The 243,262-nt window shown below is 38.2% G+C and overlaps 11 protein-coding genes across 18 annotated transcripts; 5 read left to right on the top strand and 6 right to left on the bottom strand.

Annotated features, from left to right (window-relative positions):
- The first annotated feature begins 7,745 nt into the window (after window positions 1-7,745).
- On the top strand, window positions 7,746-38,113 carry sh3gl2a (SH3 domain containing GRB2 like 2a, endophilin A1). 2 transcript variants are annotated; one of them, XM_051705066.1, is made up of 9 exons: window positions 7,746-7,933; window positions 23,927-23,995; window positions 26,879-26,951; window positions 27,555-27,698; window positions 31,203-31,336; window positions 33,551-33,709; window positions 34,001-34,107; window positions 35,477-35,595; window positions 35,673-38,113. In XM_051705066.1, exons 1-9 carry the CDS (start codon window positions 7,889-7,891, stop codon window positions 35,867-35,869), a joined length of 1,047 nt encoding a protein of 348 aa, XP_051561026.1. In that variant the 5' UTR covers window positions 7,746-7,888; the 3' UTR covers window positions 35,870-38,113. The 2 variants fall into 2 exon arrangements, with proteins under 2 accessions (XP_051561026.1, XP_051561027.1); XM_051705067.1 differs by having other exon boundaries at window positions 34,004-34,107.
- A 25,146-nt stretch (window positions 38,114-63,259) lies between these two features.
- Window positions 63,260-65,111, top strand: foxe1 (forkhead box E1). Its single transcript, XM_051705065.1, has 2 exons — window positions 63,260-63,303; window positions 63,584-65,111. The coding sequence occupies exon 2, from the start codon at window positions 63,619-63,621 to the stop codon at window positions 64,681-64,683; it is 1,065 nt and encodes a 354-aa protein (XP_051561025.1). The 5' UTR covers window positions 63,260-63,303; window positions 63,584-63,618; the 3' UTR covers window positions 64,684-65,111.
- A 1,714-nt stretch (window positions 65,112-66,825) lies between these two features.
- spag5 (sperm associated antigen 5) lies at window positions 66,826-95,947 on the bottom strand. Its single transcript, XM_051704979.1, has 26 exons — window positions 95,385-95,947; window positions 92,594-92,624; window positions 92,343-92,459; window positions 89,161-91,475; window positions 87,941-88,130; window positions 86,863-86,979; window positions 86,674-86,766; window positions 86,479-86,592; window positions 84,320-84,439; window positions 83,343-83,435; window positions 83,080-83,214; window positions 81,438-81,531; window positions 81,212-81,359; window positions 78,552-78,602; window positions 78,295-78,469; window positions 76,430-76,563; window positions 76,161-76,329; window positions 75,426-75,549; window positions 75,070-75,156; window positions 72,499-72,625; window positions 69,601-69,733; window positions 69,425-69,505; window positions 69,127-69,276; window positions 68,821-68,895; window positions 67,266-67,346; window positions 66,826-67,188 (listed from the first exon to the last, which is right to left on the bottom strand). Exons 2-26 carry the CDS (start codon window positions 92,618-92,620, stop codon window positions 67,117-67,119), a joined length of 5,022 nt encoding a protein of 1,673 aa, XP_051560939.1. The 5' UTR covers window positions 92,621-92,624; window positions 95,385-95,947; the 3' UTR covers window positions 66,826-67,116.
- A 203-nt stretch (window positions 95,948-96,150) lies between these two features.
- On the top strand, window positions 96,151-101,767 carry trmo (tRNA methyltransferase O). The gene is made up of 6 exons (XM_051705049.1): window positions 96,151-96,437; window positions 96,526-96,677; window positions 96,806-96,980; window positions 97,906-98,063; window positions 99,081-99,635; window positions 99,829-101,767. Exons 1-6 carry the CDS (start codon window positions 96,355-96,357, stop codon window positions 100,059-100,061), a joined length of 1,356 nt encoding a protein of 451 aa, XP_051561009.1. The 5' UTR covers window positions 96,151-96,354; the 3' UTR covers window positions 100,062-101,767.
- Window positions 101,768-102,779: 1,012 nt separating this feature from the next.
- Window positions 102,780-105,332, bottom strand: hemgn (hemogen). Of its 3 annotated transcripts, none has more exons than XM_051705086.1 (4): window positions 105,068-105,332; window positions 103,844-103,934; window positions 103,346-103,701; window positions 102,780-103,203 (listed from the first exon to the last, which is right to left on the bottom strand). In XM_051705086.1, exons 1-4 carry the CDS (start codon window positions 105,123-105,125, stop codon window positions 103,133-103,135), a joined length of 576 nt encoding a protein of 191 aa, XP_051561046.1. In that variant the 5' UTR covers window positions 105,126-105,332; the 3' UTR covers window positions 102,780-103,132. The 3 variants fall into 3 exon arrangements, with proteins under 3 accessions (XP_051561046.1, XP_051561044.1, XP_051561045.1); XM_051705084.1 differs by having other exon boundaries at window positions 102,780-103,251; window positions 105,068-105,326; XM_051705085.1 differs by having other exon boundaries at window positions 102,780-103,251; window positions 103,856-103,934; window positions 105,068-105,321.
- A 5,365-nt stretch (window positions 105,333-110,697) lies between these two features.
- Window positions 110,698-118,557, top strand: anp32b (acidic (leucine-rich) nuclear phosphoprotein 32 family, member B). 3 transcript variants are annotated; one of them, XM_051705079.1, is made up of 7 exons: window positions 110,698-110,866; window positions 114,575-114,724; window positions 115,546-115,668; window positions 115,822-116,002; window positions 116,097-116,203; window positions 117,772-117,838; window positions 117,954-118,557. In XM_051705079.1, the coding sequence occupies exons 1-7, from the start codon at window positions 110,813-110,815 to the stop codon at window positions 118,031-118,033; spliced, it is 762 nt and encodes a 253-aa protein (XP_051561039.1). In that variant the 5' UTR covers window positions 110,698-110,812; the 3' UTR covers window positions 118,034-118,557. The 3 variants fall into 3 exon arrangements, with proteins under 3 accessions (XP_051561039.1, XP_051561037.1, XP_051561038.1); XM_051705077.1 differs by having other exon boundaries at window positions 110,699-110,866; window positions 117,951-118,557; XM_051705078.1 differs by having other exon boundaries at window positions 110,699-110,866; window positions 116,100-116,203; window positions 117,951-118,557.
- A 2,141-nt stretch (window positions 118,558-120,698) lies between these two features.
- coro2aa (coronin 2Aa) lies at window positions 120,699-158,007 on the bottom strand. 2 transcript variants are annotated; one of them, XM_051705042.1, is made up of 13 exons: window positions 156,315-158,007; window positions 145,053-145,078; window positions 137,162-137,362; window positions 132,889-133,005; window positions 132,370-132,519; window positions 131,048-131,227; window positions 130,374-130,490; window positions 127,342-127,446; window positions 127,150-127,246; window positions 126,625-126,737; window positions 124,825-124,915; window positions 122,513-122,775; window positions 120,699-122,335 (listed from the first exon to the last, which is right to left on the bottom strand). In XM_051705042.1, the coding sequence occupies exons 3-13, from the start codon at window positions 137,360-137,362 to the stop codon at window positions 122,204-122,206; spliced, it is 1,566 nt and encodes a 521-aa protein (XP_051561002.1). In that variant the 5' UTR covers window positions 145,053-145,078; window positions 156,315-158,007; the 3' UTR covers window positions 120,699-122,203. The 2 variants fall into 2 exon arrangements, with proteins under 2 accessions (XP_051561002.1, XP_051561001.1); XM_051705041.1 differs by lacking the exon at window positions 145,053-145,078.
- A 3,631-nt stretch (window positions 158,008-161,638) lies between these two features.
- Window positions 161,639-191,355, bottom strand: uso1 (USO1 vesicle transport factor). Of its 2 annotated transcripts, XM_051705018.1 has the most exons (25): window positions 191,133-191,355; window positions 187,254-187,340; window positions 185,801-185,865; window positions 185,591-185,667; window positions 182,280-182,380; window positions 182,077-182,179; window positions 177,897-177,952; window positions 177,685-177,805; window positions 177,389-177,567; window positions 176,219-176,359; window positions 174,152-174,240; window positions 173,900-174,054; window positions 173,529-173,734; window positions 171,944-171,964; window positions 169,009-169,119; window positions 168,444-168,562; window positions 165,809-165,990; window positions 165,124-165,245; window positions 164,565-164,703; window positions 163,566-163,729; window positions 163,404-163,463; window positions 163,163-163,261; window positions 162,840-162,941; window positions 162,530-162,745; window positions 161,639-162,379 (listed from the first exon to the last, which is right to left on the bottom strand). In XM_051705018.1, the coding sequence occupies exons 1-25, from the start codon at window positions 191,196-191,198 to the stop codon at window positions 162,275-162,277; spliced, it is 2,886 nt and encodes a 961-aa protein (XP_051560978.1). In that variant the 5' UTR covers window positions 191,199-191,355; the 3' UTR covers window positions 161,639-162,274. The 2 variants fall into 2 exon arrangements, with proteins under 2 accessions (XP_051560978.1, XP_051560979.1); XM_051705019.1 differs by lacking the exon at window positions 171,944-171,964.
- A 2,919-nt stretch (window positions 191,356-194,274) lies between these two features.
- g3bp2a (G3BP stress granule assembly factor 2a) lies at window positions 194,275-206,923 on the bottom strand. The gene is given in 14 exon segments (XM_051705695.1): window positions 194,275-194,550; window positions 194,691-194,806; window positions 196,009-196,136; window positions 196,253-196,312; window positions 196,457-196,554; window positions 199,565-199,625; window positions 199,627-199,664; window positions 200,730-200,893; window positions 204,400-204,490; window positions 205,812-205,861; window positions 205,864-205,975; window positions 206,676-206,724; window positions 206,726-206,755; window positions 206,832-206,923. Coding segments are annotated over 14 exon segments (1,365 nt in total).
- Window positions 206,924-212,421: 5,498 nt separating this feature from the next.
- Window positions 212,422-216,055, top strand: ints12 (integrator complex subunit 12). The gene is made up of 6 exons (XM_051705047.1): window positions 212,422-212,776; window positions 212,851-213,018; window positions 213,123-213,307; window positions 214,277-214,436; window positions 215,125-215,283; window positions 215,397-216,055. Exons 1-6 carry the CDS (start codon window positions 212,642-212,644, stop codon window positions 216,003-216,005), a joined length of 1,416 nt encoding a protein of 471 aa, XP_051561007.1. The 5' UTR covers window positions 212,422-212,641; the 3' UTR covers window positions 216,006-216,055.
- A 457-nt stretch (window positions 216,056-216,512) lies between these two features.
- On the bottom strand, window positions 216,513-236,236 carry arhgef38 (Rho guanine nucleotide exchange factor (GEF) 38). The gene is made up of 15 exons (XM_051705027.1): window positions 236,194-236,236; window positions 235,800-236,059; window positions 231,321-231,505; window positions 230,566-230,683; window positions 229,348-229,495; window positions 229,236-229,253; window positions 228,771-228,970; window positions 228,334-228,467; window positions 228,130-228,234; window positions 227,824-227,946; window positions 225,228-225,539; window positions 224,638-224,769; window positions 224,334-224,535; window positions 221,610-221,821; window positions 216,513-216,700 (listed from the first exon to the last, which is right to left on the bottom strand). Exons 2-15 carry the CDS (start codon window positions 236,023-236,025, stop codon window positions 216,518-216,520), a joined length of 2,298 nt encoding a protein of 765 aa, XP_051560987.1. The 5' UTR covers window positions 236,026-236,059; window positions 236,194-236,236; the 3' UTR covers window positions 216,513-216,517.
- Window positions 236,237-243,262: the final 7,026 nt, after the last annotated feature.

Below are 243,262 nucleotides of genomic sequence, written 5' to 3' on the forward strand. Positions count from 1 at the left end.
CAACCTGGAGTTAAGTGCCTTGCTCAAGGACACAATGGTGATGGCTGATGCCAGTTATGTGCTTTAGCCCACTACGCCACCACCACTCACATATGTCTTAAGTGTTTAAGGTTGGAAAGATGTCTAAGTTGTTTTCTAATAGAATTACATTCATCATCAAACCAGTTTTGTTTATTGTGTCTAGGTTTTTGTTTTTTGTTTTTTTGATAAGGTTTGTTTTGGTAGCGGATCTGTAGAAAATGTCATTGATTCGTTTTACTGCCTTGTTTACATGGGTTAAGGTGGGCTGGAATTGGATTTCAAGGAATCTTTTGATGAGGTTAGTTATTTCTGCAGAGTTGATTGTTTTGATGTATTTGGTTTCACTATCAATAGTCCATTTATAGCTTTCCTTCAGTTCTATTAGTTCACAAAGATTATGATCAGTTATACTTTTATTGTGGCTTCTTTTCAGGAAAACGTTAATTTGGCAATGATCTGTCAAGTATGTCTGTGGTCTGACTGTGAAAGCACTTACAGGTGCATCTCAATAAATTAGAATGTCGTGGAAAAGTTCATTTATTTCAGTAATTCAACTCAAATTGTGAAACTCGTGTATTAAATAAATTCAATGCACACAGACAATGCATTTTTTTGGTCTCTTGTTTCTCATTTTCCTCTTGACAATACCCCATAGATTCTCTATGGGGTTCAGGTCTGGTGAGTTTGCTGGCCAGTCAAGCACACCAACACCATGGTCATTTAACCAACTTTTGGTGCTTTTGGCAGTGTGGGCAGGTGCCAAATCCTGCTGGAAAATGAAATCAGCATCTTTAAAAAGCTGGTCAGCAGAAGGAAGCATGAAGTGCTTCAAAATGTCTTGGTAAACGGGTGCAGTGACTTTGGTTTTCAGAAAACACAATGGACCAACTCCAGCAGATGACATTGCACCCCAAATCATCACAGACTGTGGAAACTTAACACTGGACTTCAAGCAACTTGGGCTATGAGCTTCTCCACCCTTCCTCCAGACTCTAGGACCTTGGTTTCCAAATGAAATACAAAACTTGCTCTCATCTGAAAAGAGGACTTTGGACCACTGGGCAACAGTCCAGTTCTTCTTCTCCTTAGCACAGGTAAGACGCCTCTGACGTTGTCTGTGGTTCAGGAGTGGCTTAACAAGAGGAATACGACAACTGTAGCCAAATTCCTTGACACGTCTGTGTGTGGTGGCTCTTGATGCCTTGACCCCAGCCTCAGTCCATTCCTTGTGAAGTTCAGCCAAATTCTTGAATCGATTTTGCTTGACAATCATACGGCTGCGGTTCTCTCGGTTGGTTGTGCATCTTTTTCTTCCACACTTTTTCCTTCCACTCAACTTTCTGTTAACATGCTTGGATACAGCACTCTGTGAACAGCCAGCTTCTTTGGCAATGAATGTTTGTGGCTTACCCTCCTTGTGAAGGGTGTCAATGATTGTCTTCTGGACAACTGTCAGATCAGCAGTCTTCCCCATGATTGTGTAGCCTAGTGAACCAAACTGAGAGACCATTTTGAAGGCTCAGGAAACCTTTGCAGGTGTTTTGAGTTGATTAGCTGATTGGCATGTCACCATATTCTAATTTTTTGAGATAGTGAATTGGTGGGTTTTTGTTAAATGTGAGCCAAAATCATCACAATTAAAATAACCAAAGACTTAAACTACTTCAGTCTGTGTGCACTGAATTTATTTAATACACGAGTTTCACAATTTGAGTTGAATTACTGAAATAAATGATCTTTTCCATGACATTCTAATTTATTGAGATGCACCTGTATATAGCAGGTGTTCATGTCTGTGATAGCATAAACAACAACACTCGTGCCAAGTGCTGAGCTGTATGTGAAGTGGCCCAATGAGTCTCCTCAGATTCAGCCGTTTAGCAGGTACAGGCCGAGGTCTCGACAGAGCTGTAATAACTCCTTTCTGTTTCTGTTAACTATGTAGTCAAGGTTACTGTGAACAGAAGCTGTGGAGGTCAGTTGCAGGGAATTCTTGAAAATGTGGTTATGTGTCTATGATGTGTCTATGATGTCACATTCGTGTCCTGTCCTGGCATTGAAATCCCCACACAGCAGTATGTTTCCCTGTGCCTGAAAGTCACTGATCTCTGTGTGGAGGATGGAGAAAAATTCTTCATTATGGTATGGTGATTCTGTAGGTGGGGTGTAGGCTGCACATATATAGAGATCTTTGTCATTCTCTATGATGCCTTTTCGAAGTTTTAGCCAAATATGTGTGAGTGCCGTCTTTGTGACTGATAAATGTGATGAGAGGATTTCTATATACCACAAAATAACCCCACCAGAGTCTCTGCCACAACTCACATTTTTGTGTTTGTAGGAGGGCAGGATTATTTCTTTATAACCTGAAGGACAGAAGGTGTTTACATATTGCCGACGCCATGTTTCTGACAAGATTACAATATCTTGATCAGAAATGTAATTTGTGTGTAAGTGTGCAAGTGTAATTTTGTGAGTTAAAAGTTAGACACAAAGATAAGACAATACAGCATAGCAGTTTAAAGTAACAGTATAGCAATATAGAATAACAAAGTTTTTTTTCCTCCACATTTGTAAAAAAAAAGAGAGCATATTGTATTGCATTCTAGATTACTGTTTAGCCTAATATCTTGCAAATAAGCAGGAGTAGTTGGCAAACTTCTATGTCTGAAAGATCTAGATGCTTTTTACCTTGAAGCACCTCTGAGTAAGTGTAGAGTTGTGGAGGGGATGCCTGCTGGAGGGGGTTATGAGGTGAGTGACACGGGCCACTGTAGGGATTCTCATGCCCATGAGCTGTTTGGATGATGCTGGGCGGGGCTCTTTTGTGTGGGGGTTCTCTGTGAAGGGCTCTGTAGAGCGGGGCTCTATCAAGTAGTCGTTTGGTACCTTCCAGCAGTTGATGGCTCAGACTGTGGGAGCTGTAGAGCTGTCTTGGTTGATGGTGTGGTGAGCCTTTATTTGGCCTGTGGATTGATGGATCTCTTCCAAGCATTGCATCTTTCAGATTTTTTGTGAAGATTCTCATCCCTTCTTGGTTCAGGTGTATGTGGTCGTACAGGTGCTGCTATGTCAGAGTGGGGTGATGAGTGATGGTTATACTGGGAAGTTCAGAGCAGGCTTTGATGATTTTTTGGTTGTTTATTTTTTTTAATGAAGTCCTTGGGAAAGTCTGTTCTTGGCAGCAGAGTGGAGATTGTTATTTTGGCCCCAGGGAACCACTTCTGAGCGTTTTCTGCCATATTTTTGGAGCGTAGATCATTTGTGCCTGTGTGAATTACAATGTTTTGGGGATTTCTGAGAGTAGACTGGCAGAGGAGCTTAAGAACTGAGTCTGTGGTTGGGCACCAGAACTTTGTGACTTTGTGAGTTGGGAGTAATTTTTTTGGTTGAGATACTTGCCGTTTGAATAAATTAGGATGACAGTGTTGGGACATTGAGGTGGCATGATTAGGTGTGTTTGGTCCAGGCTGCAGTGAGGTTTCATTGGGTGTGTTTGGTCCAGGCTGCAGTGAAGGTTCAGTGGGTGTGTTTGGTCCAGGCTGCAGTGAAAGTTCAGTGGGTGTGTTTGGTCCAGGCAGCAGTGAAGGTTCAGTGGGTGTGTTTGGTCCAGGCTGCAGTGAAGGTTCAGTGGGTGTGTTTGGTCCAGGCTGCAGTGAGGTTTCATTGGGTGTGTTTGGTCCAGGCTGCAGTGAGGTTTAATTGGGTGTGTTTGGTCCGGGCTGCAGTGAAGGTTCAGTGGGTGTGCTTGGTCCAGGCTGCAGTGAGGTTTCATTGGGTGTGTTTGGTCCAGGCAGCAGTGAAGGTTCAGTGGGTGTGTTTGGTCCAGGCTGCAGTGAAGGTTCAGTGGGTGTGTTTGGTCCAGGCTGCAGTGAGGTTTCATTGGGTGTGTTTGGTCCAGGCTGCAGTGAGGTTTCATTGGGTGTGTTTGGTCCAGGCAGCAGTGAAGGTTCAGTGGGTGTGTTTGGTCCAGGCTGCAGTGAAGGTTCAGTGGGTGTGTTTGGTCCAGGCTGCAGTGAGGTTTAATTGGGTGTGTTTGGTCCAGGCTGCAGTGAAGGTTCAGTGGGTGTGCTTGGTCCAGGCTGCAGTGAGGTTTCATTGGGTGTGTTTGGTCCAGGCAGCAGTGAAGGTTCAGTGGGTGTGTTTGGTCCAGGCTGCAGTGAAGTTTCAGTGGGTGTGTTTGGTCCAGGCTGCAGTGAGGTTTCATTGGGTGTGTTTGGTCCAGGCTGCAGTGAAGGTTCAGTGGGTGTGTTTGGTCCAGGCTGCAGTGAAGGTTCAGTGGGTGTGTTTGGTCCAGGCTGCAGTGAGGTTTCATTGGGTGTGTTTGGTCCAGGCTGCAGTGAGGTTTAATTGGGTGTGTTTGGTCCGGGCTGCAGTGAAGGTTCAGTGGGTGTGCTTGGTCCAGGCTGCAGTGAGGTTTCATTGGGTGTGTTTGGTCCAGGCAGCAGTGAAGGTTCAGTGGGTGTGTTTGGTCCAGGCTGCAGTGAAGGTTCAGTGGGTGTGTTTGGTCCAGGCTGCAGTGAGGTTTCATTGGGTGTGTTTGGTCCAGGCTGCAGTGAGGTTTCATTGGGTGTGTTTGGTCCAGGCAGCAGTGAAGGTTCAGTGGGTGTGTTTGGTCCAGGCTGCAGTGAAGGTTCAGTGGGTGTGTTTGGTCCAGGCTGCAGTGAGGTTTAATTGGGTGTGTTTGGTCCAGGCTGCAGTGAAGGTTCAGTGGGTGTGCTTGGTCCAGGCTGCAGTGAGGTTTCATTGGGTGTGTTTGGTCCAGGCAGCAGTGAAGGTTCAGTGGGTGTGTTTGGTCCAGGCTGCAGTGAAGTTTCAGTGGGTGTGTTTGGTCCAGGCTGCAGTGAGGTTTCATTGGGTGTGTTTGGTCCAGGCTGCAGTGAAGGTTCAGTGGGTGTGTTTGGTCCAGGCTGCAGTGAAAGTTCAGTGGGTGTGTTTGGTCCAGGCAGCAGTGACGTTTCAGTGGGTGTGTTTGGTCCAGGCTGCAGTGAAGGTTCAGTGGGTGTGTTTGGTCCAGGCTGCAGTGAGGTTTCATTGGGTGTGTTTGGTCCAGGCTGCAGTGAGGTTTCATTGGGTGTGTTTGGTCCAGGCTGCAGTGAAGGTTCAGTGGGTGTGTTTGGTCCAGGCTGCAGTGAAGGTTCAGTGGGTGTGTTTGGTCCAGGCAGCAGTGAAGGTTTAGTGGGTGTGTTTGGTCCAGGCTGCAGTGAGGTTTCAGTGGGTGTGTTTGGTCCAGGCTGCAGTGAGGTTTCATTGGGTGTGTTTGGTCCAGGCTGCAGTGAAGGTTCAGTGGGTGTGTTTGGTCCAGGCTGCAGTGAAGGTTCAGTGGGTGTGTTTGGTCCAGGCAGCAGTGAAGATTTAGTGGGTGTGTTTGGTCCAGGCTGCAGTGAGGTTTCATTGGGTGTGTTTGGTCCAGACTGCAGTGAGGTTTCAGTGGGTGTGTTTGGTCCAGGCTGCAGTGAGGTTTCATTGGGTGTGTTTGGTCCAGGCAGCAGTGAAGGTTTAGTGGGTGTGTTTGGTCCAGGCTGCAGTGAGGTTTCAGTGGGTGTGTTTGGTCCAGGCTGCAGTGAGGTTTCAGTGGGTGTGTTTGGTCCAGGCTGCAGTGAGGTTTCAGTGGGTGTGTTTGGTCCAGGCTGCAGTGAAAGTTCAGTGGGTGTGTTTGGTCCAGGCAGCAGTGAAGGTTCAGTGGGTGTTGGTCTGGATGCAGAGCTGTTGTCTGTTAGTGAAGATGAGACTGGTGTCTCAGGGCTGTTGGTAGTTAGTGATGGGTTTCTCTCTGTCTGTGAGGCTGTAGATGTGATCTGTGTATAAGGCTGTTCTGGGGTCAAGTAGGTCAGTTGCTGTGTGAGACTGTGATTCACAGCTTCTTTTTCTTTTAATGATTGTTTCATAATGGTCAGTTCCTCATTTAGAGTCCAGTTTAGTTTGTTTAGTTTAGTTATCGGATTCTAGTTGTCTAAGTTCCTCTTTCAGCTGCTGTATGGTGTAAGTCTCATGGAGTTTATTCTCTCTGAACTCAGTGATCTCCATTTCGAGCAGTGAGAAGCACTCCTGTATGCGCTGTAAAGAAACTGTAGTCCGGGGCGTGCATGTGGGGAGGGTGTGGCAGAGGCACGGGCCTGAGGGGGAGGGACTGTGGCCTGTGAGTGCAGCTGTCATTCTGGTGATGTTGTGGAGAGAGCAGCTTTCTCTCTGTTTGCTAATGTTTTGAGTTCAGCAAAATCTGATTCAAATTTTTCAAGACTTGTCTCAGATCCCTGAATCATTACAGTGCCAGTTTTATACAAATTTATGTTGAATTTAGGAGTAGCGTCAATGTGGAGTCGTCTTGTAGATTTATTTCCCACCATTTTTAGCTCTGCATTAGCTAAACACAGGGATTTGTGCCAAGCATTTGTACAGTCAGTGTAGAAAAGCATATCAGTAATGACCTGTTTGCCATTAACAATTATAAAGTCTGCTCTTAAGAGTTTCTGGTAATTCCCTCAGAATCTTGGATTTGAATTTCTTCCTGGCTTTTTCATTTGTGATATCATCAGGGTAACAGTGAGCAAGGTTGCTTAGCCCTGTGTTGTTGTTTGCCATTTTAAAATGAGCATTAGCTCAAAAAAATCGTCAAAAATCTCAGTTCTCCTGCCGTAATCTGTCAGATTATAATCAGAGGGAAACTGTGCTTACTGTCTGTTTTGATCCTTATTTTGTGATTCCAGATAAAGCTGCAGTCCTTTAAGAGTAATACAAAAAACTTTAGCTGAAACAAAGTTTTGAAATTCACTTGTTGTCACTCTCTTTGGAGCTTGAAGTCCGTGGTCAAAATGAACCATTCTTGTATATATAAAAAAAGAGCTGTGTGAAGATTCATGAAGAAAAGACTGGGTTGAGTCCACCGAGAAAAAAATAAATAAAAGAATATATACACTAAGAGTGAACAACTTTAATAAAGTTTAATAACTTTCAGAAGTGATATGATAGGTGTGGGTGAGAAACAAATCAATATTTAAGTCCTTTTTAACTATCAATCTCCACCTTTGACTAGCCCCGACCAGTAGGTGGCTGAATGTAAAAGTGAAAGTGGAGATTTACAGTTAAAAAAGGACTTACATTTGGTTATGTTTCTCACCCACACCTATCATATAACTTCTGAAGACATGGATTAATCCACTGGAGTCTTATGAATTACTTTTATGCTGCCTTTATATGCTTTTTGGAGCTTCAAAGTTCTGGTCACCATTCACTTGCATAGTAAGGATCTACAGAGGTGAAATATTATTCTAAAAATCTTTATTTGTGTTCAGCAGATGATAGAAAGTCAAACACATCTGGGATGGCGTGAGGGTGAGTAAATGATGGGAGAATTTTCATTTCTGGGTGAACTGTCCCTTTAAGAATCCAACATAGTGTATTTTTTACTGGTTAATTTTTTTTTAAATTTCAAAAAAATAAAACACAAATATGTAAACACACGGTATTAAAGTTTTAAAGCATTTCTTTTCGTTCAAACTAACTTAGACAAAATTAAGATTACTGATTAGGTGCAAGGATGTTCTATAGCGTCAGCCTTGTGCGCAGTAGATGTTGCTGAAGTGTGTTCCCAATGATATTTTTGAGCCCTACAACACTCCGAAGCTCTCATTGTGAAGGGTTAAACCCTGCGAAGGGATTGGGCCATAGGGATGAGCACACCCCTGATCCTCAGAGAGGCGGTACCTGAAGCGTGACGTCATCAATGTCAGCATCAGCTGCTGTAATCAGCCTACGCGTGTGGTGATTCCCAGTGTTAGGGCTTATCTCCCTTCCTCGGAACATATTTACATCTTAACACATCACATCCAGACGTTGGGACAGAAACGGCAATAGTCCAGCCGGAAACATGTCTGTTGCGGGACTGAAGAAGCAATTCCACAAGGCGACTCAGGTAAGACGCACCGGATTCTGTATTTGCTGCAGTGGAATCTGATCGTGCAGAGCAGCAGATAGAACAGCTTGTGCTCCCCAGTCAATCGTAATGCGGACAGATCAACCCGTAATATGTCATTTAAACTAAAGGATGTACCACTCAAAATTATCACAAACATGCCAACCACAGCAGGTGCTTCATTTCATCTGAAATAATAGAATTTAGAGGTTAGGATGAATGCATGTTCAGTTGTCATTCCTGCTGGTTTTATTATCTGTCATTAATAAATATCTGTCAAAAAATGTTGATGCTGCATAGAATTGTTACATAATTGCACATGTAATGCATAATAGCTCATATACCCTTAAATTGACCTCGATGCCCTTTCATATTCATGGTGCTTTATTGCCACACAAGGAGCCAGTACAATAGTGCATTTGACTATTAAACAAATATAATTGTCTATATCAGTTAATGACCCCTTATATAGTCATATATTTGCTTTAGATGTTTTTCCACTGTCATAATTTGAGTCAAAATATTCTTAAATCGAGGAACATGGTGTGGTCAGACTCAGTCGAGACCCCCGGGTTTGTCTGTTCTGTCCATGTACTGTCCTTGCCTGAAGCTTAACATTGCATTTAAACATGAACAGTTTGTACAGCAAAGATCTGGGATGAAGGATGAGTCCTGTGATGGAACCACTGCTCTTGCATGCTAAATGCATGATGCCCACATCCCCTAACCGCTACAGCTGGCTCTCCGTATCACTGAATATTATTGAAGGCCATCAGTTTAAAGGGAATGTGAGAATCTGTTACTTGCTTCTCATCGCCTGACATTAAACAACATAATCCATCTCTTTCTGGCCAATCATCAGTGCATGCTGCACAGTGGAGAGGGTGGCATGACTCAGAGCGGTCCTGTAGAACAGATGGCTCTCTCAGTTTGCCGTGTACTTTATACATGACCTTCATGCAGTCTTAAGTCATGACAAAATATAGTGGCTGCCGTGTTTTCTTTTTTGCCTGTTATTCACCTAGTTCCAGTCATATAGATGGATGCAGGCCTATCCTGTTTGACGAGCATTAGTAGTTCCTGGAAATCAACTCATATAGTGAGTTCTTATAAAACGAGCTGTAAATATCATGCATATTTGTATTTAAAGCAAATGTCTTTATGTCCCACATGTCTGTATGATTTTTTAAAACAGTGAATACATCATTCAAACTCATTTTAAAATATCAGAACTAGTGTTTGGGCTAGACTGAGCAGTTCTCGTAATGTCAGTTTTACATCTCTGTGCCTCGACAGTTAATGAGGATAGTTACGTAAGAGAAGAGATTTCGTGGAAATTGTTATCTCGTTGTGATCATGTAGTCATTCCATCATCACACAAATATAAGGCCATTTTTTATGTGCTGTACAAGCGATTTCTTGTCAAATGTGTTTGTTTACGTTATGTTGGCTTGTAATACAGGTTTTCATTAACTGAGGGTTCTTTATGCTGGTAGTGCATGTGCATGCTTATGCATCAACTTCTGTCCCTAACGTAGCTGATGCTTTATTCTGCTAGCTCCATTATACATTCTGAGCATGACTTACTGCATAGGATTGCTTTTTCAAGAGTGTTGTTGTCAGCTACAGCGTACTTGGCTAGCAAGGCTTTTTATCTTGGCCAACACGTTTAGATCTCAATTTAAACGACATGTGTAAACCATCCAGTGGTTGAGAAATATATCCTTTTTGCCTATATACTTAAAGAATGATGTCTCAGTAAACTGTATTTGTAGTAGTAGTAGTAGTAGTAGTAATACATTTTATTTGTATAGAACATTTCAAGAATGTAAACAAAAACAAAGGAATTAGAACGGTCCAGACGTATTTTCGGATCCTTTCAACAAAGTCTCTTTTTCAAGGTAAGTCAGTCCACTCGGTGGCCATTTTTAGAACGCTCTTGGGCAGTTTGGGCAGCTATTTTTCTATGTAAACAAGCTTCATGAAAGTGCAGCTCCTATCTACTTTAATAGGGAAAGACCGAAATCTCCAAAACGGTTGGTCAAGATTACGATCAAAGAACATATTTCAAATAAGCAGTAAAATCTGACAACACTGTGCAGCTTCCCTGCGCCTCGGCACTTGAGGGGATTAGTGGCCCGGCATCCTGGCCCCTCCACAATGACGCATGCTCCAACTGGCGCCGGAGTTCTGGGGTGTGGGTCCGGCGACGCATTTAACTCTGGACCCTCCCCACTCCATTACTGGACCTGTAAAGACGCCAGCAGATAGAGACTGGTCTCCCGAGGAGAGGCGCGCACGGTGTTTAAAGGCAGCGGTGATGAGGCTCTTCATTGAGATCATGAGGCGGGGCGATGATGATCCATGGGATTGGCGTGTCGTTCCGCCACAACTGGTATAATAAATTGTGCTTATTTACCTCAGATTGCGCTAAAAAACGCAATTATACTCTCTTTTGGAGCTAATGCGCATGCACCTTCTCGAGTTGATTGACAGATGATTTCTGTATCTAAAAGGTGATTGGCTCTTTTACATGTAAGGCGGGACTTCCTTTCTACATCCGTTGACCGTTGACTGCCGTTGGGCGTTCCAATTTCTCCCATTCGTTTGAATAGAAGTGGCCCGTCTCTGCTAAATAGTCTCTGTTTTGACAATCAGGAAATGTTCATGGCACAATGACATCACCAACAAACAGTCCTTGAAATGGTCCATAGAATTCAACATTTCAGAGAAAGTAAAACAAATAAGATAATCATGAAATAATAAGAGTTCCTCCTATACCTTTCACTATTGACCTTATTCAGCCCCGCCCCTTTTCAGCGCTCTGCGCTTCCGTGTTTTGTCTCTTACCTTCTGGTTTGAATTGAAGCTAATGAGAAGAGTCGATCAAAATGGATTATGTGAGGGAGCGCAGAAGAGTTGATGGCGTGAGTCTGCACAACCCCTTTACTACTTGAAAATGCTCGTGAGGTGTTTTTGCTGTCACTGTAAATGTTCGTTTTTTCCCACACACACGGAGATACTTTGGACCTGCAGATCACATTCAGACAGCTATAACACACTGCACTTTTTCATGATGCAAGCATTTCATTGTTATCTGCTTAATGTTTTAGGTTTCAACTTGTTAATAATTTGTGTTAAAATGACTAAGTCTGTCCCTCACAGCCTCATTGTCATTCTCATTAAAAATCAAAGATGGTGCCAGCGTGAATAAGGTCTGAGTATGAAAGTGGAGTGCAGGATCTCGTCTTTGATGGATACATTTTACATGGAAGATATGGTCAGTTTTAATCTCGAGCACTTTTCAACAAAACAAAACGCAATTTTCCAGGTATTCCAGCCTATAAAAGCTGAATTCAAGCACTTTAAGCCCTTCAAGGACCTTGTGTGAACTCTGTAAACAGTGTAAAATCAAGCGATAGAGAGATTATGATGTTTGACGGGTTGTTTCATTTATGATCACATGGACAGAAAACAATATTGAAGTTGAGTTTTGCCTCTAACGTTTGTCATTTTTTTTTGGTTCGTGATGTATCGAAATTCAATATGTCGTCCCATCCCCAGTATTCTTACGTAAAGTGTGTTTCTAGCAAACGTACATTTGCTTCTTTGCATAAACATATAATATTTACTCACTGACCACCTAAAATGTAATAATTTTCTGAATCCAGGGAAATTGAATAATGGAATTAATCGGTATTTTATTTTTTATTTTTTCAGTAATCAAGAGATATACATTCTGTGCCATCACATTTATTTAAAGCATTTACTTAATTTGACGTTTTAACGGTTTCATTCTTTTCTGTGTGATTTCTGGTGCCGTATATGAGTCTAAACTTTAAATTGTGAAAATTAATAAATTCTGTAAATGTTTTATCATTCAGGAACTGTATGAATTATTATTATTTATTTTTAGGACTTTTAGGACTAATGATTAAAACTAATGTTTGCTGAAATTTTTTTGTTTGCAGACTTTATAGAAAATGTTGCAGCTCAAAAAAAATAAAAACATAAAATCTACCTGAAAAGCAGAATCAAAGAATCATAAAAGTAATCAGTTTTATTTTGCGCTATAAAACTAAGTCTTCAGATAGTTGTGACTGATTGTGACGTGCCATGTTCCGTGGCGGATTTGTTAGAATAAGATATTTATTTTCTCCCCAATTTGGAATGCCCAATTCCCAATGCGCTCTAAGTCCTCGTGGTGGCGTAGTCACTCGCCTCAATCCGGGTGGCGGAGGACGAATCTCAGTTGCCTCCACGTCTGAGACCGTCAAACTGCGCATCTTATCACGTGGCTTGTTGAGCGCGTTACCACGGAGACGTAGCGCGTGTGGAGGCTTCACGCTATTCTCCGCGGCATCCACACACAACTCACCACACGCCCCACCGAGAGCGAGAACCACATTATAGCGACCACGATGAGGTTACCCCATGTGACTCGAGCCTCCCTAGCAACAGGGCCAATTGGTTGCTTAGGAGACCTGTCTGGAGTCACTCAGCACGCCCTGGATTCGAACTTGCGAACTCCAGGTGTGATAGTCAGCGTCTTTACTCACTGAGCTATCCAGGCCCCCCTCTTAGATTTCTTTTTTTAATAAATATGTTTAAGAAATGTTTAGAGTTAGGTTTAGAGGTTGGGGCAGGATTAGCAGCTCTAATATATATAGTGTTTCCCCATATGCATTTTGCAGCAGCGCTGCACCACTGCTGAATTATGAGTGCAGAAATGCCTTCAGAAATTCCAAGACATGACTGTAGTTTAATCAGTAGGAGCCTGATGAAAAGAATCTGTAAAGAAGACCCAATTTATTCACACTGTCAGAATATTTCACTTTAGCCATGTAAAAATTAGGTATTCATTTTTTCCCACAGATGATACTGTTGTTAATATAATTTTCATCTGCATCCCAACCCTAAAATCAATGCTGTACTGTCAAATGTGCATTTCAATGCACATAACGTAATATTATTTGCACCAAAGCAGGTGCTGGTGCCACATATTCAACGGGCCCTTTGAGGGCACAAATAAACCCTGATGTGGCCCAGGCTGAAATTGAGTTTGAAACCCCTGTTTTAATCTATCCTTTGACCAACACGTGTTAATACGGGTCCAGCATTGCGGGCTTGTGGACTCGCGCACAACAGCACCGAAAAAGGCTGAAAAATAATCCTAGGGGAAACACTGTTATATACAGTGTGTGTGTATGTATGTATATATATATGTATATATGTGTGTGTGTGTGTGTGTGTGTGTGTGTGTGTGTGTATATATATATATATATAATATATATATATATATATAATGTATGTATGTATGTATATATATATATATATATATATATATATATATATATATATATATATATATATATATATATATATATATATATATAATATATATCGATCGATATATTAGTATGGTAAAAAATAAAAAATAGTATATTGTAACTAAAATTGTCACTATACAATAATCTGCCTGTTACTATTTTATGTAGTTGACAAGTGATTGTTTAGGGGTAGGGATAAGGGATCTAAAATGTCAATATAATAGTAAAAATTACAAATATATATATTTATTTTTAAGTTGCTTTCCTGAGCAATTAAATAGAACTGACTGGCCTATATGTTTCCACTCTAGAATTTGAACAATGTATTTATTTTTGTGCAGATTTTGGGTTTTTTTTATTTTATGTTCTGTATTGTGTTCTGTAGTTGTCCAGTATTTGAAATCTATATGTTATGTTGTGCATTTAGGTCCTTTATGTCTCTAACTGTCATATACTATAGCTCGCTTATGTTACAGTCTGTTCTGTTCTGTTCTGTTCATTCCTCTAGTCATTACTTGGTTGTAGAACCATGATGCCGCATGCCAAGACAGGGGCTCATCCTGCTGTTACATAAGTGCTGTGCAGGGCTTAAAAATTACATCACCATTACAATAACATTACAGTTTCCCCACAGCTTAAAATGACACTGAAGGGGCACATGTCCTTTGTGTTTTATAAAAGCTATTTTTTTTATTAAAACTATCTCTTTTTCCTGTCAAATGTACAGTTATAAGCTCTTATGTTGCTAAGACTAAGAAAGACTGAATTGAGTCTCTTTCTAGAGCTTTGCTCTTTTAACAGTGATGACTCTAGTGTTTCATTAGCTTTTATTAGTTCTTCAGTGTGTGATATAGGGGCTGTCCATGGTGCATCCATCAGCAAGATGTTGGCCTGGGTAGAAGAATGCTTTTTTAAACATTGCTAGGTTAGAACAGCTGCTAGAGTTCTTACATGCACCTCAGATTGCTATCCATTCCAGTGAAATCACAAAAGAAAAAGCAAACAAATGTGTCCTTGCTCATGATATACTGTACATTGATATACAATCCACCAACGTGCAGATGAAATCTTGGTTGACTGAATTAAAGTTATATTCGGGCATATTAGAACCTGGAACCCATGGAAGTTAACCCTAGAATGTAACCACTAAACCAAACAAGCATCCATGCATTTATCAATGACAAAATACCAGGACCAACAGTGGCAGATTAGGGGTTGGAAATGTGACCAATATTCTATATCACGGACTGAGTAATTTCACAGTAACAGGTTGCAAATTTTCAGAGATGTTCTAAACAATCGTTAATGAATGAAAACCAGTCATCATTAAAAATAACAGTAATAAAATGTACGTGGTGAACAAATTGAAACTCAAAAAATGCAAGATGCATATTTTTCTTCAATCAAAGCTTTATTTACACAAAGTTAGATTTCTGACAGACCAATCGTTCTAATGCAAACTTTAAAAAACGTCAACATCTGAGAAAAATTCCTTACTTAAGAAGGAATCGTGAAAACATGAAACAGCAACCAAATTATGTGCATGTAGCCTCAGTTCTCAGTTCAGTGCATTTTTAATACATTTAGGCTGCATTTAGTATAGGGCTACAACTAACGATTATTTTGATAATCGATTAATCTAACAATTATTCAACTATTTGGCGATTACACTGATTAATCATTAGCTCTTAAACGATTATTCAGCTTGTGCCCCGGCTTAAAAGGTTATATTAAACGTGTTTACTAACAATAAAGAGGACAAAATCATCTTTTAAAAATAACTCTAAATGACATTCACTGAATTAAAGGAAAAAATACTTTTTATTAATTTTAATTCAATAAAGAAATTCACTGCAAAAAATCCTTATCAAGTGTTTTTGTCTTGTTTTCCATTTAAAATTGTCTAAAAATCCTTAAAACAAGAAACATTTATATGAGAAGCAACATAAGATAAGATATTTAGACGTGCTTTAAGAGAATGTATCTTAAATATAAGTGTATTTCGCATATAAGTGTATTTTTTCACTTATACTTCTGCGAGTGCAGTAAAGACAAAATATACTTATATTCAAGATCTATTCCCTAAAAGCAAGTCTAAATATCTGATATGCTGCTTCTCATGTGAATGCATCTTTTTTTAAAGGATTTTTAGATATTTTAAAATATTTGTATTTTTAATATAATATTAAAACATTCTCAGATAATATTTCTTTCTTCTGCAGTATAGCTGCTAAAGTAAATGTACGTTGTTTTAAAGGAGTTTTAGATATTTATATTGGAAAACAAGCCAAAACAAAAACAAATCAAAAATGTATTTTGTTGTCGTGTATAATTGGGCGAAGACTCTCTCACTCTCTCTGTTTATAGTTATTTACATGATCTTCTTCTGTATTATTTGAACTTTAATAAAGCTATAACGCATTAAATATAACTGCATTAAAGCTGTAACGCATTAAATATAACTGCATTAAAGCTGTAACGCATTAAATATAACCGCATTAAAGCTGTAACGCATTAAATATAACCGCATTAAAGCTGTAACGCATTAAATAGAACCGCATTAAAGATGTAACGCATTAAAGATGTAACGCATTAAATATGACCGCAATAAAGATGTAACGCATTAAATATGACCGCATTAAATATGACCGCATTAAAGATGTACCGCATTAAATATGACCGCATTAAATATGACCGCATTAAATATGACCGCATTAAAGCTGTAACGCATTAAATATGACCGCATTAAAGCTGTAACGCATTAAATATAACCGCATTAAAGATGTAACGCATTAAATATAACCGCATTAAAGATGTAACGCATTAAATAACCGCATTAAAGATGTTACACATTAAATATGACCGCATTAAAGATGTAACTCATTAAATATAACCGCATTAAAGATGTAATGCATTAAATATAACCGCATTAAAGATGTAATGCATTAAATATGACCGCATTAAATAGAACCGCATTAAAGATGTTACACATTAAATATAACCGCATTAAAGATGTAACTCATTAAATATAACCGCATTAAAGATGTAATGCATTAAATATAACCGCATTAAAGATGTAATGCATTAAATATAACCGCATTAAAGATGTAATGCATTAAATAGAACCACATTAAAGATGTAACGCATTAAATATGACCGCATTAAAGATGTAGCGCATTAAATATAACCGCATTAAAGATGTACCGCATTAAATAGAACCGCATTAAAGATGTTACACATTAAATATAACCGCATTAAAGATGTAACTCATTAAATATAACCGCATTAAAGATGTAATGCATTAAATAGAACCGCATTAAAGATGTAACGCATTAAACAGAACCGCATTAAAGATGTTACGCATTAAATAGAACCGCATTAAAGATGTAACGCATTAAAGATGTAACGCATTAAACATAACTGCATTAAAGATGTAACGCATTAAATATAACTGCATTAAATATAACCGCATTAAAGATGTAACGCATTAAAGATGTAACGCATTAAACATAACTGCATTAAAGATGTAACGCTGGTGTGTTTCCTTTAAAGAGCTCCGGCTCCAATTATTCCACAATGAGAGTGCTTCTGTATTTACTTATTTTGTATTTTTGCATTATAATTTCCTCATACTTTGAGATCTACATCAGCTGAAGCTGTTTGGAAAGTTTAGAGTGCATCTGTGATCTGTGTAATTCTTCATCTCATCAGTCAGACGTGAACTGCAGTGCTGCTCTCACGTGTCATCATTAGAGTTTAATGTTATCTCATGTTATGTTAAATGACATGAAACAACTGTTCGGCAATGAACATTTTTGTTGACAATTTTTTTTATTGTCGATAACGTAGACTAATCTTTTTAGCTCTAGTTTTGTATGAATTTGTGAACTTGTATAGAAGATACTTATTCAAGTTCATAAAAACTTCACATTGTCGATCGATCATCAATTATTCATTAACATCCCACAATATATATACAGTACATTTATATAGAATTTGTAATTTTTTAAATGCTAAAATGTGACAAATTATGAAAACAGCATATTGATAAAATGTGAAAAATTAAAATTTTGTAATGTACCATGTATAATTAACAGCATTACGCCTAGCTAAGAGAGATTTATATATATATATATATATATGAAAGCAAATTTAAACAAAATCTGAATCAAATTAAGAGCTTGTGAATCGAAGTTGAATTAGACAATCTTTATCAGTACCTAACCAAAATAGGGATGTCGATAGATCAAACCAATACTGATGGTGCTGTGATTGTGCTTAACCTCCTGAGAGCCCTGCATGACTGCTGTGTGCATTTTCCATTTCTCTTTTTGATTTGTAACTAGTAGCACCTAATAAACAAGCTTAAACAAATAAAATAAAAAATCTATAGCAAATAGTTTTAAAATAAAATAAAGTACTGATTATCATTGTCACATGTCTGTCAAACATGTTGAGTGATCCAAACATCATCTGCAGCCTGAAACTGAACTTTTGATCAGATTTTAGGAGTGAATGCACTTAACTGCATAGAGAGCTATAGGATGCTCCCTTGCTCCCTATTTAGTGAATGACTTAACCTCCAGTGTGCTGTCTGTCTGCACTGGTCTCAGAACAGTTTGAAATGCACCTTATTTTCATCCTAACTCCATATAAAGCCTCTGAAAGCAACATTTTTCAGCTTTTGCATGAATACATTTATTCTCAATGTGAAAATGCAGTAAATATACAGTGCATTCGTAAAGTATTCACATTGACAGTATTCAGACAGTTAAATCAGTACTTTGTTGAAGCACCTTTGGCAGCGATTACAGCCTCGAGTGTTTTTGGGTATGATGCGACCAGCTTTGCACACCTGGATTTGGGGATTTTCTGCCATTCTTCTCTGCAGATCCTCTCAAGCTCTGTCAGGTTGGATGGGGACCGTCGGTGGACATTTTCAGGTCTCTCCAGAGATGTTCGATTGGGTTCAAGTCCGGACTCTGGCTGGGCCACTCAAGGACATTCACAGAGTTGTCCCTAAGCCACTCTTGTGTTGTCTTGGCTGTGTACTTAGGGTCATTGTCCTGTTGGAAGGTGAACCTTCGGCCCAGTCTGAGGTGCTGAGCGCTCTGGACCAGGTGTTCATTGAGGATAGCTCTGTATTTTGCTGCATTCAGCTTTCCTTCAACCCTGACCAGTCCCCCAGTCCCTGCTGCTGAAAAACACCTCCACAGCATGATGCTACCACCACCATGATGCTACCACCACCATGCTTCACCGTTGGGATGGTATTGTGTTGGGATGGTATTGTGCAGCGGTGCCTGGTTTTCCCAGACATGACATTGAGGCCAAACAGTTCAATCTTCATTTCATCAGACCAGAGAATCTTGTTTCTCACAGTCTGAGAGTCCTTTAGGTGCTTTTTTGTGTGTCTTGCACTGAGGAGAGGCTTCCGTCTGGCCACTCTGTCATAAAGCCCAGATCGGTGGAGTGTTGCAGTGATGGTTGTCCTTCTGCAAGTTTCTCCCATCTCCACACATGATCTCTGGAGCTCAACCAGAGTGACCATCGGGTTCTTGGTCACCTCTCTTACCAAGGCCCTTCTACCCCGATTGCTCAGTTTGGCTGGGCGGCCAGCTCTAGGAAGAGTCACTGTGCTCTTGGGATCCTTCAGTGCAGCTGAAATGTTTTTGTAGTGTTCCCCAGATCTGTGCCTCGACACAATCTTGTCTCTGTCTCTGCAGACAGTTCCTTTGACCTCATGGCTTGGTTTTTGCTCTGATATGCATTTTCAGCTGTGTGATCTTATATAGACAGGTGTGTGCCTTTCCAAATCATGTCCAATCAATTAAATTTGCCACAGGTGGACTCCAATCAAAGTGTAGAAACATCTCAAAGATGATCCAGAGAAATGGGATGCACCTGAGCTAAATTTAAAGTGTCATAGCAAAGGGTCTGAATACTTATGTCAATGTGATATCAGTTTTTTCTTTTTAATAAATTTGCAAAGTTATCAAAAATCTGGTTTTTGCTTTGTCATTGTGTGGTATGGAGTGTAGATTGATGTGGAAAAAAAATATAATTTTAAAGCATTTTAGCATAAGACTGCAACATAAAATGTGAAAAAAAATGAAGGGGTCTGAATACTTAATGAATGCTCTGTGTGTATATATAGGAATGCATTTACTAATATTAATAAATAGAAATGAATACAGGAAATACAAGTTTGTGTTTTATTCTAATCAATCAAATAAATAATTGAAGATTAATCGATTATCAAAATTATTGTTGATTTGTCTCCTAGTTGCAGCCATATAAGAGACACTTGCCCCCTCTAGCCATCTTGATGCATGAGCTTGCTCTGTTGCCCTTTACACACAATAACAGGAGCAAGCACTGTTTGTCCATCCCACAGGATCTGCATTTTTATCTGTCATGAGGACAATCACAAATCAAGATGGGATATCCTCCCATAACCTTCTTTATTTGTCCATCTATCTGTTCTATTTCTTACCCGTTAATCTTTGGTAGTTGTAATCCAGGAGGCACAGACTCAGGGGAATATATTAAGACCTGCTGTGTGAAGGGTGGGGGTGGAAGTCTCTCTGCTCCATGTGCAGCTGTCACATTGGGCTTCACGTGACTACTGATTGGGCAGTTGGGACAGCACTTTCCTTTCAGGTAACAAGGCTGATGCTAAATCTTTAGCAAGCCCTGATTTAAGACATGAAAAAGCGACAGGTTAAGGTTAATAATTTCATTTGTTTAATGAAACTAATGTTTTGATGTTTCCTGTTAAGAGGAGGAATGGAAAGTGACAGCAACTTGTGCATTCTGTGACTCGGGTAAAAGAAATTAGGAAATACCAGCATAAACACTTATGGATAAAATACAGCTATAAACAACTTCTCAGTTAACAGTTAAACTGGCGGCAGCAACTGCCACTGTCCTGAACTGCAACTGACTGAACAGCCGTCGCTTCCCCCAGCCAACACGCATGTGACACAGTACCCGGCACTTCTTTTCTGTTCTCACGGACACACGCAAGGACGAATGACATAAGCCTGCGATTTTGCACCAAATCTGACCTGACAGTTTGAAATAAAGATCATATTAGGCTTACTCGAGTAAGCAAAGGGCAGGGTTTTGAGCATGGATTTCTAATGTTAAAAAAAACTTGGAATCTGGACTTATCAATATGACCAACCTGAACTGTTGCTGTTTAATGTTTGGTGGATGTAACGTGAACCAGAAGTGTTTCTTATATTACTGATTTGAATGAGAAACTGGGCCACATCTAGGGGGTGTTAGAGAGGCCTATCATACTAAATTGTTTCAAAATCTAACTTGAAGGCAATTGGAGTAAACACAAAATACAGTTTTTAAATGATAATGTTATTTATTGAAGCAAAAACGCTATCCAATACCAACTGGGCTTGTGTGAAAAAGTATTTGCCCTCTTAGTTACTAAATCCCCAAATCTAGGCACACCCAGACCTGATTACTGTCAGCCCTTTTCAATCAAATCAGCACATAAATATAACTTTTTCAGCAGCATGAAGTTGGCTAAAAGGTCTCACCCAGTAGCACACTATGCCAAGGTCCAAAGAAAGTCCAGAAATGATGAGGAAAAAGGGATTGTAATACATCAGTCTGGGAAGGGTTTGGACTCCAAAGAACCACAGTGAGAGCCATTATCTCCAAATGGAGAAAACTTGACACAGTAGTGAACCTTCCCAGAAGTGGTCGACCTTCCAAAATTCTCCAAGAGCACAGAGACAACTCATCCAGGAAGTCACAAAAAAGCCAAGGACAACATCCAAGGAACTGCAGGCCTCTCTCGCATCAATAAAGGTTGAGGTCACTGTTCATGACTCCACTATCAGAAAGACACTGGCCAAAAATGCCATCCATGGAAGAGTGGCGAGGTGAACACCACTGCTACCTAGAAGAACATTAAGGCTCGTCTGAATTTTGCCAAAACACACCTTGATGATCCTCAAACCTTTTGGGAGAATGTTCTGTGGACTGATGAGTCGAAAGTGGAACTGTTTGGAAGACAGGGGTCCCGTTACATCTGGCGTTGAGCATGGTGGTGGTAGTGTGATGGGGTGGGGGGTATTAAACTTGCAATAATTGAGGGAAACATGAATTCTGCTCTCTACCAGAAAATCCTAAAGGAGGACGTCCGGTCATCAGTCCGTGAGTTGAAGCTCAAGCACAACTGGATTATGCAGCAAGACAATGATCCAAAGCATAGGAGTAAGTCCACCTCTGAATGGCTCAAAAGAAGCTAAATTAAAGTTTTGGAGTGGCCTAGTCAAAGTCCTGACTTTAATCCAATTGAGATGCTGTGGCAGGACCTTAAACGGGCAGTTCATGCTCGAAAACCCCCCAAAGTGGCTGAACTAAAGCAGTTCAGCAAAGAAGAGTGGGACAAAATTCCCCCACAGTGTTGTGAAAGACTGATCTCCAGTTATCGGAAGCGTTTGGCTGCAGCTGTTGCTGCTAAAGGTGACACAACCAGATATTGAGTTTAAGGGGGCAGTTAGTTTTTCACATGGGTGATATAGGTGTTGGATAACTTTTTTTACTTCAATATGTATATATATATATATTTGAAAACTGTATTTGGTGTTTACTCAGGTTGCTTTTTTGTTGTTGTTGTTGTTGTTGTTTGAAGATCTAAAACAATTTAGTATGAAAAATACACAAAAATAGAAGAAATCAGGATGGGGCAAATACTTTTTTTTACAGCACTGTAATATGTGAATATGCTAATAATTCAGCTACCAAAATATTTATCAAAGTACCATGACATTACCATCCAGTCTACACAATGTAGCCTACTACTCTGAGATTTGTTTTTTAGTTGGTACCTTGGGTACATTTCAGAGGAGCTTTCAGGCCCCATTTTCTTTGATTTGCAAAATGTAAAACATGTCTGGTTGGTGTACACTGAAATGATGGGCTAAGACAGCCAGTAATAAAATAAGTAAATTTGACAGGACAGTTTTAATTTGCATTCAAATTGTCATTATTCTATGTGGTTTAATATTGAAACTTTTAAAAAGTTGTGTAGTCACTGCGCCCTATTCTTAACAGTCTAGAGCCAGAGCTGATGAGAAATAAATGAGATCATGCTAGCATACATTGTAAATATTATTGGTCTATATTTGTATTGTTTAAGTTTTCATTGTATATTTTGTACTGTGTAAAATGTAAAGGTAATTTATGCAGGTGCACAGCTACAAATTAATGTTCATAGAAATTTTTTAACTTTGTATTAGTATTTTTATTCAGGAATGTTCATAAAAATGTTGTAGAATGCTTATTGATTGAAATATTTATACATTTGTTTTTCCTTTTTAAATGCATTTTCACATCCGGTGATGGTATACCCCACCCACTTGTAGTCCTCCTTAAGATTATGTATTTTAGGAGGGAAAGGATGATTGTTTTGCTTGTTTGACCTGACGAAGACCCATTCAGTGTCCAAACACTGTCAATAAATTGGAAGTTTTAGCAGTGTGCTGGCGCTTTTCTCATTTTTCGATAATTTATGTATCGTGCCCATTTATGAGTGTTAGTGATAATCCTGATGAATCTCTAATTAAACTTTAAACGGGTGTAATAATGAATTAAACCCAAACGAGACAATAAATTAAAAGCTTGTAGCTAATATTAAACCGTAAAAAACAATACAAACACGATGCTAACACAAATCTCTGTACACATGGTGTAATATACTGGCAAACAGACTTTGTGCAGCAGTGGTTTTTAAGTGTGTTATGTGTATTGGCACTAGGGTTGCGCGGTGTACTGGTACTAACGAAATATCACGATACCAAAAAATTTAAAAGGTACAATATAATCTTGTTAATTTCAAAAGTATGCTACCATTAACCTAATGTAATGTGAGAGATGAAATCAAAGACCATTTGAAAATAATAATAAAAAAGCCTCTATCTGGCCGAGTGTGATCATTAAACAGCAGAAGGATGTCATTTAATGAAATATACAGTCACATGCACGCCACAGTATGAATAAGAGGCGCCTCTATGCCCTGTCATCTCCTCCACACACACACACACACACACACAGCCACCAAAGCTTTCAGTTCATTCACACTAGAACATTAAAGATCTGACATTTTCTTCATAGGTGCTCTCGCCAGATCAGCAAAATATAATACAACACTGTAGAGCCCCAACCCATTTTCTAGTCCTGTATTTTTATTATGGCCCATCGGCTATGGTGTGTTTTCAGATTTACAATAGGGTGCGGGTATGCCTGCTTTTCTACACTCTACATGTAGGACACTTTTGTGCAGGAGCAGAAAAAGAGACGGGTCTCGACACGAGGCGAACGTTCGGCATTTAACAGCAGCGTTTCTCTCTCATGCCCACTTCACTCAGCAGCCTGATGCAAGAGGAGGCATTCGCTCCGAGACACATGCCACTTTCGTGTTTCATATTATGTGTACTTTTTTCGTAATTTCTGCTGCAATATCGCTCCATTAATTGATATAAGTATTAGCATCCATACTAAATTGACTGAGGAGGAGTTATTCTTAAACATGCAATCAACATGGCAGCCAGTTTATTTCTGTCCCATGATTCAGTATTGTCTTTGCATAAGTTCAAATCTTCCTAACACGTGTTCTTACCTTATTTTGCAGAAAGTGAGTGAAAAGGTTGGAGGAGCAGAGGGAACTAAATTAGATGAAGACTTTATGGAAATGGAAAAGGTGAGTATTCTAGAGAGAGTCATAATTCTCAAGAGAAGCAAGGAAGCACAGCAGCTGCAAAGCACGCAAAGCATTTGACTGTTAATAATAAGCGTTAGATAGTGTGCACCAACAGAGCACTGCATAAGAACTACAGTGTAAGTATTAGTTTAAAGTGATTGCTGTTATGTGTTTTCCTTGCTGGAGCATTTAAGCTCAAAGTATACTACGGTCAGATGTACAGGAAGTGTGACACAAATTTCGTCAACAGGGTGCGAGCACTGAACACGTGCAGCCTGATTTTTCTAACCACTCATCTCTAAACATGCAGAATGCGCACACACATGAAGTTATTTGCACTAATTAGTGTGTCCACAAGGTGGCAACACTCACAATTAAGCCGTTGTTGTTGTCACAAAGAAGTGCTAGAAGATGTAATAGCCAGTAAATGACAGGAGACAAAACTGGAAATAATAACAGTGGATGTGCACGTTAAGAACACGTGTGTGTGTGTGAGAGAGAGAGAGAGAGAGAGAGAGAGAGGGAGGCATTTGTATACAGTTGTGCTCAAAAGTTTGCATACCCTTGGAGAATTGGTAATATATGTACCATTTTTAAAGAAAACAGGCAAAACACATTTCTTTTATTTCTTCTGGGATTCATATTCAACTGTAGGTTATAACAGAATGGCACAATCATAAAACAAAACAAACATGGCAACAAAGAAAAAAATGAAATGACCCCTGTTCAAAAGTCTGCATACCCTTAGTTCTTAATATTGTGTATTGCCCCCTTTAGCATCAATGACAGCGTGCAGTCTTTTGTAATAGTTGTCTATGAGGCCCCAAATTCTTGCAGGTGGTATAGCTGCCCATTTGTCTTGGCAAAATGCCTCCAGGTCATGCAAAGTCTTTGGTCGTCTTGCATGAACCGCACGTTTGAGATCTCCCCAGAGTGGCTCGATGATATTAAGGTCAGGAGACTGTGATGGCCACTCCAGAACCTTCACCTTTTTCTGCTGTAACCACTGGAGGGTCAACTTGGCCTTGTGTTTAGGGTCATTGTCGTGCTGGAAAGTCCAAGAGCGTCCCATGCGCAGCTTTCGTGCAGAAGAATGCAAATTGTCTGCCAGTATTTTCTGATAACATGCTGCATTCATCTTGCCATCAATTTTCACAAGATTCCCCGTGCCTTTAGAGCTCACACCCCTCCAAAACATCAGTGAGCCACCACCATGCTTCACAGTGGGGATGGTATTCTTTTCACTATAGGCCTTGTTGACCCCTCTCCAAACATAGCGCTTATGGTTGTGACCATAAAGCTTTATTTTGGTCTAGTCACTCAAAATTACAGTGTGCCAGAAGCTGTGAGGCGTGTCAAGGTGTTGTCGGGCATGTTGTAACTGTGCTTTTTTGTGGCATTGCCGCAGTAAAGGCTTCTTTCTGGCAACTCGACCATGCAGCTCATTTTTGTTCAAGTATCGTCGTATTGTGCTCCTTGAAACATCCACACCGTCTTTTTCCAGAGCAGCCTGTATTTCTCCTGAGGTTACCTGTGGGTTTTTCTTTGTATCCTGAACAATTCTTCTGGCAGTTGTGGCTGAAATCTTTCTTGGTCTATCTGACCTTGGCTTGGTATCAAGAGATCCCCTAATTTTCCACTTCTTAATAAGTGAATGAACAGTACTGACTGGCATTTTCATGGCTTTGGATATCTTTTTATATCCTTTTCCATCTTTATAAAGTTCCATTACCTTGTTACGCAGGTCTTTTGACAGTTCTTTTCTGCTCCCCATGGCTCAGTATCTAGCCTGCTCAGTGCATCCACGTGAGAGCTAACAAACTCATTGACTATTTATACACAGACACTAATTGCAATTTAAAAAGACACAGGTGTGGGAAATTAACCTTTAATTGCCATTTAAACGTGTGTGTGTGTGTGTGTGTGTGTCACCTTTTGTGTCTGTAACAAGGCCAAATATTCAAGGGTATGTAAACTTTTGATCAGGGTGATTTGGGTGATTTCTGTTTTCATTATGATTTCAAAAGGAGCCAAACAACTATGTGATAATAAATGGCTTCATATGATCACTATCCTTATTGCATGATCAGTCATATTTTCAAAATCAATGCCAAAATGTCACAATTTCTGTCAGGGTATGCAAACTTTTGAGCACAACTGTAACTCAAGTCTGAAGGACTATAAAGACATCTTTGTGGGTCTAAACTCCTCATAGCAGTTGTAGCGTGCATGCACCAACTGTCTGTGTATTCGCGCACAGTCAATTGAAGTATTATTTGAAAGGGAATGTATTTGACTGTACGCAGACGCTAAGTGTTCGCGTTAAAACCGATGTATACTTTGGGCTTTGAAGGTGCACTCGGTATGTTTTGGTTCATGTTTTCATGGACTTACAGTGACACCTAGTGGTGTGGATGCAGCATGATTCAATCAATAGTTTTCAGTTACAGATGCCATTGTAGAAATTCACCATTCACAATCAGCCATGATTAATCCAAGAGTGAAAGTGTCCAATAACAAGCCGGTTACTGAGATTAAGCGAGTAGTATTCAGCTGGTCATGTGATTCTAACATGGCTGCCCCCATTAGGGGACCCTCTCCATGTAGAATAAAACAGCTTTTATAAGGTTACTGATATGACTAGAGTCCTCATCTCATGTGAGTGCTCATGATTAAATACACGTTTCAAAATTACAATTCATTTCTTTAGGAGTAAAACTTTTTTTAATGAGAACGTAGAAACGTACGTAAGCAGAGTGGTGGCAAGAATAACTTGACAAAGGGTTTTGTGCCCGTAGTCTAGCTGATGTGTAATGTCAAACACTGCTACTGCTTCTGTCCTCACTTTCCTGTTCTTGTACCTTTTCATTCTTTGTACTGTAGAAAGTCGACACCACCACAAGGGCAGTGTTGGACATTATGACCAAGACAACAGAGTACCTGCAGCCCAATCCAGGTAAATGTGGATATATATATATATATATATATATATATATATATATATATATATATATATATATATATATATATATATAAGAATAGCTTTTTCTCAGGGCCTGGGTAGCTCAGTGAGTAAACACGCTGACTATCACACCTGGAGTCGCGAGTTTGAATCCAGGGTGTGCTGAGTGACTCCAGTCAGGTCTCCTAAGCAACCAAATTGGCCCGGCTGCTAGGGAGAGTAGAGTCACATGGGGTAACCTCCTCGTGGTCGCTATAATGTGGTTCTCGCTCTCGATGGGGCGTGTGGTGAGTTGTGCGTGGATGCCGTGGAGAATAGCGTGAAGCCTCCACATGCGCTATGTCTCCGTGGTAACGCGCTCAACAAGCTGCGTGATAAGATGCGCGGATTGACGGTCTCAGACGTGGAGGAAACTGAGACTCGTCCTCCGCCACCCGGATTGAGGTGAGTCACTACGCCACCACGAGGACTTAGAGTGCATTGGGAATTGGGCATTCCAAATTGGGGGGAAAAGGGGAGGGGGAAAAAAGAATAGCTTTTTCTATTACAGTTTTGAAAATTAATGTACCTCTATTTTGTGTTTGTGTGTTTATATAGCAACTCGTGCTAAGATGAGTATGATGAGCTCCATGTCTAAAATCCGTGGAGGGGATAAAGGTCCTGGCTACACACAGACTGAAGCTATCCTGGGAGAGTCAATGCAAAAGTTTGGCAGGGAGCTTGGCGAGGAATCCAACTTTGGTAATGAGTCACAACATTATCAAATGTAATCTGCCTTCTAAAATCATGAGATTTATCTGCAATATACTGTGTGAACAAGCTCTTTTGAATGCATATAGAAACCTACATGTACAGAGTGTATTGATCCTGTAAGAGGAGTTGGGGTGCATTTGCAGCCAGACAATCAGCGCTGTGCAGTATGCAGATACAACCACATATTTTACCATAAAAACAGGACATTTGAAAGATATAAATATTTAATAAGGTGCTATTGCACACCAGAACTGGGTCATTTGTGAAAGCCAGATGCAGATATAATGAACAGCCAACAACAGCAGAGTCATCCGAAAACTTCTACAAGTGGCAAGACTTTAAGTTGTGTTTGAAGTTGGATGAATGGAGAGTGAAATGAAATGGAAATTAAACTGTCTTTCAGTATCTGTGTTGCTCACCACCTGCTCAGATGTACAGTTCTTCAGTCTAACAAACTGTGGTCTGCCTGAAGTAATCGGTGGCCCAGTAGTTGCTTTCGCAGTAATGCTGGCTGGATGGAATTGAAGGCAATGGTTAAGTCAAAGAACATTGCTGCCAGCCCTGTCCAGGTGAATAGGCCCTTTGCAGCATGTACTGTAGATGATCACCTGCCAGGGATCTCGATGTACAGAAGTCCTGGAACTGGATCCTGGACTTCCTGTCAAGCAGATGCCAGGTGGTTAGAATAGGCAGCAACATCTCATCACTGACCCTCATCACTGGAGCCCCGCAGGGCTGTGTTCTCAGCCCACTACTGTATTCCCTGTACACACATGACTGTGTGGCAACACATAGCTCCAGTGCCATCATTAAGTTTGCTGATGACACGACGGTGGTAGGTCTGATCACTGACAATGATGAAACAGCCTACATAGAGGAGGTACACACTCTGACACACTGGTGTCGGGAGCACAACCTCTCCCTCAACGTCAGTAAGACAAAGGAGCTTGTGGTGGACTTCAGAAGAAAAGACAGAGAACACAGTCCCATCACCATCAATGGAGCACCAGTGGAGAGAGTCAGCAGCTTCAAGTTCCTGGGTGTCCACATCACTGAGGAACTCACATGGTCCGTCATTGTGAAGAAGGCTCATCAGCGCCTCTTCTTCCTGAGACGGCTGAGGAAGTTTGGAATGAACCGCCACATCCTCACACGGTTCTACACCTGCACTGTAGAGAGCATCCTGACTGGCTGCATCTCCGCCTGGTACGGCAATAGCACCGCCCACAACCGCAAAGCACTGCAAAGGGTGGTGCGAACTGCCAGACACATCATCGGAGGTGAGCTTCCCTCCCTCCAGGAAATATATACAAGGCGGTGTGTGAAAAAAGCTCGGAGGATCATCAGAGACTCCAGCCACCCGAGCCATGGGCTGTTCTCACCGCTACCATCAGGCAGGCGGTATCGCAGCATCAGGACCCGCACCAGCCGACTCCATGACAGCTTCTTCCCCCAAGCAATCAGACTTCTGAACTCTTGATCTCCCACGATCAAAATACATCAGCACTGCACTTTATTACCCTTACTCTTATATCTCACACCGGACTGTCATAAATTATATTCTCTCTTAACAACGCATTGGCAACTTACTATCAACCGACAGCCTGAATGTCAATACAGTTCAATACAACATACTCTATATTTTATATATATATATATATATATACTATTTTTATTGTATAATGTGTATTCTATATTGTGTGTATTGTATACTGTACAGTGTATGTTATTATGTGTATATTAGATTTTAAATTGTGTTGTAAATCTGATGTTATTGTAAATTGGTATATGTCTCATCACTGTCACGACTGCTATGTTGATCGGAACTGCACCCAAGAATTACACACACCATTGCACTTGTGTATATGGCCGTGTGACAATAAAAGTGATTTGATTTGATTTGTCCTGTGTTTAGTGCTTGGACCAGACATGATGTTTTTCAGAGAACTGAGACCCTGTTAACAGCTGGTATTAAGATTAATTTTAGGTGATCCAATCACTATTGGACCACACTAGATACAGGTGTAAATGGGGTCTAAAACATTTTGTGATCTGATCACAAAAATCACATACGGATGTAGTCAAAAGCACATGTGAACACGTTGCATTTGAGGTATAAAGCTAATCCATCCTGATGTGTGCCGGACAGCAGCAAATCACCACCCACTCAGGGCCGGATTAAAGGAATATTCCGGGTTCAATACAAGTTAAGCTCAATCGACAGCATTTGTTGCATAATGTTGATTACCACAAAGTTAATTTTGACTCGTTCCTCCTTTAAAAAAAAAAGCAAAAGTTGAGTTCACAGTGAGACACTTACAATGGAAGTGAATATGGTCCATTTTTGGAGGATTTAAAAGCCGAAATGTGAAGCTTTTTGTGAAGAAAAATGCAAATGATATTTTATAGAAGCACTTACAATAATTCTGTGAAAACTTGTGCATTATTTGAGCTGTAAAGTTGTTTAAATCCTTGTTTTTATGGTTGATTTAGGGTTTACACCATTACGTCGTCATGGCAACGAATTTGTAAAATTGGCTATAACTTTTCACAGAAAAGGTTAAGTGATTTTATCACACTAAAATCATGTTTACACACATATAGTTTACGTCTTGTGTCTATACTTTTGAAACGGTGAGTATTTTAACATTGATTGACCCCATTGATTTCCATTGTAAGTGTCTCACTGGAACACAGATTTGTGCTTTTATTTTATTTTTTAAAGAAAATGGTTTGAATTAAATTTTTGTGGTAATCAAATCTATGCTACAAATATTGTTGGTTGATCTTAACTTGTGTTGAACCCGGAATAGACTCCGTAGTGTCCCTGGGCATGAACACACATAGTGCCTACCCCATCACCATACACATTCAGCCAAAAATGTCATTTTTGTTCTTTGTTTAAATGTCGGGTGTGTTTGAAATGGTGTTAGTGAGTTATGTATGCAGCCATAAAAATCAGACCACGCGAGACGTAACGGCATTGTAGTACTCAAGTCCAACTCCGGCTCGGCTCGTGGAAGTTACAAAACAGCTCAAATTAATAATAGCACCTTTAAAGCTCATTCAGCCTATACAGTGAGGTTTGCTAGGTAGCTAGACACCTTTTACGGTACATCAGCATGCCATGTAACAGACTCAGCTCTTAGGCTTGTACGTAGTTAATGGGGACTCGACTCGGACACAGTATTGGACTTGAGATCTAGTGATCTGACAACAACACTGCATCATAATACAGGGCCTGGGATTCTCTCCAGGCCGAGATCTAACCTTATTCCTCAGTAACAGTCAGTAAATCGGTCCACTACATTATCATGTTCTCTACTGTATGCCAGTGCTGTTCTGTTCTCTTTTTGATGAGATGTGTTCAGTCAGTGCCATCTGAAGGATAGAGTGATTGTTGAAATGACTTATGGTGTGGCAAGTTTAAAGTGGCTACCTCAGGTTTGCCCAAAATAGATCTAGAATGCATTGTACTATTTTGTTTTTCAGGTCTGGCTTTGATTGAAGTTGGAGAAGCCATGCGAGAACTAGGTGAAGTTAAAGACGCTCTAGACATGGAGGTCAAGCAGAACTTTATTGATCCCTTGCAGAATATGCATGAAAAAGACTTAAAGGAGGTCCAGGTGAGACCCGAGAAATTAATACATTTTATTACGATTCATAATATTTAGCCAGATGCTAACTGCACCCCTGTGTAAATAGTGGCACATACGATGTGCCCCCTAACCCAAATAAAGAGCCTTTGAGATTAAGCTCCCAGCCATCTAGTTATCCTGTATGGCACACGGTTCACCTCTGCCACTTGGTAAAGTGTTTGCTATGCTTTGTCTTGTTATATGCAATCCTGTTGTTCTCTAACTCTGATTTAATGACTTGTTTGAAGACTTTACAAATAGTTTTCTAGGAATAATCTAAGGTAAAGCACAATGGTGATGTCTGTATCGCCCCTTGAGGGGTTTGAATTTAAACCACTAAGACACACCACTCATTTTCTTATTTATTTATTTATTTTTGTTATCCCTGTAAGTGTATTTATTGTAGTAACAAAGGCCTTATTTTATATTGACTCCTTTTGATGCACCTGTATTTATTGCCAAAGGAAGGAGGAAATAACAGCAAAAGCTCTCTGCCAAAGCATGTTAAATGCCTGTTTACAAAACATGTAGGAAATATTGCAGTGCAAAAAAAGTGATATAAATCAGGTCTTAGTATCTGAGAGTGGATCATTAATCTGATGTACAGGATATGAATTTTAAACCAACGATTCTCTTATGTAAGCCATGTTTTCTTGCTGACTACAGACACTGCTTGGAAATATATTGTAACGGAGCAATATTTTGTTACAAGCCCAATTCCAAAATAAAGTTGGGACAGTATGGAAAATGCTAAAAAAAAAAAAAAAGTGTGATTTGTAAATACTATTCAACCTGTGCTATGTTGAAAGCACTGCAACAACATATTATTTGATTTACATTTTTAATATATAATTTTTTTAATTTACACTCAGATTATTGCGACACGCTCAAGATTTGGGACAGGTGAGAGTTCACATCTGTGTAACATCACCATTGGTCAGGACTGCAGGCAGCACCAGCCCTCTCTGCTTACTCAGTCATGTTCTTGTAATCTGGGCAGTATGAGGTTTGGCGTTGTCCTGCTGGAAAACCACTTCTGTATGCACGTGATCTCTGATCTTTCAGACGTCACGGTCTTAAAAACTCTTCTCATTCTTTGTCATTCTTTAGTGGATGTCATCACATGGGATCTGGAATACTTCGGTAAACCTTTGTTAGTCAACAGCATTCGCCACTGCATCCACAGATGCAAGTTAAGACTTTACTATGTAAAGGAGAAGCCATACATCATCACTGTCCAGAAGCTCAGCCGACTTCTTCTCTGGGCTCGGTCTCATCTGAGATGGAAAGTAGAACAGTGGAACTATGTTTTTTGGTCTGATGAGTCCACATTTCAAATAAAAAAAATAATTAAAAAAACAGCCATTGAGTTCTCTGGGCAGAAGAGGAAAAGGACAGTCTGTTATCAGCGTCAGGTCCAAAAGCAAGTGTCTGTCATGGTATGGGGATGTGTAACTCGCACATCTGTGAGGGCACCATTAATGCAGGAAGATATGTAACATTTTTAGAGCAACATATACTGCCATACAGATGCCATCTTTTCCAGGGACGTCTTTTCAGCAGGACAACTTCAAACCACATACTGTCTGAATAAGCAGAGAGTTCAGATGCTAGACTGGCCTGCCTGCAGTCCTGAACATCTCCAATTGAGAATGTGTGGCGCATTATGAAGAGCACAATACGGCAATGAAGACCCCGTACACCTGTGCAGCTGAAGACCTGCATAATGGATGAATGGGGGAAAATTCCACTTTCTAAACTTAACAAACGTGTGTCTTCAGTGCCCAACTGCTTAAGTGTTATTAGAAGAAATGGTGATGTTTCACAGCGGTAAACACTCGACTGTCCCAACTTTTTTGGAGCGTGTTGCAATCATCTGATTTGAAATGTGTGTATTTAAAAAAAAAAAAAAACTACTAAATTCACTAGGTAAAACATCATATAAGATGTTATTGGCATGCTTTCGATATAGCAAAGGGTGAACATAATTTACAAATCATCCCTTTTTGTTTTTATTCACATTTTCCATACTTTTTCAGAATTGGGGTTGCAATAGCTTTCAAGAGAGTAATACTAAATGTAATTATGATTGACTACATTGTCACAGCCAGTGAAAGAGGAAATGCTTTGGAATCCACCAATATGATTGAATATCTGTCGTTACTGAACAACTGTTCTTAACTTGATTCCTCTCTTTCTCAGCACCATCTGAAGAAGCTGGAGGGGCGACGGTTGGACTTTGACTATAAGAAGAAAAGGCAAGGCAAAGTGACAGATGATGAGATCAAACAGGCACTGGAGAAGTTTGATGACACAAAGGAGATTGCCGAACAAAGCATGTTTAACATTCTGGAGAGTGATGTAAGAACTTTCTTCAGTCTGTGATCTGTCTTGTGATTCTTTACCATCCATTGCATGCCTCTTTTAGTCCCTATTGTGCCTTATGCTGTGTGTAATAATTATGTCTGTCTTTCCCACTATGGTTTTCCTTTATCTCAGGCAATAATCCATAGAAAATCACTGGGAAACTATTTTCCCCCATTCACTTGTTTTCCTTGAGCAGTTCATCTGATTCATAGTTTGCTGGTCTTTTATCCACATAAGGTATTTTGTACTTCCGTGTGTAATTGTTATTCATGCTCTGCGTTTCAGCAGATCGAACAGGTCAGTCAGCTTTCTGCCCTGGTCCAGGCACAGGTGAACTATCATAGACAGGCTGCAGAGATCCTTCAGCAGCTGTCCAGCAAGATGGAGGACAGGTTTGTTCTGGAACTAAAACACAAAGTGGGTTTAAGACATAATAATCAGCAACCTTTTGAACCAGAATGCAAGGATGTCAGGTTTTACTCTAAATTAATAGTATTTTTAAATGTATTATTAAAGGAATAGTCCAGCCAAAAAGGAATTTATGGTGAATCTGACATTGTTAATGTAATATCGCCCAATCCATAGCTTTTTTCTTCCATGAATGAGAGGATGGAAAAAAGAAAGAAATAGAAAGGAGGAAAAGAAAGAATGAATGAAATGGTAAGAATGGTGAAAAATAAAGATAATGAAAGAAAAAGACAGACAAAGGAAAAAGGAATGAAAGGAAAGAGAAAGGGAAAGAATGAATGGGTGAATGGATGGATGGATTAATTAATGAATGGATGAATGAAGAATGGATGGATGAATGAATGAAGAATGGATGGATGAATGAATGAAGAATGAGTGAATGGGTGAACGAATGAACGTGTGGATGGGTGGCTGAATTAATGAATGTGTGAGTGATTGAATGAATGAATAATGAATGAATGGATGGATGAAGAATGGATGGATGAATGAAGAATGAATGAATGGGTGAATGAATGAATGGGTGGATGGGTGGCTGAATTAATGAATATGTGAGTGATTGAATGAATAATGAATGAATGATGGATGAAGAATGGATGAATGAAGAATGGGTGAATGGATGGATGAATGAATGAATGAATGAATGGGCAAATTAATGGGTGAATGAATGGATGAATGAAGAATGGATGGATGGATGAATGAAGAATGAGTGAATGGATGAATGAACGAATGGGCAAATGAATGGGTGAGTGAATGAATGAATGAATGAATGAATGGGTTTGGGTTGACATTGAGTTCATAATTGTGAATTGTGAGTTTCATTTTTGGGTGAATTATTCCTCTCAGGTAATCTGGGTCTGCCGATGTTTGTTGATGTCATGTTAAATTGTATTTTCTATCCAATATACAATTTTGGATAGATTAAATTGGATTGATTAAAACAAACAAACAAATGATGCTGGATGCTTTTCTCAGAAATGACTTTTTGGAGCCATTTTTTTGCAATGACTTTTAACCAACAGCTGATTTTAGTGGATGTATGAAATCATTTCCAAGTTCACACAGGTGCTCTAGCAGAGAAATCACAGGTGTCATTCATCACATTAACTATGGACTTCAAAGTTTAACAATCAGAAAGTGTACAAAAATACAAATAAACCTAACAAACTTTTTTTTTTGTGAAATGTTCTACTATAGTATATTTCCTTAAAATAAATGTTACTTGGTTTGATATTCTCTTATATAAAGCAAAGATATGCACACATTTTTAGATGTGATTTTGTTCTCAAACTGCAGAATAAGGGAAGCTTCCTGTAAGCCGAGAAGAGAGTATGTTCCCAAACCTCGAACCTCCATGGATTTGAGTGAGAACCATAATGGGAATAGTGGTCTCTGTGGACGCTCCAGGTCACCAGGTGAGGCAATAATATAAATAAATCTATGAAACAGGATTACCTCTTCTTCACTCTAAAACAAATCATCTTTTCTTTAGCTCCAATGGACCAGCCTTGCTGTCGGGCACTATATGATTTTGACCCTGAAAATGAAGGTGAGCTAGGCTTCAAGGAAGGTGATATCATCACCTTAACCAGCAAGATTGACGACAATTGGTATGAAGGAATGGTCAATGGGCAATCTGGTTTCTTCCCTGTTAACTATGTAGATATCCTGGTAGCTTTGCCGCACTAAGTCCTATGCATGTACCCTATTTATGACCTGACCAATCAAACCACTTCTTCGACAAGAGAACACAAACAGCACAAAAAGCTATATTGGGGCATTTGTGCATATAAAATAAACCATGAAGATTTGGGGTGCCCTTATATTATAAAAATATTATTCCTGAGTTGGAATGCTGCCACTTTTGTTGTAGATTTGTATTTATTTTTTTTGAGGTTGATCAGACCTCTGCATTGTCTGCTGCTATACCTCCTGTATGTTCTGACATTTTCTAATCTTATTTTTGCCTGTTTCCATTGGCAACAACAAACCATGGGTTACTCACCCATTTATAAAAAATGTCAGCAATAAAATAAAATCACTCTTTCAGTATTAAGCTGCATAACGTTTATTAAAGGGATAGTTCACCCAAAAATGAAAATTCTGTCATTTTCGCACCCTCATTCGTGAGTTTCAAATTTCAAACCTGTGGCTTGCTTTCTTCTGCAGAACACAAATGAAGATTTTTAGAAGAATATTTCAGCTCTGTAGCTCCATACAATGCAAGTGAATGGTGACCAGAAATTTGAAGCTCAAAAAAGCACATAAATGCAGCATAAAAGTAATCAATAAGACTCCAGTGGTTTAATCCATGTCTTCAGAAGTGATATGATAGGTGTGGGTGAGAAACAGATCAATATTTAAGTCATTTTTTTACTGTAAATCTCCACTTTCACTTTCACATTCTACTTTACGTTCTTCGTGCATATTGCTATCTACTGGGTAGGGAGGAGAATTTATAGTAATTCACTTGCATTGTATGGACCTACAGAGCTGAAATATTCGTCTAAAAATCTTCATTTGTGTTCTGCAGAAGAAAGAAAGTCATACACATCTGGGATGGCATGAGGGTGAGTAAATGATGAGAGAATTGTCATTTTTGGGTGCACTGTCCCTTTAAGGACACTGCACTTGAAGAATACTAGTGTCGTAGCGAAAAAGGGACATCAGTATTAAACAGAAGCAAAAATTCAATATTTTTGTTAATTGCAATAATTGCATGGACTCCAATAATCAAACGCTTTCACCTCTTTCCTGTTCCAAAATGCAGGCCGAAGTTGGAAAAAAATATTTAAAAAAATTAACAAATACAATTTAGCCATTAAGTGGTGTTAGATCTGACTAGATGAGTAACATTTAGCAACCCAAAGAAAAAAAAAAGTTGTGTGCATAATTTGTGTGTTGTCGCAGTGAATCTCATTCATCTGTTATGTAACATTCTGTATGGTCCATGAAACCGGTAGAACTTTTCAAACGTTCCATAGAATGACTGACCACTGAAAGTCAATCCTAAAAATTAGTTTCACAAAGAAAAGTGTGTGTGCGTGAACATATATATGATTGTAAATATGTAGCAAATAGGTTGCTACAGTCTAAACCCATAAAACTGTAAATCAACTTCTGTTTCATATATCTTTACCTTTGTGAAAAGAAGTGAAGTGTGTTATTTCTGGTACCAAGTGGAACTGCATAATTACTGTTTCAAACAAGTTTCCCAAACACTCCTACATACCCTTCTGTCCTGCCCCGTCTTCTGTCGTTCATTAAACTCATGCCATTGATTGAGCCAGTGTTGCTATGTTCACTCAAACAGTCCAACATGCCACAGAGCAGCAGAAAATATACACTAATGGCTCGCTTCTAGTTGTATCTGCACATTAAACCGTGCCAGAAGAGAGTATTTTACACATCCCCTTTAATGATGTTTGATTCAAGAATAAGACAAATTTTGTGATTGTAAATGATGTGTAGTTTGACCTCAAATGGACACCAACAACAGGTTAAAAGAGGTTTAGTTAATGCATTATTTATTATTATTACATTTAAGATCCCTTTTTTTATTTAAACCCAGAATAATAACTTTTATTGACAGAACATTTCATTATAAAAAATAAAAGTCACTTGTTTTGTTACCCTCAGTGAGGTCTGTACAGCCTTTGTGTTTTATTTCCACCTTGTGTAAAATCATGTAACTTGTAGTACCATGTGTTACATTTGCATCATTGTTAAAGCATATAAAAAAAATAGATTTAAAATAGACGTGTGATATTTATTATTGACTACTGGATATTAAGTGCTGTGGGAGCTTTTAGGCGTGAAGGCCGACATATCAACTCCCTAGCGTGAATTTTGAATGACTCAATGCATCTGAATAATAGGCTTGTACTGAGGAAGGAAACAATGAACTACAGTAAATAAAAGAGATTAATGGTGTGTGTGGTGTATGTGTATTTTGTTTGAGAACCAGCAGGTGATGCTGCCACAACACAGACTGAAAACTACTGAATGTCTTCCTCAAACTATTTGTGTGAAAATGTTCCTAAATCCATTAGAACGAGTTTTGCTTGCTAATACTTCGGGAGCATGAAACTTTCTTTAATATTTTATTAAGATTGAGATTATTTACAATAAGTGTTTTCTGTGCATGACAACTAGAGGTCAGAAATGGTAGGGCTTTTGGTAGAACAAATTAAGATTACATTTGTTAACATGAGTAAATGCATTGGGTATCATTGACTTGCAATGAACAATATATTTGTTACAGTATTTATTAATTTTACTAAATGTGAATTTTTTTTAAATATAATTATTCATTGTTAGTTCATGATGCATTAACAGATGTTAGCACATAACTTAAAATTTAAAAAAATGTATTGGTATACGTATGTTGAATTTAACATTAAGATGAATAAATCCTTTCAAAGTATGATTAATTTATGGTAACTAATGCCATTAACTAATGGTAACAAATTAAACCTTATTTTAAAGTGTTGCCAGGCTTTTTGCTTGCTTAATAACTTATGTTTTTATTTGTTGAGAATTAATTTTATTTTAGGCGGTGATTTTTCATTCGTTCATTCATTTTTTATTTTTATTTTTATTTTTTTGTGCCTGTTTCCTTGTTTGATGGGTTCTCGGTTTCTGTAATCAAAAAATATATTTCTGAATAAATAGGATTATCAACTTTTAAAGGGGACGATAGTGCTTCCCATGTTTCTGTTATTGACGTCACTCACCGTCCGTCAGATCAAACTCTACAATATTTTGCCACAAAGTCAATTAGTAAAAGCCAGCCAAATAAGGGCAATTTCAACATGGACAGGTTAATGACATGATCAACACTATAAGGTAGAAGAGAATATGACCCAGACTACATGGAATACGGTTTGCTTGTGTCAGAGCAAAACATGCTGTGTGCCAACCATAGTTAGTTTTGTGAAGTGAATTATTGCTGCCAAGAGCATGAAACCATGAAATTCAAGAGATGTTTGGAAACCAAAATTACATTTTTCCCATTCAGAGAAAAAGCCAGATCGGACCCACTTTATATTAGGTGGCCTTAACTACTATGTACTTAACCATCTGATACAATGGACATATTATGTACATACATGTTGTTGCATTGTAATTACATTTGTAGTTACACTTTTAACGTTACCCCAAAACCTAACTCTAACCCCTAATCCTAACCCTTACTCCTAAACCTGCCCGTACCTCAACCTCAGTAGCAGCACATATGGGCATTTTACAGAACAACATGTAGTTACACAGTAAATACATAGTCTTGTATGTATTTAACGTTTGTACATAGTACTTAAGGACACGTAATATAAAGTGTGACCAATAAATTTTGAGCAAAGATAAAAAGTCAAGACAGCATGATGCAGTTTTCTCTACAACTGTCTTAATAATTGTGCTCAGTAACATTGCTTTGTTTTGTCAACTTGAATTTGTTTGTTCACTAAATGCAGAAAGGCTTGTTGAGAGAACTACTAATTTCTCGCTCAGCCAACTATCAATCCGAAATACAAGAACTTTTATTTTGTCACCTTTTCCGTTCTATATGTTTTATTTTAATTTTTTTATTATTATTACGTTTTCATGAAGTTAACTGCAATCTTTGCCTCTAAAGAAAGGTATGTCTTGCCAAACAGTACATAAAATTGTTTGTCATAGACACACAACAGACCTGAATAATGGTGACAATCAAAAAACCTCATTAAGCTCGCAACATCACCACACAACTATTCACTAACAACAAAGCACAACAATAACAGCATAAATAAAACACACCGCATAATTTATTCATGTTGCAATGCATGCTGGGAACTCAATATTGGGAATAAGCAATATCGTTCGATATGAAATTGTTTGTTCAGACAACTCTGTTTGGGGAATATTATTGGTCTAACGTGTTTTAATGCAAACTAATTCACATTTTGTAGTATCTGTGACTCAGAAAACCCCATAAGCTTGATAAAATGCAATGTCATATTAATTTATTAACAGTGTATGATAAATAATGCTGGTACTGACATGAAACATGGAATTCGTAATCGTACACAACCGTTAATGCTAAATATACTTAACATGAATAAATTACCCTGTTTAAAATAATATTTCGTCTTCTTTAGAGAGATTTGCTGAACACAATTTTTAAACATTGAATCTCTATCAGATTGTCTGTATTTAGAACAGTGAAAGTATGCTGGACCTCTTCTGTACAATATATCTTATAGGAAATTATTTGCAAGAGCAATATAGTAGAACCTGCAATGCATAGCATTATATTATGTTTTGGGAATGTGAAATAATGTTTCCACTGGCAGATTTACTTCTCTGTAATGAGTAAATCGATGGACGGTTGTGACAATATTACATTAATTTCAATACCAATAAATTAGAGCCTAGATTAGAGTTAAAACTGCCAGTGTGTTTTGTTGAACTGTAGTGTTAAATTAATTTCCATTCATTCATTATCTTTGGCATCATGCCACCCTTGTTACCCACTGACTGGTATATTAATTAATAGGGGTAATAGTTTGGGTAGAGGTACCAAAGCTTTCAGCTGTCTCTCACCCACAAATACTCTCCACCTCCATGGCCCGCCCAAACACTGGCACGCCAGGGATGTGTCACTTTATCTTCCAACTGTACTTACAGTCAGCGAGGCATATCACATCCACCCATCCCATGCCCCACCCCACCCCTCCATGAACACAAGCCAAGCAGCAAACCTCACTCTCACTCGGCCACTCAGAGTAAACATTTGCCCTGTTTCCAGACTCACTGCGTGTCGGCAAACACACCGCAGACTAACAGTGTGCATTGCGTGTACTGTGACGGAGAGTACATATTTATAATATTATTTGAATTTTAGGTCTGCTGATTTTAATCAATATATATGAGGTATATGGTATACTTGTTTTCTACTGTACATATTGACATATACAGTACATATCATGCTGCTATCACTTTAATCAGCAAAAATTACCATGAGATTTTGCCTTTAATATGGAGCTTTATTCACTGTCACTGAGTCTGACTGCAGTATGTTGCTCTGAGCAGCCCAAAGATAAATGAGTCCGTCATCAGGGAAATCCCTGGCCTCTCTTAGCTATCAACAATTAAACATATATTGTCTTGTTCCAGTAATAACAACCATGCATTTTCCTGCACTCCTGGATATCTCCGCAGACATCCAAACATGTTATCTAAATATATAGTTCATCACATTACATCAAATATTTTTGACATATAAGTAAACGGCATGTAATAACCTCTATTTGGAGGATGTAGGGGACTGGCAGAGTGTGTCTGCCTGTGTTCTTACATGTTCCCTTGCTGGTGTTCTCACATACTTTCTCTTTTGAGCGGCAGGCTGAGCTCTCATCACCACACAGAGCTTGATAATTCCTTGTCTTTCAGCTCCCCTCAAAAGAGCTCGTGATTGGAGATGACAAATGAGGCGGTAAGACAGGTCAGACTGCAACGAGCTCAGGTGTGCTAACATGTTAGTGTGTCAGTGCATGAATGCATAGAGAGAACCGGTGCAACAATAGTTTAGACTAAAGCTTGTTATAAACTATCTTCTCAAATTAATCTTGTCATATCAATGGCGGGATATTTCTTGTTAGTGAAATCACTTTTTTATGAGATGTACACTACCGGTCAAAAGTTTTGAAACACTTACTCTTTATTATAATTTTTTTTCACATTTTAGAATAATAGTAAAGTCATTAAAACTATGGAATAACATCAATGGAACTATGGGAATTATGTTGTGACTGAAGATGCTAAAATATAACACAGTTTTGATTTATTTTGGATTTTGTTTAAAGTAGTCCCCCTTTGTCTAGAATTTGCAGACATGTACTCTTGACATTTTCTCAACCAACTTCTTGAAGTATCACCCTGGGATGCTTTTTAAACAGTATTGAAGGAGTTCCCATCTATGTTGGGCACTTATTGGCTGCTTTTCTTTATTATTTGGTCCAAGTCATGCATTTCAAAAACTTTTTTTTATTTTTATTACATTTTAGTTTTATAATGAAATAAATTAATATGGTGGCACAATTATATTTTTGTCTACAAAACTAATTTCAAACATTTAATCATACGCCTTCAGATCAAAAGATTTTTAAGATCATGAGAAACATTTCAGTCAAGTGTTTCAAGACTTTTGACCAGTCGTGTATATTTGTTGTTTGCCTGATAATATTTGTAACTCTCTTGCCATAGCATACAGACATACAGCGAGAGAAACATATAGGGTACGTGAAAATCACACACATATTTCTGTTGTTGTAAAATAGACCTCTAATACAAAAGAGATGTGTGTGAACATACTGTAGTTATATGTAGAATAAATAATCTCAAATAATTATCTGAAAACCTTATCCTTCATGTAATAAGCGATTTATAGAGAACATACAAGCAGGGCAAGGTACAGTAAGAGTTAAAGTGAAAAAACAAGATAAGGGTGAAGGGCAGAAGTGGCAGTAGGAATGTGTGTGGGTGTAAGATAGAGGAACCTTGCTGAATATTGTGTCTAACAAAGTATGCCTGTGTGCACCAATGATCTAAATGTGGGCCCGGGGCCTATTTTATGGCCTAACATCCAGACCTGTGTCATGTCTCCAGTCAATCAGGATTTGTGCAGGAATTTAGATGAGGGGCCAGACAGCAAAACAGCGAATAGTGGACAGAATCTGTCCTCAACATTTCACCACAACTGATGCACAGAATATATTTTTAAAAGTAGAATGGTAAAAATGGTGATTCATCTACATAAATAAATGTACAATGGATGTTTGTGTAATGCAATTACAATCTTTTAAATAAACTAATAAAGATTAGCGCTGAAGTAATAGCCAACATTATGTGTGGTCAGTTCCCCTTCAAGTTCACACAGGTGCTCTTGCAGAATAACTATAGGTGTCTCCAAATACTTGATGAAATAGGTACAAGTCAGGTTCTATAAGCACAAAGTTTTGGCTACAAAAAAGCGATTGGACATTTCGCTATGGCCTAGGAAAAAATATGCCATTTATTGAACACATGTTGACCTATTGGGGCATGTTGTCACAATAGACCATGAAATTAATCAGCCTATTATAGCAATCTCAGCCGAATATAAACAGAAAAATCCCTTATTTATGCCAACAAATATTGCAAGTATACATTTATACCATATAAAACCCATGTAAAAATTTGCACCAATAAAAATGTAACAGCTTGGGGTCTGGGTATCTCAGATAGTATTGACGCTGACTATCACCCCTGGAGTCGCGAGTTCGAATCCAGGGCGTGCTGAGTGATTCCAGCCAGGTTTCCTAAGCAACCAAATTGGCCCGGTTGCTAGGGAGGGTAGAGTCACATGGGGTAACGTCCTCGTGGTCGTGATTAGTGGTTCTCGCTCTCAATGGGGCGTGTGGTAAGTTGTGTGTGGATCGTGGAGAGTAGCATGAGCCTCCACATGCTGCGAGTCTCCGCGGTGTCATGCACAACGAGTCACGTGATAAGATGCGCGGATTGACGGTCTCAGAAGCGGAGATTTCAGAATCTTTCATCTCAGAATGTAGATTTTTAATTTAGCAACAGACATTTTTGGTCACTTCTCCCCAATGGTAGTTTATTTATATGAAATATACAGTAATTCATATAATTTGATACATATCAAATGAAGAATTAAGAATTAAATACATATACTTACAACATTACTGCTCTAGTGGGCACTGAACTATTGGGTTTACATTTAATCCTGATAAAGTCAGAAGCCTGTCCATAAGATTGACAGAAATACAGTGGGGAGATGAGTGACAGGTGGACACATATTTGGGTGCAGGTTCAGAAAAAAACAAAGCAGCCGTTCACCCTCAGTGTCAGCTAAAGAAGCAGGCACACACCATGCAAAACTGCTCAGTGAGGGCACCATTTGTTGTGCAAATATACTAGTATATGCAAATAAAGCCACACACACACATACACAGATACTTTGAAATGGCATGGTGCAGCCACAAAAAGCATGACAAGCACAAATAAAGAAAAAACTGATTGACTGATTTACTGACGTGTTTACAGGTAATAAAATGGACAAGGGTATTTTTCATTATCAGACAGAAGCACATGTAAATTGGCAAGTGAGATGTGAACAGTGAAAAAAGCTTTTTTTAGGTGAGTGGTTGATGAAACATTTGACATTTTTATGAGTTGAAAATACTCAATATTTTTGGTTACATCATCTCAGTTATATTGAGTAAAATAAGTAAATTCAACGAGGTCAAATCATGTTCATGCTACCTAATTGGCGAAAAATAAAAATAAAACAAACGGCCCGCACATTATAATAATGAAACAAAACAAGAACACTCAATGTGAGATAAAACCACAGCTTTACTAGAAAACGGCAAACGTTTCAGTCACGAGTGACCTTCCTCAATGCCTAATACAGGAGCCCTCTTTAAACAAGAGGTCACATGATCACAAGACAAACCACTCCAAAATACAAAGTGAATAATGAGTATATAAATAGTATATAATCAGTATATTAATACCTGAATAAACCAAATTCCCCATATAAAAGCTAAATACAGAATATCAAATACAAATAAAGAATTAAATCAGAATAGTGTCCCATGGTCATATGCAACATTTGGAAAATACTAAATAACAAAGTTACAAATGACCACATAAATATACACAAGAGTCACACCATGCTCAGTGAACAAAATCAATACAACATCTGAAAAAATACAAATACATAATACAAAACATCTGTCAACAGAACCTCCGATGTAGAAAATGTCTACCCTGATATAGAAATTACATTCATGTGATGTAATTTCCATTCATTCGTTATCTTTGGCATCATGCCACCCTTGTTACCCATTGACTGGTATACATTACATTGCTCTGACCAAAATAGTAAAGTCACATCTCCAGAGAAAGCATGACAGTGAGTTTTTGGTCATTTTCTCAACATGCTACCTAATTAAAATGTGTACATGACGCTTCTTATAATTTTTTATTGTTTGCTCCTTATTCTTCAACTTCAATCCAGAGTACAATTGAAGGTGAACATCAAGGGTACTTAAGTTGTTTTAAAAGTATTATTTCAGATACTACCAAAGATATCGTGTCTGCTCTTGTATTCTGAACTCAGACTCAGTGAATATTACAAATAATATTGTTTAGAATTAGGTTTGCCTTTGCTAGAAGGAACATTAATCTGCATTATTGTTACTACAAATAAAACACCAAACAGCATGGGTAACACTAAACACAACTGTAAACACAACTACCCTTATTAATTACCAACAACGATAATTTATGCTCCACATAAGCCCCCATACCTTCATCATTGGTGCAAAAACCTGTTTCCGCCAAAGCAACTATTATTATTTTTTCTAACTGACTTTAAATAAATGAATAAATAGAGCAAAATTCTATAATGTACAATTTACAAATGGGCAAATTATTATTTTTCAGTACAGCTATTATCTCTGCATAACTAAGAGAAGGATTGGGAATGTTTATGCATCACGTATATGCATGTATAGGTAAATATTCATGAAATTATGAGTTAATTTGACATAAAACATCATCATCAAAAAAGTGGCAATATTTTAAGTTCTAGATAAGGAACACAGAATAAAGAGTAGTCTTCCTATGAAACAGTTGAAACAAATAAAGACACATGACTCGTAAGTAAGGCATCTGTATTGTTCCAAGAGGGATCCATACACAGATCATGCATGAGAGTCTAAACCCAGAATGCACCTGCTGTAGTGTAACCCAAGGCGATGGGAGTTGTTTATTGATAGAGATTAGATTGATTGTCTACATGTTTCCCTGTCCAGGGTGAGCCTGTCTCTTCAGAATAATAACTCACCTTTTCACCCCACCTTTGAACCAAGCGTTGATAAACCAATCTAGTGTGGATCGTAATTGGGCCTGAACCACAAAGAAAACATGTTTTTTTTTTTTTTTTTCATACATTTGTTTGTTGTTATAACTAATTTCTTGCATTAGCTTCTGTGGAGCAAGGTGAAAAAAATAATATTATGAATTTGAGAGAGGGGTTAACTAGTGTTTAAAGAGCAGGAAATTAGTGCATCATGAAATCATAATCAGACTACTGCCAGTAATAATAGGCTAAATCCATCTCAAAAAGTAAAGAAAATAAAGTGTGTGAGAGCTTGAAAGCTTGAGCACATGATGTGGCTTGTGTTGGCTCTTTGCCTTAAGAACAGGTAATCCAGTATTGTCAGTGATTGAAGAGATACAAATCCTGCAGTAACAGACATGCAGGTGGCACTGGAAAAGAACTGCATACCATGCAATTTTTTCTCTTTATCTTTGTTAGACATCCCCAAATGTCAACTATTCAATAGGCCACCCCATCCCTCGATAGATAGATAGATAATTATGGATAGATAGATAGATAGATAGATAATTATGGATAGATAGATAGATAGATAGATAGATAGATAGATAGATAATTATGGATGATAGATAGATAGATAGATAGATAGATAGATAGATAATTATGGATAGATAGATAGATAGATAGATAATTATGGATGATTGATAGATAGATAGATAGATAGATAGATAGATAATTATGGATAGATAGATAGATAGATAGATAGATAGATAGATAGATAATTATAGATAGATAGATAGATAGATAATTATGGATAGATAGATAGATAGATAGATAGATAGATAGATAGATAGATAGATAATTATGGATAGATAGATAGATAGATAGATAGATAATTATGGATAGATAGATAGATAGATAGATAGATAGATAATTATGGATAGATAGATAGATAGATAGATAGATAATTATGGATGATTGATAGATAGATAGATAGATAGATAGATAGATAATTATGGATAGATAGATAGATAGATAGATAGATAGATAGATAGATAATTATAGATAGATAGATAGATAGATAATTATGGATAGATAGATAGATAGATAGATAGATAGATAGATAGATAGATAATTATGGATAGATAGATAGATAGATAGATAGATAATTATAGATAGATAGATAGATAGATAATTATGGATAGATAGATAGATAGATAGATAGATAATTATAGATAGATAGATAGATAGATAGATAATTATGGATGATAGATAGATAGATAGATAGATAATTATGGATGATTGATAGATAGATAGATAGATAGATAGATAATTATGGATAGATAGATAGATAGATAGATAGATAGATAGATAATTATAGATAGATAGATAGATAGATAATTATAGATAGATAGATAGATAGATAATTATGGATGGATGGATGGATAGATAGATAATTATGGATGATAGATAGATAGATAATTATGGATGATAGATAGATAGATAATTATGGATAGATAGATAGATAGATAGATAGATAGATAATTATGGATAGATAGATAGATAGATAGATAGATAGATAGATAATTATGGATGGATAGATAGATAGATAGATAGATAGATAATTATGGATAGATAGATAGATAGATAGATAGATAATTATGGATGATAGATAGATAGATAGATAGATAGATAGATAGATAGATAATTATGGATGGATAGATAGATAGATAGATAGATAGATAGATAGATAATTATGGATGATAGATAGATAGATAGATAGATAGATAGATAATTATGGATGGATAGATAGATAGATAATTATGGATAGATAGATAGATAGATAGATAGATAATTATGGATAGATAGATAGATAGATAGATAGATAATTATGGATGATAGATAGATAGATAGATAGATAGATAGATAGATAGATAGATAGATAGATAATTATAGATAGATAGATAGATAATTATGGATGGATGGATGGATAGATAGATAATTATGGATGACAGATAGATAGATAATTATGGATAGATAGATAGATAGATAGATAATGATAGATAGATAGATAGATAGATAGATAATTATGGATGGATAGATAGATAGATAATTATGGATGGATGGATGGATAGATAGATAATTATGGATGATAGATAGATAGATAATTATGGATGATAGATAGATAGATAGATAGATAGATAGATAATTATGGATGGATGGATGGATGGATAGATAGATAATTATGGATGATAGATAGATAGATAATTATGGATGATAGATAGATAGATAGATCGATAGATAGATAGATAGATAATTATGGATGGATAGATAGATAGATAGATAGATAGATAATTATGGATAGATAGATAGATAGATAATTATGGATGATAGATAGATAGATAGATAATTATGGATGGATGGATGGATAGATAGATAGATAGATAGATAGATAGATAATTATGGATAGATAGATAGATAGATAGATAGATAGATAGATAGATAATTATGGATGATAGATAGATAGATAGATAGATAGATAGATAGATAGATAATTATGTATAGATAGATAGATAATTATGGATGATAGATAGATACATAGATAGATAATTATGGATAGATAGATAGATAGATAGATAGATAATTATGGATAGATAGATAGATAGATAGATAGATAATTATGGATGATAGATAGATAGATAGATAGATAGATAATTATGGATGGATAGATAGATAGATAGATAGATAGATAGATAGACAGACAGATAGATAGATAATTATAGATAGATAGATAGATAATTATGGATGGATGGATAGATAGATAGATAATTATGGATGATAGATAGATAGATAGATAGATAGATAGATAGATAATTATGGATGGATGGATTGATGGATGATAGGTGTAAGATTGGCACTTTTGATAGTTTACCACTATATAATCCATACAGTTTGCTGTGTCATTGACTTATTAAATCTACAATGATCTACAATCTAGAATACTTCAGTGACATTAGACATCTTCTCTTCCTCAGAATGTCTTGGTTAAGCTTAAGAAGTGTTATTAAGTTTTCAAAACCATGTTTGTCAAATGTTCAACATGTTAACGCAACTAAAATCCTGACAACACTTGACTAAATCTGCACAAGCTGAAAGATGAGATGTTGAATGACATTCATGAGAGATGTAGAGCTTTGAGTGTTCAAAACACTGTACATCGGGAGCATATGAACGTGTTTAGCAATGGATGTATGCACATGCACAAATGCAGATAACATCCAGAGAGAAGTGAAACTGTTTTCAAAGGTTAAATGAGTTAGTCCAATTACCTCTCATTTTAACAAATAAAAGCATGAAAAATATCTCATCAAATTTAAAAGTTGAAAAGTTGACTGTAGAACTTCATTTCAGTGCCAAGTCCCAACGAGGTGTGGTCACATCTGTCCTCTTTAGACAACCAGTTTCGCTAATGAGAGAGAAACATTCCATGGAGAACACTGAACCTTCACACTCACAATACAACTGGATTGAGCAACCCATTCAGAAGCAGGCAGGGGGAAAGAGAATGAGCTTTCGAGCCAATAGAAATCAAGATGTGTCTGCAGGAACATTGGAAAGACACTTTGGTGGCCAATATTTCACTGCATACTCTCAGACATTGAAAGCTGACTCAAAGCGTTATGACACTGTAGGCATTTTGGAACGGTATGTTACCAGCAGACATTTGCAAAGACAGAGAGGAGACTGAAGTGTATGTGATGCCTTTTAAATTTTACCCTACTCAAATTTTGTGCAAACATATCTGATTTTCAGGCTAAAGAACAGACTAACGAACTAAATTAACTTCAGTGGAGCCCCTGGCCTGTTAAGAATATTTCATGATATTACTTAGGGGCCTACAGGCCCTAAACCAGAATATATGTACTGTATGGAGTAACATAAATACACTGAGAGGTGTTTCCAAATAACATTCCAAATAACATTAGCTTGGTAGGATGCTTCCTTCTGTGGGGTGACTTTACATTTTTAAACAAATATGGAGCACATTATTTAATTTGTATTTTACTGAGTAATTCTGATGCTGAAAATGCACATAGACCAGACCTCTAACAAAGGCAAATTTACACTTCATTGCTGATTGGCCGTGTCAGTCCAGACAGGTGGCTGCCTTGTGGAGGGTCATAGAGAGTGAACGTTAGCCGAGAGAGGCAGCATTCTGCTTCAGTTATGTAAACTGGCCAGGCCTGAGAACCAGTCAACCGGCACTGGGAGTTTGCATTGCCAATGGCAGGGCTCGAGTCCAATGCAAACAGCCAATACACACATAAACAAACAAACATACAACCATCAATATACCAATGCACAATACAAATGTGAAAATAACACCAAATGATTAAATAAAGAACAGAAATATAGTTAAATGAGTAACAACCTGAGAAATAAGGAAGTGCTATGCAATACACAAATGGTAAGGGAAAAACACTTCATTCAGATAATCAGACAATCCATTTAATCAGAATCAGAATCAGAATGAGCTTTAATGCCAAGTGTTCTCATGTACACAAGGATTTTTTTTTTTTTTTTTTTTTTTGGTGATAGGAGAAACAAGTGCACACAGAACATTACAGTGAGACAGAATATATAACAAGGTAAGAGTATAAATAGACACAAATAATAGGACATATAACAGAATGGCATATGTACATGTGCAAGTGGTAATATATGTGCAAGTTAGGGGTATGTACAGTTATTGAATTAAATATGTGAATTTACATATGTACATGAGATATATATTTACATTTTTGCACTATGGGGGAGTCCTGATGCAGTTTAATTGTTCATGGGGAAAATGGCCTGAGGGTTAAAAACTGTTCTTGTGCATGGATGTCCTGGCACTCAGTGCTCTGTAGCGCCGGCCAGAGGGCAACAGTTCAAAGAGGGAGTGGGCAGGGTGTGTGGGGTCCAGAGTGATTCTACCTGCACGTTTCCTCACTCTGGAGACATACAGGTCTTGGAGGGTGGGCAGGGGGGCACAAATTGTCCTCTCAGCAGTCCTTACTGTCCGTTGTAGTTTCCTCCTGACTGATTTGACGGCTATAACTACAGTTATAGATGTACACAGGATATACTCAATGACGGCCAAGTAGAACTGTGTCAGCAGCTCCTGTGGCAGGTTGAAGTTCCTCAGCTGGTGAAGGAAGTACAACCTCTGCTGAGCCTTCTTCACAATAGAGTCTATGTGGGTGTCCCACTTCAGGTCCTGAGAGATGGTAGTGCCCAGGAACCTGAATGACTCCACTGGTGGGGGGGGGGGGTTCTCCTGAAGTTCACAGTCATCTCCACTGTTTTGAGTGTGTTCAGCTCAAGGTTGTTGTGACCGCCCAGACAGCCAGCTGAAAACCTCCCATCTGTATGCAGACTCGTCACCATCGCGGATGAGGCAGATGACCGTGGTGTTATCTGCAAACTTCAGGAGCTTGACAGTGGGGTCTTTTGCAGTGCAGTCATTTGTGTACAGGGAGAAGAGCAGCCCTGAGGAGTACCAGTGCTAATAGTGAGGGTCCTGGATGTGAGTTTCCCCAGTCTCACTAGCTGCTGCCTATCTGTCAGAAAGCTGGTGATTAGACAGATTGGGGTGGGCACGGAGAGCTGGGTCAGTTTGGTTGAGAGAAGATCAGTCACGATGTATTGAAGGCTGAACTGAAGTCCACAAATAGGATCCTTGCATAAGTACCAGGTCTGTTGAGGTGTTGCAGGATATAATGCAGTCCCATATTGACAGCATCATCCATAGACCTGTTTGCTTGGTAAGCAAACTGAAGGGGGTCCAGTGATGTCCTTCAGGTAGGCCAAAACCAGTCTCTCAAATTACTTCATGACCACAGATGTGAAAGGGACAGGTCTGTAGTCATTAAGTCCTGTGATTTTGGTTTTTCTGGGGACCGGAATGATGGTGGAGCATTTGAAGCAGCAGGGAACTTCACACTGCTCCAGTAATCTATTGAAGATCTGTGTGAAGATGGTTGCCAGTTGGTTAGCACAGACTTTCAGACAGGCAGGTGAAAAGCTGTCTGGCCTGTAGCTTGCCTAGTCTGAAAGACCTGGCACACATCCTCCTCACAGATCATAAGTGTAGACTGAGTAGCAGGAGGGGGGAGGAGGGGGTTCCAGGAGGTGTTGGTGTGTTTGAAGTGAAGTTCAGAGCAGGGGAGGGGTGTGAGACTGGGCATTTCAAACCTGCAGTAAAACACATTCAGTTCATCAGTCATTAATTGACTCTCTTTAGAGCGAGGGGGAGGTGTCTTGTACTTGGTGATGCTTTTTAGGCCTTTACACACAGATGCAGGATCATAGGCTGAAAACTGTTTTTTCAGCTTTTCAGAGTAGCTTCTTTTAGCCACTCTGATTTCCTTAGTCAGTGTGTTCCTGGCCTGGTTGTACAATCTTTTATCCCCACTTCTGTAAGCATCCTCTTTGGCATGACAAAGCTGTCTGAGTTTTCCTATAAACCATGGTTTATCGTTATTGAATGATAAAAATGTCCTAGTGGGGATGCACATATTCTCACAGAAACTGATATATGATGTCACAGTATCTGTGAGCTCTGTGTCTGCAACCTCAAAAACACTCCAATCAGTGCAGTCAAAGCAGGCTTGTAGTTCCAGCTCTGCTTCATTGGTCTATCTCTTTACGGTCTTTACTACAGGTTTAGCTGATTTTAGTTTCTGCTTGTAGGTCGGGAGAAGATGAACCAGACAGTGATCAGAGAGTCCTAAAGCTGCACATGGGACAGAGCGATATGCATCCTTTTCAGTGGTGTAGCAGTGATCCAATATATGTCTGTCTCTGTTTGGGCATGTGATGTGTTTTTTGTATTTTGGCAGTTCATGTGTGAGGTTTGCTTTATTAAAATCCCCCAGAATAATGATAAGAGAGTCCAGGTGTTGTTGCTCTATGTCTGTGATGTGATCTGCCAGCTGTTGCAATGCTACTTTCACGCATGCTTGTGGCGGGATATAAACACTCACCAGAATAAATGAGGAAAACACTGTGGCAAGTAGAAAGGCTTACAGTTGATGAAGTGAGCTTCCAAATTAGGACAGCACATCTTCTTCAATGCTGTTACATCTGTACACCAACTTTTGTTGATTTAAAAGCACGTTTCACCGCTTCTTGTTTTCCCCGATGATTCCGCAACGTGTTCCACTCTGAACAGCTGGAAGCCCAGGAGATGTAGCGCGCTGTCCGGGATGGCTTCATTCAGCCAGGTTTCTGTGAAACACAGAGCAGCAGAGTTAGAAAAGTCCTTATTTGTTTGAGTGAGCAGAAGCAGTTCATTCGTTTTGTTGGCAAGGGTGCGGACATTCGCCAGTTGACGAAGTTTCACAAGCGCACCGGTGCTAATTGGTCCTTAATGCACTTAAGATTACACTTTCATCAAAACATGCAATAAGAAACACTTTAAGGCTCTTTGAGTTAATAAAGGTGTATTTTAAGGAATATGTTCCTCTTTGCTCTTTTTATCAAAACTGTACAAGATTATTTTGTGACACTTTACAATAAGATTCCATTTGTTTACATTACTTAACAACATTAGTTAACATGAACTAACAATGAACAATACCATTACAACATTTATCAATCTTAGTTCAAGTTCATTTCAACAAATAGTAATACGTTTTTTAAATCAAAAGTTGTATTTGTTAACATTAATGCATTATGAACTAATGTGAACTAACAATGAACAATTGTATTTTTATTAACATATTAACAAAGATTAATAAAAGCTGTTAAAATATATTGTTAATTGTTTGTTTATGATACCTAATGTATTAACTGATGTTAACAAATGAAACTTCATTGTAATGTGTTGCCGATTATTCTCATGTGTGACATGAAGAATACGTTATAAATAATGAATCTTTTTTTTTTTTAACAAAACAAACAAAATAAAAAATACATTATTATTTTTGCATATATTTGTTTAAGAGAAATAACCATTTTAAACCAGTGGTGTAGCCATGGATGTACCAGGGTATGCATATGCCACCCAAAACGTCAGCTTGCACACCAAATGAAATACCAATTTGATGATTAATAATAGTATTTAGTGGTGTAAAAATCCATTGATATAGTGCTCAATCTTCGATGCATCAATCACAGAATTTAATAATCGATTGAAACGACTATAATAATACCCAATGTGTAACAGATGCCTTCTCAGATTACACACGTGCTCTCGCAACATATGCGGAGCGTGAGACTGAGGAAAAAAGCATGCACTATAAATGAAGAAAGTTTATGCTACTGAGTCCGAATTTCTGCATCATTATTCATTATTGCATGCCCCAATATGTTAATTAAAATAAGTTAATTGTTGTTCTTTGCTTCCCCAGTTATGATATATTTTATGGAATATTTGGAGAACAGACATGAAAAGGTAAAGTAACGCACCTTTACTCGTGATGTTTGTTCATAACACGTGTTATAGGCTTACGCCATTAAGTTGTTAATTCTGTGACCCTGCTTGATGTAAAAATGATTTTTTCTTTATATTTCAATTATTGGTTGAAATACAGTTCCTCTGAGGTTATATTAAATGCATATTCAACGGTCTACTTTCTGTCTGTTTGTTAGTTTGCATCAAGTCAGACATGATGTAATCACTCTTTTCATAATGGCTCAATAATTAATGTAACATTAGTATAATGTTTTGGTTATTTACATTTCCAGTCACATGTGTACCATACCTCCCTGCACTCCCTAAAATTATTTTGGAAAACAATTCTGAACCGTTCCAAAATAATAAAATAGAATTTTATGATTAAATATAAATTCTAATATTTAGATGCATTAACAGGTTTATCTACTCCGTTGATAAAATTACCATTCATTTGTTTAGTCAAGTCATTGTAACGTAACACAGGGCTAAAAAGAATTTAGAGCTGAAAAGAAATTAATATGCACACTAAGTTTTCCCTTGGCAAACCCAAAGCCTACATCACTTTTTTAAACAAATTGTTCCTTCCATTTTCATAACGGGTCAATTTTGACCCAAACGTGAAGAACCAGTTGTGACCTTTCATCTTCAGACTTTCTGGATGTTATACACCTTTAAATAGTTTTTTGTACATCTATGAATTAAATTTGACCAAAACAAATATTATTATTATTATTATTTTATTTATTTTTTTATTTTTTATTTTTTCAAATTTAGCTCCTTGCCCCATACTGTTCTCTAGCTCCCCCACCTGCTCCACAGGGTACTGCATTTTCCCCACAAATTACAGACAAATTACAGACTTCACTAGCAGAATAAACCATAAATGGTTGTAATATAGTTAAGATGTTATAAAATGCCCAAAGTGATTGAAATAAATGTAAATTGAGACATCCCTTGCCAATGATTGCAAAGATTTTAAACTGTTTTTTATCATTTAAAAAATTTCTTTAAAAATCATGTTACTGAATTAATATTCAAAATATATAATTGTTTTTGCTATCATTATACACTATCGTTAAAGGGGGTCTTTAGTGCCATTGTACACTAATCAAGAATTTATGTATTTTGAATGGCTTTAAATATGGGTAAAAAATGACCTGAAGGACAAAAGGAGGGTGCAGTTTCTTAAGACAATAGGAGGGTTAAATGTTACTATGTAAAGTACAGTAGTGGGAGCACTTGGACAATTTGGTGATTTTATTTTCTTCTGAGAAAAAGACCCCAGTAATCTCACATGTGTCTCCTCTAGAGTTTCTGAACAGATCTCAACAATGTCTCAAACTGTGCTCAGATTGGCCAAGATAAGTCAAATAAAGAGATTTCATTATGAACTCAAACCTCAAGATTCCACCAAATTTACCAGCTTGTAAAGTGCTGAACACGCACTGAGATACACATGGACCATGACAGGAGTGACCGAGTGGCCCTGGTGTAGACTGAATGCCTGAACAATTTGTCATGTCTATTATTCTAAGTCAGAGAGCATGAGGAACAGACTACAGTAAAAGCAACCCAATACAAAACACTGACATCAGCAGTTGAGTGTTATTTAGAGAGCCATTAGTTATGTACAAATGCCAAACACTGAATAACAAGATTTCTCTGCGCTCCGCTCTCCCATAAATGCATTTTTCCTCAATCAAATTACAGCTCAGATACTTGACAAAATAATGTTATTGATGAACTTAAAAAGAAACAGTGGAATTTATCAAATAATGGTTCAGGACCAGTGGTTTGCTAACAGGTTTAGCAGGTTCTGTAGGTTTATAATTTAAAGCAAAACTGTGAAGTCTTTTTACACATAACACAAACTCTCTAAAATGACATGTCTTTCTAGATAAATGTTTACATTTTCTTTTGCATGTTACAATTGTTCACCTGAAGGGTGGGGGGTTCAGAGACCTTTGCATGGCTTATAATGACAAAACTCTAATTTACATCAGTGGATGGCCTCTTGGACAATTACAATACCTGCAATATTTGAAGAACACAGTGCTGGCCTTGACAAACACACTAAAATATACTGTATCAAGACATATCAATAATCAAGGGGTGGTGCACATTTCAGTACATAAAATCAGTCAACAAACACTGGACAAAACTTGAAGTAAAGTATCTGTTGAAACCTGAAGAAAATATCAGCACTTGCAGCCAAAAGAATAGTGTTTATGTTTAAGGTAAGTTTAGGTTTTGATTCAGTGTAAATTAAATGCTGCATTCAGGTCAAGGTTTGGCTGATATGCTGCAGTTCCTAATAAAGTTACAGTAGCGGCTTACTGGCGAGTAACTCCTTTTGCTTCCTGTAAGGCTGGTATTGTTTCTCCCTCACCACAGACACACAGGCAGAATATTTGCAATATGCCTCTGCACCAGGAATCCTATTCCAAATCATAGGAATATTTTATTTGTACAAATGGCAGAGCTGTGGTCTATTATTTGTAGTATGATTAATCATTTCCATTTATCTTTACAATACATTTTTATTGTGTTTATTTATGTTTTGTTTTTAATTTGTGAATTTATTATTATTATTCTCCAAACTCGAAAGGAAGCTCTGCAGATTTCTACAGAATCAAAATGTCATTCAGAAAAAGTGGGCAAATTCAGTGGCCTCGATGAATTTAGTAAATGTTGCCGTAGTTTCTACAATAAAAGCATTTTGCTTCAGTGTTGTTTTTTGATCTCTTTAATAATTATTAAAGATGTTAAAATCGAAGAAAAAAAAAACAGTCCTAGGAATCAAAAGAAAAAATAACATAAAACAGAACATATTCGAAAACGTTTTTTTTTTTTAGAAATTTCGTTCGGACAATGTTTTCATGAAACCAAAGACCAAAGGGTTAAAGGTGCAGTATGTAACAATTTTCATGTAATATTTGCCTTATATTTATTTTTATTATTCTTTTAATTAATTTTTTTTGCCAATGTGTGAATGGCTTGTAACACAACTTAAAAAATGAGCCTTTCCCGGACTTCCTAGGTTGCCTATTAAAGCCTGTAGACTGATTTTCATGTGAAGGGAGCGGGTCGCTTTTGCCGGGAAAATCCAAAGGATGTGACGTTTCTGCACGCTCCCGAGAGCCTCAGTGCTTCTCTTCTGCTATTCAACAGCGAGAACAAACTGCAACACTAGATAACGTTATCTTAGAGATGGAATCCAGCAAACGTCCGGCTCCCAGCTCAACACCGACCCCTACACAAACACAGTAAGCCAAAAAAAAAAATAAAAAAAAAACATTTATCTACTGAATCCCATCTGGCTAAGTGGGAACGTGACCGTGGTCGAGTGAAAACTAGAGTGAACATCGGCAGGGCATTTGATTCCTGGAGGGTCCTTCGTTCGGTTTTGGGGATCAGAACCGACCCTGAATTGGCGTTCTTCTTATTGGACAGGTAAGCTTACATAACTGCAAAGCATGTGAAATATAGTGTCATAAGGATTGATCTGTGTCATTTTAGATAACTTGATCTTGCCTGCTAACACTGACGAATTGCAAGCTACCTTGCTTCATAACTTTCAAATAATTTCAACGATCTTCTCTTTATACTAATAGTCAGGTATACAGGATAAATTTAAGCAAATATGCTGGTTTCTTGATCGTAGTACAACATATGACATACAAAACATACAATAGTGCAACATAACAGTGCAACAGTAAACAGTCTGGTATAGTTCGGTAGTATGTAGCTGTATGTGTGTATCAGTATGCTATGTTAGCTGATAAGTAGTCGTAGTTTAGTCTCAAAGTTTGTAGTAAAACAATCATAACTGTTTAATTTTAATTATGTTACCTCATCTGTCAGCATGATGCCAGTGGATCACTTTGTAAGTTACGTCATTGTTTTGGCTGATGCTCGCTTGCTCGCGTCCATATGGAGTGTGTACATGAGCACGAGCAACAGATAGCTGCTGCAGTTCACTTAACGGCCACAGGTGTCACTAATAACAAGGGTTTCTGAATCTTACATACTGCACCTTTAATCACAGTAAATTTTCCAAATTACATCGCTTCCTGTTGCCCCCAAAAATGAGGCTTCTCTGTTTTTAGTAGAACACAAGCATCGCTGCATCACACTTTTGTTTTCCGCCAAATTGCACATTGTGGATGTAGCTTTACGTGTCATACTGAAGACCTTTTTAACAACTACATATACTGCACATGCACAGTTAATCCAGACACAAGGCAAAATATTAGTGGTAAAAAATACATTTCTCAGTTGTTTCCAAGTCTTCACTGAATTGCATTCATTCACATTTGTTGCTGCAGGGGTTTGACTGAGATGCAGATCTGTAATTAAGATTCAGTTATCCATACAGTTCATTTTTTGTATTTAGGCCTTACTTTGTGATAATGTCCAGTGTCGTATGGCTTATTACAGCTAAAGAGCAATGAATGTGTGCTCTCCTCTGCTTTACCCAAATGTTGGTCATTAAATCAGTGTGAAGTTGATTCAGGACCTTATAAGTTCCAGAAGAACATGAGTTCTCTGGTTTAAGAAATGAAAATAATTCAGTTTAAGTTGACGTTTAAACCAAACATGGCCACACAATGTGTGCATGCATGCAGGCGAGATTATTAATTAATTATTAATTAATTATTAATTAATTATTAATTAATTTTCAATGTCCAGATGTAAATTTGAAATATTTTTGGATGCATTTTCTTTTTTCATTTCAGCTTAATTTTCCAGATCAGGTCCCTTTTTTTCTCGGGCAACACTGCAGCTGGTGTTTAACTCACCCTTAGCACAGAGTAATGTCATTTAAAAAGAACGTTATTAAACGTTCTAATGATCACATGGTACAAAACATTCTTTTCGTGTATTGGCCTTCTGGTGCATGGCACATGTTCGGAATGGAGCACTAGCACACAGTAAACAATGTTTACTGCCTACTATTTTCTGTATATTTTAGGAGTGTCAATTTAACTTATTTGGTGTGTTTAATTATATGAAGAAAAATTACATAATTAATCATGCCTCCGACCTGTAGGTTCATTCCCTAATAATGAAGGTTCCTACCATTGGAGCAGTTCAAGCTTCATGTTCAACCTTGATGCAGTAAGGGGCAGTCAGCACTCCTGCTGTTAGGCCAGTAATACAGTTATATTCAATGATATATAAATAAAGCAAATCATATTTTCGACTTTTAAAGCCACTTTTTTGTATTGCCTAAATGCTTTACTTGTCTGATGCCACAATATTTAATGTATTTGAATTACCTGAATTATAATATTTATTATATATCTATAAATATTTTAGTTATTGTATATGAAATTATCATTATTTGGGAGCCTTTCACAGTAAATATAGATACGTGCTTAATTACGATTAATTAATCAGCACATCATTTATTATTTCGAATAAAACATTTTATCGATTGACAGCCCTAATTTATACATTCAGTATATTATGCAAAATGCATTATGCAACAATAAACATTTCATGCATGTTAAATTGTTGTCAAATGACATGATTATGTGCATGTTCAATTCAGACTGGCATCCAGTTATCATCTTGGAATTAAAAACACTTATTTTGAAGTCTAATCATTCCTTAATAATGCATCAAGAAAGAGATGTTAAAAATCGGAAGGTCAAGTCAAGAGCTTTGCATTGTGGCATACAGCATTCTGTGTAGTACTGTTGTTGGCCGCTAGTATTTTGATAAATATAGTATGTCATTTGGGTAATCCATGCATACAGAAAATGCACATGTTGTGCACAGTATACATATTGCAGAAATAGTACAGAACTGTTGAAAACTCGTGTAATTTGCACCGTTTGTTTGTATTTTATATTTGATAAACTCTATTGACATAAAGATAGCATGAACACAACATTGTGATTCTCTTAAATGTAAGATCCTTTAGGTGACGGAGCAACTCTTTATGACTCATCTCTAGAGCGTTTTCTGCCAACAGCACAAGGGTGGGCAGCCCTTAGGAAATTTCCTTTATAAATCCACCAAGCACAAGGGATTACCCTCAGATGACAGGTGAGGAATCTCTCTGTAATCCCAAGCAATGTTTAACCTTTGAGTAGAGGCTCATTGTGTTGGCGTCTGTCCGAGGAACAGCCCAGCCATTGGAGATCAGCTCGCTGTTTGTCTACAACATCTCAGCACATCCTCTCAACCTCTCCCAGCATGAGACTTCCCAGTTAGCCTAATGTGCTCATACACAAGAGGTTTAGCCTGAGTGTTGGGTAAATACTACAGTAGCTCCCACCAGCGTGAAGCATACAACTGAATGCTAAATCAGATCAGTCAGAGAGGAAAATCAGAGAGGTTGTTTAATGACAAGTCAAGAGGACTCCTCAGTGTGAACCGGTATTAAAATAGGATTTCCTATCAGCTAAGGGGCACAAAAGTCCTGTTAGTAATACCATTTGGAAGCATTGCACTTTTTAATGGCATTAAACGTATGTCTTCCCAACATGGAAACGGGATACAGTATTTGGCGTAGGTATCAGCCTGTCTATACCCACACACCAAAATGTGACCCAGATTTGCATGCTGTTAAAACAGAGGGAGGAACACTGTGTGGCTCACGCTCACATATTTACATCTTCTCACGCAGATGAAACCGCCTGACACGGCACTAAAGAAAAAAAACGATCTACAGAGGACAGATCATGGAGCTTATCTGACCACTAAAAAGGGCTATTAGATGTCCCACTTTAGCCAAAATGAATCCCAATGTTTGGCTTGCTCCAAAAATACACAAACAGGTTGTCCATTAGTTCCTGGTATGTAGGCAGCTAGAAAATGTCATGAAAGTTAATGAAAACAAATGAGCTGCTACAGTACATGTAGAGTAAAGTAAGATGACTTATCAACCGACATAACAAAACAAACATAAACAAAAACAGGCTTAGTAAAAATAAAAATCACAGAGCAAATAATAAAAACGTGTTATTTTAAATGCTTCAGAGATAACCCAGAGAGGTGTAGCTACTTGAGGGTCTTTTATTTAGTACTGGACAGGGTCATAAATGAAGGGGGTTTGGGGTAAAATTGCCCCCGAAATCCAAAACGTGGGAGCAAAAAATGCCCTCATAACGTAACATTCTATTATAGTCATAGTTATACATATTATGGCATAAAGTTTGAATTAATATTGATTTAATTAATCATTCCAAAATCTTGAGTTTGTTTTAAAGTTGTTAAACATTTGAAGTACCTACATTTAATTCAAATCTGTAGTTACACTGTTAATTTTATCCCTAAACCTAACCCAACATAACCCCAATCCTATTCCTAAACCTACCTGTACCTCAACCTCAGTAGCAAATGTGAATCTTGTGAGAATTTTGCAGAACACCATATAGTTACACAATAAATACACTGTATTGCATGTATTTTAATGTTAGTACATAGTAGTTAAATAGACCTAATATAAAGTGGGACTGATTATTTCTTTGCACAAAAGTGTTAAAACCTATGGAATGGCGTTGTCTGAGTATATTTTATTTCTGGGAAAGGAAGAACAAATAAGTCAAGTGGTTTGATTCTTTAGTCTAATTTATGAAACATAAGCAGAATGAATGTCTGTGTTAATTGTTCATAAATCTGCATTGAATTGAATGTGATATATACAAAAAAATAAATAAAAAAATACAAAAAAAAGATCAGTTGGCTATGTCATTTGTTTATATTCCAGCAGTGTAACAAATTTACATTAAGGGGCAATATTTTCTCCTGGATTTGATTTTCGGGGAAATTTTTTACTTTAATGAGGGCATATTTCTTTCTGATAGTTCAAAACATAAGCTGAGTGTCATCCATTTATGTCAGATACTGTACATAAGTACATTGTATCAAACACTTAAAGGGACAGTTCACCCAAAAATGAAAATTCTCTCATTTGCTCTCCCTCATTCCATCCCAGATGTGTGTGACTTTCTTTCTTCTGCAGAACACAAATGAAGATTTTTAGAAGAATATTTCAGCTCTGTAGGTCCTTACAATGCAAGTGAATGGTGACCAGAACTTTGTAGCTCCAAAAAGCACATAAAGGCAGCATAAAAGTAAACCATAAGACTCCAGTGGATTAATCCATGTCTTCAGAAGTGTCATTTTTTATCATCAATTCTCCTCCCTGCCCAATAGGGGGTGATATGCACAAATAATGTGAATCACTAAAAACACAAGTGAAAGAAAAATGACTGATCTGTTTCTCACCCACACCTATCATATCACTTCTGAAGACATGGATTAAACCACTGGAGTCATCTGTAATATATTTGTCGATTTTGGAGCTTAAAAATGTTGGCACCCATTCGCTTGCATTGTAAGAACCTACAGAGCTGAAATTTTCTTCTAAAAATCTTCATTTGTGTTCTGCAGAAGAAAGAAAGTCATACACATCTGGGATGACATGAGGGTGAGTAAATGATGAGAGAATTTTCATTTTTGGATGAACTATCCCTTTGAGTACATAGTTAAAGACACCTATGATATAAAATGGATCCAAAATAGTGTTTAAATGGACATCAGATTTTCTTTTAATAAAGTGGTTTCCACAAAACTGGAAGTAAATAAATGTTAACGATTTTGAGAGAGATTGAAGACGTACAAATCTGCAGGGGCATGTGCTTTCAGCCACGTGATAAACAACCTGCTTGAGGAGGTGTGGCTAATAACTCTTCAGGTAACAGAGGTAACACAGTCATTTATTGACTGCTCACTTCTCTCTCCAGACAGACTACACCTTCAAATAAGGCTGTTCATGTGAGTGCTCACATTTTTTTTAACCTTGGTCATTTTTTTAGAACAGAAGTAAGGGCAGCATAGAATATAATAACACAAGGACACATCTGAAGTGATTTCTCTTCACTGAAGGAACTGACATTTCTAGTTGGGGATTTTAAGCTCTGCATTATGACTGGTATTTTTTCACTAGTATATTTCCACCAAGCAAAGAACATTAGTTACTCCTGACAAAGGTTTGGCTCATCTCAACTAAGCTAAGTTTACCTGACGGAGTGAAACTGTGTTCTGATTTCCAAAGCTGTACTACGGTTGGGAGTCATTGTAACCAGAGTCATGCCTGTGGTTAAAGTGGAGAGTGAATCTCCATCTGAGACCAGTCTTTCAGTGAATGACAACCAGAGAGCAGAGCCACAAAGAGGCCGCCGGAGGAAGAGGCCCCTTCAGCGAGGCAAACCACCATACAGTTATATCGCTCTGATCTCCATGGCAATTGCTAACTCGCCCGACCGTAAACTCACTCTGGGAGGGATCTACAAGTTCATCACTGAGAGGTTCCCTTTCTACCGAGACAACTCTAAGAAATGGCAGAACTCTATCCGGCATAATTTGACACTCAATGACTGCTTTATCAAGATCCAACGTGAACCCGGCAGACCGGGAAAAGGAAACTACTGGGCACTAGACCCCAACGCAGAAGACATGTTTGAAAGTGGCAGCTTTCTACGGCGTCGAAAGCGTTTCAAGCGCAGCGACTTCACTACATACTCATCGTACGTGCACGAGTCTCCCGTCTTCTCATCGGTACAGATTGCACGCTCAGCCTACGCCAACTCTGTCTACTCAAACATGGCTGTGAGCCCACAATATGCACAACAGCTGTCTTCTGCCTACTACCAATCTGCCTCTCCAAGCTTTGGCTCAAGTCAGTCGAGGGTCTTCAGAATCAACTCTCTCATTGGGTCACCTAGAGGGATGGGTGAAAGTGCAGAGATGATGCCTCAGCAGTCTTGCCGCAGTTTCAGCCCTGAGAGTGGCTCCTGCAGTTTGGGAGGACCAGGCTTCCAGCATCAGTCCTGCAGCGGGGAGACGGTGCTGTCATGCTGCTCTAGCTCCTCCAATAACATGGCCTTTGCTTATTCCAGCCCAGGACATGGACAAACTCAGGTATCATATCCACAAGGCAGCGCTCAGACCTACGGGCCAACAGGAAGGATGGCCATCTCCAGCTTATCTCCCATTGCTGGTGATGCTGTCGGGGACCCGTATGGTAGAACCTCCCCGGCACAGCTGGGCTCTTTCGTCCAGTACAATAACTCTGGCCCAGTAGGTAGCTCTGGAGCCTACATCAGGCATCCAGTTTACTCAGGTAATATGGACAGGTTCGTGTCTGCCACCTAATCCAAGACCGAAGATGATTTTCCCATTATGATAACTGCTGCCACACAGGAACATTTGGAGAGTCATTAAAAAAAATATCCAAATGGTAAAAATAAAAAACAATCAACATTGTGATAGCCCTGTGTCATACCACTCTTAGCATAGCAGAAAATGGTATGTTTACATTTAATATGGAAAATGTCATGTTTAAACACTTTCTTTTTTTACCTGTGATTTCCTCAAATGAGTAAGTTAAAATGATCTGTGCTAACCTTTCCCATCACAAACATTATAAAAAAAGGCACAAAGATTAAAACTGAAATGTTTACACAGATCAAGACTTTGGCAGGGGCTTTGTTTGTAATTAGATGAGTGAAATGTGTCATACGTTTTGTATATGCTCTTGTTATAATTGCCATCTATGATAAAACTAAAAGTGTAAAACACTTCCGCTGATACTTTTACTTCATTCATTCATATAAAATGTTTCTACAAGAGGTTGTGTATTCCTGTCTTTAGGACGAAAACAATTTCACGAGTATTTCTAAGGAATCATATTTAACATTTACAATTAATGTTGTAAAGGCACACAGTTAGGCTCTACAGCAACATTATATATATATATATATATATATCTCAACTCAACTTTATTTATATAGCACATTTAAAAACAACAGAGTTGACCAAAGTGCTTCACAATTTAGACATTTTAAAATAGTAAATTAACAAACACCATCAACACACATTACACAATACATTTTAAAGCACTATAAACTCTAATAAAAAGCTGCATATACAAGATGAGATCAATGTCAGAGCAGATATCTCCAATACTCAAGACGTGTTTTCAGCCAACACTTAAGAAAAATCTCTATAGACGGGGACGAACGAATATAAAGGGGAAGATTATTCCATAATTTAGGAGCAGCTACAGAGAATGCGCGATCACCCTTTGACTTTTGCTTGGACCGAGGGAGAGGCAGCAACATTTGGTTTGTAGATTTCAGTGGCCTAGAAGTATAAAGGCTCAGGAGATCTGCAATGTAATGGAGACAAATTGTGTAGCGCTTTAAAATCAAATAAAATCTTAAACTCAATCCTGTACTGAACTGGCAGCCAGTGAAGAGATGATAACACAGGGGTAATAAGCTCTCTGTATTTAATGCCAGTCAGTAGCCTGGCAGCAGCATTCTGTACCAGCTGCAGGTGGGACAGTGGCCGCTGACAGAGTCCCGCATAATGAGAGATACAATAGCCCATCCTGGAAGTTATAAAAGCATGAACTACCATCTCTAAATCTTTGAAACTAAATATGAGGTTTAGCCTAGAAATCATTCCAAGCTAATTAAAGCTGCCTTTTACAACAGAATGTATCTGTTTATCAAAGCCAAGGGTTGAACCATATTGAGATATATATATATATATATATATATATATGTATATATACACACACACATACACACACTGAAAATAAATCCTTTAGAACTCAAGATTTCTACATTTTCCAGAAATCCATGTTGTAACCAAATTAATTTACAAAATAGGTCATAGCAAATTAGACTTCTTCCCTCCTGGTTTTATCCTTCTGAAAATATTGCGGCATGCTATTATTATAAATTTAAAATAAATCCATTTGTCACGAAAGAAGAACAATGCATTCAACCCGTTTAGCAATGTGCAGATAACTCTATTGTCCGCTCAATGTAAAGACCCTCTGATGTCTCTTCAGGAAGACTCCACACACTTAAGGGGACATTACTGAAAGCTTTTAAAAATAATACGAATAATCATTCTTCAATCACTAAACAATCTAGTATATGTCATGAAAAGGACTGGGTTGTCATGTTGGAATCTTTGACAAACTTATGAACCAGAAATAACTTCTAAAAGAACTGGATATACATTATGAATCAGTAATGGTGAGAAGGAACACGTTAGCAGTCGAGTTTGCGTAGGTTTTAAATGGCATGCCAAAGAAGAGACGGAGGTATTGAGTATCAGTGAAGCAGAAGAGTACATCAGTGTGAACACTGAACTAGAATGAGAGGATTAAAGCATCAGTGCTCATCAGGTTTTCACAAGCACTGGCATGATCAGAATCACTAAAGATTAATTACTGGACTTCATCAGCTCATCAATCAGCCTTTACTGTATACAGGATTCAGACCAAACAAGCATTTATTCACAGAGTTTGTTAAACAATCAATCTTTAATACAAGCATTTCAAATCTTCCTGGAAACAATTCTAATAGTTCATTACCCATGGACAGACAAAGAACACATGTACAAATATTTCTGCTACATTTTATTTGTATCGTACACCAGTTTGTGGCATATTATAAAACAAAACTTGCTTGATTTTTTACATTTCAATTAAATTAAAACAGAGTAGAGAAAGAGAAACCAATTTATTCAACAATTACGTGTTTAAAAAAAAGAAACATTTTTAAGGACTCATCCGAGGAATTCTACGAGTTTCTGTAGTTCAGGACAGCTCTTGACAAGATCAGGAACAGAAGACAACGTCTGTGAATGATCAATTGTATAGTTGTTAATTTATTTCAGACAGACAGATTGAATGGATAATTTAAGGGTCTGCTCACCTGTCTCACGGTCTCGATCATATCATCAAGCAGATGTAGTTCTCGTTCCAGTTTACTCTGGTTCATGGCATGGACCCTTTGCTACAGAGCCAGAGTTCAGTGATTAAAACATTCAACTCACATCCTTAGAACACACAAACTAATTATGGGTGACAATTAAAATTGGAGACAGCATTCTGCTACTTCATTTATAGTTATTATGCATGCAATTTTATGAGCTCATATTAACTGGAGAGACTACATGGAAGATTTGAACTAATTAAAATGAACTAGAGAAGGCAAAAATGTTATTTAAAAATGGTGAAAACCAGTTTCATCGATATAATATGAATAATTAATTAAATTGCATTTAAAAATGTACTTTAAGCAGATAGGACACTTAAAGCCTATCTAATAATACTGTATGTCAGCAAGTGATTTGTGCTCATATGGTGCAATTTAATTATCATGGAAGCTCAAGAGTGTAATATTACTTAAACACCATAAAATCCATAAAATAACATATGAAAGATAAGAAGAGCATTTTGATACAGTTTGAGAAATACAGAAACTGTGTGTTCTGCACGAGCATTTCCAGAACATAAATCAATCTCGATATCACACACAGATTTTACCACATGTAATCCAAACAAATCGCTGAACCCCACTATTGAGCCTTTAATTTTATTGCCTTAAAAGAACTGAATGCATTTACAAGAAAAGATGACTCGCAATTAAATGTTTCAAACAAAAACACGTCTATACACGCTGGAAATGAAGTGCACAAATGCGAATGTTGAGTTAGATTGATGTAAAAAAATCACATTAAATCTGACCTGGCGGTTCAAACTGAAGGCACATTGGAAAAAAACTGAAAAGTATCCAGTTAATTTCCACATATGAAAGTGTCCCAGATCGGACTGTCACATGGTCATTCAATTAACAGATCAGTGTCACGTGTGTGGAAAAATATCAGATATGGGCCACATTCAACATGGGTGTGTACACAGTCTGCGTGTAATTTATGTTGTACACCAAAATGTCCAAGTGTCTTAAAGTTGTTTACTACAGATCTTATTGTACCCTATGGACCCTTCTCTCATTTCCGGGTTTGCAGAGCGGAAGTAGAATCACAGTTGGGTAAACTTGAATGACGGTGGATGAGAGAACAGATGTCATTTTTGCACACCCGTTTGCTCCAACCGCAATAGAAAATCTCAACGATTGTGCTTTCACTGCTTTTCAAAGGAAGATAAAAATATACAGCGCTGGATAACAGCAGTAAGAAGAGAGAGAGAGAGGCTCATTTTCTGTCACTCCCTCAGCAGCTGATTTGTAAAACTTACTCCAGGGTGCGTTCAACGTTATACATTTACACCAAATGTGTTTAAAATTGGAAATATAAAAAAGTTTGGTACATATACGTTGTTAAATAAAGCAGACACATCATAACACGTCTGTGAAAAGGGTCCATTCTAAAAATGCCATAATAAAAACCATAGGAAAATGACCTGAACAGCTCGTAACAATATTCAATACATGTAATATTCAGATTCAAGGACAGGTCACCACTTACGTGTCTTTTCGCCCTCTCCAGCACCTTAGCACGATTTTCCTCAGTTTCCATTAAATTTGCCTTGAGTTTCTCAACCTAAGAATAGAGTGTCTATGTAAAGATGTGTGACCTCCAGGGGGTGTGTTGATATAAACAACCAATAAAAATAAAACACTACTTTTACACACATCATCAGACAAAAGAAGAGTCCTAAAAGGTTTACTTTTTCTATTCAGTAGTGTGTATTCAACTATACTGCGGTACTTCCATTTAATTGCATAAAAATGTTTAATGCAATGCAGAGGAAGAACTGATGAACTAGCATACCTCTCGGAGGAGTTTGATTCGTTCATCCAATGCACTTGTACTGGCTGCTGATTGGACACCTGTTTGCTTAAGTTCCTCCCTCAGGACCTGAGCCTCCACTCGCGCCTGCTGCTCCATTCGACGCAAATCAGCGACCTCTCGGCGCAACTCCTGTTTCCCCACAATCACAGACAGGACTAGTTACTATACAACGAATCAAACTAAAACACTGCAATGACCACACCATTTTATCCATCAATGATGGTGGTAAAGAGAAAATGTTATCATCGTTATGTTTGTACCGTCAGTGGATACATACACTATTCTCTGCTCTGTATTTGTGAGTGGCTTCTGTGTTTTCCTCTAACTCACTACAGAGTTTCCTCAGGCGCTTTTCTTCCTTAAAGAGCACAATGCAAATTGAAGTCAGCAAAACCTCAAGCCAGGAAAACATCCAATGCAAAATCACTCTTAAACAGACAGCTGAAGGTATACCTGAGATTTCTGCTGCAGGACCACAGCATCCTTCTCCACCCGAGCCTGCAGTCTGTCCACATTCTGCCTTAGCTCCAAGACCTCCAGTAAGTGTGCCTGAGACTCTGTCTGCAGCGCCTCCTGCAGGTCACATCTGAAATAGCAGGTTATGACAATCATTGAATGTTACAGACTTAAAAACAAGGCTGCATTGGATTCTACAAATTAGTAGAACAACCTTCCTTTGTTCCACTATTTTCTCGTTTCCATCTCTAAATTGGACCATGAATAATCAGCGATTGAAATATGTCCGTAATCTTACCATCCACTGCACTCAATATCATTGAGCATAAATCTGATGCCGTGTGCAGCCAGTATATAAGTATAGATCTAAGTTAGACAGTACATGATTAGAACAGGAATCAATCAGCAGAACAGCCAGAGCAAACAATCCGGGTGTAAAATCCTCAGAAGTTGTCAATGTGCAGTTATACAAGTGTACTGAACACTAAAACCTTTCGTTGTTAATTTGCATTTATTAATTCAGTAGAATGCTGAACATTTAGAGGTGGTTGGGTATCCTGGGTACATGGTCAGCTATAATCTGACAAATACGACTGAAACCGATTGGTAACAAACAGAAACAACAAATGAAAGATTTAGTGCTTTAACTCTTGTGTGAAATGCTGAATCTGTTTGTATCTCATTTGTGGTTTATGTTGTGTGATCATTGACATTAACCCTATGATGCGTGCGTTACATACAGTAATACAGAAATATAGTATCATTCTGCAATATAGAGTACATAAGGGTGTCATTTTACAAGTTTATCAAAAATCTTTTGCAGCCCTCTACATTGTGAGTAAATCACTCGCATATGCAACCAAATAAAATGTCTGTTATTAGCCACTGGTGAGTAAACATTAACATTTCACTCGCCAGTGATAGAGTTGTGTAGTGTTGAAGCACCGAGGCCCGTTTACTGAATAAAAAGCAGTTGATTAAGAAGCTGCATTCAGCCTCGCCTTTCCCTGCATGCTGTCTCATGAGCATGCAGGAAAAAGCACTTGTGTTTCATTCAGCTGAACTCCGAGCATCTCAGGGAACCGCACCGCCGACGTCACAAGAGCAGCTCTCATGAGAGCATGAAGATGAACCACTTCAAGCGCTCTGATGTGCACGCCGTCTACAGAGGCTTGAGCCAAACTCCCGCGAAAACATAAACAAGGTATAAACGAATTCATTTTGTGCCAGTTTCACTTAACAGCCATGTAATGGCAAATGTCCATGGTCATTGTGGGTTTATTCACGCAGTGTTAATAACACGCAGTGAGACATAGGAGATGACCTGCTCTATTTCTGTGGAGATAAAATGCAAAGTCTTCCTCCACGAGAAATAAGGGCTTGTGAGTTAATCAGAGAGCCTTAAAATAATGTGTGAATGTGAAGAATTTAAGGCAGAAATATTTTACTATTGCATAATATATTATAATATAAATATATAATATATTATAATATAAATATATAATATCATATATAATATAAATATATAAAATATTATTATTATATATCATATTATATTATATTATATATTTAAATTATTATATTCTATATTATTATATATTTATTATATTATTATATTATATATTTATATTATATTATATATTTATATTATTATATTATATATTTATATTATATTATATTATATTATATTATATATTTATATTATATTATATATTTATATTATTATATTATATATTATTATTATTATATTATATATTATATATTTATATTATATTATATATTTATATTATATTATATATTATATTATTATTATATATTATATATTTATATTATAATATATAATATAATATCTATACAGGTTGGCTGGGTTACAAAAGAAGCAAAAGAAAACGAAACATTGAAAAAGTCCAATGGATCAAAAGTAAATCGGACAAATAAGATATATTTTAGTTATTTAGACATTTTGATCATTAAAATATTATTTTAATTATTTTAAATGTTATACTTTTATATTTGACTGTCATTCATATGTTTTTGAAGTCTGGAAATAATCATCTCATTATTTTATTATATGATCCAAGCTAAATTTGTATAAATGACTTTGTTGTGTGCATAGTGAGTTTGTATGGTAATTAATCATCATATTCGTGAAACACCTAAAACAGGCAATTAATCGTCATAAATCGCAATTATCTGTTTGACAATTAACTCAGCCAAATTTCACAATCATGACCCCTAATTTTCATTATTAGGTTCCTACCTTGTGAATTGTTTTGTTAAAAATGTGTATGAAATTTCAAACAGTGACAACAGCTTGTATCATTATTAAAAATGTGATTTCATGACATCATATCAATTGATAAAATGTGAAAAAGCTAAATTTTTAAAAAGCTAAAATGTGATTAAAATCAAAGTAAAATCTAAAAAAAAAAAATTACAATCTACTATATTGCATGAATATATATGAAGAGGCCCCCTCTCTCTGTTTGCTTAATATATTTTTTTAGTTACATTATGCTTACATGTCATCAAAAATCTGGCGAGTAAAAACAAACATTTACTAGCAATTCTCTCTCCAACATGATAGTAGAGGGTTGTTTTGTAAAACACATTTTATCCTAGTCCATTGAACTTATTTGTACGTGTGTGTGTGTGTGTGTGTGTGTGTGTGTGTGTGTGTGTGTGTGTGAGTTGAGGCATTTCATATTTTACCACCAAACATGGAAATTGTCCACATTATGATATAATGAAGCCTTGGATGAAACCAGTTTCATTAAGAGATTCCTTCAGCATAACTGCTGTCTGTAAAATCATTGACAGACTCGGCAGTAAGGTACCTGCTTCTGTAACGAGCACAGCCTACAGCAGCATCAGTAAATCAAGAGTGTAACTCACATGGTCTGCTGCAGAGTCTGATGTTCTGAGTCTTTCAGGATTCTCAGCTGGTTAATGGTATTCTGAAGATCTGAGATCGTCTCACCAAGATCAGACAACAGTTTCAACACACAGCTCTCTTTCTCCTCTGAAGACACAAAAAGTGGCATTGTGTGATAATTATAGATTTGAACATTTTAAATTGTCTGGATATTACATTATTAAACAGTTTTTTCTGTGACTTCAGTAATGTTGGAGCGATCATGTGAGTCTAAAGGTGCTTTAAAGGGATAGTTCACCCAAAAATGACAATTCTGTCATCATTTGCTCACCCTCATTTCGTTCCAAACCTGTGGCTTTCTTTCTTCTGCAGAACACAAATGAAGATTTTTAGAAGAATATTTCAGCTCTGTAGCTCCATACAATGCAAGTGAATGGTGACCAGAACTTTGAAGCTCCAAAAAGCACATAAAGGCAGCATAAAAGTAACCCATAAGAATCTGTATCTTCAGACACGATATGATAGGTGTGAGTGAGAAACAGGTCAATATTTAATTATATATATATATATATATATATAAAAATCTCAACCTTTGACCAGCCTCGACCAGTAGGTGGCAATATGCACGAATAATGCGAATTGCCAAAAACCAAAAGAATGTGGAAGGGGAAGTGAAAGTGAAAGTGGAGATTTATAGTAAAAAGGACTTACTTATTGATCTGTGTCTCACCCACACCTATCATATCACTTCTGAAGACATGGATTAAACCACTGGAGTCTTATGGGTTACTTTTATGCTGCCTTTGTGCACTTTTAGGAGCTTCAAAGTTTGGTCACCATTCACTTGCATTGTATGGACCTACAGAGCTGAAATATTCTTCTAAAAATGTTAATTTGTGTTCTGCAGTAGAAAGTAAGTCATACACACCTGTGATGGCATGAGGGTGAGGAAATGAGAGAATCTTCATTTTTGGGTGAACTGTCCCTTTAACAATTTCTTGATATTTTGCGTAATTTACAAATAGTATGATACCTTTGTTTATAAAATCATACAAAACATGCATTTACATTAAAGGTGCTGTAAGCGACTTTAGCGTTCTGGAATTTTCACGAGACTGAGCCGTTGACTTAGCCACGCCCCCTCTTTCCAACACCCCACTCTTTCAGGGAGAAGGGAAAGTTTTTGCATACCTTTCCATAAATAAAAATAAAAAGAGCTTACAGCACCTTTAATGAAATGAAGATTGATTAGGATTAATGTCACATACAGGTTTTCAAAACACTACTCAAGACTGTGAAACATGTCATACAGTATACTTGAGACAGTGTAAATCCTACACTTCTCAGGCACCTTTAAACCTCAGCCCGTTTACTTGCACCCCACTTTGGAAAATAAACATATGACAGCCAAAATAAAATGGTTGCAGTTCATGAATCCTGTGGACACAGGTATAACTGTGGTCTCTTTCGATTACCTTACGTTAAAGATCTGCAGGATTGCCTGAACGCTCAATCTGAAACTGCTCAGCTTATTGCTGAGAACATTTGCACATGCAGGCACAAACAGACATTGCCAGTATTGTAATCAGCTTTCTGACTGAGGCATGTTTGGATAGCCCTCTCTAAAGAGCCAGTGGTCATGACTTCAATGCATGGTGACCACCAAACAAGCATTTTATCAAAAACACAACAGTGGCTCCTGGCCTGGGTTAGCTAGAAAACAAAATTACTCTCCATGAGGGCTCCTCAACCTTATCGTGAGTAAGAGCTACTTGGAATAAAATAATCTGGGAGGGCAATGAAATACCATTTATTACCACTGAACTCTGAAAATGTATTGCAGATCTGAATGAAATTCCTTTTGAGCAAGGCGTCCCGCCCAAAACAACACTGACCCAACCAATGGCATGAGTTTGGGGTGGGACTATCCGTTTATTCGATCAACAGCACATGGGGACACATGGTCGCACTTTCCAAAACAGGCATGTGATCGGCTGAGCACAAAAAAAGCAGGAAAATGTACCAAGCAAAGTGGGGGACAGCGAACAGCCTTTTTGGAGTTTTGGATGGGTTTTCCTCTCAACATGTGCTTACGTGCAAGTGCTGGTTTTACATTAATGTGATATTGAATCGGATCAAATTTGGAACCTAACTGAATAACATTAAATTGGGAAATCAATGCTAATACCCAGTTCTACAAATAATAGTTGATTTAATTTCATTGGTAACAGCCTACATTATCTCATTATTCAAATTTAATTAATTAAACGGAGGTATTTGACATACAAGGATGATTTTATGTTTAGAGGAAAAATGTCCTTACAAAAGGGAAAACAAAAAAATGCCCCAGGGGGCAAATATTTCCCCCGAATGTTAAAGTTCATTTCTGACCCCTGCTCCACACCATGTTGGAGACCGCTGCTCTGCAGCAATCTAATGGGCACATCTATAACCATACTAAAAAGATCTTCCGTGATCGTAAGAAATCTCAGTTCTGCTGCAAGTTGTTCTTGTACATGTTCCATGTGTACAAGCACCAAAGATTAGATGTCAGTACTTGCGAACAAACGCTTTGATTAAACAGTGTGTACCTTTCACTTCTGTGTGTGTAGTTGGGGGTATCCGGGTAAAAGCACTACTTTCACTGCCGATGCTGTCATGCTGCATCTCTTTCTCCTCTGCAAAACATTACACAACAAGACAAGACTGATTGAAAGTGTCAAATTTATGTTCGATGATAACCACAATTCTATTAATAATCTCATTGCTGCTCCTTAATTACTTTCATGAGTTACAGATGTATACAACAACAGTGCCTAAAGGATCCACTTCACATTGCTCCTCCTAACAGCTTCAAAAACTAAACTTATTGAGATATGAAGAAAATTTCACATAGTAATCAAACAAGCCAAAACAAGACGAAGCTCTAAAGCACCAAACAACACACCTGAACCCATCGGAGGCTCCATTTCAGGATCCTGTTTCTTCATCATGGCCACCATAATGGAATCCACAAAAGAGCTGGAGGGATGTCGGAGAGACTGCAGTGTCGTATCGGAGCTCTCTGACTTCTGAGCAGTAGAGAACAATAAAACATTAAGACAAGCAAATTAAATCATATACAACACGTTGCAGGAGTGTTTATTTTTGTATCAAGAAAAGGGATTTAAAGGGGTCATGACATTCTCTTTTCTTTTTTTTTTCATCATTTTATTATTTTCCCTGAGATCCACTTATAATGTTAGTAAAGTTGTTTTTGCACCAAAATGGTCATAATTTAGTAATATATGATTTTCCACCCCATCTCTGGCCCTCTGTCTGTAACACTTGTTTTTAAGCTCTCTGGCCCTTTAAGACATCAATGTAAACACCCACTTTTCATCTGGGATGCCATGAGGGTGAGTAAATGATGAGAGAATTTTCATTTTTGAGTGAATGATCCCTAAACCATATATTATATTGCAGCCACTTGTAAATTATAAAGTCCCTGGCACTTTAATAATGTTTGTATGTCTTTGATATTAATAGATCACAAACACATGAGCAAACATTCTGATTTATGTGGATCAGATTACACAGATTAAACAATTCTGTCTGTGGTAATCATCACCTTGTGTGGAGCTTACGTTACATGCAAGTCACTGCATAATATTCTGACAAGCATAGTTCGAAACATAAGAACCTTGGTAGTGAGGGATTCCTTTAAGATGCTAGTGAGACAGCACACTCTATGGTGTAGCAGCATGACATTATTAGATGCCTGAGCCAGCTGCTCCCCTTGTTCCAGCAGCATGCTGCGGGCTTTCTCTTGTGTGCTTTCCAGCTCTTCCTGAAGAGAGTCCTTCTCAAGCCTTGAAGATGAAAAGGAAAAGAGAGATTAAAAAATGCTCCCTTTTTCTGATAAGATGGATTTGTTGTGAAAGTAACATTGGGTCGACATGAGTGGTATACCGCTGTTGTTCCAGAGCAAGTTTGAGGTCCTCACACTCCAGGTTTCTTTCTCGGAGGCCCTGTAGGTGGCACCGCAGCAATCTCTCACTTTCCTCCATCTGTTCCCGTGCCATTTCATGCTCTGCCTGCAGGAACTGATAGAACGAGACAAACACCTGATATTGTGGGAGAAACTGGCACGGCGAAAGTACTGTTAAAGGGATAGTTTTTGGGATAGATGGGGATTTACTCACTCATGCCATCCCAGATGTGTATGACTTTCTTCTGCAGAACACAAATGAAGATTTTTAGAAGAATATTTCAGCTCTGTAGCTCCATACAATGAAAGTGAATGGTGACCAGAACTTTGAAGCTCCAAAAAGCACATAAAGGCAGCATAAAAGTAATCAATAAGACTCCAGTGGTTTAATCCATGTCTTCAGAAGTGATATGATAGGTGTGGATGAGAAACAGATCAATATTCAAGTCCTTTTTTACTATAAATTCTCCTCCCTGCACAACAGGGGGCGATATGCATGAAGAATGTGAAAGTGAAACTGTAGATTGGTGGTAAAAAGGACTGGTTCTCACCCACACTTCGCTTCTGAAGACATGGATAAAACCACTGGAGTGGCATGGATCACATTTATGCTGCCTTAATGTGCTTTTTGGACCTCAAATTTTGGTAGAACTGAAATCTTCTAAAAATCTTAATTTGTGCTCTGCAGAAGAAAGTCATACACATCTGGGATGGCATGAGGGTGAGTAAATGATGAAAGAATTTACATTTTTGGGTGAACTATCCCTTTAATAACTATGGCTTTCAATTTAACATATTAACTCAGTTGATTTAAAGCTCTTGTGTGTATTTTTTATGTTAAAATAATTTCTCTTATCCCAGCTTAATATACAGAGACATCGAAGTGAACGATTTGTAGGTTGATTTCCCCAGAAAGTGTAAACATTGTGCATCTGTGCCGCTTCTACGTGATCTGCTTGTTTGAGAGGGCAGGCAAGCCTGACACAGCAACACTGACTCAACTAATGGTGTGAATTTAGGATAGGACTATCTTCACGTTCGACTGATGACAGACGGAGGGTGAATTGGGAAATAATAATAAAAAAAACATAGTAGCACATTTAATTATCCCCCAAATCATGCTACTGCAGGCATTACTGAGTGTGACAGGAGGAGTAGTACAGAATCATTAAGGAGCACATTACACAATGTTCTTGCATACAAAAACAGCTGAATGGACTGAAAATTAATGGAACAGAATGCAAGTGGAGCTCCTTTTTTTTTTTAAACTTGACACAATGTCTCAAACACAAAGCTCATGGCGTGAGATGCTGAAAAAGTCCATCTATGGTGCTTTGAATGAACCAGTGATTGCTCAATACTTTACTCATCTGCCAAAATGTAATGTCTTTGAGTCATCTTAATTCTGAGCTTACTACATATTTGCCATTGAGATTAATGCACTTAAATCAGCATAGCATGTGTCAATAAAAAACACAATTGGGAAACATTTGACAATAAGATTCCATTTGTTAACATTAACAATACTTTTACAACATTTACTAATCTTTAATGCTAATTTCAACATACTTATACATTTTTAAAATCAAAAGTTGTATTTGTTAACATTAGTTAATGCACTATGAACTAACATGAACTAACAATGAACAATTGTATTTTTATTAACAGTAACAAAGATTAATTAATGCTGTATAAAAGATATTGTTCATGATACCTAATGCATTAACTAATGATAACGAATGGAACCTTATTATGAAGTGTTACAAAAAATGTGTCAATTGATGGCCATATTAAAAATATCTAATAATATTTTTTCTATGGTGCAAAGATTATCATCTCCCATCACCTCACTCATTTCTCTGGCACTGGACAGCTCAGTCTGCAGTTGAGCCAGTTGACCAAGCTGACGGCGATGAATCTCAGCTTCCGAGTGGAGTTCTTTAATCAGGGTTTCTCTCTGTGACAGTGCTTCCTCATATTCCTCTATCTGTTTCCTGGACATCTCCAATGCTGCCTCAAGACTATGGAAGCATTTAAATATTTATGTCCAGTGCCATTATATATTATATTATATATATACAGGAATGTGATATGGAGATTTACCAGTTTGCTCTCTCAGTGGCTTGCTGAGTGTCATGCATTGACTGCTGCAGCCTAAGGTCGAAAAACAATTGATATATTAAGATTTATATCAATTTCATGAAGTCTCAAATAAAAACAAAAACACAGTATAAATGTGCCATCATTAGTTATTGGATATAACATTCAAATCATTGTTATTAGAGGTTGACCGATAGTGGATTTTACCAATACTGAAAACTATAGTGGAAAAGGCAGATAATGATTAAACAGCTTTAAATTAAACAATCTGTAGAATATTAAAAAAATAATTCAAAGTGTTTCCTTACTATGACAAGCACACAAAAAGAGGCTGCAAGAGTTCAAAATTAAAAAAAACTCCTAGATGCAGTTTATTGCTCAATCAAAATCTCAACAATAACCAGACACAAAAATAAGATCTGGTTTATAACACGGGACTTACAACTTTGATCAAGCCTGAACACACCAGGGACTCTTATTTTGAAATGACAGAGACTTGGCTCCGTTACAATGCTTTAAAGTATTTAACAAATGAAGCTTTTAAAAGCCTACATATTCACCAGATGAAGGGTTTTTGTATTTATATTTATTACACCAGATGAGGTTTATTGAAGAATAAGGTTTATTATTATTCACAAAACATGAAGTTGGGAGAAAATGTGTGTTGACGGAGCAAATTTTAATATAGTATTTTTATTTATTTTTTGCATGCCTACGCTTCAATTAAGAACACTTGATTATCTATTCACAATAGAAAAACGAATTGAAATGAGGGTAAAAATATGGATGAATATCAAAGTTGAAAGATTTAGAAAAAAACTAATACCAACATGATTCACCTCTAGAGGCCGCTGTCATGCTGTAGAATCCATGCAGACACACACACACAGTATATAGAGTATGTATAAATAAATTACATACATTTACACATCTATATACTGTATTTATATATATACACACACACACACACACACACACACACACACACACACACACACACACACACACAGTGCATTCATAAAGTATTCAGACCCCTTCATTTTTTCACATTATGTTTAAGCCTTAAGCTAAAATACTTTCTTTTTTTTCCCATATCAATTTACACTCCATACCCCATAATGACAAAGCAAAAAACTGATTTTTGATAACTTTTTAAAAATGTATTAAAAAGAAAAAACTGAAATATCACATTGACAGTATTCATACTCTTAACTCAGTACTTTGTTGAAGCACCTTAGGCAGCGATTACAGCCTCGAGTGTTTTTGGGTATGATGTGACAAGCTTTGCACACCTGGATTTGGGGATTTTCTGCCATTCTTCTCTGCAGATCCTCTCAAGCTCTGTCAGGTTGGATGGGGACCATCGGTGGACATTTTCAGGTCTCTCCAGAGATGTTCGATTGGGTTCAAGTCTGGACTCTGGCTGGGACACTCAAGGACATTCACAGAGTTGTCCCTAAGCCACTCTTGCATTGTCTAGGCTGTGTGCTTAGGGTCATTGTCCTGTTGGAAGATGAACCTACGGCCCAGTCTGAGGTGCTGAGCGCTCTGGATCAGGTGTTCATTAAGGATATCTCCATTCAGCTTTCCTTCAACCCTGACCAGTCCCCCAGTCCCTACCGCTGAAAAACACCCCCACAGTATGATGCTACCACCACCATGCTTCACCGTTGGGACGGTATTGTGCAAGTGATGAGCGGCGCCTGATTTCCTCCAGACGTAACGCTTGGAATTGAGGCCAAACAGTTCAATCTTCATTTCATCAGACCAGAGAATCTTGTTTCTCACAGTCTGAGAGTCCTTTAGGTGCATTTTATGCATTTTGCACTGAGGAGAGGCTTCTGTCCATTTAAGAATTTTGGAGGTCACTGTGCTCTTGGGATCCTTCAATGCAGCTGAAATGTTTTTGTAGCCTTCCCCAGATCTGTGCCTTGACACAATCCTGTCTCTGAGCTCTGCAGACAGTTCCTTTGTCCTCATGGCTTGGTTTTTGCTCTGATATGCATTTTCAGCTGTGTGATCTTATATAGACAGGTGTGTGCCTTTCCAAATCATGTCCAATCAATTGATTTTGCCACAGGTGGACTCCAATCAAAGTGTAGAAACATCTCAAAGATGATCCAGAGAAATGGGATGCACCTGAGCAAAATTTAAAGTGTCATAGCAAAGGGTCTGAATACTTATGTCAATGTGATATCAGTTTTTTCTTTTTAATAAAGTTATCAAAAATCTGGTTTTTGCTTTGTCATTATGGGGTATGGAGTGTAGATTGATGTGGGAAAAAAAAAAGAAAAAAAAAAGATTTAAAGCATTTTAGCATAAGACTGCAACATAAAAATGTCTGAATAATTTTTGAATGCACTGTATGTATATTATATAAATGTAAATATTATTTCACCATTATATATTGAATTATTGTTATCTGAGGAGCTTTCTCAGCAAATATTTATATAAGCAATTAACTGCGATTAATTAATCAGCACACCATGTAATTAATTCAGTAAACATTTTAATCGATTGACAGTCCTTATATATAAATATATAAAATTGTTATTGAATCAAAATTCTCTGTGCATCGCTAAATAGATGTAATTCCGTCATTCAGGTATAAAATGTTAATATTGGAAGGCAAATTACAGGAGTATATATTTTTGCTGACATACTTGCTGTTCTCAGAGGCGAGGGTCTGTTCTAAGAAGGCGTAAGAGGCCAGAGTGGATGTGACAGTGGCTGAGAGCTCAGTACTTCTTCTCTGCAGATGAGAGCGCTCCTCTTCTGCCTCATTCAGCTGCTCCCTCAGCACTGACATCTCTGAATACATACACAGCAGCATCAAGCAAAAGCTTATCTTTATAATAGCACAATTACATAAAGTAAACCACTTTGCACCTGAAGTCAAGATAGTCTGCTGCATGTTCAAGTCTGTAATCTGCTGACTGGCATCTTGCAAGCTTGACCTCGTTTGCTCTAGTTCACTTTCCATCTGAGGATTTATGGAAAGAATTGAAAAATTACACAAAGTGAGAAACATACATGTCTGTGATTGGTTACAATGCTTAACACAACGGGAGTAGACCTGCACAGCTGCATTCACCACGAGAAACGAGCACTCTATATAGAGCATGCGCACATACTGTACACACGCGAGTGTTTAAAAAGCTTCCGGCTGCAGACAAACAGCACGCGGGTACAGAATTGAGTCAGAACTTGGTACTGCCGGTACTTTAAACTGGTGGATATTTAAACATTAAACGGAGCACAAATTTCGCGGCACCCATGTCCGGACTCTCTGTGCTCATTAAAAGTCCCAGGGCACTACTCGTAAAGAGTTAGGGTGTAACCCCGGTGTCCAGGCCAACTTTCCCATTGGCCCTTATCAATCATGGCCTCCTAATAATCCCCATCCCTGAACTGGCTACATAACTATACTTTCCTCTCCACCAATAGCTGATGTGCGGTGAGTGTTCTGGCACACTATGGCTGCATCTTACAGGTGAAAGCTGCACACTGGTGGTGCTTGAGGAGAGTACACCGCAACTATGTAAAGTGCTTTGAGTACCTAGAAAAGCACTATATAAAAGTTATTATTATTATTATTATTATTATTTTTAAAGTAATCCATAGCATTCCAGTAGCTTAATCCTTGTCATCTGAAGCAATCCAAACAGTTTTGGGTGGGAACAGACCAAAATATAACTCCTTTTTTCACTATAAATCTTGACATCATCAGTCTCTTTGGCGACTATGAATTCAAGCTCAATTACACTTCCTAGAGTCATCTTGCTCTCTGCACATGCGTCAATCACTAGGAAGTGTAATCGAGCTTGAATTAATAATCGTTCCTATAGACTGTAATGGCAAGATGAACAGTGAAAAAGGAGTTATATTTTGGTCTCTTCTCACCCAAAACCGATTAGATCACTTCAAAAGACATTATCAAACTACTGCAGTCTTATGGATTACTTTTATGCTGCATTTACATGCTTTTTGGAGCTTCAAAGTGCTGGTCACCATTCACTTGCATTGTATGGACCTACAGAGCTGAAATATTCTTCTAAAAATCTTCATTTGTGTTCTGCAGAAGAAAGAAAGTCATACACATCTGGGACGGCATGAGGGTGAGTAAATGATGAGAGAATTTTCATTTTTGGGTGAACTATCCTGTGCCGAGGAGAGGGATAAGTGCAGCGGGATGCACCACCTCCTCTTCCATTTTAACCTCATTACATTGGTGCTGAAACCCAGGAAGGATGTGGGAACCAGCTGAACAGTCAAAGTAATATTTTAATTTAAACTTAAACAAAAAGACACAAAACATAAATGCACACACGGCAGCTGCGTGTGGCTCTCTCTCTCGCTGATTAGCCCAATTGGGGGCCGGATGTGTGCGTAGTCACAGCCCGGCCCCGCCCTCCTCCTCATCACAATACCCCTTTAAAAGTACAACAGCGCAACTAACATCTACAAAGGATTTAAGAAAACAGTGCTGATGTATTCTACACATTTATATAATTTTAAATAAAGGTTTGACCTGGTCTCTCTCCTGCACGGCTCTGTCTCTCATGGTCAGATGCTGATTGCTCTGCTCCATGGCGGCTGTAGCCTTCTGATGGAGCTGGTGAAGCACTGGGTTTATCCTCTGAACCAGCACTTGAGACTTTCTCAGCTGCCCGAGGAGGAAACGGGGCAAATCTGTTACATTTGTTCCTTACAGAGACTGAGTTAAACTCATTGCATGTCATTTTCATTTAATCTCCAAACAGTGCACACTGATGGTTTCATGTGAAGTCTTACCTCCTCTGTCAAGCTCACATGATCTTCATGCTTCCTTCTCAATAGTACATTTGCTGCACTGAAAGACTCCATGTATGACTTGCTCAGTTCAACCTATGAGAGTTCAAACAATTCACCCTTTTAAGTACACGCCAAAGCAAGCCTTATAAGGGACAGTTCATGCATAAATTTAAATTGTCTCATCATTTACTCACCCTCATGCCATCCCAGATGTGTATGACTTTCTTTCTTCTGCAGAACACAAATGAAGATTTTTAGAAGAATATTTCAGCTCTGTAGGTTCATACAATGCAAGTGAATAGTGACCAGAACTTTGAAGCTCATAAAAGCACATAAATGCAGCATAAAAGTAATCCATATGACTCCAGTGGTTTAATCCATGTCTTCAGAAGCAATCTAATCAGTTTTATGTGAGAACAGATCAAAACATAACTCCTTTTCAAGCTCGATTACACTTCCTAGTGCTTGACTCATGTGCAGAGAGCAAGATGACTCTAGGAAGTGTAATCGAGCTTGAATTCATGAACGGCGAGGAGACTGCTGATGTCAAGATATATAGTGGAAAAGGAGTTATATTTTGGTCTGTTCCACCCAAAACTGTTTGGATCACTTCAGAAGACATGGATTAAACCACTGGAGTCGTATGGAATACTTTATGCTGCCTTTATGTGCTTTTTTGAGCTTCAAAGTTCTGGACACCATTCACTTGCATTGTATGGACCTACAGAGCTGAGATATTCTTCTAAAAATCTTCATTTGTGTTCTGCAGATGAAAGAAAGTCATACACATCTGGGATGGCATGAGGGTGAGTAAATGATGAGAATAATTTTGGGTGAATCATCCCTTTAACAGTAATCAAAACATTCATGCCAAGGACTTAAAGATGATCTGTAGTCCATAATTTAATTCTGTTAAGACAGTGAGAACTTGTTCACATATAAAAGAAGGCAAGTTATGTGAGACAAAATGAACAGACCAGTGATGGGTAGGCCAGCGTGAGGGCTGACATCAGTTCCTTGTGAGACCCGACACTGTGTTCTAGTTCTGCCACCTGAGCTGCATGATACTCCCTCAACTGCTGCGTTACACTGAAGGCCTGCACACAAATGTACAGGATGAGAGGAGGGCACCAGATAAACAGGCAATTACCACTTTTACCTTCAAATAAATGCAATACAAAAGCAGACTAATTTCCTTAAAACAATTACTGCTGATCTCCAGATGGCCAGACACATGGTTCTCAAACCTAAATGAACTTCCATGTTTTTCCATGACTTTTCCAGTCGCTTGAATACTGGATAACATGATTATGACACCAAAATTGCAGTAGTTGATACCAGGGATTAGAAACGGTTCAACGAACAAAAGCAAAACAAATGTTTGCAGAAATGGGAACAAAATGTTTTTCAATTGTTCCAGAATGAAAACGTTATCTATACGTTTTGATAACGGTTTATTTAAAAACGTTATGGTAACATTATAATTTCATTCAGATACATTTTCATGCAACCAAATAATTTTTCACAGCAAACCTTCAGAATTACGGCACCTTGTCCTGTTGGCTGAATCCTTTTATTGCCCACGTGCTTTATAAGGCAGGGCACTACAGTGCGAGCATTTGCGGGTGAAAACAACAACGTGTGAGTGTGGAAAATTAAAAACAATAAAAAAACATTAGTATATATACGGGGGGGCCTGGGTAGCTCAGCGAGTACTGATGCTGACTTCGAATCCAGGGCGTGCTGAGTGACTCCAGCCAGGTCTCCTAAGCAACCAAATTGGCCCGGTTGCTAGGGAGGGTAGAGTCACATGGGGTAACCTCTTCGTGGTCGTGATTAGTGGTTCTCGCTCTCAATGGGGCGTGTGGTAAGTTGTGTGTGGATCGTGGAGAGTAGCATGAGTCTCCACATGCTGTGAGTCTCCGCGGTGTCATGCACAACGAGTCACGTGATAAGATGCACGGATTGACGGTCTCAGAAGTGGAGGCAACTGAGACTTGTCCTCTGCCACCCGGATTGAGGTGAGTAACCGCGCCACCACGAGGACCTACTAAGCAGTGGAAATTGGGCATTCCAAATTAGGAGAAATGGGGATAATTTTTTTATTTTATTTTTAAATCAGCAATACAGATACAGGAAAGCATCTTCAATAAAGTATGATGTATTTCTGCGCGTCACTGAAAATATATTATTAAAAATGTTTTTACTTTCATGAAGAACATTAACATTCAGCATTATTGCATTATACAATGCTTAACAGAGATCAAATAGCTATGACTGACAGATATATGTCATATAACATCATATAGCACGATGATGAATAACACATTACAGCTTTATTTTCTGTTATAGCATAATTTCCTGTACAGCTGCTTTGAAATGACGCCTAATCTGAAATGCGCTTTACAAATAAATTTGACTTGAAAGTTTAATTTTATATATTTGATGGTTAATGAACTACTAATCTGTAAAGAATTATCAATAATTGTAAGTATAAAGTGTCATCAATAGTTTCAGTAGATTATTAGATGCTCACAAAGATGATGATCAGACAGGACTGATGTTGATTGGTGTTGCATGTAAGGTTACATTTTAAAATAACTTGAAAAAGGTTTATCAGAGGTTTCCTTCGTCATGCATCAAGCATCTTATGTTTCTGAATTCTGTAGTAATTCTTAAACAGTTACACGTAACAGTCTTTTATATAAAAAAAATAAATAAAAAAAGTGTCCTCTGAACGTCCCCCTAAATTTTAGACTGTGCCCATCATTTTGCACTTAGGGGCATGAGCGTCCTAAATAAAAATGTTAAGTGTAGAGCCCTGTAAGGAAAAGATTTCATCTGTCCAGTGCTGACTGCAGTGACTGTGCCAGATTCTATACCGAAATGGTTACACATTTACCACTGCATGGCCAATCAAATCAGTCATTCTTATTCTTGCAATATTGCCTCTTTAGATATGTTAAGAGCTGAGTGCTTAAGCATTCTTTTATTTAGCTCTAACTGGTTAACGTTTGGAAAGGAGGCAGAAAAATACAGGAGCAGGAATGTCTTAATTAGGTAAACACTTTCAGGTGCTCCAGCAGTTAGAAACAATGTAAACAGCTACTAAAACTGGTAAAATATGTCCTCTCACCGCTTCCTTCTCCTGTAGAGACTTGTCCATTTGCTGTCTCATGCCTTTCATCTTCTGCTCCATCCGTTGGAGTGTTTCCCGGTACCTTCCATACAGAGACTTCATCTGACAGACCTGGATCACACACAACACATGCTCGTCCATTTAGCTGTGTTTATACACAACTGTTAAGCACTTAAGATGAAAGGTACTTACCTGAGTACATAAAGTTTCCTGATCCACATTTACAATGTCTCCAATCTGTTTGATCGTGAAGATGGCATCCTCTGTGCATGTCTTAACTGAATTCTGTTAAAGAAATACACGTTTTTCAATGCAATACTTCCGTTGTCAAATCTTTCAGTCTTAAAGAATGTCTTTATAAATTTGTAGGGCCTCTCTCACCATTCCAACCCTCATCGCTTGAATGCTGTCATGTAAACTCCGAAGAGTCTCCTGATCATGCTCAAGACTCTGAATTCTCTCCTGAGCGGTCACATACAAATCTCTGTATGTCCCATTCTGACAAACAGAAAACAAAATATTCAGAGTTCTTCTACCAGATATTTTCAACTCTTACACAGTGTCCAAACCAGGAACAAAAAATAATTCAGCCACCCTTATGTGGTTCCAAACCTGTATGACTTTCTTTTGTGGAACAAAGAAGCTTAGCAGAATCAGATGCAAATGTCTAGTGTGACATCACAATGTGGAGGAAGTAGAGAACGAGTCGTTTTGGATGAGGAGGAAGTTTTGAGTTCTGAAACTTCCAGTTTAGTGAAAGATCAAGGAAAACTTGATTCCTCATGTCATGACCCCTTTAAAATCATTATTAACTGATAATCTTGCTTGACAGCAGTGATCACCGTTCCCTTTCATTGTATGTACAGTATGCTTGGACATTTTGCCATCAATAACTCGTGTTCTACAGAACCAAGAAAGTCGTGCAGGTTTCGAAAGACCTGAGAGTGAGTATATAAGGTTAAACAGAAGGGCTGCACAATTAAATTGCGATATGAGCTTGTGCAATTTCTAAATCGCACCAAGCTGCTATTATTTTATTTTTTAAACTCAAGAGTTCTGTGATGTTTAATTGGCCATTCTGATTGGTCCACATCTCTTGCACACTGATGAGATCTCGTCAATCAGAATATAGTGCACGAAAATTACAGAATACAGTGCCAGTGAGAGAACAGTCTGTGATCAGTCCTGTAGTGTTCACACCAGCACGACGAAGAAACAAGACAGTGCGAGTCGCAGGACACCGACTGAACCTCGTGTAGAAAGTCAAAGTGAGTAGCGCCTCCCACAGTGTAACCTGACTGAGCCAAAATCCTGCTTCACATAGCTGCACATGTTCTGACAGGCTTTGCATTTGACACTTTGTGCAGCATTTCATTTTTTTCAGAGAGGTGAGAAATTATTTGATTCTGGTAACTTGTCACATTAAACCTGTACATGGCGTTAGGCTACATGCCCTCACCTGGTTGAGCTCTGTGTGGTCTGTCTGGATTGGTTTATCTCTGAGATCAGATGGAGAAGTGTCTTTGCTCTGATGATGAGCCCGAGCAGAGGTGAGCTGCTGAGAAAGAACCTCCACCATGATGAGCGTGGAAGTCAGTCTCTGCTCCAACTCTGATCTAGAAAGATGCTCCAGATTTCCAGGGGTCAGGCTTCAAAGGAGGAATCACAAAGAGAGTGTAGATCTCATCAACTCATTCATTAAATAATTATAATTAATTTTTATAATTATATTTATTTATCACACATTATACATTTGCACATATACAGTGAAATTATTTTTTTCACATATCCCAGCTAAGCTGGGGTCAGAGTGCAGGGTCAGCCATGATACGGCACCCCTGGAGCAGATAGGGTCAAGGGCCTTGCTCAAGGGCCTTGCTCAAGGGCCCAACAGTGGCATCTTGGCGGTGCTGGGGCTTGAACCCCCGACCTTCTGATCAGTAACCCAGAGCCTTAACCGCTGAGCCACCACTGCCCACTGCACATGGCCATTAAACCTTGTAGACAACTCTTTAAAGAAATAGTTCACTCAAAATGAAAATTCTCTCATCATTTACTCACCCTCATGCCTTTCTTTCTCCTGCAGAACACAAATGAAGATTTTTAGAAGAATATTTCAGCTCTGTAGATTCATACAATGCAAGTGAATGGTGACCAGAATTTTGAAGCTCCAAAAAGCACATAAAGGCAGCATAAAGGTAATCCATAAGACTCCAGTGGTTTAATCCATGTCTTCTGAAGTGATATGATAGGTGTGGGTGAGAAACAGATCAGTATTTAAGTCGTTTTTTTTACAAGAAATCTCCACTTTACTTTTTCTATCATTTTTGGTTATTTGCGTTCTTAGTGCATATCGCCCCCTCCTGGGCAGGGAGGAGAATTTATAGTAAAAAAGGACTTAAATATTGATCTGTTCCTCACCCACACCTATCATATCACTTCTGAAGACATGGATTGAACCACTGAAGTCTTATGGATTACTTTCATGCTGCCTTTATATCCTTATTACTGCTTCAAAGTTCTGGTCACCATTCACTTGCATTGTATGGACCTACAGAGCTGAAATATTCTTCTAAAAATCTTCATTTGTGTTCTGCAGAAGTAATCTGGGATGGCATGAGGGTGAGTAAATGATGAGAATTTTCATTTTGGGTGAATCATCCCTTTAGCTTGACTTACTTCCAAAGCAAAGAGTCCGTTGAAGTGCTGGCATCAGAAACATCAACAACCTTTAAAATCTCCATCGCTGCTGAAGTGTTAATGCTCCTATCCGTCCACTGAACTGGGGTGGTCCACACACAAGCGCTATGCTTCTCTACTGGAGAGGTGCCCACTAAAGCATTGTGGTGTTTCACAGGTGCTGGAGTGGGCACAAGCATCTTTCCTGAAGCAAGCATGAGTAGTTCAGCCATTTGTCTGAGCTGTTCCTGAAGAGGCCCGTTGCCCACCACAGGAGGGTCGTTCAACACCACTTTAGGTTCCTTGTCTTTCTTCTGGGGTGGATCTGCAGGAACTGGTGTGTAGCTAAAAGCATTTACCAGTGATGTCGAGTTAAACAGCGGAGGCGGCATGGGACTCTCCGGGAGCTCAGGCCACAGATGACTCAAAGGATTCTCTGTACTTACGTCATGCAAAACACCCCTGCTTAGGGTGGACGTCTTAGGAGTGCAGGGACCAGTTAAAGCAATAACATCAGGAAGACCTTGATGAGCTGAGCGAGTTTCACCAGAACGGTCACACAGGCGCATGACTTCAATCTCTGGATGGATGATCTCTCCCTTTAAGCCCAGTGCGTTATCTTTGTGAACGCTGGTCTCTTGACCAACGTTTTTAGAAAAGGCACCATGAGGACCAGATAATATATGATTGTGCTCAGCATGCGAAAATGCCTCTTTGCTTTCGGGCATGGACAGGTGGTGATCAACATGGTCCCCCATGATCTTCTCAGTCATGACAAATGAATCATTGTTGGGCACTGTGTGTTTAGCGTCACTATGGGGTTTATCAATAGGGAGAATGCTGGTATCTGGGACAACATTTTCAGCAAAAGCACCCCGAGAACAAGATAATACAGGATTTTCCTCAGCACGTGGCAATGCCTCTTTGTTTTCTGGCAGAGGCTGATGATGAGCAACATGTTCCTTGATGTCTTTCTCAGTCATGACAAAGAAATCATCATCAAGCACCTTGGGTTTCTCATCACTGTCGGGTTGATCAATACGGTCACTTAATTGTACAATGTCTGAACTTTTCAATGTATTTTCACCATGGTTTGATGCTAACAAGCATTGGCTTGGCTGTTGGCTGCCAATCATCTTTGATGCTTCCATTTCCATTTGACTGCACATGACAGATTCAGACATTTTCTTGCTAATGTTTCCATCGTAAGACTCCATGTTCCATTTAAGACTTGCTGAGAGAAGCTGCGAGTTGGTACAGAGCTCATGTTCAGTTCCAGGCATATTTAGGACCTGTGACTTCATCAATAGATCTACATTTTCTTTTACATGACAGTAAAGATGGTCAACATGTTCGCTTCCAGAAGTCAAAGCAGCAATGCTTGGACCATCTTCACTGATGTCATTTAAACAGGGTCGACTTTGTTCCTCAGCGAGATTCTCCATAAACACAGATGTTTCTGACACCTTGGATAGATCACCAATATCTATTTCAATCCCAGAGCAACACAGGGATTTAAATGTGATCTCTTCTTGTCTACTTTTTTCAGAGGGATCAGCATGCCCGTAATTGTTTAGGTTTGCTGTATTTTTAAGCTCACTGTGAGTACTGACAATGTGTTCATTAGCGGTCTCTGAGGTGTCCAACATAGCATCAGCTGTACTGATGGTGGTGTCATCTCCAGATAAAGACAAACGGCTCTTCCAATTACAGTAAGAATGGTCCATCGGTTGATGGTCTACTGATAAAGCATCTGTGTATGTTTTAGAAACAGGAGTATTGCTAACGAGACATTGTGAATGATTTCCTGATCCTTGATCATTTGTGAGAGTGGATCCATCAGCAATGGCTGAGCTATCTGAAATCTCAATCTCCACACCTGAGCACATGAGAGATTTGAATGTGACACTTCCCAGCTCACAGGTGGACACCTCTTCCCTTTGATACAGCGTGGAGGAGAAATCTGAGCCAGTAGATCTGCTCCCACAAGAGTATGGATGATCAACATGCTGTTCGCTGGTCTGATTATCCTCTATGTCTTCTGCTTCATCGGTTTCATTTGCGTCCCTTTGAGGTGGGTGATTATTCTCCATGGTCAGATGCTTGATGAGAACAGACTCATTTGACTTTACAGGCTCATCCTCAACTATGACTTCTCCTTCAAGACACACAAAGGATTTTAATATGACATCTTGATGTTCATCAGTGGCATTCCCAGTTTGAGCGTCACTACAGACATCTGTTGTGCTGCTGAGGGTTTGCACATCACAACACTTCATGAAGTAAGAAGGGGTTTCCCCAGAGACATCTTCACGCTGTTTGAAAATGGAATGATTTAGGTCAAAATAAAACTAATATGAATATATATTAGCAACAAGGCGTCACAGAATGTTGAAAGATAATGCTAGTGATCTGAAACCCTGGTTACACCTGCGTTTGATGCGTTTGGGGTGATCCGATCACAAGTGGTCAGTGTTAAATACTGGTGTAAACAGGATGCAAAATGTTTAGTGATTGAAAAAAATAAATAAAACACATAGGAGGTAGTCAAAAACGCATGTGACTATCACATTTGTGGTGTGAAACACAGCCTGTCCTGAATGCGTCCCAGACAGCAGTGAAGCACCACCCCTTTCCTGTCAATCAACTGCTGCGCTAAAATAGGAGTTTAAACTTTGCCGTTTACGAGCGGCATACCAAGGAAATACCTGTCCGATCGGAACGTTTGAAAAAGCGGATACATACACAAGCGCAAAAACTTCTTCAGTGTGTCTGATATCAACATGCAGTATGCACATATGAGAAGTACACATCTGAAGCTCAATTAATACAGATACTCCAATAAAAAAAACAGAGAATACTGCTCGAAATATTGAGTTTGTGCTTACTACGAATTTAAACTGCATCTGGGAGAAAAAGCGCACCGGTTTTATTTGAGCCTTCTTTGCCTTTTGACTTTTTTTGCAGTATATTATTTATCATGCAATAGCACACTGGTATATTGATTGATGTATGTCACCATGTAATCAGAGACCCTCCCTTCGAAATCCGAACACAAGTGGTCAGAGGAGATGCATTTAAGCATCCAGTTTTAAACAGCGACGTGTCTCGCCTGACCACGTGATCGGATTACCCGAAACACATCTTAATACTAGGTGTAAACAGGGTCGATGACTACATACCTTCATTTTGGGGACCCTCTCAAGCTTTGATGCATGTTTAAGCATCAAAGTTGGATTGTCCTGCAAATTCAGCAGTTCATTCTGTACATCTCTGAATGGGGATCTATCTGCTCTGTGCTGAAATATGCAAAAATAAAACTGTGTTATATGGACTCAGACAGTCATCTTGAATTAAATGGACACAATTTTCACAACCACACGACAGATAAGATTCATTTTATGCAATAATAAAAGTTGCATGGAGCACTCACGTTTGACAAGCCACGGGTAGATGACATGTTTCTGCAAACACACATAAGAGAAAACACACATTGGGGGGGGGGTATTACTCTTTGATTGCAAGCATACGTAGATTTATGTTGGATTTAATAATTGATATTCTAAAATTGCTAATTCAATTACTAAACGTAATTTTTAGTTTCAATTAAATAAAAAATGTTACAACTATAAATCATCTTAGTAACCACTAGTGCTTAGTAAATACAGGCATCTGTTCTTGAAATGACATTTTGATGAATCCTTCGTAATACTTAAGTATAAATTGACTCATCCCTCCTTTTCATAAAAAAAAAAACAGATTCCAGTGAGACACTTACAATGGAAGTCAATGGGGCCAATTTTTTTGAGGGTTTAAAAGGCAGAAATTTGAAGCTCAGAATTTTAGAAAAGCACTTACATTAATTATTTTTGTTAAAACCCAAAAATGATTCGGGCAGTAAAGCTTAAATCATCGCTTTTACATCGTCTTAGGGTTTTGGGGTTTACACTGTTGCATTGCCATGGCAACAAAGTTATAAAATTGTTAATAAAAGAATGTGATTTTATCACAGTAAAATCATGTTAACACACACACTGTTTTTTCTTTTTTCTCCACACATATTGTTTATGTATTATGTCTATACTTTTGAAACAGTGAGTATTTATTTTTAGGATTTTTCCCCCCAATTTGGAATGCCCAATTCCCAGTGCGCTTTTAAGTCCTCGTGGTGGTGTAGTGATTCGCCTCAATCTGGGTGGTGGAGGATGAATCCCAGTTGCCTCCGTGTCTGAGACCATCAACCCGCGCATCTTATCACGTGGCTTGTTGAGCGCGTTGCCACGGAGACATAGCGTGTGTGGAGGCTTCACGCCATCCACCGCAGCATCCGCGCCCCACCGAGAACGAACCACATTATAGCGACCACGAGGAGGTTACCCCATGTGACTCTACCCTCCCTAGCAACCGGGCCAATTTGGTTGCTTAGGAGGCCTGTCTGGAGTCACTCAGCACACCCTGGATTCAAACTCCAGGGGTGATAGCCAGCGTCTTTATCACTGAGCTACCCAGGCCCCCCTGAAACAGTGAGTATTTTAATGTTTACAGATTGACCCCATTGACTTCCATTGTAAGTGTCTCACTGGAACACACATTTGTGCTTTTTTAAAGAAAAGGAGGAACGAGTCGAAATTAATTTGTGGTAATCAACATTATGCCACAAATGCTGACGACTGAGCTTAACTTGTACTGAACCTGGAATATTCCTTTAAGGATGTTTATGGATTCATCTTCACACATACAGCTCTGGAAAAAAAATTAAGAGACCACTGCAAAATGATCAGTTTCTCTGGATTTACTATTTATAGGTATGTGTTTGAGTAAAATGAACATTTTTTTTATGCTCTCTACCAGTCTTTCACATTGCTGTTGGGTGACTTTATGCCACTCCTGGAGCAAAAATTCAAGCATCTCTGCTTTGTTTGACGGCTTGTGGCCATTCATCTTCCTCTTGATCACATTCCAGAGGTTTTCAGTAGGGTTCAGGTCTGGAGATTGGGCTGGCCATGACAGGGTCTTGATCCGGTGCTCCTCCATCCACATCTTGATTGACCTGACTGTGTGGCATGGAGCATTGTCCTGCTGGAAAAATCAATCTTTAGAGTTGGGGAACATTGTTAGACAGAATGAAGCAAATTTTCTTCCAGGATAACCTTGTACATGACTTGAGTCATGCGTCCTTCACAAAGACGAATCTGCCCGATTCCAGCCTTGCTGAAGCACCCCCAGATCATCACCAACACCCCCATTATCACCCCCAGATTATCACCAACATCTGACACGGTGTCTCACACGCACTGTGAAATTTGGTGCAGGATCGGGGATCCGTACAACTCCAGTAGGACAATGCTCCATGCCACACAGTCAGGTCAATCAAGATGTGGATGGAGGACCATCGGATCAAGACCCTGTCATGGCCAGCCCAATCTCCAGACCTGAACCCCATTGAAAACCTCTGGAATGTGATCAAGAGGAAGATGAATGGCCACAAGCCGTCAAACAAAGCAGAGATGCTTGAATTTTTGCACCAGGAGTGGCATAAAGTCACCCAACAGCAATGTGAAAGACTGGCAGAGAGCATGCCAAGACTCATGAAAGCTCTGATTGAGATTCAGAGTTATTCCACCAAATATTGATTTCTGAACTCTAAGTTAAAACATTAGTATTGTGTTGTTTAATAATGAATATGAACTTGTTTTCTTTGCATTATTCGAGGTCTGAAAACACAGCATCTTTTTTATGTTGACCAGTTGTCATTTTCTGCTAATAAATGCTCTAAATGACAATATTTTTATTTGGAATTTGGGAGAAATGTTGTCAGTACTTTATAGAATAAAACACAAATGTTCATTTTACTCAAACACATCCCTATAAATAGTAAATCCAGAGAAACTGATCATTTGCAGTGTTTTTTTTTCCAGAACTGTATATATGCACATCAATGTTTGTGTCTTCTCAACAATCATCAACTTTGGCCGTGTCTCCAGTCTAGTGTGCTGCCTATCTAGACAGCATTTTGTTGCATATTGGCTAATTGCACATGTTGAAATACTGTCATCTATCAGCTCGCTGGGTTTGAATCACAGTCGATATTTATTACGACCAATAAAACCTCTAACATTAGCACACAATTATGTCTAAACTAAATCTAAAAAAACGGCATCGATAAACTCACAATACTGTTCTTAAACAAATTCAAGTATGTGTTTGTGTATGTTAATTCTTACCTTTAAGTCTCATAGGCGCATTTACAAGCGTCACTGGTTATTTTGATCCTGTCTCGAACTGTTTGTTTTAACCGCCACTCTCGCATTCAAACTATAACACAGTCAGTTCCAGCCTTCTCATTGGATGGCCAGTCACTAACATACGGAACCCCGGTAGGTCGCGCAGCGTTATTTACGAAACGCACACTGCCTTCTAGCGTGCTGGAAACCTTATCACAAACGCTGTGGGAGATTTACACGTGTACGCCAGGCACTAATATCTGGGGTAAAAGATTGCAACGTTTATACCTTTTAATGTGCAAATATCGCAAATAAAACAAAACGTCCTAAAGGAGTATTCGGCTTTCTGAGCCCCCGTGCGCCCCCTGAAGGATGACAAACCTTTAAGCGAGAAATTTAGCAGAGACGGGGCCACTTCTATTAAAATAAATGGGAGAAAAATTGGAACGCCCAACGGTCACGGATGTAGAAAGGAAGTCCCGCCTTACAGTTAAATGAGCCAATCGCCTTTTAGATACAGACATCGCCTGTCAATCAACTCAATAATGCGCATGCGCGTTAGCTATACAAGCCGGGAAAATTGCGTTTTTAACGTAATATAAGGTAAATAATCACAATTTATTAATCTAGTATTGTCAGATGTTACTGCTAATTTAAAATATGTTCTTTGACCGCAATCTTAACTAACCTAATTTTGAGATTTTGGTATTTCTCCATTCAAGTAGATGGGAGCTGCACTATCATGACCGAGAGCGTTCCAGAGATGGCCGACAGTGAACTGACTTTTGGTTTAGTTCACATTACAACCATTTCTGCGTAAGTTAGTGGTTGTCCAACCATTTTCTTCTAGCAAAAAAACACGTGTTCATCGACTGCATTGCTGATGGAATAAACAATCCAGTGTGGACAGTCACAGAATTAAAGAAAAAACATTTCTAAAGTGTAACTGTACCATCTTACTACAACTAAAATGTCAAGATGCAGATGTGCAGAACATGTCAGAAAACTGACACAGCAGGTATCAGTTATGAGGAGAGAGATTAAAAACCTCAGGTAGGTTCTTAAATCAGCACGATTATTGCATATGATTATATTCTGGAAAGAAACACATCCTTCATTGATTATTGATTTGTTTAAACAGACAGCAGTTAGATGGATCCATCCGAGCCCATAAGAAGCAGATGTCATCTCTTCAATCCATGCTGACAGATTGCATGAAACATGACAGATTACAGTCAGTTAGCAAAAGTCCATCTCAGAGCCCAAGTGGGATGAATCAGTTATTAGAGCAAGGTAAAATGAATGCAATTAATAAAGCTACACATTATAGGACACATTATAGTTGTTGATACATCAGTGGTGTGGAATATCAGTTCAGGTCTTGCAGCATTTGTAATATATGTGTTCTTCTTCACTGTCAGGACGTATTCATACTCTACCCATCGGATACATCAGTTCATGTTTTGCTGTCAAAAATGGCACGCCACGACAACCCACCATATGCAGTTCCTCTCGGGCCAGCTTGAAGATTGAACCATCAGTCTTCAATAACCCAGAGCACTCTTTAATTGGGCTGGAACAATACTCCCATATCTGGTGTGTAGTAAAGGCATGACTGCTCATCACTTTAAACGAACAGTTCACCCTAAAATAGAAATTCTCTCATCATTTCCTCACCCTCATGCCATCCCAGATGTGTATGACTTTCTTTCTTCTGCAGAACACAAATGAAGATTTATAGAAGAATATTTCAGCTCTGTAGGTCCATACAATGCAAGTGAATGGTGACCAGAACTTTGAAGCTCCAAAAAGCACACAAAGGCAGCATAAAACGACTCTACTGTTTTAATCCATGTCATCTGAAGTGATCCTAACTGTTTTAGGTGAGAAGAGACCAGAGTGTAACTCATTTTTCACTATATATCTTGCCATTACGGTCTATAGACACAATCATGATTTCAAGCTCGATTACACTTCCTAGTGCTTGACGCATGTGCAGAGTGCTAGATGGCGCTATAGGAAGTGTAATCAAGCTTGAAGTCATGATTGCCAAAGAGACTGTTGATGTCAAGATATATAGTGAAAAATGGAGTTATATTTTGGTCTGTTCCACCTAAAACTGTTTGGATCACTTCTAAAGATATAGATTTAATCACTGGAGTCTTATGGATTACTTTTATGTCGACTTCATGTGCTTTTTGGAGCTTCAAATTTCTGGTCACCATTCACTTGCATTGTATGGAGCTACAGAGCTAAAATATTCTTCTAAAAATCTTCATTTCTGTTCTGCAGAAGAAAGAAAGTCATACACATCTGGGATGACATGAGGGTAAGTAAATGATGAGAGAATTTTCATTTTTGGTGCACTGTCCCTTTAATAACACAGTCAAAAGAGAATTGACTTCTGTATTTCAAGAAGAACATTGTATGCCGACCAGGTACTGATTCTAATAAATGACAATTGAAGTTAAGCACACATTTGTGAAGTGAATTCTTTTGTTTTAATCTTTCACCTTCTCAGGATCATTTTCCTCTTCCATAAGAATGGGCAAATGAGTTATAAAGCCAAAGTGAAGCCGCCTCGTCTAAATGGTCAGAAGGTGGGGGTGTACTCCACCCGTAGCCCCCACAGGCCTAATGCATTGGGACTGACTTTGGCTAAGCTGGAAAGAATCACAGGTATGATCAGGTTGTGGCCAAACTATGATTATGCATTTTCTGTGGTTGTATTACTATTAAATGAACATGGATAGCCTACATCATTCTTTTAGTCTTGAGGAATGTGTGGTACTGTGGTTGTTCCACAGAATTTGTGGTAAAAGTCTTAAGAGATGTTCATAGCCCCAGTAGCTCTCATGTGCAGTGTTTTTTATTTTTTAAGATGCCTTTCATAACAGGACAGAGCTGCACTTAAAGGGATAGTTCACCCAAAAATGAAAATTCTGTCATCATTTACTCGCCCTCATGCCATCCCAGATGTGTATGACTTTCCTTCTTCTGCAGAACACACATAAAGAGAATTTAAAAGATTTATGATGTGTTTTTGTTCATGCAATATAAGTAAATGGTGTCCAAAGTGTTCAAGCTCCAAAAAGCACATAAAGGCAGCATAAATGTAATACATACGACTTGAGTGGTTTAATCCATGTCTTTTGAAGGGTGAGAAACAGAGCAAAATTGAAGTCTATAGTCACTATAAAATTTTGACATCCGCAGTCTCCTTGGTGCATTCATGAGAGAAGCTCATTCGCACACTTCAACGTGCTTGACGCATGCGCAGAGCGCTGAGCACAAACAAGGCACAGTGTTGACAAGTTCATGCCCAGTTGGGCTATTTTGGAAATTTGGTTAAAATGACAGAGTTGGGGCTTGAACATGTACCACGGTAGGCAAAAGGCTGATGATAAACACTAGAAAACAAAAATGCAACATCTTATTGATACATAATGATACTGGGGAATACCTGGCAACCGTGTGCAGCGTCAAATAATCGCCTTGAAGGCTGCACTGTGTTCCAATCGGACAACTACTGCAAAACATCACAGTCACTATGATCGCATTCAAACATATGATTTATTTTTATTGTTTTCATAAGATTAGCAAAAGGGTGTTTTGTACATCAGATTAATGTGAAAGATCCTTTGAGTATAATTGCATATGTCACTGATAGTAATCGCTGCTCATTTGATTTTCAAGGAGATACACTCCACCTGTCAGGGGTTGATATTATCGCTGGAACACCTGTGCTGGATATCAAACCATATATTCCAGACTACGACTCTCCTAAAGCAATGACAGACAATGCCGATAGTGAACACAGACTAACATCGTGCACAGACCCTGTGATTGCCCAGGAGATGGAGCTAGATGAAGAACCTGAACTCTTACAGACATCACCTGAGCCTTCCTCAGAGCTTTGCCCCAAAACAAGTCCAGCCACTGCCTCAGATTTGTCTTGGTCACAGAGGTCTGGATCCAAAGATGTGACTGATGTGCTAGCAGAGGTGAAACACTACCTCAAACAAGGGCAGCTTTTCTCTGAAAATCCAGCTGAGGACAAAAACATGGGTGCTTCTGAGTGCAGTTCAGCTGACACAACTCCTGTCAGTTCATCCAGGCTCAGTTATGGACCGGAGTCCTACAGTACTATTGCTGCCTGGGTCAGGGCACCCCCTATCAGTCACCTAGATGTGCGATTTACTGTGAATGCTGAGAAGGAGCTCCTAGAGTTTGCTCCATGCGACAGTACAGGTACACAAGCATACTTCACACATGGAAGTGAGTGCAGCCAAAAACATATGAGCAAAATGCATGACTGCTCTTTTCACACATTAAATGAACTTGTGTTCAAGTGTTATTGTTCATGCAGAATCAACATATACGTGAAAGTTTTTCTCCGATGAAGGCAGTTGTCATTTTTTTTAACTGAATTTTGATTTAATAGACAGCAAAAGGCCAAGGTTCCAGTTCTTGAAAGGACCTGATGAGGCAGTGTCGGCCATCTGCAGCATTCTCTCTGCTGACCCCAGATCAGTATATCGTCGCACGAGTTGTCAAGACCGTCTGTTCTTCTTCACCCTGGATACAGCTGACATCACCTGCTGGTTTGGAGATGGCTTTGCTGAGGTCGTGAGAGTCAAACCCGTGGAGAGTTCAGAACTCACTGATGTTGTGTGAGGTTCATGTAAAAAAAAACTGAATTTGTCTTTCTTATGGAGGTCTCTCTCTCTCTCTCTCTCTCTGTCTGAAAACACTTCAATATTGTCAGTGTTTTCAATAAGAAGAAACTATGACATATTTCTTCTTATTGGTTAAATACAGGCCAAATCAGGTCTGTGTGTCGTTTCTGGTGTATACCAATAGCAACAGGAAATGGCCCTCAGACCAGAATGGCCGTCAAGTTAGATATAATGGAATAGTTCACCCAAAAATAATTACTCACCCTCACGCTGTTCCAAATCTATACGACCTATATTATTTTCACATAATGCAAGTCAATGGGGATCAAAACTTTCAAGCTCCAAAATGGACATACAGGTAGCATAAAAAGAATCCATACGACTCAAGTCGTCTGAAGCGATACTGTAGGTTTGAGTGATAGGCCAAAATTCGTCCTTATTCACTAAAAATCTTGACATCCGCTCTAGCTCTCCTTGGCACGTTTATGAGAGAAACTTATTCACATTTCTTCGCTCCACACGTGAACCATCCTGTTGGTTGAGGCATCCAGGAAAAGCACATATACTCACCATTTTGAACAATAAGTAAATAGATGTAAAGCAAATGTTATTTAGAGTGTAACCACTTAAGTTCTTGCGTGAACATGGTTCAAGCGCTGGAACGCGTAAATGAGCTTCTCTCCTGATTCGTAGTGCTAATGTCAAGATTTTTTGTGAGAAAGGACTCAAATTGTGGTCTGTGTTTCACCCAAACCTATCATACAACTTTAGAAGATGTAATATAATCGTATAGATGGATTACTTTTATGCTACTTTTATTTCCTTGTTGGAGCTTGAACATTTGGATCCCCATTAACTTGCATTATATGGGGAAAAAACAGCTCAGACATTCTTCAAAATATCTTTGTGTTCCACAGAAGAAAGCCATACAGGTTTGGAACAGCATAAGCATGAGTAAATAATGAGAGAATTGTCATTTTAGGGTGAACTATTCTTTTAAATGGTGATAATTTGATTGGGAATAACATTTTGATAGTGATATTTAGACGCAGTGATACACAGCAGGAAGATATTTGTATGGATCAACTTGCAGGGATTTTAGAGCCAGCTGTCTCGATTGCAAACACACGTGACGGAGACGGAATGATCCTGCTCTTGCTGTGCTGTCCTCATGATGGCGGGTCGTAGGCTGTGGGTTTAGCCAGATTAGTACTGGTGCATGGGGTTCAGGTACACAACTTTGGCCAAGCTGTGGACTTAGTTAAATGACCTATTCTCGACTAGAGTGGTTGCATGGCTGGAGAGCCCTGTTACTCTAAACCATCTGGGGAGACAGTGCTGAGATGGGCACGTCGAGAACAGTATCATCCAGTCAAGCCTCTAAGCATCCCAATCTGCAGGAGTCAGTGCTGCACACAGATACCTTAAACTGAAAAACTACAAACTTGCAGCAAACCTGTTTAAGAATAGAAGTTAACACCTCAGATCTGAAGGACTGGAGGCTAAAGATAATTTTGATGGAGGAACTCTAAGCACAGAACAGCGTCAGTGCTATCAAAGGGACTAGAATTGTTTATTAGTACCCTTGATGACTGATAGAAGAGAACTGTTCCATTGTCAACTGAGCATTAAAGGGATAGTTCACCCAAAAATGTAAATTCTCTCATCATTTACTCATCCTCATGCCATCCCAGATGTGTTTGACTTTCTTTCCTCTGCAGAACACAAATGAAGATTTTTAGAAGAATATCTCAGCTCTGTAGGTCCATACAATGCAAGTGAATGGTGACCAGAACTTTGAACACGTAAAGGCAGCATAAAAGTAATCCATAAGACTCCAGTGGTTTAATCCATGTCTTCAGAAGTGATATGATAGGTGTGGGAAAGAAACAGATCAATAATTAAGTCCTTTTTTTACTATTAAATCTCGATATCCATGACTCTCCAAAAACAAAAGAAGAACTCTTAAGAAGAGCACTTAGGAGGGCTGTTTGAAAGTTGAGATTTATAGTTAAAAAAGGACTTAATGATTGATCTATTTCTCACCCACACCTATCATATCACTTCTGAAGACATGGATTAAACCACTGGAGTCTTATGGATTACTTTTATGCTGCCTTTATGTGCTTTTTTGAGCTTCAAAGTTCTGGTCACCATTCACTTGCATTGTATGGACCTACAGAGCTGAAATATTCTTCTAAAAATCTTCATTTGTGTTCTGCAGAAGAAAGAAAGTCATACACATCTGGGATGGCATGAGGGTGAGTAAATGAGGAGATAATTTACATTTTGGGTGAACTGTCCCTTTAAGTCAGTCATTTAGCTGTCAAGAGGTGATTCAGCAGGCCCATCATTTAGAGCTGTAAAAACTTCTAAAAAAATAAAAAACCCTGAAGATAGAACTAATCATTTTTATAGTTTACAGTATAGATCAGTTACTTACTGCATGTTTGGAGACTGCAAGTTCCTCACATTTTGCTAAGGCCAGGATTACTACAGTTTCTTTGTTTATTATTATTATTATTGTTATTTTTATTATTATTATTAGTGTTTATGCTACTTTCTGAATAGTTACTTTTGTTATTTGTTGAATGATTTTGTTCTGGAATTGTTTTTTTTTTTTTTACTAAATGTCACAGATAAAATGTTAATCCAGATATTTGAAGTGAGGATGATGGTTTTACAAGTGAGTGTGAAGGAATCGGTGACAAAGACAAAATATAAAACCCATTTAATTTTAAATAGTTGTACAAACAAACTGAGATTCTTTGTTATAGAAGCCTAAATGCAATTTAAAAAAACATCACTTTTGCAATGTGCAAGTCACTTTATGATCACTAGGAGGCACAAAAGCACTATATTTTATACATTCATTATTTTCTGTTTTTGTTTTTAATTAAGCAAAATGTCTGGTTTGTTTTCCTTTGACAAGAGTATATTGACGAGTGGCATATAAACACAAAACAATGAAATTGTTTGAATACATTTACATTTGCTCTTGAAATAAAAATCATTTGGCTATTGAGTTAGTCTCCATGCTTTCAGCACAGTGACTCTGAAATAAGAGACTCAGAGTAAATTCTCTGGTAGGCTGTCTGGATAAGGAGCAGAAGCTGGAGGAAACGTTGGGATTGCCGGAGCTGGAGGAAACATGGGGATAGAGACTTGACTCTGTTCAGGCACATCACCTGAAAACCAACATACACTGGTTTGCTTTGACAAAATATTTTAAGTACACACAAATGGTCCATGTGAAACATGCAAGGGTATTTCTGTAATTACCTGTATCAATGTCTAGCCTATTTTGAGGTATTGGTCTGTCTTCCTCATCAGGCCCCAGATCCTCGATCAGAAACCCCTCAAGAGGTTTATCACTTATTGTGTCCACAGGCACCAACTCTGGTTGTGGCTCAGCTGGTGGCAGGGTCACTGTCTCAGGTTCATTGGGCAATACTGGTTGCGTGTTGGGAAGTGTGGCAGGGGAAGGGTCAGTTTCCTGAACCTCACAGAGATCTTCTGGTATGGCCTGCTCCTCTATTTTGGGCTGCTCTTCTACTATAGGTTGCTCTTTTCTTGGTCGACCTTTCTTTCCTGGGGTACCGCTGGTACTCTTTCTTGCTCTTTTAATGCTTTGTGCCCTGCAGTCAAAGTTAGGGGAATATTATGCAAAATACTTAATCTTTCGATTGCTTCATTTTTGCATTCATCAGCACCACAATGTGATTGAATTGGTAAATAATTAGTCCTCATTAGCCTTTCCCATCTCAATACTATCTTTACCCATAAACCCACTGGTTTGTTGCCTTTTCCTCTGCCTCAGCCTTCCGTTTCTTTAGCAGGTCTCTGTCTCTCAGCCGTAGCCGAATTCCACCTACCAAACAAACAAACCACTCAGTTCTTTTCTGTTTGTCTGCTATTGTAAAGTAATAGTTCAACCAATAATGAAAATTCTCTCATGCCATCCCAGATGTGTTTGACTTTCTTTCTCCTGCAGAACACAAATTAAGATTTTTAGAAGAATATTTCAGCTCTGTAGGTCCATACAATGCAAGTGAATGGTGACCAGAACTTTGAAGCTCCAAAAAGCACATAAATGCAGCATAAAAGTAACCCATATGACTCCGGTGGTTTAATCCATGTCTTCAGAAGTGATATGATAGGTGTGGGTGAGAAACAGATCAATATTTAAGTCATTTATTTACTATAAATCTCCACTTTTACTTTCGCATTATTATTTTGTTTCTTCGTGCACATCTCCCCCTATAGGGCAGGGAGGAAAATTTATAGGAAAAAACTATGGATCATATCTCTTCTGAAAACATGGATTTAACCACTGGAGTTGTATTAATTACTTTCATGCTGCCTTTATGTGCTTTTTGGAGCTTCAAATTTCTGGTCACCATTCACTTGCATTGTATGGACCTACAGAGCTGAAATACTCTTCTAAAAATCTTCATTTGTGTTCTGCAGAAGAAAGAAAGTCATGCACATCTGGGATGGCATGAGAGTGAATAAATGAGACAGTTTTCAATTTTGGGTGAACTGTCCCTTTAATACATCAGGTATTGCAGTAAAGCATTTAAGGTAGCACCACGTAAAAGTATTCAGCATTGTCTTTGTATCTAAAAGTTGCTCATTGCAAGTTTTAAATGGCTGTGATTAATAAGAGGATAGGTAGATATACTGACATATGAACAGAATCACACCCTGTTTACTGCAACAATGTACTGAAGTCTTAAATATCTTACTCAGCTATATAAACAAGCAGGAATAGATACTATAATAAAGAGTCCTATAGAAGGAAGAACTACACATGAAAAGGAGCAGGATACAAATTTTGCACTTAAGAACACAGTTTTTTACTCTTTATCTGACATAAGATGTTTACCGTTTCATCCTTTGAAAACACAAGCTAATAGAACAAATTCGGGCTATCAAGCTGTTCCTCATAGTGATTTCTTACTTAAATAAAACTAAAACGTTTGATTGATTCAAAAGTCATACCTGCATCAGATACTTTAAATTCAGATGGTGTGTTCACATTCTCCAATGTCTCTTCCATTTTCTTGCCCCTATCACATGAATTTGAAGTACTGAAATGACAGGACGGAACGAAATTGTGCCCATTTACTTTTCTTGCCCCTAAGAGAAGAATTATCTAGTTAAACATTAGCGCAGTGCTGGGAGAGTTCTTGCAGTTGTGCTCTTATCTTATTTGCGAAGGTGGAGGACTTGGCACAATATTCACAGAAGAAAGTAAAAAAAGAGGTCATGCTGCTGGCTGTCAGCCCTAATGGCACTGGTGATTTGATATATTTGTGTGGGTTTATGTGACTGTTGGTTTGCCATCATGAGAGGTGACCAATAGACCAACATGTAGTCAAAAGATCTGTAAAAATGTAAAATGCATAACCATTAAAGGTTAACATTAGGTTTAAAAAGAATAGTTCAGGTCAGTTGGTCCTCACAATGCAAGTGAATGGGTACCAATATTATGAAGCTCCAAAAAGCACATAAAGGCAGCATAAAAGTAATCCATAAGACTCCAGTGGTTTAATCCATGTCTTCAGAAGTGATATGATAGGTGTGTGTGAGAAACAGATCAATATTTAAGTTATTGTTAACTATAAATCTCCACTTTCACTTTTGCATTTCTTCTTTTTTTTTTTTTGTCGATTCACATTTATTTGTGCATATCAACTGGGTAAGGAGTGGAATTTATAGTAAAAAAGTGATTTAAAAAAAAAAACCTACACAGAAGCTGACACTAAGGGCATTTTTGTATGATGTATTTCCATGCCATTTGAATACCCAAAAGCACAACAAGATGCTGCCCTCTCAGGCCAGTCGAACAGCCATTTTATCTGTGCTGCTTAATTTCTGGGTGTGTTCACAATCTTCTCGAAACACATTGAGATCTGCTGTCCAACCGTGTAGATAATGTCACCTCCCCTTGAACAGCTCTGGAGTTAGTGAATATAATATAAGTGTAGGCATGCATTATTCATCTCAGACTGTAATGAGAGAAAGTGAAAATTGTTTGACATATATTCATTCCCCTTTTCCCCCATTCCCCAACCTTTCTATTGAATTACATTTAAAGTAAATGTTCAGTTCCCATTGCTAAAATGATGTTACCGCCACCATCATAATACAATAACAAGAAATGAATAAGTAGGGCCACACCTGCCTTTGGAACAGCTGAAGCTGTTTTTACAGTGCTGTTGCATTAGTCCTGAATTGTATAGTGCTGTATTGCACGATTCTTCATAGAGAAAAGCTTTCAATTATTTGTGGGATGAAAAAATCTTCACAAAAAGATGTTTGCAGCAGTCATAGAGACCATGGAGGGATTGTCTGAACCCTTTTGTTTCACAGTTTATGTTGGGTTGTTATCAGCCTAGAACATGATGCGAGAACAGTGTTTGCACCATGTCATGCTCCTCGTTGTGTAAAACAGCCTCATATTCCTTGACTATTATGCAACCATGCAAAACATTCATTGATCTTAATAACGCAACAAGATAGTTACTCATACAATTACAAATCGCTGCGTTTTTGTTGAAACTGGTTCTGAGGTTCTCACAGGTTCTAATTTAATTCTGTGGTGTTAGGCACTTTCCTGTGAAATGTCTATTGCTTTAGGTGACCTTTGACCACTGTTCTTCTTCGGTTTGGCATGGGGTTAGGTCGTACCATTATTTTTCAAAATCGTTTCCTCTGAAACATTAAAAACATGTATAGTTGCTCTATAGGGGACCATTGCAATACAACTCAAGCACTGACCCCTTTTCAAATGCTTTTGTCATTTTTTTTTTAGCTAACCCCATAGAATTCCTCTGTAATTTCACTTTTGTCCAACTCTGGTATTTCATTCAGCTTGTAAGAGAAATGACAGAGACAGGTTTAAAGAATGCACAAAATGATGCCCTCTCCTGGCAAGTGTTCTCAGTCATGTGCTAACTGAACAGCACACAAGGTTTATAACATTGTAGGGATAGTTCACCCAAAAATCTAAATTCTGTCATCATTTACTCACCCTCATGCCGCTCTAAACTGGAGACTTTGTCGCTCCAGAACAATGACTTTCTTTCTTCTGCCGGACACAAAAGAATACATTTTGAACAATGTTTCGACTGTTTTTGTCCGTTCAATGAAAGTCGGTGTGTTGCAAATTCCATTCCTAGTTTTTTTAAAGAGAAAAAACAACAACAGTAAAATTTATTTAAATACTGACCAGTATATTACTTTTTTTTAAGAATATATAATTTACTAATTCTGTGCCCCATGGTCAATGTGGTGGGCTAAACCTAATGTTGAACCAATTCAGTGTAAATAGTGGAAAATAAAATGTAGATGATACTGACACATTTTAATGCAGATTTGCCATAAAATAATGTTCAGCCCATCCCTGGTGGAAAAACCTGCTTAAGCTGGTAGATGTATTTTGGAACATGGTAGCAGGTTTAAACTGGTCATAAACTGGTCGAAGCTAGTCATGAGCTGGTCCAAACTGGAGATTAGCTGGTCAAACTGTGTTTTGGAACATGGTAGCTGGTTTAAGCTGGTCATAAACTGGTCGAAGCTGGTCATGAGCTGGTCATTAGCTGGTCAAGCTGGTTTTTGGAACATGGTAGCAGGTTTAAGCTGGTCATAAATTGGTCGAAGCTGGTCATGAGCTGGTCCAAACTGGAGATTAGCTGGTCAAGCTGTTTTTTGGAACATGGTAGCTGGTTTAAGCTGGTCATAAACTGGTCGAAGTTGGTCATGAGCTGGTCCAAGCTGTACATGAGCTGGTCCAAGCTGGTCATTAGCTGGTCAAGCTGGTTTTTGGAACATGATAGCTGGTTTAAGATGGTCACAAACTGGTCAAAGCTAGTCATGAGTTGGTCCAAGCTGGTCATGAGCTGGTCATTAACTGGTCAAGCTGGTTTTTGGAAGATGGTAGCTGGTCGACCAGCTTATGACCAGCTTGGACCAGCTAATAACCAGCTTGGACCTTAAGCTGTTTTTTCCACTAGGGATTGTGATTGTAAAACAGACGGAAAGCAGGGTTCTGTACAGGCCTAATTCAAGACCCCAAAATGAAAATTAATTTGCATGACTTTTTATTTAATTTCCATAATAAACATTTTTCATTGATCAGGCAATACATTGCCTAAAATAAAATAAATTCACTTTTACATGTCCAACATATTACACTACGTAAATTCAGACAAAATACTAGTGCAAACCTCTCATGTCACTAACAGTAATGCAGCAGTTTAATGGTGTTTGTCATGTGTTTGCGAGACTGCAGTGCATTTCATTGGTCCCAGATGGCGCTGTTGAGTATATATCTGCAGTGCGCATCATTAGCCACAGATGGCGCTGTTGAGTATATATCTGTCATGTTTGTGAGACTGCAGTGCGCATCATTAGCCACAGATGGCGCTGTTGAGTATATATCTGTCATGTTTGTGAGACTGCAGTGCGCATCATTAGCCACAGATGGCGCTGTTGAGCATATATCTGTCATGTGTTTGTGAGACTGCAGTGCGCATCATTAGCCACAGATGGTGCTGTTGAGTTTATATCTGTCATGTTTGTGAGACTGCAGTGCGCATCATTAGCCACAGATGGCGCTGTTGAATATATATCTGTCATGTGTTTGTGAGACTGCAGTGCGCATCATTAGCCACAGATGGCGCTGTTGAGTATATATCTGTCATGTGTTTGTGAGATTGCAGTGCGAATCATTAGCCACAGATGGCGCTGTTGAGTATATATCTGTCATGTTTGTGAGACTGCAGTGCACATCATTAGCCACAGATGGCACTGTTGGGTATATATCCGCCATGTATTTGTGAGACTGCAGCGTGTCATTGGCCATAGATGGCGCTGTTGAGTATGTATCTGCCATATATTTGTGAGACTGCAGCATGTCATTGTCCACAGTTGGCACTGTTGAGTATATATCTGTCATGTGTTTGTGAGACTGCAGTGTGCGTCATTGGCCACAGATGGCGCTGTTGAGTATATATCTGTCATGTGTTTGTAAGACTGCAGTGCGCATCATTTGCCACAGATGGCGCTGTTGAGTATAAATCCGCCATGTATTTGTGAGACTGCAGTGCGTCATTGGCCACAGATGGCGCTGTTGAGTATATATCGTCATGTGTTTGTGAGACTACAGTGTATGTCATTGGCCACAGATGGCGCTGTTGAGTATATATCGTCATGTGTTTGTGAGACTGCAGTGCGCGTCATTGGCCACAGATGGCGCTGTTGAGTATATATCTCTTGAGTATATTTCCTGCAAGACAGGAATGTCAGTGTTCTGCCATTGCCAGTGAAGAGCCCGGATCTCAATCCCATTGAGCACATCTGGGATCTGTTGGATCGGAGGGTGAGGGCTAGGGCCATTCCCCCCCAGAAATGTCCGGGATCTTGCAAGTGCCTTGGTGGAAGAGCGGGGTAACATCTCACAGCAAGAACTGGCAAATCTGGTGCAGTCCATGAGGAGGAGATGCACTGCAGTGCTTAATGCAGCTGGTGGCCACACCAGATACTGACTTACTTTTGTTCTAATTTAATATATATATATATATTTGCCATGTGTTTGTGAGACTGCAGTGCACGTCATTGGCCACAGATGGCGCTGTTGAGTATATATATATATATATATATATATATATATATATATATATATATATATATCTGCCATGTGTTTGTGAGACTGCAGTGCACGCCATTGGCCACAGATGGCGCTGTGGAGTATATATAGATCTGCCATGTGTTTGTAAGACTGCAGTACACGTCATTGGCCACAGATGGCGCTGTGGAATATATATAGATCTGCCATGTGTTTGCGAGACAGCAGTGCGCGTCATTGGCCACAGATGGCGCTGTGGAGTATATATAGATCTGCCATGTGTTTGTAAGACTGCAGTACACGTCATTGGCCACAGATGGCGCTGTGGAATATATATAGATCTGCCATGTGTTTGTGAGACTGCAGTGCGCGTCATTGGCCACAGATGGCGCTGTGGAGTATATATATATATATATATATATATATATATATATATATATATATATATATATATATATATATATATATATATATATTTATTTATTTATTTATATATCTGCCATGTGTTTGTGAGACTGCAGTGCGCGTCATTGGCCACAGATGGCGCTGTGGAGTATATATATATCTGCCATGTGTTTGTGAGACTGCAGTGTGCGTCATTGGCCACAGATGGCGCTGTGGAGTATATATATATATATATATATATATATATATATATATATATATATCTGCCATGTGTTTGTGAGACTGCAGTGCACGTCATTGGCCACAGATGGTGCTGTTTAGTTTGTATATAAATACATATATATATATATATATATATATATATATATATATATATATATATGTATATATATATCTGCCATGTGTTTGTTAAACTGCAGTGTGCGTCATTGGCCACAGATGGCGCTGTGGAGTATTTATATATATATATATATATATATATATATATATATATATATATATATATATATATGTATATATATATCTGCCATGTGTTTGTTAAACTGCAGTGCGCGTCATTGGCCACAGATGGCGCTGTGGAGTATATATGTGCTTCAGAGCCGTTTTCACACTAACTCAGATCATTGGACAGTCCCATATTCTCCCTCCATTAAGGCATCTTTCTACCTTTTGGGCTGAACAGAAATTCCTCCAGAACCCAGTGGGGCGACATGGACATGAAAAAGAGGATTCATTTGGAGCTGAGGAACAGGACACCATCTGATGTAAGTGATTTTGAGCCAAACCTTTAGTTTTGTGCCCAGCCATGCTTGCTGTGCTACTTTTTTTTGACTTCCACTGACCTGTGTGTAGTTTAAAGCACATGGGAAATGTTCCTGCCACAGAGTTGGAAGAGAAAAAAGTAATACGTTTAAATTCGCATCAGTAATGTTCATCCGTCTTTCGATATGAAATTATTCAGATTTAATGAGCTCGAGTAGTTGCATCGGAGTTATCGCAGCATTGCTGGATGTATTTAAGATTGGGATGGTGTTATGTTGAATATTTGCTCATTTTAGCATCGGTGTGGTTGGATATGGATGGTTTATTTCATACCGTCACATTTCTGAACCGTCGCCTTTCAGCGGATTTTCTTTTTCTACGACCTTCGTAAAGAGAAATAAGAGAACTGGTTTAAAATAATGAAGTAAAGCATGTCTTTGATGCACATATTGTATACGTGCAACGACGGTTTGTGCTGTTTAAACCAAGAATAGGCTGAATTAAAAATAAATAAGGGTTCATGCACAAATTCCCGTTAAACACACGTATGTTTTGTATATAAGAATATTAAGTTTAATTCGTTATATTGTAACTCGCTGTTTCCCGCCATTAATTACCACGACACGTGTGATTAAACTAACACTTTATACTCGATGTGTTCGCTCTGGGGATCTTACAAATATACTAAAATACAATTTAAAACAATTCCAGCACAAACAGTGAAAAGTCTGTAAGAATAAGCGAGTAAAAAGAAACTGCATGTGCGAGTGTGGCTGGAATATCCGGCGGAAATGTTATAAACACTGCGATTCAAATGAAGCTGTAAGCAGAATAACAGTGTATTGTGGAGTTTTCGAGCGCAGTGTCTGTGTTTAATGTGTAGAGAAGTGTGAATATAGTGTATCTGAGGAGGCGCCATGTTGTCATGACAGACAGACAGAAACTCCATTTTTGTCTCACTAATTTCAGCTGTCTTCGTCAGGAATACGCCTTTATACAGAAGCCTTTTAAGTCCCTCTCCAGTCACTGGTTTAACCCCTAAAAACTCATCTTTGTTCATCAAAATTACATATTTAAAAAAAAAAATGTTCCCAATGAAAATAATCCGTTCATGCTTTAAAATGGCTTAGATATAACTTTGCCTCATTTAGTATGTGCGGATCTATGAATATGCAAATTAGTCCCCGCCTCCATCTCTACTCACTCGTGCACGGGCCTGCTGTGTCCCCAGGATTGCAGCGTTGGGCTGCAGTATAAGTTTAGTGTCAATCTGTTTTTGGGTAAAATTTTCAAAGCAGTTCTCTGGAAAATGACTACTGCAAACCCGAGTTTTCTCTGGAAGTTTACCAAATAAACTGCACCCATTTATCTCGGATTTTCAGATCTTTGGTAATAAGTCTCACCATTTGTCCTTTTGCAACTTTGTATCCAAAAACATGTCTTGAAAAATACAATACTTAGCTACACCTGCTCTCCTTATACTCCTTGCTTCGCCATAGCATATGCTAATGATATGGAAAGCCCAGCCCCACAAGGTGACGGGATTGGTTCCTTTGGTTTGTGATGCATGAAATAGGGCTGAAACGATTAGTTGACATTATCGACAATTGTTGACAAAAATGTTCGTTGTCGAATAGTTGTTTGATATCATTTACCGTAACATGAGATCACAAACTCTAATGATGATGCGTGAGAGCGGTTAATGCGGTTATTTAATGCGTTACAGCTTTAATACAGTTATATTTAATGCGTTACAGCTTTAACGCGGATATATTTAATGCGTAACAGCTTTAACGTGGTTATATTTAATGCGTAACAGCTTTAACGTGGTTATATTTAATGCGTTACATCTTTAATGCAGATATATTTAATGCGTTACAGCTTTAATGCGGTTATATTTAATGCGTTACAGCTTTAATGCGGTTATATTTAATGCGTTACAGCTTTAATACGGTTATATTTAATGCGTTACAGCTTTAATACAGTTATCTTTAATGCGTAACATCTTTAATGCGTAACATCTTTAATGCGGTTATATCTTTAATGCGTTACAGCTTTAATACGGTTATATTTAATGCGTAACATCTTTAATGCGTAACATCTTTAATGCGTAACATCTTTAATGCGTTACAGCTTTAATACGGTTATATTTAATGCGTAACATCTTTAATGCGGTTATATTTAATGCGTTACATCTTTAATGCGGTTATATTTAATGCGTTACAGCTTTAATACGGTTATATTTAATGTGTAACATCTTTAAAGCGGTTATATTTAATGCGTTACAGCTTTAATGCGTTACATCTTTAATGCGGTTATATTTAATGCGTTACAGCTTTAATGCGTTACATCTTTAATGCGGTTATATTTAATGCGTTACATCTTTAATGCGGTTATATTTAATGCGTTACATCTTTAAAGCGGTTATATTTAATGCATTATAGCTCTATTAAAGTTCAAATAATACAGAAGAAGATCATGTAAATAACTATAAACAGAGAGAGTGAGAGAGTCTTCGTCCAATTATACACGACAACAAAATAAATTTTTGATTTGTTTTTGTTTTGGCTTGTTTTCCAATATAAATATCTAAAACTCCTTTAAAACAACGTACATTTACTTTAGCAGCTATACTGCAGAAGAAAGAAATATTATCTGAGAATGTTTTAATATAATATTAAAAATACAAATATTTTAAAATATCTAAAAATCCTTTAAAAAAAGATGCATTCACATGAGAAGCAGCATATCAGATATTTAGACTTGCTTTTAGAGGATAGATCTTGAATATAAGTATTTTGTCTTTACTGCACTCGCAGAAGTATAAGTGAAAAAATACACTTATATGCGAAATACACTTCTATTTAAGATACATTCTCTTAAAGCACGTCTAAATATCTTATCTTATGTTGCTTCTTATATAAATGTTTCTTGTTTTAAGGATTTTTAGACAATTTTAAATGGAAAACAAGACAAACTTTTTTTGTTTGATTTTTTGCAGTGAATTTCTTTATTGAATTAAACTTAATAAAAAGTATGTTTTTCCTTTAATTCAGTGAATGTCATTTAGAGGTATTTTTAAAAGATGATTTTGTCCTCTTTATTGTTAGTAAACACATTTAATATAACCTTTTAAGTCAGGGCACAATCTGAATAATCGTTTAAGAGCTAATGATTAATCGTTGCAATAATCGTTCTAATAATTGTTAGATTAATCGATTTAAAAAAATATCTTTAAATACCTCCTTTTGCAGTTTGTCATACAAAAATGCTACTGAAGATGGCGTTATCAACGGATTATGTCCATGTTGTCTGGCTGTCGGCTTGTAATCTGCGACAGTCTGAGCCATAGTGTCTTACAACAGCAGCAGCAGCAGCAAACACTATTCAGTTCATTTATAACAATAGTTTTGAGCCAAAGATATAAACGGACAAACTATGGCACATCAAAACGTCCAAAAATATCCGCCACACCTTAAAAACGACCGTTTTTAAAATGAACGACCAGAATTCATGTTTATTTCCAAGTTGAGAAACTTTAACCATCAGTTATTTTTGTCATGTCTTTGTTGGCCAACGTGTCCAACAACGCTGACTGTAAACACAATACACATGTTTTGATGTCACACAGTTGCGTCTTATAGTTGATTACTGTTGTATTAAAAAGAGGGTTAAAGTATTTGTTTTCCTCTCTTTTTGGTTCTTTTTAGGTACGAGAACTTGTCCTTGACAACTGCAGATCAAATGAAGGGAAAATTGAAGGCCTCACATCAGAATTTGTTAATCTCGAATTTCTAAGTTTGATAAATGTTGGTCTACTTTCAGTTTCCAACCTTCCTAAACTTGGAAAACTTAAAAAGGTATTCACATGTGCTTTTCCTTGTCTTTGTTAAAGGGATAGTTCACCCAAAAATGAAAATTCTCTCATCATTTACTCACCCTCATGCCATCCCAGATGTGTATGACTTACTTTCTTCTGCAGAACACAAATGAAGATTTTTAGAAGAATATTTCAGCTCTGTAGCTCCATACAATGCAAGTGAATGGTGACCAGAACTCTGAAGCTCAATAAAGCACTTAAAGGCAGCATAAAAGTAATCCATAAGACTCCAGTGGTATTATCAGGTTTGGGTGGAACAGACCAAAATATAACTCCCTTTTCACTATAAATCTTGACATCAGCAGTCTCCTTGGCGATCATGATTTCAAGCTCGATTACACTTCCTAGCACTCTGTGCATTTATCAAGCACTAGGAAGTGTAATCGAGCTTGAAATCATGACCTTGCCAAGAGATTGCAATGCCAAGATGTACAGTGAAAAAGGAGTTAAATATTGATCTGTTTTTCACCCACACCTATCATATCACTTCTGAAGACATGGATTAAACCACTGGAGTCTTATGGATTACTTTTATGCTGCCTTTATGTGCTTTTTGGAGCTTCAGAGTTCTGGTCACCATTCACTTGCATTGTATGGAGCTACAGAGCTGAAATATTCTTCTAAAAATCTTCATTTGTGTTCTGCTGAAGAAAGAAAGTCAAACACATCTGGGATGGCATGAGGGTGAGTAAATGATGAGAATTTTCATTTTTGGGTGAACTGTCCCTTTAAAGCATGTGTAGTTTCCAACAACACATATGAATTTTTGTTCTGATGGAATGTAATTTTCTATTTATTTAGTTGGAACTCAGTGACAACAGAATTTCTGGTGGCCTTGATGTTTTAGCTGAAAAACTCCCCAATCTCACACATCTAAATCTAAGTGGAAACAAACTGAAGGACATCAGCACACTGGAACCCTTGGTTTGTACATACTTCCTCACTCGGATCCCTACACATGTCATGGTTTTACACATTATCTTTACAACAGCTTAATTGTACAACATATGTTCATAAGCTCCACTTGTCAACAACAGAAATGATTAATACTTGTGACCAATCTGTTCACTTTGGCAGAAAAAACTTGACCATTTGAAGAGTCTTGACCTTTTCAATTGTGAGGTCACAAACTTGAATGACTACCGGGAAAGTGTCTTCAAGCTTCTTCCACAGCTCGCATATCTGGATGGCTACGACATGGATGACCAAGAGGCCTCAGACTCTGACGGGGAAGCTGATGGAGTCGATGATGATGAGGGTGAGAGTTCCCAGCTTGCCGTTTCAGTGTTCAGACATAGCTATTGAGTATCTTGGGGGAATAGTATTGTTCATTAATATCACTTTTAATGCAGAAGATGAGGATGGAGAGGAGGAATTTGATGAAGAGGAAGATGATGATGATGATGAAGATGAGGTTGAAGGAGAGGAGGATGATGAGGATGTCAGTGGAGAGGATGAGGTAAGGGTTCATCTCTCTAATCTGCCACCAGTGCTGGGTAGTAACGGATAGGGATGCACCGATACCACTTTTTCTCTTCCGATTCCAATATCTGAAATCTCAGTATCGGACGATACCAATCCGATACCATTGTTGTTTTTTTGCATAATCAGATTAGATATCTTTACCTCATTGTGTGAAACTAATTGGGGGTAATCTTTTATATGTAAAGACACACACCTCTAACTACACATTATTTCAATATAAGTGTATAACTTACTAAGAAAAACTTTAACTCGTCTACTGGATAATGCAGCAGCAAACTTCCTGTGTATATTTACTTATTAAACTCAGCCTTTTGCAATTTCACAGAGCTGTCGCATGTCTTCAAGTGGCTTTGAATAATTGCACGAGTCATATGATCTACTTTAATGGTGCTTTTATGTCAGATTTGGAGACAGTACAAACATGAATAACATACAGTATCGAATTTTGATCGGGCTCATCAGACCGATACCCGATCTGTCTAAAAACGTCAGTATTGGAGCCGATACCGATCCAGATATCGGATCAGTGCATCCCGAGTAACGGATTACATGTAATGTAGATTTCAGAAATTGAGTGCTTGGAATATATTACAATATATAATGTGCTTAATATTAATGTGCATAACAGTTTATGAATTATATGATTTGCATTGAAGACAGTGTGGTTCCATTCCTCCTAAAACCATGCACAGAAATGACTTGACTTTCAAAGAGAGAGAGGGGAAAATAACTGTGCCTTACAAAAGTTATATCCATTGAAAAAGACTCCACAGCCAATCTTAAGGATCACTTGGAGGTTCTTTACTAATGTTTAAAGGGATAGTTCACCCTCATGCCATCACAGATGTGTGTGACTTTCTTCTGCAGAACACAAATTCTGTGTATACTTTGAAGCTCTAAAAAGCACATAAAAGCAGCATAAAAGTAATCCATAAGACTCCAGTGGTTTAATCCATGTCTTCAGAAGTGATATGATAGGTGTGGATGCGACACAGATCAATAATTAAGTCCTTTTTTTACTATAAATCTCCACTTTCACTTTCACATTATTATTTTGTTTTTGGTGATTCGCATTCTTTATTCATATCGCCCCCTACTGGGCAGGCAGGAGAATGTATAGTAAAAAAAGGATTTAAATATTGATCTGTTTCTCACCCACCCCTATCATATCACTTCTGAAGACATGGATTAAACCACTGGAGTTTTATGGATTACATTTATGCTGCCTTTATGTGCTTTTTGGAGCTTCAAAGTTCTGGTCACCATTCACTTGCATTGTATGGACCTACAGAGCTGAAATATTTTTAATGAAAGGAGTGTTAATTGGCACTTAATATTTAAAATTAATGATTAGATCAAAATATGCAATGAGTAATCCAAAAGTAATCAAATTAGATTACCTGAAAAGTGTAAGTTAATGATAACAATTTAAGTCATGTCATTAGTAATCAGTACTATTTCAGAAGTCATTTACCCAGCACTGTCTACCGCTTATGGAGAACACAGAAAACAGATTCATAAGCATGGGCTTGTTGTTTTCAGGAGGAAGACTTTGGCCAGGAGGGAGAGGTAGATGATGAGGATGATGACGACGACGAGGATGATGAAGGTAATTTTAAGCAAACTGAAAGAAGGCCTCAATGTGTTGTTTTTCCCCTGATTTTATGACTTTGGCTCCTTTGGGGTCCAAGTGATTGAAAGTCTAAAACTGTTTTTCTCAGAAGAAGAGCAAGGAGGAAAGGGTGAGAAGAGAAAAAGAGAAGCGGACGATGAAGATGATGATGATGATGAGGAGGATGATTAAGTGCCGATGACCAACTCTGTTACTCCTTCCCTCCCTTTCCTTTTCAAAAACTTGGCTATCCCATCAACCTTTCTACCCCTCCACAACTCTCCCCTTTTCCACACGCCAAGCTCCCTATGGGGGCAAGACTGTTTCGGACGAGTGGAGCATGTGGATCTGTTCAAATTAAGCCTGCGAGCTTTATGAGAGCCTTCTGAATCAGTGGCTTACTCAGCAATCCACTCTCAAGCCGCTGCCCATTTGCGTTTCAAAACCTGTGAGGACTTTGGGGACTGGTATTTAGTTTTGGGTCTGTGCTTTTAATATTTTGTTGAAAATGTTCTTTTTTTCCTCCCCTTTTTTGACGTTTTCTCTCCCTTTAGTTTTTGTTCCAATATTCCCAATAAGATTGCTATAGCAACTGTGTAACAAGCGAGCCATCATTTTAGTGTGGCAGCCTGTGGCACAATTCAAGGTTGTCGCTACATTTTTACTTTATGTAAGATGAAAACAAACTTTGTAAATAAAATAACATTTTGTGCTTTGCTTGTTCTCCTTAGTCTCTGTCCTTTATCTTAACAATGAGTTGAAGACAAAATGAGAATGGCTTCATGGCCAGTTAAGAACATATGTATTTCCATAAAGTGCACACTTTTAGGCCAAAATCGTGATGCGGGAGTGTAGATTGTGTTGTTTCTTAGAAGCATACAATAGTAATAATATATACAGTATGTACACCACAGTTCAAACGTTTTGAATCTCTGAATTTGTTTTTGAAGGAAAACTGTAGCTCACCACAGGTGCTTTAAATTGATCAAGAATTGCAGTAAAGACATTAATAAAATTCTATTTAAATGCCATTTTGTTCTGAACTTTCAGTGCATCCAATAATCCTCTGCTTGCTACGATGACACCTCTTTCAAGGCAGTAGTGCATGGAATAGCCTTCATCTCTCAAAAGATTTTAGCCCATTCTAAAACCAAAATTTGACTTGGGCTGAGTTCGAAATGGCGTACTTCCCATACTACTCTTACTCCTACTGCCATAGCGCTATATGGCAGAAATAGAGTAGTATGATACTGTAGTATGCCATTCTTAAAGCTGATGTAACTTAATCTGTTCAAATATTTTCTCCTATCCCATCTTAATATGCAGAGATGACTATAATTTAGCCATTCATTGGTTAATTTTCTCTGAAACTGTAAATACTGTCTTTCTTTGGTGCTTTGAAAATTGCTCTGTTTGTTTTGAGAGACCCGTTTAGACCCGCCCCAACAACATTACTCAGTCCCGCCCCCAGCTCACGCCATTGGCTATCTCTTTGTTTGACCAACGGCAGACAGGGGCGTATTCAGAAAACTGTTTTGAAAAGTTTATTTTTGCGACGCAAGGTGGGTTTCCATCCAACTATTTTTATGCGCATTTTTAATTTGCACATAAGAAGTCCTGAATGGAAACGCTTGATATGCGAATAAACGTTCTAAATGCGCTTAAACTTTATTGCACTAGGAGGAGGTGGATTTTCTAGAGTTTCGCATTAGTTAAAATGCACATTAAGGTGATGGAAACGGTTTATTCGCAAAATGATGACGAGTTTTGACCAGTCGTGCGTGTGTTGAGTGTGCGATGGCTTGTTGTGACTAACCCACCGAAAGGTCAGACTTTGGCACACAATGCTTTGAACATAGCGCTTGTCATTCGGAAGTGTTTAATCCACAGCTGGTTGATATGGATGGAAATGCGCAATAGTTCGTATTGTCTTAGGTCAAACTTTTAGAAATGCACATTTTGGATGGAAACCCAGCAACAGTATTTAGTAGACTTCAGTAATGGCTGTTGAAGAGGGGGCTTTGACATCATGGGTTAATATTGAATTAAAAAATAAATACAAATATAAACGTTTTTTTCAAACCATAAGAATAATTTTCAATCAATTTCATGCATCCCTGGTGAACAGAAGCATCAATTTCTTTCAAAAATAAAAACGTCTTCGTGATTTCAAACTTTTGAACAGTAGAGTGTGCATATATACATATATATATATATATATATATATATAGTGTGTATATATAATTAGGTCGAATTTGAACATGGGACACCCTTGCACACTTGAATAGCACGTGCTAATAGACTAACATGTTTTTATAGTAAAAAGGACTTAAATATTGATCTGTTTTTCACCCACACCTATCATATCACTTCTGAAGACATGGATTAAACCACTGGAGTTGTATGGGTTACTTTTATGCTGCATTTATGTGCTTTCTGGAGCTTCAAAGTTCTGGTCACCATTCACTTGCACTTGCAAAATAGCCTTTTTCATGAAAAATTAAGGTTGCTTCACAAGTTTCTCCATTTTTCTTTTAGAGACCATCAAGATATCATTCATAATATGTTACTTTCAGATAGTCATTAGTTTCTGAAAAAAAATGCATTTCAACTTTATTTTTGAAAATGGATCAGCATGTCAGGATCTTATGTTTTTCCTATATCCATCCTCTGTTCAAGGAATTACTCCACTTTAGAAAACTCAGACGATCAAATCAATTTGCTACATGTCAAGTTAATTTACAGTGACTGGCATATTGAACATATTGAATCCAGCCTATTTCACCAGATGTTTCACTTGACTTTAGCCTGTATAAAGCTGACTTTTTAGGAATCAAAAAGATGCAACAATCAAGGCTGTTTGAAAAACATTTAGTAAATTATTTGAAGATACAGCAACAGCAAAATTTAAAATAAAAAATCTTCAGTTTTGTACACTATTATATTATTATTTGTGTTCTGCAGAAGAAAGAAAGTCATACACATCTGGGACGGCATGAGGGTGAGTAAATGATGAGAGAATTTACATTTTTGGGTGAACTATCCCTTTAAATGCATATTCCAGGTTAAGCTCAATACAAGTTCAGCTCAATCGACAGCATTTGTGGCATAATGTTGATTACCATAAAAATTAATTTCGACTCGTCCCTCCTTTTCTTTAAAATCACAAAACTATGTTCCAGTGAGACACTTACAATGGAAGTCAATGGGGCCAATTTTTGGAGGGTTTAAAAGCTTATAATTTTATAAAAGCACTTACATTAATTCTTCTGTTAAAGCTCATGTGTTATTTGAGCTGTAAAGTTGTTTAAATTGACATTTTTAGAATTTCAGGGGTTGCTGACATTATATCGTCATAGCAACGAAGTTGTAAAATTGTCTATAACTTTCCACAGATGTGGTTAGTAAGTGATTTTATGACAGTAAAATAATTGTTAACACACATATTGTTTATGTCTTGTGTCTATACTTTTGAAACAGTGAGTATTTTAATGTTTACAGACTGACCCCCATTGACTTCCATTGTAAGTGTCTCACTGGAACACACATTTGTGCTTTTTTAAGAAAAGGACGGATGAGTCAAAATACATTTTTGTGGTAATCAATATTATGCCACAAATGCTGTCGATTGAGCTTAACCCGGAATATTCCTTTAATGACTATTGTGTTGCTATTTAAAGAATATAATTTTGTCGGTAGGTGTTTAAAATGCTTGAAGGGATTACTTAAACTAATCTTGACCTTTCTTAGATATTGTCTGAATCCCAGCTCATTTCCATAATGGTGCCTCACTAGTGAATGATGGCATTTGGTATTTATTTCTCTCTTTCAACAGCATTTGATCACAAAGCAAACTCGATCTAAAACATAAGATGATCCAAATTAATGTCCCGTCCCCTTGTTATAAAACGTTGGATTTGCATTTGTAATATCAGACATTCTTATGCATCACATCACTCATCCATTTGCAAAATAGTAATTTAAATAGCAAATTACTCAGCAAAATATTCAATCATTCGCATAACGTTTCCAAATTATAAAACAATACACACAATTGCCCACTTAAGAAACATTTTTAAAACAATAATAATAATAATAAAAAAACCTTTCAACAAGTATAATCACACACACACAAAAAAAATGTAAGCATAGTGCTGAATTGTACAAAAAAACTTCCAGGAATGTTGTATTTATGTGCTCAAATCCATGAAAGGAATGACTGCATAAAGAGAGCTTATACATGGGAATGTAGCTCGTGTGTGTTTCTTACAGCATATTGATATGAGGCCGTAAGATGGGTTCATATGTGAATGAGAGTGAGGCAGACAAGGCTTTTGGTGGTGTGATGTAGGCCAGTCTCTCTCAAAGAGTGCTTTGTGAGTTTCTCACATTTTTGATCTCCAGTTCCAGCTGTTTTATCCGCACATCCTTCTGGTTAAGCAGCTCCCTCAACTTGCGGATCTCTTCCTGCTGCTTATAAAATACTTGCCGTAGCTATATGCACAAAACACACAAGTAAACATGAGGCCATAATATTCAAGGAAAGAAATTCAACACTTGAAGCTGTACCTAATGTTAAGCAATAGAGCCTTGGAAGGAAGCTCTCAAAGAACATTTAGGCTAAATTCTAAAAACCTCCGGTCACTGCTAAACTGCTTATATGTCACATACCTCGTTCTCTGTTTTGGGCGGCGAGCTCTGCCCATTGCTGACACGGGTTGTAGAGCTGCTGTTTTCATCTGTGGATGGGAGAAGCAAGGTGGTGTAGGATTCTTTGCGCTTGTTCCCTTCTTTGGCATCCAGCCGTTCCTGAATTAGCAACCCTGGCCGACTCCGAGAATGGTGTGTGTCCGAGTCAGTTGAGCCTTTTCCCAAGCCCAACTCCACATATGAGTCCAGTTCACTTCCAGGCCTTAGAGACATCATCACTGGACCTTCAGAGCAAAAGAAAATCTCAGCCTTACTCTAAACACCACATGATCACCCATGGACCGTCTGGTGCGTATTGCAAAAATGGCGAGAATTGTCTGAAATGGACAGATTTCCAGTGTACCAAGCTTCTATGTGATGTCCAGGTGTGAGGGTGCACAAGACATAAACAATATGTGTGTTAACATGATTTTACTGTGATAAAATCACTTACTAACCACATCTGTGGAAAGATATAGACAATTTTACAACTTCGTTGCTATGACGATTTAATGTCAGCAAACCCCTGAAATTCTAAAAATGACAATTTAAACAACTTTACAGCTCAAATAACACATGAGCTTTAACAGAAGAATTATTGTAAGTGCTTTTATAAAATTATAAGCTTTTAAACCCTCCAAAAATTGACCCCATTGACTTCCATTGTAAGTGTCTCACTGGAACATAGTTTTGTGCTTTTTTGTTTAAAGAAACATATTATTATTATTATTATTTTTTTTTTTGTGGTAATCAACATTATGCCACAAATTCTGTCAACTGAACTTAACTCGTATTAAACCCAGAATATTCCTTTAAGACAAACATTAAAGGCACCATGCATGGCACCTGGGCACTGCCAGAAGGGGAAACAGAAAGTCAAAGTAACATCATTCTAAACACAATGAATAGTTTTTGGTCTATTCTTCATTTCTAATTTTTTAGTGAATGGACCTTATTCAGAGTAGCACCACCTTTAATTTTCTCCTCAACGGCTTATGTTGTTTTTCTCATGCACAAAGAACTGAAAAAATAAATAAAACATATTTCCAAAAAAGGTCAGTAGATAAAATGTTTTATACAGTGAGCTTTATACAGTGCATGCCACTGAAGAGATAGTAAGTCTATCCCTCACAGCCTCATTTTCATTCCCATCAAAATAAGACGCTACTGTGTGCATCAGGTCTATAATGACTTAAATGAGTCTTTTCATTACACTGAGCTTATAATATTGCTTCAGAAGACTTGAAATCTTATGACACCACGGAGACTCACAGCATGTGGAGGCTCATGCTACTCTCCACGATCCACGCACAACTTACCACACGCCCCATTGAGAGCGAGAACCACTAATCACGACCACGAGGAGGTTACCCCATGTGACTCTTACCCTCCCTAGCAACCGGGCCAATTTGGTTGCTTAGGAGACTTGACTGGAGTCACTCAGCACGCTCTGGATTCGAACTCGCGACTCCAGGGGTGATAGTCAGCGTCAATACTCGCTGAGCTACACAGACCCCCACAAGGAGGGCCCCTATAACAATCTAATTGAGCTATAACAGCTGCCTGAGTCTTACTCACAGCTTTTAGTATATTTAAAAATAAAAATAAGGTGGCTTGGGGGCCCTAAGCGGCTGCTACCGCTCATAGCTAGAAACGGCCCAGAAACACGCATGGAAACCTGCATTCTGTTTCTTTCCTTGCGCTGCGTCTAGCTTGTTTTTATCGTATGTGTCACAAAGACGTTCTGAAAGAGATCTGTCTGCAAAGAGGACTTCATGTGACTGTAACATTGTTACACATGATTCCAGAACGTTCTGCACCAAGCAAAGTTCCGACACTTGATAAACGGTAAGCAATGATGTTTTCCCTTCTGCTCTGCTCTGTGTACGTTTAGTGTTACAATTCTGTTTCGAATGTTGCCCATGATGCTTACATCAAATACAGGCTTTTGCAACAATACTTGCTTGGAGAAAAAAATTAAAAAGAGAGTGAGCGATTTTGGTTTGGTCTTAAAATCTGTGTACCATTCCGGTCAAGTCACATGGTCTTGGGTAAGGGTTGGGTTTCATTTTATGATATGATATTGTTATGGCGCTTTATTTCCTATTTGGAGCTTCTCAGTAAAAATCAATGTCCACTTTTATTTAAAATGAAATCAACAACTTGGACATTCTACAAAATAGCTCATTTTGTGTTCTGCAGAAGAAAGAAAGTCATACAGCTTTAGAACAACATGAAGGCGAGTAAATGATGACAGAATTTATGGGTGAACTTTTCCTTTAAGAGGCTCAAACCTTTGTCTAGACCCCTGATCCACTCATCCGCTGTCATGGCAGGCTGGTTTCCGGCTGTCATGGGGTAAATGTCCTCTTGATAGGACTCTGACTGCAGAACAAGAAAACATGCCAAATTGTTTGGGATCCAACCTAGTCTCATAGAATGAACGTTACTATAACTACATGAGTTTTACACTGAATGCCGCTTTCTATGTTTCGCTGCAGTTTCCTGGTGAAATGAACACTAGAGGCGCTACAACAACGTGCGTATTACTCACTTTCACACAAATCACGAGTACAATGGCGGATTATGACTTTATAAACACTTATTTTTCACTCTATTACTCACACACTGCTGTTATGATATCAACATTTTTTCTCAAACGCATCATTTGAAAAAACGACACATTTTCACGCTTGTATTACAGACTAACCTACATTTACACACTTATACCAATGTTATTAGCATCCGTAGTAGCTCACCTGATAGTGTTGGACTTCGAACTCGGAAGACTGCGGTGCAAGCCCAGCCAAGCTCACAAGCTGACACATGAGACGAAAGTGTCATAGAAGCCAAACAAAATGATGTGGTTACTTCAGAAAATGTGCTTTTCATGTCGCATTTGCTTTTAAAACACTATCGGTTAGGTTTAAGTGTATGGGTAAGGATGTCTGTTTTGTTCACCTCTCATTTGCTTTTAGGACACTATTGGTTAGGTATAGGCAAAGTCTTTCTAGCAAGTCTTTTGTTCACTGTCGGTCATCTCTGGAACACTCTCGGGAGGTTATTTCCAGTCATGCAAGTGCAGCTCCTATTTACTTGAATGGGGGAGACACCGAAATCTCAATAACGGTTGGTCAAGATTACGACCAAAGAACATATTTCAAATCAGCAATAAAATTTGATAATATTGGAATCATAAATTGTGCTTCTTTACCTTATTTTACGCTAAAACGCGCAATTTTCTGGAGTTGATTGACAGGTGATGTCTGTATCTAAATGGTGATTGGCTCTTTTAACAGTAAGGCGGGACTTCCTTTCTACCTCCGTGACCGTTGGGTACTAGAGCTTCTTGATAGGGTGTTCCAATTTCTCACATTCATTTAAAGAGAAGTGGCCCATCTCTGCTAAACAGTCTCTATTTTAGGCTAAAGTTTTAGATTAGGGAGGCATGTTTTACTCATTAAAATGAATGCATCTAAAATCCACATTAAAACCTCATCTAATTAAGACAACATTTAATTCGCTTTTGGCGCCCCTTGGTGGACATTTCACTGGGAAACTGAAGTGAAACGTGTAATGAAGCACTTAAATTTGTTTAGCAAAAAAGATGCCACGGTCACATAATGTTCATGAGACCAGGCTGCTGGGTTACTATCACGAGGGGCAGCAAGGGTTGCCACCCTCTCTAGAGTTGTTGACAGGGCGGGGGGTGCGGGGTGATGGCTAACGTTTTCAGACGGTCCCTTACCACACCCTCCACAGTTTTGCACAATGTCTGCACTTTTCAGACGGTCCCTTACCCACCGTAGGCTAAATGTACAAAGAGTATCAAGATTAATTCAATGATCTTGAACGATTTTGCAACGACCAGCCCATATGGAACAAATCATGTCTCGTATTGATTAGATACGGGATGCATCATTACATCTTTAAATACGGGAACGATCCCGTATTTTACGGGACGGGTGGCAACTCTAGGGACAGCACAACTGAAATCTATGAAATTCTAGTTCTACTTTCTTTCTCTTTAAACAATGGCAAATCCATGTTAATAAAAATTCTGTATTTGAATGTATGTTTGAATGGGATTATACCCTTCGTGGAACAATCATGGATAGAGGTTCTATGAGACTTTTGATTGTCACAAGCTTGTAGAATCTGAACACTTCACAGGAACACACATCAAGCCCTCGCTTTGGCATGACACCTAAAAGAGAACGTAAAAACAGACACTCAGATCACAAAATCACAGCCAACCTACAAGTAAAACCGGTGAAGGTGCATATTGCTTTTGGAGGGATTCGTAACCACCATTAGTGTGACAATTACAGCTAAAATATAGTACAGCTTCCCCTGAAACCTAAAGCATTTGAAGTATTTACTCACCCAACCTGAATCGTTAAAATTAACAAAATGACAACAAAACAAAAAAAACACAGTAAGGATGAACCAGCTTTACAACAATATTTGCTATTCAAATGATGTTGTAGAAGTCAGTTTGTACTGCTGGTTTGGCTTCTTGTGCAGCATGGAAAGACATTTATGATGAATTGTTGTTATGAGTAAGTTGGTGTGTTTATATGTGTATGTGTGCACATGCATGCATGGATCATACTCACCCATTCCCTTTTGTGGAAGAAGAGACCGGTATTCTGTCAGATAGTGCACATATGGCTTCTCTGGGCTGATTTCATAATATCTGATATTACCATCACCCTAAAGATTAAGGGAGAGTTGCATCATCCGTTAATAACTATCAATGCAGTACTAAAAACACTTGTAATCTGGTAATCAGGGTTATATGTGCTCACTTTTCCAGCTATGTAAAGCATGTGCGTGTCAGGGTCATAGAAAGGGAAGAGAACACCAGAGGAGCCATCCAAGTCCTCTGAATAGGACGGCTGAGAGAGGTCCTCCTGCAGCACACACAAACACACATGAATACACCATATAAACTCAAAACATCTATCAAACCTGTTTCATTGAACCAAAGCTCTGAATCACATATATTCCATAATTCAACCCCATAATAGGCTCATCGCTATGGAAGAGAGAGAGACCAATATGCAGAGTAATAATCATTACAAATAACTGCATACTATTTAAAACCGTATCATGATTAGCTCATTTCTTGTTCGGTCTCTCAAAGCTGTCAGATTGAGGACGGGCCTGAACGTGAATTAGTGCTGGGTATTGATGAAGATTTCTCGATTCTGATCCACAAGCTCTCGGTTTGATTTGATTTGACATCGATTTATAAGGCTGTATTTCAATGTCCATTTTGCTTACATATGAAAGAAGTTCTCTCTCAGCTAATGCTCTTAATTATAAAGGGAACTTCTATCCTTCTAGGTACAATTCGAAAATGTACATTTTGCAAACTATATATTTACATTCGTTTTTCATTCATTTAGGTGTTGAAAAATGTTCAAATTCAGTGTATTCCATCAATAAATGTCTTGGAATTGCATATGCTGTATTATACTGGATATATAAGTTTTGTTACATGTTATCGTTTACATGCATAATTTGTACTATTTACAAGTATTTACATTGTTATGTAGAACACGTACTAAATCTGTACTGTCTTTTCAAGACTACCGGCATCAGTCAATGAGCTCATATTAACAAGAGAGGACGTGCACTTAATTTTGCACAACCATGCTGTGTGATTAGATTGAAATGTTTTTTGTTTGTTTGTTTTTTTGTTGTTGTTTGTCAACAACTGACTGTAAAGAACAGAAAGGATATTAACCTGCATACCTCGAGTCTTTAGTGACCTGGGAGCTCATTCCACCCCTGTACCTCATCCATTTTTTGGAGGACTCTTTAGTATTCCTCAAAAATGCCAAAATTGCAAAATATATATATAAATATATTTTATAATGGCTAAAGTACCAAACGTGTTTAGGGTCATTGGAGACCCTAAGTATGTAATAGTGTCTTTTTTTTTTTTTTTCTTAAATTATATTTTTATGATTATTTCATATCTATATAAGTTTACTATCACAGGATATTTATTTAGTTGTTTATTACAAGAAAAATGAGTTCTATATTCACACTAATGACTATTATATCACGTTGATTTTCTGAGTGACAGGTGGTGAATTATGAGTTTTCCATATGCGTGTACACTTACATATTATACATGCTATTTCTTACTCAAGTTACCGCTGATGTTTCAATGATTGATTTACATTTGACATTGTTATTTGATGAAGAAGCAACATTGAAGTAAACTATAGCAAGTGTAACACATGAACAGTAGGATATGACTATTGTCATACTGAAATGATGTTAATCGTGCATCTATTTAGATTCAATAAGTGCCTGATAATATACACACAGTATGTGTAGCTTATGTGTATTATGTGTGTTATGTGGAGCTCAATATGTGTTTGACCGTCAGTTGCGTCTCATTAAATTTCACTGTGAAATTAATGAATCCTGTTCTAGATTTTTTTGCATCATCTCCTTGATATATGAAAAATAAAATCATCGAAATATGTCAGAATAAATTCTATTCTATTATTTTCTAATTGTCTTGAAAATGTTTTGAAAATGTGACACTATCTGGGCATTGTGTAGATCCATTAGTGACAGATATACATGCCGGGTCACTAAAGACCAGAGTATATAATAATGTTTGATGAAATTCCCATGCATTTAAGAGAGACATTATTCCATGACAAATGGATTGTGTAGATCTCGTCTTTGGACACATATTTTATATACCAGTAGCCAAGCATAACTCAGGACAAAAATGTTCCCAAGAGTGACAAAAATGCCCCAGATATTAAAAATGAGGGGGCATAGAGAACACCTTTGTTTTTATCTATTATTTGACATTAATGTATTTCATTCTATTCTATTCTAGGCTTATCTAATCTAATTATGGCTCTACAGACACAAAAGTATAATAGTATAATCTGTATCTGTCAGATATCTGTTTTCGGTTTTCAGATGTGAGTGTTGGGTATGTGCAGATAAGATGAAGTGTTTTTTTGATGAAAGCACTAAAATCAGCTTTGAAGACACTCAATGTGAATAAACTCCAAAACTTGAAACTGTGATTACATCAACATTTACAGTAGAAATCTGTACAATCTTACATAGAGACCTGACAAATATTTCAAACGTATTCTAGCAGAGCATTTTGGGGTTATTGTCTGCATTATTTTTAGTTATTTTTGTATTTGATGTTGATTTGATTTTATAGGAAACAACCTTAATTGTTCAAATTGAAAATGTATTTCAGTTAAAAGATTCATTCGAAAAATTTGACATCAATTCCTGTTTTTAGATGTTTGGAAAAATATGCACCCATACAGGTATAAAATGCCCCTGAAAATAAATCACTTCAATGGGGATTATATCACTATTTATTTTTTTTCTCCCCAATTTGGAATGCCCAATTCCCAATGCGCTCTAAGTCCTCGTGGTGGCGTAGTGACTTGCCTCAATCCGGGAGGCGGAGGACGAATCTCAGTTGCCTCCACGTCTGAGACCGTCAATCCGCACATCTTATCACGTGGCTTGTTGAGCGCGTTACCACGGAGACGTAGCACGTGTGGAGGCTTCACGCTATTCTCTGCGGCATCCACGAACAACACACCACACGCCCCACCAAGAGCGAGAACCATATTATAGCGACCACGAGGAGGTTACCCCATGTGACTCTACCCTCCCTAGCAACCGGGCCAATTTGGTTGCTTAGGAGACCTGGCTGGAGTCACTCAGCACTCCCTGGATTCAAACTCACAACTCCAGGTGTGATAGTCAGCGTCAATACTCGCTGAGATACCTAGACCCCCAAAAAGTTCATTTCTTAAAGAGCCCTTACCTGATCCCAAAGTGCAATCTGACGATGGTTCCAGCGTGAATTTCCTGTGGAGAGGAGCATTTTCAGGTTTCCCAGAAATAGCACTTTAATGCCTTTGTGTGTTCTGCTGTTAGTCTCCTGAAACGACACAGCACACTTGAATGAGACTTACAAATATATTCACATTTTGTCTTTCTCTCACTCACTCATAAAACAAATAAAACCTGAAGACCAACTGAACACCTTCCCAAAACTGTGTTTTTAGCACAATTTAATCATCTAAGCACTCAAATCAATCAAAAACATCTCTAAAGGAATGTAATAACTATTGAATTGTGGCCTCAAGTTAGTGATGGGGTAGTTAGAACAACGAGTGTCTCTGAACTGGTCACATGACAGTGTGAATGTAAGACTCTTACTGCTGCTGACCTCTGCGTAACACACATCAGGTGTTTCAGTGCTAGTTTTAGATGTGTGCTGTCAGAGGAGCAGACAAGGGGAATTGCATTTCTGTGCAAGCACACAAACTTCACACGCAAATGGTGTCCGTATCCCAACTCATAATTAAAATTAAACAAAGAAAGAATAAGTTGTTCTGTGGAAATGATTGGTTCCACCTTTTATTGTACGAGATTCAAAAACAGCATGCCAAACTGTTCATCCACAGATGAGAACAGAGAGGTGGAAACACACACCTGTAAAAGGATTCCAGTACGTGGGTCAATTACTCTGATTTTCTTGTCTTTGCAACTGGTGGCGAGTCTGCTGCCATCTGTGTTAAAGGACATGGACAGAACTACGTCTGAGTGCACACTGATGGACCGCACAGGGTTCTTAATCACCTGCTCAGGAACATCCAGGTTCCACACCATAACCTATACAAGAACATACACATGAACACACTCAAGGTACTGCATCCAGTTGCAACAAACCCCTCAAAGCAATGAAAATTCTCTCATCATTTACTCACCCTCATGCCATCCCAGGTGTGTATGACTTTCTTTCTTCTGCAGAACACAAATGAAGATTTTTAGAAGAATATTTCAGCTCTGTAGGTCCATACAATGCAAGTGAATGGTGACCAGAACTTTGAAGCTCCAAAAAGCACATAAAGGCAGCATAAAAGTAACCCATAAGACTCCAGTGGTTTAATCCATGTCTTCTGAAGTTGACTTTGGTTTTGGGTGAGAACAGATTGAAATATAACTTCTTTTTATCGTAAAAATCCTTGAAATCAGTAGTCTCCTTGGCGATTGGGATTTGAAGATTGATTACACTTTCTAGCGCCATCTAGGAAGTGTAATCGAGCTTGAAATCATAATTGTATCTATAGACTGCAATGGCAAGATATATAGTGAAAAATGAGTTACATTTTTATTCTCTTCTCACCTAAAACCGACTGAATCACTTCTGAAGACATGGATTAAACCACTGGAGTCTTATAGGTTAATTTTATGTGCTTTTTGGAGCTTCAAAGTTCTGGTCACCATTCACTTGCATTGTATGGACCTACATAGCTGAAATATTCTTCTAAAAATCTTCATTTGTGTTCTGCAGAAGAAAGCAAGTCACAAGTTTGGAACGAAATGAGGGTGAGGAAATGATGACAGAATTTTCATTTTTGGGTGAACTATCCCTTTAAGAAACCCCTTCATAGTAATTCTAAAGGTATTACTGCTTAACTTCAGGGGATTTAAGTCATCTCCAATTCATGAAGCATCACCACCACAAATGTCACATTTCAATTTCATTCCTATTAAGCATGAAACTACCCAAAATGTTCAGAAAAGTTAAAGAAAACTACTGTTTGTTAGTCAGTGGGAAACCAGTGTTTATTCACACTACTTTTGGGGAAGAGGGATTTTCTCCTGTTAATAGTCCTGCAGTTACTTGTAAGGAACATTGAAAGGAATTTACACCTCTGCCCATGTTTACTGCCCCAGGGACAATGAAAAAGCAACGTGTGACACGTCAACACTTAAAAATCTCTTTGACACAGTGTGTATAGTTGAAGTACCTGGTAGTCATATCCGGTACTGAAAATGATGCTGCTGGCAGTGGGATGCCACTCGATGAGACCGACACGTCGTGAATGACCCTGCAGTTCCTTCCAAGGCACTGTGATATTCTTCATAACACCATGTTCAGGAATGTTCCAGATCTTTACCTGAACAATAAATGTGCACAAACAATAGTCTGTATACAATAAAGTTTTCTGAATTCAGCAAAAAATCTAGAGTTGCTGCAAAATTCCCACTTATTTTCACATGCAAATGAGCGTCCGATTCGCCGAAATTGTTTGCCAGAATTTTCACCGGTAGTGATGAACCTGCAACAAACCTTTAGCAACAATGAAGAGTTTGACACAAAGCTCATATGCATATGAAAACTAATGAGTGGTGAATATGTGGTTTGTGGCAACTCTAGATTTTTTTGTAAGGTGCAGATCAGATCAGATCAGTTTTAGTGAGTAAAACATAAATGGACAGCAGTCTAAATTTGAAGTGTATACAACATACTGTATGTTCACACTTACTGTGGCGTCCTCTGAACAGGATGCAATGCAGAAGTCATTAAAGGGATTCCATTTGATGTCAAGCACATTGCCTCTGTGACCCGAAACCTTTGGATGATGAGGATCGACCTTGCCAGTCTGAAACACAAAGAAAAATGCATATCTACAGCTGCACATCAAAACACAGCAACACCACTCTGAAAATATCAGAACAACTTTCTGCCTAAGTGCCGTTCTAATTAAGTGCTCGAGTTAAAGGGATAGTTCACCCAAAAATGAAAATTCTCTCATCATTTACTCACCCTCATGCCATCCCAGATGTGTATGACTTTCTTTCTTCTGCAGAACACAAATGAAGATTTTTAGAAGAATATTTCAGCTCTGTAGCTCCATACAATGCAAAAGTAAATGGTGACCAGAACTTTGAAGCTCCAAAACATAAAAGTACTCCATACAACTCCAGTGGTTTAATCCATGTCTTCAGAAGTGATATGATAGGTGTGAATGAGAAACAGATAAATATTTAAGTCATTTTTTATTATAAATCTCCCCCTTAGACCAGCCCTGACCAGTAGGTGGCGATATGCATGAAGAATGCAAATTGCCAAAAAACAAAAGAAAAAGAATGTGAAAGTGAAAGTGGAGATTTACAGTAGAAAAGAAGGGAATAGCGATCTGTTTCTCAGCCACACCTATCATATCACTTCTGAAGACATGGATTAAACCACTGGAGTCTTATGGATTACTTTTATGTTTCCTTTATGTGCATTTTGGACCTTTAAAGTCCTGGTCACCATTCACTTGCATTGTATGAACCTACAGAGCTGAAATATTCTTCTATAAATCTTCATTTGTGTTCTGCAGAAGAAAGAAAGTCTTACACATCTGGGATGGCATGAGGGTGAGTAAATGATGAGAGAATTTACATTTTTGGGTGCACTGTCCCTTTATAGGAGAAATCAATTTTATGTCAAAACCAAGAAAGTCATCATTTAAATGCAGGTAAAGAAAGAAAGTCCTTACAATCTGTTCCACATAAAGAACATTTCTGGCCTAAAACATTTAAATTGAAAAGGGTAATACTTATATTTGTTTTCAGAGAATGTATCTTAAGTATAAGTGTTTTCTTCCATTTGATTTTTTTTTTTCCACTGTAAATTTAGCTTGAAACAAGTAAAAACAAAGACAAAATACACTTACAAGAAGCATTCTCTGAAAACAAGTCCAAATAATATTATATGCAGTTTTGCTTCTCAAGCAAATTGATCTTGTTTTAAAGATCTTTGGATATTTTGCAAAACTAGTCATACAGTAGATACTGATTAAAAAGTAGGATTGCAGTATTTTTGCAGTGGGGAACAAACAAAAACTAGGTCTTATCCAAGTAATCTTTACAAGTTTAGGCAAAAATCGTAGCATACCAAATGTGTCTGCACAAGACAGCAGAAGCAAGTCCAAGCAAGAAGAACATCCTTCAGTAGGCAAAAATACAATTACGTAACATGAATTACTCAGTTAACAAGTGACGAGACTTTATCATTCCTAATATCTAGACTGGCAACTGTGAGCATTACTTCTTGGGCAAAGGACTGCTCTAAAATGTTGAAATGATGTGTCTTGAGATTGAAGTTAACTCATACTTGAAATGTGATGCATAGTCAGGCCACTATGTTCTGTTTGTTACCAAACCACATTTTTCACTGAAGTCAACATCAAGCGGTTTCTAAATTTTTAAGTCAACCTCTAATGGTTGGGGGAAGTGGGGAGGTTGACAGATGAAACAGACAGAAGCCGCAAGCCTTTCATGTAACCTGTGTCATTCCTGAGACATGAGGTAATACCCGGGCCCTCATGGAAACACCGAACACACAGATTTAGATATATAAACATTTCAGCTTCAGCTACCAATAAAAGTTTAGTACTTAGGGATGTTAATAATTAATCGATGATTAAGTAATTGCCGTTATTAATTTGATCGATTAAGCTTATAGATTGTCACTTAATACATTTCAGCACAAATGCGTCCTGTAATCATGCCAGCAGACGTTGAAAAGACTGTACAGTCATCCGCTGCTTACGTGCTCTGTTGTACACAACTCAGTTTAGTCCTTCTTCACGCTAGTGCCATCTAACGTGAATGAAAACGAGGCTGTGAGGGATTGACTTACAGTCTCTTCGATGGGCTGTGCTGCAGTTTAAAGTGATAAAACATTGATAAAATATCTGTTCAAGAACATTCAGTAGACAAAGAACTCCAGACAACATGAGCTGTGGAACATCAGATGTGATCTTGGAGCTTTAAACAGCTTTATACCGTTCGTGCAACTGAAGAGACTGTAAGTCAAAGATGGCACTAGCGTGAAGAAGGACTATAAGAAACAGATGCGCATCCTTCACTTCCTTTCTTGTAAAGATGAAGCAGCCTCGATGTAATCAATCATGGAGCGTTTCTCTATAGCTGAACATCATGTTTTCTGCATACACTGTGATAGTGTTTAAAGTACAACATGAAAACAAGCTTGATCCGCCGGTCTCCTTTTTCCATCCCAACCTACAATTATGTCAGTGATCGCCGTGAAAGCATGAAGACACATTCACCGGACATCTCAGCAGAGAAGCGGTATGTTATGTACTGTTTACGCATCATGTCATGATTTGACTTAATATCAATAATAAAAAATTATAATAAGTCTGAAATATCGCATGATCCCCAACGTGAAGATTTAATAAATTCAAATATGTATCTTCTATACAAGTTATTATTAACTGTAATTAACCAATTCACAAATTCAAACTAAACATAAGAAATACGAATATTTTAAGAAGCAAATGCCAATACTTGCATTTCTTAAGTGTATTAATTTAAATCAGACCTGTATGTAAACAGTAGCCTATATGCATATATTATTTGGAGTCCTATATTTTGAAGTATTAAAGTTAACGATTAAACTATTAATCGATTGTTTTTTATTTATTTATTTATTTTTATCCCAATTTGGAATGCCCAATTCCCACTACTTAGTAGGTCCTCGTGGTGGTGCGGTTACTCACCTCAATCCGGGTGGTGGAGGACAAGTCTCAGTTGCCTCCGCTTCTGAGACCGTCAATCCACGCATCTTATCACGTGACTCGTTGTGCATGACACCGCGGAGACTCACAGCATGTGGAGGCTCATGCTACTCTCCACGATCCACGCACAACTTACCACACGCCCCATTGAGAGCGAGAACCACTAATCATGACCACGAGGAGGTTACCCCATGTGACTCTAGCCTCCCTAGCAACCGGGCCAATTTGGTTGCTTAGGAGACCTGACTGGAGTCACTCGGCACACCCTGGATTCAAACTCACGACTCCAGGGGTGATAGTCAGCATCAATACTCGCTGAGCTACACAGGCCCCCCATGATTAATTGATTGTTAATTTCCATGACAACCAGTTATGAAAATGCCTGAAAATTGACATCTTAGCTCTGTTTAACACATTAGACTATGGGTAACACTTTACAATAAGGTTCCATTCGTTAACATTAGTTAATGCATTAGGGATCACGAACAGACAATGAACAATATACTGTATTTTTTAAAGCATTTAGTTAACATTGTTAGTTCATAGTGCATTAATTAATGCTAACAAATACAACTTTTGATTTTAAAAATGTGTTGGTATATGTTGAAATTAACATTAAGATTAATAAATGATGTGAAAGTATTGTTGACTGTTAGTTCATGTTAACTAATGATGTTAACTAATGTAAACAAATGCAACCTTATTGTAAAGTGTTAGCAGACTATATTACCATAAATCCCACAGATTGCAAATTCAGAAGAGTCTTCAGATTCAGTCTGGACCTTGTAATACCCCACTGAACACGAAAGAGTCAAAAGACCAATAAAATAACACAAGGGTTTACGTGTGTGTCACTTGTGTGAGCGTGTGTGAAAGACAGAGACAGTGTGTGAAATATTTGGTTGCCATGAAGAAAGAAAGAGAGAATACACTAAATAAAGTAGACTGAAAGACTCCCATAGGGGAACTAATAAAATATACTGAAATAGAGATAAACTAATGCATCATAGCAAGAATACACACAGAAACAACACGAAGCACTAAACAAACCATAAAGTAGATTTTAAAGGTCAACTGAAGCAGTATTTCAAAGCCCACTCAAACATAGACAGAGATAGACAATGCTGCTGTTGTTTTTAAAATCCCATTCCACTACACAGCCCACTTATCAAAGAGCGTCATCAGTGCTAGCTAGTCACATAAGAAGGAGGGGCGTGTCACTTACATGATGGATGGACAGCACCAGGAAGGCTCCGCCCCCTGCACATTCTGTGATAACGGCGATAAAGCGAGGGTTGACTGCGCAGAGTTGGTTGTCGTGAACGCTCCGGGTGATTGGTACACCATCATAGCAGTTCTCCTTTGTGGCCGGCTTCCCAAACACGTGGCGGTACTTGGAACTACGGTACTGAGGACGCCATGTCATCTAGAGTGAAACAGAAACATCAACTAAATGACCTGGACACTCTAGATCAGTGTTTCTGAACTTTTGTCTTATATATCCTCACAGCCACATCAGCTGGGCGCAAGTACCCATTCACTGGCACCAAACCAGAAATGTGTTCCTTTTAATGATTATTCTTTTATTATACTGGATATCATTTAGCCTTATTATTTATATTATTAAAGTAGCCATTATTACAATAAAACAGTCAATCCAGTGGGAGTAGGGCAGACACACCATGTAGCTTCTTTTCCCTTTCATGGGACACCTGAGCTTTTTTCTGTCTTTGTGACGTTGTCTTGAAGTGAAGACGAGAGAAGTGCGAATAATTAAAGACAACAAGATCACACTGGAAGTCGCCACGTTGCTTCCGAATGTTCCAGTACCCTGACATCGGCCTAGTTATGCCGGGAGACTGACAAGTGGCATCTCCTATTAGACATTTTTTTGCATCTGTTCAATCATGTTTGCTTTCTCATGTGGCATGACTGGAAGCATGTTGCGTCAGGAGCATGGTAGACATGGGTTCTTGTCCCGTGTTGAAATCATGAAGTAATCGTGTTCGCATAATCAGTGTTGACTGCAATTCAGAGGTTTTGTTTTCCCTCTATGCTTACATTTTTATTCCACGGATGTTAGGTTTAGGGTTGGGGAGCAGAGTTAATAAAATATGCATTCCTCTTCACTGTACTGCATCCTTTACTGTTTACAGCTAAAAACAACTCGCTTAACAACTCGGCCGGAAACCGGAGTTCACACTCGCTGATTTGTTCTGAACACTTCTCGCTTCGACCACCGGGGGCAGTGCTTTGAAATCACATACTATCAGAGTACTATATTTGATGAAGAACGCACTTCTCGCCCCGTAAAACAGTACGTTCTTTAGGTATAAAGGTGAGTGGTATGAATACGTTCCGGACATACTTCCTCTGGGAATGTGGGCATGTCCCGTGACAAAATTATATGACGTAGTAACAACTACCATGAAAATAATTTACTCTGGTTTTGTTAAACAAGCACCATTTACACACTTTCTTGGTATAAATAGCACGTACAGTCGAAAAGAGCCCCCTGACTCACGGTTCTCCACAGATTTTTTTTTCAATCCAGCATTTTGAACACAACGTCTCCTCAGGTCCCGTGGGGTTATGGGATAGTCAAGTGTCCAGTGTCGGAATAGTAGGCATTTCTCGCTTACTGTTATATCATAATTAGGCTTGGGATAATCAGAACATTTTCTTGATGATTACTGATATATATTGACATTTTCTCAGGTGTAAATAGAGCTTATCATTGCACAATAGTTTTTGTCTCTTATATTTCTCAACACAACTCTGGTAATATGTGCGTAGCAAGGTAACTTAAGGGGGGGTCACACAAGGGACGTGTCTGACAGATGACATGGCGTGTTCAAAATTTGAAACGATTACTTTCTATGAAGGTATTTACACCGCCGCTGCCTCTCAGCATCTTTTAGTGGCGCCCAGCTTTGATTACGAAGGCTGTTCGAAATTCTGCAGCACAACGGAGCGCAACTTGCATAGTTTTCCATTAAATTCGACCCAAATCGTTATCAAAAGATTATTTCCTCTAGCCATCACTGGATGATATATTGTGTATACGTATCTTTCATATAGCCTACACAATCAATTTTCAGTTACAAGTCTTTTTGAGGTTTGACAGCTTGAATGAAACCCATTCAATGCTACAGATAGAGAAATTCCATAATTAACGTCGCCATTTCTAATCGTTCAGTTTGCGCAGTTACACCAGTTTCATACATTAACCTGTAAACTCATCAATGTCACTTTGTTCAATCTTGAAGAAGTACAGAAACCTTCATAACACTTCTGTGTCTGGTGACTAGATTCACAACTTTGGACTGCCAGCTACACCGCATCAACGTATCAAAGATCAATGTATCGATATTTTATGACATTCTGAATACTGAGGATTCAGACATACTACTCCACTGGCATACTATGTAGTAGGGAAGTATGGATATTCGGACGCAGCGTGTGTTCAGCTGAAGAAACGTTCTGTTTCTGAATTCTCTGTGAGATCAGTCTGGTTGAAGAGCACTGCTGCAGAAATCTACCTAATCCAAACAAATGACTGAACCCAACTCCTACCGCAGAAATGTTATTTTCTTAAAGTCAAATCAAGTGTATTTGTCATTTGCACAGCTTACACAGGGTACAATGGACATTCAAATGCTTCTAAATGCTTAAAAAAAAAAGAAAAACGAAAGCATTAATGTGTTAACTAGAATAAAGAGATTACATAATTTCAATTATACCCTTGTATACATAATTACTGTTTTACAGGTTTAACGGTGACACTTTACAATAAGGTTGCATTTGTTAGCATTACTTAATGAATTACCTAACATGAACTAACAATGAACAACACCTTTTTTTCAGCATTTATCAATCTTGGTTTATATTAATTAATAGATGTATAGTTAATGTAAACTAACAAGGAACAACAACTCTTTACAGTGTTTAATAATGTTAATTTTTACAAAAGCATATAATAATAAATTTCTTAACATTAAAAAGGTGTTTAAGTTAACATTACTCAATGCAACTAACACGTAAAAAACACATGTATTTATGTGTATTGTTTAATGTTAATAATACATGACAAGAAAAGGTGAGCAGAGTTCTCCCGTGCAAAACTTATTTGACAATTTTCTCATTCGTGTGTGTTGCTGAAGATTTTAATTTTTTTATTACTTTTCTTCTGCACAGTGCAGAAAAGTGTTCTCAGAACTATATATGTGGTTTTGATAGTTTAATTCATGTGCTACCTTTGCAATGTAATGCTGATAAATGTCCTGAAAAATATTTGTAACGTGAGAATTGCTTTTCACTTTACAATAAAGTCTGTCAATACCCATAATTAATGCTTTATTTGTTGTTAAATAATGTTTGTAAAGAGCCTACAAACATTAGTAACACATTAGGTAATGTTGAAATATGTTACACTTTAAAATAAGGTTCATAAATTTGTACAGTAAATTCTTTATTATCATTACTGATCATTAATTAAGTCAACAAACATTAGTAACGCACCTTATAATACGGTTTACAAAACTCCATGATATACTGTATATAGATGTTTTTACTATTAATTAATTAAGTAAAATATCACAGGTGACAATTCTTTCGATATCATTCCAACTTTTCTCCTCCACGATGAATGCTATCATTTACACCTTTCAATGCTGAAAAATATGTTAGTAGTTTATACGCTATATATTATTATTATCCTTCATATAAATTAACATTATTAAACACTGTAAAGAGTTGTTGTTCCTTGTTAGTTCACATTAACTATACATCTATAAATTAACATTAACCAAGATTAATAAGTGCTGTAAATAATTGTTGTTCATTGTTAGTTCATGTTAACTAATGTAACCTTATTGTAAAGTGTCACCGGTTTAACTACGCAAAATCAAAATATTTCTAAGTTCCCCCGTAACCTGCTTAAAGGGATCATTAACCGAAAATTCTGCCATCATTTACTAATTTTCATGTTGTTCCAAACCTGTATGATTTTCTTTCTTTTGTGGAACACAAAATTAGATCTTTGGCAAAATGACTTATTAATTAATTAATAAATAATTAATGATTAATTAATGGTGAACAAGACTGAACTTTCTGCATAACATCTCCTTTTGTGTTCCACGTATGAACGTAAGTCATGTGGATTTTGAACAACATGAGGGTGAGTGAATACAGTAAATTAAAATGATTTTCATGTTTGGGAATCACTGCTCTAGATAAGGTCTCCATGATATTTTAGCATGGTCATTATGTGGTTGCAACTACAAATATTCTCTGCATTAATAAATATCGTTGACAATACATAAATGTATATAATAAATTTAAAGATAGATCTAGAAGCAGCTCCCATGAGGGCTGAAGGTTCCAGGTAGAAAGATGTGAACAAACAGACCTGTTTTACAAAAACAGCTGGAGTAGTCCAACCACTAGCCATTACAAAGCAGTTTAGAAATCCAGTATTTTCCACAGATTACTGTGTAGGCCTAGTTATCATCCACTTCTGCAGAAAACAATGAAGAAAAGCCCTACTGGCCAAGTTTTCTGACTCAAAGAGTTACTGAGAATTTCACAATCAAAATGCCTGTCAGAGGTGTATGCCTGTAACAGCCCTGATGACTATGGAGATGTGAATTGCGAAAACGATATGGCAGCTCTTGATAATGACGGATGAAGTTCTACCATACTAGAAAGAAAAGCAAAATCAAACTGCACTCTTGTCAAAAGAAAATCTGGTGTTGCAACTACTGTATTTACATATCTGAGTCTTGTGTTGCTTAATTCTGAGCGTGGTGGTCTAATCCTGCATGGGGGATAAAACTGAATTTTTGACAATTTTGTCATGTTTTTCAAAGAACTGCCTCACTAGAACTGCTCTAGATCGATTAGGACAGCACACAGAATGAGGCAGGGCTGTTCAACAGAGGCATGGAGTAGTTTAGTCTCAAATAATATGATAAAGAGGAAAAGGTCTAACCATTAACCACAGGTAAAATTACAAAATCTATTCCAATATGAAAAATCAGGCCACCACAAAGCCTTATCTCTAAGAGAGAGAAAAAAAAAAAGAGAAAGACCAGTGAAGCACTAACCGCGTTTCCACTGTCGGGCCAAATGAAGGCGGGCTAGTGCGTGCCAAGGCCAGCTGCGTTCCCACTGTCACTTCTGGGGCTTAATCGTGCCACCTCAGGGCTTATTCGGGGCCAACGGCCAATGGCCCGCCAATAAAACTTATTCGGGGCCAACAGCCAATTGAGGCACGGTCAATGTCAAAGGTGGAGTTTAGCAAGACACTCCTGCTGCGTTTCATTCAAGTCGGATGTACGATATTCCTACTTGAATTCTCAGAACTCCAACCATAAAGGAATTCCATTGCCAGATGCTTGGAAAATGACATTTAAACAAACAAAACTGCAACACTCCCATTATTATAACAGGGGTTCGATAAACAATGCTGCTTCGCTGGATCATCAAAAGAAAATTTAATTTACCGTGTTTTGTATGCCTGTCTCTCAGGGCCGGTCAACCCATTAGGTGACACAGGTGAGCGCCTAGGGCGGCATCGCTTTTACAAAGCCCATTTTAGCATGTGTCCAATCTGTGTCGAACAAAATGCACCCTGTGCGTTCCGATAACACCTTGACTAGGGTGCCAAATGGGGTAGGACCGGCACTGCTGTCTCTGCAAACATTTGTTAAACAAGCTTTCATATCTTGTAATGTAGGAACTTTGACTCATTGATCGATATCATTTAATAAAAGTGAATGTTTATCACTAACTTTGTACTTCTCTGAGTGCCGAGATATTTGTGTGATGTCACGCACCTGCATCTCAGCTAAAAAAATTGTGGACACTTTACAAATCCATTAAGAAGAACAATGGACAAAGCGTTGCCCAAAGGAAGAACTTTCCATAGCTCGAGATCATGGACGGTGGAGAGACCACTCGGGACACCATGGCAGTTAAAGTCGGTGGGTTATCAACGTTAAATGATCTTGCTAGCTAGCTAACGTTTCCATACAATATAAACTTGATATTTTAGATAACGTGTTTGTTTTGGCTTGTGAAATGGATGGGGTGTGTGGCGTTTGCACCAGGGCGGCATATTAAAGGCGGGTTTTAGGGCAACGCTGCGGGGTTTTTGGCCCGATTTTGATCTTGCGACTTGTGGTCCGAGGCTATTGACCCTGACTGACCAGTTTATGGCCCTGGCTCGCACTGGCCCGATTGTGGAAAAGTGGCTACTGTGTGCCACTGGCCCTGTTTCCACTTGGTATTATGATGCATTTTCGGTGATTTGATCACGTCTCCTGTGACCACTTCTATTCGGATTTCAAGGGGAGGGTCTCTGATTGCATGACGACATCCATCAATCACTACGTCAGTGAGTTACTGCATGATAGTAAAGTGCAAAAAAGTCTTAAAAAATAAAGCACGGAAAAACTTTCTCCCAGATGCAGCTGAGATTTGATCTAGGCACAAACGCAATTCTCCATTATTTTATTGGAGTATCTGTATTAAATGAGCTTCAGATATGTGTACTTCTCATATGTTGATACTGCATGTTGATATCAGACACACTGAAGGAGATCCGGGAAGTTTTTGCGCTTGTGTTTGTATCCGCTTTTTCAAACTTTCAGATCGGACAGGTATACCCTTTAAAAGCCGCTCGTAACCAGCAAAGATTAAACTCTGGTTTTGATTGAAAGGTGAGTGGTGAAGCTTCGCTGCTATCCAGATGCATTCAGGATGGATTGTGTTTCACACCACAAATGCGATTTGGTCACGTGTTTTTTGACTACCTCTGTATGTGGTTCCAGAGATCTGATCACAAAACGTTTTGGACCCCGTTTCCACCAAACCAAAAACGCATCTTAATACCATGTGAAAATGGGGCCACTTTTGTCATATTCACTTGTCACAAGTCTAGATCTGATCTACAAGTCTAGAGATGAACAATCAACTGACACATATTATAAAAGGACTTAATTATTGATCTGTTTCTCATCCACACCTATCATATCACTTCGGAAGACATAGATTAAACCACTGGAGTCTTATGGAGTACTTTTATGCTGCATTTATGTGCTTTTTGGAGCTTCAAAGGTCTGATCACTATTCACTTGCATTGTATGGACCTACAGAGCTGAAATATTCTTCTAAAAATCTTCATTTGTGTTCTGCAGAAGAAAGAAAGTCATACACATCTGGGATGACATGAGGGTGAGGAAATGATGAGAGAAGTTTCATTTTGGGGTGAACTATTCCTTTAAGCTTTAGTGTCTCCTGGAGCAAGAAACTGTTTTAACTGGGTAATAGAGGGCAAGGGAGTAAGAACTTTTGTCCATTTAGTGTAATTTAATATATCAGACAGTCTTGAACATGAATATATTCCATTGCAAATATATAAACCCGGTTGTCCTGAAATGGAAATCTCCTTCATAGGAAATCAAGTTAAAATCATGTAACTTGCAATACTGTTATACATAATATAAAATCCGTCTTTGACAGGATTTGTGTACGTTTGAGTTGTTCAGCTTTCAAAGGCTGATGTAATGATTAACAGAGTGATGGATTAGCCAGTGTGGGTGTGGTAGTAGGTAACAATAGATATGAAAATCATGGTAATAATACCAGACAACATATTAACTGTTAAAGCACAATAACTAATATAACTAATACATTTAGGGAAGAACTCATCCAGACAGAATGCTGATCACAGCATTTAAATTCATCTTTTTCTGAAGAAAATATTTTTGTCACATTCTACAAGTTAGCAAGAAATAGTGAGTAAGTTACGTCTAATAAATGTACGATAAATGATGTCTAATTTAAATTTCAAAAGGATTTTCAGGGGTCAGTTACTTGACTGAAATACCCCCCAAAAATATAAGCCTAGAAATTCAAATAATAACAGTACTAATTGTAGGGTGTGAATCAATGCAATGGCATAATATCGCTTTTTTCATCTCTGCGAACCCTCTCTGGTCTGACATGAACTCGACATGAAGAGTCTGAGTAAGTCAATGAAAAGCAGGCAATATCTTACACAAACCCAGCATCACATTATAACGGTTATACACATGATAGGAACTACTCACCCTGTCTGTGCTGACCACACGAAGACCTGAGAGAAAGAGAGACACAAAAATGAGTGGAGAAAATACGGGAGGTCACTGTTTGCCACTTGCACAGGCAGAGTTATAAATCCATTTCCAATATCATCTCTCGTGTAATACATGGAAGAGAAAGAAAAGAGGATAAGGAAGGAAGAGACTGAATATAAAGAGTCAAAAATCTGGCCTGCAGACAGAATGCCAGCGGCAGGTTCAGTGTCTGTGAGCAAAACAGGTAAGAGATCATGTGTTCACACTCCCTAAATGGGTGGTGCCTTACAGCTGAAAGCACTGTGGAGTGGGTAGGGCTGAGGAAAAGACACTTTTTCCTTTACACTTATCATCACTAGATCTTTGTAATATTTATTAAGATGTGTCTGCTGCATGACAGACATTTGTACTGAGCAGAGGCGAAATCGCACAAGCTTGATTGCGTGACAAGGAAAGCTCAGCTACTGCATGATCTAAATGCAACCAAGTATCACTGAAAAAAATGATGTGTTGGATTTACTTAAAATACTATATACGTAGCATTTTTGCATCATGCATTTTAGGTAAATTCTGCAGAACTAGAAAACGTTTGTTAGATATACACAAATGAATCAGTTCATTCAACTTTATTTACTTAGACATGTATGTCACACATATAAGATTTAGCAACTAATAGCAAGTTGTGTTTCTTTTAACTTAATTTACTTGTCTCTAAAGAAAATAATAACTGAGGCCATTAAACCTGATGCACGTACTGCTCCACTTCAGCTATGCATATTCACAGATGCATGTTTCTGAGTAGAAGCTATTTATTTTTATATGTTTTAGTTGTCGAGCCAACAAATATATATATATATATATATATATATATATATATATATATATATATATATTTTTATTTTTTTTTTTTTAAGAAAAATTCACCTGCCTTGATTCAACATCAAACCCAGTTTTTGCACCAAACACACCAGCAGAAACATCAGTACACTCAAGTAAGCTCGCAATCAATACTAAATAAATCAGAACAAGCATATTCAGACTGATGCATTTGAAGAACTCTACATGTCAGCATTATCACATGTTATTTGACTTGTAAATGAAGGGGTAACACAAATACACTGGAAATGACAAATGGAGTCGTAAAAGTGGTGGGGCAGCATGAGTTATGGACTGTAAACACACTCTGGTCCGGAGATCAGAGCAGGCGCAAGTTGGAGCAGTTCCACTTCTATCAAATGAGCTCAAAATTGGCTTGGATGGTGATTGTGCACAGTGATGGAGTTGGAAGTTGAAAGTGAACACCTACGAGGTGTAAGATGATCGATACAGATACCTCTTTTTGCTGACTGTAACATCTGAGCTTTCACACTGCCATTAACCTCATTGTTCAGGCTCTGTTATCAGAGCAATTAAAGAGCAGCTTGACATGGAGGCCTCACAAGCTGAATAATGTCTAGAGATTACAGACATTATACTGATGACTAACAACAGCAGGGAAAAAGCTCAGTTTGGAAAGAGCTGCAATCAGTCAAAAGGTGTTTGATCCCAAAGGGCGGGGGGTTTTGCATTTCGCATTAAAACACCTGGTTTCAGTTTCTGGGCCATTAAGACCTCACCAAATCGTATGGCCGGGACACTGACATTATGGAAATGTATTGTCTTTAAGCATCCAGCTAGGGCATGGTCTGTTGTTATACTAATTGTCAGTAAATGTGTAGAAAGACTATGTTTTGAGATGATAAATGTCAGCTGTGGGCTCCTTTGGAGTGTCTGATTTTATGAAGGTTTCCCATTTAACTGGTGTTGATCCGCTCACAAATCTGTACTATTGCACAGCAGGTCTGATTTGGAAAAATGGCAAAAGTAAATGTTTATTTTTTATTATTAAAGCAGATATTTTATATTGAGATATTTTATATTTAAGCATATTTAACTTTTTATAATTAAGCATTTAGGCAGAGTCTTTTCTTGAATTGTTTTTAAATAAATATTATACATACATAATTATATTTACCCCTTTTATTCACTTAATATTTATATGGCATATCGTGTAAAAGTGAGTATCTATGAACACATTAACGTTAAAGAGGTTAAACATAGTTAAATATTGCTCTGTGGGCTCAATACTAGGTTAGGATGAGGCAAAAAACAAAACTGTGAATATTTCCAAGTTAGTACAAATTTGTGTAATTCCAAGTTAGTACAAATTTGTGTAATTCCAAGTTAGTACACATTTGTGTAATCAGGTTTTGCATTTGCCCACCCCTTACATACTGGCAGTTTGCTTTGCAAATAGTGTACTGGATCACTGAGCCACTTGAATTACCTTTGGGCTTTGTGCAAAAACCACTGGTTGATCTGGTGAAATCAAGTAGGTGAGCCTGAGTTTTTCAATTGTTCAATTTATTGTGTAAAGACAAATGTACTAAACATGTACTAAATCTAAAACATGTGACTCGTTTGCACCCGTTCATTGTTTCTAAAATTGGGAAGGTTCATTTTGACTTTCAAAGATAATATTTGAATGACAATTTTCCTCCTTGGAGAGAAAAAAAAGCTTTGCTTCTAAGGCTCACCTGTTTACCTGCTTGCAGAAAAAAGCCTGTCGTGGTTGGGAAATTTATGGATAACACATCTCTAGCCCCCAAGCGGAACTTCTGAGAAAACAATCTATAATGATGTTTGAAATATGGGAGGAGTCACAAGAGTGTGTTCGTGTGTGTGCATGCATGTACAAGGCTCAAGATAAAGGATTTCTGACTCCAGCCAGGTCTCCTAAGCAACCAAATTGGCCCGGTTGCTAGGGAGGGTAGAGTCACATGGGGTAACCTCCTCGTGGTCGCTATAATGTGGTTCTCGCTCTCGGTGGGGCGCGTGGTGAGTTGTGCGTGGATGCCGCGGAGAATAGCGGGAAGCCTCCACACGCGCTATGTCTCCGTGGTAACGTGCTCAACAAGTCACGGGATAAGATGCATGGATTGACGGTTTCAGACGCGGAGGCAACTGAGATTCGTCCTCCACCACCCGGACTGAGGCGAGTCACTACACCACCACGAGGACTTAGAGCACATTGGGAATTGGGCATTCCAAATTGGGGAGAAAAGGGGAGAAAAAAAAAACAACAACAAAAAACAAAGATAAAGGATTTCTACTTCTGGTCTAAACTGCCCTGCTGATATCTTCACATGCCAACTAAAAAAAGGATGCAATTTATTTTTAAATGTACCGGAACAAAGATATTTGCATTTTCCTTAAATGTTGAGATTCTCCCAAAATATTAGGTTTTTAAATTGCAATAATAGCTGGACATTACACAGCTATAATGTAACTCCATAGCAGCTTTAGTCATAAACTCACTTTTGCTGGAGAACAAAGTTGCAAATCATAACTGATTGGTGTATAATTTCAAACCAGTTCTTACTGATGCTTCTCAGTATATCACAAGTCATTCACAATTTTAACCAAATTACATCTATGTAAACCAGCAAAATAATGTTACCTAGGTAAAGAGTTTAAAATCAGCACAACAGTGTTCAATTATGCACTTGAAAACCAATAAGATTGCAACTAAGCCATCAAAACACATGTACAAGATCAACAAATGTAAGACATTGTTACAAGGCAGCACTGGCCCAATTGGGCGAGTGACAGTTCCATCAGCTGGCTATACAGGACCAAATAATAAAGGAAAAGCAGCAAACAAGCGGCATACCAAGATACACCATGCATCTACAAACGTTGGTTATGAGAAAGCCCAGTGTGCAGAATGGGAAGAGCTGTAAAAGGGTGGCTACTTTGAAGGTACAATATAAATACTAAAGGATAGTTATGATTTGTTTAACATTTATTTGGTTACTACATAATTCCTATACTTCCATTTCTTAGTTAGATGACATTACTATCATTCTAATATGCAGAAAATACTAATAATAGAAATTTGAAGCTCCAAAAAGTACATCAAATCAATTTGAAAGTACTCCATAAGACTCCAGTGGTTTAATCCATGTCTTCAGAAGTGATATGATAGGTGTGGGTGAGAAACAGATCAATATTTAAGTCATTTTTTTTTACTATAAATCTACTTTCAAACAGCCCTCCTATGCACATTCACAAAACATTCTTTGTGCATATCACCTCCTACTGGACCTTTGTGCAAATTTGATTTATTTATTATTTTCCTTTGCTTTATCCCTCCATTTTTTTTCTTTCACCTCCCTGACCAGTAGGTGGCGATATGCACAAAGAATGCCAATCGCTAAAGAACAGAAGAAGAAGACTCGGTCCGCTCTTGAATGCACATAGGACGGCTGGTGAAAGTGTAGATTTATAGTAAAAAAGGACTTAACTATTGTTCTGTTTCTCACCCACACCTATCTTATCACTTCTGAAGACATGGATTAAACCACTGGAGTCGTATGGATTACTTTTATGCTGCCTTTATGTGCTTTTTGGAGCTTCAAAGTTCTGGTCACCATTCACTTGTATTGTATGGACCTACAGAGCTGAAATATTCTTCTAAAAATCTTCATTTGTGTTCTGCAGAAGACAGAAAGTCACACACATCTGGGATGGCATGAGAGCGAACTATCTCTTTAAGAACACAATGATCAGTAGCATTACAGTTGTACAGGTTGCTTGCACCTGGTTTTGAATAGAGCTGCACGGTTATGACGAAAATCATAATTGTTGATTATTTCCCTGGATATTGTAATTGCGATTATTAATTTCAATTAATAGAATTTACATTAAAATGCTTACTTTGCACGTCGAATTCAAGCTGAGAAGTGTGTTCCTGAATTACTTGCATGAAAAACATTGCATGTTATTTAAATTTAGAAAACAATGATACACAGAAAGTGAGCATTACGCACAGACCTTTAGACTAATTTAAATGCCTCTGATTTGCCATCACACTCATGTACACAACAAACCCCCAAAATCTGCTGTAAATACAATATTTTGACACAATGTAAAAACAACTGAATGGAATAATTGACACTTTTCACGATTAGTTAAGCAGGTTGTTAATCTCGATTTTTGTTTCGATTAATTGTACAGCGCTAGTTCTGAACCTATGCAACTTTTGTGCAACCACTGCAAACATTGTAAAATGCCTCAGAAAATGCAAAGTATGCTGAAAAGAGAAGTATGCTATATGTTAAACATGCTTAATGAGTGCATCTGAAATGCACAACTCTGTCCTCTGTGAAATTGCTTGCTGTGATATTGTCATAGTGAGTATGGACATTGCACACCAAACAGATCCACATAAAAACTGTTTGTTTAAATCAATAATTGCCCATTCATGATGAGTTCATTCATATAGTTGAGGAACACTATTCAGCCTGAGCGCAATATAGCAAACAATACAGTCATCTGCTCATCTATGGCATTTAGAAGAGCTCATGAAACACAAAACTAAATCAATATGTTTATTGTCTAATAGAAGGATGGGTACTGTATACACAAACTGTATAATGACTTGAGCAGAGGAGAGAGGATGCTGGGAAAGGCTCTTTAATAGTTTTCAGAGTGGTTGCAGTAACTGTGACGTAAAACTAATAATGATGGAAACAGTTTAGCAGCCAGCGAATGTGATTCTGCTGCACTACCAATCTAACAGATGCATGTGCCTTTCCATCTGCATACTACTACTTTCACCAAAGAAGAAGAACATGTAGTTTCCTCTTTCACTACAGGCACACAAGCATTAGAACATTAACACCAGATTAAACTCATGGTGTTTTCACCATGTGGCAGGCAGTGAAGACCGGTAAAGGGCTGGTTGCTACAAGCCTTGAAAAGGCTTTTTTAAATATATATACAAATGTAAAAAAGTGTTCAAGGAGGCACAAGTAAAAGAAGTGAATCTTGGGTCTTCCCAATAATCTCTCTTGCCAATAATGTCGTTTTGAATGCTTTTATAGTGCTTTTTATTCTTTTTAATAAGCCAGTGACTGTACACTGAAATAAGCTCAACAAGCGTAACATATGAAAATAAACGCTTCCACTTACTAACATTTACATATTTAGAACATTTTTAGCTTGACCTAATTTGCATTCATGTTTACAACACAAAATAAGGTGAACTTCTTTGGCTTAAAATCCTTAAAATTAAGATTATAAGTACAACTAACTCAAACTGAGGTTCTGTACTTGAATAATTAAAGCATGTTTGTTTGGTCAAAATAAACGTGTTTGGGCATTTCACTAGTTGCTTTTGAGATATTAGCTCTACTAAAACTGATGTTGTTTTACCGTTATTTTATGTAAAGTCACCATTAGGGTGATAAGTGTTTTCTTTGGTGAAGTTGGATCCTGTTCAATCCATATATTTTACTCCTTGTGCATGTGAATGTGCAGAATCAAGGGGACTCAAGTTTAATGATTGATTACAGTCATTATTTTATTTTGAGCCAATTAAGTAGAAACAATAATATTAATGTTAATTTTAAATGTGCTATTAGTTGTTAAATCTTATTCGTATGACATAAGATTTTTTAAGAAAATAAAGTTGAATGAACTGACACATTTGTGTATATCTAACAAAGGTTTTCTAGTAATGCTGACGTAAATGACTATAAGTTGAATTTACTTTAAAAGCATGATGCAAAAATGCTACACATATATTTTAAGTACATCTAACACATCTTTTTTTTTACTTGTATCTGCTTATTACGTCTTTTATATAGTTGAAATTGGTCTGATTTAGGTGTAGGGGTGTGGTTAGGTGCACAAAAATATCTTTATAATAGTGTAATGTAACTAAAATTACAGGGACTAAATTTACCTGCCTGTTACATGTTCTATATTGTTGATAATTGGTTACATTTAGTAAAGAGGTTGGGTTAGGGGATCTAAAATATCTATCCGGTAGTATAATGTAACTAAATAATGTATTTCTAAGTATAATAAAACACATGATAATTACACGTAGAACAAACCACGTGAAAATACATTTGCGATGTATGTGATTCTATGACACCAGGTGGCAAACTAAGCAATGGAAACAATAATGATTTGTAGATAAACAATAGCAGATTTGCAAATGTACAGATCAGTTTGCTTAACATAAATGTCTTGCGCTGTGTTTGATATAGCACGCAGCCATATAACTTTACAAACACATGATGTAGTACATAGTATGTAAATTAAGGTGTCGAATGCTTATTGAACTAGTTTCCTGATTGCCTTTCATGTTGCATGGATGGGACATTCAAACATGGCAGGACATGTAACAACAGCTCAGAATACTATATAACATTTACTGCAGCATAGTGTGTAAATAAATGTTGAAATAAGATTAAGACCATGTGAAAGTAACCAAAAATGTGGTAAACACGGTCCACTGATGATGACATCGTACTGCAAATGATCACTACATAGTATCTCATTAGTAGTACTGTTGTACTAGCTGTTGAATGCATTCTCAATCAGCTAAACATGACTCCATGTCCAACATGAATAAAACATCTCTTAAATCAACTGAAGTTCAAGAGCTAGAAGGAATGTACATCTGTGTCCATTCTGTATGTATGAAAACCTGTATGTCAATATTTATGGAATGTTGATGAGACAACCCATCCAAAAATACAAAACAATCTAAGAATGTACTGTATGAGAGGTCAACTGGCCTGTAGTCCTAAGATTACCCACTCCACCCTAATACTACACGCAGAAAAAGACTGAAAGCATGCAAATGGTTGCCCTTTATGTTATTAAGTTACTGCATGTGTAATTAAGCAGTAGTTTTAACACTAGAACAACTAGCCTGTCGTCAATTGTGGTTTAAACAATCTCTTTTTTTGGTAATTGACCTCACAATTAAACATTTAATAAGCATAATGCACCAAATATGTACTGTTTATGGGTAGTATGAAGTTAGGCACATGGGCTCTATTTTCCCGAGCGCTCTAGGTGCAGCGTAACGTGCAACGACCGTGCGCAATGCCTTATCTAATTTTCGTGAGGGCGCTAATTCTAAAACCATTTTTCGTGCCAGTGGGTGGAATACTTTGCACTATCTGTGGGTATATACATGCAAACTGTGGGTTTATTGTATGTTAATAAAGTGACTTTCTCCTGAGAAATAGGTCATTGCACTAAGACTTTTGAGAAACAAGTCTAATCTCAGTGCAAAGTCTAAAATCCATTCCTGCAATTGCAGTTTGGATGTTCCACCAGCAGGTGGTGATAACGTTCATGTCCAAACTCTGAAAATACAGCGGGACATCAAACAATGCCCATGACAATCACTGTCGTACTGTGATTTTTAAGTCACTGCTGTGAATGCGGTTATTTACCACTTCGCTATTTTATTTACATTTTCATTTAGTTTGAAATGTAATTTGAATTTAGAAATATTTTTTGCGTTTCGATAAATGTCCATACCTGAAAGGCCGATACAATCACTGTTAATACTATGATTTGTGTGTCAGTAAATCAACTTGATGAATAATACATACATTCTCTATAATTTAATGGAGCCTACATCCAAATCCTGATGAGAACCACATTTTCCATGCGTTTGAACGGAGCGTGTCACTGTCATATATAACTGATATCAAGGGCGTAGGTTTGGTTTGAAAGTTGGTAGGGCCATTGCAAGGAGGATAATATTTAAAACTCTAAAAATCTAAACAATGGGTGGGCTAAATGAACAAATCACATGTGCAAAATGACATCTTAAGATTATGGGGAGAATGGAGCATTGACACCACGGCACATTTTTTCCCCAATTTCTGCTTTCCAATTCCCATCACTCGCACATAATCTTTTTTCATACTGCCATCCCAAATCCGTTATCTGCACAGTTATCCACCCCTTCTTCTGCTTTCGGCTGCTCCTGTTAGGGGTCGCCTCAGCAGACTATCCGTGATACGCATATTTGACTTGGCACTGGTTTTACACCGAATGCCCTTCCTGACGCAACCCCCACTCTCACACCTATGGGGCAATTTAGAGTCTCCAATTCACTTAACATGCATGTCTTTTGGACTGTGGGGGAAACCGGAGCACCCGGACGGGACCCATGCGAACACGGGGAGAACATGCAAACCCCACACAGAAAGGTCCAGTTGAGCCGGGACTCCAACCCGAGACCTTCTCGCTGTGAGGCGACAGTGCTACCCTATACTTAGTGTATCCTAAATCCAAAAATTAGGATGTTTTTTTTTTACTTGGAAAACATTTGTACACAAAAATTATGCTTATTTAAATCTTTAATAATTTTAAGGGTTGGACCAAAGATATGGAAATCCGCCCGTGAAATCTCCAGAATTTTATTTATTATGTAATCACAAATGACTGTGGTTGGTGCATCCTGAATAGCGCTGAGAAAACGAACTGCTACAATGTGACAACACCGTTTATGTGCCACTTCAGAAGCAGTCGGGCAATAATTTACACATGAATAATGAAACTCAGAAACTTTAGTAGTCGTTAAAATGAAAATAGCAACAAAGTATAAAGTATTCTCTATGTGGTAAAACTGCCCAAATGTTGTTCGGGACATTTCCAATTTTCTAAAAGTTGGTCGGGACATGGCCATATCAGCCATCCCTAAATCTACACCTTTGCCTGACATTCAACAAGGACGCACTTAATGCACAAAAGAACAAAAGTATATATTTCTATTCTTCTAATTCATTGCATAGAGAATGAATTTACACTACCAACTTCTTATGAATGTGCTGTCTTGGTTTATATCACTGGTGCTTGACAGGGAATGGATGATATAATAGGACGTAAATGCTACAATAACCAGAGAAGAACCTCAGAATTAAATTGCACTTGACCCATCCCATTAGCGCATTGTGAGCACTATTTTACCACACACGCCTAGACTTAGCACGAAAATACCAAAACTTCATGACCATGTCCTTGCTCTTAAAATAGGGCCCTATGTCATTTTTTCCACTCACAATTTTAATCAACTTTCACCTTTTATTAAAGACGACCACAATGAAGAAAAATAAATGGAAAGATAATGATAGCGGAAACGAGAGTGCGTCCAGGACAAGACTCAGTGTAGCAGTGCCGAGGGCCAGGGGCATGTTTGCACACAGCCACACCTCCATTTGACATGTCTCACCCTGAGGACTTTGACACCTGGCAACCATCATAACCTGTCTTTCTATATGTATCTGTTGGTCTCATTCAGTAACTCAGACATACCATTACCTCCACTTAGTAATTAAACACATGCATGACAGTCATCGTGGCATCTGAAGGAAATGTGTCATGCATTTTGGCTACCTTACTCATCCTGATGTTTGCGTGGCTGAAAATAACATGTATGAGCTTTGCTATTTGTAGCGAGTGTTTTTAAGAGTAAATACAGAATAATTCTGCAGGGCTCTGTAAAACAGCAAGCCCTCAGATCCTCGCCTACAGCAAAATAATGCAAGTCAAACCTTGCAGTTAAATGGCATATTTATAGTAATAACAATAATAATAACTTTATTTTTATAGCACCTTTTAGCAATTTAGCACAAAGTGCTTCACAAAACATAAAATCAAAACACACAGTAAAATGCAACACATTCACATAGTAATATATAATATTGTAGATCTAGATATATAGTAAAAAAGGACTTAAATATTGATCTGTTTCTCACCCACATCTATCATATCACTTCTGAAGACATGGATTATACCACTGGAGTCTTATGGGTTACTTTGAAGCTCCAAAAAGCACATAAAGGCAGCATAAAAGTTCTGGTTACCATTCACTTGCATTGTATGGAGCTACAGAGCTGAAATATTCTTCTAAAAATCTTAATTTGTGTTCTGCAGAAGAAAGAAGGTCAAACACATCTGGGATGGCATGAGGCTGAGTAAATGATGAGAGAATTTACATTTTTGGGGTGAATGATCCATCACACAACTCACATTTGAAGCAGTCCATCAGTCTTTACAAGAAAAAGTTCCTTTACTTACATTCTCCATTTCACACATTTGTTATTACAACACTGAAAAACACCATTTAAATTGTTTGATCTGATAAAAGATGAGCTCGTGCATAAGACCACATAGTGATGGGATAAAGGTTACAATTAAATTATCACAACATTTTACAACTACAAAAAATGTTGCAGTATTTATCAAAATCACTCTGCTATTCTGAGGACTCATATATCACTGCAAAAAAATTAAATGATATGGGATAATAAAATAAAAAAACAAACATTTAACATTTACACAAAATCGACGGAAAGAAAACTACAACCAAGTGATAATTATGAGATTTCTTACCTTAGTAATGGTCATACAATATGAAGAGAAATGACTTTTGATCCGCGTGTTTTTAAACGCTCATAAGAGTCACAGAGATGTGTGAGAGAGAGAGATTACAGGATGCCGCAGTGTTTGAGGTGAGGTGCGGGCATTGGGTGCGGGCATTGGGTGGCACATGTTACCGTTTCCAATGGAACACAACAGTGTAGTCCTCAAGGGGGCACTGGGTGGCTCAGAAAGACAACTTCTCCTTTACAGCCTCATCGAAATATCAGGACTTTTGTGTCTTACTGGGGGTAAAATGCTATCCAGGAATCAAATGGAAACGCGTCATATTGATATCTATAAAATAATTCAATAAAAAACGTTTCCAGGATTACCAACCGACAGTGGTTGGTCCAGTCTACAAAGCGCTGAGAAAAGTAACACGTACCACGTGTTACCGTCGTCTATGTTTTACCCCAGCAAACCGTATATTCATAATTTTCACACAAATAAGGATACTGACAAACTTAAAAAAAAAAACTGAATTGAAGAGGACAATTATTATTAGGACCTAATAAATGAGAAACAACTTCCGGGCAGGTAAGCCTCGCCTTTTCAGAACATCCTGCTGTGTCATCACTGTTTTTGCCCGTTTCTACTATTTCTATGGGCGTGAGGCGGCGCTGCAGTGGAGACCTTTAAATACGCGATGGGTGAAAGGTGCCATGTGTTGTTCCTGGCAGGCTGCTCAGCCTCACAGGCTCCATATGGTTAGGAAAAGGGCGGGGGCGGGGTCAGGACGTCTGCTGCCTCAGAGGAACAAACCGAGGCACCTTTGTACAACGGGCCCTTAAACATGCTATCTAGGAAGGCAGTTCACTAGGATTTGAAACTCAGCCAAGGCGGCTTTAATTTTAACTCAAAACCGACTTTGTGCGTCTATAGCTGTGTCATCCATGTTAAAATTATTTTAGAGTTTAAGGACAACGCATATGCGGGGTTTTGTTTCGGACAAGTGGACGATTCACTTACTTGACACTGGGGGGGGAGTGGGGGATCATGGCCCCTAACCACATGCTCCACAGTTTTAGCAATAAATGCGTTGTTCATATGCGTTATTAATAAAAAATTGTATATCCTTTCTTATATGCTAAAATTAGAACTTTCCTGACCCATGACCCAATACATCATTTATATGTTAAAAAATATTTATTTGAATTTTTTCAATTATTGGTCTTCTTTATCTTATATATACATTTTGGATGGTTTATTCATATTTAAAAAAAAAAATTTAAATATTTTTTTTCCCCCTTCACCTGTACTTGTCTTTATGATTGTATTCATACATTGTTTGATCTTATTGAACATTTATATAGAAAAAAACTCCAGTTTTACCACCATTTGTAGACTTTTCAGACGGTCCCTTACCCACCATAGGCAAATTTTCCAACTTATATCAATGTTAAACTGGTGATCTGGAACAATTTCACCGTGACGCCATCTGACCAGCTTAAATATGGGACAAATCCCTTTGTGATCATTTTACGTATCATTTTATCTTTAAATACAGGATGATCCCATATTTTACAGGACGGGTGGCAACCCTACTTGGCACAGTGACCTCATTCCACAACCCATTTTTCAGATGTGTAATAACATTATATTTAAAAATAAAAATGAATCCGCAATCACAACCTGTCTGGGTGCATTGTGAACAATGAATCCGCAATCACAACGTGTCATATGCCCTATTCCCTTCGAAGGGAATAGGGCATAGGAACGACCACTTCCATTCAGAAGTGGTCATCCCTATGCCCTATTCCCTTCGAAGACTTTACCATCCACCGTGAGAGCTTTGAAAGGCTAAAAGGTGCGGGGCTCAAACATAAGGGTATTTCGAAACTCACTTTTTAACAAATTTTTATTGGAAATTCAGTTTCAAGTGATCTTACAGCATTATTCTAAAGATTGTTCTCCCTTCAAAGTGCCCTTCGGCATGGGCATAGACAGGACATTACTTTTGAGTGGGCCTCAATAAAAATGGATGACCAAATTTTCCTTAACAACAGAGAAGCGACTCATTCAAACAGTTCTTTCACACTTTCAGAAATTTATGCATTTTTAAAACTGTTTTATAAATATATATTTGAAGTCAATGAATCTCTAATATTCTGGGTGGGCCCAGGCCCACCCCGGCCCACCCTTGACCACGCCACTGCCCTTCGGAGGGTGATTTATCCAGTTGGGATGCAGGTTGTGTATTGCAGGGAGGTGATGTGCAGCTCGGGTGCGCCCTCTAGTGAACACACCATTCCTGAATAAATATTTACTGGTAAACTGGCGGTGAAGCTGTGGCAATGCTCTTAGAACATCACATACATTTTGCGACAATTATAAACAAACTGATGGGCACTTTTTGACCAATTATGACCAAAGTGCTCAAAAATAACTGCTTGAAACGAACATTTCTCAATGGGCTCTGGTTATTATGGGTGGTATCCAAATGCAAAAGCAGTTGCCTTGATGCCTCGTGCCAGTCAGTCAATGACTTCACAGGTAACGATTGCATATGAAGGCACCTCGTAAGGACACTGGTTTTGGACAGCCCTCCAAGCCACCATAACATCAGCTGTAATGATATAAAACAAAACAAAAAAAAGAGCTTTAGACATAATCAAGCAAACATTTAGAAACTACAATGCTTAGTTCTTGCTAGAAATAGCCTGGGACCAAAGTTTTATAACATTTGCAAATTAACATAAGCTTCACCCACACAACTTTAGCCCAATTAAACAGCTGAAATGCGGCCCAGGCCAGAAAGTGAATGACGGCCCAAATCTGGTCCATATCTTTTTAGCCAGAACTGAACGAAAACAGTGCCATAACTCCACCAGAAGACAGCCAAATTAGAAAAACTCATGTTGTTCATACATCAGAATCAGAATGAGCTTTATTGCCAAGTATGCTTACACACACAAGGAATTTGTCATGGTGAGAATGCAACCGTATATACAAACAAACAAACAAACAAACAAACATGGGCCTTATTTGTGATTCTTGTTTGTTCTTTTAAAGGGACAGTTCACCCAAAAATGAAAATTCTCTCATCATTTACTCACCCTCATGCCATCCCAGATGTGTATGACTTTCTTTCTTCTGCAGAACACAAATGAAGATTTTTAGAAGAATATTTCAGCTCTGTAGGTCCATACAATGCAAGTGAATGGTGACCAGCACTCTGAAGCTCCAAAAAGCACATAAAGGCGGCATAAAAATAATCCATAAGACTCCAGTCTTATAAAGCAGTACGATCACTTTGGGTGTGAAACAGATCACGATTTAAGTGCTTTTCACTATAATTGTTTACTTCCGGTCGCTCTCCAATGCCTCTCTCGTAATGCAAGCATTGGCCCTAACCCATCCTTTATAATCAACATTCAAAAGGGTAATAGGTCACCAATTATATTAAGGACATATCCTTGTATGGTTTTGGAAAGAGAGAAATCCATCCTTGTTTATAGCACACAAGTCTCACATTGGTTCTCTTGTTCGCAGCAATGCACCGCGTCATGAATAAACTATGCAGATTACTATTTATTTTGCTGCTTTTATTGTTACTGCTCTTTTTGTTTTATTTGTTGTCACTAAGTTATTTGTCATGTGATGATTATTAAGTGCTTATCTTAACATTAATTATAACGTCAGCGTTATTGTGGTTTGTGTGTTATGATAAGGTCCAAGTGCATCGGCAGGTGTGGAATGGAGATGCGCAGTCTGCATTGACTGGAGCAGAACGTTCATTGAAAGTTCACCTAGCCCTAGGTGGCCACCTATATTGTCTATAGGACAGTCCGGCCCTGTTGTTCCAACATCAGTTGTTAATTTAAAGCCAGACTGAACTGGACTCTTTCTCTGTTCAATCCATTAGTGGTGAAGGATTTTGATTCCAGAGACTCTTTTGAATCTGTTCAACAAAAAGATTTGTTCTTTCTGTGTATTCTGACTAGGACATGACCTGAAGTGTTGACTAATTCAGAGTGGGTCAGTTCCTTTAACATAACGTTCATAAAAGCACACGCACACAATAGCAAAATCTGGTAAGGAGCCGAGTCAAAAAGTACTACCAAAAATGACTTTTGGATTTATTTTTTACGTACATTATCTCGAATGGTCTAAATGAGGATTTTAATATCAAACCATATCTTAAATTGTTTTGGTCTTGGTATGTTCTTGATGTTTGCATCTCTGGTACACAGGTACTGTATATATCTATATGTATATATGCATGTCCTGGATATGTATGTATATGGGTATGTATATAGAGTTTATGGGTGTGGGTTATTGTGTAACTGTATGTAAATGATATCCATTTGTATTTAATTATATATACATAATTTTCTTTGTGTTGTCTATATTCGCCCTAGGATTTCTCAACAGGTGGATTCATTAACATCAAATTGCGAGCAGCTGTGGGAACCATGGGATGTTTTGTTGAAACTCACAAAGTTTGTCTTATTGTTCTGAGGAAGACCTTACATGGGTCGAAACGTTAACAATATATGGTTATTTTCCATTCAAGAACCATTTTGCCTGATTTCCAAATTGTTTTCACTGGTTCTTTAAAGATTAATGAACCGGATATTTTATATAATCTGCCTTTAGTGTATCAGTAGGAAATATCAATTTTAGATTTCAACATTGCCTTGCAAATAGAATTGAATAGAAGAACAAGGAGTCCTACAAAATATGGTCTGGCCCCCACAGAGCCCTGATCTCAACATCATCGAGTCAGTCTGAGATTACATAAAGAGACAGAAGCTATTGAGGCAGCCGAAATAGATAGAAGAACTGTGGTGAATTCTCCAAGAAGTTTGGAACATCCTGTCTGCCGACAACCAAGAGAAACTGTGTCCAGGTGTGTCTAGGAGAATTGGGGCTGTTTTAAAGGCAAAGGTGGTCACATCAAATATTGATTTAACTTTTTTTTATGTTTACTGGACTTTGTATGACATTAAGTGATGAATGAAAACTATTTATGGCATTATTTTTTCACAAGTGCCTAAAAATGTTGCACAGTACTGCATACAGTATATAATGCTTATGCACAACTAATAATAATAATAGAAAAATGCTTTAATGCGTAAACCACATTTTGCTAAATAGTTCTTCTGACTTCTCTACCAGCACAACATTCAGTCGGACAGGGAAAAAGTGTAGCTAGTGTGAGCTCTGAACACAACGCAAAATGTGGGGTGTGTTTGATCATTTGTTAATATGAATAGAATCCCTGAAACGCTGCAAACTGTTGACATGGAGGGAGAGATGGGGGAAAAAAAAATCTTCATACAGTGTTCCTGTAAAGGGAATGCTCTATTTAATGACATCCGACTGGCAATCCAATGCGAAACAAGTGGAGGTGAACAAAAGTTGACTGAGATGTTCAGCAGAGTTCATTACTGTGCATCTGAGCAAAGAAGTCTTTCTGTACAAAATACATACATGATAAAGACACTCACATCAGTTGCCAAGCAGTATGGAAAAGCAGATTGAATGTCCCCTGTGGTTCTGCAGTAAGTAATGCAAAACAAGAGCAAGTATTTTCTTTCTTTTCTCTTCTCCATCTTTAGTGCAAAGAGCTATCCAGATGGAATCACCAACATCGGTGAGTTTAGGACATAAGCACTCGGAAATCTGATAGAAAAGAAAGGATTCTCCTGTGTTTATTATCCAAGGGATGAATTATATTGCCATTTTATGTTTCTTTGAAATTAGATGTGTCCAGTTCAATTAGGTGGGTAAATGTAATCCTTGAATTGTTTGCAAACTGAGGAAATAAATTCTAAAAATTAAAAGGTCGCTCTAGAGAAAGGAAAGAAATGTGTGAATGGTCTGATAATCAGAAGATCAGCTCTACGGTCCTTCAGTCTCTTTCTCTAAACACATGAGAGGTTAAATGTTATTAGAATTCCGTCACTTCCACTAATCAATACTTTTTATTCATTACACTCTTCCTCCTCCTCCTCCTCCTCCTCCTCCTCGTCGTCATCATCATCTTCATCAAACTGGTCCTTTGTGTCCAGATCGTCCTCATCTTCAATCTGGGGGTAAAAAAAGGGAAATAAATCACAACCAAGAATAAGCAGAACAAAATGTAAAAACACAAAACCACAAGAGAATATTTGGCAAATTCAAAGCCTGTGAAACAAATGAACTAATTGAAAGGTTTTGGGGTGCAGTGAGGAATGTACCGTCTCTCCCAAGTCCTTAAGTCTCTTGTTGAGGCTCAGAATCTTCTGGTCCTGGTCAGCAAGCAGCATGAGAAGATCGTCCTGCTCCTTCTTGGACTCCTGCACATCCTGCTGCAGCTTGCTCTTCTCTGCCTGCAAGATAGCTGCTGTGCTCGTGGCTGAAGCAAGGTCTCTCTCCATTGATTCCCTGCTTTCCAAAAGAGTTTTTACCTCTTCCTAAGAAACAGGGAGTATGAGCTCAGGTATTGGTTTAAACAAAGAGGCAAAAATGTAAATTGATAAAGGCAACTCATCCTCCAGAGCAAGACACCTTGAGCTTCTGTGTCTCTGCAGTCTGAGAAGACAGCCTGCTCTCCAAATCTGCAATCTTTTCTGTGTAGGTACTATCATCTCCAGTGACTTGGACTGCAGCCTGAAAGAAAGACAAAAAAAAAAGTGGGTACCCTGACATTGCTTACAATCCAGCCACATTGGCACTAGTGATTCTGCGAAAGCTCTATCAAACTATTTAAAATAAGAAAGAAGAACTTCTAGAGGGAGAGACTGTAGTAGATGATTGCATTTGGGGATAGGATTGTAGTGTCATTAATGGAACACAGTCTCCACACTGATCATTGAGTGTAATAAGCTCACCGTGGTCTCAGATCTTCTGAGAAGCTCCTGCCTTTCAGTCTGCAGTTGTGTTATCTCTGCTCTCTGGCTCTGCAACTGAGCTTTTAGCGTCTCCACCTCCTGCAACCAACCACAGAAAATGTCCTTCAAACTCGAGTCAAAACATTTAGCCAAATTGGTAAGCATGTACAGAGCAGTACATCCTGTTATGATGCAATTAAATCTTCAATACACATAATGAAGTGAAAGGATGGAACTTTACCTTCAGTATTTCAGTGTTCTCTGAATTTGACCCTTCTGCTGTTAATACACCCTCAGCTTTCTGTGTGGCACAGAAACATTAAAATACACCCCCATTTAATGACACATCAGTACAAGGCGAGAACACTAGAAGACGTGTTTGAAGGCCCGAATGCGCACATACCAGGCTCGTAATAAGAGTGTCCTTCTCAGCAAGCTGTGTCTGCAGTAGTTGGTTTTGTCTCCGTAGTTCCTCAAGTTGTTCTTTGAGCTGGCCCGTCTCTTCTGGCTGCAGGCCATTCACATGGGCTGCCTCTGGCTGACTGCCTGTCTGCTGATTATCTTTACCTACAGAATATAAAAAGCAAAGAGAGGGGCCATTTTAAGTGAGTGCTTTAGAATGAGATTTTAGAATAGGCTAAATAGCGTAACTTATTATGGAGTTCTTCAAAATCTCTGCAAATAATAACAACAATTAACATCAGCCAACATTATTTCATTATATAATGCTTAGCAGATCACCACTGTACATTCAGATAGTTAAAATGCCATTAAAGGGGTCATGACATGCCTTTTTATTATTTTAATATGTTCCTTGAGGTTCACTTATAATATTAGCAAAACATGATCATTTCCCACCCTCATTCGGACCCTCTATCGCTGTGTTTTGGTGCTGCTTCTCCTTTAAGACTTGACAGTAAACGCCCACTGTTCTGATTAGCTCTCTCCTTGTCATCTCACTGCTCACCGCTACTGGGCGGGGCTACAGAAGTGATAAGGTAAAGTAGGCGTTGATGTGATGTTGTGGAGGCTGGTCAGATGCAAATGTCCTGTGTGACATCACAATGTGGAGGAACGAGTTGTTTTGGCAGCTTGCTTTCAACAAATGCTCTTTATATAGTGAGAGGGAAGTTTTGAGTTCTGAAACTTACACCATGTTCTTATAGTGCAAAGATCTCTAACATGTGAAAAGACGTAATCCCTCATTTCATGACCCCTTTGAAGTATCATTCATGTTTTCATTTCATATTTGAATGCTCTCAAATGTTTGATAAACTGTTACAGACTTATTAATGAAAGTTATGCTACTGTACTAAAGTGTTACTATATACGATTCAAGACTATGTCACTCTGCATCTGTATAAGTGTACAAGTAACCTCTTACTGATATTTATCTTAGTACCTAGTTTGAGTTTAAGGATGTTGTACTGGTCTTTGTGCTGCTGGATCTGAGAGAGTTGCTGTGTTAGGGTGCTCTGCATCTTTTCATTATGAGATGTCAGCGATGCCACTTGTTCTTTCAGCTCATTTATTTGAGAATCCTGGAAAGAGAAAATGAACAAAAGTCACCAAGCCCAAGTACTGTGCCCATATATTAAAAAAAAAAAAACACTCTACAGAGGTAGAAACCTTTGGGGGAGCCAATGGTCAGCAGGGGAACCCCTTCTTCTCTGGCCGACACAAATTATTAATAATTTGATACAAATTTAGCAATCAATCAAAAGTGGCAAGTGTTTGGATTGTCTCAGAGGAATGTCACTCTAGAGTCTACCAGAGACCACTAAAGGGAAGTCCTTGAATGACATTTAGGTCATAGTTTAGTGCAAATGTCCACGATGATTGAATACGTTTTATAGATTCTATATGCCTCAAATAAGTCAAAAGTCAGCACGGTTAGTTTGAAACCTTGCATCAATGTGCCAGACAGAAAACAAAGAACTGGATTTAGTTTGTGTTGTTACCTGTTCTCTGATCAGCTCTTTGTACTGGGTGACAATGCTGTCATGCTGTTCAAGTGTTTTCTTCACTTCTTCTTCCTTTTTCTCTTCCTCACTTGACTTGAGCACTGCTTTCGTGATTACACCTATGAACAAATAAAGATTCATAGAACATGTCGAACAAACTTCTCCTTTTACCTTTCATCTTAATACCAAAATATAGCACTTTTAAAGATGCAATTCAGTTTATTACGCATCTTAAATACAGCTATTAACATCTGTCTCAGGTGCTCCTTTTCCAGTAATCACTTCTGATTGAGGGGAAGATCTTGTATTTTGATGTCAAGCACAAAGAAAATGTTCTGTGAAGTCTTGTGCATGCTTACTTCTCCAAATGTTTTGATCAGGCAGTTGCAAATCGTACTTAGCAAACTGCGGTTTTTGGCACAATGATGTTACAAGAGTAGGTGGTCCTTTGATTTCATCTGGGATACATTAGCATTTACAATATACATACAAAACATTACAATTTACATACTGTATAATATATAAAATATTGATGTGCTCCTGACCACCTCTTAAGGTGATTTTGAATCACACTGCATCTCCAAGATTCAATGAATCCTGCTGTCCACTTGTGATCACCAGAGACAGATGTTAATTCCAGGGAACCCGGGTCTTAGTTTGAGTTCAGGACTTCAACACTGACCTTCTAACTCTTTGACAAGTTTGGTGAACTCATGATCAAACAGCATGTGTTCTGGGGTGGAAAACACTGGCTGAGGTTTCTGAGCAGCACGGGAATACAGTTCATGTTTGGTTATGAAGCACATTTTCTCCACAAAGTTTTCCTTTCCGATGCGCTTCTCAATCAGCTGCTTCAGTTTTTCTCTATAGAGAGGAAAAGAAAACAGCGATAGATAGAAAGACACACAACTCGCAATAATAGGCCAAATGTAGGGCTGTTCATTTATGAGAATAATTCGATATGTTGAACACTGTAAAGTACACAATTTCACATAATATAGGGTTCAGTTTTTTCTGCTTTCTAAAGTCTGTAATAGAGCGCAACAGTCGGGTTCCAGAAGTAATAATCCCATTCATTTTTTCCACCATCGCCGAACTAATTTTTAACGATTATTTTAAAAAACTTCAAAGACCGACCCAACATGAGCTCTGAGGTTGTTAATCGATGGTATATGCTTCTGTTCTATCAGCCTGTTTTAATTCAAGCTCATTTGATATAAAGCAGAATTCCAGGTGAAGAGCTACATTAGCCATGATCCTGAAGAGAAAACATCACGGCTAACACACGCATGACGTACTGTATTTGTGAGAATCTGGATATTTTGCAATAACATTTAAATATATAGTTTCTATACTTATAAATCAACAACTTTAAATAAATTAGTTTATATTTTTCCATTGTTTTTAAATTCGATTACGTCATTCGCCATGCTTAATGGGATTGTGGGATGGGATTTGAATACTTTTTTTGCTTCAAATCAAAGTTTGTAGTGGTGTGAGTCAACTCATCGCTGCTTGGTTTGGTTTATGGCTTAGAACTCTTTTATGAAATGCCTATGGAAGAAATAAATGGGGGAAAACAATTCCGGAACCAAGACAGCCAAAAAAGCGGGCGGGCACTGTTGAGCTCTATAGTCAGATCTTTTGCAAAAGCATCACCACAGGTGTCCGAGTTCAATATATACAGTATACATATATGTATGTATATACAGTGCATTCATTAAGTATTCAGACCCCTTCATTTTTGTTTTCACATTTTGTTATGTTGCAGTCTTATGCTAAAATGCTTTAAATTTAAAAAAAATTCACATCAATCCACACTCCATACGCTCAGGTGCATCCCATTTCTCTGGATCATCTTTGAGATGTTTCTACACTTTGATTGGAGTCCACCTGTGGCAAATTTAATTGATTGGACATGATTTGGAAAGGCACACACCTGTCTATATAAGGTCTTACAACTGAAAATGCATATCAGAGCAAAAACCAAGCCATGAGGTCAAAGGAACTGTCTGCAGAGCTCAGAGACAGGATTGTGTCGAGGCACAGATCTGGGGAACACTACAAAAACATTTCAGCTGCATTGAAGGATCCCAAGAGCACAGTGACCTCCATAATTCTGAAATGGAAGAAGTTTGGAACAACCAGGACTCTTCCTAGAGCTGGCCGCCCGGCCAAACTGAGCAATCGGGGGAGAAGGGCCTTGGTAAGAGAGGTGACCAAGAACACAATGGTCACTCTGGTTGAGCTCCAGAGATCATGTGTGGAGATGTGAGAAACTTGCAGAAGGACAACCATCACTGCAACACTCCACCGATCTGGGCTTTATGGCAGAGTGGCCAGACGGAAGCCTCTCCTCAGTGCAAGACACATAAAAAAAAACACCTAAAGGACTCTCAGACTGTGAGAAACAAGATTCTCTGGTCTGATGAAATGAAGATTGAACTGTTTGGCCTCAATTCCAAGCGTCACGTCTGGAGGAAACCAGGCACCGCTCATCACCTGTGCAATACCATCCCAACGGTGAAGCATGGTGGTGGTAGCATCATGCTGTGGGGGTGTTTTTCAGCGGTAGGGACTGGGGGACTGGTCAGGGTTGAAGGAAAGCTGAATGGAGATATCCTTAATGAACACCTGATCCAGAGCGCTCAGCACCTCAGACTGGGCCGTAGGTTCACCTTCCAACAGGACAATGACCCTGAGCACACAGCCTAGACAATGCAAGAGTGGCTTAGGGACAACTCTGTGAATGTCCTTGAGTGGCCCAGCTAGAGTCCAGACTTGAACCCAATCGAACATCTCTGGAGAGACCTGAAAATGTCCACCGACGGTCCCCATCCAACCTGACAGAGCTTGAGAGGATCTGCAGAGAAGAATGGCAGAAAATCCCCAAATCCAGGTGTGCAAAGCTGGTCGCATCATACCCAAAAACACTCGAGGCTGTAATCGCTGCCAAAGGTGCTTCAACTAAGTACTGAGTTAAGAGTATGAATACTTATGTCAATGTGATATTTTAGATTTTCTTTTTAATACATTTAGTCATCAAAACTTATTTAAAAAATAAAGAAATCAAAAATCTGGTTTTTGCTTTGTCATTATGGGGTATGGAGTGTAGATTGAAAAAAATAATAATATTTAAAGCATTTTAGCATTAGACTGCAACATAAAATGTGAAATAAATGAAGGGGTCTGAATACTTTTTGAATGCTCTGTGTATATAGCCAGGCTCTCCAGTGTAGAAAGCTGGTCTAAACAGCTACATTTATTAAAACTGAAAAAGGGTGAATACAAAAGTAAAGAATACAGTAAGAACATACTTTGTGTAATTCTCTAAGCTGTTGTCATTATAGTAGATACAAATCCCCAACAACAAGGCACACAGACCCTGAACCAGTCGCTCATCCTCACCCAGGTTTTCTGAGATCTGACCTGTCAGCTGTACACCTCAAGTTAAGGATGCAGAACACACACACACACACACACTCTAACCCCTCTGAGAGACAGAAAACTCTACTGGACTCAGCTGAAGCCAACATTTACTATAACATGACTTGGTACGTTTAATTTAGCTACACTGGTTATCCTCTAATCTGTAAACAGTAAAAGATCAATGTGGATTTTGTTGTGTAATTTAATAAAGCTTAAAAAGTTGTGACTAGCTGTGATCAGAATTTGCAACCTTCAACCTAACAACTTCAGCCCATACAGAGAGTTTTATAATAGTCTTTCTGTAAATTATCAACCATATTTAAGATTCCAAATATTCAGTACAGGTGCAGTGAGATTAGTCATATGCTGTTTGTGTATCAATAAATCAATCCGGTGTGTGTGTGTGTGTGTGTGTGTGTGTGAGAGAGAGAGAGAGTATGGATAGGAGGATACAAAGGGAACATTGTCTTGATTGTGCAGGAAGTGCATGACAGCGATTGGACAGTTACTGATCCAGGTGCAGAGCAGCATGAGAAGACCGACCTTTGCCTGTACCCTACTGCCCTGTACACAGAAAACACACAATTAGAGCCTCAATCACACACACATACGGTCACAATACATTTATTTACACGGAGCTAACTTAATAATTATGAAATGGCCAAATAAGTTAAGAGGAACTACAGCAAGAAACTATCACTTTCATCAAAGTCATTTTAGACCATTTCTAAGGTTCACTAAACCTTTTTCGCTCATTCCAGCAGGAGAACAAATAGCAAGATTGCTGAGCCACAACTAAACCTTATCTAATATGTTTTGCTTAAACTTATACAGTTGACCTAACTAAACTGTCTAACCAAAGTTTTTCTTTTCCCCTTACCAATTAGTCTGGAGATAAGTATATATATATATATATATACACACACACACACACACACACATATAAAATGGTGTCAAATTTGTGAAATTATTATTCAACATTTGTGAGCCACCCATAACCCCCGTCCCACACACACACACACACACACAAAAGAAAAAAGTATGCTACAAGTTACGCACACATACTGTATCTTGGGTTAATTAGTTTTTGAGGTTAATACGTCAACAGGATAAATAGGTGATTTTAGATTAGATCTACAACTTACCATTAATAAAACAGAAAATGTTAATATGGTGACATGAAAAACAGCCGTAGCAAACTCAAAGATCTCAGTGATACTCGCAACACAAACCCACAAAAATCTAAAGTGCCTCAATGTGGAAAAGGGTCTAAACAAAACCTCTAAAGATAAAAAAAAAATACACAGAGACTGTGAACAGAATCTACTGAAAACAATTTCACTTAAACCATTATTTTTAGATTTTAAAGAAATAACAGCAAAACATTTAAACAAGGACATTTTAAAAGTACGTACATGCTCATTCTGAAATGTTAAGAACATATATTTAATCATAATTGGTTTTCCCTCCCCAAAACAGCATCAAAAGTAAACATTACTAACACTTTCTGTCAAGCCAGTATATATAATGCATTTCAGAGGTGTTCTTAAAGGGATAGATCACTCAAAAATGTAAATTCTCTCATCATTTACTCACCCTCATGTCATCCCAGATGTGTATGACTTTCTTTCTTCTGCAGAACACAAATGAAGATTTTTAGAAGAATATTTCAGCCCTGTAGGTCCATACAATGCAAGTCAATGGTGACCAGAACTTTGAAGCACCAAAAAGCACATAAATGCAGCATAAAAGTAATCCATAAGACTCCAGTGGTTTAATCCATGTCTTCAGAAGTGATATGATAGATGTGGGTGAGAAACGGGTCAATATTTAAGTGCTTTTTTACTATAAATCCTCTTTCAAACATTCCTCTTATGCACGTTCACAAGAGTTCTTCTTTTCTGTTTTGCTGACTTTATTTGTGCATATCACCACCTAATGGGCCGTTGCAAAAATATAATTTATTTTACTTTTATTATACTTTTCCTTTGCTTCATCCTTCCTTTTTTTCTCCTCCCAGCCCAATAGGTGATGATATGCACGAAGAATGCAAAATGCAACAAAAAAACAGAAGAACTCCATCCTCTCGTGAATGCATAGAAAGGCTGGTCGAAAGTGTAGATTTATGGTAAATAAGGACTTAAATATTGATCTGTTTCTCATACCACACCTAAATCATTTTTGCACAAAAGCCCATTAGGTGGCGATATGCATGAAGAATGCGAATCAGCAAAAAACACGTCGTAAACGTGCATACGTCGGCTGTTTGAAAGTAGATATAGTAAACAAAATACTTAACTATTCATCTGATTCTCACCCACACCTATCATATCACTTCTGAAGACATGGATTAAACCACTGGAGTCTTATGGGTTACTTTTATGCTGCCTTTATGTGCTTTTTGGAGCTTCAAAGGTCTAGTCACCATTCACTTGCATTGTATGGATCTACAGAGCTGAAATATTCTTCTAAAAATCTTCATTTGTGTTCTGCAGAAGAAAGAAAGTCATACACATCTGGGATGGCATGAGGGTGAGTAAATGATGAGAATTTTATTTTGGGTGAACTGTCCCTTTAAAGCATTGTAATGCATTTTAGAATCTTATAACAACTTAAGTTGTATGTTCTTGTAAATAACTATAACAATCTCAAAGTGATTATGGTTAAAAAGAAAAACAAATCTTATTTGTGATAATGATCACTGTCCCTTTCAAACAGCATGGAAAATGTTTTTTTTTGTTTTTGTTTTGTTCAAACCACAACGTTCAAAATCACAAGAGCTAACTTCTCATTTAACGAACTTTCAAACCAACCAAAGCAACAGCCTCCTAAAGAGGTAACTCAAGTGAATGGTGGGTTTTTGGGGAAAATGAAAGGCATAATCTAATAATGCAAAGTCATTTTAAAAATTGGGATAGAGTATAGAGATGCTGGGAGAGATAAGTGGTTTGAAATTGGAAAAAGATAATTAAAAAGTTGATAAGAACAATCTGGAGCTTATTTGTAAATATCAAAAGAGTAATGCACTGTGCAACAAAAAAAGTAATCGGAAATATTATTTTTGTCATTTTAGTTGAAAGTGAAGTGTTTATTTACTGTCTTTTATACTGTAAACTCATTGGATTTAGCAGTCATCTGAAAGGGGTGAAAAATCAGAAATGTCTCTGTTTCAGAACAAGCCCGAAAGACCACAGCATGCGGTCAGCAGTCAAAAATCAAAAGGTCCAAGCTATGGTTGCCAGGGTCAGTAAGGAAACACAGCAGGGCAGAAACAGCAGACAGAAGGAACACAAAACAGCTAATGAACCCCCAACATGGAAAATGAAGGGCCACCCTGCTGAGGCCAAGCCACACCATCACACTAAATAACCCACTCACAGATACTCACCCTCCGGTCGAGCTTATCACCCTGCAAAAATCACAGCACATTTCATTTTGAAAAATCAGTAACAACCACAGGCTACCATTCCCATACGAGCTTTTCCCAAAACAAATTCTGAACAAACAGATCAAGGTCACATGTAAGGGCACTTGTATCTCCCAAAACATATTAAATCATTCATTACAGAAAAACAGCGACCACAGACTACCGCTTAAAAGTCATTGTTCTTGGGAAACTTAGCCCAACCGTACTGAAAAGACCAGTTTATACCAGCATGAATTTCAATCTGGATAATGGTTATGCTGGTTAGTGCCTGTCCACCTGTTGGATAGCCATGCTGTCACCAGGAAAACTTGGCTGGTGAAGTTGCTTGAGCAAGGTGGTCTTGATGGTTAACATGTGGACAAACTAGCACACCAGTACTGGGATCAGTGTCCAAAACACAACATGTGCTGGTCTTTTCAATAAGGAGTATCCAAAGAACGCAGATAAGTTTGAAATACTGAGGCAAAAAGAGTAACATCGAAGGTTCAATGCTCTCGATTGAATGTTTAAGGCCCCAGCACACTCTCGGCAAAGTGCTTTTTCGTTCTTCGCTCAGAGCAAAAAAGAAGTTCGAAACAGCTGAGCAAGAACACACTGTTTGCGAACATTCAGACACCGGCCAAACCGCTGGGGAAAGCGTTTAGAGGTCCATTTAAATGTGAGGACGCTCAAGACTACATGCATAACATCAACTAATAAGTGTTGCAATGTGTTATAAATGGCGACATGCCTCATTCTATGAGAATAATTCACTTGTGGTCAGTAAAAGAAGCTGTATTAACTACTCGATGGTGATTTAAAGTCAAATATATGCAGTAGATAATGTGTGATTTGTAATGTTTACCATGTGCATTCACGGTGCTAATGCACTGACGTTATCCGCAGCCATAATATGCACTGATTACATTGTTATTGTAATTTGATGACACTGAAACTACTGCAAAGATGGGTGTATTAAAGAGTGTCAGTGGGTAGAATACAGACAAAAGAATGATGATTGGCATATCTTTGGACAGATGTGTGAATGGCTTTCGGCTGCAGACGGCACATGAGTGCAGCAGCATATCAAACAACAGAGTGAATGGGCACTTAAGAGTGTTTGAGTAGATCTGATTCCTTCTGAAGGCTAAAAAATACTATTCTCTACACGAACGATTGTATAGATGTATAGATGTTGGTCAATTCGCACCAGCATCTATTTAGCTCCACCTGTTAAAATAGGTGGAGCTAAAAGTCACATGTCAATGACGTGGACCAATGGCAGTAAGAAGGTGATAAGCAGCCAGTAGGATGTTTGCCTGAAATGTCACCCTGGCGAGCCACTATGAACCATTGAAACAAACTCAAAAACACCTTTTTGGCCAGATTTTGTTCTAAATGACGCCACAGACGTTTGTTCTTCGATTTCATAGGAAGTGTGCAGGGGTCTTAAGCACACTGGGCTCAAGGACTGCATGAAAGCAGTGTGATCTTTTAATCAGAGGCTTAAACCCCAAAAACCTAACCACTAAACAGCCATTGATCCCAACAATTTGAGGTTGAGTACCTGGGATAGGATGTTGGTGCACTGCTGCAGAAGGGAAACGGGTGGCTTGCCCAGACTGGTGGCCAACTGTACCCGCAGCAGCTGCTCTTTCTGGGTGAGGTTATCCTGCAGCGCATGAGCCAGAGCCACAGCAGCACACCAGTTTGACAGGGAGTCCACTGAGAACAGACCTCCACATAAGAGCTGTCCCGCTGAGATGGAGTTAGCTGAGAACAGAGAGACAGGCCATGAGTGATGAAATGCACCCAAATAACAAACTAAAAAAAAGTTACTTTACAGTGAAAAAAACAAAAACAAAAAACACACACACAGAAGGAGAGTTGGTACGGAAAGAGGGGAGCACAGCAGGACAATAAGTTGATTTGTCTCACCATCTATAGTGGAGGGCAACAGTGTGGCTACTATCTCCCCCTGCCCTTTATGGTTCTTGTACAGGAAGCACTGGAAGCAGTACAGTACAGCACAGCGGAGAACAAATGGCTGTCTCTCATTCACCATAGACATGAGAAGAACCACAATTGCAGGCCTGGAGAAAACAGCCAACATGTTCATATTTAAGTCTATAAAAGAAAACACAAATTTTCTTGGGTAGTCATTTTCATTAGACTGAGGGCAAACCAGACCTTGGTGGATTCGATGGAGCATTAACGGATGCAAAGTAGTCCTGATTCACCTCAGAGCCACGGATGACCTCTGACACAGTATTGATAGTCTGCAGAAGGAAAACAAACAATAAAAAAAATAAATAAAAAAAGATGCTTATCGTACTAAACACAGCGTTTTATAATATTTAAACTGCTAATTGGTATGGTGTGGACAACAATTTAAAAGAACCACATGATTAAAGGCAATGGCTTTGCTCACGCTGCACAAAATTCTGATTCATTTCAGATTCGTTCTTTAGAACTGAATTACTTTGCTCAATATGGATATCTACAGTATGCTGGTTGCCATAGCAATGAAGCAGGCATCAACCTAAATGTCAAGTGACATCATAGAGCCGAGCTGCCAGTGTGTTAAGAAAAGACAATAAATTTTGCTCATGTCTTTTGTGGGATCCTGCAATGTTGCTGAACTTTTATGTGGTGCATGAAACAACACAGGTGACGGAGGAGGCATTACAGTGGTTAACACATCTATATTTAGACAGACTCACTACAGTGCATCATGAGCGATGTTGCAAAATTTGTCATGTATACACAGTATATATACCGTATATCGGTAACACTATATAATAATACGGTTACATTTGTTAACATTAGTAAATGCTTTAGGTATCATGAGCAAACAATGAACAATATATTTTTTACAGCATTTATTAAAACAGGGATAGTGTACAGTTAGCTGGTTGTCATCCCAAATTAAAACCCTGACAGGGTGATCAAGGCAGAGGGGTCTTGTTTCAGATTGAAGGGGTATATATTTTGCAATAACAACCGGCTGACTGAACATTATCATGCTTATTACATGGCTACTAAACAAATAAATAAATACATACATAAAATACTGATTGCATTGAAATTATGTAATTATGAGAGAAGAAATAAATCGCTGAACAGCTAGTATCCACCTCCAGTTTGCATTAGAGTTCTGTTGGTGTTTATTCTGTGCAAATGACCGTCTGACTGCTCATTATCCGGCTTATTACAAGACTACTTGCCAAATGGGGGTCTGGGTAGCTCAGTGAGTAAAGACGCTGACTATCACACCTGGAGTCGCGAGTTCAAATCCAGGGTGTGCTGAGTGACTCCAGCCAGGTCTCCTAAGCAACCAAATTGGCCCAGTTGCTAGGGAGGTCACATGGGGTAACCTCCTCATGGTTGCTATAATGTGGTTCTCGCTCTCGGTGGGGCGCGTGGAGAATAGCGTGAAGCCTCCACATGCGCTACATCTCTGCGGTAACACGCTCAACAAGTCACGTGATAAGATGTGTGGACTGATGGTCTCAGACGTGGAGGCAACTGAGATTCGTCCTCCGCCACCCGGATTGAGGCGAGTCGCTACGCCACCACAAGGACTTAGAGCGCATTGGGAATTGGACATTCCAAAATGGGGAGAAAGAAAAATAATAACAATAAAAAATAAAAAAAGACGTCCACCTCTGGTTTGCACCAGAGTTCTGTTAGTATTTATTTTGCAATTAATGAACGTCTGACTCATTATTCAGCTCATTATAAGACTACTTGTCAAATAAATAAATAAATGCAAATGAAACATTGATTTGAGTTGCAATTATTTTATTAGCTTACTTGTAAAGATCTCACAGTGATCAGAGAAGTAGTAACGATTGCTCGCCATGAGTGGTCTGATACGTGGATGTGCGGTTGTTACTCAGAAATATCTGAACTCTAGATGGCGCCACTGACCAATCACAATCAAGTATTTCAGAGAGCCGTGTAATAATGTTAGTTAATAATTGTTCGTTGATAGTTCATACTGCATTAACTAATGTTTTTAATGTAATTAATAAATGCTCAAAGTATTGTTTATTATTAGGTTCATGTTAAATTATGTTGTTAACCAATGTTAACAAATGGAAGCTTATTATGAAGTGTTACCAAATAATTTAATTCTTATCTCACCGGATTTATAGAAGATATCTATAAAACATATCTTCATGCCTAAAAATCAGATGTGGGCAATCAGTGTGAACAAAGCCAATGAGACTGATGTTCTGAGAGCAATCTGACCTCTGTTAAGATGTCTGCAGGAACACCTGTGGCCATGAGAATGGTGCACAGCTGCTGGAGAAGACCACACTGGAACATGGCCTTCTGACAGCTGGCAGTGGCCCCTGGAGAGTTCACTGGAGAAACCATCACTCGTACCAGCTACAGGTTGACCAAAGAGAGAAATCACAACAAGAGATGACACCTCATTCTCAAATAAAAAAACAGCACTGATTGAGATGTTCATATTTACTAAGTCTATATATGAACAAAATTAACAGCAGATGTGTTCAACGAGCCATGCAAATAAGCTTGATCTTCATAAAAAAGCAATAAGCTAATTGAGGTCATTCGTTATGATGCTTTTGCTACAGTTAAGGGGTGCTGTAAGGCAAAGTGGATCCCAATAAAAACATCGAACAACCTCGAGCAGCGTCCTGCTTCCATAAAAAGGCAGCAACAGCAATGCGATAAAAGATACCAATGTTCAATAAGTAATCCATTAATTGTTCTTCCAAGTGAGTCCTCTAGTGAACTAATCGAAAAAATAAAACACATCTCTCTTAAAAGTGCAGCAACGATGATGCCACGTATACTGTTTGTGCTTGTGTTAAGTACATATAGTTCGTTAGCCTATAGGCTGGCTCTTGTTGGCAACTTTGCACATTAACATTATTCAATTAACAGAACTGAATTGATGCGTCACAGGTGTGCATATATTAGCTATTTTAAGGAACGGTCACACTAGACTTTGAGTGAGGGCTTCAAATTACAAATGATATTATATTCAAAATGTTAAAATATACGTCTACTCAATTTCCTGCAACAATACAAACATGCAGCTTTGAAATATGTATTCTTTGTATTGAGCCATGAGGTCAGTAAGGGTGTGATGTTTCAATCTTTTATTGGTCACACATCACTTTGACTCACGGGTCAAAGTTTAACCAATCTTGAACTTTTGTACGGAACACTTTTTTGAATGGGAGTGAATGAAGCGTAAAGTGTAGTGTGACCGGGCTCTAAGACGGCTTTGAGCGTGGCTCATCCAATCACATTTTCAAGCTGTAAACACTTTAAATTCAATCCTAATGATGTTTTCTGAATATTCTGTCTGTGTGCATTATATCACAAAGCACTATACTGTACTATATACCTCCACATTCTCTGGAAATGGATTGGTCATATCACCTGTAGCATTAGATGAAGGTTGGTGACCTTCTGTGCTGACCAGCCAGAGTTGTCATCCCCCACCTCAAACCACGGTTTCATCCTTTGGATATATGAGCCTTCTTTAAAAAAATTCTGGTTGGAGCTATTGTTCTTCAGGAGGTTAAGCAACAATAGGAGACAGTCCTCCACCACAATTCCTGTGAGATGAAGATGTATAGTAATAAACAATCTTGCCATCTATGAAAATTCACAGTCATGCCTTTCAAAAGCCCCATTTGTCTACCGTCTTGTTACAAGGATGTTTTAATATATACCTCCATCACTTGAACCCTCCTCTGTGATGATATCGAGAAGTCTCTCAAATGCATTTTCAAAAGCAACAATTTTCTGAATTGCAGCATTGCCTTTGGTTAGCTGCTGCAGAAGTAGCAGACCCTTGATGACGAAAAAAAGTAAAATGGTTTAAATTAACTTCACCTGAAACTTTATGAACACAATCCAGTTACTGAAGAGCAATATCACTTACATCATTACGGATGACTTCTCTGGAGTCAGCAAGAAGATCCATTAACCTGGACACTCCTGCCGAGCGAAGCAACATATCAACACTACATACAAGACATCTAGAATCAGTTGCAGAGAGTAATGCTGAGAAAAGAGAGCTTATAAGAATGATAGTGCTGAATGCAATAAAGTCAATGAACATTGTTGGCAAGCAGTGTAAGCCACATTAAAGTAGACGCCATTTTCAATGTAACATTTTGACACGGGTGTCAATTTGTCGTCATCAGTTTTCTTTGATGTGACCTAGGTCGACATATTAAACGGCCTGTACTATTGTTCTACCCCTCATAGCCTCATTTTCAGTTTAAACACAAATTAAACACACCAAGACTAAAGGTCTTTGCACACCAAAAGCAAATATTCACTGCAATTATCATTTTTAATAGAAACAATGACAAACCGAGCTTTTTTTATTATTTTTTTACAGTGAATGTGATGATTTTCTTTCTTTGCCCAGCGATGAATGAATGAATGAATGAACGTTACATTTATATAGCACTTTTCCTGACACTACACTCAAAGCACTTTACACAGTGAACAGGGGACTCTCCTCAACCACCACCAGTGTGCAGCATGCACCTGATGCAATGGCAGCCATAGTGCACCAGTACACTCACCACACACCAACTATTGCTGGAGAGGAGAGAGTGGAGCGTTAGAGCCAATTAATGGATGGGGATTATTAGGAGGCCATGATTGAGAAGGGCCAATGGGGGGAATTTGGCCAGGACACTGGGGTTACATCCCTACTCTTTTTGAGAAGTGTCCTGGGATTTTTAATGACCATAGAGAGTCAGGACCTCGGTTTAACATCTCATCCGAAGGACAGTGCCTTTTTACAGTATAGTGTCCCCGTCACTATACTGGGGCATTAGGACCTACACAGTCCACAGGGTGAACATCCCTTGCTGGACTCCCTAGCAACCTTAGTCTTCCCAGGAGGTCTCCCATCCAGGTACTGACCAGGCTCAGCCCTGCTTAGCTTCAGTTGGCAACTGGTCTTGAGCTACAGGGTGATATGGCTGCTGGCTGATGAAATGCCTTTATAAATAAAATATGAGCTTTGGATCACGTCAGGATCCGCTGCTGTTACCAAAACCAGCAACAGGTGGCGCTAAAGCACAGAAAGCTGTTTTGACCACCAACATTAATCGCTTAAGTAACTCAATGAAGAAATCCTGAAGTAGCAGTGACGATGTGTAGTTAATTTGCATCAAATGCCTGTGTTTCACTTTTTTTTTTATAAACAACTTTACAGATCTTGCATGTTTTTCTTCACCAAATATTAATAACATTAACACTGTGCAGTGCACTCTGTATAGATGTCTTCGTATCAAAGTGCATTTGTATACCAAAAACGTGGTAATGTTGGTTAGAAATGTGTTTTATTGTGTGGATTACAAAGACTCTTGGAGTGTTTAGATGTCGTCATGTTTAATTCATGGCATGCAGATTTTGAACAAATGTATACAGTATTGTTCCAATTGACAATTATTTTAACAGTGATTGTGTGTGTGCATCACGCAGTGATTTTAAACAAATGTACTCAACAAAAGCATACACCATGTGCATGGCACACTCATCACCTTTGCTGCAATTTTAAGAGAGATCCGTTTTATTTTTCCGATTGGATCTGTAGAAAATGCGCTTGCTTTTCAGTTCTTTTTCTCATACGTGATGGCCGAAGGGCAGACCAGCTGAAAAGTACTTTGCACCACCTACCGTAGGGTAAAGTCGCTTGTCGATTAACTCCACCTATTGTAAAGGGGTGAATGTGCTAACAGCTATTATTCGACCTTTCTTTTAATGTGAGAGGGCCTTTCGTCAGCAATTTGTTTTGCATTATCGCATCACCTCTGGTGTGCAAAGGTCTTAAGGTCTATTGTTATAATTTGCCCAGTAGTTTCTGCAGGACAAAACACACAGAAATACACTTCTGTTCCTGTAATATGTGTAGACGGTCATTGTTGTATAATGTGGTCTTGTATCTTTCGGAAGCATGTGGCCTAGTCTCTTTACTGTATATGCTGGCAGTGAAGTAGGTCCTGGTTACTCTTATCACCTTGTGGTCTAAGAAGGGAGCAGACTTTTGGGGCTTTTCCACTGCACGGTACAGCTCGACTCGACTCTGCTCGCTTTTTGGGGTTTTCCACTGTGGATAGTACCTGGTACCTGATACTTTTTTTAGTACCACCTCAGTCGAGGTTCCAAGTGAGCCGAGCCGATACTAAACCCTGCAGATCACTGATTGGTCAGAGAGAATCGTCACTACCAGCGTCACTGGATTTGCGACACGGGACATCAACCCACTAGTTTTAAAATTAGCAACAGCGATAGCAGTATCATTTGTTCACGTGACTTTCAAATTGTAAAAAGAAATGGCTGTGCGCAAAACCATGGCGTGGTCAATAAACGAGGTGCAGACGTTCCTCTCTTTAGCGATGAGCGAAACGACGCGAAACAAAAAAGTCTTTCAGGAACTGTCTCAACTGTTAGCGGCACACGGCTACCACCGGACCTACCAAAAGTGTAGGGAAAAGTAAAAAAACTTAAGTGACTACAGAACCATCAAGGACCACTACAGCCTGAGAGGTTCAAATAGAAGAAAGTGGAAGTGGTTCGACCAAATGGACGCTAACTATGGCAATAGACCGGCGAGCAATGGGAGGGAGAGTGCCCTGGACTCGGCGTTGTTGGAGTCCACGATGGAGGATGGTACGTTATGTTACGTTAACTCTATATTCTGCTTGAAAGCTTCACTTTATTTAGTTGACCAGCTACTGGAAGGCTTGCTTCTAAAACAACCAGGCCAATTTAACTGTTACACTTGTGTAAAATCACCATGCAACAACTGCTTTATGCAGCACAATGAGCTAGTAGCTAACAGCTAGTGGTCGTGTTATTGTTTATGGTCAGTAATGTTTGTGTCGCGTTTAAGATGAGGTCACGGCAGTAGAGGCGGCGCAACTATGACGTCAGCGTATAATCCCACTCACGTTGAGGCGGCACTAAACTGCAGTGGAAAAGCAAGCTCAGAAAAGTAAAACGAGCAGAGTCGAGTCGAATCGAACCGTAACGTGCAGTGGAAAATTGCCATATGTATTTAGCCAAGGATTTTGATTGGTTAGAGACCGCAAAGGTGAAAACTTCCAACAGAGACAGCGATAGAAGATGATAATATCTACTATGTGGGGTGCCTGGGTAGCTCAGCAGGTAAAGACGCTGACTATCACACCTGGAGTCGCGAGTTTGAATCCAGGGCGTGCTGAGTGACTCCAGCCAGGTCTCCTACGCAACCAAATTGGTCCGGTTGCTAGGGAGGGTAGAGTCACAAGGGGTAACCTCCTCATGGTCGCTATAATGTGGTTCTAATGTGGTGGGGCACGTGGCGAGTTGTGCACGGATGCCGTGGAGAATAGCGTGAAGCCTCCACACGCACTACGTCTCCGTGGTAACGCGCTTAACAAGCCACGTGATAAGATGCGTGGATTGATGGTCTTAGACGCGGAGGCAACTGAGATTCGTCCTCCGCCACCCGGATTGAGGCGAGTCACTACGCCACCACGAGGACTTAGAGCACATTGGGAATTGGGCATTCCAAATTGGGGAGAAAAATATTCCTCACATGTAGCTGAACAAACAAATATCTGTAACCAATGAACACTCTAGCTACATAATGATGACTTGTGTGGTTACCTTTTCAATTTTCGGGAGTGGCAAATTTGCAGGGATTAGAAATAAAAAGGGTGATTAAACGCCTGCTACGTTATGCGTGCCGTTATGTCTCACGTACAGTTGTACGTTCTAGCCTTTCAAAGTTTACTCTATTGTCCGTGAGTCAGTACGGACTGGTTCGACGCATGCTTAGTGATACTCTATAGTGCAGTCAATCCCAGGCATGCACAGAACAAATGACAACATTTTTGGCATGCGCACTGTGCACAAGACGCAGCGGCAAATGACAATTGAAGAATACTTTTGGCATTACCGAGGAGGGCCAAGATTAGGCCCTGTATGCATCATGGATATTACTGTACACATGGTGAAGAGTTCACATGATAAAAAAAAAATATGTTAGAGGATTTCAAACTCAAATCCTTATGTGTGTTAATTTCAAGATATTAAGAGATTCTTGGCCTCACCCATGGGGCTGACCAGGATGATGCCTTGGACCTGAGCACACTGGTTTTTCAAAAGTGCAGTTAGGAGCTTCACACCCGGCCAGCGCACGTGGAAGTCAAACTCCTAACCATGTCAAACCATGTAATGACAAGAACATGTTAAAATAAGAAAACAAAGGAATCAAACAAGACAACTGATCTCACAGAACTAAACTCAGGCCTACCTCCAACAGTGTGAGGAGAAGAGTGATATTTTCCATTTCCTGGATGAACTTGTCAGTGAACTGAACTCCCAAATCATCCTCCTGCTTTTGCGGGATCTCCTCTAATAGAGAAAATGAAATGCAAAGAAGCATGTTCTTTTCTGCTTTTACTTAATTACTTAAATGCAGATAATGCAAGGAGGAACAGAAAGAGAAGGCTAAATGACACAGTGATACTAGGAGGGAAAAGCATCTAACTGGGTGGGAGATACTTTGTGCTAAAGCCATCGGATCACAATAAAGCTGCAAAGAAAAGGTGAATCAGCTATTTTCAGTACATAGAAAACTGTACAGTATTTTAAAGTTATCAAGACTTAAGATGGAACAGAAGTGGAATGAGTCTGCTGACAAGATGGGTATTAATACAAAGAGGGATAGACAAAAATAGTGCATCACCCCACAGGTTAGGAAACTGGGACAGTGAGACGGGTGAATGTATAAAAATAAAGCTCAACAATAAAATCACCGGTTAAAGAAACAGGTCACCAAAAAAAAAAAAAAAAAAAAAAAAAAAAGATAATTCTCTCATTATGTACTCAGCCTCGTATTACTTTTTTTTTTCCTCTGCCGAACACAAAGATATCCATACAATGCAGGTCCATGGGGTCCAAAACTCTCAAGTTCCAAAAAGCACATAAAGGCAGCAAAAAAGTAACCTGTATGACTAGAGTGGTTTAATCCATGTCTTCTGAAGTGATATGATAGGTTATGGATGAGAAACAGACCAAAATAAACTCCTTTTTCACTGTAAATCTTGACATCTGCAGTCTCCTCGGAAGAGCACGTGTACAGCACGGGAAGATGCGTCAAGACCGAGGAAGTGTATTCGAGCTTCAAATCATGATCACGACATGAAGATGGCAGATGTCAAGATTTATGGTGAAAAGGAAATTACGTTTCTCACATAAAACCGATCGTATCGCTTTAGAAGACATGAAATAACCCACTGGAGTCCTATGGATTACCTTATGCTGCCTTAATGTCCTTTTAAGAGCGTGAAAGTTTTGAACCCCATGGACTTGCATTGTCTGGATATCAACACATCAAACGTCTATGAAAATTCTTCGTTTGTGTTCTGCAGAAGAACTAAGGAATACAAGTTTGAGATGGCATAAGGGTTAGTAAATAATACATTCATTCTTTTTTGGGTGAACTATTCCTTTAAAACTTAACCTTTCCCCCACACAGCACAGCACACTTCAAGTTTTTTCTTTCTTTTTTTAAACAGATTAACTAAACAGCCAATTCGTGGGAAATTCTCATTCTTTTACTGAACACACTTTCACTGTCAGTAACACTGGGCTCAGGATACAAAAAGTTTATATTTAGAGGGAATCATATGCTTAATAACCAATGATTATTAATTCATCAACAATGCTTACAGAAGTCATCATAAAAAGGAATAGTTCACCCAAAAATGAAAATTCTCTCATCATTTGCTCACCCTCATGCCATTCCAGATGTGTATGACTTTCTTTCTTCTGCAGAACACAAATAAAGTTTTTAGAAGAATATTTCAGCTCTGTAGGTCCATACAATGCAAGTGAATGGTGACCAGAACTTTGAAGCTCCTAAAAGCACATAAAGGCGGCATAAAAGTAATCTATAAGACTCCAGTGGTTTAATCCATGTCTTCAGAAGTGATATGATAGGTGTGGGTGAAAAATGGATCAATATTTAAGCCTTTTTTACTATAAATTCTCCTCCCTGCCCAGTAGAGGGCAATATGCAGGAAGAAAAGTAGAGATTGATTGTAAAAAAAGGACTTAAATATTGATCTGTTTTTCACCCACACCTATCATATCACTTCTGAAGACATGGATTAAACCACTGGAGTCTTATGGGTTACTTTTATGCTGACTTTATGTGCTTTTTGGGGCTTCAATGTTCTGGTCACCATTCACTTGCATTGTATGGACCTACAGAGCTAAAATATTCTTCTAAAAATCTTCATTTGTGTTCTGCTGAAGAAAGTAATACACATCTGGGATGGCATGAGGGTGAGTAAATGATGAAATAATTTTCATTTTAGGGTGAACTATCCCTTTAAAATGCACATGAACAACACATTAATTATGCAAAGGCATTACACAGCAAACATAATGATCGATTGTCTATCTTTGGATCAGCACTAGTCTGTATAACATGACAATTTAAATTAGACACTCATCCAAAAAAAAAATAATTCTTCATTTTCTTATCTCCTGTCCAGCCCTTAGAGCACTTCTCTAAAGCTCTTTGGCTCAAAAACTAGGATTAAAATACATAATCTGTGTAATCCACTGGCCTGTTTAAGACATTTGGACATGTTATTTTTTTTCCATCAATTACACACATCTTTTCATCTGGGACTGAGAAAACAGTATTTTCTCAATTTAAAGGTGCGCTCAGTAACTTTTTGTTGGTGTCATCTTGGATTTATACTGACAACTAGTGGTGTGGATGCAGCATGATTCAATCAATAGTTTTCAGTTACAGATGCCATTGTAGAAATTCACCATTCACAATCAGCCATGATTAATCCAAGAGTGAAAGTGTCCAATAACAAGCCGGTTACTGAGATTAAGCGAGTAGTATTCAGCTGGTCATGTGATTCTAACATGGCTGCCCCCATTAGGGGACCCTCTCCATGTAGAATAAAACAGCTTTTATAAGGTTACTGATATGACTAGAGTCCTCATCTCATGTGAGTGCTCATGATTAAATACACATGTTTCAAAATTGCAATTAATTTCTTTAAGAGTAAAACTTTAGGTATGCATGCAACATTAAATGTATTATTTTATGGAATTAGGAAAACAACTTATAGTTCTGTTCACTGAGCGCTTCACCCCTACATTCGTGTGTCAATGCTACAGGCTACACTGTGAGATTTTCAGTCCTGCATAAAGCTCCATCAATAAAAGCCCTGACTAAAGGAGGATTCTACAGGTTTCAAAGCATGGATGGGCTAGTGGTTAGATTAGCATCATGCACAAAAGAGGTGCTTTACCTTCAGTATCATCTGGCGGATTAAACATGGAAAGAAAAAGGAGGAGCATCAGATATACAACATTTCCCTACTCATCACAAATAAACAACTACTCTGCAAGAGGGACCAGTGTCACACTGAAATGATGTTTACTGACTGTAAGAACAATTGAGTCATTTGAAGAGACCTATCTATTTGAAAAAGTGCAAATCAGACACATATGGACACTAAACAAATCAATTAAAATCCCAACATGTTAATATCTGAACCAGACAAATAAATAAATAAGAGAATAGCATACCTTGTTCCTCCTCTTCATCATTGCAAACAATATTGTATAATGTGTCCAAAGCGTAACCCAGGATTTCAGTGTCTGAGCTGTTTCAAATAACAACCAAAGCAAAGTCACGATGCATTGTAAATGACCAAAAAAATGCTTTCACACAATATCAATTAAAGACAACAAGAGACAATTAATTTAATTTGGGCTAAAACAAAGTTTGGAACATACCGGTCAGTCTGCAGTATACGAACCAAATGGTCCATTGCCATTGTGCCCACTTCCATGCGGTATTTCTGTAATAAAAAGCCTACTTGACACATGTTCCACAAATTATTGAGAAAGGAATATATTTCCTTTGTGGATAGCTGAACTAATACAATAAACTGCAAATATAAACTTGATAAAAGGATTACTTGTGCTCATAATGCAACCACGGCAACAGTAGATGACATCTAGATAATGAAATGAGTTATTAGCTGTGTTTAATCAGGCCCTAACTGTGAGTATTTCACAAGCAATATTTTTTCAGGATTTTTCCTGAGTAGAACGAGTGCTCCCGCTCTGTGCTCTCCTGTAAATGGACTCGCGCGCACTTGCATGCTCCAGAGATGAACACAGATGCGTGCGTCAGATGAGAAGCATATTAAGCGCTTATGAAACACAGAATGCAAGATGAATGTCATTGAAAATTGCTTTTAATGCCATAAAAACCCTGTTCATGTTTCTTTTTTTTCTTACCCTTTTCTCCCAATTTGGAATGCCCAATTTCCACTGCTTAGTAGGTCCTTGTGGTGGCGTGGTTACTCACCTCAATCCGGGTGGTGGAGGACAAGTCTCAGTTGCCTCCGCTTCTGAGACCGTCAATCCGCGCATCTTATCACGTGACTCGTTGTGCATGACACCGCGGAGACTCACAGCATGTGGAGCTCATGCTACTCTCCACGATCCACACACAACTCACCACACGCCCCATTGAGAGCGAGAACCACTAATCACGACCATGAGGAGGTTACCCCATGTGACTCTACCCTCCCTAGCAACCGGACCAATTTGGTTGCTTAGGAGACCTGGCTGGAGTCACTCAGCATGCCCTGGATTCGAACTCGTGACTCCAGGGATGATAGTCGGCATCAATACTCGCTGAGCTACACAAGTCCCCCGTACATGTTTCTTAAATTCTCTCGGTCTCACGTGAAGCCATGCACTGATAGAAAAGCCCACGCTGTGCATATGAATATTTACATATAGCTATTTACACACGATATTGCAAAATCTGTGTCGTTTCACACTTTGTATTGTCGCCACAATATATGTCGTCATATCGCCCAGCCCTAAAACACAGCAATGTTGAAAGCCCCAAAGGGCCACAGTGTTCACACTCTTTGGGGAAATCAAACAAAGAAAGGCTTACTTACAGTTGTCTCTGCACATAAAGCTGAGACAGTTTTTTAACATCTAAAAAATAGCTAACATCACCTTTAAGGAATCATTGTAAAAAAATAATCATTCAGTGAAATGAATGCAGCATATTGTCAGTCACTTATGTACTATGAGGAGCATCCAATGTGTATAGACTTATAATACAATTTAGCAATGCAATTCAGCATTTATAACCACCACAACACCCTTATAACAAGGTTACATCATACATACAACATAACAAACATGAACTGCTGCTCACCTTGGACAGAGACTTGAGGGCTCGAACAGCATCTCTACGATCCTCCAACAGCGTGGATGAAGCCACACGGTCACACAACTTCTGAATCTGGAAATAACAAACAGACACACAAGAACTGTAAATGAATTAAAGGCCTCATCACATCCAGGTCAAAGGGATAGTTCACCCAAAAATGAAAATTCTCTCATCATTTACTCACCCTCATGCCATCCCAGATGTGTATTAGGGCTGAAACAATTAGTCGATGTTACAGACAATGTCGACAATAAAAAATTGTCAACAAAAATGTTCGTTGTCGAATAGTTGTTTCATGTCATTTAACATAACATGAGATCACATTAAACTCTAATGATGATGCGTGAGAGCAGCACTGCAGTTCACGTCTGACTGATGAGATGAAGAATTACACAGATCACAGATGCACTCTAAACTTTCCAAACAGCTTCAGCTGATGTAGATCACAAAGTATGAGGAAATTATAATGCAAAAATACAAAATAAGTAAATACAGAAGCACTCTCATTGTGGAATAAGTGGAGCCGGAGCTCTTTAAAGGAAACACACCAGCGTTACATCTTTAATGCAGTTATGTTTAATGCATTACATCTTTAATGCGTTACATCTTTAATGCGTTACATCTTTAATGCGGTTATATTTAATGCAGTTATATTTAATGCGTAACATCTTTAATGCAGTTATATTGAATGTGTTACATCTTTAATGCAGTTATGTTTAATGCGTTACATCTTTAATGCATTACATCGTTAATGCGGTTATATTACTGTGTAACATCTTTAATGCGGTTATATTTAATGCGCTACATCTTTAATGCAGTTATGTTTAATGCGTTACATCTTTAATGCATTACATCTTTAATGCGGTTATATTTAATGCGTAACATCTTTAATGCGGTTATATTTAATGCGTAACATCTTTAATGCGGTTATATTTAATGCGTAACATCTTTAATGCGGTTATATTTAATGCGTAACATCTTTAATGCGGTTATGTTTAATGCGTTACATCTTTAATGCATTACATCTTTAATGCAGTTATATTTAATGCGTAACATCTTTAATGCGGTTATATTTAATGCATAACATCTTTAATGCGGTTATATTTAATGCGTAACATCTTTAATGCGGTTATATTTAATGCGTAACATCTTTAATGCGGTTATATTTAATGCATTAAATCTTTAATGCGGTTATATTTAACATGGTTATATTTAATGCATAACATCTTTAACGTGGTTATATTTAATGCATAACATCTTTAATGCGGTTATATTTAATGCATAACATCTTTAATGCGGTTATATTTAATGCGGTTATATTTAATGCATAACATCTTTAATGCGGTTATATTTAATGCATAACATCTTTAATGCGGTTATATTTAATGCATAACATCTTTAATGCGGTTATATTTAATGTGGTTATATTTAATGCATTAAATCTTTAATGCGGTTATATTTAACGTGGTTATATTTAATGCATAACATCTTTAATGCGGTTATATTTAATGCATAACATCTTTAATGTGGTTATATTTAATGCAGTTATATTTAATGCATAACATTTTTAATGCGGTTATATTTAATGCGTATAATAAACAAGGGTTGTATTTAATGCGTTACATCTTTAATGCGGTTGTATTTAATGCGTTACATCTTTAATGCGGTTATATTTAATGCGTTACATCTTTAATGCGGTTGTATTTAATGCGTTACATCTTTAATGCGGTTGTATTTAATGCGTTACATCTTTAATGCGGTTATATTTAATGCGTTACATCTTTAATGCGGTTATATTTAATGCGTTACATCTTTAATGCTGTTACATTTAATGCGTTAGAGCTTTATTAAAGTTCAAATAATACAGAAGAAGATCATGTAAATAATTACAATCTCTGAAACGGTCATTTCTCTGTGCGGTCAGCACCTCTTCTATGAGTTGTACGAATGTCCCGATCTAAGGGGGAGAGACTGAAACTGCGCCCGTCTGATGCACACTCTGTCACGGGACGCTCGTCCCTCGAGCGCATGCTTAATGCAGCTAGATTATAACGTGATGACTCGTGACTTATTGAATCATAATGATATGACTAGACATAGTGTCACTGTGTGTTTCTTATCGTGAAGAACATTGTCAATACGCAGCTTTATTAATAAGAGAGAGTTTGTTTTTTTGTGAGTTAAAGATGGATTGAAGTGAACAGAAAGGTGAGAGTCTTCGCCCAGTTATACACGGCAACAAAATACATTTTTGATTTGTTTTTGTTTTGGCTTGTTTTCCAATATAAATATCTAAAACTCCTTTAAAACAACGTACATTTACTTTAGCAGCTATACTGCAGAAAAAAGAAATATTGTCTGAGAATGTTTTAATATTATATTCAAATACAAATATTTTAAAATATCTAAAAATCCTTTAAAAAATGATGCATTCACATGAGAAGCAGCATATCAGATATTTAGACTTGCTTTTAGAGGATAGATCTTGAATATAAGTATATTTTGTCTTTACTGCACTCGCAGAAGTATAAGTGAAAAAATACACTTATATTTAAGATACATTCTCTTAAAGCACGTCTAAATATCTTATCTTATGTTGCTTCTCATGTAAATGTTTCTTGTTTTAAGGATTTTTAGACAATTTTAAAGGGAAAACAAGACAAAAACACTTGATAAGAGGATTTTTTTGCAGTGAATTTCTTTATTGAATTAAACTTAATAAAAAATATGTTTTTCCTTTAATTCAGTGAATGTCATTTAGAGGTATTTTTAAAAGATGATTTTGTCCTCTTTATTGTTAGTAAACACGTTTAATACAACATTTTAAGCCGGGGCACAAGCTGAATAATCGGTTAAGAGCTAATAATTAATCGTTGCAATAATCGTTGAATAATCGTTCTAATAATCGTTAAATTAATCGATTATCAAAATAATCATTAGTTGCAGCCGTAGCCGCTCAATGCATGTGAATGGTGACCAGAACTTTGAAGCTTCAAAAAAAGCACATAAAAGGCAGCATAAAAGTAATCCATACGCCTCAAGTGGTTTAATCCATGTCTTCAGAACTGATATGATAGGTGTGGGTGAGAATCAGATCAATATTTAAGTCCTTTTTTACTATAAATTCTCCTCCCTGCCCAGTAGGGGGTGATATACATAAAGAATGTGAATCACCAAAAACACAAGAATAATGTGTAAGTGAAATTGGAGATTTATAGTAAAAAATGACTTACTGATCTGATTCTCACCCACATCTATCATATCACTTCTGAAGACATGGATTAAACCACTGGAGTCGTATGGGTTACTTTTATGCTGCAATTTATGTGCTTTTTGGAGCTTCAAAGTTCTAGTCACCATTCACTTGCATTATATGGAGCTACAGAGCTGAAATATTCTTCTAAAGATCTTCATTTGTGTTCTGCAGAAGAAAGAAAGTCAAACACATCTGGGATGGCATGAGGGTGAGTAAATGATGAGAGAATTTACATTTTTGGGGTGAACTATCCCTTTAATAACTATCTACAGAGAATAACATGGAAACATTACAACAGTATGTTGGAAATAACACTATGGCAAACAGCACTCATGTCGCTTGTTGTTGTTTGCATTATTATTATGACACCCAATGTGCGTTCACACACCAAACAACAAATGTACAGTGTAAACTATGTATGTTTTTGTTGTTAATAAATACACACACAGCAATGAGATGTTTACATGTCAACATAATCAGTTGATCGGTGAGTAGATACTTAAACAATAAACAGCTGTTGCGATACTTATTCTAGAACTAGATTGAGTGTGATATATTTTACTCTATTTTGGCTAAATCAATAATCATTAAACAGTAATTAAACTCACTGTTTCTGCTCCAGTCGGTTGTGGGCCTGCTGCTGGTCCTCCCATAACGCCCCTGAGGAAATTCATCTTTATATTTGTCCGCTACAGTACGAATTTAAACTTCAGAGTCAAGCATCAAATAACCTCACAAAATGATCAGGACAAATAAATAAATGTGTCTAAAACAGCAGCAGCCCGATGTTGCGCTAATAAACCAGGAACTGTGACACGCATGCGCAGAGACGTGGCGATACGTGGCTGACTACAGCGCCAACGACGATCTCTTAAAGATACAGTACACGTAAAATCTCTTAAAGATACAGTACATATAAAATCATGCTGAAACCCGACGATGAGACCTTTTTCTCAGACTGTGATGACGTGTTTCCGCCTTATTTAGCCGCGTGAATATATATTATAATTTTTTTTAAATATTGAGTGTAAATTTATAACATTATGCTTTGTTATATTACCCTGGCATTAGTTTTAAAAACTGAATTACCACAGCTGTGAGGGGGTTTCTATTACAGCTGCTGAGAGAGTAAGCAAATTTGGCATCTTCTCCCATTTCACTGCTTAATCCACTGCTCTCTATTTTTCTCCTCTTCTGGAAAGTCATTCAGCCGTAATAGTGGATTTTTTCTTTTGGTCTTGGAGCATATGGGTAAGTGAAAATAATATTTGCTGTGGTCTCCCATTCACCACTGTCGAAGTTTACCAGAGAGTATTTAGCAGAGACAGGCCACTTCTATTAAAATAAATGGGAAAAATTGGAACACCCAACAGATGTAGAAAGGAAGTCCCGCCTTACAGTTAAAAGAGCCAATCGCCTTTTAGATACAGACATCACCTGTCAATCAATACACCTGCAAAAAAATTCTACTTACACAATTAGAAAATTAATGTAAAGTAATGTGGTGACCACCTGCTGAAGCCAAGATTATGTTCTTTCTCCACCAAAATGGAGAACTGGAGTATATAAACTTAATGATAATAATTGGATGGCCAATGGAAATATTATATATTAACATTGGAAGGTTACATTTCAGATGATCTCATAATATGAACACTGAACAAATATCTATGCATATTATATGATTATTTACACACACACACACAAAAAAAAACAAAGCCTGATAAGGCATATTTTGTGTTGGGAAAAACAGCATTGTTGTTTGATTAAGCCACATGGTGCAATGTCTCCTTTTCCATTTATGGGTATTATCTGGATTTTCTAAACTGAAGTATTTGGCTGATTGAAGTCTGAATGGAAAGGCCATGGTGGCATTTATTTACACAATAAATGTAATGTTCCAGGTACACAGAACATGGTGGTAAGGATGGGTGGGTGGAAGGTTTGCCTAGAGGCAGGACTTATTGGTATACTACCATCAGAACACTCCAAACAGACAACACAGTTAAAAAACTAAAAATACAATAAAACAAAAGGTATTGAGTGCTATGTCCCTGATGAAGATTGTTCTAGAAATATTGCAAATACTACAAGCTACCTGACAAGGAGAACACGAACATCAAAAACAGCGCTACATCAGACTGTTCTTACAAAACCAGTGTGAAAATTAGACAGTACAAATGCAAAATGAAAACAGTGCCTGTCCAACAGCAATTGTTGTTCCTCCTACTCATAAAGAAAAGCATTCACATGTTCCTGCAAAGATGAGTGTGGATATTAATGAATATATTTTTTTAAATCTACAGTACACAGCAGAAAACTAAATAAATTAAATATTTCAAATGCTCCCCCTTTTACATGTTATGTGTGTGGGAAAAAAGATTTAAAAAACATTTTGGCAGCCTCCATTTCCACAGACAGCAAATATTAATAACAGCAATGATCAAAATATCATCAGACAGTGCAGAACTTAAAAAAACTAGTTTATTTGGGAAGGTCAAACATACACCAGCATTTTTTTTTCTTTACCCTGTATGATGCTGATAAGTCCTCATATCTAAGAGACTTAACCATAAAATGAAACTCACATCACAAAGCAAAAATCAAACTAAAGGCACAATCACTTTTTATAATTTTAGAAAAACATTCAGCATAAACTCAAACCTCCCTTAAAGGGACAGTTCACCCAAAAATGTAAATTCTCTCCTCATTTACTCAGCCTCATGCCATCCCAGATGTGTATGACTTTCTTTCTTCTGCAGAACACAAATGAAGATTTATAGAAGAATATTTCAGCTCTGTAGGTCCATACAATACAAGTGAATGGTGACTAGAACTTTGAAGCTCCAAAGAGTACATAAATGCAGTATAAAAGTAATCCATAAGACTCCAGTGGTTTAATCCATGTCTTCAGAAGTGATATGATAGGTGTGGATGAGAAACAGATCAATATTTAAGTAATTTTTGACTATAAATGTACACTTCATGCACATCGCACCCTACTAGGCAGGGAGGAGCATTTATAGTAAAAAAGGACTAAAATATTGATCTGCTTCTCACCCACACCTATCATATCACTTTAGAAGACATGGATTAAACCACTGGAGTCTTATGGATTACTTTTATGCTGCCTTTATGTGCTTTTTGGAGCTTCAAAGTTCTGGTCACCATTCACTTGCATTGTATGGACCTACAGAGCTGAAATATTCTTCTAAAAATCTTCATTTGTGTTCTGCTGAAGAAAGAAAGTCAAACACATCTGGAATGGCATGAGGGTGAATAAATGAGAATTTTTGGATGAACTATCCTTCAAAGCAAAAAAACTTCTTGCTTTACAATTTCTTCTACCATTGCTCCATGCACTATACAGACCTATTCAGGCAGATCAGGAACACATGTGAGAGTTCTTTCAAAAGCTGTGCATTTATATACAACAACAAAAAAACTATTGTCTTCTGTATACTGTTCAAAGTTTCAATTCTCTTAACACTCAGTCTTTAAATCTAGTGTTAAAGACCCTTCTCAACATTTAATACAGATAAAACAAATATATAAAGATCACAAGTATGGCTACAGGTAGCCTTTAGGAGCTGATTAGTGTAGATACATTCATATTAAGGCTGAAAAAAAAAATAAATATATATATTTAAAGTTGGCAACATAAAGAAATAAAAAAGGACAGAAACTGAAGTATGTACACATTTTTACATATCATAAAATGTTCATTTATTTCTACTTCCAAAGCTGCTCTCAATGCCAAGGAGCAGTAAAACGGCCCTCATTTGAACCGGTGCCTCTCCCAGAAGCTACTCCTGGTTTGGGTACAGTGGCACCTTGTGAAGGTGGGCCTCTGCCGTCCCGTTCTCGCGTCATACTGCTTCCAGCAATGCCACGTGGTCCCACTGGACCACGATCATTACACCTTTGGTCCCTGCGATCTTCTCCACCTCGAGTTACCCGCTCACGAGTCACCTTCGTCTTTTTCTCCTCCACGTTAAGGCGTACCTCGCCACGGAACATGATCGGCTAACCAGATGTAAAGATATTATTAGTTAGAAAATAGCAGTTTAGGGAATGTTTTCAATCCCTTACATCTGGAGAAATTAAGAATAGTACAAAAACATTAATACATACATATCGCCAAATCACAAATGACTTGTCCTTACTTTGACTCCTAAAATTCTCTGCACTGGTTCAGAGTCAAAGACAACAAAGTCAAAGTTTGGTAGCGTTCCTCCAGTGCCTTTGGTGTTGATTCGTAACTCAACAACATTCCCAAATGCTTGAGACACAAAGAAAAAGCAACATGTGACTTATATGAGAGCAGAGTTAATCTCAACGAAATTACAGATGAAAATGTTCATTGAAGGGTTTTTTGATTTAAATCAACAATACCAGATGAACAAGACACATCATGATAATTCAATGATTTTAATTAAAACATCCGGTTGACAATTTTTTTTGTGAATGTTCTCTTAAAAATCCTCAACTGACTAAAACAGAAAATTAAGACTAGTCTCTAAAACGTTTTTAAAAAGTAGCCAAAACTATTATATTTATTATGTGCTATTATTTTAGGAGCTCAGGTTTTTATAACAATGACATTTGTCTTTTGTATGCATTTTAGGCTATGCTTGATACATTTTTAAATGAATGTTTCTAGTAGGGATGTCGGGATACCGCAACCTTTTTTGTACTCGCCAGTACCGATATCTGTTTTTGTTTTGTTTTTCAGCTCTAAACATTCACAAGTGCTCACATTTGAAGTGTGCAGCACATGCAGACTATGTATTTATCTCATTCAATCGCAGCTGCTGTGGTGTAATCATCACACTATAGGACATAACATGATTTTAATTTGTGCGCTGAATGTTTACAGTGAGACGTTCGTACATCAGACGGTATGAGCATTTTTACGAGCACGATTACATGAGCGTGGTTTTAAATATTGAAGTCCTTTTTTACTATAAATCTTCCACAATCTTCTGCTTTTATTTTGCAATTCACATTCTTCATGCATATCGCCCCCTACTGGGCAGGGAGCAGCATTTATAGCAAAAAGGACTTAAATATTGACCTGTTTCTCACCCACACCTATCATATCACTTCTGAAGACATGGATTAAACCACTGGAGTCTTATGGATTACTTTTATGCTGCCTTTATGTGCTTTTTGGTGCTTCAAAGTTCACTTGCATTGCATGGACCTACAGAGCTGTAATATCGGTGTCTGTATCAGGACATCCCTACTTTACACATTTTTCTAAATGTTTTAATACTCGATTAAAGTTTGGTCTTTCACGTTTTTGCCATTTGTCATTATCAACTAAAATGTTATTTTTTACCTATATGCCATTTTAGTCAAGAGTGAAACTGACTAAAATTAATGAACATCGGTCAAAAGACTAAAACAAAAAAACGGTGTAAAAATTAACACTGTACGAGAGAACAGGATTTGGCAACGGTTGCAATCAACAAAACTTACTCATGGAGTCTTTGAGTTCACTCTCATCAGTGTCATGAGGGAGATTTCCAACAAAGAGTTGATGACTGTCTGGATACCTGACAACACTTCTGCCGTCCATTTCACTTGACTCATCGCCTCGCCCTGAGCAACATACAGGCAGTACTTCATAAACTACGCAGGCACCAACAACACCATTCTTTGTGTCAACAGCAGCATTGTCTGATTTAGTGGATTATATTCACAGTGGAAAGGCATAATTACCTTTATGAAGCTGAAATACAGTTTCCCAGTTTGAGATTCTGAAGAGCTGATGCCATCTGATGACGCATGAACAAAGTGAGGATAGAAAACAAAAACAGTTGTGGAATAGACCTTAAAAATGATACTAAGCAATGACAAAAAATACATGTAAAAATCATAAGCGATGCGTGTCATTCATGGAAAGATGAAAAAAACAAACCCAGATCTAGTCCCTCTTGAGCTTACAGAAGGTCGGTCACAGATGCGTTGATCACGCGGACGAATTGAAGCTGACAGCGTCTCTGGCTTGGTCTCAACTCTGGGCTGACCGGAGGAAAAAACGAGAGCACACATGAAACCTGGTTCACTTGCGCCACAAATCAACAAAAGTTAGCCAACATAGTTTACTGTTTCAATGATTGCTCTGTAATACACTCTGTGACCTATAGGAGAGTGGAGTGTTGAGATCCTTTGAAAATTTGGTTCAACATTTTGGGATTCCCAGATCTCAGTTCTTTAGGTATTTACAGCTGCGCCACCTGCTCTGTACTATTTTTGAAAGTAGCACACACCCCCCTAAAGCGGCAGATACTCTGGGAGGGGTGATTACTGCTTTTGGAAAAGGTCATGAGGCATCAGTGTATTACTCCCTGCTAATTCAGAGTCTTGGGGACGGAACTTCAACTCTCGACAGATTATGGGAGAAAGATTTAAATTTGGTATTGGAGGAGGGAGAGTGGGCTACGATTCTAAAAAACATCAAGTCTGCATCTAGAGATGCAAGGGTGCACCTTATGCAATTTAAGATTTTACATCGATTCTATTGGACCCCCTCTAGATTGTATAGGCTTGGTCTTAAAGACACACCTGCTGGCGATGCCAATCAGAAGATGGAGACACAACCCATGTTTTTTGGTGGTGTGTTAAGATCCAAGAATTTTGGTTGAAGGTTCAGAGTTATTTGTGACACGTTTTGGGCACTCGAATTTTACTTTGCCACGGACTCTGTATTTTAGGTGATGGGGCGGTCATAAATTTGGGGGACAAATATATAAGAAAAAAAAACTGGGTTCTGGCTAGCATTATGATTGGCAGACAAATTATTTTTAAGGGGTTGGAAGTCAGACGGAGTGCCATCATTTCCGGAGTGGTGTGCGGACATGGTGGCAACTTTTGAGGAGGTGGCAGGTAGAAGGCTGGAGTTTGGGGACTTGTTTTTCAGAAAGTGGGGTATGTATTTGGTGGTTTTGGGGGACTCTTGGGTAAGGGATGAGGAAAGAGTTTTAGTTATTTATATATATATATATATTTTATTTTATTTTTTTTTTATTTATTTTTTTTATTTTTTTTGTGTATTATTTTATGTGACCATGGGGGTGTTCATTTGGGTTAGGGTGGGGGATAAAAGATTCTATGAGTTTTTTTCCTCTGTTAGGTTTCTTTGAATCAATAAAAAGTGTTAATTACAAAAAGATTTCTCTGGAGTGTCAACAGCATTATGTTAGGTGGAGTCAGTAATTTTTTGTTTATGTTGCGCTGACACCAAGTGGCGTAGATTTAACATCACGCAAGAACAAAAGTTCTTAGTTACCGCTGTCATTGTAGAAATGCACATGATAGGTTGTGCCCACGTAGGTTTGGTTTGAAAGTTGGTAGGGACATATTGCACGGAAGACATTCAAAATGTCGATATTAAAAAAGCGAGACACTATAGTATCTATAGGCACAATGTTTCTTAAAATAACAGGTGTCATTTTCTATTCCTCTGCCCCACCATATTAAACATGAGCCTGCTTTTTTACTAGGCATATTTTGATCACAAAAGGTCTACATTTTATTTCCTGTATTTTATAGACAAAACATGCTTCAATCTACCTCGATGTTCTTCTCCAATGTGCAAAATAAAACATGTATTGGCTAAATGTACGCTACACGCACTGTGTGCGGAAAATATGAAATATTAGTTCAAATGCAAAACATCCTTGCGCTGACAAAGACCGACTATTTTTGATGAGCTGCTTGCTCGACTCACATGCCTATAGTCCTTCACGCTAGTGCCATCCTTGACTCTACCCTCCCTAGCAACCGGGCCAATTTGGTTGCTTAGGAGACCTGGTTGGAGTCACTCAGCACGCCCTGGATTGGAACTTGCGACTCCAGGTGTGATAGTCAGTGTCAATACTCGCTGAGATACCCAGGCCCCTACTCCAGTGGTTTAATCATTCAAACTTCCTCGCACTTGATGCACAAAGCATGTCACGCACAAAGTGTGAACGAGCTTCTATAATGAACATGCCATGGAGACTGCAGAGGTCAAGATTTACAGTGAAAAAGGAGTTAAATTTTGGTCTGTTTCACACTCAAAACTGATAGTATCACTTCAGAAGACATGGATTAAACCACTCGAGTCATATGGAGTAACTTAATGCTGTCTTTGTCCTTTTTGGAGCTTAAGTTTTGGACCCCATTGACTTGCATTGAATGGACAAAAACACAACCTTAAAATTCTTCATTTGTGTTCCAAAGAATTCATACGAGTTTGAGATGGCATAATGTTGAGAATTGTAATTTTTTGGTGAACTACTACTTTTGTGCCAGAAGAAGTTTGAAAGTTTTCCATTTGTTTTCATGACCACCCTCCCTCTGACCCTTAGAATTTAACAGTCCATTTTTAGCTATTGCACCTTTAAGAAATGCCCCCTTCAAATGGTAATCAATCAACAGCACTGATCACTCAAGCACCTGCTAAAGGTTTGCTGTCGTGCCAAATTTAGTTTTTAATAACAGCTCCCTTCAATAACAGCGTCTTTGCAATGCCTGTGTTACATTGTGACACTCCTAAAAGTGTACAATGCATGCAGAAATGTGCCAAGATTAGACTTTATAGCAATATATATATATATATATATATATATATATATATATATATTTTTTTTTTTTTTTTTTTTAAATAAACTCTAGGTGCTTATTTCTATCGTTGAGATTCTTCAGAAGGATGTGCAGAGCAGCAGGTGCTACACACACACACACACACACACAGGAACAGCACAAGGTTTGCCAGACTTTACCATAGTTTCTGTTGTTTAGTAATAAGTGTTTATCCTGCTTTTCCTCATTAGCTCACCGTGGACGGCCAAGTTTGTGATCATCAAATAGGCGTCATCGATGTCTAAATGTGGGCGGGCATTAATTGAAGCATGCATCTCTGAGATGGAGTCACACAATTACAGAATGAGCTGTTTAGCCAACTATCTTACAAGATCAAGGAAAATTGTATTCCTCATGATTTGATCCCTTTAATGAGTAAGAATACATTCATGCACAGATTAGCTACCTGAGCGTTTGGTGCTTTCACAGCATGGGGTGAACCTCCAGAGGTTGGGACAGTCCCACTGAGGCAGATTTTTGCTTGTCACAGAAGCCCAAGAGAACGTCTGCAAGAGAAATAACAATTATGCCTCAGCATACAAATACAAAAGAGATGGAGCATTTGGTTAATAAAAAAAAAAAAATAAAGGGATAGTTCGCCCAAAAATGAAAATTCTCTCATCTGGGATGGCATGAGGGTGAGAAAATGTGTGTGACTTTCTTTCTTCTGTAGAACACAAATGAAGATTTTTAGAAGAATATTTCAGCTCTGTAGGTCCATACGATATGAGAACAGATCAATATTTAAGTCCTTTTTTACTATAAATCTACAGTTTCACCAGCCCTCCTATGCACGTTCACAAGAGGACCAAGTTCTTCTTCTGTATTTGCATTCTTCCTGCATATCACCACCTACTGGGCAGGGGAGAAAAAAGAAAAAAATCATTTGCTCAACAGCTCAAGTGGCGAAATGCACGAGGAATATGAATCGAAAAACAAAAACTATCATAAACATGCATAGGAGGGCTGGTCAAAGAAGATTTATAGTACAAAAGGACTAAATATTGATCTGTTTCTCATCCACATCTATCAAATCACTTCTGAACACATGGATTAATCCACTGGAGTCTTATGGATTACTTTTATGCTGCCTTTATGTGCTTTTTGGAGCTTCAAAGTTCTGGTCACCATTCACTTGCATTGTATGGATCTACAGAGCTGAAATATTCTTCTAAAAATCTTCATTTGTGTTCTGCAGAAGAAAGAAAGTCATACACATCTGGGATGACATGAGGGCGAGTAAGAGAGAATTTTTATTTTAGGGTGAACTGTTCCTTTAAAAAAACTGTCTAGTAATACAATGAATTTCTGAGACAATCTCAGAAAAAATAAATGTATAGCTTCTCATTTGGACACAAATTAGTCCAAGCTGGTAAGAACTGGCTTAATACAATATTAGTTCTTGGTCTTTAAGTACAGAATATTTCTTAAATTAACCAAACACTCCATCTTTGTATTTTTAATTGTCTAGTAGATTTAACTCCAATATTGATGTTAAACAAATATATGGGCAAAAGTACAGCTATTCTGTGATGATAAAAGCTAGTTCATGTAGAAACAGCAATAAGTACTTCAGATGTTTCTTGTATGTTCTGTGGTGATTCCACAGGAACAGGGGACGGTGCATTCTCAAACTCTTCTAGAACCTTCTCTTCAGCCTTGAACTTCAGTTCCTTAAGCTTGGGTTCTGGGGCTGCTCCAGAGTCCAGTTCCAGAGGTGGTTTCTCGTGTGTCTCTTTTCACTTTCAGCTGTAGCAATGGTGTGGAAAGGGACCAGTGATGAAAGGAATTCAGAAGAAGCCGAGAATCTCAATTGTCAAGAAACTTAACCAACAGAAGCATACTGGAACTTCACAGGAAGAGATTAATCCTATACGTTACCATGTTATCAGCGGGCACTGACTGGTTGATAGGAATGTTGTGGAAATCACATTGTGCTTAAGAGTAATGGCGTTTTGAACAATGCTTCACAACTATTCAACATGAACCTTTCTATGACTAAATCTGTCATTGAATCTGTAACCCTTTTCGCCCTTTAACAAACCTTAGTTACCTCTAAAGAAACCAGTTCGTAAGTTATGTGACTGCTTAAGGTCAGGGTAAGGACAGGTTCAGAGCAAATAATATGTCTGGGAGTATTTTCACTGTTGAGGCCCCTGCACAACTCCTACGAAAAAGGATGAATGGGTGTGATGTCATTTAAAACAAAATCTGGCCAAAATGCATGCGTTTGTGTTTTAAGTGGTTTGTAACAGCTAGGCGGGGCGAACTTTCAGGAGAAAGTCATCTGGCTGTTAAACATGTTCTTACTGCCATTGGTCCACATCATCAGTAGATGTGACCTGGAGCTCCACCCACTTTGAGGCCAACAACCAACTCCCGTTTAGTCAGTTCAGTCAACACGAACACGAGTTATTAGCAACCTGGTACAAATGTACCTACATCTGTACAATTGTTCACGTAGAAACATTTGTCGTTCGTTTTTTTAGTCTTCAGAAGGAATCAGATCTACTCAAACACTCTTAAGTGCCCATTCACTCTGTTGTTTGATATGCTGCTGCACTCATGTGCGGTCTGCAGCCGAAAGCCATTCACACATCTGTCCAAAGATATGCCAATCATCATTCTTTTGTCTGTATTCTACCCACTGACACTCTTTAATACACCCATCTTTGCAGTAGTTTCAGTGTCATCAAATTACAATAACAATGTAATCAGTGCATATTATGGCTGCGGATAACGTCAGTGCATTAGCACCGTGAATGCACATGGTAAACATTACAAATCACACATTATCTACTGCATATATTTGACTTTAAACTACAGATGCACAGATACCACTTTCTCTTCTGATCTGATTCCGATACCTGAAATCTCAATATCGGCTGATCTGATGAAAGTGTTGTTTTTCCTTTCATAATCAGATATCTTTACCTAACTCTGTGATACTAATAGGGGGTAATGTTTTATATTTAAAGAAACCTTTACTACACATTATTTCAATATTAATGTACAGCCTATTATGAATAACTAGTGTACTGGATAATGCAGCAGCAAAATTAACATTAATTCCAGTGAAAGTCTTAAGTAGAAAAGATGTCAGTTTTCTCAACTTGTATCTGGACTTTAAAGAAATCATTTAATTTAGTTGTATGACACCAGTTCACCTTTCCATTCACACAGTTATTTTTGGAACCCAGTCAACACATAAATGGTGTAGTGATTTGTCAACAAATAATGATTATTATAATATTATTTTTGACTTTTAGAATTGTATAACATGAGAGCAATACGTTTCAGTCACTTAACTTTAAAACTCTCTGGCTTTTATTTTGACAATCGTAACACTCCAGAAGTCCTGTAAGTGTCTGTTTGTGTGCTAGTTAACAAACATTCAATTATCTTTTCATTCAAATTCTATTGTAATGCTCCTCCGCTGCTGTTCTGAATGCATGTTATAAGCGAACCGAACTATTGAGCTTCTACATCCGCAATGTTTGTGTGTGTGGCATGCACACATACTGCACACCGCTCTGTGGGCCGCAAGTACATCAACACCATGTGTGTGCTATGTACAGTATGTGTCAACAGAGCTGCGTCATTCATTAATGCGCTGCAAATGCGTACTATATACAGCATTTACTTAAACTCAGCCTTTAGCAATTCAGAGCTGTCGCATGTCTTCAAGTGGCTTTGAATAAAATGCACGAGTCATATGATCTACTTTAATGGTGCTTTTGTTATTTTATGTAATTTTTGGAGCTTGACAGTAATGAACATTAATAACACACAGTATCGGATTTGGATCGGGCTCAATGGACTGATACACGATATATCTAAAAACGTCAGTATAGGAGACAATACCGATCCAGGTTTTATACCGTATGTAGTCTTTTTTTCTCTCCCCTTTTCTCCCCAATTTGGAATGCCCAATTCCCAATGCGCTCCAAGTCCTCGTGGTGGCGTAGTGACTCGCCTCAATCCGGGTGGCGGAGGACGAATCTCAGTTGCCTCCACGTCTGAGACCGTCAATCTACGCACTTATCACGTGGCTTGTTGAGCGCGTTACCGCGGAGACATAGTGCGTGTGGGGGCTTCACGCTATTCTCCATGGCACCCACGCACAACTCACCACGCGCCCCACCGAGAGCGAGAACCACATTATAGCGACCACGAGGAGGTTACCCCATGTGACTCTACCCTCCCTAGCAACCAGGCCAGTTTGGTTGCTTAGGAGTCACTCAACACGCCCTGGATTCGAACTCGCGACTCCAGGGGTTGTAATCAGCGTTAATACTCGTGGAGTTACCCAGGCCCCCAGTATGTAGTCTTGAGCGTCCTCAAATTTAAATGTACCTCTAAACACCTCCAACAACGATGTGGTTGATGCCTGAATGTTGGAGTCGGTATGTTGTTGCTCAGCTGTTTCGAGCTTCTTTTTGGCTCTGAGCCAAGAACGAAAAAGCACTTTGCCGTGAGTGTGCTGCGTTTCCATTTTAACAATATACCACGAAGACCCTGTTACACTGGAGTGGTTTAAAACTAAAAAGATTAATATCCCAGAGTGGCATAATCCTAGTTTGGTATCCTACTCAAAGCCCAGACATCAAGCCAATAGAGCGACTAGGAAATGGTTTAAACAGTTCACAAATGATCTACATTCAGCATAAGAGTTTATCCAAAAGAAATAGGCAGAATTCCAATGTTAAGACATGCAATGCTGACACTTTTGGATATAAGGGGCAAACACTGTGTTTATCGGTGCTGCAGGGCCGTGCATAGACACTGAGTGGCTTAAACAGAAAAAGGGCCTGCCGTTGTTTTGAATCAAGCTTTGCAAAAAACACTTCCATTAGCAGCCTCTCTCTGCTCTCTTTTGGTCTCAATCTTTGTTTTTGTGAAGTCTTGGTGCTTTAACAATGTGCAACACAACTTTTTTTGGACCCGATCAAGAGTTGGACCTACTTAGAACCCCTTTCCCCTGATCCGCTGCCCTGCAAAATAGAGATGCGAAGCTGCAGCTGAAGACGGCTGTCTTTAAGTTTAAAAAAAATCATGCAGACAGTGTTGTACCATTTATCACTACAGTGGATAAAAGGTATTCTGCAAAATGAATAAATGCAAATGAAATTACTTTCTCTAGAGGGGCACCTCAGCCAAGAAGGGCAAAGTAGCATACCCCTCTGTGCATGTCCCTGAGGTGCAGTATATGAATTGTATACAGAAAATTACTTAACTTACCTTCATCCAGTTCAGCCTCAGAGTCCCCAAAGACCTCATCCTCATAATGGAAGATGTCACTGCAAACATAAAACTTATTGGCCACAGAACCCTGCACATACAGCAATGCAAAACACAAGTCAAGCTTGTAGTAAATCACAGCATTGTACACTACAATAAAAGACAACAGTAAACATTGAAGAGAAGTGCTCATGAAGATTGTTTGTTTCTTGACAGATCCAAAAGCTCAGCTTTTAAAATGGGCTTGTTATATTAATGTAATTTCTGATCTGTGCCTGCATATTACTTTTGAAAATTAATGTATATCATTTGAAGCCTGTGTCTGTAACATATTACCCATTGGCAAAAAGAGTTCACAATTTCAGGGCCATTCATTCCAAACAGCAGAGACTGACTTTGGTTTCCAGTGAATGTGGCAACTGTTTTTCTTTGCCAGCAGATTAATTAATATTTTAAAGATGAAATGTGAAACTTCTGCACCACTAGCGCCACCCAATGAAATGCAAAAATAAACTTATCAAACATGCTTCCGAAAACAGGGAGGAGTTAGGAAACAAAGAAAGGAAGCAAGGAAATGAAACAAGGATGCACAGTTTCAGAAATGAGAAGCACCCATTGTTGTTATGTCGTGCTGGACGGGTCACTCAAAACAAAGAGGAATATTTATTGCATCACAGACAGTGTTTACAGTCTAAAAAAAAAAAAAAGAAAAAGAAAATCACCTATGAATGGCTTACTTATAGTTGTGTCTGCATATTTAAAAGGTGCACTCAGTCAGTTTTTGAATATGTAGTCTTGGACTTACAGTGACACCTAGTGGTGTGGATGCAGCATGATTCAAAATCAATAGTTTTCAGTTTCAGATGAAGTTGTAGAAATTCACCATTCACAATCAGCCATGATTAATCCAAGAGTGAAAGTGTCCAATAACAAGCCGGTTACTGAGATTAAGCGAGTAGTATTCAGCTGGTCATGTGATTCTAACATGGCTGCCCCCATTAGGGGACCCTCTCCATGTAGAATAAAACAGCTTTTATAAGGTTACTGATATGACTAGAGTCCTCATCTCATGTGAGTGCTCATGATTAAATACACATGTTTCAAAATTACAATTCATTTCTTTAAGAGTAAAACTTTGAGGAAAAAAAAATTACTGAGTGCACCTTTAAGCTGTGATAGGTGAAAGTATTAACACTGAAAAAGATACACACTTTAGCTTTAACAGTTCTTCTGACGCAACTTTCCTACAGAGTAATTATGTCAAATGTGTGTAAATATTCATCATTTTGCACTTTTCTATTGTCAATTCCACAGAGTGATACTTTCCATAATGGAAAGGTTGTTTTGTTACAGGTTGCATATAAAGCATATGATGCATTTGAAAGTACAATGGCATGTTATTATTCACACACCTCTGGGGCCAGCACAAATGTCTGCAGGAACTTCCTCATGGGCTCTCCATCACCTGGACAACCACACCATCACTCAGAGTGGCATGGGCATCCACATGCTGAATTTTTGTGTGGCACTCACTGAATTTCAAGGACAACAGATGCTGGTTGATATCTTTATAATCCTTATAATTTCACAAGTGTTACATGATCACATAATCAACATTAAAGGGATAGTTCATCCAAAAATGAAAATTCTCTCATCATTTACTCACCCTTATGTCATCCCAGATGTGTATGACTTTCTTTCTTCTGCAGAACACAAATGAAGATTTTTAGAAGAATATTTCAGCTCTGTAGCTCCATACAATGCAAGTGAATGGTGACCAGAACTTTGAAACTCCAAAAAAGCACATAAAGGCAGCATCAAATTAATCCATAAAACTCCAGTGGTTTAATCCAAGTCTTCAGAAGTAATATGATAGGTGTGGGTGAGAAACAGATCAATATTTAAGTCCTTTTTTTTTTTTTTACAAGTTATCCTCCCTGCCCAGTAGGGGGCAATATGCACAAAGAATGCAAATAACCAAAAACACAAGAATGTGAAAGTGGAGATTTATAGTAAAAAATCTCTTACCACTTACCAAATCCCTTCTGAAGACATGGATTAAACCACTGGAGTCGTATGGATTACTCTGAAGCTCCAAAAAGCACAAAGGCAGCATAAAAGTTCTGGTCACTATTCACTTGCATTTTATGGACCTACAGAGCTGAAATATTCTTCTATAAATCTTCATTTGTGTTCTGCAGAAGAAAGAAAGTCATACACATCTGGGATGGCATGAGGGTGAGTAAATGAGAATTTACATTTTTTGGGTGAACTACCTCTTTAAGATGCCCATAGACTGCCTCTGACAGCTTTCCACTGGAATCCGTGGACATAGGATGAGTTTTGCCCATAAAATCTGAATCATAACAGAAGAACAGTTTTGCATAGCTGCCTTGTATGATGAAGTGCAGAAATGATTTTCTGCAGTGTACCTGTGCAGGAAGTCTGGTGCTTTGAGCAGTGTGTAATACTGTCTGGCAAACTCCCACCCTACCAGCAGGGGACTGGGCTTCTCAATCACCATTTCTTTGCTAAAAAGTCAGAAAATCTGTGAACATTATTTTTTTACATTAAAGAGTCCAATGATTGAAAAAAATAAAATAAAATCAAGCACTTCTGTAGGAAAGGTGCATCTTTGTATTTATCATTATATCTTAAACATTCAAGAATTGTTAAATGGGTCTTATTTCATTTATTATGTTGACATGGTGAATGAGAGCTGCACGTGCAATCCATTAAGCATTATGATAAAGACATTGATTTAAAATCAACTTAACTCTCTAACTCTTAACCTTATTATTCAAGTGAATTTATGTACAGCATAACATCTGTTAGAATGGACAGAAATGAAGGATTTAAACACAGGAGTCACTTATCTCTTTTGGGGATTTGATCAGAAAGATTATAAAATTATTCATTTAATTTACCCAGTGAGACAAGTAGTCTCAAGATTTTTTAGAGACACGGAGACTACATGTGTTTTTTGTAACTTAGAGGAAGAATCCATAAAACATTCTTTGAATGTGTGTTTACCCAACATTTTTGGATTGATATTGAATATTTAATACTTAAACACACAAAATTAAAGATTCGGCTAACTGGTAAAGATTTCTTATTTAAGAATAAGAGTTTGGAACAAAATTTGGTGATAAATCTGTTAATTATATATGGAAAATACCATATACACAAACAAAAATGGGCAAACAATAAACCTAACATCATACCATTTAAAACTGAACTGATGCATTATATTGAGACTCTAAAAGATACAAGAAATAAAAAGGCAAAACGAATGTATAGAATACTTGAAACCTTTTCTTTTGCTCATTCATTTTAAGTTATCCCCTGGTTTTATTTGGTTAATTATTATTATTTGTTATTGTTTTTCTTTCCTTATAATTTTACTCTTTGCTGCTACTATAATTGTATCAGTGACTTCATTGTGATCATTTGTATGTATATTTTGTTGTAAGTGTTCTTAACAAAAAAAAACAAAAAAAAACAACTACGTCATTATTGCTTTTGCAGTTAAATTAGCATTATTAGTTTGCCATGGTTGAGTAAAAACTGATGTAGATCTCACTAACATATTCACCGAAGACATTACCGGACAACGTCCCTGTGTTACATTTATTAGTGTCCGACTCATGTGGTGTTTAAATAGGCCGAGACGTACGCGCGCGCGTTTTGGTATTAAGAAAAATAAATGGATAGACAACTGATAAAGTACGCATAATCCCATATATATATATATATATATATATATATATATATATATATATATATATATATATATATATATATATATAAATATATACACACACACATATATTTCTCGTGGAGGTGCTGTGTTTTGAAACAGCGCGGTTTGATTTAATTGGGACACATGACGTCAGCGACAATTGTTCCGGCGCTTGACGAGACCTTCACGGAGCTACATTCAAATCTAAAGACGTTGGAGACACTTAATAAAAAGTATAATACTTTAAATGTATAGATTCAAAGGATTGTATCATACACCAGTAATATAAATTCACCCAAGAAATCTAAAATAATTTTTAAATCCCCTTATCCAGTAATCAGAAACAGGAGTGATTGGCTTCCATCTAACAGCGCTGACTAAAGGAACAGCTATCACGTGATCAAATACATTCAAGTTTATTAAACATTAATTACATTAAAAGGAAATTCAAATCTGAATAAATAGTCAAGCAAGGCACAAAGTAAACTTCAACATCAGTATCACAATACCAAATATTTCCAATAATAAAAATGAACAAAACAAATGGTCAAATTTGCGAGCTTGTTTACGTTTTGTACATCTTAAATGGAAAACGGCTACAAATGAAATCTTTAAAACGTAAAGGTTTTTTTCTTCATGCACGTACTACAGTTGTTTTTATGAATGTAAAAAAAAAAAAAAAAAAAAAAAATTTAACTAATGAAAAATTCTACTTCTCATCCAACAACACTCCAAATACTGATATCAAGAAAATGGACAGTGTTTTGCGAAAGTAATCACCCCCTTGGGGTTTTTCCTGTTTTGTTGCATTACAACCTGGAATTAAAATTGACTTTTAGGGGGTTTGTACCATTTGATTTACACAACACAGACCACCACCTTTTGTGTGCATTTTGGTGGGCGGCCTTCTCTTGTCAGGTTTGTAGTGGTGCCATATTGTTTCCATTTTGGTATAATGGATTTAATGGTGCTCCGTGGGATGTTCAAAGTTTGGAATATTTTTTCATAACCCAACCCTGATCTATACTTCTCCACAACTTTGTCTCTGACCTGTTTGGAGAGCTCCTTGGTCTTCATGTTTCTTTTTTCTTTTTTTTTTTTCTTCTTTTTTTTCCCCTCTTTTTACAATATAAATATACTGAAGTATATAAAAAAGGAAACAATAACAAAAAAGAAGTGAATAACTGAACAGAAAAAAGCCAGGGATGAAAGAAAACGAAACATAAAAGTGTCATAAGAAAATGTAAATAAATATATTGTAAAGCTCGCAAATACTCATAGTTTTTAATGCTTTCTTATTGAAAGAGTCTCTAATATTGTTAATGTACCATAAAGTTGGGCTTTACGCTGATAAATTTAGATTTATGGATATGAAATTTGGCTATAATTATGATAAGATTAACCAAATGAAAAAACTGTTCATCTTCTTTTGGATAGTCAATAAAGCCAAATAGTTCATTTTCCCATAATATTGAAAATGTTCTTGAATATGGAATATTCTCAATAATCCATTTCTGCACATGTTGCCATAGTGAAACTGGATAATTGCAATGCCAAAATAAATGTAAAGAAGTTTTATGATAAACATTACAAAGAACACAATTTGTATTAATGTCTTTTTTTTAACTTTTGTAAGTCTTCATGTTTCTTGCTTAGTGGTGTTGCAAACTCAGGAGACTCTCAGAACAGGTGTATTTATACTGACATCATGTGACAGATCATGTGACACTTTGATTGCACACAGGTGGACCTTAATCAACTAATTATGTGACTTCTGAAGTTAATGGGTTGGACCAGATCTTAGTAGGGGTTTCATAGCATAGGGGGTGAATACATATGCACTCTGAATTTTTGGGTTTCAGTTTTTTATTTTTGTTTTCATTTTCATTCCACTTCAACAATTTGGACTATTTTGTTAGGTCCATTGCATAAAATCCAAATAAAAATCCATTTTAATTCCAGGTAAGGAAAAACACCAAGGGGGGTGAATACTTTCTCAAGGCATTATAGGTAGGGATTGGGTTTTGGTTTCCAGCCAATAAAACATATCTTCCTAGAAAGTGCATACAGAAAAAGAAAAGATGATCTGTTGTCTCTACATCAACTTGACAAAAATGCAAATGTTTTGGTTGAAATTAAATCGAATTCTTAAAAAACATAAATATTTTAAAATGAGTTTCCTTTGTTTTAGGGGCCAATGGAAAGCTAATATAATGGAATGGTCTGGACATTAAACTTAAATAATAACGATACTGGGGAACTTTTATTGCCATTGAAAATGATAAATAAATAAATAAAATAGAAGATGCATAGCAGCTGACCAATAAAATGGTCTGATTCAGCAAACACGCGAAGGGGGATATCAGCCCATCGAAAACAGATGTTCTGGAAAGACTTTCCTTAGATCAAGGTGTAATTGGGGCTTTGATGTTTGTCAGGACAGGGGTGGGGAGCAGACAGAATGGCTTTAAAAACAATATATATATAACAATGATAAGATCTGTATTAGATTATGGACAGGATTCAAGCACAGGCATTAAGAACTTGCTGTGGAGCATTTGCATCAACACTAGTTTCATCACTACAGGTAGAAGTAGGTGAAATGTCTCTATATATTAGAAGACAGCAACTGATGGCAGTGTATTGGACAAACCTTAAAAGTCAGGATTCGTCGCATGCAACGCTGAAGATATTAGAGACATGTTGGGAAAGGGGGATGAATAAGTATAATAGTTTTGAAGGGATGATAAATGAAATGGGTCTAAATACATACAAGTATGCACCAAGAGTGATACTGCCACCAATTCCTTTGTGGATTCTTCCACAACCAGCAGTGGATCTTACATTATTGGTAGCCAGACAAAAAGAGGTTAAAGATGAAAAGGAAGTAACAAGAGTAAAGGAGTATATTTGGCTAGGTGTGTTTTATTGGTGTGCTTCTTCCTCCTCTGAACTGTGCTGGGAGTAAAGCCAGAGGAGATGGCTGAACTTTCGGATCTGATATAGTCAGGGAGGGGGAGAGTTTGAGAAGATTTGAGTTTCTGATCCAAGCTGTCAGCTGGTGGCGGTAATGCACTATTAAGTGCGATCTACCAATAAACAGAAGAAGACGTATAGCAGCTGACCAATAAGGCACGACGTCCTTGCCGCTAAGACCCGCCCACTTTAATACCCTGGTTGTCATACTTCCGGTTATTATATTTCTACCGGCTAGTAGTCAGATCATTACAATCAGTAAAAACTCACGGTATACGTTATTAGCGTTAACAGCATTGATTTTGATGCATTATTATTTTTTGTGCAGTGTCAGATTAAAAAACTAAACTCACACTCAGGACCTTAGAGGACAAAAATGTCCGTGTCAAAAAACTGCCATAATAATATTATATATATTATTTTCCACTTTCACTGAGTTAATTTTTTTAACCAGCATCAGTCCTGATCATAACTACCAAATATTAATTCATTTTCAGGATTTTAACCCTTTAAATGCCAGTTTGTTTTCATAATTCCGCTGTTGTTTTTTCACACACACACACACACACACACACACACACACACACACACACACACACACACACACACACACACACACATTTCTCAATACACACATACAAAACACACTCTGACATCCATACCAACACACACACACAATTTTAGCTGCATCATTTATTCAATTGGCCTGCAGTGCTCTATTATACAGCAAACAGAAAATAGGAAAAAAGCATGTATTTGCTCCATAGGATAAACATGAGAAAATGGCGCCATCTGGTGGAAAATATAAAAAATTTAAATTTTGAAGCCAGGGCTCCGGAATAAAAGCAAGATATCATAGAATTCATGATTTTATGCTTTAATGGCACTGGGATCAAATATTGCAGTTTTAATGGGTTTCAATGGGGACATTTTTGTCCTGAAGGTCCTGAGTGTAACTATTTTGTGTATTATAGATGTATTATAGGAACTGAGTTTGAAATATCAAAATTCCTCCAAAAATACACACCTTTGGCAAAATGTATGTCGTTAGCATTAACACAGCCAAAATGATCGAAAAAAACAAAAAAGAACAAATAAAAAAATAAATAAAAAATAAAATAAATGTGCCGAAGGTCGCACAAGGGTTAAACTTAAATAATAACAATACTGGGGAACTTTTATTGCAATTGAAAATGATAAATAAATAAATCAACGAATAAATAAATAAAATAGAAGACGTATAGCAGCGGACCAATAAGGCACAACGTTCTTGCCGCTAAGACCCGCCCATTTTAGTACCCGGTTACTTCCGGTTATTATATTTCTGTCGGCGAGTAGTCAGACCATTACAATCAGTAAAAACTCACAGTATACGTTATTATCAGTGTTAAGAGTGAAATTGTGATCGATTTTCCTCTGTGTTACTGAACTAGCTTAGAAAAAGAAGACATTGTGCGAAACGGAAAGCAGGTGTTACTCGTGTATGTAACACATTTATTTGATCATAATTGTAGCTGCTAATCGATGGCTGGAACAGTAAGTTTCGAACTGGACCCCATGTTTCTGAAAGGACTGGGGTATCTTCACTCCAAGAGCAAAGACTCTGCAGAGAAACTCAAGGCCCTGTTGGATGAGTCTTTATCCAGGACATCACTGAAGGTGATCAAGTCAGACATGTTTTATATGTGCATAACTGCTTTGAATGTGTAACTCTTTCATGTGTGATTCATTAGGAACCTGAAATTAACAAAGTGTCATTACCAAAAATGACCAAACAAGACTCCAAGTCCACCTCCAGTTCATCATCATCATCATCATCATCATCCAGCAGCAGCAGCAGCAATAAACCAAATATCTCAGAGAAGACCAAGAAAGAGGGTGAAAAAAGATCCTTGGAAAAGGTGCATATTACGTTGAGTGTATTTATTATTTATTATTATTGTAAGCATGACATAACTGAAAAAGCTCAACCTAAACCACTAAGAAAGTGTCACATGATCTGCAGGTTAGGGTTGAGTCTGGGGATGGAGTGGAGCCACCTAAAAAACCTCGTGTTGATAAGCAGGACAGCCATCCATCTCCAGTTGCTTTTCAAACCAAGGATATTCCCATGCCAGACTTCACGGACAACGATGAAACCAACGCTGATGACTTTGCCATGGAAATGGGCCTTGCTTGTGTGGTTTGTCGGTGAGTGATGATGTGGTAATGTGTAGCAGCTGAAACTGAGGGCTTGTACCCCAGATAGCGCACGTACATCTCCCACACGTCAATTTGATGCGCGTGTTTACATCTGGAAGACGAATTTTTACGTCTGCAATACGTCTATAAGGCGTATGTCAATAAGTATGTCTCGGATGTCAATAAGACATTCAGCAGATGTCTTTGTTTATAATGTAGATTGTTTTTAAATCTGATCTTTTTAAGACATTCAGCAGATGTTAATTAGAATGCAGTGCTTTCCAGATGAAATGCTCTTTAACAGACATCTCTGAGATGTACAAGTGCTATCTGGGACCATTGTGTCCTTGATCAAGGCATTTAAACCCAGGTTTTCTCCAGGGGGATTCAACCTGTTAAGAAGTTTATCTTTTTTGGGGGTCTGGGTAGCTCAGTGAGTAAAGACGCTGACTACCACACCTGGAGTCACAAGTTCGAATCATTGCGTGCTGAGTGACTAGGTCTCCTAAGCAACCAAATTGGCCCGGTTGCTAGGGAGGGTAGAGTCACATGGGGTAACCTCCTCGTGGTCACTATAATGTGGTTCTCGCTCTCAGTGGGGCACGTGGTGAGTTGTGCGTGGATGCCGCGGAGAATAGCGTGAAGCCTCCACACGTGCTATGTCTCCGTGGTAACGTGCTCAACAAGCCACGTGATAAGATGCGCGGATTGACGGTCTCAGACGCGGAGGCAACTGAGATTCGTCCTCCGCCACCCGGATTGAGGCGAATCACTACGCCACCATGAGGACTTAGAGCGCATTGGGAATTGGGCATTCCAAATTGGGGAGAAAGAGGGAAGTTTATCGTTTTGGATAAAAGCCCACTTTTGTTCCTTAGTATGTTTTATAAACTTTATTTGAACAGTATTTGTCTCATGTCACTGTTCTTGCAATGCGTTGAATCCATCAAGAATCCATGTTTCCCTCTTTCTTCTCAGACAAATGACTGTGACGTCCGGCAATCAACTAGTGGAGTGTCAAGAATGTCATAATCTGTATCATCAAGAGTGTCACAAACCTCAGGTTACTGACAAGGATGTCAACGACCCGCGACTGGTGTGGTACTGTGCTCGATGCACCAGGCAAATGAAGCGAATGGTGAGAAATTTACGACCATAAATTAGATGTGTAAAACTTAAAGGAATATTCTGGTTCAATACAAGTGAAGCTCAATTGACAGCATTTGTAACATGATGTTGATTGCCCAAAAAGTTGTTTCGACTCATCCCACCTTTTCTTTAAAAAAAGCAAAAATGTGTGTTCCAGTGAGACACTTACAATGGAAGTCAATGGGGTTAATCTGTAAACATTAAAATACTCACTGTTTCAAAAGTATAGACACAAGATATAAACAATATGTGTGTTAACATGATTTTACTGTGATAAAATCACTTACTAAACTTGACTATATTTTACAACTTTGTTGCCATGACGACATAACGGCGTAAACCTGAAAACTCACAAAGGTAAAAACGCTGTTTTAAACAACTTTACAGCTCAAATAATACATGAGTTTTAACAGAAGAATTAATGTAAGTGCTTTTATGAAAGTATAAGCTTTTAAACCCTCCAAAAATTGGCCCCATTGACTTCCATTGTAAGTGCCTCACTGGAACGTCCTTTAAAGAAAAGGAGGGATTAGTCAAAATATTTTTTTGTGTTAATTAATGTTACGCCACAAATGCTTTCGAAAGAGCTTAACTTGTATTAAACAAGGACTATTCCTTTTAGTAAATTGATATGATTGTAGCAACGCTCATTGTGTGTGGATGTTTCAATGTCTCAGGCCCAGAAGACCCAGAAACCTCCACAGAAACCAGCTCCTCCTTTAGCAGCAGCAGCAGCAGCACCTACGATGAAAGATCCGCTAGTAAAGAAGGCTGAGCTTAAACCCAAACCTGAAACGACAGGTTCATTCCAAGCCTTCAAGAGAACAGAGTTGAAGGTAAGTGTATTCTCAACAGTAGAGAGACTTCAGGCTACTGCGTGAAAAGCACTGCTCAGATCAATAAGATCAGCACACCCATGTGCTCATGATGTTCTCGTATTTCTGTCTAGACGTCTGCAGCATCCGTAAACTCCTCCAGCACTAGCTCGTCATTGCCCCCAGGCAGTGGCCTTACAGGATGGGCCGCATTTACCAAGACCTCAAATGTAGGACCTTCCACTACCAAGTTAAGCACCAGTCAGCCAGGTGGTAGTAAATCTACCCCACCTCCTTCAGGCTCCAAACCTGTGGGACTCTCTGCACTGGCTAGTGTTAAACCAAGTTTGGCCACCAAACCATCAGGAGGCAGCAGTGGCGGAAATGGAAATGGAAACAACGGCTCCGGCATGGTGCCCACGAAACCACCCCCTCAACTCGCACATGGCAAGCAGGTGTTAAGCCGCTCAACAAGTGGAGACAGCCTGGGGAAAATGACTGTGACTGGATCTTTATCACCAGGGGCAACACCCGCCAGCAGCCTAGGAGGCAACGGTGGGTCAGGAAGCAATGGAGGGGGCAATGGGGGCAACAGTGGTAGCAGTAGTAGCAACAATAATAACAATGGGGCAAAAGCCTCAGCTGATGGCAAGATACCCACTTCCCAGGAGTCTCAGCTCAATGCAATGAAACGCCTGCAGATGGTGAAGAAAAAAGCAGCACAGAAGAAACTGAAGAAATGAAACCAGGCTGTTGTGTTAAAAAGCAACTCAAATCCTGTATTTCAAATCATATACTTGAATTTGAGTGTTACTGGTTTGGTTTGAAGATGTGCCACATGACTTAAAACAAGCTGCTCTGTTTTAATGATGCGTTTAATAAATAACGTCTTTTTTAGAAATATGAACTTGTGCTGTTTGCTAATACTTGGAGGAATGTGGAAATGCTTCCAAACTTGTGCACAAACAAATGGACGAAACTCATTTTCAATATTTTAATTTATTTTAATAGGCTTTTATATATTAATATTTCTATATACAATAGTTTGATTCCTATCTGCATTCACAAAATACATTTTCTCTGATTAACAACAAGGTCACAATAACAATTATTATAATTCATCAAGCAAACACTGTTGGTAGCATAATATGTAGTGCAAAAGTAATTTGTGCAGGATTGGCCTTCATTAAGTGAATAACTCATACAGGTTGAAGTATTAAAAGAGACAGACATAAAAACGAAAAACAAATTCATTTTAGGCGTAGGACATTTTTCCCAGATAGTTTGCTGGAACGTAGCCTCTTTGTCCATTGGCTTCAGCTAACCACCAGTCTTTATTACCACCAAGATCTGAAAACTGCAGGATACGAACGTGCTGGTACTCTTGAAGTGTCAGCTCTTGGTCACAGCGCGCCTGGAATGCATAAACTGCATAGAACTAAGAAAAAAACAAGGATAATTAGTAACTGTTTTAGTTTAAAACTATAAGATACACTATAATGTTACATGACAGCACAGTCTGAGGCTGATAAACCAGTTTGTCTCTCGTCTCAAAGTAATCTTTGTGTAAGATTATATCCACGACATGACCGGTGGATGTTGCTGTGTATCCATCCACAGAACAGTGACCATTCAAAATAAAATGAACCAATAATATAGCCTAAACTGTGTCACCCCCTCATGATCAAACCATATCCTGATGTAAAAAATAAAGTACCACCCTCCCTCTGTACTACACTATTTCCAGTAATATTTGGTTTCACTCATGTTGCATTCCAGTTGGAATTCTGTTGTCTTTAATGCTTGACATTAAATCCTCTCAAGTACTCCAGGTAGTAGCAAGCAATTAGCATAAGTAATTTAATAAAAGATTTAGTATTAGTGATAGGCAAATTACAGTAAGAGAGTCTTAAGGAGCACCAGGATTACCGGTGTAGTGCTGAATTTTGACTCCCTAGTATCATTATGTTTAGGGATAGGTGTAGGGATTAAGGACTAAAAATGAAATGTTTTTCATTTCGGTTTGTTCTGAGCAAAAACTGTATTTTTTCGTTCCAGTTCAAAAGTTCCGTAGCCTCCCTTCCAAATGGCAACCGGTTAGAACAAAGTAAAATAACGGTTAATAAGGTTCTTTTTGAAACGCCAATCGCAGTGTTGCCAGATCTCGCAAGAGAAACAAGCAAACTGGTCTGGAAAAACATGCCCAAGGTAAACCACTCGCCTCAGCAAAATAAGCCAAAATAAGCAATTACATTGTTTTCCTGTGTGGTGCATTTATCAGCATAGACATCATAACAAGCATACAGGTAATTAACAGTTAAGTCATTTTAATTACAGATCTGCTTCTCAGTCAAAACCCGACAGCATCAAATTTGTTTTAATGCATCATATCTAAAAATAATTCAGTGAAGAAACCTCTAATAATGTTTTCCTTGTATTTAGATTAGCTCCGTGAACCCCATATAATTAAATCATTTCCAAGTCTATACCATTCGTTTGTGCTGATTTGTGTCGCAGAAATGAATGTTTGTGCTGGTTCGGTGTTTGACATATTAGGCATAATTTTTTTGGCTGTGTGACGTCACTTTCCACCCCATGTGATCCAAATCGCTCCAAACCGGTGCCGTTCGCTTGCGCTAGATTTGTGACGGTTTGTGCCGTTAACATAGCGTTTTCCTTTCTTTGTATTTAACAAGATAGCTTTTGGAAGCCGTGAAATCGCGCAGACTAAACCCCATGTCAATCACTCTCACCTGTCTCCATCGTTTGTGCTCGCTTCTGGTTTGTGCCGTGTTTGGTATCATTAAAGCATTAATTTTTGGGCAAACATTTAATTTTTAATCAACGGCACAAATCAGCACAAACGCAGCACAAACGAATGGTATAGATTTGGTAATGATTTAATTATATGGGGTGCCAACTACACGAAAGTGTCGTACCTGTATATGTAGTAATTATACATAGTTGTTAAAAAGGTCTTCATTCACAGAATGCGACATCCACAAGAAATATGTGTTTCCTTCAGGATCAAAGCACGTTTAATTTTTTCAATCCCTTTGGCCTTTGGGTTCAATCAAAAATTATCGAAACAAAATTAACCGGTTGTTCCAGTTTTCTGTTACGTTCTGCAAAAAATTTCGTTCATTTTTGGTTTTCGTTCCTTGAACCGTTTTTAGTCCCTGGTTTTGTTTGCTCTCCCTCATGCCATCCCAGATGTGTTTGACTTTCTTTCTTCTGCAGAACACAAATGAAGATTTATAGAAGAATATTTCAGCTCTGTAGGTTCATACAATGCAAGTGAATGGTGACCAGAACTTTAAAGCTCCAAAAAGCACATAAAGGCAGCATAAAAGTAATCCATAAGACTCCAGTGGTTTAATCCATGTCTTCAGAAGTGATATGATAGATGTGGGTGAGAAACAGATGCATATCGCCCCCTACTGGGCAGGAACTTACACCTACTTGATCTGTTTTTCACCCACATCTATCATATCACTTCTGAAGACCTGGATTAAACCACTGGAGTCTTATGGATTACTTTTATGCTGCCTTTATGTGCTTTTTGGAGCTTTAAAGTTCTGGTCACCATTCACTTGCATTGTATGGACCTACAGAGCTGAAATATTCTTCTAAAAATCTTCATTTGTGTTCTGCAGAAGAAAGAAAGTCATACACATCTGGGATGGCATATAGATGGCATGGCTATATTTGTTTTTATTTTTTATTGTTAAAAATTATGGCTCTCATATTATAAAAATGTAAATGCATTTAATCAGTCTTTAGAAAGCAGAATAAAACAGTAATAATCCGTAATATTTAAACTCCCCCCCCCCCCATTTTTTTTACACTTTATTTCTCTGAAATTTTCTGTGTATCCCCTAGCGCCTCCTTTGCACCCCTCTGAGGGTACCCGGACCCCAGTTTGAAAACCGCTACTCTAAAGTCCCATTCACAACCTACACTTGCCTGTTCATTTCCAAACCGCACGAACAATCCAGTGCCTTCTGAATAATTTTAGATAATAATATCAGAAAAATACTATCAAAGACAGATTAGAGTGCAACAAGATTAATATATATACAGGTGCATCTCAATAAATTAGAATGTCGTGGAAAAGTTCATTTATTTCAGTAATTCAACTCAAATTGTGAAACTTGTGTATTAAATAAATTCAATGCACACAGACTGAAGTAGTTTAAGTCTTTGGTTCTTTTAATTGTGATGATTTTGGCTCACATTTAACAAAAACCCACCAATTCACTATCTCAAAAAATTAGAATACATCATAAGACCAATAAAAAAAACATTTTTAGTGAATTGTTGGCCTTCTGGAAAGTATGTTCATTTACTGTATATGTACTCAATACTTGGTAGGGGCTCCTTTTGCTTTAATTACTGCCTCAATTCGGCGTGGCATGGAGGTGATCAGTTTGTGGCACTGCTGAGGTGGTATGGAAGCCCAGGTTTCTTTGACAGTGGCCTTCAGCTCATCTGCATTTTTTGGTCTCTTGTTTCTCATTTTCCTCTTGACAATACCCCATAGATTCTCTATGGGGTTCAGGTCTGGTGAGTTTGCTGGCCAGTCAAGCACACCAACACCATGGTCATTCAACCAACTTTTGGTACTTTTGGCAGTTTGGGCAGGTGCCAAATCCTGCTGGAAAATGAAATCAGCATCTTTCAGCAGAAGGAAGCATGAAGTGCTCCAAAATTTCTTGGTAAACGGGTGCAGTGACTTTGGTTTTCAAAAAACACAATGGACCAACACCAGCAGATGACATTGCACCCCAAATCATCACAGACTGTGGAAACTTAACACTGGACTTCAAGCAACTTGGGCTATGAGCATCTCCACCCTTCCTCCAGACTCTAGGACCTTGGTTTCCAAATGAAATACAAAACTTGCTTTCATCTGAAAAGAGGACTTTGGAACACTGGGCAACAGTCCAGTTCTTCTTCTCCTTAGCCCAGGTAAGACGCCTCTGACGTTGTCTGTGGTTCAGGAGTGGCTTAACAAGAGGAATACGACAACTGTAGCCAAATTCCTTGACACGTCTGTGTGTGGTGGCTCTTGATGCCTTGACACCAGCCTCAGTCCATTCCTTGTGAAGTTCACCCAAATTCTTGAATCGATTTTGCTTGACAATTCTCATAAGGCTGCGGTTCTCTCGGTTGGTTGTGCATCTTTTTCTTCCACACTTTTTCCTTCCACTCAACTTTCTGTTAACATCCTTGGATATAGCACTCTGTGAACAGCCAGCTTCTTTGGCAATGAATGTTTATGGCTTACCCTCCTTGTGAAGGGTGTCAATGATTGTTTTCTGGACAACTGTCAGATCAGCAGTCTTCCCCATGATTGTGTAGCCTAGTGAACCAAACTGAGAGACCATTTTGAAGGCTCAGGAAACCTTTGCAGGTGTTTTGAGTTGATTAGCTGACTGGCATGTCACCATATTCTAATTTTTTGATATAGTGAATTGGTGGGTTTTTGTTAAATGTGAGCCAAAATCATCACAATTAAAAGAACAAAAGATTTCAACTACTTCAGTCTGTGTGCATTGAATTTATTTAATACACGAGTTTCACAATTTGAGTTGAATTACTGAAATAAATGAACTTTTCCACGACATTCTAATTTATTGAGATGCACCTGTATATATATATATATATATATATATATACACAAAATTATGAATATTTCTATCTGTGCATGTGGGACCAGGACCACAATTCATTTCATCAAGCCTGTTCAAATCACTGACAAAAACTAGATGCCCCTGACCTTGCTGTTACAGGGGTAACAGATCTGCTACTTTGTGTTAACTTAACAAAGTATAGGTGGTCGAACAATTTTATGTAGGGGAGCTGAGTAAGAGCCAGTTAGTTTTACATTCTTAAGTTGCTCTATAGGCAACAAAAAATGGGACAAAATTAAAACTAATATACTTCATTATATTTTATTATGTCTCGTATAAACTGAAATGATAAGAAAACATCTATCATAGGGTCATAGAATCTTTATGTAAAAATTGACTATATGTCAAACTATACTGTATGTATAAATTGAAAATGATCAAAAAATGTGATCCAGCCCAAGGATAGGGGTAGGCTGAGTCATGTCAAGGGGCAAAATAAACCATCTAAAGAAAGTAATGGTAAACATGTATAATATATGTGATGCTGTAATGAGGGAGTAGTGATCTGTAGGGGGTTAGTGATGGACTAGTATAGGTCCTGGATTTATTTTTGGTCTTAGTCCATCTCTGCACACAGGACACCTTTAAATCCTATAGAAATAAATAAGGCTAGTGTAACACACACACATATACACACTTAATGTGTCTTACGTGCTGTTCCTCTGAGGGGTCCTGCTCGTCCTGTGGTTCAGACAGAGGGGACATACTGTCAGAAGTGCAGTACGGACTGAAGCTGCGGGTACTACTGCTCCTGCTGCCTGACACAAACAGACTCAGGTTGTCAAAGTCATCTGGCCTCTCAGTCACCTCTCGCTGGGGGTTGTAAGCTTTCAGAAATGAAGAGTACACATAGCCCTGCGTACCTAAACACACACACACAAAGAGAGACGTCATTATCAGCAGCAGGAGCTTGACTTACCTGCAGTAAGAGAAGCAAAAGAATTTCAGTCTTTAAAGTAGATGAAAGTAAACAAATAATAATACATATACTTTTAAAGTAATACAACTAAAATATATTTAATTTATTTGAATGTTTAATTTTGGCGTGTTCCTTTTTGTTCCACAGAAAAATATCAGCATACAGGTTTGGAACGATATGAGGTGAAAAATACCTTTAAGAATGATTTTGTTTTACTAGTCCCAAATCATATTATTTACCCCCCACTGACATGCACTGCCTACAGTAGGTGATGCAGGCTTTAAGTCACCTGACATACTTGGTAACAAACAGAACGGTGGCCGGTTGTGAAGCAACTGTCTCTGTGGAGTTAATGAGAGGCTAGTTTAAAGACTTGTGATGAAAGAGTCCTTAAGGGATTTAATTACTCTCTGCTGTAAGGTTATGGAGTGCTACCTCAGATAAAAATCAAACATTTCCACCAGTCATAGTAATAAAGTTTTTGTTATGATGCTTGATTTATGCCTTTTCTCATAGCCCGTTTTGTTTTCACCACATTATGAAAGCCTCATAAGTGCCTCATAAGAGGATGTGTGACAAATATCTGATGGACTGAGTTATAAAATTTCCATCATGGTCTATTTCTATCCATCATATTAGTTTAAATTTCCTTGATATGTGGTATATTTGATGTTTTCTCAATATAGTCAACATTTTCAGTTAAATATCACAATGCACAGTAAGCGTGAGTCTGATGAAAATGGTGTTATATTTAATAATTTGCAGATTTGGGGAACATGCTGTACTTTTAAGAGTGTACTTCTGTTAGCTGAGAGCGGCAGAGCACTCTGGCGATCTCTCTTGCGCACACACATAGGCCGGGCGAGAGAGAGTATAAAAATAGTGCTTTGAAAGAGTGCACGCTCTACCGCTCTTAAAGCATTAGTTCACCTCAAAATGTAAATTCAGTCATTGTTTACTCACCCCTATGTTATTTTAAGGTGGTCACCATAAACTGCCATTGTATTACATCACTGAGCACAACATTTTTTGTGATTGTGTTAAGAAAAAGAAAGGGGCCTGAGTAGCTCAGCGAGTAAAGATGCTGACACCTCTGGAGTGACGAGTTCGAATCCCAGGGTGTGCTGAGTGACTCCAGTCAGGTCTCCTAAGCAACCAAATTGGCCCGGTTGCTAGGGAGGGTAGAGTCACATGGGGTAACCTCCTCGTGGTCGCTATAATGTGGTTCTCGCTCTCGGTGGGGTGCGTGGCGAGTTGTGCGTGGATGCTGCGGAGAATAGCGTGAAGCCTCCACACACGCTACGTCTCCATGGTAACGTGCTCAACAAGCCACGTGATAAGATGCGCGGATTGACGGTCTCAGACGCGGAGGCAACTGAGATTCGTCCTCCACCACCCGGATTGAGACGAGTCGCTACGTCAACACGAGGACTTAGAGCGCATTGGGAATTGGGCATTCCAGATTGGGGAGAAAAGGGGAGAAAAAAGAAAAAGAAAGAAAGTCAAATGGGGTTATTACAACACAGGGGTGAGTTGACAACATGCTGATTGCTCCGCGCACAGTAAGCCTAATGCAAATTTCGTCTTCAGCACAGTCTGCACGGACTGTCCGTGTATGGCCCAGATTTTCTCAACAAGGGGACACTCCTCATATCACACAGCAGTCGTAGTCTGCATTCGTTGAATGCGTTCAAATTCGCTCGTGACCAAAAGAATATACTTTGAAAGGCAATGTGGCCTATTGGGCATGATCTGCTCCACAGCACGCCACAGCCAGAATAATCACATAAGGACACGTGAAGTTTAAAAAAAACAGATACATTAACACTGACCTACAAAATAATTTTTGCAGCAACCCAGGGGTTCAGGAATTAGCTGTTAAGCTGGTCCCTGTTAGCACCTGCTGGTAGATAATGGCACCCTCTGATGGCAAAAAGCACGATTCCCCATTGACGGCAGTTTAAAAGTAGCTGTGTTTTCTGACAAAATACAGTTTTTCCCAAGAAATCGCAGTTATTTCATTACATTATAATACATTTTTTTTCAGTGACACTGTTTTTGAAGGGCTCTTAAAAGTGTGAAATGGACTTATATTTCCCTCTATCTGTTTCCATTGACAAGTGATTGGTCACATCACACCCGATCCCAGAACTGAGCGACCACAAGCAAAGTCTCCAGATCACGTACTTCCAGGGAACCCTGCGCTATGAATAGGGATGCTAACAGATAGCTCTCTCCGGGAATTTTAGAGCTCCTTGGGAGCAACAGTGACTGTTCAAGCTATAAAATTATTTGAGCAAATCATTGAAGTCATTGAACAAAGTTCATTTTAGCACTTGAATTTTTCTGGAAAAATTATGCTCCCTCAAAAAAAAAAAAAAAAAAAAAACCACTCTCTAATGAGAAACTGGTTAATAGTTTTTGAACACTACATACATAGACTCAAACAGACTTACTTCCAGTGTCTACTAGCCAGCGGCTGCTGCTGCCCGTCGGGTCTCTGTCTTCCAACCGGGCCACCAGCTCCCCCTCCAGTAGGCTGATGTCTTGTTCCTGACAGGCATTGCAGTTGCGCTTGAGCTGGTATAGCTGGTCCACTGCATACTCTTCCAACAGCCGGGCTCTGTGCTCCTCTGTCTGTCTGGGGATCTCTGGGGGCTGTGAGATTTGTCAAGGGTTAGTGGGGGTTTCAATGCATTCTGTCCACTGGGACCTTAATGGCATTATATGTAAGCCACAATTTATAATTTAAAATCTTACCATTTTCCTTTCCCGTTTCTCAAAACTCACTTTGCGTTCCATCAGTTTTTGGGAATTGTCCTTGACAAACGCTAGGTTACTCAACTCCTCCATGATAGAGTTTTGCATTTCACTAAAGTTTGACAAAGGAACCTAGATGCAACAACCATTGCAATGGTTATAACAAGACATTAAACATAACAACTGCTCTATGCTTTATTTGTGTTTGCATTATAGTTATGGCTGTATTGTGATCTATACATTCAGGAACTGTTTTACAGAAAGTCTAAATGGTGAAACTAACTAATATCCTGTTTTTTTCTGTTTCACGTTGTCTGGGAAATGATATTGTATGCATGAAGATGCTTTTGTTTAGGAGACAATAGCCCAATGGTTTTAAATGACACAAATGTTGCAGATTTGGCAGTAACTTGAATCAAAATTTTACCCTTGAGCAAGATATTTATATCTGGGTTTTCTAGTGGGATTGTACCTGAATCAAGTGCTCTGTCAGTTGATTTGGAAAAAATGTCACATGTGATTGCTTTTGGATTGTAATTTTTAAAATTGCTGCAGTTCTTTTTTTTTTTTTTTTGCCTGCTTTAACTCACCGTTAGCTGGTGAACAGGTGGTCGGGCTCCATCCATCAGCTCTCTTATTAATTTCACTATAAAGATCAAGCAGTTGGTGAGGATCTTCCTGACGGCTTGGTTGAAAAATTGCAGCTCTTCAAGTAGTTGAGCATTAAGGGCCTGGTAATCTCTTTGGACCAGGCCCTGCTCCTCTTTAGAGGATCGGGAATCCAGCTGGCTGCAATAGTCCAGCAGTTTATCGTAGCGCTTCTGTATCAGCTTCTGTGGTGATGTAAACATCCCCAGCAGGGTGGATAGAGGAGCCAAAACCAGATGCTCTATACGATCTTTCTGTAGAACAGAAGCCATGAAAATGTTTAAGCTGGATGTGGTAAAGCTGACATTTGAGAAGAACTAGGCTGACAAGCAAAAGCATTAAAAAAATTGTTATAGCCTTTTCTTGTGAATACAAACATTTAATAGACATTTTGAATGTTGGGCATTCTGGTGAGGACTCTGAGCTCATACTGTGCTCTGTTCTTTCATCACAGTATTCCTCGGTCACAGATGGGCTTTCGTTTTTTCCCCAATTGTCTCTTTTAACTGTTTGACACCAAAATGAAAATGCTTTTGTAATGTAATTGACTCTTCGCTAAGCTCTGCCCCCATTGGTTAGTGCCGCTATCTCAGACAAGCTTTGCTTTATGTCCCATTGGAATGAATGGGAGACGGGTGACGTTGGCTAGATTAAAGAGTGACATTGCAAAGCATTTTTATATGCTGTGCTTCTTGAAATAAATTGCTCAATTAAGCAATTAAAGTGAAAAAACTGTGAAGACAGTAAATCAGACATGCCAGCACAGAGCGAGAAAACATAATCAACATAACATGCTTACTGTGATGTTTGAAGCAAGCAATGGAATTATCAATGATAAGTTTGTAAGACCCTATGAAGTGTATCCTCACATTCAAATACTAGAAAAGGTAGTGTCCTCCCAACTATGGCCATTTCAACAGAGAAATGGAATATATGAAGAATTTCAGTCAGGATTTAGACCCCATCACAATACAGAGACTGCACTTATCAGATTTACAAATGACTTGCTCTTATCATCTGATCGCGGCTGCATTTCTCTTCTAGTGCTTTTAGATCTTAGTGCTGCCTTCGACATGATAGATCATGACATTCTCTTGAATAGGCTGGAGAATTATTTTGGCATTAGCGGACTTGCATTAGCATGGTTTAGGACCTATTTATCAGACCACTACCACATTGTCTGTGTAAACGAGGAATTGTCATATCAAACAAAAGTTAAGTATGGAGTGCCACAGGGGTCAGTTTTAGGACCTCTGCTTTTCTCCTTGTATATGCTTCCCCTGGGAGATATTATCAGGAATCGTGGAATAAGTTTCCACTGTTATGCCGATGATACCCAACTTTATATTTCTTCTAAACCCAACAAAATTTCACAATTCTCCAAATTAGCAGAGTGTATCAATGAAATCAAAGACTGGATGGCCAGAAATGTCCTCCTACTCAATTCCGACAAAACAGAGGTACTAATTATTGGACCAAATACCTCTAAAAATAAGCTGCTAAAATATAACGTAGTTCGTTACATCATCTTATACAGTGAAGGACTTAGTTGTTATATTTGATACCAAACTGTCCTTTGAAAATCTAATTTCCAATGTTTGTAGAACAGCATTCTTCCACCTGAGAAATATTGCTAAATTACGACACATGCTCTCTGTTGCTGATGCCGAAAATGAATTCATGTGTTCATGACCTCAAGACTAGATTATTGTAATGCATTACTGGGAGGATGTCCAGCAAGATCAATAAATAAATTTCAATTGGTTCAAAATGCAGCTGCCAGAGTGTTGACTACAACCAAGAAATATGATAATTTTAGCCCCATTTTATAGTCTACCTGTTAAATTTCGTATTAATTAAAAAATTCTGTTAACTACATACAAAGCTTTGAATGGTCTAGCTTCACAGTACTTAAGTGACCTTCTGACACGCTATATTCCATCACATTCATTACGATCGCAAAATTCTGGCCTGTTAATAGTACCTAGAATATCAAAATCCACAAAAGGAGGTAGATCCTTTTCCTATTTGGCTCCTAAACTATGGAATAGTCTCCCTAACACTGTTCGAGATGCAGACACACTCACTCAGTTTAAGTCTAGACTAAACACTCATCTATTTAGCCAGATATACATCTAATTTATCCATCAACTCATAGTTATGCTGCTTTAGTTATGTCTGCCTGAACCGGAAACACTTCTCATATTCTATAACTCTGCAATAAATTGAATGGCATCTACGCTAATATTATTCTATTTGTTTCCCTGTCTCAACTTCGGAATTCATATCCCGAGTTACCAGAACCGGCTAGATCCAGTTCCGGTCCTTCATTTTCTGTTTATCCATGATTTTCCTGTAAAGCTGCTTTGAAACAGTGTGTATTTTAAAAAGCGCTATACAAATAAAAATAACTTGACTTTCAGACAGATGCAGACAGAAAGCTCTACAATATGCATTCGAGATATGAACATTCATGAATTACCAATGAGAAGGAAATTATTTTATTAACTCATTTTTTTCCTTACAAACATTACTTACAAATTGTTTGTACGGGTCATTGCCATTCCTCTTTTGCTGAAAGCCATTTGTGTCTATTTTGTCTGGATCCTTCATAATAGCTTCTAGGTCCTGTGCATTCTGAACTGCAATGGATATCATCTCCTATAATTTAAAGAGAAATATGAAAAACAACATGCAAGATGTGAGCTATTGGGAAATTGTTTATTTGCTCTACCGTTGTTTCAGTTGGAAAAATTCAGGTCTCAAATATGCCAATCTAAATCTAAAAATACCCAGAGATTACAGTGTTAAACTTTTAAAACAAACATTACATTGTCTTCATACCTGAGCGTAGAGCAGGTAACAGCTAATGTTTTTCACCAGCTGTCTCACAGCTTTCTCAAGGCTACGGAAAAGTTTTTCCTCCTTGTCAAATGCCTCGTCTCTCACCTGCAGAGAAGACAGAAGCCACAATAACACACTGACTTTGACACTGATTTCATAGAGGCTTGAGAAACTGGTTTCTTTAGCATTGTTTCATGATAGTACCTGTGGCTCAACACCAGTAAGAATCTTGAAATAGCTCGTCAGGCGGTCAGATTTCTTCCTGATAGAGTGAATGCTGAACTTGTTGAGTTTGCCCATCAGTGAGGTTTCATCATCACTCCTCTTATACTTCAGCACTGAAACGACATAAGTTTCATATACTTGTATCCTCCCAAGGAAAATAAGATGAACTTTACAACAGCGAAACTGAGTTTCATTTTATATACATGGGAAGGTTTAACTCAAAATATTTGATAAACTATGCCAGCACTATTGGAGAACCAATGCACTACGCTGTAATGCTTTTTAAGGTTCTGTACTTCTGAAAATACATATACACATAAATACATATACATCTAGAAATGTAAACTTATAGTATAGTTGAGTAATATAGCAATAATCTTAATAAGTTACTAATAGTACTGTACTAGAATCCTCACCAATGTCTTTCCTCCTCTTAAACTCATTAATGTTGATGTTTATGATCTTTACAGTGGTCAGAGCTTCCTGTAAGGGCCTGTTGTCAGGGTGGTCGGTGGGTGTGGCATTCCACAGTTCAGCCAATAGCAGCGGGTATTTCATGACGCGTTGTACTGGTTTAATGAGCAGAGAGCCCATGTCAAGCAAATTAGGCTTCCCTCTGCAAAATAACATTGAATTGTAAAGAAAACATAAGGACATTTTGTATTTTTTTTCCCCAGACATTACTGTACTACACTTTGTTCACTGTACACAGTCTGTATATATCAAATGGTATTTGTGTTAAAGTATCTTTCTCTCAGCTTTACTTTAAGAGTTACTACATGTCCAGTACATAGTCCAAAATTTAATTTAGTAATATTTATATACATCATTCATTTTTGTGTTGTAGGCTATTATACGTGAATCAGAAAAAGCATACTCACTCCTGGTCATATATTTGCCTGTAAGGGGAGAAACAATGAAATCACTAATATGAACTTCACGGCCAATAGCTTAAATGTTACTTTCATATCCAAGAGATAAAAGCATCATTACTTGAGTACTGATATACATCTCCTAAAATGCTGCTGGATGTCCTCTTGTCCCTCGTAAGACTTGAGTAAAGCATTAGCCTCATCGTGATGATAGCAGTAAATTTTGTATACCTCCTCCACAACAGCTTTGGCTTGGATGAACACTTCTCCTATTAAAAAAAAAATATATATATATATATATATAATTGGTATAATTTTCATGTGTGAAAGCAGGATATTAGCATTACACTTGTCATGTCAATTGTTTTGTTTTTGATCATTTAATTCATTTCATGCCACCTGACCACCAGAGGCTACGTTGCATTTCTTCTTATGTCTCTCAGTATGTTTCTCTCTACTGGCTGAGCTACTTGTTGAAGAAATATATATATATATCTTTTTCAAATAGCTTTATTAAAAAGCTTCATTCAGGGTTGATTCTAGGATTTCAATCTTAGGGGTGGGCTCAGCCCCCAGTGACACTATTAAATGAGTCGCACACAGGACGCGTCTGGCAGAAGGTATGCATACCACCGTGCAATGAAGATACGATCTGCCTCGCCATGGAGTGCAACTCGTATATTTTCCATTAAATTCCACCCAAATCATTATCAAAATACTGTGACGAGGAGGAGGGTGGGGCCGGGTCGTAAGGACACAAGGCCGGCCCCTGAATCGGGCTAATCAGCCAGGAGGGAGATAAAGATGAGCCGGAGGCGCCAGTTTGAGAGAGAGAGAGAGAGAGAGAGAGATGCACATGGCCGCTTTGCATGTGTGTCTGTGTTTGTTTATTGTTGTTTTATGTTGAGTTTTATCATTAAACTTTACATTGACTGTTTAGCCAGTTCCCGCCTCCTCCTCCTTGCCCAACCTTACCTGTTACAAGGACATAGATTATTTACTCTAGAGTTGTTCACTCTTGAAGAAGGGAAAAACCTTGTCTGTTACCTGAACCGCATTGACTTGTCATTCAGTGGGTCAAACCAATGATGTGCTCTTTCACAGCCCACACTCTAATGCTATTGGCTCGTGCTACAGTCAGTCTTTACAGGTGAGAAAAGCCACCAAAGCGCCTCGCACCTCAAACAAGTGCAACGTTGAGGCTGCCACTGTTTAAAACACTTATCTGCTGATTGCAATGTGATAGATTTTTAGGGGGGATGAGATGAATTTTAGGGGGGCTGAAGCCCTCCTAAAAGGGTCTTGTAACATCGATAGCTTCATTCTTTTAGAGAATTACCTATATGTTGTGTTTCAGGGTCAGGGTCAGCTATGGCTTCTTGTAGCCTGTGGAGCAGCTCAGCAGAGACATCATGCACAGACTCAATGTTGGTGAACAGTCGATCCACATCCACCACCTTTGACAAACCCATCAGACCCCATTATAAATCAATACATCATGGATTTATTGCATAATGCATTAAAAATAAATGTTAAAAGGTTTTAGTCACTAAGTAGATGCTTACCGGAAATACACAACACATCACAAAGAAAATAATGGTAACACTTTAAAATAAGATTACATTTAGTTAACATGATCTAACAATGAACAATACCTTTACAGCATGTATTAACTAACATATACTAACACATTTTTAAAATCAAAAGTTGTATGTGCTAACATTAGTTAATGCACTATGAACTAACAATATTTTTGTTTAATTAACTAACATTAACAAAGATTAATAAATGCTGTAAAAAATATATTGCTCATTGTTTGTTCATAATAAACAATGCATTAACTAATGTTAACAAATAAAACCTTGTTATAAAGTGCTACTGAAAAACCTTATTAAAATAAGAAAATTAAATAAGTTTAAAATTAAAGATGATTTGTTCTGGCTGAGCTCCACTTCAGCATGTTAACATATTGTGTGCCAGCAGACCTGTGGCAGCTTTAGGTTGCACTTAAACGTTCATGTACATTTTTGAGAGGAAACTTCTCTTTGGAAATATGTTTGTGATGGCTGTTGGGTTGTGGGATGGTGCACATGCCTGAGCTGCTCTTAGAGGAAGCAGAACCTCGCTTATGCAGAGCTCCAAGTCCTTCCGATAATCTCCCTCTGTCCTAACCAGCTCCTCAATGACCTTTGACCGTTTTATCATTCTCCTGTGGCGGATCTCATCTGGATCCATGGCTGGAGAGGTAGGTGATGAGAGATCATGGGGGGACATTTTCTCTGAGGTCAGGACAAAAGAAGAGATGAATTATACAATTCAGGTTCACGAAAAAAGATGCAAACACATACTGTATATTCCAGCCCATGAAATATGTCTGATATTTGGCACAATTTTTTAAATTATTTTTTTCTCCCCAATTTGGAATGCCCAATTCCCAATGCGCTCTAAGTCCTCGTGGTGGCGTAGTGACTCGCTATCAATCCGCGCATCTTATCACGTGGCTTGTTGAGCATGTTACCGTGGAGATGTAGCGCATGTGGAGGCTTCACACTATTCTCTGCTGCATCCACACACAACTCACCACGCGACCAATGGAGCGCGAGAACCACATTATAGCGACCACGAGGAGGTTACCCCATGTGACTCTACTCTCCCTAGCAACCGGGCCAATTGGTTGCTTAGGCGAACTGGCTGGAGTCACTCAGCACACCCTGGATTCGAACTTGCGAACCCAGGTCAGCATCTTTACTTGCTGAGCTACCCAGGCCCCCATTTGGCACAGTCTTTAAAATATAAGCAAATTGCTCTTGGACTGACCTGGAAAAATCTCCTAGACTGACAAGTGCACAATTAAACAGTTACAGTACATGCAGTTAACAACAAGGATCTTTTCAGCTGCATTGTTCTAATGATGAATCATAACTTCAAAATAGAATAGATGGAAATTAATAACTAAACAAACAGACAAAAAAAAAAAAAAAACAAAAAAAAAATGTATGCCTGCTAGCAGTCTGAGTGCTCTGGGAAGTGAAATGATTCTTTGTTTCCTGATTACCTCCATGTATCACTTCCTCCTTATAGAGAGAGAAAGAGAGAGAGAAAGGCTACCGGCAAAGGTGGAGTCAGGTGTCGTGTTACTCTCTGGCAAAGTGATGTAATGCTGAAAAAGCCTGTCAGCGTCTTCTATATAAGCTGCCCTCACACAGCCATAGCTGCAGCTCTAAAAAGGAGATTACTTAGCACTTCTAAAAAGATCCAGTCTTACATTTTGCAATTAAGGTTTAATATGTATCATAATAATAAACTGTGATGTTTTCTATTGCACAGTGCACAGATATTATTTGAGGTTGAAGTCTTAGACAAAGAGTTTGTTTGTGTGTTTCCATCATCTCATTCCCACAGAATCACACCAGATGTCTTGATGTAGCATAAGTTGAAACATCAAGACACTTTATTCATGACTCTAAGCTCTAACTAATCATTTCAACATTCATTATAGCAAATCAGTCTGAAAATCTTCAAATCAGTAATAAAGGATTCTCTGGTGAACCTGCAACTGACTCAGTTTCTGCTTTAGCATGAAAGAGAAACAAAAAAGCCTTTCAAGCAACTTTTCATTGAAGGCTGGCTAATGGAAACCTGTGGCACACAGAACAGATCACATTTCTGCAGAAAAACATGACACGACTGAACTGAAGCTTAGAGATGTGCTGTGAGATCAGTGACGGGCCTTTCTTTGAATGGTGATTTAGATCAAGTGCCTTTGCATTGGATCAATAATTATTAGCCTGTCATGCATTCAAAGACCAAGACTTTCACACTATACTTTCTCTGCTTGGTTTAATTTAATAACACAAAATAAACAAATATGATCCAATCTCTCTCTCTCTCTCTCTCTCTCTCTCTCTCTCTCTCACACACACACACACACACACGAAACCTGTCCTGCAAGTGTAAGAGCTCATGTCTCATGTGATCAAGTGTGTTTGCACTGAACATATTTTTTCTTCTGGGACAGACATGACACTGTCAGAAATGTGAAATTACATACAAATTTATTTCATATAATCTTACTAGTACTTCTAATACTTTCTAAGTGCTTCTTACTAATTTAATAACACAGTATTATTTTTTTTTAATCAAACTATTGTTTCGTTACACAGAATGTTCAGGGATCAACATTTCCTCAGCGAGGTCTTTACATATGATTACAAATACTGTCGTTGTTGCCTCATGATGACCGCATCCTACTGGCTGGCAATGACATACTATTTTAAACACTGCAAACCATAATAAGTTGACTATTTAATTGACTGAGTAAACTCGTTTTCTTTAATAGTTTCTCCAAAACTTGTGTAAAGTTCACTGAACTTAGAATGAACTTAACTATTTAAGTTAAGGTAAGTAGATGCAAGTACACTTAACTAAGATTTGGTATTTAAATGTTGCTGTTTCAACTGAATCATTTCAATTGAATGGACATTTAGGTCATACAATAACACAGCTTAAAACAGATAGTATTAACAGGGTCCAACCTGACCAAAGGGGACACAGATCACCCTAATGGGGACATCACACCAAACAACTAAACAACATAATTCTACTAAAGAGCGAATTCATCTAAGAATTCTTAATAACTACTATTTAAATGCCCCCCCTTTGACTAAGAAAACATAATTTAATAATACAAGCACAAGGGATTGTGGGTATTCTTTATAGTCTCAATTTAGTACACAACAGTTTACAAAATCTTAAATCTATGGATTTTTAAGAAAAATAAGTTCAAGGAACTTAGATATTTGAGTTATGAGCCCAAAACTTGACATTTCAAGTGATGTTTAATTAAGACAACTTGATTTTTCCAGTAATGACAACATTAGGGTTTACAGTGTACTATAAGAATGGTTGAATGTCTCAAATATATGAATATAATTTAATTATTATATTATATTGCATTAATATATATATATATATATATATATATATATATATATATATATATATATATATATATATATATATATATATATATATATATCTCCCCTTTTCTCCCCAATTTGGAATGCCCAATTCCCAATGCGCTCTAAGTCCTCGTGGTGGCGTAGTGACTCGCTATCAATCCGCGCATCTTATCATGTGGCTTGTTGAGCACATTACCGTGGAGATGTAGCGCATGTGGAGGCTTCACGCTATTCTCTGCTGCATCCACACACAACTCACCACGCGCCCTATGGAGCGCAAGAACCACATTATAGCGACCACGAGGAGGTTACCCAATGTGACTCTACCCTCCCTAGCAACCGGGCCAATTTGGTTGCTTAGGAAACCTGGCTGGAGTCACTCAGCACACCCTGGATTCGAACTCGTGACTCCAGGTGTGATAGTCAGCGTCTTTACTCGCTGAGAGACCCAGGCCCCTATATTATATTATATTATTGCCTCCTTGGGATGAATCGCTTTTGGGGTATTCGCTTTGAATAAAAGCGTGTGCTAAATGAATAAATGAAAATGTAAAATGTAAAAGGACCATGCCACTTTGCCGGAATCATATGCAGATATTCATGACTCGTTAATGAATAGTTCATTTAACAACTAATATGTCTCGGATAAAATGGTCATATACAGTATATGCAAATGATTCTAAAGTCTGATTGCTGATGCTTCTTTACATGCAATAGGAAAGTAAAAGTGCTGACATTTTTAGGCCAAAACAAATGGTGTGTAAGTTTAGTGGCATTCAATACATTGTGATTAGTATGAATGACATATTTTGTTTATATATGGACTATTGTCTGAAAACTATAGAAGCTTGTGTGACAAGTCTGTCTTCATAGCTGTGACATGTCCGCATGACTTAGCTGGCCTGACAGGCTTCATTCCCTGTTCAGTAGAGGTAGTAAAACTAGTTTTTCTGAACAGCTGATTACTCTCAAGTTATGATTGTGATGACATTCATGTGTCATCACAGTTATAGAGACATGACATGACATTCACATGAAAATGAATGCATGAATATCTTCCTGTTTCTTATAAGTTATAAATTCATTTTTTCTTACTCTTTGAGCCTGAAATGATCATGCAATGCAAAAAGAGGGCAGTGCTGAGTAAACAAACTAAACTTTAAAAGATTCGTAGATTAGTAACTTCCCGATACAGTAAACAACATAGGCACTGTGAATGCGCTTGTTTACGACTCTTCTACAGCCAGGTTCTGCACTGTGGCTAAGGTTCAGTTTGCATATGTGACATCAGTCCAGAGGGAATAGATTGCTCTCTCTGTAACATAACAATGCAACAGGTGCTAAGCACCAGTACACACACATGCCCTCTTTTTTCCTCCAATCCATATAAATATCTACTGGAATTTGAGATGAGTAATTGCAAGACTAATTCTGTGCTAATCTGCTGCTCTACGGAATAACAGGTAAAAAAATGTTTGGCCCCATGCATAACCACTGCTTTTGTAAGGTTACCAAGGCACAAAAATATCTGAAGTTTAACCACTTTAAGAGAAGCCAACTTTATGCAAATTAGCTGAAAAAGGAATAGTGTCACCAGCATGTGGATAATTACCTTTAAGTTTAGCATTATATTCTGTCTTGTCAGATTGGCTCCTTCTCACCAGGGTCCCGATGTTGATGTCACCTTTAGAAGTGTCATCATCCACAATAGTATCTGTCTTCCTCCTTTCTAGGTACCTTATGAAAAGTCTGTTTCCCCTTCTAATTCTTTTATCCTTTTCTTTTCTCTCCCCCTTTTCATTCTCTCTGTCATTCCCACTGGCCTGGTTGGGATCCATGTTGACCCCTCTCTGCGCCCTCTTATTTCGCTCTCTGATGTAGAAGTGAAAGGGACAGAAAGAGAAGGAGAGAGTCTGGGAAGAGGAACAGGTGCAGTACTGCTTCTATTGCTGTGTACACTAACTCCATTCAGGTAAACCCTCCCCCTCTTCTGTTTCCGGCCTTACCTGCCTCAGGAGAGCTGAAGCCACACCTCTCTTCACTTCCAAGCTAAGAGACAGAAAAAAAGGTGAGTTTTTAGGAAGAGATGAAGGATTCTCGTTTGGTCTGGTCTCCCTAAAAGTGGAGGGAGCAGCTGTTAAAATAAATGTGATAAGGTAGCATTTGCATGCCAGTTGGGCATGTGGAATATGATGAATACCCAGGGTTTCTATCTATCTGTCTGTCTATATGTCATTCTGGTCACATAAAAGCCAATACATAAACCACAAAAAATATCTGAAACACAGCCATCCTTCAAATATAGCTACTAAGCATACCTTGAAGTGTTTTTTTGTCAGATGTGTCTAAGAAACTTTTAAATCCCTCAACAGCTGGAAATACCTTGTTTCAGATTAGACAAATGGGTGCAGACAGAGTTAATATTAAACAAGAAGGAGGGTCTGATGACTTAAATTTGAAGGGCATGACAAAGTTCGACATGTCAAACAAGGCTGTAAATTTGTCGAATTGTGTCAACATTTACAAAGCATTACGACATCGCTGGTGTATATATCAACACAAAGACCAAACATGTGAACCATATGAAATGTCATGGAAAACCATCAATAGAGATGTGTTACGGGTGAATCTGTGGACTTTAAAATCATACAGATTATTGTTAAAATAGATAAGCTATTTATTAAATTTTTAAAAATCTGTTTTATTTATTAAATGAAGCAGTTTATGCACTCAAAATATTGCTCAGAACACTTAAACCAGGAACTGGTTGAGCTATCTTAATGCAGACTAACATGCATGTGGTGTTAGCTGTCTATCTGTGTAAAAAAATGTAGTCCGAAATTTCCCATACAGTGATGTGAATGTACAACTCACCCTTCATGCAGGGGAAATCTGGTTAATCTGGTATTATGAGCTGAACAACAGTGTGTTTCTGATGGAGATAAAGAATGAGTGAATGCATGCATTCTTCTGCCCACTACAAAGAGAAATATAAGAAGGATCAGATTGTGTTACTATTGTCAAACCAAACAGTTGTGAATTATTAAAATGACAGTAGGTAGGCTACTAGAGGAATAGTTACCTACATAAAGGATAAAAAGAACAATCAAACATTTAATGTGTCTCAGTATGCTAACCACTAGGTTATGACTCCCTTATAACCAGCATTTAATTGAACATTATGAGATCTCTCTTTAAAAAAAAAAAAAAAGAAAAAGAAAAAAGAAAAGAAAGAAAACTTGACAATGGTGAAGTTTAATTATACAGCCTCAAGGCTTGCATTCACATCTGTTTTTGTAGAAGCCACTCAAAAGAGTCACACAAAAGGGAAACCCTGCAATGCTTGTTTTGGCAATGGAGGCAAGGAGCGAGGTGAGATGAAGCTTCCAGAGAAGACAGGAGCAAGGATAAACTGATGTATCCTGTGTGGAATTCTTTTTCATATAAAAACCTGACACAGGCACTACTTCTCCCACATCGCATCTGGCAAAACATGTAAGCATAATTCATCGGTGCACCTTGCTTAATTAAGATTTATAAAGAAAGTCTTGATTTATCAGGTTCCAACCATATAAAGGCAGATCTGTTCAGTGCAGTGGGGTAGTACACCTGTGCAAAGAATTAGAGTGAACAAACTGTGATAGATCTGAGTTCGTGGGCAATGGAGGAGTCAGGAGACAGCGAACAGTTGAGGTGAGTATATATTTTCTCTTTCACACACAAGGGTAAACAAAACAAGCTCTCAGTAGTCGACTCAAATCCAGGGCTTTCCAGTATCCCAAAAGAACTAAACAAATGCAGTCTCTTAATATGGCTTTGCCAGACACTCAGACACCACTTCCTTCTGCCACTCTCTGTCCCACTCTGACGCTCTGGCGTGCCTTATCAGGTCTCCCTCCGCCATTACTACAATGAGAGACAGGTGTTAGAGTAATCACAACCCAGGTGATGAGCCATACCACTCTCCCTCTCCCGCAGACAGATAAATGACCACGCCCCCCATGCCACATACCCCCACTGCTGACTCAGGCCTGCCTACTCCCCCCCCATTTCTGGAGAGAAAGTCAGCCACAACCATCTGCGCACCCGGTCTGTGGATCATCTTGAATTTAAAGGGCTGGAGAGCCAGATACCAACGGGTGATCTGCGCGTTAGTATCCTTCATGTGGTGGAGCCATTGCAGAGGACCGTGATTGGAAGAAAGGGTGAAGGCCCGCCCCAGCAGGTAGTAGCGGAGGGTAAGAACAGCCCACTTAATCACAAGACACTCATTCTCGATGGTACTGTACTTTGTCTCCCTGAAGGAGAGCTTGCGACTAATAAACAGTACCGGCCGTTCCTCCCCTCCTGCGAGAGCACCACCCCAAGCCCTGTGTCAGATGCATCTGTCTGCAAAATAAAGGGGAGAGAGAAGTAAGGAGCATGTAAAAGCGGCCCCCCACAAAGTGCGGACTTTACCATAAGGAAAGCCTGTTGGCATAACTCTGTTCACTGGACTGGATCGGGGGCCAACTTTTTAGTAAGGTCAGTCAGCGGGCTGGTGACATCAGAATAGCTAGGCAAAAACCTCCGGTAGTAGCCAGCCGCCCCAAAAACTGCCTTACCTCCTTTTTGGTGTTGGCCATCGGGCAGGCCGCGATCGCTGTTGTTTTGTTAACCTGTGGACGCACCTGCCCATGTCCCAAGTGGAACCCCAGATACCTAACTTCTACCCGCCCAATTGCGCACTTCTTCGGGTTGGCCGTTGAGTCCCGCCTGTCGCAGCGCTCTCAGGACAGCCCTCAGATGTTGCATATGCCACCTCCAGTCATTACTATAAATGACAATATTGTCTAGATATGCGGCGGCATTTGCCGTATGCAGTCTGAGGATCTTGTCCATGAGGCGCTGAATTGTGGCCGGGGCCCCGAACAAACCGAACGGAAGCGTCACGAATTGGTGTAATCTGAATGGTGTGGAAAAAGCCTTTTTCTTTTGATCAGGAAGACAATAGGGGTGGCTATGAACCACCACCCCTGGGCTGGTCTCAATATGCTCTACAAGGTTCGTGTGACTGGGAAGGGGTGAAAACACATCCGAGAATTCCGCTTGCAACGGGCAATGTCAGTAAGCTGCGATGGTGAGAGGTGTTCTCCACAAGGGACAGGGGTGAATGAATTCGGTTTGGCAATCACCTCTGGCCCGAGCTCTGCCCTCTCCAGAACTACCAAAGGCTACAGACACTGCCTCACTCCATGGTTTGAGGAGGTTGAGGTGGTAGATTTGACATGCCCCTCCCCTATCCGTTCGCCTAACATCATAATCAAGATCTCCAACTCGTCGTGTGACCTCAAAGGTTCCTTGCCACTTGGTGAGTAATTTGGAGCTTGAAGTGGGCAACAATACAAGCATTTCAAACACTCCCTGTGCGAATTCACGTAGTGGAGTGCTCCTGTCATACAGTTGGCACTGCCGTTCTTGCGCTTAGAGCAAATTCTCCTGTGTTACCTGCCCCAAAGTGTGGAGTTTTGCTCTAAGGTCAATAACATATTGAATTTGGTTCTTACTATTTGAAGGTCCTTCCTCCCAAGTTTCCTGTATGACGTCGAGCACGCTGCGTGGCCAACGCCCATACAGTAGCTCAAATGGGGAACACCCTGTGGAGGCTTGCGAGACCTCTCGTACTGTAAACAACAGGGGTTTGAGCCACTTATCCCAATTTTTAGCGTCATTGTGTACGAACTTACGAATCATGTTTTTCATGATCTTATTAAATCGTTCGACCAACCCGTTGGTTTGCGGGTGATAAACGCTGGTGTGAATCGTTTTAATGTCTAATAATTTGTATAGTTTGCGTAGTGTACGTGACATGAATGCTGTGGTCAGTGAGGATTTCCTTTGGAATCCCCGCTCGGGAGATAATTTTGAAGAGTGCCTTCGCAACACTACGTGCTGAGATGTTGCGTAGAGGCACTGCTTCTGGATATTGCGTTGTATGGTCCACTAGAACTAATTCAAAACAATGGCCGTGTGCAGTCCGCTCTAATGGCCCAACGAGGTCCATGCCAATTCTCTTGAATGGCACCTCGATCAATGGCGGAGGGCACAATGGCTGACATTCACAGATTTTGCACCTAAGAAAACGTCTTCAGAGATTGATGCAATCACAGGTTTAGGTCAAGTTAAGTTGTAATTTTAGATGCTTATGTGTTTCTTGTTTTGTATAAATTAACTTATGTTTTTTCATGTTTTTGTTAACTGAGCACTGGACTTACTGTTTAAGATTTATAACCGCTGCCTAAGCCTCTGCACTGTACATATTGTATGATTTGAATTAAAAATTCAAAACTGAATGAGAAATTCAGAACAGAAGATACTTTGATACTATGATATTATGAAGATAAACAGAGATGGCATGGTGCCATTTTGCACCTTCCAGGTACTGTAGTGCTAAGATGAATTGTATCTCTAGCTAGCAGATAGAGGAAATGTTTAAATAACCTGCAGTATCATGTGATACTTCCTTCATAACCTACAGTCCCTGTGTAGAAAAGCAAACAGAAGGCAGTGACATGAGCTTATAAGTAAACATCACATAGAAAAACACTGAAAACATGATTGAAGTGGCAGTCCTTCCAGGTATGACAATGATCGAGTCTGATGTCCATTATATAGACTGTGTAATATAAAATTAGAAAGCAGTAGTTGTGTACAACAACAATGGAAAAATGTAGCTGCAGGCAGGACCAAGCACCGAAACAGCAATCTTTGCACAACACAAAACAATAGACTAAGAACACATGGACTGAATATAACATGCAAAACAAATCCACACCAGTTCAAACATTGTCCCAGGGCAGGATCGAACCTGGACCTTTCTGTTTCACATTACCACACACTATCATTGCACAACATTGCCACAGGGTTGACATTGTCAGGGCCCGACCAAGGAGGACCGAAACAGAGTGAGTAATTTTCAAAAGTTTAATGAACAAACGGCAATGCAAATAGACAGCAGGGGCAAAGGAAAAAACAACAGGGTGTCCAATGATGTCTGCATCTGGTCTGCATCAGGCCAACTGTAGCTATTCTGAAATTTAAAAGACATTAAATGTAGAGAAAATCCCTATTTCTCTATCAGCTGTTAAGAGAATAGGTCAGTGCTTTTAAACAACAGGTGATGTTGCCAGAAAGAAAGGATCTGGAAGGCCCAAAGCCTCTTCATACAGGGATGAACACTTGCTGAAATTTACAGTTCTCAAAGACAGGAAAAAAGCCTACAAAAACTGTCAGCAGAATTCAAGACCTCAGAAAACAAGAATCTTTTGAGAAGATCAATAACCAGAAGGTTATCTAATGCAGGTTTTGTGTCTAGAAGATGTGTTAAAAAGCCACTGCTGTCTCAGAAAAACATCAAAGACAGAATGAAGTTTTTGCAGAATATGTAAAGTTTGATTCAGAGTTGTGTGGAGTGATGAATCACGATTTGAGTTGCATGGTGATGCTCCAGAGAGGTGCCTTCGAACATCTGGTGAGAAATACAATAGTAAATGCATCTCTACCACACTGAAGCATGGAGGAAGAGGTGTCATGTGTGGGGAGCCTTTTCAGCTGCTGGTACTTATGAGCTGCTTCACTGTGAAAAGCCTGTGATTAATGCTTTGGAGAATATTGAAGAAAGGTTTGCTCCCCTGTAATGATGGCTGGCAAGGCAATGACAGGCAGATGAAGATGAGATGATGTGAAGAACCCAAGTGCAGTTTATTATAAACATGGAATCCAAAAACCGCAAATATAACGTGAAACAAAACGGACTTGGACTTGGACTTGGACTTGGACTTGGACTTGGACTTGGACTTGGACTTGGACTTGGACTTGGACTTGGACTTGGACTTGGACCCAACATTACTCAACACAATACCTCACCAGAGACAATGGCAAACATGAGGGCTTAAATACACAGACATGGTAACAAGACAACCAATGAAGAGACAGAACTGAAAATGAATTAACAAGACAACAAACCAATGAAAACATGACACATGAACATGGAGGGAAACATGAAATCACATGACCAGAGGACCACATGACAAGATCACATGACAGGAACAAACATGGTGTGGAACAAAACACATACAACCCTGACATCCCCACAATTGAAAAGTTGTTTTCTAAAGAGGAATGATCAGATGTTATTTTGCTCCAGCCCACACTGCAAAGACCACCAAGAAGTGGCTTGAGAACAAGTCCATCAGGCTCATGTTTTGGCCTGGTCAGAGTCCAGATTTGAACTCTATAGAGAATAATTGGTCTCATCAAATGTTTGACTTTCTTTCTGTAAAACTCTGTCCGCTAGTTTACCGACAGGGGAAAAACTATCCCATACTAAGTTACTTTATCTATTTGTTCAATTCTTGCTAAATTCCTGACCAGTGATTTGTGGTAAGACCATTAAAAGCTTAATGTTTTGTCAATTTGGGCTTGGCCCTCTTTTTTTTTTTTTTTTTTTTTTTTTGCCCAGGAGTATATATTAACATGACTGTAGTAGGCTAACCATGTTATTTTGGGGGAAACCATGATGTTACTATAGTAATATTGTATTGTATTGATTCTGAGGCAATTTGATGTAATATTTAGGCTAATACTTTTCAAAATATTGCAAATGTATGCAGCTAATGAATATCCTGGAAATTATCAGATTTGTTTTGAGACAACATACTTATTTGTAATCTTCAATTTTGTTTAAGATGATTATTTTAAAACAGTTTTTCAATAACTGTCCAGTAAGTGAAAGGAGAGTATTTGGGGTAAAAAGCCCCCCTGTTGCAGTGGCTAAAGGCCCCTATTAAACACATTGTTTTTCTTAAGTGGGGTAAATAGATTTGTGATGAAGAATGTTCAAAGTGGGCTCACATTGACTGATCCAATCATAATAGAGATTAATTTGTTTATAGAATACTTGAGATGTTATGAAATGTCAAATGTGATTACAATTAACAAGAAATGATTCACCCTTTTTTGTTACTCAAAAAGCATCTTGCTGTCTTTAAAGTATTTGTATAAGTTGACAAATTGTGTCCTATAACTATCGCCCTG

This window comes from Myxocyprinus asiaticus, chromosome 8 (genome assembly GCF_019703515.2).
Source record: "Myxocyprinus asiaticus isolate MX2 ecotype Aquarium Trade chromosome 8, UBuf_Myxa_2, whole genome shotgun sequence".
NCBI lineage: Eukaryota > Metazoa > Chordata > Actinopteri > Cypriniformes > Catostomidae > Myxocyprinus > Myxocyprinus asiaticus.

Coding starts and splice junctions, on each gene's coding strand:
- sh3gl2a (XM_051705066.1), top strand. CDS start 7,889: ATGTCTGTTGCGGGACTGAAGAAGCAATTCCACAAGGCGACTCAG. Junction 23,996..26,878: donor ACTTTATGGAAATGGAAAAG/GTGAGTATTCTA, acceptor TTTGTACTGTAG/AAAGTCGACACCACCACAAG. Junction 26,952..27,554: donor GTACCTGCAGCCCAATCCAG/GTAAATGTGGAT, acceptor GTGTTTATATAG/CAACTCGTGCTAAGATGAGT.
- foxe1 (XM_051705065.1), top strand. CDS start 63,619: ATGCCTGTGGTTAAAGTGGAGAGTGAATCTCCATCTGAGACCAGTCTT.
- spag5 (XM_051704979.1), bottom strand. CDS start 92,620: ATGTCATCTACCCGTGGCTTGTCAAAC. Junction 92,460..92,593: donor CTACCCGTGGCTTGTCAAAC/GTGAGTGCTCCA, acceptor TGCATATTTCAG/CACAGAGCAGATAGATCCCC. Junction 91,476..92,342: donor AGAGGGTCCCCAAAATGAAG/GTATGTAGTCAT, acceptor ATTTTCAAACAG/CGTGAAGATGTCTCTGGGGA.
- trmo (XM_051705049.1), top strand. CDS start 96,355: ATGTCAAGATGCAGATGTGCAGAACATGTCAGAAAACTGACACAGCAG. Junction 96,438..96,525: donor AGAGAGATTAAAAACCTCAG/GTAGGTTCTTAA, acceptor TTGTTTAAACAG/ACAGCAGTTAGATGGATCCA. Junction 99,636..99,828: donor TGCTCCATGCGACAGTACAG/GTACACAAGCAT, acceptor TTGATTTAATAG/ACAGCAAAAGGCCAAGGTTC.
- hemgn (XM_051705084.1), bottom strand. CDS start 105,125: ATGGAAGAGACATTGGAGAATGTGAACACACCATCTGAATTTAAAGTA. Junction 103,702..103,843: donor ACAAACCAGTGGGTTTATGG/GTAAAGATAGTA, acceptor CTTTGACTGCAG/GGCACAAAGCATTAAAAGAG. Junction 103,252..103,345: donor TAGGCTAGACATTGATACAG/GTAATTACAGAA, acceptor GTTGGTTTTCAG/GTGATGTGCCTGAACAGAGT.
- anp32b (XM_051705077.1), top strand. CDS start 110,813: ATGGACATGAAAAAGAGGATTCATTTGGAGCTGAGGAACAGGACACCA. Junction 114,725..115,545: donor AACTTGGAAAACTTAAAAAG/GTATTCACATGT, acceptor CTATTTATTTAG/TTGGAACTCAGTGACAACAG. Junction 116,003..116,096: donor TGGAGTCGATGATGATGAGG/GTGAGAGTTCCC, acceptor CTTTTAATGCAG/AAGATGAGGATGGAGAGGAG.
- coro2aa (XM_051705041.1), bottom strand. Junction 132,520..132,888: donor CCTGTTCAGAGGACGCCACA/GTAAGTGTGAAC, acceptor TTTATTGTTCAG/GTAAAGATCTGGAACATTCC. Junction 122,776..124,824: donor GATCAGGGGTCTAGACAAAG/GTTTGAGCCTCT, acceptor TTTGCTCTGAAG/GTCCAGTGATGATGTCTCTA.
- uso1 (XM_051705018.1), bottom strand. CDS start 191,198: ATGAATTTCCTCAGGGGCGTTATGGGAGGACCAGCAGCAGGCCCACAA. Junction 173,735..173,899: donor GTTGCCCTCCACTATAGATG/GTGAGACAAATC, acceptor CTCTGTTCTCAG/CTAACTCCATCTCAGCGGGA. Junction 165,991..168,443: donor AGCTTAGAGAATTACACAAA/GTATGTTCTTAC, acceptor TCCTCTCTATAG/AGAAAAACTGAAGCAGCTGA.
- ints12 (XM_051705047.1), top strand. CDS start 212,642: ATGGCTGGAACAGTAAGTTTCGAACTGGACCCCATGTTTCTGAAAGGA. Junction 213,308..214,276: donor CTTGCTTGTGTGGTTTGTCG/GTGAGTGATGAT, acceptor CTTTCTTCTCAG/ACAAATGACTGTGACGTCCG. Junction 215,284..215,396: donor TCAAGAGAACAGAGTTGAAG/GTAAGTGTATTC, acceptor ATTTCTGTCTAG/ACGTCTGCAGCATCCGTAAA.
- arhgef38 (XM_051705027.1), bottom strand. CDS start 236,025: ATGGATCCCAACCAGGCCAGTGGGAATGACAGAGAGAATGAAAAGGGG. Junction 230,684..231,320: donor TTCCTCTAAGAGCAGCTCAG/GCATGTGCACCA, acceptor GGTTTGTCAAAG/GTGGTGGATGTGGATCGACT. Junction 224,770..225,227: donor CACCTGTTCACCAGCTAACG/GTGAGTTAAAGC, acceptor TGTTGCATCTAG/GTTCCTTTGTCAAACTTTAG.